This window comes from Lepisma saccharinum, chromosome 2 (genome assembly GCF_977018435.1).
Source record: "Lepisma saccharinum chromosome 2, izLepSacc3.1, whole genome shotgun sequence".
Classification (NCBI taxonomy): Eukaryota; Metazoa; Arthropoda; class Insecta; order Zygentoma; family Lepismatidae; genus Lepisma; species Lepisma saccharinum.
This window is the reverse complement of record NC_139230.1, coordinates 17,621,671-17,884,636: the sequence shown is the minus strand read 5'-3', so window position 1 is coordinate 17,884,636 and position 262,966 is coordinate 17,621,671. Positions and strand designations below refer to the sequence as shown.

The following is a 262,966-nucleotide window of genomic DNA, read 5'->3' as shown; positions in this document are numbered from 1 at the left end:
TAAATGATAACGACTCCTTACCACAAGAATATCATTTTTCTTTACGGATATCCCATATAACGGTTGGGGGTTCGACGTGCTGACCCTACGTCACCCAATTACTGGTTAAAAATCTCCACACCTCTAGGTAGGATTGTGGGAGGGGGACTGGCAGTCGGGAGATAGGCCAAGGCCCTTCCAGGGCTGTCGAACAACAGGTTATTATTCATTTATAGATGCTTAAATATATGTGCAACCACACATGTCTTTCCAGTGACTTATTGCAAGGGTTGGTTATTGTACTTGACTTAATAAAATAAACTTACTGTGCGAGGAAGATTCATACGAACAAAAAATAGTCAAAATAATAATAATAATAATTTATTTGAAAATTACGAAAATGTATTTACTTGTTGAAATTTTCGATTCTTCGAAACGTTTGTTAAGGAGTTGAGTTGGTGTTTGAAGTCCACTTTATGCACAGTAAGGCTAATCAGGACTGGACCTACAGTTTAAAGTAATATCCAGACGACTATGTGCCTCCACCCATGCATCGAACCCAGGACCCCTCGATTACAAAGCAACGACGCCATCGGGGAGGCATCGTTTGTTAAGGAGGATTCTCAAAATCGGTCTTCACGAAATCGAAAAAAATATGCCACTCAAGAAATCGTACAGTTTGTGAAGATAATTACTTTTAACATGTTGCGTGTTTTAGACTGTTTGAATAGTAGAATAGTTATTTGATGCGAATAATACTACTTACCCCGATATATGATAATCTACATAGGCATCCTGCCACCATTATACTTATTTTAGCGTGTATTGCGCTCTGATTCGGGACCACTTGTAACTGTTTGCATATATGTGGTTTACCGCTGCCAAGCGGCCGTTTTTCAATCTGGAACACCCAACGCCCAACCCTGCCTGTTGTTGACCTGCGACTGCGAGGGGTGGAGAGACCGCTCCCTCAAAATTCCGAGAAACATCGAAGTGCTAGGTTTCTACACTGACATCCACTATAGCTAGAACCAGGAAAACGAGAAAGAAATGTATTATTTGGGGTTCGTGCCACTCACATTCGAGAGCAGTGTTTCAAACTGAAAGCAAAATTTACTGAAACACTATTTTGCAATATTTGTCATGAAAGTAAACTTTTCAGCGAGTGTAGAACAGTTTGCCAGGGCCACGTGAATGTTTCGGGGGGCCAGTGCCATCCCCGTGCCCCCCCTAACGACGTCCCTGAACATTTACAAATATTATCTTGAGCAATTAGCATTACAATAGTAAATAGTAAACTACAAAACATCACATACTTTTACATTTTATCATCCAGAACAAATTCCTCGATGGTGAACCCGGAAAAATATTGCAATTATTAAACTCAATAGAACACATCATGCAAAGCTTAAAGACTGGTTTACATTGGTCGAGTGAGCGGGAGAGTTACTGGGACGAGTTACTGGCCTGTCTGCTCACTCGACCCTTCTATGGCGAGTAGTTGTTACACACTTTACTCGATTCCAAAAAAGTGAGATAGTAGCTGCAGCTGTTTGCTGCTCTTTTGACAAGATCGTCCTTGGCGATTTTTTTAAAAAAGTTTTGAAACGGTCTACACACTTTTTTTTCACGAGAAATGAATACAATAATGCACAAGGACATGTCTGGAAATGCAACTAATTTATTTGATTTTTCTAGTTTCGATCATTCTTGGTTGAACGTAAATTCCTTATTTTTAATTGTATTTCTCCTGCGCCAAATTCATCAAGTCTCATCTCTTCAACTTCATACACTCGTAGATTATTTTGTTTGTTCCTATAATCTACACAAATTCAATGGACACTCACAGACACAACACAACACAGACTCTATACTGTCCTCAGAAAGCGTTTACTCGGTCGAGTCGCTGTCCTCCGTGGACAGCCACTCGACTGCCCTGACTACTGGAGCAAGTACTGGCTCCAGTACTCTACCCAGTTGTTTACACGAGGAGAGTAGCTCGCTTTACCCTACTCTCTCCAGCTACTCTCCCGTCTACTCGACCAATGTAAACCAGGCTTAAGATGGCATGAAGAATTTACAGCAATCTTATCCTGCGAACTTACTTCGTGGCATATAAATCTACTATTTTCTCCACAGAATCATCAGTTGGAATCTTAGGTCCCTCAATGCTTATTATCATGCAATGCATGGTAGCATTCTAGTATCATATTCATAGCACTGAAAGACCTTTGTACGCCGGCTGTCGTTACGGGAATGGTTAGAAGGACTTCACAGAGATTTTTCAACTCGCAATATCCCACGTCAGCTTCTAAAATTATCAACAATGGATTGCCAGCTTCTGTATATATTCCATTATCAAGCATCGACTTGACAAAAAATTTGTAGGACTTGAGGTCAGCAAGAAGGTTCTTTAAACTCAACACGTTTCCGATGCGAGGGAAACAACGGCAGCAGAAAAGTTTTATACTTTGGTTTTTTGTACAATTTTGTCCGGGGGCGGTAGATTCCCTCCGGGGGTGCTCCTCACCCCCGGAAAGGTGCCTCAAAGAAACACTGCTGGTAATAGATGAAATTTATGGCGGGCACTTTCAAAGAAATTACCAGCTGGCACTTGAACTCGGTTTCCTTTAATAGTTAAGCCCCTATCACACGAAACTGGATTTCTAGTAGGAATGCCCTAGTTGGCGCTGAACTGACTTTCTATGTAGAAATCATGGCCGCCTGACTGACTGCTTGACTGGTTTTGAGGAATAGGACATGTTCTAATTGCTACTGGCTTTCCTCGACTAGATACTGTGGAACAGCCAATCGGAGCAAAGTTTGAGCATGTGAAGAGAATCTGTGACTTTGCAAAAGGGAGTTTTTTGTCTATGCTTTCCGAGTGTTGGCTGTTATTGGGTGCGTTCCGAAAGTCTTAAGAAACGAACGCATTCAACGAAAATAACTGGGCTCGTGAATCTGGTGAAACCAGTTATTTTACAGACTTATGGAACACTCTAGGCGAAAAGCAGGCGCAGCGTATTGTTTAGAGAAACTCTACTGTGGACACACTTACTAATTTTCATCACATTCTAAGAACGGTTAAAGAATACTTATCTTGTGCATGTTGCTTCATATCGCTATCTGTTAAAATTATAATATATTTTCCGAACTAGTGCACTTTGAATCCATCAGCACGCGCGATGTCTGAAAGCAGCAGACGATTCTCACCGAACAAACCAGCCTCCTGGCCCGTTTGTTTGGTGAATTTCGTTCTTGCACGAAACGCACGGAATGCGACTTTTGGGACAGCATAATGAAACTCACGAAACGCACGGAAGCACTTATGGGACAGCCAGTTACCATAACTCGTTTAACGTGTTAAACTCGTGCGACTTACGGAACGAGCCATTTGTTAGCAACGAGATGATGACGTGCAGTGCATTCGTGTTCAGTTCATTAATATTTAGGTATTTATGCAAAGCGATGAGATGTGTACGTGACAAATAAAATTAGCTGAAAATGAAAATCCTTATTACAAGTGTATGAAATTAATGTGTGATTTTTTTAAAAAAATTCTGAAAGAATTCTGGAATCTCATGTATGAATATTGATATGCTACCCGAGTTTTTTTCGAGCCAATCTCTAGTCCATACTTTTATTTTTTGATTATTGATAAAAGCACAACATTCTTCAAATTGATCGTCCATCTTTAAGCCGTCTTTAGACGAAAGCATTTCCTTTTAACACTTTTGTTAGCATAAATGCTATGAATTACACCATCTATGCTGAATGCACGGTATGTGTTTACAATTGAAACAACTAAAATATTGTTCCATACGTGTACAGTAACCGTTATGAAGTATGTATTTTAGCAGTGCCATTGTTTTATACCTAATAACCTTTTATACGAGACGTTATTTCTCTCGGTTCAATAGTTATCGGGTTTTAAAAATGTGAAGTGATACATTGTTTACATCTAACGCGGCCGCCATTACATTTTCACTCGTCTATCGACAAGTACGTTAACAAGTATCTTGTGAGGCGAAAACTAGGAAATGGGTAGCCAGTCCAGCGCCAACTAGGGCATTCCTACTGGAAATACAGTTCTGTGTGATTCAGGCTTTAGACAGTGAATCGACCACTCAACACGCCCTGTCTCTAAGGAAAATTATCGATATCGATTTACATTACAATAAATAAACAGGAATTTTCGTAAAATTTCTATAGTAAATGGGATTGCAGTCTTAAAATGTTCTTGTATTGTGAAGTTTTTTCAGCTTCACAGGAAGTTAATGGAACAAGTCTTAAACGTAACTATGATTTATTTTTGCAGAGTCCAAGTTCATTGATTCATGTGCAAATTATACCGAAAATAGGAATTAAGCAGACAATGCAAAATAAACGAGGCAGAGAACATGAAATTCCAAAACTTGTAAATTAAAAATGGATCCCTCCTGCCCCGTGAAATTTGTTCGTAAGTTATGGAATATAGATTGCAGCTAGTAAATATATAATGAATCCTGAAGATAGTAAGTTAGCTGCTACATAAACTGTTGCTGTTATTGTTCGATATCCGGTGGAGGCGCATGGTGGTTCGGATCCCAATTTAAACAGTAGGTCCCAGGGACGTCGTTAGGTGGTGGCCAGAGGCACACTGCCCCCCCAGGCCCGTAGCTAGAGGGGGGCAGGGGGGGCAACTGCCCCCCCTGAGAGCATGCTTTGCCCCCCCTGTGAAAAATACAGAACACATTCCTACCTGGAATTCTCACTAATCTTTACAATTATATCCTGTATTACTCTAGCAACACGAAGGTGTGTCGGATTCCGTATAATGTCGTATCAGGATTGGGGGGATTCCCTTCCAGATTCAGATTTCGGAAAATGATTTCGCAATTTTCAGTATCTAGAACAGTTGTGACACTTTGAGTAGTCTTGTATTAAAAGTGTCTAATGTATTTGGATGTTGTTTTTTTTCTCGAATGTGTTGCTATGAAGTTTGAACTGCATAATTTCATAATTTTTTGTTTCCCAAGTATATATTTTTGTTACTTAGCATTGCAAGGGGGCAGGGGCATTGTCGTCCCCCCAATCTTGGAGGGAAGTCCAATCTAGGGGGGCAAACATTGAAGTAAAGAAACATGACTAGCAGAATCTAAGAATAACAGGACAAATGGATACTCAAGATGGAATAAGTTTTCAAGTGTTTCTTGCAATTTTCTTCCAGACGGATAAGGGCACTTACAGGGGGCACAGAGTGGCAATTGCCCCTCCGATTTCAAATTTTATACAAATAAAAGTACATTTCGTAAAATTTTCTTGCCCGCTTCGCTCGCAAGCATAATATCTACTATTCTTATAGTCCGTAGTGCAGAGCCGCAGCTAGGGGTCAGCGGGAGTCAACCCTGGACCAAAACGATCTAAATGAAAAAAAAAATGTTAAAGAGATTCCCATGGCGCCCAGTGAAATTATTTGCGCCCAATTAAATCAATATTGTTTTCAGTTTGCAAATATTTGGATCTAAAGATTTTCCTGCTTGCTTCGATCCCAATATGATTATTTTCTGTAATACATTCTGAATTACCTGAAAGAGAAGTAAGGCCAGATATATAATTCAGATTGTTGTCGCACATTTAAGAGACAATTTGGCGGATGAATTGATCATGTAATGTATTTAAATAATATATATATATATGAATGGCTTATTGCAGAAAGGGACCTGAGTCACTTTTGCACAATTCTGAGAAAAACAAGAAAAATCGTATAATATTGATAGTGTAAGAAAGCTGTTGGCTCAAATATTCAGCATAAAGAAATGTTAATTTTGCAACCCTCAATGCGCCCCCCTGCAGTATGATGCTAGAGACAGTGGAGATGAAAAGGTTGTGACTCCGGTACCTTTCTGCAATAAAAGTGGAAACTTTGAGAAATAAGACGAGAAATATCCTACAAACGCACGTTTGTAGTTGCCACATAAGCTAGGTTAGGTTAGGTTATGTTATATATGCCACAGAAAATTATAGATTCATCAATGAATGACAGTGTACTGCACTATCTGGACTTTATTGTCGGTGTTTGAAGTACAATAATGTACGAGGTCATACATGCATGTGTTACTCTACATCTGAGACTGTTTCATTGCCGTGTGTAGTGGGCCACTGAAGAATATCTTCATAAAATCCTTTGACGTCGTCTGGTACATACGACAAGGCAGTTCGTATGTCTTTTAATTTAGTAAGCTTGATCGGCATACGTGCAACTGGGAACGTACGTGGCGTAGGAATTACAATTCTTGCACCTTTGGACATATAGAACGTGTGAGACGTCAAACCTTTGATGACTTCTGAAACCTTGACAGTTCCCTTATGTTCAACACAGTATTCAAAGTAATGATACTTGGAAATCTGAAAATACTGCCTATTTTTGTAGAAACACATGGTAGTTTTCACAGATGCCACATTTTTTTGTAGACATGAGGCCCCCACGTTGCGAAATCAATAATTTTACTTGTGTCAATAAGTTTGACAGTATTTTTACCACCCGAGCTGCATTACAGATTAGCGTACACAGTTCGTACAACGTATAAATACGGCTTAGTTTATTGCAGAAAAGGACCCGAGTCAGTGACTCAGGTACCTTTCTGCATTAAAGTACACTTTTCACTGTGCATTTTCTTGGCTATAGCCTCGTGCGAATGACGTCGTTTCTGCACTAAAAGATGTGTCTGTAACTAGGAAAATAAAAAATACCATTAACTCCGATACCTCAAAAATGTGACTCAGGTCCCTTTCTGCAATAAGCCATTCATATATATTAAAGAAACTTTGAATACGTACACAATGAAGTGAAATAAATACGATTGAAAATCTCTCAAATTATTTTTCTATTTATTTTATTATATTTATAATATTACATTGTGTCTGTAGCAGACGTTGTCTGTTAAAGTACCTCATGCACAACCTAATTTTTTGACAAATAATTATGTCAACTCTTCTGCTATGGAGTGGATTCTCCTAATTTTGTTCATATATCTTAAGCCATTCTGTGACTGGCAGAAATCAGTATCAGCATAAAAAACCCTGATATTTTGGGTTTGTACGCTTCTGCTCAAAAAGTGGTGGCGATAAGTGGCCCAGAGACCTCGCTTTTTCGGAAATGGGGTAAGGCGAAGGAGGCCCCTTAGATCATTTGGTTTCGTACCATAGTCATTAAGGAAGGTATTTTTTCCTAACGTAAAGAGGATAAAACATTTCCCTCTATAAAACTAGATATGAAATATGAATGATGACACTGTAATCCAAGAAGTCATTGATCAATCAAAGGATTCTTATTTGTTTGTCGGGTGTCAAACACATGTATTTCAATGACACAATATTTTGCAAAATGGTTAACGTAACCAGTAGGCAAACATTGTCTGTAGTGATGCAAGTCTCTCCCCTTTGAAGCAAATAGGAGCCATGTTTTAGCAACATAATGGTGGTGTTGGATTCTCTTTAGATTCCTTTGTGTGTAAAAATATTGCATACTGGAAATTAGAGTACATTATGAAGCACAATTTATAAAGGACTTCCTTAATCAGTTCTGCAGAGAAGCCCAAAGTTACATATTAATCGTCTATTAACATTATTGACATGTAAATATAAAGTAGATAAAATCCCAATTAGCCTATATATGTTAAACTTCATCTTTGTATTCTTTGTTAGTCCGAAAGGTCATTATCGAAATATTGTTATTTGATGTTGCTCGAACTTTTTTGTTCGTTGGATTTTCAAGATATCATCCCTTTCCTGTTACCATAGAATAGTTAGAACCTAACCTAACCTAACCTAACTAGTCTATGCTGTTACTTATCACTTTTGGAGGAGGGGGCAAGCGCCCCTCTGTACCCTGCTATATCTGCCAATGCAACACAATATATTAAAAATTTGCCCCCTCTAGGATTGACTTTGCCCCCCTAGTAAGAAATCCTGGCTACGGGCCTGCCCCCCCCCCCCCCCAAACGTCCACGTGGTCCCTGCCCCGGCACTCTGCTTTGTATTTGCTGGAAATTTTACAAATTGACAAATATTACAAAATAGTTATTCAGTAAATTTTGCTTGTGGTTTGAAACACTGTTCTTGAACTTAATTGGCACGAACCCAAAGCAAGGCATTTCTTTCACAAACAGATGTATTGGCAGGGGGCAGGCACGTATCCAGAGGGGGGCTTAGGGGGCTCGAGCCCCCCCGAAAGTTTTAGGTTTACACTAGATAAAATGAGGTTTTTGGTTTCTTGTGGTGTGAAATATAATAACGTGACAATAATTTAAGGAGAGAAATAATTATCGAGGCAAGACGGAGAATGTTCCGTAACCCTGTTATTGACAATATCACGTATCCAAGATGGGGCACAGGGGGCTCGACCCTTTTCCCAGGAATTTTTTCAGTTTACGTTAGACAAAATTAGGTTTTTGGCTTCTTGAATAATGTGAAAATAATTTAAGGAGAGAAATAATTATCGATGCAAGGCTGAGAATGTTTTATACCCCTGTTATTGTTAATAGCACGTATCCAAGGTGGGGATGAGGTGGCTCGAGCCCCCCCTCAGGAAATTTACACTAGGTAAAATTAGATTTTTGGCGTCTTGAATAATGTGAAGATAATAAATTTATAAATCTGAGAGAAATAATTATCGACACAAGACGGAGAGTGTTCTATAACCCTACTATTGTCAATAGCACGTATCCAAGGTGGGAATCAGGAGGCTCGAGCACACAGGAAATGTTTCTGTTTACACTAGATAAAATTAGGATTTTGGCTTCTTGAATAATGTGATGATAATTTGGGAGAAATAATTATCGAGACAAGACGGAGAATGTTCTATAACCCTGTTATTGTTAATAGCACGTATCCAAGGCTAATCAGGGCTCTACCAACTGAGCCACCTAGCCATCCTTGACTTCAACCGATTTTTCGTTAAAATTTCTACATAGTACATGTCCTGTGTATATCAAATCGTAAGGTGTTGCCTGTATAGTGAACAAGCACAGAAAATATAGGAGAGAGAAGAAAACTGAGGAGCATTCCCACCGGTTGAGGAGAAATATTTTCTTCTGTGTTCAACAAGGGCTACTACTTCGAGGTGACAATGACAGTGGCCTAATAAGGGAGATTTCACACCGTGTCGCCTGAAGATTAGGTTTGTGCGGCCTTTTGTGTCGCTACGGTGTGAAACGTTGCTGTTGATTGGCCCATTCCAATCGACATGTATCGCGTGTCCCTTCGGTCTGAAACCTTCCTAAGTCTTGAAAATCCAAGTCACAAGCATGGAAAATTAGGGCCTTGTTAAGGTTAGGTGTGAAGGCAGGCAGACGACAGCACCCTAAAGGATCATATCCAAACCTTCAGGAAGAACGCATCTTACTTTAATCTCCAATACGGAATGATAAAAACCTCTGGTGAGTTGATTTTAAAAAATGTGTCCGAGATAAATAGTGGCTTGCCCAGGGGATCATTTTTCCAGGGTGTAGTTTTTAAAATTGCTGTAAAATAAATTGAGTGGAAATGTCCAATTTCCTCATAGCGTCCAGCGAAAGGCACGTCCTTCTGGCAGAAATAAACTCTGCTTCGAACACTGTTACTCATTTTAATCACATTGTAATAACAGCTAAGGCACATTCATCTTGTGAATGTTGCTTCATATTGCTCTCTGTTAAAATTATAGTACATTTTCCGAACTAGTGCAGTTTGAAGCCGTCATGCACGCGCGTTGTGTCTGCAAGCAGCAGACGATTCTCACTGAACTAACCAGGTGCGCGGTGCGCGTCAAGTATCTGAGCGCTCAGCGAGCAACGTGATCGCTCAGCTACTTGACGGCCAAATAGACGTTGCTCCGCGAGCGCTGCTCACTTGATCGCTGAACTTGCTTGAACTTGAACCTTGCTCGCCACAGGATTCAGCCTCAAAATATAGCGTTTTTGTGTTTCGATCTCGTGAGGCAAAAGGAAGAAGAGGAAAACTGTATGAGGATAGCGGGGTGGCGAGCCGCGAGTGGCGAGTGGCAACCAATGAGGAAATATTTATGATGAACGGCTTGCGATATAGCGTAATTAGAGAGGAAGTTCAAGTAACAGAAGGTGACGTAATATTCCAGTTTTTGTAATTGTTTAAAAATGAAAGTGTTGTTTATTCCAAAATTAATAAATATTAAATATACACTGTAGTTTTGGAAAGTTGTGCAATAGTGTGAAAATGAAAATTTCAACTATTCTATTTCTATAATTAACAGCTTTTCAAACACCAAAATCATGTCACTCGACGCAGCCACATTGATCACAGATTATTCAAAAGCACTGATATTTTGATCAATGACCAAACCGCGTCAAGTAAATGATCTGTCTGCTCAACGAGCGGCGCTCAGATACTTGACGGGCCCAAGCTTCCTGGCCCGTGCGTTTGGTGAATCTCGTTCTTTCACGAGACGCACGGAATGCGACTTTTGGGACAGCATAATGAACCTCACGAAACGGACGGAAGCACTTATGGGACAGCCAGTTACCATAACTTGTTTAACGAGTTAAACTCGTGCGACTTTCGGAACGCGATGTGCTAACCACTCCGCCACGTGGGCCGGCAGCTACACATTACTTACTTCCCTTGGGAAAAGATTGGATAGTCTACCTCCATGTTAAGACCATGATTTTAATATATTTGATTTTTTTAGCGCAATCATCGGGAAATGGTTGGTTGAACTACAGATTTACGTCCCACGGGAAAAGATTGGATACCTCCATGTTAAAAGCATAATTTTAATATATTTGATTCCAGCTCCGAGATCGGCAAATGGCTGAACTGTAAATTATTTACCTTCTTCTGGGAAAGGATACATACCTCCAAAGGGAGGTACATGATTTGTAGTTCTGCTACTTCTCGATGATGGCGCTGAAATCACATATAATATTAAAATCTCGCATTTAAGATGAAGTTTGCAGTCTTTCTCAATATGTAGTTCAGCCATTTCCCGATGATGGCACTAAAATCAAACATTAAAATCAAGCTTTTAACATAGAGATATCCAATCTTTCCCCCAAAAAGGTAGATAATCTGTAGTCTGCTACTTCCCGATGATGGCGCTGAAATCAAATATATTAAAATCTCGCTTTTAAGATGAAGTATCCAATCTTTTCCCAAGGGAGGTAAATAATCTGTAGTTCAGCCATTTCCCGATAATGGCGCTGACATCAACTATATTAAAAGCACGCTTATAATACTATCCAATCTTCATTTTTCTGCAAAGGTAGGGTGACCAGACACATACATTCAAAAAAGAGGACAGAGCATGGCTAAAAAGGAGGACAAAGCCCAAAAAAAGATGACACTTACCCTTAACCTTAGCTTATCCAAAGGGGGGAGGCTGTCAGGTTACCTTGCTTACAGATGATCTGACTTTCTCCAACAATTTGTTGATATTTGTGAGAAAATTCTCTCAACATTTGTATTAAGTTGTCGCGGCACTTATATTTTGAGTAATTCTGAATGACATTCGGCAGACTAACTTGAATGGAAATATTTAGTCTATTTCTCATTTGCATTTTCTAATTCAGAATTACCACCAACAAACTGCTTTAAGATGCAAAATTAGTAAAAACCTTAATATCATCAATATAAATTCCTTTAATTTAAATCGTAGATATTTCATACATTTTTTAACATCACTGTACTTCCGATTTGTTTTATTACTTCACTTAAAACATTCAAATTCATCAAAACTTTGTATTCAACACAAAACTCACAAGCAAACAAACTTTAACAAATCTATCTTTTTCAGCACTTTCAATAATTTCCTCTTACCTTTAAACACAGAAAGCAATCTTCTAATAAATTCTCTAACATCTAACAATCATAACTAAGAATATCTATAATTTTAAGCACTCAATTTGTTCCTTTTCAAATTCTTGGATTTTGGAATGAAATATCCCCATATGTGAATGCAAATGAAACAAGTAAGTTTCGCTTAACCTATTTCCGAAAAAAACTGAATTAAAATTTTAGGTAGTTTAGGTTTGGACAAGAAACATTTTAATGATGCGAACATTTCTGGCACTCTTTCATCAACAGGGAAATGTGACAGCCACTGACACAGATGGGGAGGGGACTGATGGGGCTGCAGCCCCTCCACAAATATTGAGAAAATCATAGTTTTCTAACGAAAACCGCAATGGACTTGTGAAAAACCAAAGACGTAAATGCAAACATCTTTTAAAATGAGCCCCGATTACAAATTTTCCATTTGCACAACTTTTAAAACGAAAGTTAAAAACTGCAATTATGATACTATATATTTTATACTGTATCCCGTTCCGTCCCACCAGAACGCAATTGCAGCCCCCTCCGAAACAAAATCCTGCGTACGCCTACTTTACACTCTGCCTCATGTTTGATTCTTCCATCCTTAATACGTTAATATTTTCAAGCTTTCATTGTTGAATTTACACTCTCGTAAAAGTAAATATTACTCAATAATCAAAATTCTCAGTATGCATTTCTGTATTGCGTATGTATGACTCGAAACAGAACTGCAGAGACTGTATACGTTCCCGCAGCCAATCTGGGGCTCCCTCAGAAGGAGAAGCAACAAGTTAGAAATATAATACTGATGACACGTTCAGAAAAAGTGATCATGCGCTCCATGTAAAATAGCAAATGATGATCGTTAGCATTGATACATTCCCTGTGCAGCACATTCGCTATAGTCGATGCTGTACTCTTTCCGAAAAAGGGGCCTCTCCGATGAATCAATGGTAGCGTCGTCGCATTGCAATCAAGGGGCCCCGAATTCGATACCTGGTGGAGACGCATAGTGGTTCGGATCCCACTTTAAACTGTAGGTCCAGTCCCAATTAGCCTTAATGTGCATAAGTGGACTTAAAACACCAACTCAATGTATCAATCAATCTTTCCGAAAAAGGAGGACATTTAGCGATTTCTAAAAAATCCGCCCGGACGCGGGACAAACAACTAAAAAGGAGGACATGTCCGGATCCCATCTTGCAATGTAGTAAGCACATTTGGAATTTTGGAGCGACTACTTGAGCACAGTGCAGAGAATTCGCCAAGGATCGCCAAAATCAGACCACGAATACGCATCATCGTCCTTAGGCAATTTGCAACTTGATTGATTTAAAACCCCATTTCTTTTTTCTTTCACCCACACACATAAAAAGAGTGAGGTTCGTGCAAGATTTTGGCTGGAAGAGGAGATGGGCTGTGTTGCGTCTGGTTAGCACTTATGTGAGAGTCAACACCATCTCACATTCCTTGCGATTCTCAAATTCTGTTGATACCAGTTACCAGTTCAGGATTGTGCAATGATGACTGTGCTGGGTTTCTGTAAGTGTGTGAATGCACGGCCGAAATATACAGATTCTCCATGCAACTGACATTACGTCGCTTTTATACCTCTGTTACTGGACGCGTTGCTCGCCACTTTTCAAAATACATAGTGTGCAGGCACGTATCTAGAAATATGTTTCGGGGGAGGGGGAGTCCTAACCAAGTGTCTCAAAATAATAATAATAATAATAATAATGTTTAAACAAAAATTATTATTATATCAAATTAATTAAAATAGTATTAATTAAAATATTCAAATTAATTAATATTATATTTTTATTACATGAATAGGTAAAACCACGGTATAAGAATAGTGATTCTTATATTCACGTATTCATTATCCAATTTACGTGTACTTAATGTCGGCAAAATTTGTACAAAGAAACTGCCCTGGCAAGGAAATTAATGCCAAATAGATAAAGAATTAAATATTTATTAAATATAAGAAAAAGGTTTGGATTTTTAGGTTCTAAAGGTTGTCACGCTCTAGGGGTACTACTTTACATTGATAACAAAACAATTATGATTATTCACATCTTCACGAAGGTAAGTGCCTAGCGGTCAGAGTCGAAGAGATTGATATAGGGTAGACTACTGACTACTGCTGGAAATCACACTAACAACAGGATTAATTAATTTAGTTAATGCTATATAAATGATAGTTAAAGACAAACATTAAATAAGATTGCATCAATTCATTCATTCACACTCTCACTCATGCTTCGGCATTTCAAACATAATAAAAGATACAACTTTGACTTCGTGATTAAAGTAATTAATGCAGTACCGGGTATATTTAATGCATTAGCGTATCTTGCTACATAACTTGTAAGCATGTTGTAGGTTATGCATGGACGGAAACCCTTTAGCTGCATGGTTCCTTTTGTTTTCTTTTCTTTTAGCCTTTTGATATTCAAATAAGAACTGATACAAATTTCCCACATAGTCCACACCTGTTGCGTGTTACAGTTTATTTTCGATTTTTTGCTACACTGTCACAAGGTGGTTCAATTTTCTTCTAATTGTTAAACACTTCAAAGGGGCCCAACACTCAGTAGGAGGTGAGAATCAGGGGAAATTATCCCACTGCCTATAGCCAATACCCCTTCTTCTGTCGTATAGTGTATGAGTTATATGTCAGCATTGTTTTGGAGGATTTTGTGAAATTCAGTTTTCTTCCGTATTGAAAATTTGCCGACATTTTTGTCAAATCAGTTCTTCTTTTCCAGCGTTTTATGATTTTGTGATCTACAGTCCTCAAATTGAAATTCCTGACAGAGAGTTTGCTTTTTCGAGTTTGGGGATGGAAGGGAGGATCCTTGTTGGATCAACATGGAAACAATGCAGATCATTAAGCAAATTATCCTAGCTAGGGGATGGTTTATGAACACTTGAGCACTGATGAGCTATTATTAAACAGGTCTTATTTCTTATTTCATGAAAAGTCTAAGAAGTGTATCTCGACAAGAAATGTCATCGTTAAAATTGGATTCATAATATCGAGGTCCTCTAACACTAAAATTAAACAGCGTGTCGTGTCATTCCGATGGGCCTTTCAGCGAGTGACAAATTTTCAGTGAATAGTGTCCCACCGTCGCTTTATTACCTATTTCTCAAGACTGGGGTCCGCGGCTACACTTCTTAGTAGATTTTTGGATGTGGGACAAACCCCGACAATATAGAGGTTGAGTCCAATACCCAAAAATGAAACTGTAAGTTTGCTTTAATATAATGTGTAGTAATAGTAGACGAATGTGACCGACTTTTCCGTTGAATTTTGGGCTGGTGCAGCCAAGGGGATAACTTTTGGGATTGAAGCCTCAACCACCTCAAAATACAAGAGAGAAGTGTTTGCTATCTAGTGTTGCCCACGAGACGAGACTTTGGCCTGTCTCGTCTCGTGGAAATGCTGTCTCGTCTCGAAAATATTCGTTTGTCTCATGACACATGGTCAATCTCGTCTCGTCTCGAATTTTTAAAAGCCTGTCCCGTCTCGTCCCGTGGGCAACACTATTGCTATCCTTTAAACAATTCCCCAAAAGAGTATTTCTTCCAATATCTGTGCATGTATTACATATGTAACCTATTTTATTATTTTTTTTTAACACTATCAAGCAAGAAATACTAAATATCATGCACCACATATTTGGCTGCATGAAGGAACCCCCCCCCCTCCTCTGAGCAAGAATCCTGACTGCGCCACTGCGTTGAGTAAAATAATTCTAATTTCTTCTTCTTGTTTATCAGATTGAGACCATCCTGATTTAGTTTCCAGAAGCTACTACAAATAGTGTTGCCCACGAGACGAGACTTTGGCCTGTCTCGTCTCGTGGAAATGCTGTGAAATGCTGTGTCGTCTCGAAAATATTCGTTTGTCTCGGGACACATGATCAATCTCGTCTCGTCTCGAATTTTTAAAAGCCTGTCCCGTCTCGTCCCGCGGGCAACACTAACTACAAAATATGGAAAGGTGGGGTAAAGTTCATTTTTGTACAGCTGGGAGTGAAGGGTTTAGCTAACTGTTCTCTGACGTCATCGATGATAAATACATACATATACGTTGTAGTATTTTCGATAATTTGTTACTAAGGGGCCCCAAATATTTTAGTTGCAGGGAGGCAGGGCACTGCCCTACGCCACTGGACACAAGTTAAACGGGAGTGTAGAAATCCCGCTATACAATGAGGAGGAGACGAAATTTTACATGCTCCTCTCCAGTGCAAAGAAATAGGAGAGGAAAGGCAAAAATATATTAGGGAAATAAATGAATCTAAGATCGAGAAGATCACGTGAGGGGGAGAGGCGAAAATAAGGAATCTGGGAACTTTCCTACACTATGTATGGACAAAGAGAGCAAAGAGGCTAAGTCGATAGAGTGAAAGGGGGCTACTAAAAAAATCTAGGACTCACTTAGCTAAGAACTTAGTGAAATAGTGCAAGTCTAGTGAAAGCAAGAGAAATGAAAGACTGTGGTTGTGAACTCTCAGGTGAGTGCGAAGAGGAAGTAGACTGAGAGGAGGAGGAGGTAGGAAAAATGCACTAAAATTATCTTCCTTGTATGGCATGTACAGCTGTAAAGGCTCATATTTGAAAAGAAAATCTCGTTTTTGCCCTTGTAAGGGTCCTTAGTCTTCTCAACGATGACAGACCATGCCTTTTGATCTTGTATCTTCGGTCTCCATCTCCTTACCCCCCCCAAAAGAACTCTCTCTCTCTCTCAGTCTTCAATGTTCTGATGTCTCTCTACATTATCTATCCATCTCGTCCTGTGTGGTTGGCCGGACCCTGCGGTTAGCTCATCGAGCTGCAACGCTAGGGTCCCGGGTTCGAATCCCGCTCGGGCTTGGATGTTTTTGTTCGTCCGAAAAATGAGAAAGTGGAAATTAACATGTATGAAAGTGTACGAAGGTGTGAATGACGGGGGATACTGCCGAATAGGGGTATTCCTTTTTGTAATAAATAAAAAAAGTGGTTAGCACATCGCACTGCGACGCCAAGGGTCCCGGGTTCGAATCCCGCTCGGGCTTGGTTGTTTGTGAATATCTATTCATCAATTTCATCATTTCATCACTCATCCCCATCTTCGCAAATTAGCCACGAGTCACAAAACGCGAAGTAAAATAAACTAAATCAATCAATCAATCAATCGTCCTGTGTGGGCCTCTTATCTGCCTTCATATATTACGGCGAATACATTTTCACTGTTTTTTTGATTTATTGAAGTTCGTTTTACGTTCACTTTATGCACGAAAAGGCTAATTGAGACTGGACCTACTGGACCCTGGATCCCTAGATTGCAAGGCGACGACGATACCACTACGGTATCGGGGAGTTCCCCCCCCCCAGCTCTGTCATCTGACATTCTCATAAGGTGTACTTCGTCCCCTTGCCCTCATTTCTTCTACAGCATCAGGAGATTTATGTACATTTTTAAATTCATGATTATGAAGTATTCCCTAGTCTCAGCATCAAGTTTTCGTCCATATATTCCCGCAGCATTTTCCTCTCCCAGGTCATCAGGATGAAAAATGGTCCAGGTTTGACTTACGTACAGTACCTATGGTCGGTCGAATCATGGTCTTTCACACTGACTGTCAAGGCCGCCCGCAGGACTTTTTTCTCAGGAGATGGAATGTGGGGTGATGCTATCCTCACAGTTGAGAAAATTGTCGTAAAACATCCCCCGCTGGGATAATTTACATTGGCATCCCCCTCCACTCACTGCTTTTTCTCCGTGTTGATCCTTGCAAGCATCCCTCCACCTTTCAAATAAAAGATGATAAAAAAGGCTAAGAATAATAATTAAAATATATAATACAATGTCTTTAGTAAAAAAAAATGTAATTGAAAATTGTTCAACTCTGTTTGAAAAAATAATATCCTTATAAACAATGTATTATACATTATTCTGAGTACGTACAACTTACACAATATTTTAAAAAGCCGACTGATATCAGAAAGAAAATATTTAGAATTTCCGAGTTGAATGGTGACATCTATTTTCACGTAGTAAAACCACCAAATGAAGTATCTAGGGGTCACATCACTTGAAAATGGAAACAAGGGTCGAGTAACATCTTGCGTTTTCCTTCTGTCCTTACCTCTGTCAAGTGTAAATTTCTCCATCGCATATTCTGACTGCATTGTATATATATATATATTTAATTAAAAAAAAAAAAACTTTGATTTTTGTCCCCACCCCACTATGTGCCTTTCATGGTCGAGTCATCCGCGGAGCGGCGGCAAGTGTGTCCGACTGTGGGAGTGCATCTGCCGGCATTGAGATCCACAGCTGTACGCTGACCTTGGCTTTGGACGCGTCAGTGCTTCTGTATGCAGATAGCTGGTGTCACGCTTGCACGTGTTTGTGAACTGTTAAGCTGTTAACAAGTGTTTTGAATTGTTTTGTTTTAGTTTACGTTTTACTGGTTCTTTTCTGCATGCTATACGTACAATTTAAAATAACGATTTTTTTTTGGGCGACTCTCACGTCATTACGATTTCTTGTAGGGAAGTTAGAATACGTTTTGCAGAAGATTTCCCAGATGTTCCTGTTCCACACAGAAACACTGTTCGAAAACTTGTGAACAAATTTAGGGAAACAGGGTGTTCTTGCTAAGAAACGAAGGGTAAAACGGCGTGTGCGTACTGAGGAGAAAATAGACGGCGTTGGAGCACGATTGGATTGGAACATACTCCTCAAAAATCCCTCCGGCGCCTTTCACAAGCAACAGACATTTTCATGACGTCTGCGTGGCGAGCTACCAAGCTTTTAAACCTGAAGAAAAATCGAAGGAAAATTTCAGGAGAGAAATTGAAGGAATTTCAGAAGAGGAACTGATACGGGTGGATGTGTGGATTCAGGACAACATTTCCGTAGCTCTTGTAAGGTACGTGCTTATTGTAATTGTTACTGTCAATGTAATTGCACGAGATTATTTCATTACATAGCTACACCCAGTTGCAAGCTCGCGTTCTAGCTAAGCGGATGGATGTTGCATCCGGTTGGCCGGCAGACGAGCTCTCGCTGCCCGAAGAGCTGGCTGCCGATGCGCGGACGACTCGACCGTGAAAGGCACTGTGTATTGTTAGTATAATGGGCTTGAAAGCTTAAGCCGACTGTGATCTCCATTGACATTTTTTTATAATAAATACATTTTGTGATATAGTAAAATTTCCTTTAAGCCACGGGAAAAAATTGGGACGGGAAAGAGCATGTGGAAGTTTCGGTGGGGCCAGTACCCTCGGCCCCACCTTAATGACGGCCCTGTCCCTACCCCTCACCCTCGGAAGGGTGCTGAGAGGCCGTGCCGGGATTGGCCCCTTGTGAAAATGTTTAGGGGGTGTTAAGAAAATGGGGGTGGGGTCGCGTGTATAAATCTCTCAGTGGGATACCCAGGAATGTTGTTAAAAGAGAACTGACCCCTCCTCTGTATATTGTCCTATATTTTGACTGCCTGCTTGGAGTCCGAGCGTGTTAAGTGGTCCACTTCCGATCTCGCCACCGAGGTTTGGGCCCCTCCTTAGGCACAGGTTGTTCTTTGTGAGTGCCCTCTCTTCAATTTCATTTAATCATCATTCATCCTTGTCGTCGCGATTAGCCAAAAGGGAGAGAAATATGCCTTAATATAACAAAAATAGAAATATAATTTAAGAAAGATATTCGAATGGGAGGTAGATTCCCGCCAATTGTCTCCCTGGATACGCAGCTGTGCACAGCATTTGTCAGCAAAGCGTCAGATTTCCTTGAACTGTGTAAATCGCCGCTCTTTCAAGAGAAATTAGAACAATTCAATAGACCTTGCAATTCTTGAGCGTAGAAAAACATACCGGTGACTCAATTGCTCCATTTGTTGATTCATTTCAAGGACTGAAATTCGAATAAGTTATTTACTTTTCTAATAATACCTGTATAAAGGGGGCACACAGCCCTTCATTACAATGTTTAAATCAATTCTCGTAAAAATGGCTTCAGCCGTTTCCATGGTTACGATCCTGCGATATTCGGAATCCAATTGGCTCTCGACTGTGCAATCGCTGGCGCTAAAACCTGCATTCGTAGCGTGACGTCAGGAAGGGGCGGGAGATAGCTTGACATAAGATGCCTGGGTGTCAACAAAAGTCACTTCAGTCTATCGTACAGTGGCGGGAGAGGGAATTTGATACCATTTGTGCACCGCAATATTATCTCCCACGTGTTATCTCGTCAGTGAAGGGATATTCCTTTTGTCCATGGCGTCTGTTAAGACAAACGATGCGGTCGACGAGAAGGACGAGGAACAATCTCAGGCAACGGAGATGCTTCTGTGAGTAGTTTTTGATTTTTACGTTTAAGCGTTGCGCCTACAATCGTGCAGCGCTCCCACTTGTTGAGCGTGAAACAGGTTGCATGTACATTTTCCTGCAAGAGACTGCATGTGCGACGCGGTCACGTTTGTTTTGTATGAATGGCTATTCAAATGTGTGTGCGAGTACGTCACGTGATTTTGAAAGCACATGTTATAGCAGCACGAAGTTTACAGGCAACTTACGAGTCAATGCGCAATGATTTTTTTTTTGTTTGTTTTCCTAATTATTTATTGTAGTAAGTAATTGTGATTTAAGATGACTTTGTGTTGCATGAATTGTTGGAGTTTTAATTAACATGTGATATTGGTTCATAAATGAGATTGATTTTAGCTTGTCATGTAATTATGAGAGGGGAGGGAGGGGAATGTTTTGGCGCAGCTGTTTCTCATTCGGAATTATACACAGTCGATAGGTCAAGCAAATGAAGAAGAAGAATCATTGAGAAATATTATCCTAACTGGGGGCGTAGGTTTCGGAATAGTGTGCAGTGAATGTAATATATAATATAATCTAATGCGTTTTAGAGTGTATGAAATTTATCACTGTTGTGTGTTAGTGTACAAAAGCTGGTTTTTACGATCCCGTTGAGTGTGTGTCCTGTATTGACAAAGGAGAAACATCCAAGCAAATGGAACATTACGTTATGTTTACTCAGAACCTAGCGAGTTATCAACATTCAAGATAAGCCAAGTGTTAAACACCAGCTAATAAGTAGCTGTAATGAGAATGAATGTACACAACGCTACATTATTGCGAATTCGCTTTTTTTGTTCGTGACAATGAGAGCTATTTTAGTGTATAAGTTTCTGTAGTTTTAATGCTAGGTATCAGTTGAATTTTACAGAAAGAATGGCCCAAATTCAGATTGTTTAATTTGGAACTAATCATGGCATAAACACATTTTTACTCATTCGTGGGGAGCGATGGAGTTTTTACTTTCGTTGTTAGGTTAGGTGGGTCATGTGCAGAGCTCTTAGCATTAACATGATGTTAATACTTTAGATGTCATGGATGTGATTTTACATCCGCTTCGTTGATTCAGAACTAGTTTAAAAATTTGGACGAGTTTACAATACCGGACCACTCTCCAATTGCTATGAAATTTCGCCTACTCACTAATTGAGACCTAATCACGAATCTGCATGTAATAATTGGCGGTCAAGTATGGAAATGTAGAGAAAAACGAAATAAACTATGTTTTTCTAACGTAAGAACAGTACATAATCAAACGAGTCCACATTCCTAAATAATAATTTTTCGTTGTATTTATGCTAATGGAACCTAACCTTGTACGCATTCCTCGAACACAAGGTAGGGAAACTGTTGTGCGTGTCTCCCACCATTCTTCCATGCTGAACACAACACACTGAGAACACAACAGTGTGGCAATGCTGGATACAGCGTAATGAATTGGATCGCACTTATCGCACAACACTTGACCAACCTTGTGTTCTGACGTCAAGGCAGAAAGCTTTTCAGTTTTAGTGTGTGTAGTTCTCTTAGCGTATATAATAATTTTTCATTGTATTTATGCTAATGGAGCCTAACCTAACCTTATAGTCATTCCTCATCTGATGTAGGAGACAAGGTAGGAAAACTGTTGTGCGACAAGAAATGCGAAAGAAACATGGTTGTCAGTTGCTTTGTATGGAGAATCATCGTGGTATTTAACAAGGTTATTCTACAACTTCTACACATTTTTCTCTACATTTCCATGCTTGACCGCCAATTATCAGATGCAGATTCGTGATTAGGATGATATAAACAGTTCACCTAACAGTTCCCACTCCAAGTGCTGATTACTTGAATTTAGTTTTAAACTAAACTCAAGTTCGGAAATTATCAAGTAGCCTGTGCATGGCCTCTTCTTTCGGCTTTTCAGTTTCACAAGCTTGTAAGTCACTACAAATATATATATTTTTTTCCAAACAAGGCATTAGAAATGTTTGGAGTGGCAAAATGAGTAGTTTGGTATCCTAATTCATTGTGCAGAATTGTCGTGATCTATGGGAAGGTCTGTCAAAATTTCATTTTTTTTTACATAAATCAGGAAATAATTTTTTATTTTTATTTTGAGCATTCATGTCTCTTTCCTTAAGTCATTGTCTTATGAACACACAATGTAGGGGAACTGTGTCCACCATAACCTTTACTTAGCTTTAGAGAGATAGCAATGGATAGTAATAAATAGTATTGACAGTATATTATTACAGACTGTAGCTACGGATTGAGCTGAAAGTGTAATTTGCTGCAGAAGTAGTTTTCCATGCTCGTCTGTAAGAATTTTTACTGCCTTGATAATGTGATTATGTCCAAGGGCATACCACCAACAATTATCAACTAATCAGTACTACTTTTTGGCATATTATCAGCCCACAGACTTTTGTTACTTGCTTCATTTTAGTCCAAGATGCAAATACCAAAAGGTCCGAGTTCAAGTCCCGGCCTGGTCATAACAGTAGTGTACTTTCAGCAATTTCATCTAACAGTCATTCATCATCAACAGTATGCTTAGCTGAAATCGAGACTGGACCTACAATTTAAAATGGGGTCCAAACCACTATGTGGCTCCACTGGTCATCAAACCTGGGACCACTTGATTACAAGGCGAGGCCCTCATGCTTCAGAAACAGAATTTGCACATTGAGTACCATCACAACTGGCTTTATGGTCTGTAATATACATGCACATATAATCGGGTGGGGGAAATACATTTTAGTTGCAAAATTTACCAACCTTTCCTATGAGATATTTTGCTCCTGGTTTAGCCTCCCCCTTCCCATCCGCTACTCTACCTCTGGTGCTCATTATGTTCGGTATTGCTAGCTAACTGAAGCCTTGTTTGTTCAATAGGAAGCATTCACAGGGTGAATGATTTGAGGTGATTACTTAGACCAGGGGTGGCATGTTGACACTTAGTAAGTGGCACATGCAGAAGTCACCACATTTATAAATTCCATAATAGATTGAACTGGGGTTCGTTGAGTTGACCACAGATCACCCTGTAACTGGTTGGGTGATCACCCACTTCTGGCGGGAGTGAGGTCTGTAGTTAGGCTCTGGCTCTCACGTGCTGTTACGCCACGGATTAAACATTTGATGGGGTATGTTGATATTAAAATTAGCTTACATGTAAGAAATTTGCTATTCAATTTCCAGGAGGACAGTCACTACATTGCTCCCTTCTGCATGACTTCCCTCCTTCATTTTTTCAGGAAGACTGCTCTCACTGCTGTTCATTTCTGATTGTCCATGAAGTACAGTATTCAAATATGAAAATATTTTTCTCTCCTTCGAAAGTGTTTAAATATGCAAAGTTTTTTTTTTGTGTGTGTGTGTGTGTACTTCTGGTACCTTTCTATTGGTTATTATGATACCACAATGTTTTGAGTAGTTCTTGTGGTGAGCACAAGAACAAACCAACTTGGAGAGTACCAAAACCTTTCTTTCCATAAAGTGGCACATGTGTACCGCAGGTTGGTCCCCCCTGGCTTAGATGACTTACATTGTCACTCACAGATAAAAGAAATGCACAGTGAATGAGGGCATCAACCTACATGTTTTGACATATCAAGCATTTTAGTATTGCAAGAAATATTAATTTTTAGATCTAAACCCACTGAAGGATGATTTTTTTCTCTTCTTGCATTTGCGTAGCTGTGTTCAACAACAATGGTGCTTATGAAATCACATTATTTTTCATCTTTCATTTTGAGCTTGCTACCACATGTTAAAAATTAGTTTTTCAGTTAAACAAACTTTAGCTCTATTTTTGGCTTTGTTTTTCAGAATATTACTTAATTTGAACAACTTTTTCTGCAATGAACCACATCCAATCAGAGTGCAAAAATCTTTTCAGGTGCACCAGTGTTCAGAGTGAAGAGCATGCCATCCACCAAGCTAAGATGATTTGGACAGGCATCCCTCCACGTTCTTCATTTTCACATTATTTACACTTATCATGTTGAACCTTATAAACTGAGTTTTTGTTTTTGTTTTAAGTTCACTTTATGCATAGGTAGACTTACCAGGACTGGACCTACCATTTAAAATTGTATCTCAAGCATTATGGACCTCCACCAAGTATTGCACCTGGGACCCCTTGATTACAAGGTGACGATATTAGTACTACATCATCTAGGAGCCCTTGAACTATACTAGCACTGAGTGGCACACATACTAAATAAACTCGCTCTGATTTTTTTTTAAGTTGGTAAAAGGCTATTAAAAGCAGGCCCCACACAAAGTGAATGCAATTTTCTTTCATGTGTATGTATACAGGGTATTTCAAAATGAATGGTTTAAAAAGAAACCAACCATACCTGTAACTGCTGCAGTAAGTATGATATTCCCACGTTTCAAGACAGTTTTCTGTTTTTTTTTAATGTTTTGTGCTTTCTTGGTCATTCTTATAAGAAGAATATTGAGTCTTAGTAGTACATACTGAAGTACTGAGGCTCAAATTAAAAGTCACGATTGGTTTTTGTGCCGTGACATACTAAGTAACATTTTTTTGTTATTACTTGTTTGCTTCTCAGTTTACTGTAGAAAAACAATAAGCAGGCTACAACATTTTTTCTGAGGGGACCATTTAAAAATATGATCATATCTTCAATGATAATTATGTTTTACTACTACTTTTGTTTACCTTTATCAGTTTCCTAATGTAAGTTACTAGGTTGGCTCAACTGGGCTCTATCAATAAATAAATATATAAATATTTCCAATAACTAAATAAGATGTGAAAGAGTTGACCCTTTGTGCAAACACCCAAGTGTCAACCTCTGTTTCACGTAGTACACCCTGGTTTGCATTTTGCAGACTAACAAAGCCATGGCACCTGGACTCTCAGCCAGTATGATGGGGCTCGTTTTGTGTCATCTATATATGTTTGCAGCACTTGATGTGGAAATTGTTAACTGGGGGATGTTCGCTAGAGCTTTGGGATGATGCTCCTTTGGTTTAACATTGTAACAGTGAGAAGTTGGGAGATGCTTTGTGAAAATTTTGCTAATTGGGGGGATAACACTCCCCTCACTGTATGTTTGTGATTGTCCCTTTATCGCATTCATCTTCCCCATTAGCAAAATATAGCAGAAAAGCAAAGTGAAAAACATCAATCATTCAGTCAAGCATCTGAAAACTGTTTAGAATTATTTGTACAGAAAGTAAGTAAAATCAACCTAGGTTTAATAGGGTGATTTGGATTGTGATTTTTACATCTCTATTCTGAAGACTAGAAAATGTAGTCAGGATAAATTTACCAATGTTACGGAATCATTGAAACACACACTAAATTCTTCTTTCTGGCATAGAACTCAGTAAGAGTAAATATTAAGTGATAATGATTTGATACAGTAATTGCCAGTAAGGGATATAATAGTAGGAATTTCCATGTTTATTTCCATCCATTGTGTGTGTGTGTCCCTTATGGTAAGTTATGTTCCACATGTCCTTCGAATGATAAATGGTGATCACATACTGCAGTAGCCAGTAAACAGCCTACAAGAACAACAGCTATGAACATTAGATGAATATAGCTCATCTATTGTGTATGAAAGTTACTACAGCTACTTACACTTTCGTTGATGCTATGTTGATTACTCACAGGAACAATATATAGAAACATAACAACAATTTGCCATGTACCATTCTCATTATATTACAAAGCTGTGTGAGATATCAGGAGTAGGTTGTAGTTTCATAAACACACATTTTTTACTTTTGTAGTACATTGCTAAGAAAAACACATTATCATTAAAGTGATAATAGGAATCTGTTATTAAAATAACTGTTGAGGTTGAACATACCAGGGGCATAGTTTTTTTTAGTGCCCCGTGGAAATTTGTTATTGGACTGAAATAACAACTTTAATACACTGTGTGTATTGAGGTTGCATTCATAAAACACTGGTCTATCGTAATTGTGTAAGTTTTAGTGCTTCAGACTTCTCTTCTGGTGAGATCTGTGTTCAGCACATTGAGGCACTCTTCATCAAAGATTTAATGGATGAAGCATAGACAGTGGCGTGCCCAAGGGGGGCGGTTGGTGGGGCTTATACCCCCCCCTTTGCCCAGTATTCCTAAAAAAGAGAACGTCAAAGGTAGGAAAATATGGCAAAATGAGGGCTGACTTCCAAGAAAAAGTATACCTATCCCCTCCCTTTCGAAAATCCTGAGCACGCCACTGAGCTGCATAGAGGATACGGTCTCTTGAGTAGTGTAGGTAGAGTTACAGTAGTCCTTAGACATTTTCCCAAATAATGTTAGGTACACTTCTGTTCACAGACAGTGGCACACTCGTTTGAGTTAAAGATCAGCTTCGGAGCTGATCGAGTGTGGCAGTACAGCCGAAGTAAAGGTTCGGGAAAACAGCACTCTGCAGTGTTGCTTACCACTAAAGGTTTTCACCGGATGCAGGCAATTTTCTGACTTGCCGAGTGAAAAGAAACGGTCACAGGAAAGCCTTGCATTTTAATTATTAATGTAATCCAGTGTTCAATTTTACAAGAGAATGGCGGGAAAAAATGTTCGAGGTACTCAGTATCCCATAACTAATCTAAAAAAAAAACCTACCTCAATCCCTTCGTTTGGGGAATAGCTCATATTCATTTGAAAGCAGAGGGGTGGTTGGTGGCTCCATTACTTCTTTTCCTAGCTTAACGTGGTTGTTCTTTGCGAGTTTCCCTTCATCACTTGTCCCATATCATTTATCTTCTTTGTCGCGATTAACTAAAAGTTAACTCAGGTCGAAATTCGAACCCGGGTCCTCTCGGTGAACGTCGACGTTGCTGTTACGTTAAGCTAGGGAAAGAAGTGATGGGGCCACCAACCACCCCTCTGCTTTCAAATGAATATGAGCTATTCCCCAAGCGAAGGGATTGAGGTAGGTTTTTTTTGTAAATTAGTTATGTGATACTGAGTATCTCGAACATTTTTTCCCGCCATTCTCTTGTAAAATTGAACACTGGATTACATTAATAATTAAAATGCAAGGCATTCCTGTGACCGTTTCTTTTCACTCGGCAAGTCAGAAAGTTGCCTGCATCCGGTGAAAACCTTTAGTGGTAAGCAACACTGCAGTGTTGTTTTCCCGAAGCTGATCTTTAACTCAAACGAGTGTGCCACTTTCTGTGAACAGAAGTGTCGACGGGAGTGTAGTACACTATGCTTTTGAGGTGACCCCAGACACAAAAATCCAAAGGATTTAGATCCGGTGACCTTGGAGGGCACGGTACAGGCCCGTCTCGACCTATCCATCTTTGATGATATCTGCGTGTTAGATGTCGTCTCACAGCAGCAGCAAAATGTGCCGGTGCTCCATCAGGGATGTACAATGAACAAGTTCTTCCAACACAATAGTTGGTAGCTTATATTTCTTGTGTTGGTTACCTCCACCTCAAGCGGCAAACATTCATAGTGCCTAGGGGGTGAGTGGTCATCTGGTATTGGACATTTTTGTAAACATAGATGAATGTGAAGAGACACGTAAATTGTTATTCATACTACACGCAGACATATTTGAAGTATGAAGGGGTGGGTGGGTGTTCTGTAGCTTCCACTACCTCTCTTTCGAAAGGTTTGTGCCACAGATTTTTTCATTCATTCTCAGTGCACTGGTCAATATCTAGATAATATGGCAAGCCTGGACTTATTAAGTCCACTCTGGCTACGCCAATGTATGATAAATTGTTACGTGTAGTAAAAAACGTTCTATTCGCTGGTTATAATGCATTCTTTTTATGCAGTTATAATGACTAGGAGTCGTTGATGGGCAATGTTTGGACAGGAAGCAGCAGAAATCGAGCCGTGACAGCGTCAGAATACGGAACTTGTGACTGATGTAACGTCATCATATTGTGAGGCTTCGTTCTCCTTTATAAAAGTCACGTGTCAACGTTTCGACACACTTTTTATGGCTTCCATTCTCTTCAAGTCCGAACAGAGAATGAAATTAGCAACTGCAAAGGATGGAGAAATTCATTGTATGTTTCCCAGGAACAATCAAGGGTACTCCAACGGCGAGAGAATCGGTAGGCGAATTGTCCACCACCATTTTCATTCGGTCTGAATTACACAATGTGATGACAATGAATTGAAATAAAGACGTCAATAGGCAGAGAACAATGCCTGCTTCGAACCAACATAGTTTCATTCCTTAAAACAACACAGGATGTAGAATAAAGAAGTAATGAAAATGGCGGTGGACAATGGCCTACCATTATCTTTGCCCTTGACTGTACAAGTCGACATTGAACCCATTTATGATGGTCTAGTACTTAAGTCTACAGGATTTCGTTTTCGAGAAACATATGTCAGCAGCTTTTGGATTGGTAATTTGTGAAAACTATGGGATACCTTGAAATTTTATCATCGGGTCATACATGTCAGGAAATACTTTGGGATAGATCAGAACAAATTATTTTCTCTTACATGTTCGTACGTGAAAGATGGAACAGCTTTCCATAACACAGAGATATCGTTCTCTTCTCTATTTCGGTTATTTTATGTTCGTTTACTATCGCACGAGTTTATCTTGATGAACTGGATAATGGGACAAACACAGTGCTACATCCGTGTCTTAACCCTTTAGGTTCGAACGTGGGGCCTCTGGTGGAGGTTGTTCAGGGCTCTAGCTATATGATTGCAAGCTAATCTAATCCTACTGTCACCAACATTTTGGGCAATTGTGATATTTTTGGTATACATTTGGCCAAATTATAATATGTCGTGTGTGCATATTTTATTTCGTAACTTCCATACTATAAAAGATAAAGTTGTTCATATAACTTGCACGCTACTGTCATGGAGGTGTCCTTTCTTGTCCATAATATATTTTCTTTTAACAGGCCACATTGTTACATATTTATTTAACCAAATACGTTACAGAAGTTTAAAAAATCTGATTTGCAGGCTAATATTTCTATTTCTATAATAATAATGGTAAAGAAAATATACATTTCTTTGTTATCCTTTTGATTAATTTGCGAACATGGGGATGAGTGATGATTTGATGAAATTGATGGACACTCACAAACACCCATGCCCAGGGAGGGAGCTAACCACTCCGCTACGGGGGCCGGTTTAGGTGTAATGGTAACGAAGTGAAAATTCCTAGTTGGGGGAAGCTTGTATGGTTCAACACGGAGACAATGAAGCAAGTGGGGATGCTTACGCAAATTACCCTAGCCTGGGGGATTCTTTACGCAGATTTTCTTAATTGGGGGTAGAATCCCAACGGCTCGCCCCCCCTCCCCCCCTACGAGCACTGACACAGTAAGATTTCAATTTTGGAAAAGTTTTAGCATATTATTCGGTGGGGTCCAAGGTAACTTTTCGGCCAAGTTTCAGCAATACACTATTTTGTTGCAAGGTTCGGTCTTTCTTTTTTTCTAAAATTACTTGGATTGATTGATTTGTTATATTTTACTTCGCATTTTTGCTACTTTTGGCTAATCGCGAAGACGAGCATGAGCGATGATATGATGATGAAGGGACACTCGCAAAGAATGCCCAGGCCGGGTTCCGAACCCAGGGACACTGGAGTAGTGGCGCTCGGCGCTAACCACTCTGCCGCGAAGATCGGCTCTAAAATTACTTGGCTACATGTAACGATTTGGTCTCGCAAAAACGTCTGTATTGAATACACTGGCTCTTTGCCATAAGGGATCAACCATGCGGCTCTTAAAACGCAGCTTATATTACGCTGAAAAAGCGCCTGGTGTGTCACGCTATAAGATCGTTGACTTGTTGAAATGACGTTAACGCAGCATCAGAATCTCAGCTTTTAAAGCGCTCGTACAGATCAGCCCTGAAACCGTCGCTCATGCTTGCTCTTTTTGTGCCACGTTGGATGAACTTCCCAAGGCCACACTAATATTCAATCACCTTTTCAAAAGTGAACCTGGCATTAGGAGAGCCTTTCAGCAGACGTCGTGAAAGATATGCAGATGAGTTTTCACACATCAAAGAAAAGCTTGGTGCAAGAAGTTCGTTGCTCCTGGCATTGTTCTAGAGGAAAGCAGCAGAAACGTGGTCTTCAGTCTGAGGCGAATGTGGCATTCACTCACACGCGACTACGTGATGAGTCAACAATTTCATAACAGACAAATATTACAGAAGAGGAAACCAAATAATATTTCATTACCGTGTAGGAAATTGCATTGGGCAAGATAGATGTTTGGATCCAGACTCCCGTGGCGCCACTGCCGTACACAGGGTCGGATAATGGGGCTGCAGCTCCCTCCGAAATTGTTGGTAAGATTAACGTTTTCAAATAAAAGCAGTGAAGATCTCGGAAAAAGAACAGCTTATTTTATTATTTCTTAATATACAAAATATCTTATTTCGTATATACGGACACTGCCGGGTTGCAATATTCTAATTGTCTCCCAATGGAATCGTTGCAACCCAGAAATATCCTTGGCTGTACTATCTACGTTTACAATTCGAGCACCCCCGAAAGAAAATTCAATTCTGTGTACGCCAGTCCGTGGCACCCCACATCAAGGTTACACAATTGAGAGGCATATAGAATTTTTCATCTGCTTGATGCATATGTAAGCTGTAACCATATACTTATTATTATTTAATTCTATTTTTCGTATATAAGCGTTAAATTCTCTTTAGATTTTTTAACGATGAAAATCAAGTGGCGTAAGCATATTCTGTTATGCAGAGAACTTCAAAGGCAGTATCGTAGACCTCTTTGCGTGGGTGGTTAGTACAGTATGCTGCGATGCCAATGGTCACGGGTTCGAAACTCTGTCTGGGCATGGGTGTTCTTTATGAGTGTCCTTCATCAATTATCATCATATCGCTCATCTTTGCGATTAGCCAAAGTGTCAGAGAAGCGAAGTTAAATAAACCAATCAATCAAGTTGTTGCGATTCTCCTATCTTATTGTGGTCCCGGGTTCGAATCCCGGTGGGGCTTGGTTGTTTGTGAATGTCCATTCATCAATTTCATCACTCATCCCCATCTTCGCAAATTAGCCAAGAGGCACAAAACGCGAAGTAAAATAAACTAAATCAAATCAAAATCAATCCTCTCTTATTGTAATTAATGAATTTTTGCATCCGAAGATCAAAGCAATTTATGAGCTACAGAAGAATGATTGAGTCATTATTTATCAGTCCAAAACAATCCCACTACGACGCCAGGGGTCCCGGGTTCGAATCCCAGCTGGCATGTGTGGTTTGTCAGTGTCCCTTCATCAATCTCATCATATCATCACTCATCCTCATTTTCGCGATTAGCCAAAAGTGAAATAAACAAAATTCATCAATCAAAAGCAGTCTTTTTCCTTTGCATAAATATAATTGTTCTATTTCTATGAAGGAGAATACATTGTGCTCATTTTAATCACCGAATTCGATTTTTGTTCCCAGTAAGCGCCCTTATTGGCATATTCAAATCATACAAAAGTATTTTGACGCCTGAAAATCGCCATGTTTTCGTTCACCTTGATGCATTGCTTGAATCGGGGCCAAAATTCCCGGTATCGAATGATGGAGTTATCCCACTAACCGTTTAATCTTAGCCAGGAAACGATCCTAATAGTGTGTTCAAGCTTGCAGAAAACAGTCATTGCCGTTTGTCACTTCTTGCTTCCACCACCCACGCTGGCTTTAATTTATTTGTGGATGGCCACGTTAACTGGGTGTTATCTTCGCCGAACCAAGAGCGAACACGTAGTACGCATTTTGATAAACGAAAAATTTGCGTGGATGCATGTGATTTACGGCTATAAACTCCATGTTATTAGTGCGCGGTTGGAAGACTTTCCCCGTAATTCTGTTGTAACATGCGCGTAGCTCCTACCTTCTAGGAAACATTTTCGAAATTGCATATTAACTGCATCTCAGTTTGCTATTGAGTTATTATTTTCTTAATTGCATAAAATGAAACTCAAGACATATAGGTTCATTACGATTTGATTGATTGGTTGAGTTTTTTTTATTATGGGAACATCAGCACATAGGCTATTTTCCCCCGTCAAGCAATCCGGGGGTACGCCCCTTACCTAAAATGGAACTGAGGTCAGGGTTCTAGCAAGAAAAGAAAATATGTCACCTTCCTCATTCAAGTTTTAAAACTAGTACAAATTCCTTAGCAAGATCTAAAACTATATTGTCTCAGCACAAATATGGACAATAGGACCCCATAGAGGATTGATTTGCTGTCCATTGGTGCAGGCTCCAGGGCCTCGTTGGCCTGCAAGACTGCAGTTGTCGGGGTGTAATACGTTTAAGTGAGGTTGACTTTTGGCTGCCTTCTCAGGTCATCTCACGTTATGAGAGGACGCGCCCTCCGTTCTGATTTATTTTCAAAATTCCAGCTATCATGTGCTCCTAACCCGTAACTAGATACTGAAAACTATTCTCAACGAACTAGAAGTGCTTCACACTCACTTTGAATTAACATTACATTTCTTTCCTAGCTTTTCTAGTAGAGAAATTCAACTTGGCGTAGAGATGAATTTTAGCAGATTGGAAATGAGGTTCTTTCGTTTGTACTTGTATTTTTGACATTTTATGACTCTTTTCTGCCACTTTCGACTGCTCTCGGCGATGGGGATGAGTGATGAGATGAAATTGATGAAAGAGCATTTAAAGAAAACCTGTTCCCAAGCCGGGACTCGAACCAGGGACCTTTGATGGCTAGATATAATTTCGACCACTTGAAGCTCTAGGCCACGAGCCTGGCAAACATAAAAGTAAATAGTATAATTCCATAAAGCTTCTTCTTCATCTTCCCTTAAAAATACCTATTGAACCTGATTTGCATATTTCATGTGAGATTGCATTCCAGTCTCGAACCACTAATACAGTAAAACAGTTGGCAAAGCAAATCCGTTTAGTGAGTTTTTATTGTTAATAGATTGGAACTTTCGGACCTTGTATGATAAATTGGGTTTCCTAATGAAAACAACCTCTCAGTGATGTGCTAACGATATCCTGTGAATACTTCTTCCAATCAAGATCATTAAATTGAAATACAATCTGCAAAGCACTTCATTATTTACACGTGATTCAAACAGTTCGAAGCCTTGCACAAATTAATTGAAGTTATTTCAAGACAATGATGCAGCCTGAATGCAAACATACCTTAGTGCTAATGGCATATTGTGTACATTATGTCCCTGCGGATAAAGCTCTCAATAGATACAGCGATGGGCTTGTAGAATACCTGCTGTGCAAGAGGCAGTTCGAGGTCAACGTGTTTCCCCTCGCTGTTATTACGTGTTTTTGCTCCTACTTAATGTATAGTGTAATGGCCTTTCTTTCATTCCTGTTACTCAGCCATGTTGCAATTTCGCCTACGGTGATTTATAATTAAAATAAATGTTTTTTATATATTTTTCATTTGTCCTTGCATCTTGAGCTGTTGTTAGTAGGCTGGAAAGTATTTTTTTATGTATTTTAAAACAATTTCATTGTTGTTGATGAAACCTGTCTCTTCTGCATGGGGTGTGGGGGTTAGTAGCAATACAAATCTTTCATTTCACCTAAAATTGAATACTGTTCTCTGATCTGGTCTATGCCATTCCCCCTCAACCTTAGATACTAAATTCCATTCTTCTTCCTGGCCATTGTTCCATCCACAAAGCGCTTGCAAAAGCTAGGGATGGACGATATCGGAAATTCGATATCGCGATATATCGTCACACACGATACGATATCTTTTCGTATCGTTATATCGGCGATATATCGCCGACACGGTATATATCGTGACGATATATCGTCTAGTTGATATCGCCCAACACTAGCAAAAGCCATCCTCCTGAGAATGTTACATATTCACACGCCTTACGAGAGAGTCAAACTGGAAAACCATATCTAGGGTGTTCGGGAAAAAGCACTTAAATCACAAACTTCGATTTCCTATTGATTTCATCTAAGTCTCACTGAATCAATTAAATAAAATATTATAGAAGTGTAATTTATGTTGGGCATGTGTTGTAAACAGTGATGATCAAACATGTATGTTATGTCTGTAATGTTTGCTATAAAAATAACAAACATAAATAACAGCCTGCTGTAAAATTGCATTTTTTTAACTTCAGTGCTTTTTTCCCGAGCAGCCTAGATATACGTCGCGCATAAAATAGCCAATGGCAACATCAGAAGTGATCGCCTTGTCCAGGAAATTCACTTTCGAATGCCGCCTCGCATAACAAGAAGCACTTAAAAAGCTTGTCACAAGTCAAGATTATTCCTCATCCAGCGTTCCCTGTTCTACAGACTAACTATCCAGTCAATACAAGAATTTAGTAAATCAAATGGACATTTTTGAGAATCAGGCACGTTTTAGAAGGCAGCTATATAAAAATGTGTAAGTCACTATCACATGCACTTTTAGTTTATATTGTTATTTTCTGTTGTTAGTACATTCCAATGTAAAATGTATTTGGAATTCTTTGTTAAGTGAATAAATAGTGTACGTAATACTGATCATCAGAGCGACGATTGGATTAGGATAAATGTACCAGTGAAGACAAAAGACGAATAATGTTAAAGAAGTTGTAGGGAATTGACGAATGCGTCAGTGGCCTTCCAGCACTCGCCTGAACGCCAACTACTGAGGAAAACCCTCGGTGTGATGGCAGGCCGCGGGGTTCAAACCACCAACCTCTCGAATACTTCATCTTGATCATCCACTCAATTCGTTCTATGCGCAGCTGCTAAGATACGTATTAGCTCTTCATGTCATTGATATGGGGCATAGATCTGGGATTTGCATGAATATTTACCTGTTCAGGGCAGGCACGTATTTAGAAATATGTTTCGGCTGAGTCCGAACCAATAATAATTATAATGTTTTAATTCAAATGATTGCATTAAATCAAATTAATATAAATTAATATTGTATTATTATTTTATTACATGAATAGGTAAGGAGACGGTGTAAGAATAAAGATATAACAGCACATATTCATTATGTAGCTTACCTTTAGTTCAGATCGAAATAATTTATATAAAAACAAGTGCCCTGGCAATGAAATTAATGCCAAATACATGAAGAGTTGAATATTTATTGAATAACAAAAAAACAATGTTAGATGCAGTTGGAGAAATGTAAAGTTTCTGATTAATATTTTATGCACATTATTATGAGTAGTAGAGTGTATAAATCTTTGTAATGTCATTCAAAGCTGTATGATCCCAATATAATCCCAATACGTTCAGAGGAAATTAATAACCATCGATTATACAACAAATGCTAAACAAGCATATTTTCATTATTTAATTTTAGTACTAGGTAATCCTTTCGGGGAGAGGGATACGGACCCCCCACCCAGTGGCGTACGCAAGGGGGGGTTACCGGGTTTAACACCCCCCCCTTGAGCTTTTGAAATATTATGGAAAATGCTGTAGAGAAAAATAAAAATGGCTAATTTATCACAGTCAAAGATCTGCGACAGTAATAAAATAATAATAGTAGTAATAATAATAATAATAACAATACTACTAATAATAATTTGAATTATTATTCCCATGCAGCATGGAGAAAAGCACAACATTTCAAACACACGCATCTTTAATAGTGAATGCCTTGAAAATAAACACAAATTCTTGAAAATTAAATATGAGGGCAACTATGATTTAAAACAAAAAAGTTGTTTTGTACATCAGCTGCAACAATGTTCAAAGAACATGCATTTTTTTCTGTGAACAATGAGCTCTAACTATAAATAAAGTTCTTGGTTCGTTGTAAGCTGCTAATGTAGACAAATGCTAGGCCTACAAGAATACACAATCACCAGCCACCTTCCCATTTTTTTGCGCGGTACATTTGAATTTCTGAATTCGAACTACAATAAGCTTAACTATTGTGAAATATTTTGTTGGTAAGAACAACGAGACAACCAGGTGTGAATTATAGTGCCTGTGCATAGTAGATTTTGAGAGCGGTATTGGCGTGTTTCTCATAAATCTTTACAGTGTAGTTTGGGATCCGTCGATATGTCTAAACAATCTAAGCGGTCGCAAAGTTCAATAATGTTGAAGAAGTGCTTTGTAAATCGTCGTTTTCACGTTCAGAAGACACAACGGCGCTTATGGAGAAACCGCACAGTGTTGCCAATACAGTGCTAGCTCATGTCGCCGGGAAATGATGACCTTCCTTCACAATGAAGGTGTTACGTATTTTGTATATATAATGATAATTATATGTAATTATTAATATTAATATTATACTGTGAACGTTACAGTTACCATGTTTACTATGATCCATTGCTATCACTACACGCGCGAGTGTAATTCACGAATATGACACTTCAGAAATCACTTAAAAAAGTAAAAATTACTGAGCGCTCACACAACTGAAAACACTTTTTCGAGAGAGGGAAAAAGTCTAAACAGACCAAAGCAGATCTCTCACTCAAGTAATGGGATCCTGGCACATGGGTTAGATTCAAGTTGCAACCCAAACAAACAAATGAGTTATGGCCCACGTGAACTGATAAAACGTCAATGACCCAAGCAAGGCATGTCATATTTCTATCTTGAAGCCCCATATTTTGTCACGTGTTGGAAAGCCTTTCAAAGGTAAATATGGTGCCTATGAATTTATGTGTACGTTGGAGACTAAAAGGTGATCTTCATTTCAGTAACTCGAAAACTTGGTGGTGATTAGCCGGAATGCTGCGGTGAGTCAGCTCAAGATGGCCAGACAACGTCTCCTTACATGGCGCGCGGTTCGGGTTAAAAAGAAACTCCAAATGCATGGAAGTAATATTTCTGGGAACCTTTGAGTGGTAAAAAAAAAAAAAAAATCATTATTTTCTCCACAACTTTGTCGCTGGAAGTTTTTACTTGGAATTACAGAACAAAAAATGGCCAGCGACGACATTTTCTACTGCACGAATATAAAAAATCTCCACATACTTTATTTGAATATTTTTTAATGCAAATATGCTTTAAAGTATTGACAAATTCTGAGCACCACCATCACCTATGACAATTAAAAAACAGTGTCAATTTTTTAATAATGAATGCTTTAATTTTACGTCATGTTTCAACGTTAGGAATGAAAACAATGTAAAAATTTTGTTTTCACATAAAATTTGCGTTTTTAATTTATCTAAAAATATGTAAGCAAGTTACCAGTTTTTTGTGTTCACCATCGTATTCTCTAAAAAATTTCCTGCAAAACTGCAGGTACCGATTTTACTTAAGCTAAATTTGTAAACCCAGAAATTTCACAACAGCGCGCTCATATTTTCCCATAAGAAAAGCATTGTCCATAAGAGTCCATTGTGTCTTCTGAACGTGAAAACGAATTTAGCAACATGTATTCTCCTGCCTCATCATCATCCTGGGTGAGTTCCCATAGGTAAAGGTAATGTAAATTTCCCCCGTGCATATAGCACCGTGTCATGAAACCACGTGTAGTGGTGTGGTGGGGCCCCACACATTCTCAATATCGGCCATTTTGCGGGTGATGTGATCAGCACCATGTTCCGGCAGCATTTATCCCCCCAGGGTTGCTCTCAGGTACCCATTGATATGATGCTGGTTGAGGGGACAAGGCTGGATAAATTCTAACCAATTCCGGGGATCTCCCGCGAGGTTGTCAGACTAGACTACCGCGGCTCTATGCCGCAGCTCCTTGGATGAGTTTCATATTTTGATTATTTCAATTAATTTAATATATTTGATTGTTTTTATGGATTATCATAAATAAATAACCATTGACTAGACAATTATTTCGTAACAAAGAAACAAAAAAACTCCAAGAATTTGTTAACAATCGAATGACTAGAAAATAATTTTGTCCTATTGCTTTCATAAATATATTTATGCAGATCTCTACTACTTAATAATACTAGTGATATTAGTAGTAACAGCAGCTGCATTAGTAGTAATTAAACTAATTAATTATCAGTATTATTAATTAATTATGCATATTATTAATTAATTATGCATATTATTAATTAATTCAAGGGTCCCGGGTTCGAATCCCGGTCGGGTTTGGTTGTTTGTGAATGTCCATTCATCAATTTCATCATTTCATCACTCATCCCCATCTTCGCAAATTAGCCAAGAGGCACAAAACGCGAAGTAAAATAAACTAAATCAAATCCAAAAATCCAAAATTATTAATTAATTATAGTATAATAAAACAATGGTAATGTGAATTTGGAGAAAGTTTTAGATAAACCCCCCTTGATGAAATCCTGCGTACGCTACTGTCCCCGCCCCTTAAATACGTCCTTGTTTCAGGCATAGTTAGGTTCAAGATCACTTTGATTTACTGGTGGCGTTAGACTGCGTTGCCTCGTGGACCTCACATCACCCAAAAAGTTGATAAAATCATGATGGGCAATTTGAGTACACGTGCCTTTCAATTTGATTTGATTTTTGTTATTTAGCGTCGCTTTGATAAGGATGAGTGATGAAATTAGTGACAGTCACAGAGGATACCCATACCAAGGCTTTGATTCGAACTGGGATCTGGGCGTCGTGGCGCTCTTTGAATTTTACTGCACGGCTCAGTTAGATTTTAAATATAGACAGGGTATCTCCATGCAACCCGACAGACTTTCACAACTCGTAGATATTATCAAGGCGTACTACTTTCCTTGGCAGTGATATATCCACACACCCCTAACACCCCTCAAGTTTCTCAGGACCCCTTAAAATAATTCGCAAAGGCCAAACTCATGGTCATTTTGGCTCTAAATTACCCTTACACCCCCTAAATGCGAACTTTCATCCCCAAGATGGAAAATTATGGATAAGCCCCTGTTCTTTAAGTAACTTTTTGCTCGTTTAAGTTTATGTTGTAGTTTACAATAAAATAATAGCTACTAATTTTCTTCATGTAAAATTAAACCATTTTTGAAGACTTAAGTTTAATTCTTCAGCCTTCGTTATATTTCTATGATTTTTACCTTAGCAACGGGAATTTTTATTGCACAAAAAGCGTGAACAATTCAAGGTGTGTCTCTTTAAGACCTCTTATGTGAAGAAGAACTTGAGGTGCCCCAGATTCAAGAAATAAAAACAAGCAACCGTTGTCATTTCGTCCATCGTTCTTGATATCCAATTACTGAAAAAGAAAACCGGTATAAATTCTCCTTCTGTCCAGTTAGGTTCTATATTCGACTTTGTTTTCCATCCGTTTTTTTTTCCCTCTCTGGTTTTCTTTAGTGAGTTACTCTCGTAATGGCATTTCACGTAATTCCCTTCCGTTTTCCCCACTGACTTTCTAGACTGAGATTTTTCGTGTTGCACTAACAATGCTGTTGCTGCGATGGGCATTGTGATACGGGGGATTATTTCGCATGGAGGATAAAATAATATAAAAAAGGGTCCACCTATAGTGAGAGGAAGCTGCAAGCTATATTTCTCAGGCGTTGAAAGAAGAGGATGAAAATTCTCTTTCTTTTTCTCCTCGCTGGAGGCAATTCGAACTCTGGACGACGGATTAGTGATGCCTGTTGCCAGGGGCAACCGTTCTCCAGTGGTGATGACTTCCAGCTCGTACGAATTTCCCTCTCTCTTTTCCTGAAAGAGGACAAGGTAGATTTTTTAACCCTTACCAGTAGATAATAATCCCTGTTTAATAGTTGGTAAAAAGATGAACTGTCAAGCGGTAAACGGAGAAATTCATTACACTTTTGTGAGAAAAAAAACCCTTTCTTTAATTTTTATTGGATTTTTCTCTGTTTCTGATTTAGAGTGAAATGGTAGCAAAAATTCAAGTTGCTGTCTTTTAATTCACCACAAAGGCTTTGAAAATACAATGGTATCTTTTTAATTCGAATTAATACCTGGTAATTCGAACAGAAGTTTTTTTTCTTTTGAATCTTTAATGATACATGTTTTTGTTAATTTGATTTTTTTCGTGTCCCCTTGCAGTTCGAATTAAAAAATGTCAGTCCACTGTGGTTGAAATTCTTTGATGTGTAGTAATTTAATTTACTCAGGATTCGGCTTTATCTTTTATCTCGTTCGGATTAATAACCAAACATATGTTTATACATCTTTCTTAGTACTTTCTTTTACGCTTGTCAATATTTCGTTCTTTGTGATATGCATCAGAATTTTATTTCCGGATTTGGATTTAGTTGTGATTTCTAGAACCTCGAAATGTATGCGTGCGCGCATGATAGCCCGGTAACAAATATGCAATATTTCAATTGTTAATCATTTTGTGCATCCTACTCAACCAATTATAGTCTGCAATCTTTTTTCCCCTTCTTTTTGTTTTCTGGGAGTGTTCTAGCAGTACAAACAATTGTTTATTTTGCTCAGTATATCGGTGGGAAGAAATCAAAAATTTTGCCCGTTTTTTAGAAATGATATGTTTCTTGTTCTATATTTCGTTATTTGATGTCGTTTTGTGCCTCTAGGTTGATCGTGGCGATGGGGATGAATGGTGATTGTATGACAGAACACAACCAGTGGCAATATCGTGTGTCTAGTGCTCAAGGCGGGGCGAAAGGAATTTTATGAATTCGAAGTGTAAAAGGTAAATATACGAGATTTCATAAAAAGTTCTTTCTTTTGCTGGCTTGTTGCAGGAAATATTCAGTGTGACCATTCCAAGAAACTGAATATTTGCATTGTAAGAAACTACCTGACTCTTTGAGGAGGTCGACTATAAACACGCCAACCAGTTTGTTTTGAGATCAGAGGTGACATTTGCGCCAAAACTATATCAAACATTATTTATGAAAATAGGAGAACATGCAACAAAAGAGAATGACATTAATACAATCAGGATTTATTAAAGACTCTTCTTCACCCTCACATGGCATAATAATCATAACACTTCAAAAGTACACTACACTCTACAACTTGAAAGCACGCGCACACATTCAACAAATGCAGAAAAATCTCTTATCCACGATAACAGCGATTGCCTCATATTCCTACATCAAATATGTCCAACATAATTCATACCGGTTTTTTCTTTCATGTTTACGAGTACCAATATTGAGTACCTTCCCAAAACCAGCAATCCGACATCCAGAGTAGACTTTCGAGCTTGCTAAAACACTAATGGCTGGACGTGAACCATGCCCTCAGAAGTGTGCCCATGAGGGTGGTGGAGGCTTATAAACCCCGTCAGCCAAGGTTTGATTAATCGAATTGGTTTATTTTACCTCGCTTTTGTGCCACTTGTAGCTAATCACGAAGATGAGGACGAGTGGTGGTATTATGATGGTGATGCAGGGACACTCGCAAAGAATGCCCATGAAGGGATTCGAACCGGAACCCCTGGCTCCTTCAGCCCATGTGTTCTAAAAATAAGAGAAAGAAGTTTTGCGAAATTCCTGGGCAGGTCACTGCATACGAACAATACTGGCTTGTCGCCTGTGCATCTGCAAATCCTTCGGTATTTACTGGATCCACGAAATTACCACCTTTATTTGTACTCTAGGGCGTTATCGCTCGGTCACGTAACCGCAAGAGCAGCCTACCATGGAGCGCTTTCAGAAAGAAAATGGTGTACAGTAACTGCATTGACTGTTGATGGCGTGCCGGCAGGGTGGGTGCACTGTACCATGCTGATCAACAAACATGCTAGCTGAAAGAATCAGCTCGTTCGAATTTCCTCCCCTCTTGAAAACAATTGCCTTCCGCTGGAGAAGGAAGCCATTATTTGGTGTTGTTTCCTTCCTTCGTTGCAAGTATATTGTTTCGGAAAGTATTTATATTTGTCATCCAGATATTCAGATATCCGAATTATCTGTTGGTTTCAAGATGGTTACTGGATAATTCAATATCTGTCGTTGTGATTTGTTGGGCGTCCGCACTTCAAGGTTTTCTTTTGTGAAGTCCTTTCGTAAGCTGTAAGTATTCATAAACCATGAGTATTAATGAACTGAATGTGCTGGAATATTAATGCTTAAAGACTAGCTATAAGTTTTTTTATTAAGTCATATGACCAAATAGCGGAAAAAAGACGTAGTATATATATTTTTTGTCATCTATTTGAAAATTGGTGAGGATAAGTATGAGCCCAGAATCGGTGACATCTCTCTTCTGACTTTTCTTAGTTACATTCTGGTTGTTGGAGGCATCGTTTCGTCGCTACAAGCCCTCCAAAATACTACGTTTCATATCTTGCGAGTACCTAACAGATTCACTGTTGCTATTGTGGTAGGGAGAATTCATACCGAAGCGACACGCGACAAGTGTCGCTTGGGGATGAGCCAATCAGCAGCAACCTTTCACACTGTAGCTGCGTGACAGGCCGCACAAGCCTGCGTTCGAGTGGTGAATTCCCCGAAGTCTCGAAGTGAGATCTCACACCGAAGTGACAACTGACACTTCCCCACAGATTGCAATTTTCCTTCCAGGAGCGAAGCCAAAAGAATTATATTCTGTCTGATTTAACCTACCATCCTACCGATCGAGTAAGAAACTCTGTAAGAAAATACGTAACTCACTGCTTTGGACAAGTGGCGTTTCTTGTGTGTGTGTGTGTGGGGGGGGGGGGGGGTGATTAATACACACACACACAAATACCTTACTTTGCAAGATAAAAACAAGACAAAGAAACACCTAACGTTTTCTTAGCCTGAACCTACTGTGTGACTTTAAAACATACTGCATGGTAATAAGAATGTACCACACATACACATGTGTAGACATACATACATACACACACACACTTTGCTACAGTGTTTTTCGCTGTCGTACGACGTTTTGCCACCTTCTTTGTATGTTTTTGTTTGTATTAATGAATCATATACAGATAAATATATACAAACTCAAAATCATGTATTTTTACACCACACTATTTTTCAATAGTTCTAATGATTAACTTTACATCAGTCTTGTTTGTGCAACCATAACACTAACCGAAGAACACCGTAACCTTTGTTTCCGAAAAACAAACAAGAAAAAAACACCGTGTATGTATGCATGTGAGAGTTTTTAGTCTACTTTGTGCACAGATAGGCTAAATCGGGGCTGGACTGACAGTTTAAAGGAAAATCCGAACCACTACATGCCTCCACCGGATGGGTATATATGTGTGTGTGTACAAATATACATAATATGAGCGCGCGTGTGTGAACACAATCGCACATAGACATATACATAGTACTTCGTTCCAACAGCGTGCTCAAAAGGTTGTATTTGAAATACAATGTTCTTAGAGAATCTCTCTCTCTCTCTTTCTAAAAAAACATTGTTATAAGCTTGCGGTGGAAGGATTTCCAGTTGAGTTATTGGCTTTCTCTACTTTGTTTCCTTTCGTCGAACGGCTGTTGGCATCCTGCTGAGAAATGCTACGCGTACCATGAGTACCAGGCTCACTATGTGCTGATCCCGCGTCGATTTTGTCGCTTATGTTAAACGCATTTCCCCACCCCCTGAATTATCGACAACGAGCTCCAAGCACTGACCTCTTTAGAAACGCTGCTCTAGCAACATATTTCCTGTTCGTGTTCATACAATTGATTGATTTGGTTTCATTTTACTTAGCTTTTCTGCCTCTTTTGTCTAATCGAGAAGATGAGGATGAGTGATGATGATGTGATGAAATTGATGAAGGGACACTCACAAAAAACCTTGCCCAGTTCATGATTTGAACCCGGGAATCCTGGCGTTGCAGCGATATGTGCTAACCACTCCGCCACGGTGGTCGGCATGTTCATATAAGATCTGTGCAAGTCAGGAATCCCAGGTAGACAAACAAACGTTTATATTACTGTACTTAAATTTATTTTAGCACACAAAGGGAATGGTGCAAAAACTAAAACAGAAATATTCTAAGTCTTTGCGTTTAATAGACCAAGATTTCATTTTAAGTAAGGCTAAGTTTTGAGATTGCTTCTACGCTTTTCTGCTTATTCCCCTCATATGAATTGCCGGCCCTCGTACCGGAGTGGTTAGCACATCGCTCTACGGCGCCAGGAGTTGGACTCTCCGTATTGTGCTCCTGAATATACAGCATCCATTGAAGACTAACATAAATAGTATTATAAATGTATTTTTGTTATTTAGCGACGCTTCGTTGCCACTTTTGTTTCTCACGACGTTGAGAATGGATGAATGACAGGTTATGCGCTGGTCGTGATTCGAACCCAGAACATTCAGAGATGGGGCCATGAGTTGATCACCAAACACGCTCAGCCACATAGGCGGTAGTATAACGTAAAAAAGAGACACGAAGTGCACAATATTCCAATACTAACACATGAGTTATGAATCCCCCCGAGGCATGGTTGTTTATCTTTCCATCGACTACACCATTCAATAATTCCCTGAGGCGTAAAGTAATCCACTAAACGTAATTGGAGCATTATTTCACGTAATCAGAATCGTCATGGATAGAATATACTAGCTTATTTCCTGTTCTATATTTTAAGAACTGTTCTAATCGGTTACTTTATTTTCCAGTTGACTGGGAACTCCAACGTATCGACCTTGATGAAATGGACTTTTCCTATGTAATCCTTTCCCCCTCATGAAAGAATTTTGCAACCAGTGGAGAGATGAATGGATCCGGAAGGGGATAATCCGCCTGATTCCCTCCTTCAAATACCACACCAGTTTCAATTGTATTATTTTAATGCAATGTGCCGTGTGTAAAACCTGCTATTCGGTACATGGAAGATTAGCAGTCGACAATATCTCGGTATTCGAGTAGTCAATGCAATCCCAATCTCTTTTATAAACGAACACCTGTTCAGTTTTGCATACCACAGCCTGCATACAGTTTCTATAGATATGTTTGAAGCGTGGTAAGGTTTTTGATATGTAAAGCTAAATCGGCGTTTCCCTATGTGTGTAAGTATTTTAATACGTCACTCGTTCGTAAAACTTTAATTGTGTCGAAGTTTGTTTATTTTTATGCACAATCAAGAGGAAAACATGTTACTTCGTAAATGTACCAAATATATAAAACAGAGGAAGTTCGAATCCTGTCATTTCAAGTACCAGTTATCCTTACTTAAAATGGCTACCTTTGAAAGTAGGAACTGGTGTCATGTTTTGGGTACTACCAGAATTTTAAAAAAGAAATAAATGCAAATCAGCAGAAGAATAGCAAAATTGAAACATCTGGAAAAATGTCTATGGAAGCCCACTTTATGCATAGAGGCCGTCTATTGTAGGCCGAGGAGATGACGAAACCTGTCTTTAAGATGGCGGCGAAGTTTCTGTACCCCGAAAGCCTATTGGTTAAGGTTATTGCTCTGTAATCAAGGGTGTCGATTGATTGATTGATTTGTTGTTCTAAGTTCACTTTATGCACAGAAAGGCTAATCGTGACGGACCTACAGTTTAAAGCGGGTTCCGAACCACTGTGTGCCTCCATCGGGCATCGAACCCGAGAGCTTTTGATTACAAGGCAATGACGCAACCACTGCGCCATCGGGGAGTAAACATTGTCTCGATTAGCCTGTGTGAGCTAAACAAGCAATGATGGGGACACAGGGGTCAAATGCCCACTTAAATTTGTCCTCATTTTGACATTTGAGGGGGTTTGCTCCCTAAAACAGTTTCTTAGCCGAAACAAGAAAAAACACGTATTTCTTCCTTTGGATCCCTTTACACACCTGCCAAGTTTCATGCAAATCGGAGGGGGACACTTAGATACCCTCCCTTGTTAGTCTTACACTTTCCAATTATATAACACTGCATACATTATAATGTTTTATTTTAATTTGTAAAACTGTAACTGTAGAACAATTGTATAATTTTTGTATAAACATTTTCATCTTGTTAAATATGTTAAAGGTTTCATCCTGGAATGGAATGTCTTACATTTATGTGTGTTTCCATTTTCAATACATTCGAATGAATACATATTCGTTTCAATGGCATTTACAAAATCACCTCTGACATTTTATGTTAAACAAGTAAGATTATTTTTGTACACGAGTTTGTTAGCCGATGCGTAGCAAAGTATTTTAGGAACAAATCTTGAAGGACTAACTAATGAAAAATTTCTTTGTAATCGAAGATCATAATACCTTTTAAGGTGTGGTAATATTATAATGGGATCGAGATACGAAACTCTCGGATCCAATTTTTTCGGATCCGGTTCCGTTTGGCCATCCCTAATTACTACTCCCCACAAAAAAAGACATTTATAGAATGAAAAATATGGAACTGAAAACTTATAAAAAAAACTTCTCCCTCACAGAAGACTTGGTTATGCTGGGATGGTGAGTTGATGGAGTAGTTAAGAAGATCTCAAATTCAAGCGACTTATTCTTAAAGTCCTCTTTATGCACAGATAGGCTAATCGGAACTGAATATACAGTTTGAATTGGCCCAAACCACTATGTGTCTCCCGGTAATCGAATCCGAGACCCCTTGATTACAATGCGACGACGCTAACGATACACCATCGCGGATGTTCCTCAAATTCAAATGATTTCCTAGGCGTGCAATGATGCAGATGACATACACGTCAACTAGATTTGATGTGAATTTTGGTTTATTGATTGATTTGGCTTATTTTATTTTGCTTTTCTGCCACTTTTGGCCATCGCGAAGATGGAGATAAATGATAATATGATGAAATTGATGAAGACACACTCACAAAGCACACCCATTCCTAGGCCGGGACTCGAACCCGGCGTCGTAGCGCGCTATGCTAACAACTCCGTCACGAAAATTGGTGATATGAATTTTGGGACAAGTTATAAGTAGAACGTTTCCCCATCACCACAGCAGTATCACTGTAACACAAACTACCAAAGGTTCTTTTTTCAAATAATGTCAATCAGCTTTAACAAGCTGCAGCGTTCCTTTGTTTCCTTTTATAAAAAAAAAACAAAAAAAAACGCATTGGTACACTGGTGACAGAAAAAAGGGAGCTCCGTTAACTAGTTCTTAGAACCTTTACCTCGTTGCGCAAAAAAAAGAAGATAATGAGAAAGCTGCCGCCATTGTTTGCAGCCGATACATCAATGGATTCGTTCCTGTTGAGAGGAGGTTTTCCCTGGAACAAAAATTTTCATTTCCCGTTGTAGTTGTTATTTACCGATTCTAGCAAGCCAAGTTCAAAAGGAGCTCTTCTGCGCAGAATGGAACTTTGCCGACTTGCGAAGTCCTAGCAAGCTTATTAAAGCTTGTTGCCAAGCAACGCTGAGACAGAGCAACGGGAATGATAGTCAGGGTGTCAAATTAGCGATGTAGGTAGCTGCGAGGAGAAAACCAATGTTTACCCTTCAATTTTCTCGCAACGCAAGACGAGCTGTATCTGATATCGATTTATGGACGCATTTTCTGCGCCCAGGTAGGAAATTTCGGTGAAATATTGGCCTGAGCAGCTTTAGAACATTTAATCCCATCTATCTACGTGGGGCTCAACAAAATGTGTTTCTGATTAATCTTGCTGATTGGTGAATATTATTAGGCATGCGCGTTTCAGGGTTCGAAGCTTATCTTGACAATTAAGTGCCTAAAGTATTCAAAATTACTCAACGATAGAAAGGGAAATGTCCAAAACATTGCATGCAAGAAATATACAGATCATTTTCTAAATGAAAAAGTTAAATATCATGTAAAACAATATTAACACTAACAATCTTCTGAAGGACCATATCATAGTTACGATTTTTTTTGTCTTGTCTTGCATATATGGGGTCCCAGGTTTGAATCCAGGCCTGGGCGGAGTGTTCTTTGTGAGTGTCCTTTCATCGTATCATTGCTCCTACTAATCTTCGCGATTAATCAAATGTGGAAGAAACGTGAAGTAAAATAAAAGCTATCACTCAAAAAGAATAGTGAACATAAAGTTTCAATATCCATTAATTATCTTAATTATTCCATTAATGCTCCTTCCATATCACTTGTTTAGTATACATTACTTTTTCAAAGTAAAGAAAGAATGAATTAATTCAACTTTACAAAATTTCCTACTATTCATTACAGCTTCAATGTAATACTTTATTCTATAAGCTATAAAACACATACTAATATAAATTAATAACAACATTACTATTAAAAATGAAAATAGAAAGTACATATTCAAATAATTAGAATGAGCTATGTAGTTGTATTAGTGCATCGTATCTCAACTTTTGACATTTCCATACGAATCTTTCCCGGGTGATTGATTATTAGTTTCTTGCTTCTTATTAGCAAAGAAATACTTAAGTCATTTTATCATTTGGAACTCATTTTGCAAGAACCAAAGCCTGAACTCATCATATCTGGAGAATCAAAACGGGAAACCATGAGGCATCGGCTTCGGGAAGGAGGTCGAACCGGTGCGTCAACCTTTCTCCTGGAAATTGCCATTGTTCATTTCAACTTCAAGAAAGCTTGTTTTTTATTGTTAATAAGTGAAATAAGTTTCAGTTTGAACAGAATCACCGAGGTGAAAATTTTGTTATATCAAAAAAAATCAGAGTAAAGTGCAGGAACAATGTTGTATTTCCTTATTCTACCATTTCATTCAAGGAGTAAATAGTTTCATAATCTTCAAAATTCCGGAAATTAGAGTTTTTTTATGAGAGGTCTTGCAACAAACTTTATGACTACAATTTTTCCCTAACTTTTGTGTGGAAATGTTAGTAACAAAATAGAATAGCTATGCATTTCAGTGCTATGACTATGATTTTTTAAAAAAAATATGAAAAGCCGTTGCGCTAGATATTCACTCATCTGGCAGATCGAGTAACCTTTCCAGGAATATAAGAAGAAGATGAAGAAATTTGGAATAAAATGGGTTTATTTCTATTAGTTTGTAATATTTATTATTTGTATACTAACAATAACAATGATAATGATAATTATTTTGATTATTGTGTCTGCTATTCAACTTTTATCAATGGCCTGCCCCCTACAATAAATTCTGGCGACACCCATGCAATAAGGCTAAACTGCCCGTTGCAGAAGAAAACTTCATCTTGCTTCCGAGGAAACTTGCCTTGCTCTTTAAAAGAAGAAGCGCATCTGCTGATTGTGTACCTAAGGTTCATCAGTTGTTCTACCTGCAGGATGTGTTTCATTGTTCCATCGAAAGTTGAGCATGCACGTCGTAACTTCTTTTTCTCTTGCCGAAGAGAAGTGTTCCCTTGCAGTTTCTGAACGAACTTCAAAGCTGTGCTCCTATTAAGAAGATTACAACTTATGGTGCGAAGGCATGATGCTTGTTCATCCCATCTTGCAAGCATTTCGAGGTCACGCCTCTGGTCTTCGAACGGGTGGAGCAGTCGCCACTTCTACCTCCTTCTTTTTTACATTCTTAAAGCGAAAAGAATGCTAATGAGTGAGAACTTCCAGCATCTCATTACAGGTTACTTTAAAAACAGCTTCCACGTTTCCCATTATGCGATTAGTTAGTGCGTATATTGCAGAGCCTAGTCATTTATGCATGCAGTAATAAATTGCTCCTTCGCCAGTTAACTGATCAATGGGAAAAACCAGAAGGTCTCGGATCTTGAAAGGGCCTACGGGGGGAAGTTCCAGTTAGATAGCTCGTAAATTCTTATAGATCGATTCAAAACTTATTCTGAACCAAAATTGATCACCTTTTTTTTCTAATTTCCCTTGATTTGTTAAAATAATAATTCTATTTACTCGATTTGATCCAGTTTTTTAGAGTTCAGGGTGAAAATACTTTCAACTTGTCCAAGGATCTTGATACTCGGACAATTTTGGTCGACAACGTTTTTCAACCAGATCTTGACCTCAAGAGAATCCATCATTAGAGCAAAGGAATAATTGAACGATGCCATCACTTATGATATGCAGGGATTTGTCAAGCCTTACTAGGTATCTCATTTGCTTGAGAAAATCCTTTTTCTTACAGGTTGCCGATTGCTTTATATTTTGTTGCCTCCAGAGAAACTAAGGAAACAGTACTGATTAGGATTGCCATACGTGTGACGTATGAGGTTGCTTTCCTAGTGTATTTACTATCATATTTTGCAACAAAACTTTGCTTTTGTGCATTTGTCTTATTTGTTAATATTCTGAGTGAACAAGAGTTATTTCTTATTTTTTCACTCATATTTTGCCAACGATGGGAATCGAGCCTCCATTTGAGGCAGTGTGCTATACACTACTCACTCCCCCCATCCCGCTCTTTCCCTGAATTCTATGCTATTTTTTGGCTCTATTGAAGTTAGTAATGTTTTATGAAAAGAGTTAGCCATATTTGCTTGACTTATATTGCCACACTTTCTGGAATTCATTCCATGCATATTCTACCTTTCTGTTTCTCATGCTTGTATGTGCTTCTTGTGTTCGTCTATTTTCTTTTCCAGAGAGCGTCCGGATTCACATACTGCATATGCATATCATGTCATGTACGTACATGGATATTATTCTTAACCTAGGTTTGTGTAACGGTTTGCGATTCCTTTCTTGTAATTTTCTATGACTTTTGTACTTAATAATTGGGTAGTATCTTTTGTGTGATCTATTTCTTTTACATTAAAGATACTATCTCACACTTTCTGCCTTCTAAATAGGCTTCCCATTAATCAGGAGTATTTCTCCTGTAATTCTTGACAAGAACCTACTAAGCGGAAACGTAGCTGCTTACAATTGTCACAGTGAAGGGTGGTATGTTTGTGTGTAATCTCAAAATACCATTTCGTTAATAGGGGAATAAGTTATGCTCATATTTATCCATTTAGATGGTTTGGTTTGGTATCATTTTATTGTTATTTCCCATATTTATCGAACATCCTGCTGTCAGTTCAGGAATCTGAGTTGAAAAATAGATGTATAAACTTTGTAGTCATAGAATTCGACTAATTATTTCATTTGTCTCATTTTAGCCAACGGCCTGCATCAGAATCGGAAGGAAAAGAACCGAAGATTGCTATGCCCAGTGGGGAGTCGGTGGAGCTTGGTTACAGGTATGTACATACATTGTTGCAATTTCACTATTCAATTTTTTAGTCTTCTGTGAAGAGTTACATTGCCAAACGCCTTCCTTTTCTGTTGAAGAAAATTGAGTCAATCTAGCCCGGATGGCGACCTTCCTGGAACACATTCCCTTTTGGGCTGAATTATTTTTTGATGTAATGTCCTCATGCAATTTTTGATGAAATATACAGATTGTAATGTGTTAATTCTTACGGTCGTCCAAAAGAATCCTGCGTGTGGTAGTGATATAAATCGTTCGTATGAGTAAATGAGCGGAAAATATTGTATATACAGAGAGTATATACAAGGGATGGCATTGACTGAGGGAAAGATCAATGTGAGCACGATCGGAGAACAACTGTACAAAGGAAGTCATAAGAGAAGCTGTTGATGAAAAATTTCTTGAAGAACACTGGGTCACCGCAAAACCACACGTATTTTAAGGATTCACTTTCTGTAGACGACTCTCCTCTTCAGTGGTACTTGGAAATTTCTTCTGTGGTTACTAGTTGTCAGTTGTTGATATGTTTCACATTTCACCGCCTTCCAGTTCTCATGGTTTCATTCTTGCCGACATAAATTAATGATGATTGAGTAGATTTCCGATCATTTATGTTTAGGAACTTGTCGTCGTCATTGACTATGACTTATAATACAAGTGAATTGCTTTACTAGACAAGTATTCTTTAAGTCTTTCATTGTGAGATACCAGAATCTATTTCATCTTAATGCCGCAGCTCTTCATCGTTATACTCTGACAAGCATGATTAGTTTAAGTCCCATATGACAAGTACAACAAAGATGTATGCGTTTGGTCTCGTCTTGTCCGGATTGACTTCTCGCAAATGTTTCTTGGCCAGGTCAAATACAACGAGGCGCATCTGCTCACCTTCTATGATGATAGATTGAAACTGCAGTCTAAAGATATCAAGCTAGTATTTTTCTTTCATAGATATCAGGACATGATTTTATTATTTTTTGTTTGTTAGAAAAATCACATAAAGATAGCTCGATGGCGCAGTGTTTTTTTCTCATATGCGGTAATTCGGCCGTAAAAGATCTGAGTAAAATATCGACAGGTACGCATGTAAAGCTATATTCGGGGAATGGTTGCATGTAATAATAATAATAAGATCATAAAGTTTATGTTTTTTGACCTCTCACATGAAACTCATTTTGGGAATCTTGAATCCTGCTCGACCACTTATCCTTTGAATTAAAGTGTAGAATATATATAAAAAAATAACCCGATGCCTGTATTTTACACTCAGTGTTTTCGATCTAACGCTGTTGTTACTTTGGTTAGTCTGTTAGAATATTAATTAACTGGACATACGTTTTGTTGTTCATAATAGAAATAAGTTCTCTGCTTTTCTGTAACTGGAAATAAACTATGCCAATTTCCATGGGCGTCTTCCCGACGCAGGATTTTTAGGCAAATCCGAAAATGTTGGGGAAAAAAATGATCCGAAATACTGTTGGAGTGTTAGTATTGCTTTTATTGTTTACATTCAATTCTCAGAAGTATTCGAACAGTACTGTATTCCTGCAAATGAACAATGTTTTCCAATGTCTTTTAATTTTATTATACCAGCACCATTGATATGCCATCATAATTATAGGTTTAGAAAATAACATTTATAAATGAAATGGTTTGGTATCATGGTTCTTATAATGAAGAACATGTCTGAATGTGGGTTAACAAAAAAACAATAGGACATTTTCGAATCACGAAAGAGTCGGGACAGGGATTTAAGGATTTAAAAGAATGGACTGTCCAGACTAAACCAGAACGTCTAGAAGTCTTGCATCAATGATTATGAAGTTAAAATTACCAAATATTTGAGGATGCAGACTTCAGAAGCCTGTACTTCTCTCTCTCTCTCTCCATAAACAACCTATTTATTTATGCACGGACAAAATGGAAATTCTTGCAAAATCTAAAGAAATCGTCAATGTTATTTTCGTAGGTCCACGTTAAATATTTCATAGTTCAAGGGGGCGGGGGGCATGGCCCCCTTGGGTACGGGCCTGCTCACGTATGTAATATACATCCTGATGTCGAGAAACCTTCTCCCACGGCCGTGCTTGCTTTGACTGAATATTGCGCCACTTGACCTAACTTCAAAGCCGGTGCACAATGGCTGTCACTTGTCATGCGTTAACTTTAACAGCCGCCGAGTGCAACAATGAGAGGCGAAACGAAATCTCGAGTAGACAAGAAGCGAAAGCGGCCCTTGGGAATCGCGTCTCAAAATCCTCCCCGTCAGCCAATGAACCGAATGTTGCTTCTGACGTCATGCAATGAAGCGAGAGGTAAAATTCAGTTCTTGTTGTCAAGCATGAGTCTCCGATTTCTGCATGAATACTTCTTAGTCCTAGTACTTCCATGGTACTCTGCAGCGAACCGAAATCCGAGGAAATGAGTCAACTATGGAGGCTCTCTGGGAGTGTCAGATTACATGGAGCATGGAAACGAAGACAGTAATACACCAACGTTATTTTCACGTGGACAATTTTGCTTTGATTGATTGATTGATTGACTTCTTTTATTTTACTTTTCTGGTACTTTTGACTATTCACGAAGATGAGGATGGGTGGTGATAAGATGAAATGGATAATGGGACAAACGCATACACATATGGATGACACAATACCGTTTCTACAGTGGATTGTCCTGACTTCAGGTCCAGGCGCTCTGCAAAACGCAGTTCAGGGTGTACTACGTAAAAGAGGGGTTGACATTTGGGTGCCTTCAGAAAAGGACACCGCGGATAGTTTAATTGTGAATGTGTCCTATGCGATTCTGCTAATAAAGTGAAATGTACCTACTATTTTTAATTAATGGTACACTTAAAGTAATGGCCGAATTTGCAAAGCGTATTCTATTGGGAGAAACTGGGTTTATAGAGAGAGAGAGAGAAAGAGAGAGGACTGTAAATATATGTATCCAGGGCTACGATTGGCCAGGAAAAGTCAAAGATATCAACCTTTAGAAAAGTTCAGGAATATTTAAAATATACCCAAGAGATTAGAAAATATCAAGTGCTTTTTTGTACTTTCTAGGATTTTGCAAATCAAAACAAATTCCACTTTTTTCTTGGACCAGCTTTTTTGTTTATTTATTTGTAAAAATGTTGAGTAAACTTCAGCCTTATGACAATTTGCTTAACTGGGTGGATGGCATTCTCCACGTTCCCCTACTTCGATCATTGTTTGCATCTGTTCATATGAAATTCAACGATTTAGCCAGACTGACTGATTTAAAATTAAAGAAAGCCCAGATACTATCCCATGCCAGGATAAATTTCTGTGCTCGTAAGTATTGCCCATATGGAGTTTGAACAAAATATTTAAATGAATATTTTGTTAATATGTGTCTTCTCTGTAATAATGTAGCGTCGTCGTCTTGTAATCAAGGGTTCGATACCCGGTGGAGTTATATAGTGGTTCGGATCCCACTTTAAACTGTAGGTCCAGTCCGATTAGCGTTTCTGTGCACAAAGTGGACTTAAAAACCTCAAAAACCTCTGTAATAATGGATTTTCTCCATATTTACGCACTATATTCATGTATTTGGTTTAGCAGCATGAATGGGTTGAATAATACAATGGATGGCCTTATCCAGAACCTCTGGTTTCGCACCATACTACGTGAACTATTGAATCAGGACAACTGGCTTTGCAGTTTTCACCAACAACCACAATTCGCCAGATACACTCATTTCTGAGGTGAACAACCATACCGTTACGGAGCCTGGTTTAATGTGAGCTTCAAAGCGTGAACCATCAATCTCGTGTACCGCTGAGTTTGCTTGTTCGTTCGCTAGTTGGTCGAGATCCAAGAACATAATAATTGGTCATTCATCTGCCTTTGGCTGCGAGTTGAATAGCACCTTTAATGAATCGTGGAAGATCTCCAGACTGTTTTGTCCTGTATGAGCGCAGAGACATTAGCATTGTACAGACTTGTGAATGAAAGGAATGAGTATCACGCCATGTTGTGACGTATGCATGTGAAGAGCCTTTGAGGGAGTACTGTCAAGTCGCGAAAATTTTTGAGGAAGTTTTGAATAACAAAGAGACAAATTAAGTCTTAAGTTCCTGGATTTCATTTCTTATTAAGGCCCTACCCTGCGTATGGGTGTTATTTGTGAGTGTCTCTTCCTTAGTTTCGTCATCACTCATCTTCATCTTCGCAATTAGCTAAGAGTGGAAGAAAAGCGAGGTAAAATGAACCAAACCAGTCAATCTTATTAAGGCATTTGTGTTTATTTTCTTGTCTATTTCACCAGTTCATCATTAATTTTCAACGTCGCGATTGATCTGAAGATGTAGAACGACTGAAATACAATACAGAATATATACATTTATTGAATTAAATCTATTAATCACCTCATCTTAATTATCTGTCGTAGTGATTTCCATACTTTTATTACAAAAAATCTTATTAGTTGGTTTATTAGCTTCTAGAGAAAGTTTAAATAAAAATAAAGAATAATCCTATGGAGTGAAACGGTTGTACCCAAGAACAATACAGGAGTTTGATTTGATTCGATTTGATTTTTTTTTCAAAATTTGGACACATCAGCGCACAGGCTACTTTTGCCCGTCACGCAATACAGAACAAGCCCCTTAACGAAAGAAAAAAACAAACAAATTAGGAGCAGCGCGAAAATAAGACGTGTCTGTTAAAAACTTCCTAACTCAATTATTAAAACTATTACATTCACATTATCTCCGAGGATAAAATCTCAATACCCTAGTTAAAAGCTGAGGCTGTAAACGGGCACTCAGCACATACGAGGCCAAACACAGGACAACACGACCCTACAGAATATTTTCCTTGCCATGGGCCCAGGCGCCGGATCCTCGTTGGCCATAACATTACAGTTACCGAGGTTAACTACGGAGAAATGAGGTTTACTTTTGGCTTATCCTTATGGTACGTAGGGTGATCAAAGTGAAACTGAAAACCACGAAGGGCCTTTCCGATGGCGTAGTGTTAACGCCGTCGCCTTGTAATCAAGGTGTTCCGTGTTCGATACCCGGTGGAGGCACATAGTGATTTGGATCCCACCTTAAACTGTAGGTCCAGTCCCGGTTAGCTTTTCTTACTTATGTGTTTTTAATCTTTTCACACTCAATAAAATGTGCTTTGAATTTAATTTAGAGCACCTTAATATGCTTATTGTTCAATTTACGCCGATTTCCCGCCTCTCCAGGCTAACCGTCACAAAGCCAATGGAGGGTGTCAGCATCAACAATCATCAAGAGTACGCAAGAACAAACACAGAGTAACGTTCATACCTTACTCGAGATTCGAACCCAAAGCCCTTGGTTCCTCAGCATATTACGCTAAACACTTAGATACCAGGTGGAGGCACATAGTGGTTCGGATCCGACTTTAAACTGTAGGTCCAATCCCAATTAATCTTACTGTGCGTGAAGTAGACTTAAAACACCGAATCAATCAATGAATTGTAAGCAAGCTGATTTTTCCCTCTGATGACCATAAAAAAATAACATTAATCTTCATTGAGTTATGAAACTAATTAACTTCATTTGTTTTTAAATACAAAAATATAGAAATAATAAAATTCATAGTAAATCCCTATATTTCAAAATGGATATTAATATTTTTTTGGCAAACTATAATGTTGTTAATTATTGTTGAACCAAGAAGTTGTGGCATGCCAGGATAATTCTCGAAGATCATATACTCATATATCCTACTTGTTCTAAAATAAATACGCTTGGGACACACGGGTGCCATTTTGATGATATAACTACGTTTTCCTCCAAATTTTAATTTTAATCACCAACTCGCTTATTTTTGCAGACGAACATTCAAGATATTGAAAAAATATGGCTCCATAAATTTCCATCCATACAAAAACGCACAGAAAATAACCGTTAATTCCTTTACTATTTACTTGAAAAGTAACTTAATTAATTATATAAACTCGTTACTTGGAAAAGAATCTGTTACTTGTAACTGTTACTTTTACAGAAATTGTGACTCCATTTGTTTGGACCGTCTGCCTTGTTGTTGTTAGTAATAATAATAACAACCCGTGGCTCTACAGCCCGTAAGAGCCTTGGCCCATCTCCCGACTGCCAGTCTCCGTCCCACAATCCTACCTAGAGGTGTGGAGATCTTCAACCGGTAATGGAGTGACGTGGGGTCAGCACGTCGAACCCCCAGCCGTTATAGGAGATATCCGTGACCGGGTTACGCTACTCACTCGTGGCTCCCCAATTTCCTCACGATGGTGGGTTGCCACCGGTCCTTTGCACAGGCCTAGAACCCAGAGACTGAATCCAGGTGGAGTCGCACCCATGCCGTCTCCCAGTCGGAACCCAAAGCACAGCGCCTTTATAGTAAGGTGTTGAGTAATTCTGCTTGGAGTTTTATAAATCGACTTTGTGGACAGGTTATTTTTGCTCCCATCTGAAATTCGAACCGAAGGACGTGTGGTTAGGAGGCTAACCGTAATAGCCACTACTCTATCGTTACGCTGTTGCACGCAACTGTGTGCTGCTTTTCAAGGTCAGTGGGTACGAAACGCTTACACCAGAAAGTTCATGGCTTCATAGCCAGAAGTAAATGGCAGCGTGTTGGTATGTTATACATGGCGGAGCGTTCGGAAAGGAAACGGAAACTGACAAGATGAAAAGAAGAAGAGCGACAGTATCAACTCTCTGTGGCAATTCAGTGTAGCCATCTGTAGATTAGGGACATTAATATTTTGCCAGCATAAGAACAGATTTTTACCGTAGATCCCAAACTGCTAGATCGTTTTTGTTATAATTTTGCCACCCAAAATCCCTTTCTCCACTGTATTCTACAGTATTGAACAGTTAAAATGGAAGTTTGACTGTTCATTGACGAGACGCAGCCGTTTTTTTTCGCGAGCGCATGCGCATTCATGTTTGCATTTGTCAGTGCTATGGTGTAGCATGTAGCTGAAATGAGAAGTAAACATGGCATCAGTAACTTGATTGATTTCTTATGTTTCGCTTTGCTTTTCTGACAATTTTGGCTAATCCAGAATGAAAAGGGATAAGATGTAATTGATGATAGGACAATCACATGGACAGGACACAGCACAAGCCCCACAGAGGATTATACTGGCTGTGAGTCCAGACGCCATAGCCTCGTTAGTCTACAAGAATGCTGTCCAGAATGTACTACGAGGATAAGTTGGGTGCTTACGGGTTAGCATTGATTGAGTTGGTGTTTTAAGTCCACTTTATGCACAGTAAAGCTAATCGGGACTGGACCTACAATTTAAAGTGAGATCCGAATCACTATGTGCCTCCACCGGGTATCGAACCCGGGACCCCTTGATTACAAAGCGACGACACTACCACTTCGCCATCGGGGAGGCTCACAGGTTAGCATTAATACACTGCAAATGTATTATTTGTGCTAAGAGAACTAAACCTAACAACGAAGGCATTTAGCGTAACAATGAAACATAAGAATTTAGCGTAACATTCCGCGCTGACGTCAGAAGGCGAGTTTGCTAGAGGCTTGTGCGATAAGTGAGACCCAGTGGACCTAAAGCAATCTTTCTATACTTCTTGATTGCAATATGACGAAAATGAACTCTCATTGTTGTATATACAGAGCGAATTTGGGTAATTTATTAGGTCAAATTGACGTTGATATGGAAAAGATTATGATTGTATGAAACGGCTAGTTTCTGAATAGGAACTTCCGTAGCTCGAAAGGGATGGAGAATTAAAGGAAGCTTCTGTGATCTTCTGTGTGGCAACAGGGGGTTAGTGATAACAGTTCTGCTAGAATCACATTTATATTCTATGAAGCCCATTTGCCAGAGGAGCGTGAAGCGAAGGAACTCCTCCATTGACTCTGTTCCTCCTTGGCTGCGAGGTCGGCCACAGCTCTCGATAATGCTCCGAACACGCGAAACGCCTGGAATTGAAGATCTCTCCTGAAAAGCTCTTATGCAGTCGAGTATTAGGAGCGATTACAATACGCTAAGGCGGCCTTTGTCTGAGGTAACTGAGAAAATTCATGGATCATAAAGGCCGTAATCCATCAAAGTGCATTATGAAGCCGGATAGCAACTCTGGCGTGGCTTTGCGTACTTTGAATTTCCACGCAGGCCGGTGTCGTGTCGCCATTTATTGCCTTTCGAACGTCGTGAAACGGCAATTGTTATCAGCTTTCCGTGTTCTCTCTTTTCCCGTCTGAGGACAATATACTTTCCTTCACTTTTCTAATATTGGCATAAAGTTATTACTGTGGTTAACTTGAGAAAGTTTGTTTTCGACTCCATGGTATGCGCAGAGGCTCACCGGCAGTGGATATGCATGTTTACATGGCACCCGAACTATAGATAGTTTTGTTTGCCTCACTTGACCCTCTCTGGAATATGTAAAACTTGCTTATTTCATCATCTTACATGATGCAAATGTACAGGGTGTCCCAAAATGATCGGGCACATTTCATTTTAAATTTACAACACCTTAAACTCTCACCCATCTTTAAAATGTATTTTATTGTCTGACTTTGGGAGTTAATGTTGGTCTCCTTTTCAAGTCATTGATCTTTCATGATGTCGCCGTGGAAACCAACAGATATTCTATACATTGTGGGAGTATTCTTCATTCCATCGTCACAGCACAAATGCAATTCGGACGGCATTTCCAGGATAGTACGTCAGCGGAAATGTTCGGAAACCCCACAGAGCTCTGGAACTCGAAGAGAGCATTTGGGAGGAGATAGAAATTATTTTAGCTGATGTGCTACTCCACGCCATAGTAAGGATGACACAGAGTCCGACAATGTTCTCCCCGAGATGGGGACAATCTAAGGGATGTGATATTCAAAATTAGAGCAGGGATAATAACTCCTGTACCTTTGTTGTTTATTACACATAATCCTTAATGAATGTGCTGCTTGCGATCCTACGAAATTGTGATTAAAATGTGTCCCACCATTATGGGACACCCTGTATATACAAGGTGGCCATAATTAAAGTTCTCCTACTCAGAGCCGCCTGAAGCCCGTTATAAACATCGGATTACAATGAAACTTGGTATAGAGGCTATGGAAACCATGGAGAAGCGAATGCTGATGAAGAAAGTGGTTCAAATTTTAACCATCAGGTGAAAATGTGGCGCTGGTATAACAACAACCAGAAATCGGGCATGCAAAATGTTTTAGTATGTCAGTACAAAAGTGTTCAATATGCGCGCTGTCAACGTGAATGGCCCTTTCGAAGCACAAGACAGCTTGATCAATGATTCAAGTGCAGGATGTTGTTCACTGTGCACCAGATTTCAGCGCCATGTTTCAACCTGGTGGTGAAATTTTGAACCATGTTTTTTCATCAGCATTCGTTTCCCCATGGTCTCCATAGCCTCTATATCAAGTTTCACCGCAATCTGATGCTTTGAACGGCCTCCAGAGAGCTCCGAGTATTAATTATGGCAACCTGGCATGTTAGTTGACCTGGGTTCTTTTCAAGTGCACTCAAGTATTAACTGTTCCTACTTTTATTGTTTCCTGTATTCAATGCAGGCCAATGAAGCGAAGGTATCCAGAGACAGGTTTTTCATCTGCAATATATAATTTAGAAAGTTAATCGCACAATACGTTCCATTCTTCTTTCTTTTGTTCCTCTATGCATTATTTTTGTGCTCGGTTCTAATTAAAGTTTCGTGAATTTAAAATTAAACGCTTGGGGGTCTCCCCGATGGCGCAGTTGTAGCGTCGTCGCCATGTAAGCAAGGGGTCTCGGGTTCGATACCCGATGGAGGCACATAGTGGTTCGGATCCCACTTTAAACTGTAGGTCCAGTCCCGATTAGCCTTTCTGTGCAGAAAGTGGACTTTAAACACCAACTCAATCAATCAAAATTAAACACTATTCTCTAGGCACTTCTGGGAAACTACACAGAGAGGAAAAACAGAAGTTAATCTGCAATAACCAAAAATAGTTTTTCATAATCAAATATTTCTTTAATAGGCGACAAACAAATGGTTGTCTTACCAGAACGAAATTATTTTTGCAATCATGGACATTTGCAGACCTCCGTGGCAGAGTGGTTGGCACAGCGCGCTACAACGCCAGGACTCCCGGGTTCGAATTCCGGCCTGGGTATGAGTGTTCTTCGTGAGTGTCCCTTCATCATATCGTCACTCATCCTCAGCTTTGCAATTAGCCAAAAGTGGCATAAAAGCGAAGTGATTGGTTGATTGTTTAATATAGTTTATTTTACTTCGCTTTTGTGCCACTTTTAGCTAATTTGCGAAGATGGGGATGAGTGATGATATGATGAAATTAATGAAAGGACACTCACAAAAACCCTTGCCCAGGCCGGGATTCGAACCCGGGACCCCTGAAAAGCGAAGTGAAATAAACCAAATTAATAGGGTATATTTAGTTAGTTGCCAAAATATTTAGTCAAATTTATTAAAGGCTGCCTTTTTGTGGTTACCAAAAAGCTCAACCAAACGTGTTTCGTTAATTTGAACAAATCCGTTTGTTTTTCTGTATAACATGGACCACTTTGATACTTGTCCATCTATTCGTATATGAAATCATGGATTCGTGCTTCAGATGTGACCCTGATCATTCATAATCGACATCTCGTACCTGCTCTCAACCCGCAACTTTCCGAACTCGAGTCCATCGCTCGAAGTATTCACATCAGTGTGAGATTTTGAAGCTTCACGAAGAGAAAAATCTTTCGATATAAGCCAACTGAAAATTCGTGACTTGTTTTTCGTAAGATGTGCTACGAGATGCAACAGCCCAGGAACGATTTCGCAACCAATCCTTCTCCCGCACGCACTGTATATGGTAGAGTCCAGTCCTACGACCGGATGAGGCAGACCGTAGGACGCCCAAGTGGGAAAGTGCCCTTGATGGAGGGATCTTGGAACGTCAAAGAAATCTTAACCTCAGCCTTCAACAGAGCAGATTACATAACCACAATTTTGCGTCCAGTTGTAATCCGCCAAGCGCAAGAAGTTCCTCAGGCACTGGAAGGCGTGTTCCTACGCTTAGGCTGCCACCTGCGTTTTGAAACATTGCCATGCTGAGTAAGGATGGGCGCAAAGGAGAACTAGCTCAAGGTTGATGAGAAAATTCACGTAGAGAAGCGAATGTGTAGTAACGCAATTGCCTCGAGATGTGCCGCATGAAAAAAATAAAATAAAACAACCTAACACTGTTGAAGTGTTGCAAATGCATACTGGTATAACAACTATCGCTCGCGTGGAGTTCGACATGAAATCAATAATTCATGTGAGGAAAAATGAAATGTAATGATTCATGATTCCGAAAGTGACAATGAAACCAATTACAATATTTATTTTTAAATAAAGAAACTTGATTCCCTGCATGAAAAAGTGTTTGAATTCAGTTTACTGTACTACTGTTTTTGTTTTTTTAAATTTTAGATATCCACACATATTACGCAGGGTGCAAAATAGCCACAAGTGCTTCCGCATCCATGAATTCTCATTAATTCGTTCATGTACTATCAGGTGGAACTATTCAACAATATCAAAATGAAAATGTTAAGAAAATATTTACTAATGCTATAAAAATAATATTTATTTAAAACCAAGACTGGAGTTCAGAGGCGAAAGTTCTTACACAGCCTTTACATACATTTGCTTTCATTAAGTTGGTGATATCAACCATCACCACTTTATACCTCATTGAGCTTTATAATATGAATGCATGTATTTACCATTTTCTGCTTCTATTTTTTGAGAAAATAAGTTAATACAAAAACACATGAAATGCTACACACGTAGTAAAGAGAGTCACGACAAAGCATCAAAAATAGGCTACATTATTTGTAATTTAAATTTACGTCGCTCTTCTGCTTATTTAGACTAATCGCGAAGATAAATCTGCATAATGATTACATGCAATGGATGAAGGGACACTCAAAAAGGAACATTCATGCCCTATCCGCGACTCGAACCTGGGACCGTCAGTGGCGAGATCGTAGGTGATCGGCTAGTTATAACTTCTTTTTACTGACCACATTTTGAAAATGGTGATATTAGAAGTGTAAATCATTGTGTGGATGCATAGATACCTTTGTGAATGCCTTATTTACCCACAGTCTGTCCAAAAGCTGCACTGTGAGGAAACATTTTTGGCAGAATATTACCCCCTAAATATTTTAAGTTTTAGTAGTGTTTAACGCTGTCAACTTGCAGTCACGAGATCCTGGAGGGGTTACAGAGCATGGTTCGAACCCCTTTCCAAACTGTAGTCCTGGTGCTGATTAACCTATCTGAGCATAAAATGGACTTACAATCTTATTTTACTAACCTAGCTGGGTTTTATTTAACCTGATTGTATAATTCCACAACTAAAACGTGTTCTGTGTTTATGTGTCTTAAGATATAAATAAATTTTCTTTGGTGTACCTGTCATTGTGATCCGTACAGTCACTGACACTTCTGCGTAGACTCCCAATGGAATCGCTATAACCCAGTTGTGTTCGTGACTGTACAACTACGCTTACAAATAAAATAGATCTTTACGAACCGATTTTTTTTTTCCTGTTCCGGCTTCTACTTCCGATTTCTTATTTCGGCCGGTATTCGTATAGGTATTCGTATATCGTTTGCGTCACCGGTAACTGTTGTATTTCAGGAACGCTGTAACCATTATCGGGCAACTCAAAATAACGTCGTACTCTCGTCACAAGAACGGTCATAAACAAGTCTTGACGTCTTAAAGGCTGTAAATGTAAGGAAAGCGACCTTCAATAACACATGAAGAATCGCAGATAAAATGATTATGGCGTGTTTCCGTCAGGTTGAATACGAGACAAATTTCCAGTGCAGAAATGACAGCGATTGCGGAGTAATTTTAGCATTGTTAACGCAGTTCCGTAAATAAAGGAGTGCACATGTGCGGTAGAGTTTTCACCACGATGCCACTTTTCATACGCAGGTTTAATGTCGGAGCATTTCCTGCTCAAGCGACCGAAAATACCTGCAGAACGCAGACATGTTCGAACTTGCCCAGCGATGAAATCGGCGAGATGGATTGATTGGTTTAGTTTATTTTACTTCGCTTTTCTGCCCATTTTGGCCAATCGCGAAGGTGAAAATGAATGGTGGTAAGATAAAAGAGATGAAGGGGCAGTCACAAACACATATGGACAACACACAACAAAGTCCCATGGAGGATTATACTGGCCATGGGTCCAGACGCCAGACCCTCGTTAGTCTGCAATAAGCAGTCCAGGGTGGACTAAGTGGAAGTGAGGTTGACATTTACACCCCTCGGCGAGATGGAACATGAACGTACAAAGAGGTGGAAAGTCTCGCCTGCTGAAGCAAATGGAAAGACCGTCGTCGCCTTGTAATAAAGGCGTCCCGGGTTAGATACCCGGTGGAGGTGGTTCGGATCCCGTTTTAAACAGTAGGACAGTACATAAAACTCAAACAAACGAGCAAATGGGAAGTTCGCAGTGATATCTGCTACCAAAACAATCGATCGTGAGAGCCCATGTTAATTTCGATGATTGTCAAACAATGTAATATTGCAGTGAACATTTCTAGTATTTTATGATAGTTCAATTGGATTAGAAATGTTATAGTGACTTATGTACGTCAATTTCAAACATTCGCTAGTATAGATAGGGGACGATTAGAAACCAATATATTAACAAGTATCATAGCGAAACAAATATTTCATACCCCCTTCTCCCACTCATAAAATGAAGTTTCTACCAGCTTGGTGTCGAGCGCATTAAGTTAGCAACTTTCGATCTCGCCACCGAAGTTAGAGTTCGAGTTCCGGTCTATAGGCATGGGTATCGTGAGTGTTCTCTTCAACAAATTAATCAAATCATCACTCATCCTCATCGTTGCAATTAGCCAAAAGTGTCAGAAAAGCAACGCTAAATAACAAAAATCAAATCATAATCAAGAAAATCAAATGAAAGCATCAAGTCAACGAATAAGTTGAAAATTATAGTAACGTATTTCACTGCATAATCGTAGCAAATTTTATGTTTTTTTTTTTTTTTTTTTAAAAAAAAGTGGGGTGCGCCCATTATGTGAAGCTTATTTAAAAGAAGAAATGTGCCGGCATTACCGGGACTTAAACATCATTTATTGCTAAGTACACTGTCTTCGGTGCAAGATTAGGATGCGCGGAATACTCGTGAATACACGTTAAAATTGAATAGTCCAAGTCGATCACATAATTTGTTCGTGAGAGTTTAGTGAACATTTTTCCGGTGTGAAAGAAAAGTTAGGACATTATTCGTTATTGATTTGGGCATTATGGTCGAAATTTTACACCTGAGAAAATTTACTACAGTGTTACGATTCTGCGCCGCTATCACTAATTTCGTTATTTGATGCGACGATTACACGATGAAAGGTTAAAAAAAACATATTTTGGACTGAAAAAACAGGGTGCGACGATTATGGGTTGAAATACAAATTCTCAAATCTGTATCATTCCATGCATGCATCTTCTGTATGCTTTGACCCTTTCTCACATTGTCAATTGTTAATTTGAGAGAACAAGTTCAATGATTACAAAAAAATCTTTCCATCCGATCGTATCCAAAGAAACTTATATTCCAGTACCCGGTATTTTTCTGCAAAAGAATTTAAATAACACGTGCTTTCATTTCATTTCTTCATTTTCAACCAAACTGCACCAGATTTTTACAATTAGAAGTATATCAGTGATCCACCAGCACGTAAAGGTGTGAATGGCAATTTGCAGTCTGGTTGTTATGTAACATATATTACGTGGTAATACAGACGGGGAGCGTCATTGCGTTCTTTCCTGTCATCATTCTCTCATCTGTTTTCATTACGCTCGGTCATGTAGGAGTGCCTGCCTTTGAAGCATACCTTGAAAAATTTGCCGCTCTCTCTCAGTAAACATGACAAGTATTTTTTTTTACTTTTTCATCCGTGGAGCCAGAACGTTGTCACTCAGCGAGCGTTTTATTTGCTTACAAGTACCAGAATTTGCAAGTGGATGGATTCCCCCCCCCCTTTCGAAATTGTCTCCCCCTCCCACTACCTCTTTTGTCTTCTAGTTGTTGACTGTCATGTGAATTATTCATAACAGCCGCCATTGACGTGTTTCCACCTTCGCACTGTTTCTGCGAAGGAAAACAACAGGATATTGTTTGGAAACGATTTTTTTCGTGAAATAATATTCGTTGTTAAGTAACGCAGATGAAAAAAGAATAGCGCCTGAAAAAGGATTGTGCTCTATTTTCAATTTGGAACGAGAATTGCAGCAAAATCATACTTGACTGTGACTATCGACTCACCACAACCCATGGAAATCAAGCATTTTCTCAGTGACATTTAGTGCGACCAGAACGGAAATCTAATAAAGTCAAGGAATATGACGCAAAATCAGGAGAAAAGCCATGTGCATGTGAAGGTTGAATGTTGAAGTGTCTAGTATCAACTGTAGTACGAAAAAAAAAAGTTTCGAAACTTAGAACGGTGTTTTAATTGTGAATTCGTTGACTTGTATTCGGAAGATGGAAGAACATTATCATCATTACCAATTTTCCTGGTTGTCATCTTCACTGCAATTAGTAATACTTGATCGTATCCGAACTTTTCCTCCCATTTCCTTGTCCTTCATTTTATCCCTCTGTCTCGTTATGAAATAACATGCAAACTCATTTACATAAAATGAGCTAGTAAACCGAATAGTTTTTAATCCGAAGCATAGATACAAGTGTAAACTATCACCTACTTCAAGTGATACTTTTACATTTCACTTTTCCAACGCTGTTCCATTGTTTTTGACTGATTGATTTGGTTTATTTTACTTAGCTTTTCTGCCACTTTTGGCTAATCGCGAAAATGATGATAAGTATTGATATGATGGAATTGATGAAAGGACACTCACAAAGAACACCCATGCCAAGGCCGGAGTTCGAACCCGGGACCGCTGGCGTCGTAGCGCGCTGTGCTAACCACTCTCTGTCCCATTGTAATCAAGAGGTCCAGATTTTGGAGGAACATTACACAGTGATTCGAATTTCACACACTACTGTAGTTCCATTTCCGATTAGTCTATCTGAGGATGGAGTGAACTTTACAACAAACTTTGATCAGCTTTCAGTCAGTCCTGAGATGTTGCCGTCACCAAGTTACCATTCGAAGTTGTAGCCTTCCGCGGTCTGTACGTTTGGAATCCGCTGTCCGTCTAGCCGTCTAGTTAACCCATCTTTTAATAACAATTGGATTATGTCATCGGAAATCAGAGATCATTTTGTAAACCATCTTTGAAGTATTTTTCTTAAACATACACCGTCCATTCGAAAACACCCGCAAAATAATCTGGAAGTAATGATCATGATGACATATTAAACACACGACTATTTAAGAGTTCGCGAAAAAAAATCAAACAAAAATCTGGGTTAACGACATGTTCCCAAGAATGGTGAGAATAGGGTACGCGTTTCTTAGTTCCAATAAGAGTATTGAATTGTGTATTTTAGATACACTTTCTTTTCAACCAGTACGCAAGCAGTCTTCAAATAATGTTTGTTGTTTTGGTTAGCCCTATAGTACATTCTCCTAATTTTGTTGTTTTGAAACAAGTCATCCTTCACGAGTTATTGCGAGGCTTACTCTTTACCAGGAAATATTGTTTGCCATTTGATGCATGTAGTTTGTAAACAAAATTACTCTCTGCTTCAGATCGGTACACAATAATAGGCTTTTGTTCTAAATGAAACTCAGAACACTTGCTTCCAGGAGACTGTATTTTAACCACGGAATTTGTTTCTGGAATTTTACGTGCAAACATGTGTGACCGTACAATAATTTCGCAGATCTTCTTGTGTCTCGTATACAAATCCTATGTTTGCGAACAAAAATTCTGGCACAAAATGTTTCAGGATTTACGTGAGTTGAAAGATCTGCTGCCAGAAACTCGCCAAATAATGATTTTTTCTTATAACAAGGCTTTTTTCGAGGGGAGTGTAAAAAGAGAGGAAGATCCTAAAAGTGATTTATGGATGTCTAAAAACTTGGTGAAAGTCCATTTAACGTGACAGCAATTTTAATGCTCTGCCTGATCCACAGTTCACATAATGTGATGGCCGTCGACATCGCGAGTTAAATAAAGGTTAACAACAGAAGCACTCAGACTTCAGAAATGGTAGTAATTGTGGTAAAAAGCTTCTTACGCAATCGCTAATGTACAAAGTAAACACAAAATGAAAGGAAATAACGGCTGTGTCGTAAGATGCGGTCTTTATTGATGTCCCAAGAAGGATGAGGATTCCGGAAAGAGTTAAAGAGAAACTTTCCGAACGAAACATTCTTGGTTTGCACAGGCTGCTTTATAAAGTAAAATATATATGTAAAGCAAAAATATTGTTTAAAATTTAATACATACGCCTCAACTACACTTGTGTACCTGTTTGCTGTACCTACCATTCCTCTGTGTGTAAATGTATAAATCTATAATACATATTTTTATTATTTAACGTCACATTTCCACCTGTTTAGGATATTCGCATCGATGAAGATGGATGATGATAAGGTGGAACGTGGGGAAGATCAAACACAAGCGCCGAAACCTTAGCCGAGATTCGAACCCTGAATCTTTGAAGGCGAGGGAGTGGTAGAGACGCTGACACGTTTCTGAAGCCCTGTAAAATATAGTATTGATGTCTTCTACTGGGTACAACTAGAACTTTAAAGAATACAATACATACCTTACTATCTGTTACAGCTGCATATAAGACATTTTCACATGAAAGTACTTTAGTATATTTTTAAATTTAAAAGAGAAAAACAGTTGTTCTGATTTTCATAGTTTCTTTGCACTTCAAATGTTAATATGCTGTGTTGCAAGCCTCTTCATGTAAACCAGTGCCAAATGTAAATACGAATTGTGCAGTTTTGATGAACAGTTTATATATATATTTTATTAATCAATTATTATGATTAATAATAATGAGCAATAAATTATTGCAAGAAATTGTGTGGTTTTTGTAACCGTACCTCACGCAGAAAGCCTCCTAGAGTAGTGCATAAGAGTGGTTAAATGCCATGTTTCTTAAAGTTATAAGTAAAAGACTGAAGTATGATGCAAGAATGAATGACTACAAAGAAATTAAGCATCTTCACAGAATATTTTTTTAATTAGCCAAACTCGTTCGGATAAGGTTTTTGGTAACCGGAAACTAGAATGCATTATAGCGTTTACTGAATTCGGTAATTTTGACTAAATCATTTGGAAATTCTAAACAAATGGACACAATTACCTTAAAACCGGTTCTGGTGAACTGTGATTTGCTTGTGGCGTATTCAAACAAAAGTTTGGTCCCTAGCATTTATTTCGAAAAGTGTAACTCAAGAGGTAGAAAAGAAACATACATTGTAAGCATAGATAAATTGCTATACTACAGAGCATTCCCCGACATTCGCTACGAGACTCGGCGGAAAGCGGCAAGGCGTCAGAGCTTGTCTTTCCCGGTGAACGGAGTCCGCGACAGTCGTACGCTACAGTCTGTTTTTTTCGCTGTCCCTGCCTTCGCTCTCTTTCCCTTTCTGTTGACGTTGCAGACTGACGCCAGTATAATCCTCCCTCGGAAGTTGTGTTGTGTCGTGTCCGTGTGTTGAAGATTGTGGCTTAATATGGCACCACAAAAGTTTACATTACAACAAAGGATTTATCTTGTCGAGTGTTACTTCGGAAAGAGGAATTGTGGAGAAGTGCGACGACGTTTTGCAACGAAATTTCCTGGTGTTCCCGTTCCACATAGGACCACTATATTAAACCTCGTAAAAAAGTTTAGAGTAACAGGGTCAGTTCTGAATATACAAAGTATACAAAGACAATCCGCACACCATCCGTGAGTTAAAAGAGAGTATTGTACGAGAAATCGGTAGAATTACAGTAGACGAACTTGCACGTGTAAATGCCAATTTCCTTCGGAGATGCCAGGAATGTGTTGCAGCAGAGGGACATCATTTTCAACACCTTCTGTAGTAAAGGTTAGTACACAATATGAAAACTGTAATTTTAATAGCCTACTCTACCGACTGTCGCAGACCCGTTCACTGGGAAAGACAAGCGCTGATGCCGGGCCTCTTGCCGCTGAGTCTCGTAGCGAATGTCAGGGAATGCTCTGTAGAATCTATTTTTGAGTTATTAAAGAAAAACCCTTCTTTGTGTTTCTTGTAAGGTAGGTGAGTCAACGGTGGCCATAGTTCCCAAGGTGGCCCACTTCACGAAAATCATATTAATATTTAACAAAGTTAACAAATGGATCTATATCAATGTACCCAGTCTCCCTCTGGTGCACTATGCAGAAAACGAAGTCTCTCGGGTTGCCAGCAGCCATTTTATGTAAGTTATTATGTCAGAGATCCAGCAGATTAGTCGTCCTTGTTATTTTAAGGTAAGTAAGAAAAGTGTGTGTGTGTAAGTCCTCGAAATTAACGAATGTTAATATTTTATACATATTTTGAAAGCTCGTTTAATTATCTTTTTGATCACGTAGTTACATTGTAAAAATGTTTTTGTGTCAAAAGAACGATACCTAGTTTTGTTAAAAAAAAAAAAAAAAGTAGTTCGGAGGCGAGTTTCTAAGGTTGCCCATGGCGGGCCACCTTGGGAACAGGTTACATTCGCCTCTGGAATTTACACTTTTTTCACATTAAAATACGTTTTATTGTTAAAGATAACCTAATAATATTAAATTTGCACAGACTTTCATGAATCACTAAATGTTATTAATATGTTGGGTTTATATGTTAAATACTTCAGTAATACATTTTTTTGGCGGAAGTGTTTCTTCTATTTATTTCGAAGACAATTAGTAGGATGGAATTAGCTAAAATTTTGATCCAACCCGGAATTAAATACTACAGAAAATATTTTTCCAGGAATGTTCCCCAATGTTAGGACAACTCAAATCCAAAATGCCAAGAGATGGAAGCTTGGGGAAATCATTCTACATACGAGGGTCGGTCAATACGTAACCACTCCGCCACGAAGGTCGGTTATTCGTCGTTACTGTACATAATGCATGTCACCAATCAAAGGTTTTAGACTAACAATGTCTCTAATAAATTATAAAAAAATGAATAAACGTGAATAAATATGTTTTCTTGAGCACAAGCAACATTTTCTACGAAACTATAAGCTGGGCCACTTGGAAACACATGTAACGGTTTTGTAATTCTTTTTTTAAAAAAAAGTTACAAGCAATTTTACAAAATATTTATATGGTACATGTTGTTAATTAGTTATGAGTTATTTCTTAAAATTTCATAAATTTATCTCTCATTGGAGATTTGTAAATTGCCCTAGAAACTTAACTATGGCCACCTTTGGCTCAGCTACTTTATGGAATTTCTTAGCACGATATTGTCATAGACATTAACAAAACTGCTTCTTTTCAAATTATCTGCACCAGATGGAACTCCTTTCCTTCTCTATTTGTTTACATTTTGTTACTTGTGACGATGATTTGATTTGATTTTTATTTAGCGCCGCTTTTCTTCTATTTTTGGATAATCTTGATGATGAGGATGAGTGATGATATTATGAAATTGATGAAGGGATACTCACAATGAACACCCATGCCCAGGCCGAGATTCAAACTCGGGACACGTGGCGTCGTAGTGCTCTGTGCTAACCAGTCCGCCACGGAGGTGGATGGCGAATTTTTATGAGATCAAGTAGACGATAGAATTAAAACAATGATCACCCATGATTAAACCTTGATTCGAACCCGGGAACGCTCAACGTGCATTGCCACCGAGGTGACTTGTTTCTGGTCAATGGATCTCCAAGATTGGGATGCCAGAATTGGCATGTGATTGACAATATTTGATATTCGTTTGCGTTGCTTTTACGATGTACAGTAACCGGCAATAAAAGTGGGACACCTAGATCCTGAAATAATCGCTTCCCTACAAGGCGTTATGTGTGTTGCCTACGTCTACGGCGGTGGTAGAAGTTGCCATTGAAAATTTCTTAAAATCCACTTATCGCCGTAAATTTAGGCAACACACATAACGTCTTTCAAGGAAGCGAGTCTAGGTTTCCCATTTTTATTGCCGGCGACTGTACGTTGTGGAAAGGTTCTTCCCGGTGTAGTTCTTCAGTTTTACCGCCAGATGCGCTGATGCGGCGTGGCTTCCAGTATTGGAATGGCCTGCTGTGTGGTGAAGGCAATGACAGCCTCTTGGTTTCAACCACGCACGTTTCCGAGGGAAGTGCGTGCGAACAATAAGCAAGGTGATCGATATCGCAGCAGATGCTCCAGAGTTGAGAGGGATGCTTAATAAACTTCCCCTCCACTCCCTCTCCTATATTTTCAAGGGACCTGACTTTTTTGTGTGTGGGAGCGAAATTCCGAGCTGGGAAAGGAAATGAAAGCATCTCTCCTGTGTTTAATCGTTGGTTATGAACAATACGGTTTCTGATTAGGACACTCTATGTTTTGTTTTCCTCTTTTGGACTCTTAACGAAAGTGAGTATTAATTTTGTGGCTCACTTGGAAACCGTTTCACTGGATATTTTCATATGAAAGATATCAAGACTTCTCACTTGCCTGCATGAAGTAGTTTTATGGCTACTCATGTTGAGTTTGATTTTTTAAAATGAAAAGTGATGATATCGTTATATATACGAACAAATAACAGTTCGACCAAGTAAAATAGAATCCTTCAGTATTATACTTTTCGAGACTGCCAAAGAAACAAAGAGAGAAACATTTAGTACAGATAGGCTAATTGGCATGGGTATCCTTAACGAGGCGACATATGTCCCTAATAATCTGGAATTGTTTTTTTATTATTATTATTATTTTACGTCATTTGTCTGCTGCTGCAGTGCACTGTTGGCGAATCGCGATCATGAGGATGAATAATGGTTAGATGAAATTGATGAGGGGACACTCACAAATAACATCCATAACCAGGCGGGATTCGAACCCTGGAGGTTCGGTGGCAATAATTTTTAAAAATGTAATATGTACAACATGCCTCCTGCCCCCAGTAACTCAAAGGTAGCTACGCCATCTGGGAGGACCAAAAGTGATGTACGAAAAGTAAGAAAAACGCAAATACGAAAAATTATACTTAGGTAATTAGAAAAATAAACACGAAGAGAAATGCATGAGACAAGATTGGGTGGAGTCAAATAAGAGAAATGCTTGTAGGTGAACCAGGCCAATATGAACATACCTTGTATACGATCAAACTTCAAGTGAAAAAGGGTGTAAACGAAAAACAAAATCTTGAAAGTAAGGATGCAGTATATCGTTTGCTTACTAACGTTTAAAGAGAAAGAATACAAAAGATTGATCATTTTGTGTCCATAATCACCAACAGACACCACTTGATGACCTTCAACGCGTAATTTCTTTTGCAGCTCTCCTTGAGAACTTATCTGTTTGGGAAGAATGTTATTAGTGCAAATAGCTATTGCTGGTGCGAATGGTATCATGATTCATCTTCCAACGCCTGACTGCTTCCAAATGTAATAAAAGAACCGGAAGTGTGATTTGAAAGCAACGCTTTGATCACGTCGATATGGGCACCAACATCCATTTGGGGCTCTCGATATTTTCCAGAACATCCCTGGAATTGGTTTGGAACTCCTAACTTAAATTCTTCGCGCTCTTTGGCCTTTTCCTAACGATTTCCCGCCCATCCTTGTTTTCTTCATGCAGGAAAAAGGCAAGCCTGCACGACCCTTTCATCTTCATTGCTTATCCGATGCCATTGAAAATTACCAGAAGAGACTGGTGGACTCTCGGCTCAACGATCGGCGTTGGAACTCGGACTTTCTTCACGCGTGTAATACTTCTTAGATGCTTTTATGGGAGGTAGAGCCTCTTATCTACTTTACATCACCCAATCCCAACGGTAATACCACCTTAAGTTGCACCTTTTCTGTGTCCCACCATCGTTGACGTTTCTCTATTGCCTTGTAATCAAAGATTCTGGGGATGGTCCTCTGTGAGGACACCCAAATGTCAACTTCTCTTCCACGTAGTAAACCCTGAACTGAGTCTTGCAGACTAACGAGGCTTTGGCGTCTGGACTCACAGCCAGTGGCGTAGCAACATATCGCGAGGCCCTGGGCGAGATTAGAATGCGAGGTCCCCATCCTTTCTTTACACTTGAAATCTCAATGTGAATCGATACAAAATTTTCAGAGTTACGTCAGCAATTTATCAATTGTTTACAGCAATTAATACTCCAACAGCATTTTGCGGATTACCGTAACAAAGTGGTTCGCAGAGCTCGCCGGGTTGCGGGTTCGAATCCCGGGCTGGGCATTGTGAGTGTAACTTTATCAATTTCATCATATCATCAGTCATCCTCATCGCCGCGATTAGCCAAACGTGTAAGAAAATCGACGTAAAATAACCTATATCCACCAATTTAACCGCATTTCGAATCTTCTTTGTATCTCTTTTTCGGATCCGCCCGCTCAAAGTGGCATTTGGATGTGCTTTATTGTTAACTTATTAAAATTGGGAGTGCAGGGTCAACAGAAAGAATAAAATTCAAGACAAAGTGCTTTTTTTTCAATAAAAGGACAAATGGTGAAAAATGTCCAAGCCAGTAACGTGAATTTTTACGAAAATGAGAAATACGACGATAATTTGTAATTTTTCGGGCCCCCTTAGTCGTATATCTATATGTGACGCCCCGTGATTTGACGTAGTCATTCAAATTACAACCTCATGGGACATGAGGCCCCTTTAGGCGCGAGGCCCAAGGCGGTCGCCCACTTTGCCCACCCCTGCTACGCCACTGCTCACAGCCAATATAATAGTCTCTGTTTGTGTCGTCCATATACGTTTGTGATTGTGACATATGATCGGGTAGAGGATCCATTGAAGATGATATTTGAGCTAGAAAGAGTCGAAACTTCCATTTGTTTAGCCGTAACTTGAATTTGAAGTTGTCTCTCCATAAGGAATACATGGAATTCTGTAAATACTTATTCATCATATTTTTCAAACCTGGTATCTAGCTTAATAATCAACTTTAAAAACAGCTTCCACTTGCAACATGGGGAGAAATTCATTCTCTCAAATTATGCATGGATTTTCTTTAGTAGCAGTGCCCATTCCGACGATAATTAAAAAAATGCATGACTGGTGCAAAATTGTCACACCTCACCTTAAATCCTTTATTTCATTTAGAAGCTAGTAACCAACTGTGCGTGATGCTGATCACGTCATCCCAATTATGGCCGAGATCAAGAATGTGTGGAGCTCTACCTCCAAATCACCACACATGGCATGTCTGCACATACACAGGGTGCCTTGACTTTACCTTACACAAGTATTAATTAATTATTTAATTTTGGACTTGAGAAGGCTTTCGGGGGTGACCCATCTTTTAAATACGTCCTTGACGGCATACTAGAATAGGAAGGAGAAAATTGAGCCAGGAAGTTACTTTTTGTTGATGGCTCGGATCACTTGACACAATCAGAAGAGCCAGTCCCACTGTCTTTTGTGTAGAGTTCGGGCATTAGGAGGGATAATTCCCCTACGAATACTGAAAGGGCGAATTGAAGCTTCGCATCAACGCTTTTCCTCGTCGATCGATGAGCTTGGTTCAAGAAAGGAAGCCTTTTGATCGCGCTTCGGCCATTATCAGGGATATCGCCCCCCAGCGCAATATGTAAAGGGGGTATTACACGCAACGACATCCTCGTGTGCTTCTGTACGTCGATTTCCCCGTGGGGAAACACCGTGTGTCATAAGGGTACCATGCCAACTTGCAGACAGATATTCATAATTTTGAGTGACTCTGTCATTTTGCTTGGGTACGAATGCGCAAACTGGGTACCGATACGTATAGAGCCAAGAATTCACCTTTTTATTATATCCCAAGTGCTTTTCGGTACAACTAAATATGGTGGAGAACTTCACAGTTCATGATGATCAAGGGAGACTAATAACGATGCCAACTGAGAATTGTGCAACTTTATTTAGTGAAAAAAAAAACACGCATATTTTGATAAAAAATATGTTTTTGTGAGATCTTGGAAAGCCTTATGGATCGCATTGAGTTCTCATGCATACTCATCTTCCTAATTAGATTGTTTCTGATTTGTGGTGGTGACATTTTTGTTTCCTGTCAGAAGGTTTAGAAATTGTCCATGGAGAAGTGGAAGGGGCATGAATTTAAGAGAAGAGGGGCACATGGAGTATTCTGGAAACGGAATTTAACTCCAATAGGTATTTTATTTGACCCCCACAATAATTCGTGTAGTGTTGTTTAATCAGGCTAGCTGTGTGCATGTGTGTTGCTCACTCGTTTCAACTTCCTCGAAATGGCGTCTTTAACAGGGCTCGACAATGCCAAACGACACTTCTTTCCACATTTTAATAATATTCTATTTCCTATGACTTATTTAAATTGTTCGTGAAGAATGATTTGCTATTGCAAAATCGGTTACATCGAACGGATCAATGAATATTGTAAAAAGAAATCGTTGCCTTTTGGAGACAATATTTTATATTTTACATAACTTTTCTACCTCTAATATAACCAATCTCTGCGTTGAGGATGAATGATGAAATGTTTGAAAGTACAAACATATTGAAACGTCAATCACGTATCCAAGATTCGAACCTACAACTCCTGACTTCGTATTGCGCTACACTAACCACGCAGTCACGTATAATTTCCCTAATTTACCACAGAATGTTAGTAGAATGCCCTTCAGGTAGTGAGAAAAAGTAATACGAAATGTTGTGTACGAAAATCCGTAACACTAAATATCTCAGTTTCTTAAATGTTTTATTCAAATTTTTGCTTCCCTTCTCACATCTTTAAATGATGATGTTATATTTGTCCCAGTCTTCCTCTTGTCGTTTCCCAGACTTTAAGTACCATTCTGTAACGTCCTTAAATATTGTCCCATTGATTCCAAAAGAGGGTACTTGGATTCTTTGTGTGTGTGTGTGTGTGTGTGGGTGTGTGTGTGTGTGTGTGTGTGTGTTCTCTGCTGACGTTTCAGTTTGGTTGATGGTCATTTGAGTCTTGTTCAGTAACGCAGGAACAAAGGAAAGGAGTGCCTAAAGACTGCCTTAAAGGGGCTGTCTGAAATATCCTCAGCAGGAAAGGGATGTCGCTAGGCTAATGTGTTTAGGGGGTCAAATTGAAAAATATATATGTATGTATATATCTTAATATGGCTTATATATTAATAATATTCGACATAACATATTAATCACGCACATACAATACTGTCCCATTCCCAAGCGTTTATTAATATAGGCCTACAGGGTGGAGAAAAAGTAGGTTGACGGTTTTCTTTTGTATTTCTTTTGAATTCTTTGTATTTTACATTGAGTGGTAGCATTAAGTGGCCCCCACGATCCCCAGACATTACGCGCATCCGTCACTGCTGTAATAAATGGCAACGCAAAACCTACTTGGCACATGTCAACTGTGAACTGCCTACTTTTGCACCACCCTAATAATAGTTTTTTAAAACGTTTATATTACACTTATATTTAATTTAGTCTATGTCCCTACAAATACAATAACTGAAAAGATGAAAATAATTGTGTTTTACATGCACAGTATCCTAAATTAATAATTTGGAGTTTTTTTTAAAGATGTTAAAGTAAAATTTCCTCTAAACCACGGAAAACTGCACCCCCGTATGCCCCGTCATGTTGCCGTCTTACTATCTCTTGTGTTCAGACTGAATTGCTAATATAGTTACTAATACTAACAGATGTAGTTTTCGAAGTCAAACAAGATGGAATTTCCGCCTCCGCCGACCTCCCTGGCGGAGTGGTTAGCATGCACGCTACGACGCTAGGGGCCCCGAATTCGAATCTTGGTGTTCATTGTGAGTGTCATTTCATCATATCATCTCTCATCCTCGCCGTCGCAATTGCGATACAACATGAACTCTTGGTAATGTGAATGTGAAGTTCGCTGCTTAGACTAGTCTGATTTTTCACATTATATCATAATTGCATTGATGTGCTTTGTTCTTTATTGCTTGTTTATTTAACAAGTGTTTTTTCGTGTGTGTCCGCCGGGGCGGAAAGGTGAGGGTGCTATAGCTGACCTATGAAGTAGACTTCCCCACACAGATAGTCACAGACGAGACACACAGGGAGTCGGAGATGGAAGAAAGGAGAGGAAGCTGGAACAAGAGAAACATAAGGAGAGAAAGAGAAGAGAGATTGATGGATTGGTTGATTTGTTTTATTTCACGTCGCTTTCTGCCGCTTTTGACTAATTGCAGAGATGGGGATGAAAAGTGATAAGATGAAATCGATGTGGCAGGACACAACACGAGACGCCAGAGCTTCGATAGCCTGCAAGAATGCAGTCCTGGGTGTACCGTTGGAAAGGAGGTTGACATGTGGGTGCTTGCAGGGAAGTCACCCCTTACACCTCGAAATGAGAGAGGTAGAGATAGAATCTTAGAAGGCATGCATCCAAAGCAGGGTTGGTGAAGGTAAAACTCGAGATGCTGCTGGTTCAGTAGTCGAGTTGCTCGCTATAGACAAGGTCTAAGTGCTTTGCATCATTCTCGCAGAAATACCTATTACCCAGAATTAAGAATTTGATTGCGAGTGTTTGACATATTTCGGTTACCTCACTGCTGTTGTAACGTTGGACGTGTCTGATCATGCATTAAACCAGATTTCTCATCGTTAGCTGCGTGTTGAAATTCTTCTTTCTATCTCTGCATTCTCTCTTTCATCGCTTCGGTCAAAGCTTTGGAATAAGCGTCTGCATTCTTCTTGGCCATTTTTCAGAATTGACTTGACCTTTTTTGCCAGAAAGAAACAGTTGCAATTTACCTGCACCTAGTTGCTGACGAAATCAGAGAACTCGACTCGAGAATGGGGTGTAAGAGGTGGTGTCGTCCCAATTGCGAACAATGCCTAAATCGTCCTAATTGCGAACACGTGAAAGTGAGAAACAATTCCATGTCCTATTTGCGAACACATTTTTCTTCCTTGTAACTACAACTTCTAGAACTTCCTGTGTCTTTTGAACGAATGTTTTAAATGGACTCAGTCCCACACTTGAGACTGGTCAATGCCTTGTGAGTCACAGTTGGAACATGCATTATTAAAGTACGGTATATATAATTTAATAATAAAAGTGTGGCCTATTTTTATACGACTAGATACTGCACAATTCTTAACTGAAAAGATTTATTTCAATCAATAATACAATTATCCCTGAAGGGGACGTACACTGTCTCTCTGCGTCACTACCCGCATCTGTCTTTGAAAAGAGGTTTTTACAGTTTCATGTGTTGGTAGGCGATTTAGGCATTGTTCGCAAATAGGACTCGACCTAAGGGGTGACCTTCCCTGAAGACACCCAAAAATCAACCTCACTTCACAGCCAGTATAATATTTTGTGTCGTCCATACATGTTTGTGATTGTCCCTTCATCCATTTTATCTTATCACTATTCATCCCTCATCGTCGCGATTAGCCAAAAGTGGAGAACAAGTGACGTAAAATAAACTAAATCAATCTACTCGAGTCTTATGTCTTTGTTGCGAAACCAACCCGGCTTTGTTCAGCGTACTTTCGACTGTTAGTGGTCATCAAAATTTCTTTAGCTCACGGCACCGTATACCAGGATTTATTTACGTATCTTGTCGTCCAAAGTCAGGAAATACGAAACGATTTCTTCTATTTGAAAAATATAATGAAACATGTGATTTTTTTAAAGTCCACCTTACGCTTATATAGGTTAATCTGGATTGGACCTACAGTCTAAAGTGGGATCCGAACCAGTATGTAATGTGCCTACACCGGGAAACGAACCCGGGACGCCTTGATTACAAGACGGCAGCGTTAGCAGTATACTCTTTTCAATATTTGTATTTTTGTATTTATTTGCATTTTTCTTGTGCGAGTCGTAGGCTGTACGCACTACATAAATTTTATGTTTACACACTATATCTTTCTCTTCCCTTCAAGACACGTATAATATTGCACCCTCTTTACGTTTATATACATATAAATCTTAGTAGTTGTTCAGATACAAGACAAGAGAAAATGAGAAATAATAAGCATAATTTAAAAATACAAGTATTGCACATGCAGATACATTTTTGCTGTTACGTTTCCGGCTCATTTGTCTTACAGTATTTTTCTTTGTAGCTGCTCTTTAATGCAATCTCTTCCCACACAAACCTCCACACTTGTTGCTCTGTTTCACTTTTGATCCTTAAACTGTCTACCATACTTCCATTTTTGCCTCTGTACTGTTCTAAGGGTTATATGATCCGTACTGAATACGCTTATTAATAAAGTATATATTTCGTGTACACTGTTACATCATGCGTAATCGCTTGTGTACGGTATTAAATAATGACTACAGTAGAGCGTCGATTATCCGAAGTAATTGGGGGACATGGGTGTTCGGAAAACTGGTTTGTTCGGATAATCGAACTGTACATGTTTATTTGCCAAAAAGAAGTACTGTACAGTAAATTTATTCATAAAAACAGGCATCTCTTTAAGTATTACAAAGTAACGTACAAAGGCAACTTTAGTAGGAATATATAGTATGTGGTACAGTTCACTTCTTCACGCAGCAGCACACAAGTGGTCGTAACAGAGAACAGAAGGTTACTGTTTGCACCGTGAGAAGCTCTTCTTGGGGGCGCGCAATCCTTCAAACTGCGCGGAGCGGCACGCCTCAACTCTAAGCTGGCGCAGCTGTTGCTGTGAACAGCTTTGATACTGCCGGTACTTCTACAGCCAGTGCCAAACCGACAGAAGTGTGCTGATTGTTGAAACACAGCGACTGGCGGCTTGGTCGGTCAGCAGCGCCTTATGAAGGCCCCATTAGAAGCAATGTTCCGCCAGCGGTGGCTCAGTGCGGCGACTACTGTGGGAAACTTGGTTTGGGAGTGAGGGGGATGATGGACGGTAGGGTGGGAGAGTAACAGGTGCGAGCGAGTACACAGTTCGGTTAAGCGGTCGTTCGGTTGACCGACGTTCGGATAATCGACGCTCTACTGTATATGTTAATGACGGTAAAATGTTTTGTGGATTTTTAAAATTTACTAAAAGGCCTCCCGGAAACAGGGGCGGCTCAAGTTAAAATTTTCTTCCGGGCGAGGTGGATTTTTGCGCCCCCCAACCCACATTTCCCACCCTGACATCCATAACTTTCCACCCTGGTCCACCTACTCTCCACCATCAATAAAATCATTGACCATGTTATATATTTAAATAAGAAAAACAATAGTCTTATTTTTTAAATACGTTATATGTTACTGTTAAATAATACGTTTATTGTAGGTATGCATTTATTTAATACCTACATAATGATATAGCTAAAGATGCCAGTAATCTCTTAGCTTAAATTGCTATATGATTTTGCAATATTTATGTCATGTAGCAGTAACTTCAATTAATTCTTGTATACACAAACCCAACTCTTTTTAAAAACAAATAGCCACGCTTACATAAAGAAAAATAAGGTTTAGCGCTACTCAAGGAGGACACGCCGGGTTGCCGACCCTGCCCCCCCCCACCTGCCTGGAAAATTGAGTTTTTTGTACCGCAGTACTTCTGATGTCATGGACTAAAACTGCTGTCCTTTCCTTCAAGGAAAAGTTCTCATTATGTTGCAACGTTTTGCAATGATCGAACAAAGAAGCTGCGTGTGTTTACCTTGCACAGAGAAATTCCTTATCAGAGATTTTACTGTGTTTTGGATGCGCAATTGTAACGGCAGGACCTTGCAATTTTATCCTGGCAGAACCACTGTATATTATCTCTGATGTCATAAATAATACATCATAATTTGTAGGAAAGTTAGCTGGAAGGAAATTATCCTCAAGGTCACATGTTTTGTCTCCACGTCTTTTTGTAGTGCCTGCATTCTGTTCTTCTTCAGTAGAAACCCACTTTCGTGTACTGTTGAGGAACTTCGAGAACTTTGTAACTTGGATTTTTCTTCTAAGAAAGATCAAGTCCGATGATGAAATAAGAAAATGAAGTTTACATATTTTTTTTCTGAAAAATACGTCTTTTTCTATCACTTATCACTAATCCTTACTGCATATTTAATTTGATTTATTTTACTTCGCTTTTCTGCCACTTTTGGCTAATCGCGAAGATGGGGATGAGTGATATGATGAAATTGATGAAGGGACACTCGCAAAGAACACCCTTGCCCAGGCCGGGATTCGAACCCAGAACCCTGTCGTCGTAGCGCGATGTGCTAATTCGTTTTTTGATTTTGGTTATTCTGCTAGAATGCTAATTCACTGAACTCGATTGCTGTTATTGACTCTGAACATAATACGTTTATTCCCTTTTTTTGTAATTTAAAAGTAATAATACTATTTTTCATGGGGGGCATCCACCGGTTCGACCCCCACCCCTACTACCGTGGATCTGAAATATGGATTTCATAATAGTAATTTTATAAGAAGTTTATTATAAAAAAATCGTCATTTTTAATAAAAACGACAGTTTTTTTTACCTTCGGAAAACCATGGTTAAGTTTAGTTTTAACTTGATTTATTTAATGATTAGAGGTTTATTTTTCTCGAACCAGTGTTGCCACATGCAGGAAAATTTGGTGACAAATATCAAAATTTAATGGAAATTTCAAGAGGTCATGATGAAATTATGGACATCTGCCCGGTAGCGATGAGGCAGGCTGTAAGCATATATGCGACTTTATTTTTCACACATACGAGCTTAGGTAACGAAACACTGCTACTATTTATGTTATGTTATCTTATGACTTCTTTAGATGAAAAGAAACATGACCGAAAAGGGGTAATTTTACTCACTGCAAAGGGAAATTCTGTCCGTAGATTGTGGCAACACTGACAATATGTTGAGATTTCTTCCGACCTTTGAGGACCCCTGGGAGAACATGGCGTCCCTTTCGAGGATCGTGGTTAATAGATAAAAAAAAAAATGATACCCATTTCAATAGATTATATTAGCTACATGAATATCCGATAGAGGAACAAAGAATTTTTACTTAAGATCAGCCTTAATGTAATTGAAAGCGGATTGTGTGTTCTCAGTGTAAACAAAGGAAACATGGTTGGATCTAAGAGCTTGGGCTGAAATGTAATACTACAATTTCGGATTTATAAGGTTAATTCCTTTGCTCAAACTGCCACATCGTTGCGTTTGGAAATTTAAAACTAACTACTGTTTGACAGAATTTGGAAGTGGGTTAAATATCCGCTCTGAAGTGCTCTGGTGGCAAATATCATAAGCAACTGTTCCCTTCAAGTATCTAGGCTGCACGCGCCGTAAATGTGCTACCATCTAGTGGCAGTTGATTGTACTTCTTGCTCGTTTGCTAACGAACTGTTGAAGTATTTTTTGAGGCACTTCCGCTTATTAAGTTTCTTTGTAAACAGTGGCAGAGCGTTGTTTGGTGGTCGATTATGCACAAGCAGGTTTCTTGTGGGGGGAGGGGGGTTGACAATCCTCCTCCATTGGCTCAGATTTTCAGAAAAGGAAAATGAGATGTTCCCACACGAAATCGCCCACCCCCTGGTCTCCCGCGTGCCAGTTAGGCCTCATACCGACTGCACCACTGCAGCTCGTAAAAGATGGAAAATTTGCACTGACAACTGAAATAAAAGCCGCCATATTCTTTACGTCACTGTACAGAAGGCTTATATATAGGTATATTAATTGTAATCACAGTTTAAAACACACAACTGCATTTCAATAAGAAATCTATCATTTCTCACAAATTTAACATCTTAAGGTCCCGGGTTCGAATCCCGGCCAGGGCATGGGTGTTCTTTGTGTGTGCCTTCATCAATATCATCATATCATTACTCATCCTCATCTTCGGGATTAGCAAAAAGTGGCAGAAATGCAAAGTAAAATAAATCAAATCAACATTTTAAGGTAATATGTGATTAAGCACATTATGAAGTAAAGTATAACTTCATTAAGCGTTTGTTCATTTATCACAATATGGATTTTAAAAAAGCGCAGAGCAATGTTAACCAACATTAAAAGGCACTTCAAGAAATTGTATGCAGCTTTTCCATATGAGCCCTCCCCTCCATAGCCCACGGAATGGTTATGACAGCCCACTAAGACGCCAGGGATCACGAGCTCGAATCCCAGCCTGGGCATGACTGTTCTATATGAGTGGCATTTCATCAGTTTCATCATATCACCACTCATCCTCATCGTCGCCAAACGTTGCGGAAAAGCGACGTAACATAACCCAATTCAACTAACCCATCGCTCCTTTAAAAAGAAAAACAAAATGAAGTGGAAAAGGCAAGTGGGAAATGCATTAGCGAATTAAGCGAGGTAGATAAGATGGATTATAGCTGATGATAACTATAATTCCAATTCAGTGCTAAGTACTTAGGATGCAGTTTTGGGCTAGTATTGAAAACAACAACCAAATTTATTGGAACGACCCTGTATTGTACTGAGAAATTACTAGCCATGAAATCTGTTGTTGACGCATTTGTCCATTTTATGTTTTGTGTGTGTATTAAATTACAAATATTACCTATTCGAATGTAATAAGTAATGAAATCAGCAAATCCAGAATATTTACTGTTTTTTTAAAAAAAAAATTAAGGAATGCGGTTACGCTAGAGTGTCTCATAATCAATGTACAATTTTGACAGAAAACTCGAACACCCGTATCAGAACAAGTTAAAAAAAAGAATCAAACTACAAGCGGTTATGTTCTATTATCTGAAACCACCTGAAAGCTAAATTGTGGATTTCCCTTGCGATTGGACATCGAGGTGACCTCCGGACTCATGCGGTGCCTCGACATATTAAAAGTTCTCGAGCTCCTTCCAAGGGAGATATCTGCCTTTGACCGGATAATTGGTAATCTAAGAGTGCAAGGTCTGGAAAGTATACTGGATGGAGGAACAGGTTGCTTCTCTTCAGCTCCTAGCATTTGACTTGGTTTGAACGAGCTGTGTGAAGATGAGTCGTCATGCTGCATCAGAACTCGCTCTGCTGACCAACGGCGGGTGCTTTTGGGACAAAGTTTGAGACAACAGCTGTTGTGATACCCACCCATCTGCATCTAACACAAACTGCACCGGACCCTCATAGTTCCAGAGGAACTCTCATTTTTCCGTCTCTAAAACGGTTCAAACCTTTGTGCTGTCCTTTCGTTGGCCGCTATCAACACAACTGTCATCTGCAGTTGCACGTGCAAAAGTAATTTTATCCAATAATGAAGTGGCAAAACCCGTATTGCAAAATTTCCATCCGTTTCTATTTGTCTGTATCCAATCTCCGTGGCGGAGTGGTTAGCACACCGCTCTACGAAACCGTTTTTAAATCCCGACCTGGGAATAGGCGTTCTTTATGAGTGTCCCTTCATTAATTTCATTATTTCATAACTCATCCTTATCTTCGCGATTTGCCAAAATTCTCAGAAAAGCAAAGTAAAATCAATAAATAAATAAATCAATAAATCAATAAATCAATCAAACCTATTTACCTGTAAAATTTACAAAATTGACAGATAAAGGTTCTATGCTGCTATATGAAATGGTAGAGTACGTATGTGCTATACAACGATACCAAATTTATAAGTGCGACTTGTGTGAGCAAAAATAAGTAATATGACAGAAGACTTACCAAATAAGACATTAGTTAAGGGACACTCTAATATCTATCAGTATCCACTCTAGGTAATTTTCAATATAATATTAGCAAGAAAGAAATTTCCAGATAAATGTTTGTCGAAAATTGTTGACCAATAACTACAGCAGCTTCAACATGTTTTTTTTTAAAATTATAGTACCCACAGTCGAATATATATATATATATATATATATACACACACACACACACACACACACTCACGAACAACCTATTGTCTAAACATTCCAGCACGGCTTTACGTTTCAAAGGTTAGTGCTGACTAATTTTCTCGGCATTGACAAAGGAAGCAGGTTGACGCAATAGATACCGACTTTGGTGAAGTATTTCATATTGTTAGCTATGACGTAGTGTTAAGTAAATAATAGTACCACAATATGACTATACGTCAGTTGTTTATTTCCTATTTGCAGAACCGCACACGATGCGAATCGTGTCAGGTGTACAGTAGGGGCCTAATCTCAGGCTACGTCCGCACCTTTCTCTCTAATTCCTGATGATTTCCCTTTTAAAAATTTTAGCACGTATTCAGGTCTAAAATTTTACAGAGAAATAATTACTCCAGTAGAAGGAGTGCACAAACGATATTAAATATATAAATTAGATATCACTAAATATCAATGAATGTCACAACGAATAATACATTGATATATCAATAAATATAATATAACTTGCTTTTAATTAATACATAGAGCATATAAACAGGCGATTCATTAAAGATGATAGAGCTTAGTTAGAAAATTATATATTTCCAAAATATTCGAATGTAAGAACACTGTTTGTTATATGGAATGCCGATATATCAAAGTATTGTGATCGGAAAAGTTCAGTTGCTGGCTTGGTGGTCGAAGTTTTGTGTTCAAATCCCAATGTGGGCATTGTTGTCCTTTGCGAGTGTCCCTTCATTATTTCATCCTCATCGTTGTCATAGTAAAAACTGGATGAAAAGCAAAAATACAAATGTTGACTTAACTATTGTTAAATAAATACACATAAAATTCAGAGATGTTACAACTCCATGAGCATCCTGTGTACAGTTTTCAGCACATATTACATTAAGCTTTATTTTGCGATGTTTCTTATTAGAAGCTTGTGTTTATGCAACTAGGTCGTCCAAGACAGAGTAGGATGGGAATGATAGAAAACGCTCATAACAATAGTTGAAAGCACCATGTGGACTTTCACCAGATATCTTACGAAAATTAATATTCTTTTGAAACTATTTAGTGTGTATTATGTTTGTCCATGGCAATGATCAATTTCAATTAATTGCTTTGGCATTCTAGTCACGTTCACATTGAAATGGACCATTCTGCAATGAAAAAATAATAATAGCAATCCAATGTTAGTGTTGAATTACATGGCATCAAAGTATCTCGCTACCCATTCACATAGGAAGTAGCAGTAGAGGTAAGTGGTGGTATCAAACCCTATAATTCCGCAGTTCAAGCAAGAAATGTGAGTTGAACATAATTCTCTAGCATTAAATATTTTCCACGAATGGCTGTAGAAGATAGAGTGGAAAGAATATGACATCAAAACATTCACAATTTGTTACGATCAAGTGATCACCAAAATTATTTCTTGAATCAACTGCAACTTTCTCATGTTGAAGGTTTCTAGTGTACCAAGATGGTTAGCGACAGTCTCACTAGTTGCATTTAGTTTGAGTACTTTCATAAGAAGTAGTTCAAGCCTCGAGACAGGGTTCTTGGAAGGAATGCTGTATGAGAATTAGGGGGAAAAGTATGAATACTAGCAGTACCGGACAATATCAGTACAAGGAAAGTCGTAAACATGAAGTTTTGCGGGTCCCGATAATAGTCAAGCTTCCTTCCTTAACGATTTATTTTGTTGCTGTCCAACTCTGGCTGACACTCCTTTACCACACTTGCCCACTTTCACGGCTGTGACTCAGTAACGATTAATTTCGGGCTTCATATGTAGGAATTTTTCAATGCCGTCTGTTCCATTTTCCATTCGTTTTCCATGATCTAGCGTATCGCACTACGAGAGTAGATTCACTGATTAAAAATCATTACTCGTGATCATCCAACCATCGTCGCACCTTACCTAGAAGAAGAAATAAGTGACGCAACAAACAGCAAAATTATCATAATGTATGGAATATTGGCGGTATATATACAGAAACAATGGATGTGCTTCAACGTATAGCATCCCAAGGAAGGCACAAACTTCATGGTTCAATTTAATTGTTATTTATGTTATATATGTTATTAGTATTTATGTATTATGAATAATAACTTACAAATTATGACCAGTAAGATTTTCTATACACAATTTTGATGCAAATGTCGGATTGATGTAGGCTACATTAATATTATCTATACATTTAAGCTTATTAGAATTGGGCTTTTATTTTTAAAACATTTACTTTGTGTGCGATATTAATAAATTTTAAAACCTTTTCAACCATGTATGACCAATTTTGGGATTTCTTTATTTGATTATACAGTTAGTGCAAAATGTTTATTACACCAATTGAAGGGTTTGGGCGTGTTTAACCCTCCTCTTACAGACAACTATGTATGAAATTACCCTCAGAACGTATGATGGTATAGTACACTACAAACGACGGTCCTGCACTTCATTTGTTTATTTTTCGATATGGGGCATTCCATTGTCACGGGTAGGACACACAGACTACATTTTTGGCATTAAAGTAACTATCATACTGATAGTTAAGCAACATTTTTCTTAGTTTCTGTGCAATGAATTACGAAACTAAACACTGTCGATTAAGCATCAATACCCTTAGAATACTGTTCCAGATTTATAGCTACAAGTGAACAATTTTGTGTCACGGCTGGGACAGATAAAACACTGCCTCTTTACTTAATAACAAATATATTTTAGTTTCTGTGAATTTTCAAATGATGAATAATAAATTACTTCAGATGAAGAGAGAAGATAATTGACCTTTGAATATTCTAGTGGAGTTGAAGGAGAAATGTAACAGTTCTTAACAGAAATTATTTGTTGTTTTTTTATTATTTTTTTTCTGTCACGGGTGGGAAACAGTGTAAAACAAAAGTAAATCGAAAAGTTAAAATAAACGAACAATATGTAATATACCTTCTACCTTCTAACTTAAGTATGTATAATACTTCAAAGGACAATTTTGGATTGTTGACTCCCAAGAATGAATAGTTACAGCATTGCATTTAATTTTAAAAACTGAGATTCAGCGGTCACTTTGACATGGAATGCCCCAGATATATATATATATATATAAAAAATGTATACAAGCCTAGTGCACCATATTGGGCTATTCTAACCCTCCCTGGGACAATTCGTGAATCTGCAAGTAATGACATCATCCAACAGCGCATCGCTACTCTGTTGATTGTCGTATCCTGTACCGTTGCCATTTTTCTCGTGAGAAATGCCTAACCTTGTTGGTCGCTTTCGGTTTGGGTGGCAGAAATGTTGTTTTGTTTTAACAAAAATGGAGGTCAATTTACCATCGGACCATCTACAAAGCAGCAGCCCCGTTTCGTGTACGCTCCCTATGAACTTTAATGGAAATTGAGGCTCTTTAATTGGAGTGAATTGGAGTTCCAGAGAGATGAGAAGAGGGGGACACAGGAGGAGACGGGGGAACTAGGACTATTCGTGGTTGTGGGCGGGGAGGTTGGGAGGTAGATGGAATAAACAGGGCAGCCGCATTCTCCCCCCACCCCCTTCTTCTTTTGGGCTCCTAAATCGGAATTGGACAGGACGAAGTAGGCTTGCGTCAACTTCCCGAGCTCTTTATAAACCCCGAAGCACTTCCTGTGGGCATGGGCCAGGAATGTATTTTTTTTATTACATAATTTCATATTATGCTTGAAGACACTTTTACAGAAAATTATTAATAATCAGTAAAGCAACCTCAAAGCACAATATTATTAATAATACAATAATGAGCAGACCTCCGTGGGTGAGTGGTTAACACACGCCAGGGGTCCCGGGTTCGAATTCCGGCCTGAGCATGAGTGTTCTTTGTGAGTGCCCCTTCATCAATTTCATCATGTCAAAACTCATCCTCATCGTCGCGATTTCGGAAGAAAATCGACGCTAAATAAAAAAAATCAAGTCAAAGCAAATGTTCGTGGCTTTCCTTCATGCGCTGACCACACTTCACAGCAATATATCTAACCAACGTTTTGACATTCCTAAACCCGAAGGTTTACCTTTTTCACTCTGTTTCGTTTATTTTACGTCGATTTTCTACCACTTGGGTTAATCGCGACGATGATGATGAATGAGGTGATGGAGTTTTAAGCTTGAAGTTTGTTTTTTGAGTCCACTTTTTGCACAGATAGGCTAATAGGGACTGGACTAAGTTTAATGGGTTAGCCGAGTCACTGTTTACCTTCATCGGTTGTTGAACCCGGGACAGTTTTCTTACAAGGCGACTGCGGCACAACTAGGTCATCGGAGAGACTCGAATTGGTGTTGGGACAAAGACAATGATTCATCCATGCCTTAACCATGGTTCGAACATGGGACCTTTGATATCGTAATGCATTACGCTCACCACTCTCTCCCTAAGTTCTTCTATTCAAGTTTCCTAAAATGTCCAACTAGCCTAGAACAGTAAGTATCGGTCTTGTCTCGATTATCCTAACGTCTAGCTCTCTATCGTTCTCGATTCAACAAGCCCAGTTCGAATTGAAGGGGGACACGGCAAGGCGTTCTTCATCTGGATTTTCCCCCTAACATCTACATTTCTAAGTTTGTTTCTAACTAGAGAAAGAAAATATTATTTTTGTTTGGAATTAGTTCCCTTCCTTAGAGTTAATCTTTATTATCAATCAATAATATGCTGTATTTAATACTTAACTTTAAAGTTGGGAAGTGATATTTGTTCCATTAACTTGTCAAATCTTTGTGAAAAGAACGGAAATCCTGAAATTGTAATTTATACCTATAAGCAATTGTAGTTGTAAAAACTGAGATAGTCAACAGCTTTTATTAAATGGACCCTTTCGAACCAAGGTAGTGCCTCCCCGATGGCCAAGTGGGAGTCCATACTCGGTGCAGGCACGTGATGGTTCGAATCTCACTTTAAACTGTAGGTCCAGTCCCGATTTGTCTATTTGTGCATCACTTGGACTTAAAAAACGAACAGAACAACAATCCCAGGTAGTCATTTTTGTGGCTTATTTCTCATCTATTTAACCAAGTGTCCAGGGCTCGAACCCCAGCCTGGTGTTCTTTGTGAGTGTCCCTTCATCAATTTCATCATATCATCTCTCATCCTCATCTTCGCGAGTAACCAAAAGTGGCAGACATGCGAATTAAAATAAACCAAATCATTCATTTCACAGACGTAGACTAATACGTAAATCAAAACTACAATGAGAGTCAGAGTAGGCATTGATTTATATGCAATGTGGATGCCTGAGGCTATTAACATTGTGAGCACCCCTACATACAATTACAGTTATAACTTTTAGGCTAAGTTATATCAGATGGTTAGTATATTTTTTTTAATTTTTACCGTATTTCACATTTGTATTTTCTTATTTTATGGCTTCTACCTAAAAAGCAATTTTCCCCAGTGGGGGCCCATTTGCAAATGGAGGTCTGGGGGCTGTATCCCCCAATCCCCCCTAAATCCGGACCTGGTTCAGAGTCCCGCAGATGTGAGCACGAGTGTTCCTTAACGAGTGCCCTGTAATCAATTTCAGGCGATCATCATTCATTCTCATAGTCGCAGCTATCCAAAAGTGGCAGAAAAGCTGCTAAATAATATGAATATGATAAAATCTTAGTTCGGTGATGACTAATATTTATCATAGAATGCAAAGAAGATTCAGTGTATTCTCCAAAATTTTGCGAAGTCCTTTGGTACCACGTGCTGGCGCAGGGTGAAGCTTGCGAGAAGAGCGAGAGAGACAGACTCTCGTTATCCTGAATGTTGCTCAGAAATTTTTAGTCGTCGATGAGGGCTTCAGTCCTAAAAGTTGGCATTTCTTGCCAGTGTTCTCCATTAATATTTTGCCGCCGAAACTTCTGGCCGAAATTCCCAGCCGAGGCGTATCATCCAATAATTATTATTGGTTGGGGGGAGGGGATTTTAGCTTAAAATAATATAACATTCAACTTGTACGTAATTTTCGAGAATTACGTCAAAAAGTTTACACCTTGGCACCATGCTGCAATATATGGGATGAGGGAGGGGGCGGCGAGGGGGAGAATCAGAATGTATGTTCTTCACGAGTCTGATAGTAAAAATAAACAGGCGATTCTGATCTTTATTGACGTTATGGATTTCAATGATAAACATCCTTTCGTCAACATTACAACTCACTACAGCTGTGAGCTTACAAATAGCAGTTACATGCAATTTAATTCCGCCTACACTATTTTTGCTTATGCGAGATCGTTTAAGTTAGCTGAAAAGCCAAATATTCCCCGATCTGATACGTGATATCTCTTCAAGAACGAAAGATGTTTGCCCTTGCACTTCTGCAAGGGGTGCACTGAGCAACCAATCAGAATCCTTGTTATGCGTAGTTGCTGCTAGGATCTTGTCTTGTTACGTGTTTGATACAATATAGTGACATTTTCCTCTTTTGTCTAGTGTTAAGTGAATGCAGAAGTGGTGTTATGTATTGGAAGTGTAGTGTTTGGATTGTTAGTGAATATCTCATATAATTTGACTGACAGCGTATTAATACATAATAATGGCCGTAATTTTCATGATTAAGTCGTGCTGCAAAGTGAATCAACGAGGACAGTTTTGACAAGATAAGAGCTACTTCGTCTTTCTTCTTTTCATTGTCAATTGGAGGGAAATGAGGTTTGGACTGAAGGTAGGAAGAAAAACATTCATATCACTATACAGTTTGAATTTCTTATGACTGTACTTTTGGCATCTCATAAGGACAGGCTTTATAGTTCTTACGTTGTGTTCATTTTACGCGGTGTTTTATATTATCAAAATGGCGGAATCCTGCATTACGTCATTTGCCAAAACGGATCGTGACCCAGTTATTGACGATTCACTTTTATTGTGTTCCGTATCATGGTAGCTAAATATTATATTTAGAAGATTATTTTTGTCCACTTTCCAAAACTTTCCATGTACTTTTTGTTCGTTTCTAAACCTGTGGACGAACCGTAATCATAGTTTCTGATTTCTTGTCGCCAACATGCCTGCCTGTTCGGTACCCGGTGGAAGCACACAGTGGTTCGAATCCCACTTTAAACTGTAGGCCCAGTCCCGATTAGCCTTCCTGTGTATAAAGTGAACTTAAAAACTATTCGCAGAACCTTTAATTCAGCACGGCCTGCCCGACCCTGTGGCCGAGTGGTTAGCACATCGCGCTGCGACGCCAAGGGTCCCGGGTTCGAATCCCGGTCGGGCTTGGTTGTTTGCGAATGTCCATTCATCAATTTCATCATTTCATCACTCATCCCCATCTTCGCAAATTAGCCAAGAGGCTCAAAACGCGAAGTAAAATAAACTAAATCAAATCAAATAAAAAAATCAAAGCACGGCGCTTGTAGTTTTCAGGGCAAGATGGGATTTTATCCATAAAATATGTGTAAAATGTTTATACCTTGGCTTCATGATGCAATGTGTGTGTGTGTGTGTGAGGTGGAATCAGAATGAAGTAATTAATTTACTTGAGCTGGTTTCAAGTCACTTTTGCTACTAGCTGCATCATATTTAATCCGTTAGATGAAGAAAAGGAATGGTTTAGGGATGCAGATCAAGTAAAATGATCAGTAAAAATTAGGAAAGAGTTACTTTCAGCAATAGAATAGTGGTAGGCATACTGTCGTAATTAAATACTTTATGGGAACATGATCTGAGGGGGTCGCTCAGACCCAGATCTGGACGGAATGCCCAGACCGGAATTCGAATTCGTGACCCCTGTCGGAAAAATGCATTTATATATGTGGAGGTTGCAGTCATAGCCCACAATTCAAAAACATTCCTGCACCACTGCAAGAAGCCAAGTGTAAATAGCGTACGGCTCCACACTTTTGGCGAATTCGTCTGAGGGAAAAAAATGGTTCGAATTGGTGGTCAGTAAAACATAGCCGTGCACGCCACAGTAGCTCAGTTCCAATGTGACCATCCACACATAATTACATTGTGTTGTTGTTTTCTACCGTTTTCGGCTGTTGTAAAAGTTCGGACCAAACTGGGTCCAATGTAACCATACCCTTAAATGGTCGTCTTTCGATCTCGCCACCGAAGTTTACAGGTTTAAGTCCTGGCTTCGACATGGATGTTCTTTGCGAATGTCCCTTCATCAATTTAATCGTATCAGCACTCATCTTCATCGTCGCAATTAGCCAAATGTGGCAGAAAAGGGACTTTCTGAGTGTGAGTCTACTTTATGCACAGTTTAACTGGCACTGGACCTACTGTTTCAAGTAGGATCCGAAGCACAATGTCTGGACTACATAACAACGAGAGGCTTTCACCCATCTTATTACCACTCATCCTCGCAATTAACCAAAAGTGATCGAAAATCGAAGGAAAATTAATGAAATGAAAAACGAAGCACTGTGTGCCTCCAGCCGACCTCCGCGGTGGAGTGGTTAGCACGGCACTCTACGACGCCAGGCGTCCCGGGTTCGAATCCCGGCCTGGACATGGATGCTCTTTGAGTTTTTGTTTTAAGTCCACTTTATGCACAGAAAGGCTAATCGGGACTGAGACCTACAGTTTGGGTTCGGAACCACTATATGCCTCTATCGGGTATCGAACCAGAGACTCCTTGATTTGAAGGCGACGACGTCATCGCTACGCAATCGGGGAGGCCTATGGGTGTTCTTTGTAGGGACACTCACGAAAAATACCCGTGCCCAGACTGGGATTCGAACCCGAGGCCCCTGGCGTCGTAGCACGCTACGCCACTGAGGTCGGCGTGATGCAAAGAATTCAACTCTCAAGACATGGGATCAAATAATTTTCTATCTGGGGCTGTAAGTGCAAATGTAGATCCAAAATGGCCACAAATTGTGCCTTTGTAAAATAATTAGGGGGTGTTGTAGAAGTTTGTGGGAGGGGGGTTGGAAGTATGTGGAACAAAACCTGCAAGAGTGGTAGTAGAGCATGGATGTGGTAGACTCGAAGGCTACCAAGCATCGCGTCATGTGGTGTGATGACCCCAGAATAATGAGGCTTGTTGGCGAACGAAAGCCGCGCCAAAGGGAAATTTACGCGTTGTTGTTTTGTTTCTTCGTAGTCGGCAGAGCTGTGTTGCGAAGTAATGCCAGTTGGGCTAATTCTTGAGCGGGATCTTCCCCACACTCTCCCCCTTGCACAAAAAAATATAATTCCGTGCGATTGTCTGAATGCCCTTCTGTGGCATGTACTGTGACGTAGTTCAGGCGGGAAGCCAACATCGAGCAACCTAGTTCTCCATGCAACACACGAGCAGTCGGTGTTGATAGTTGTTGGGGAAAAGTCGACGGGAGCCAGTGTTGGGTGTTGGCAGATAGAACCTTAAAACAGCATTCGAGGGCAGGTTGGTGGTTACATTTCTTGTGCTTGTGATAACAAACTGTACATGTGTTGGTCGTGCGTTGCAACATACCTGCATAGATTGTTATTTGATCTGTAAGCCTGTCATGTGATTCGACTTAGGAGGCGCGTGTCTTTGATGTACAGGTTGTTTGTGCTGTAAACGAAAACGTGAGCGTTTCCCTTTTATTTTCAGTGGTCTTTATGTGCATAAGTGTGCGGTCTAGTGGGAGAAGTGGTTGTTCTATTCGATTTCCTTACCCGAAAGCAACTGCGCACAATGACGGGGGGTTCATCCGAAGAATGTTGCTTAATCATAATTGCTTTCTTAAAGATTGTTCACCCAGCTTCTTTCGCACAACACACTGGTTTTAGACATTGTAGTTAGGTTCGCATCGTTTACTGAAATTGATTTATGAAGTCCACCCCCTGTGTATTGAAACCTTTGTTTTATTTCTATATAATTGAGACTGTTGTTTGTTCTGATAGTTTGTATTTTATTAACAAAAAGATATGACACTTCCTAATTCACTCTTTTATTAGTCGTTACCGTGTAACGAGGAAAAATAAAATAGCGTGGACGGGAGTGCAATTGAAAAACGTAACTTTCAGTACTAAAGCAACATGCTTTCCACAGTGTTTCAAAATTGTTAGGCAACTATATTATTCCAAAGCCTCATAAATTTAACTGTGTACTATGTATATGCGTGGTGAATGTAGACAAATAGATTCGAGAATACAACTGCTCCATTAAACAGAAACCAGCTTTGAACCAAACCGCTTCAAAAACTTCGTCACTGCAATTCACACTTTTAGCAGAGAACCATATCTACGTTTTATAATTTTCTGAGAAGCATCACTGCCCGGATATTACGAGGGAATCTTCTCTTTGTCGTTCATTGCGCGACAAGTTTAACCTTGTCAAGAGAGAGTCATGGTGAACGGGCAAACACAACAAATGCGCAAAGTAATGTCCCGTCCCATAACTTCCTGTAGAAAGTTTGTATTAGAGGACGTCACTAATGAACACGTTCCTGCTGTTCACAAGACTATGTGTTTCCGACTTAATTCACATCTATCCATTTTCCTGTGGTCTAGCACTAGAAAACCAGTGCACTAGCTTAGCTGAATCTTGCATTCTGAAAAAAATGCTTTTTGAAATGTGTGGGCTATGGCTTCAGCAGTATAACAAATGGAAATGGCACCGGATAAATAACAATATATGATTGGAATATGTGGGAGGGGAGAGAGATGACTAGCTTTTCCAAATTAACTGTAACAGTATTTCAGCTTTGCAATTTTTCTTTGCTATGCAGTTCACCTCTTATTTTTTTTCGTGCCCATGTATGTTCGGAAGTTCATTTTACTAAAGTATCAAAGAAGTAAGTATATTAAAAATTATTAATTTTTATATTAGTACCGTAATAATTTATGAAAATAATTTGGGCACGTCCTCCACATATCTCTTCACTATTAGTTGGTCTACTTCAATTCTCGGGTTCTAAACATAGTTTAATTTCACACGAAACTAGACATCAGTTCTCTAGTTCATGCTTGTAAATTCGTGTTGTTGCATCCTTGATTATCACAAATATTGAAGGAGGCACATATCAAGGTCAATGCGATGTATTTTTCTTCTCCGAATGTATAATGCAGACGTAACATTTAATGGAAACCTATAATTTAAGCAAGAAAGTAATTACATGGCCATTGTGAATATTCATGCTAGAATCTTATTTGCCCGGGGACTTGTTTAATTTTTTGCTTCGCAGAACAATGTAAGGTTTTCGTTTGGTTAGTTTGTCCATATCTTTAAACTTGGTTTTATGAGGTTAGGAAGAGTTCTACAAAAAAATATACGTACGTGATGGAGAAAGCAATCAACTCATTTGAGCGCATGCTTTTGAATGAGGAAGCCGATAAGAAGCAAACTGGTGCGTGCATCTCGTGTGTTAAGTCGTGTCATAAGTAAACTACTTTTTAAAATCTTCCCTTTGGATCGTGTGAAACAGGCCACGCATGTTTCAGATAGAGTAGAGTGGGAAGTGAATTTGGAAAGAATTATTTTAACCATTCCTTATTTATTGACGTTTCCTGAAAATAAATTTTGCTCAAATGAATTGAATGAGGACTACACTTGGAAGAACTCTCGTAGTTATACTTTTATTAGTATTGTAGTTTTTTTCCTACCGGAACTACTGGATATACTGAAATGAATGCTTTATAAGACGTTGAAGCAAAAACTTCCACAGAAAAATTAATTGAAATAACCGAAATGATCGTGTTTGATCATAGATTATGACGTAGTGAAATTTCATTTTCGAAATTAGAAGTCATATGGCAGTTTTTCATTCAAATCGGTAATATTTTTTCGTCATTTCAACCTAATGATACGTGCATATGCAGTAGCATAAAATGGTACGAATGCAAGATGCAGTGCTGGGGTTTGAGAATGTGCAACTTCCCTTTGCGTGTTCAAAAGTTACTTTTATTGAACTAAGAAGGTGCTGAGAATCCTGTCTAGTGGCCAGTGCTTTCTTTGACTTTGAAAATTGCTCGCATAGATTCTTGCAGGAAATTCAGGAGAAACTTTTTTTCTAGCTATAGTTGCCATGTCTCAAATAATTTATTGACTAGGTAGTCATCTTTGGAGTTTTAATGTTACAAATCCTTATGATGTAAAGGTGACAACCAATCCCTTTGTCTTTCAAACAAATGCACTTCTAGTGCGGGAAAATCCAGCAACTACTTTCGAGGCAAAGGCATATTTACCCCAGGGGGTAAAGAAAATTGCGACCAGAGGCGTAATCCCATTCAAACTCCCTTACAAATACCAACCTTCTTATATACAAAGATTAAAATGTCCACGTAGTTGGATCTTGACTCAACTTTAGTGCTTTTGCACTTTTTTGTGTGCGTCTTTGTATGCATTATCGGCGTTTTTTACGTCCCCATGGTAGCTTGGTTCTACCAGCATTGTTCCGAGTGAAATTACTAAATATAACAAACCAAATTCATTTGAGGTTGTCTTCTTTCTTGGCTCATAAGACATTAATTTAATTAGTATATTCGTAATCGTAGGTATATGTGAGATTTTTAATTTTTCTTTAGTTTAATAATTCTTTCTATCCGTATTCATGTCTCGTATACTTATATTTTCTTGTATAGCTCATGACAAGGGTTAGGTGGTAGAGCAGCCTACGGCTGAATCTCGCCCGCTAAATAAAGGAATTATTATTATTACATTAGCTAATACCTAAGTACAGGTACTGTGTAATGCATATTCACAATGAATCAGTAAGCTTAATTCACAAATTCTCTAGTGACCCAACTTCTAAGTTTTCTAATCCGATCCTTTTACATTATTTTCGGATCCTAGCATTAACACTACTTCTTTAGCATCGTCGCTTCCTTGGGTCATTTTCACATCATGTATTTATATTATTTAGAGAAGAACGTGAAACTTACGACTGTATATGTCCCGCAACTTTAATGCACAGGTTGCATTTTGGTACGAACTATCGGTATAATAATATACTTATAGGAGCTTACAAACTAAACCGTGTTTATAGTATTTTTTTATTGTGGGATGCGATCTTTGATACCCTTACAGGGTCATGGAAATAATCAGTGAGGCCACAGTGAAGGCTCACGTCACCGATAAATGTGTCATAATTCTGTCACAACTAATTCTTGCAAACATCTTCAGTAAAAATAACAAAAGTAATAATGATGATGACCGCACAGTGTGTTTGGAGTGAAAGATTATTCAGAGGCGTTTGGAGTTGAATAAGTTGCAGCTTACCTGATGTGAATTTGCCTAAACAGTGAATAGTTTAGATTGTCCCATGTGCGACTAGGACTTCTTAATAATGCTTCAACAATCAACTTATCCCATTCGAAAAATAAATAGTGTGCTTTATACTTAGCATACAAAGCAAGGCACTGATATTTCTCTAGGCACTTGTCTCTACTCTTATCAATGCTACATCTTGTTTCAATGCTTCATATTTAAAATTAACGTATTGAGAAAGAGAACCAACAAAAATACATGTATATGACCATTTTGTTAGTTTCTTCTCTCTTTGGAATCTGTTTTTATTCGAATTGGTATTTGCAATGTTGGCAAAATAAGTTCCTAAAAGAATTCTCCCTCAAGGAGCTCATAAAAACTGTAGGGCGTGTAAGGGGTGACCTAAGAAGGCACAAAAAAATCAGTATTTCTTCCACGTGTACGTACACCCCGGTAACTGCAGTCTTCCTGACGCCTGAACCCACGGTCAGTATGTGGGGTCGCGTTGTCCTGGGTTTGGCCTTATTTGTGCTGAATGCCTCAGTACAGCCTCAGTTTTTAACCAAGGTATGGAGATTTTACAGTATAGTTTTAGTGGTTGCTAAGAAACCTATCTGTTCTAGATTTTAAAAATCAAGCGAGGAAGTTTTTAACACACATTTTCCTATCTTGTTAGGACCCTATTCTCAGTTTGTTTTTAGTTAAGGGACTTATCCCCGTAATGTGTGACAGGCAAAAATAGTCCGTGCTCAGAATCTAAAAATCAATAAATCAAAAACTAAAATTTACATATTATTTTCACATTGTATATTCTGATCCATCGGGATAATTTTCAATACATTGTCCTGCCGATCTGAGACATACTGGAACGCCAAGATTAAAGTATAGTTTTTCCCAAGTAGTCAAAAGTAGGGAAATGAGGATATAATTGGCATAATTCTGATTTTTTTTACTCCTTACATGTAAAAATGTTGTGTCATTAAGGGTATTAGTGTATGAAGGACTTCTAAACTACGATAATGTCAACACTGAATATAAGCTAACTTCTTTAAAAGATTTCGCCTTTTTAAGGATTGCCTAAAGACTTGCGAGTACTCATATTGGTACATTCACAGACACTTCTGGGTTGTAATGATACCATTGAAAGTCAGTGGGGTTGTTACATTCCATACAAACGTGATGTTTTTTTTTTACAAATAAATGAAAGAATACACATAGACCCATGTCTTACAGTGCATCTGAATTGTGAACCATGGCTTCACAACGCCATAACTTTAACCACTGGATATGGGCATACAGCACACATTCATGGAACTAAATATGACCCTATATTTTTCATTGCCAGGGTGTAAGGGTTGACTTTCATAAGGCACCAAAATGCCTGTCTTTCCCGGATTGCATTTGTAGACTAGCAAGGGTCTGGCGTCTGGTTCTCGGCCATTATAACTCACTATGAGATTTGTGTTGTCTGCTGTTCATGTATGTTGGATTGTCCTTTCATCCATTTCACCTTATGGGGTGTAAGGGGCACCCAACTATCCACGTACTACACTCTGTACTGCAATTTGCAGACTAGCGAGGCTCTGGTGTCTGGACTCAAAGCCAGTATAATCAATCCTCTGTGGGACTGTGCTGGGGGTGTCCCTCCTATATCTTTGTGATTGTCCCTTCATCCATCTCATCTTATCATTCCTCATCTTCGCGATTAGCCAAAAGTTGCAGAAAAGCGAAGTAAAATAAATCGACAAGATCAACCAAATATCCATTACCAAGCTTGCCTTTGTAAAATTTTTGTTAAAATTGAAATTCTAATTTTCCCACATTTTGCTCCAGAGTAAAGATGAAACTGTTTTCTAGTGAGAAAGAATTAAATTTGCGGTCTTGACCCTTTCTCGTTTCACTCTCAAATTATTCCAATTCATGTGAAGTGCTAAGGAAAGGGGGAGTACATAACGTGCGTAAATAATGTGGGAATATTAGTGTAAGTAAACCATAGTTTCCCGATGGCATGGAAGCAACTGCTATCTTCTGCGTGACATGAATGTGTGATCTCTGAAAGCACATGTTTCTTGTGGGAAAATGTGTTAAGTGGAAATGTGGACAAGATGTTTTTGGGCTCCAAGTCTACCGTACAAGTGCCCATACAAGTGATTAATGTATTAATACTAAAATCGCCTGTACAGTTGCAAGCAAGGAAGAAGCTTGAGTTTATTATTTAGAGATATTTCAGTGTTGTCATGAAGTTGGTTGGATTAGTTTCTTAGTTTGATATGATGTACAGTGGGATCCACTAGTATTGCTCGACAAATTGTCCATGACTATTTTCATTAACTTTTCTCTTGCATCCTATGTGTTTTTAAGCGATGGATTTTTATGTATGCTGGTGCAGAAGTTGTCAACAGCTTATTTTGAGTTTTTTTATTGTTGAAGCTCTTATTGGGTCAAATAAAGTGCACGAACATGGTGATGTAGAATTTGCACGGTAATACTCCTGGATCCCACTGTACAGGTGGAAGTGAAATTTCTCAGTAAATGTTCATGCATGTTTTAAACAGGGCATACTATTTGTTTGCATGATTATTTTTATCTAGAGGATTCAAGGCAGAGGTCTATAGACAAAAGAAGAAAGACCATAATGTTTCTAAACCACCATTTGCTAAGTAGTTGCTTGCTTTCCCGAAAGAAGCGGGGAACTTTGTTCACTCATGTCTTCATTAAAATGTGAAGTAACAACAGTGTACTAAAGACCATAACGCAATGAGGTGTTACGGAACATCCACACCCCAGAAATCAATCGTATTTGAATCCCAAGTCTTGAAATATGTAAAACTGACTTTTATAAATCAATCACAAGAAGTCAGATATTGCAAAGTAATCAGTTTACTTGAATTCACAGATTGTTAGAATCGATGACGTTTGTTGTGAAAATTTTGAACACTGTTCAATAATTTACTGTTTGTTGACGTGAAGATACATAGCGGTTCTGATCACACATTAAACTGTAGGTCCAGTTCCGATTAGGCTATCTTTGCTTTCATTAAATGTTTCTTCTGCTTCAATATATTTTAGTGGTTTTGAACCTTCCATCACCAGTAGGCCCACTTAAAAATGATCATATCAATTAGTAAAGTGGACTTAATAAAGTATGCCAATGGCTAACCAGTCTAATTAGAACCCGTTAATGCGAATTGAATTCTGAATAAGTAATGGATGCCCCTCCCCCCAACCCTCTGTTTCATGAGAAAATAACTCATTAATGGCTTGCTTTATAATGGATTCGAAAACTGGACCTCAGGTTTCACTAACCATCTTCCTAACATTTTTGCTGTGTCTGCACAGTATATGATATATGATGTGTGTATGTTTGTGTGGGTGCTTTAAAAATATGTTTTGCAGCAGTTGCATGTTGGTAATACTGCCAGCTATTACTCCTGCCCCCGCATAAAATCAAATCCATCATTTCAACACGTCCACGTCTCTGCAGCAATTTGGCAGTGCATTATACAACCGTTATTTTTTGTGAATTGAATAACCGGAAATGTCAAAGCTCACGGGAAGAGCTTGCCGTCATGTGAATTATTCTTATGTCCTTCCTTCCCCTTTGTTTGCTCATGACATCTGCTATGAACGTCAGCGAGAACATCTAGAACCAACTCATTATTCAGAGAATACTCTACTCAACGTCGTGGGAGTTAATGGCAACGAAATTATAAACGGCCGATATATAGAATTTGAAGTCACAAATAGTTGCGTGACGTTGAATCTAGTAAATCATTCATGTACTGTTCGATGAGGTTGCTAGGGTAAGTTCTAGTTGAGGTTGCTAAGTTAGATGTCATTTTAATCACAAATATGCTCTCAAACTATTGGAACTACCAGCAGCAGTAAAATGTATATTACCTATATTTATTATTATAAAAAAACGTATACTTAAATTGACTGAAATCACGTGAGTATTGGAGATAACACATTTATTTGTTTTGATATCAGCCTGACATTAAGATGGAAAATTATAGAAAAATAAAACCAAATAATTTTAGAATCTCATGCATTCTTAGGAGATTACACACACACACACACATACATACATACACACAATCATCAATCATTAGCTTCAAATATCCGTTTTGGGTTGCCTCAATAACATAGTGAAAACGCTGTTCCTCAGCTCGTTAGTATAATTCGTAGCCAGAACTTAAATCATACCATTTCATCCGTAATATTATTCGCAATTTTCCCAATTTCATAAATGTTATTTTCAATTAATTACACACTGCCAAAAGGGGCAGGGGATTGTGCCCATCGTCTCTAATTTTGTGTATTTTTATCACAAGTTTGTATGTTATTGTGAAGTGTCCATGTTAACTGCATTGTATTGGATATATTTTTTTTGTGATTAAATTTTAACACGCGAATTCCTTATATAGTTTTTGGCTAGCATAAATTAATGCGATGTACGGATGATTTGCAGAATGCTGTATTTCTTGCTAGGTCTGGGCGGACATACGAGAGAGAGTCAAATGAAAACCTTAAATCTCCGACAAAAATTACAGGACAGACTGTAAACAGCTCAAATTTACATGAGGTTATTGTTATTTACTGTTGTTTACAAAACGACCTCAAGGCTGCAACACTGATCAATGAGCTTCACAACACAATTTTCATTAATTTAAAATTGGCTCTTCCTGCATACACATGCACCAGCGAAGAACAATGGTTTCTTGCCCTCTGAAAGCCTAAAACTTAGACATTCTATAGCAAATGGAAATTCAATGTGTATGCATGCTTACCACGCCAGCAAGTTTACAAATAGAGGAGGAAGTTTTGACAATGGCCTCAGTCGGCACGCAGAGGGGTGGAAAGACCTTCGTAGTGGCTCATGAGTGGTGGCTCATGAGTGATTGCACATAGATTTCAAATATTCTTCTTGAGTTATACAGGTACTAACGCAGACTTAAAAACGTATGTGGGCAGCAATGGGTCAGAAAACTTGTGCAACTTTACATGGAGAAATCTACTGGATAAAATACAAACGCAAAATACATGTGCGAATGGCTCTAAACTGAACATTCAGTGCATAATATTATGTGGGAGCCTGAGAGCATTTACATTAAATGTGAAGTAAATGTAAATTCCAAGGAGAGTAGTGTGCAATATTAGAGACAAAAGAGTGAACAGCGGTTACTCAGTTCATGCCTACCGTGGTACTATATTATGAATTTATTTCGAAAGATTTTTTCCTTCAATTTCCTGAATTCATTCTTTTTTTAGGTGTTCATAAAATGTCCCTCTCTCTCTCTCCGCGACAGTTCAAGTCGCAAAAAGTACCTTGCTAGATTAGGCTTTTCTCGGATTTGTTTTAATATGCTAGCTAGTCTGTTATTTGGATAGATATTTCGAAGCCGCAAACTAATGTTTTCTAAATTCTAAAAAAGTCATGTTTAGAATTCCTTCTGGACCATTAAAGATAAATTTCGTGTGGTTTGGTTTCGCAGTTTAGATAATTGTAATAGTTTTGTGACACCACAAGCCAATTTTGTTTTCAATATTTAAACCACAGCTGAGGTATTCCACAAATTTATTATAAATATTTAGTTTTGTTAATTTACTTTGCTTTTGTTTCACAGTTGGCTAATCGCGACGATAAGGATGAATGTGAGCAGATTAAATTGATGAAGGGACATTCGCAAAGAAAACTCATGCCCAGGCCGTGATTCGAATCCAAGACCTTCGATGGCGCGATCGAAAGTCCACCACCTAACGCGCTACGGAGGTGGCTACACAATGTTTTAGGCGGTATTCTGAATTCTCTAATTTTTCATAATGTAAACTATCTGCGTGATTTATCGAAATGAGAAATATTTTCTTAAAATACATCACTGAGACTAGTGGAACCTTAAGAGAGTTTGCCCAAGCTGCTGCTAAAACTTATGCAATATAGATTGTGGTCCCCTTTCTACTTCTTAAACTATCGTTTAATACATCTGCACACTAAGACAAATAATTCTACTAATGTGTTATCTCGTTACAAAGATCATTTTACCGTGAACAATACCGAATGGAATGTCTGTACACAATGGAATTTCTGTGTCTTTCCTCGTATTTTGCAACTTTCACTCTGCGAGTGGCAATCTTCAGCAAACGTGTTACTATTATGAAGTGAGTAGTTTACAAAATGAAGAGCAACCTCTGTGAAGAATAGAAGCCCGGACAAGTTGTCTGGAATTTGAACCTTCGTTCCTGCGTTGTTTTCTGATATGGGCAACCTTGAATTTTTTGCGCAATGTATGACATTTTGGAAGCTGGAAGAGAATATAGTTGTGGCAGTGATCAATGATCATCTTTTCTCAAGTGTCTTATCAATTGGGTATACTTGACCACTCACGGACGTTTCTGGCTTGTAACCAACCCCATTGACTTTCAGTTGAATTATTACAACCCAGAAGTGTCCGTGACTACTAGGCGGCCACGAGAAAAATCCAAGCACACTTCTGGGTCGAAATCTGGTTGCTTGAGTAGTAATCACGAGTCATGTCTCTGCCTGGACACTGTCTCTCCAGACACACTTCGGGTATCGGTCTGAAAAGTTAATAGGAAAAGTATTTATCCAAAGTAAACTAAAACTAAACCTACAGCGCTACAGCCCTTTGAAGGGCCTTGGCTTACCTACCGACTGCTGGTCTCCCTCCCACACTGTTCCTCCGTCACCTGTTATAGCGTGGAGGTCTTATACCAGTATTGGGGTGACGGGTGATCAGCCCGACGAACCCCCAGCCGTTGATCCAAAGTAAACTGTGAAGGATATAATTTTGCTGGATCTATTTTAAACTGTTATATGGGCAAACGACTTTAATGTCAATATCAACACACTACGCACATAGTATTGCCATTTTCACCACGGTCACTATATGTGCAGTGGGCTATCAACATGCAGTGTACACGTGCACTTGACAAGGGGAGATGATCCTGAAGCTCCGCACTTAGTCATGTAATAACTGTGTACATTTCCCGCCAGGCGCTTCAGATAATCTGCGGGTGCGTGAACCAATTATTCCCCTGCATGAGCTGGCAAGCAGCCATTTGATTGGTCCCCACAACCAGGCTCCCAGTTCTGATTCAAGCCAGAGCGGGAAAAGTGCACACTTGCAGATTGTAGTAGGCTGTTATGTACGGTTTTCTTCGTTCTATCAGAAAGATGTTCATCTTAAAGCACACACTTGAGATTTATGGATATCTACTTCAAACATTTCCATGTTTTCTGTTTCACTATTCTATGTTCTTACATTCCAATCAAGGGTCTGTTCATCAGAAAACAGAGAGGACTCTGCGATGCAAGCTGGTCCCTATGAATACTTTTACTACAACTGGTCTAAATATCTGTTTAATAGCATTTTTTTTTAAAAATGACCATATTTGATGGCCCATTTTTGTCAAAAGAGGTAAATATACTTTGAGGGGAATGGAGCAAAGGGCATGAACATTGTTACTTAGTAAAAGTTCAGTCAATTTCCTGAAATAAACAGTTCTTTAATTTTGTACCATCCGATCCAGTTGTCATCAGGTTGTTAGTAGGACTTCTATTATGCTGCTCATACTACATTAATAACATAATGCTGTTTTAATGTAAGTACTTTTGCTATCCTCAAAGGATTTCCTTTTCTTCAAATAAAGTTTCGTGTGTATGAATACAAGTGTCTGCCAATCATGCATGTTTTCTGCCCATAGCTGGGCTTCGTAAAGAATTGTGATGGCAACCGGAAGGATTGGCACACTTAAGCTAAAGCTTGTAATTTCCTTCTGTTGCCAGCTTTCGTTGTTGTTGCAGTTTTACGGCATTTTATCTCTAGTGTGAAACCTTCATGACCTTGGCACAGTGAGACAAGGTGTGCTATAAAACTGTCATGTGACATAGTTTTTAATTTTCTGTGCTTGGTCTTATTTGAAATGTGCATTTTACTTGCACTCTAGTGTTGAATTGTTAGTAACAATTCAACATTAGTGAGAAGAATACACCCACATCAGAATAACAATATACATGTTAATTACCACTGACTATAACCTTCATGAAGTGAACGTGACTTCCGTAATTTCCTCTTTAGATCGTTCAAATAAAGTCTCAATCATTCCTTTAAACATACAATTCTACACTGTCAATGTTACCAATTAAGATGGAGCTGTTAATGATTTAAGATTACACTGATCATATACCTACTATCAAGAACCATTCAGAAATTACAGATGTTAGTAAGTAATCCTTGTATGATAATTTGTCCAAGTTACTTTATATCCTTACCAGGCTTCAGATATTAACTAAGGATACTACTGTTTAGAATATTTTAGTATGATGGTTTCCCAATTTTTAAAATTTCTTGGTAGTCTTATTTTAATGTATAATAAAATTCAATAAGCATGTAGGTCATTACGTGTCAAATTAATGGGAAAATAAGAAAATTTGCCGCCAGCCCCTCCCATTTTGACCAAATCTGTAGCATTTATTCCATCGGGTCCCCTGAGCACACGTGTAATATTTTTCCATAAAAAACTCGCCCGCTTTCGAGTTAATGGCATTTTGAAAATTCAGGTTTTCTAAAACTTAGTTACATGTGTTCATTGAGTATTTCTGCAGTTACAAGATCTCGGAGAGCACTCATTCTCTAGCTATTGAACCAACCCATATTACGTCAGTGTCCTAATATAAAATTCACAAGTTTGAGTATCAATATTTTGAACATTTTTTTTTAAAGTTCTCAGTCATCGATTTTGGTCACTATTTTATATGTCGTAGACAGGTATCTTCTAAATACATTCGAATAGTTTGGTGAATGTAATTTTCCTGTGAAGGGAAGTAATAATTCTAGAATATACTCCTGCATAAACCGCGACTCTACCGTTGCCCACCGTGCGTTAGGGTGTTTTTTTTTCCGAATTGTAGATACTCACAGGACGAGAAATTTGAATTATGTAATAATACTTCAGCGTATAAAATCGGGCGCTCTAAAGTTTTTACTAGCAAAGAATTTTGGATGATCGGTTTTTATTTTGTCAACTTTGAAGTCCGAATTTAAAAACCGAACTAATTTAACTCCCTCGCCCGTCCAAGAAAAGTTACTTTGAAAACCTTTTAACAATGCGAGAATAGATTTTTGCGATTGTTAAAAGTATACTTCGCCTAGTTTCAAAACTTTTGAAGGACGGGAGGGTTAAGACATTGTCTTTGCACCAGCCACCGCCATCCCTAAAAGAATGCATATACGTAAGGATATACTGATATCCTTGAAACGTTAAGACCGCTTTGTAAGTGAAGAGAACATCGAAGTTGATGCATGTGTGTTCTTCGTTCCTTTTTCGTATTGTTGAAAGACTCTTCCTGACTGGTAAAGCTTCTAAAGCTGGTGGAGTTCTTAGAAACTAAAGTGTTGCTTTCGTAATAGCAAAGTAATGGGTACTTTTTACATCAGTCACGGTCACGCAAAAGGAAAACACGTTCTCGTTGCAATGATGATAACGGAAAAACTGTAGGTAGTTAACAATTCTTATTTCTGTTCTGAAATACGTACTATTGCTATTTGTACTTAACCTATACTGGACGATCGAGTTTTTAGCTATTTCCCCCGCTAGTTCAAGAAGTACTTAATTCTTCCAATGTAACACATTTCTTTGTCCATACATCTTGCATATTTAGTGCATCTTTAATATGCGTTTAATAACCAAATGCATGTAATATTTGCCAGAAAACAGATAAATATAATGTAAATTAAATGTAAGAGCTAATGAATTGGGCACTTACGTACTTTCAAGTAACTTTGTAGGTGCGCTAGCACTGATTGGTGGGCATTATTTCCACAACAACTAACACAAGGTTGATATTCTACAAGAAATATCAGAAGATAAGGCTGTATTTAACAGAATCGGAATCCAAAATGTTAAGAGTGCACTACATTCTGTTTTCTTGCTGGTCTCAAAGGCTGAGGGGCCAGCATAGCAAAGGTTCCAGGTCCGAAACCTTGGTCAGGATGTTTATTGTTTGTCCCATCATCTATTCCTTCAGTTCGTCATTCCTCATCGTCGCTATTTACCCAAGAGGTAGAAAATGAGGTAAAATAACCAAAATAAAATTTTCGGAATTGTAATTTTTAATCGGCGCAAACAAGGGTTGTTGTAAGGCCACTTTACGCTCATACAGGGTAATCGGGACCGGACCTACAGTTTAAAATTGGATCCGAACCATTGTCTCCACAGAGAATCGAACCCGGAACCATTTGCCTGAAAAGAAATAGCAGAAGGTAAATGATGCTCTATATTTTATACTTTCTGTATGTAACCAAATGCACAAAGATTGCATGGATGGCTTGCACAAACTAGATTATATTGAATGAAAGCATGAAATGAAGCACAGTGTAACTTTCTTTGTATACGTTTTTGTCGTCCTATTACTCGCTTGCTTGCGTGTGAACATGATGTAACTTCTTGGCAGAAAATAGCTGCTTGGTACTGTAGAAGTTGTAGGGAATTTTCCCATGAATAAGTGAAGGCGCTTTGTTGGCGGGGACAACTTGGTGTTGAGATGGCCTGTGATTCCACCGGACATTAGTTGTAGATGTCGTCGTAGAAACTCATAGCGCAAATCTTTGCTTCCTTCAAACTCCCTACTGGGAGTTCAAATTAGTGTCATTTTCATCTGAGTGCTGAACACAAGGTAAGACTGATATGCAACTTTATTTCTCTTGCATATTCATGCATGTTTAATCTTCAGTAGCAAGGAACCAACATAGCAAATCCGAATGCTAAGTCTGCTTGTTTAGCTGCTCTTTCGTCATCTTTTGGTTTCATTTCATACCGGAAAAGCTTTGTAATAAGAATCCGGCAAGGTGCTGACTTTCCCTGGCTTTCAAATCATAGATTGGTCAGTGTAACACGCTACGAAGCCAGTGGTCACAGGTTCGACCCATCGCTATCCTTACAGTCACGATTAACCAGAGAAGTAGAAAAGCGGCATTGCTAAACAGTCGATTCACTGTCATCTATTGAACAAGATGGGTGGTACTTCATTCATTTAGAATGTTTTCATTTGTTCATCCCTTCAAAATGTCTATTCAAATTTATAATGTGCTTTTGAAAGAAAATGAAGACTATATTTAACTTGAATTTTGGTGAGAGTACAAACGCTTGGCCTTATCCACTCTGTAAGTTATGGCATTACGAAACATTGTTTACATAAAATTAAACCAAAACATAGGACTTGTTATCGGAACCAAAGTTCAGAAGCTCATAAACACGGACAAGGACATTGCCGCTGCCTTCCAATCAAAATCAAGTTGCGTTTCGGGTCACTTTCGTGGAATTAGATTTTTTTTATCGATTACTAGTGCCTGTTTACAAATGTTGTAAGGGATAAACATGATTACAATTAAAAAAGATATTCATTATCGCAAACTGGCCAGCTATGCCGGCGAGAAGCTGCTTTTATTCAGGAAGTTGATATAATTATTTTCTTGAGCTGTAAGGGCGTAAACTTTTCAGAAGCGGCTCAAATGTCAACCTCTCTTCCACTTAGCACATACTGGAAATTGCATTCTTGCAAACTAACGAAGGTCTGACACCTGAACACACAGCCAGTAAATCCTCTGCAAGATCAGTAAGTGAGCTTGCATTTTGGAAACTTAAAATTTAGGTCCACCGTATTGTTGTTGTATTTATATTTTTAGGTTAATCATGAATGCACAATTCGATTTGAAGTAGAATGACACTGTACACTTGTGAAGTGATTTAACGAATTCACCCTCTAACTTGGATTCGCAATGTCGTCTTTTGTGAGAGATTTTTCAATTAGGTGTAACGAGGCTCTGGCGTCTGGACTCGCAGCCAGTACAATTCTCTGTGGGACTTGTGTTGTCCTGTCCATGTGTGTTTGTGATTGTCCATTCAACTTTTTTTGATCTTATGGCCTCCCCGATCGCTTAGTGATAATGTCGCCTTGCAATCAAGGTGTCCCGGACTCCATATTTGGTGGAGACATATAGTGGTTCGGATCCTACTTTATACTGTAGGTCTCTTCCCAATTAGGATTTTTGTGCATAAAGTGGAACTTAAAAACAAACTCAAAAATTTTATCTCACCTTTCATTCTTATCTTCGTGATTTACCAAACATGGTAGAAAAAACTAAATAAAATAAAACAAATCAATCAGTGTAAATTATGCCGTAATTTTATGCATCATTCGTCCTTGAACATATTTCAAACTGGTGCAGTACCCAGAATTCGGGAAATGTGAGACATATTTGTCATTTCCTTGTACGCTGTCATATTTCCTTGGCCAAAGTTCTTCAGAATGTGAAACATTTCCCTATTTTATCCAATATAAGCTACATTTTTGGATATTTAATTATTCATGCAATTAATTTTAAAAATGCCTATCCGAAAACGCGGAAGATTGCTGCTACAACACAGTTTGTGTCTGGACAAAATTTATTCTTGTTCATCTTGTTTTGTATTACTCCGTCCTAAAGGAAATACGAATTAGCGGGCCTCACCGTCTGTGATGACAACACGCTTCGGTCCCATATATTTTTGGTGCACCTCAGGCACATGTGATTTAAACTTGCAACTTCCGTATTTTGTTATTTCATATTGAAACAAGTTCAGACAACTGTATCTAGGGTGTTCGGGAAAATACCAATCATAAGTCACAAACTACTATTGTATGTTGCTTTCATTTACGTCCCACTGAATCAATTAATGAAAATATTATTAGTATAATTTTATATTGGGCATGTCTAGTGGTAATAGTTGAATTAATTGAAGGGCTCGGGATGTAAAACATGGTAAGTAATATTTTGGCCATTTCAAAGTTTATTAAGAAGAAAGGTTATTAGAAGCTATACTGTATATAAATTGTTTTCGTTTTTGGTTTACAAATTTCGGAAGGCTTCACTGACTCCAATGCAAATTGTATGGCATGGAAATTTCACTGGAAAATTGAATGATGGCACATTTTACTTTGTAACTAAAAAATTACCAACATGTCACTTACCATGTTTTACACCCGAGCCCTTCAATTAATATTATCGTTGATGATGCGGGTCCCAGAATTTCGTCTACGTTCTTAGATAGCCCTGGATAAGAATTGTTTCACAAAGACTGTTCTGGTAACACTGCAGGCACAAGATCTGGCGGCTGGAACCAACATGAAATGGTGTTCCCATTTCTATTTGCATTTTTTTCATATTGTGCGTAATTTTTCGTACATTTATCTAATCGCTATGATGAGGCTGAATGGACAATTACAAAGAACGCCTATCCCTGGTAGCGAGATTGATAGATCAAACAAATGACTAAAGTTTTATTGATTTACTTACGTTGCAATCTCTCTGACCAGAATACGAAATAGATTTGCGGTGCCATCTTTATACCGGGTGTTTCATAAATAATTGAGATATTGAACTTACATTAATGAAACCAGTCCAGAACGATGTAGGAACGCAAACAGTTTGTGCGTGTGTGTTTTTTTTAAGCTGAGAGTTCATATCCCTGCTGCAAGGCGACACTCAAATCACCCACATTTTTGTGGGGTTTCATCAAAGACTGTATTAGTCTCACCGATGCAACGTGGTATCGCGTATCATCGCAGCGATAGACACTATCGACAGGCCCATGTTTTTTTTAAGCTGAGAGTTCATATCCCTGCTGCAAGGCGACACTCAAATCACCCACATTTTTGTGGGGTTTCATCAAAGACTGTATTAGTCTCACCGATGCAACGTGGTATCGCGTATCATCGCAGCGATAGACACTATCGACAGGCCCATGTTGATGCGAGTGTGGCAAGAAGTAGGCTATAGTGTCGATGTGTGCCGTGTCACCCGTGGTGCACACATTGAGCATTTGTATGTGTACAATTGATTGATTGCTTTGCTTTATCTTACTTATTTTTTTGTGCCACTTTTGGCTAATTTGCGAAGTTGGGAATGAGTGATGACATGATGAAATCGATGAATTGGCACTCACCAACATGCATGCCCAGGCCGGGATTCGAACCCGGGACCCCTGGCGTTGTATCACGATATGCTAACCACTCCGCCACGGGGAGCGGCGTGTATGTGTACAAAATAAACTTAGTTCCTGGTTCGTTCTGGACTGGTTTCATTAACGTAAGTTCAATATTTTACTTGCAATATTTTTTTTGTAACCCTCAATTATTTATGAAACACCCGGTATTTTACCCAGTAAAGAAAGTATTTACTGCATCGGAACGCGCGTTATATTTTTTCTGCTCTTGGTTGCCGCAAATAGCAAAGTGCAAAACCAGAGTGTGTGGTTTAATTATCTTTTATTGCTAAATGCATAAGTAGTTAATGTTAACATAAATTATGTCTGACGTTAACGCACAATTGGGTCGTCCCAATGGCGTGGTAGCTACAGTTGTCGCCTTATAACGAAGGGGTCTCGGGCTCAATTCTAGGCTAGGACACATTGTACGGTGGTACGGTTTCCATTTTAAGCTGTAGACCCGGTTGACTTAAACTTTTCCAGATTTTGTGGACACGCGCGTTAGGGTGTTTAAACTACGAATTTCCTTTGTTCGATTAAATTTTACTGCACTCTGACTAGAAAAGTGACAGAAAAATTGTTAACTTTTCTTTCTGCCATTGAATTTAAACTTCTGTTATACTTCTTGTGCATTCTGAGAAAATTGTTGTTCGTCTTTTGACTTGACTTATATGGAGTCAAATGTTTCTGATCTGATGTGGAAAATATTATAAAAATTTGGAGGAGGTCCGGGTGTGTGTGGATAAACCACTGTACAGAGAGATATCCTTAGAGACTGTAAGAAATTGTTGGAGATGTTCCTACTCATTTTGGCATAGGTGTTCAAATCATGTCAACGAACATTTTTAGCCATTCCTGTTTAGTCTTATTAACATTAGTTGATAAATTAACATATCTATTAACCTCTCAAACATTTATTCAACACTGGTCAATTAAATGAACTATGCAAACATTTTTATACGGATTTTCTTCCATCAAAAAACTGGTTCAGGAAAATGGTAGAACTTTTTATTCCAAAATCCTGACAAGTTTAGACATACTAGATTTTCCTGGACTTCTAAATGAATACAAAGTCAGTATAGGACCCTTGTAGAAATATACAGGGTGGCTCTAAAATAATGCACTTTAATTATTAAAATTTCTATAACTATTAATATATATACTGCAACATTTCAAACACTCATTAAATGAGATAAACTCGTTAATGTTTTTTTTTGGGGGGGGGGAGGACGGGGCATGCTAATTCTGTGCGACATCTAGGGTTTTTCTTTAGATATCTAAACAGTATTCAATTCCATACTTCCTAACGGTACTCTGATGTTTATACACTTAAGGATGTACAGTCACGGACACTTCTGGGTTGTAATAATCCCATTGATTTTCAATGTAATCATTGCAACCCAGAAGTGTCCGTGTCTGTACGACCTTAAAGCTGTCATTAACCGATAGACCGCACTACTCGAATGCTATCACGAGCAAAAATTGCTTAAGGGATTTGATTTCTCCGATTTGGTATTTGTCTGAAAAAAAATATTGGCAAGCTCTGATATTCTAACAGGTTCTTTGTCAGCAGCTCAAAAATACTATCTCGGCAAGTTATGCTTTCAATTTACTTGTTAGTCAACATTCATGTGCCTGCGATCGTTAAATATACAGAATGGTTAAGCGATTATGCACGATCAAAAGATAAATATCACCATGACGTGTCCCCAGTTCATTGTATCAAACCGCAAGTAATTAGTCATGTTACGTATTTTCTGTTGAAACGTATTTCATGAAGAATTTCCTTATTCTTTACTGCTTACTCATTCTTAGGTTTTTGTGCTCACTTCGTGGAGGATATTTTAGCTTAACGCATTGCAAGGCCAGTAGTTTCGAATCCCGGTTAAATGGATGGGTGTTTCTGTTTCACCCTTCATGCTCATTGTTACGATTGCTTGAGGTAAAGAAGGCGACGTTAAATAATCAATATGAAGTCAAATAATAGCACCTAACTTCATGGTCTTATTGGTGATGCAAGGAGCTAATGGGGTGACAGCAACTAGCAACGATTTGATTGAATGCCTTTGATTGATTGATTGATTGATTTAATTGCTTTATTTTACTTCAAATTGCCACTTCTGGCTAATTTGCGAAGACTGGGATGAGTGATGATATGATGAAATTGATGAATGGACACTCACAAACATCCATGCTCAGACCGGGATTGGAACCCTGGACCCCTGGCGTCGTAGCTAACCACTCCACCACGGGGACCGGCGAATGATGTTTTTGACATTGATAAACTGAGAACAAGAAGTATCCACTACGACACGGAATCTATTATCACGTTCATTGCACAAGTCTTGATGTCACACTCAAGAATACAAGCAATATAGGTTTGTTGTTAAGCTAAAATGAATGATTTGCCGACCTCCGTGGCGGAATGGTTAGCACAGCGCGCTACTAAGCCAGGGGTCTCGGGTTCGAATCCCGGCCAGGACATGAATGTGTGTGTTTGTCTGTAATGAGAAAAAAAACGAGAATATAGTAACAATTGATATGAGTGAAAGTTGAGAAAACATGTGAATGATTTCCTTTATAAAAATGTGGTTATCACGGTGTGCTACGGCGTAAAGGGTATCGGGTTCGAATCCCGCCTGGACATGGATGTTCTTTGTGGGTGTCCGTTCATCAATTTCATCATCATCCATCTTCATCGTCGCAATTAGCCAAAAGCGATAGAAAAGAGACGCTAAATAACAAACATTATATTTTAATGTTTATACACTACATGGTTTCTCCAACTTTAAACTGTAGGTTCACGCCAGATTAGCTTATCTGAACATAAAGTCGACTTGAAAAAGAAGTTTGACGTGATATTGTGTATTAGTGTAGCAGATGGCAGATGTATCTTGTTTTTCAGTACTTTAGCCTTTTAATTATCTTAAATAAGAGTTAATTAAAGATGTCTTTCGTACATAGAACAGACCCTCGATAGCAATAATCCCAATTAAGAAATAAGGTCAAAATGTATTTACTTCGTTACTAAGATGACTTACATGTGTTTCCCTCCTCGAATGTTGATAACACGCGATATGTGCGTAGTTGTGGTTATGGGATTTTTTAAATGGATAACTCGTAGTTCTCTTTCGCTTAATGGTAGAAAATTGGTCTTTAATTTTAAGTTTGGTGTTGGATGTTCACATAAATAACTGTCCCAAATGTCATTATTTGTGAACATTAATATGACTACTCAGCGACGAAGCAATGCCACTATGGGATACGAGCAAATGCTATTACACAACTTTTCTATGTAGAGCTAAGTAATCTGGAAATATGTTGACAGCCTGCCAGGATTTGGAAAATAACAACTATACTGGAGGTTCTTTACTTTTCAGTCGTGTAATATTACTTTATATACACAGGATGCTTGTTTACTAGCAGCACACAATGGTACACCGTACCGGCACCTCTTTTTCTAGATTAAAATAGAAACTATATTCTTGGCACTACGGCGATGAAGAAAGCAAATATAAATATATACTAAGAATCATGTATATATGAATTATATATATATATATATATATTATATGTATGTATATTATATGTATGTATATATATATATATTATATGTATATTATATGTATGTATATATATATATAATGTATATTATATGTATGTGTATATATATATATATATATATATATATATATTATATGTATATATGAATCATGAATATATATAGAAATGCAGGACCAATGATGATCGCACAGCTTTTCATTATAAACTTGTGGTCGATCTTAGCTATTTCGACTCTCGATGTCGCCGCCAAAGTTTACGGGTTCAAATCCCTGTATGAGCATGGATGTTATTTGTGAGCGTCCATCACTTTATCACATCACTCGTCCCCATCGTCAAGATTAGCCAAAGGTGACAGAAAATAACAAAAATACATTCAACGTTGTTTTGTCTTGTTTTCTAATTGTCTCTCCACCCTCTTTTCTTAGTTTTTTCTTCCCTACAGTTCTCCTTACGACGGTCAACCCCGGATATTGAATATTCATTATGTAGTCATTCGGTCTTGAAGAATGGAGTAAATAAAAGGCAATTGCTGTATACATGCAATCCAAGTGGTAAATTTCCATTCCATTTCTTTCTCTTGTAGGAAGTGAACCATGTGATTAGTTACTATTACTCTTGATCATGGATTGGTGTATAATACTTCAGTAGCACCTCCCTAAATGCACATTTCAAATGAACGTAAAAAATATATGTTTAACAAGTTTACCAATGATTTTTTTTGTTTGTTCATCTTGTCCAACTTTTTCTTTCTTAACGAGTCTTTAATCGCAGCAGGCTCGTGTAAATTCCTCTTGCAGACGGAAAGTCGGCTGTTCCTAAAGATTTGCACTATACTTTGCACATATTACTCACTTTTTGTACAAACACTTAACATTATGACTGAAGATCACAACTGATGTGTATGTAGAGGAGTGTGAGCGAGCGATAAGGAATGTTGATCTTAATTGTCTACAAAGTAAATATCATGAATACGTGGTATAAAGGTGGTGAGAAATGTAAGGGAAATTCCAAGTGCGAAATTCTGTTACATAACTGAAAGAATCATTTAACTCTGGGTACGAGGAAAAGTACGATTCTTAATGTTAACACCCCGGGCAAAGAATGCAGGTGTATACCTGAACAAAGAACAGAACACTAACAAAGGTAATTTATTTTTTGTTAACTCATATTTCGGTTATCCTACGTCAATTTTATCTTGTTTAATGAGCGACATCGAGAAATGAATGACAATGTCCTCAATGATGCAGGATACCTACAATTCGAATCTGGGACCTGTAGCCTTGTAGTGCGTTACATTGACCCCTCCGCCTCGGATACCGGTTAATTCATGTTAAATTTATAAGGAAATGTAAGAAATCGTCTGTATCCTTCATTGTAGGTGCCTTTCAGCAATGATCCAGTTGTAGTTGTGGCATATCAGTTGAGAGAATTAAATTGATCGTCGTTTGATTTTTTTTTTAAAAAAATAGTTTCTCTCCGTTTTAAAATGGCTTATTCTGTAGTGGAAATTTCAATAAATAGATTGGGTGACACGTGGGTTAATTTTCCCACTTTTGCTTTGGAGATGAAGATAATTGTCGAAAATCTAGGTTCCTGTGTTTAATAAAATTACGCGAGAAGTTACTAAATAATAATAATAAAGGGGGACAATTTTTTTAACGTTAGTCTCTTATATTAGGAAGAGAGTACTTTGGGATATGGGTGTACCATTTTATGCCGGTGACTGTACATCTCTGATCCTTCCTTGAGTTCCTGCCTAGTACAGAAAGTGTGATGGTTGTCATCCAGCCAGAGGCTCATCTGTCGCAACCCACTGCAACTTCACAAAATAGCCCGTCTTGATACTATGCAATGGTTGTGAATTTTAAAAGGAAAATGCGAGAGGGTGCAATAAAAATCTCTGGTGGGGCTCCTGAGACACTTCCGGCAATGTCTAATAGGAGTCCGTACTGTAAAAAGAGCGGTTTATCCAAAGAAAGGGAGAAGGGTATATGTTCGTATTTAAGGGCGTGTTAAAGGTAAATTTAGATAAAAAAAATATATCATAAATTAGGACATTGTGAAAAATTTAGGGGGTATTAGGGGTGGGTCGAAAAATTACTACCTGGAGTTCAGACGTTTCCAGCGTGCAAATAGGCCGTGGAGTTGTCTCTCCTAAGATCATACGAAGTCTCACTATCTCTCTCTATTCTTCGCGCGCTCTCTTTCTCTGTGGATTAGTGTAGGATCGAAAATTTTGCCAAGTAGTGCACAAGACGTGTAAGATCGTTTTCAGGATTTTCAATACAATATTTTCAGCGCACGCTATGACGCCAGAGGTCCCGTTGTTCTTCGTAAGTGTCCCTTCATCACTTTCATCATATCTTCATCATCGCGATTAGCCAATGTTGGCAGAAAAGCTACACTAAATATCAAAAGTCAAATATTTTTATCACAAAATGTTTTGGGGTGACAGTGTCGCTGTCCCGGCCATCTCTGGAGCAAGTCCGCGCATAGCGGCAGAGAAGGGGAGGAATCGAGTGGGCAGAGCGAAGCAGTACACGATGCTGGGAAGGCTGGTAACTGCAGTCGCTTTCCTCCTTCCACGTAATCCCATCCCCTCTCACGCGTTCATTGGTGGAGCCGTCTCCCGTTACTACTTACGCAGAGGCAGCCGGGACAGAGTATATACCCTGTGTCTATTGACGGTTCGCCATTGGACATTTATATTCCCCTTAAAGCAAGAAAAATTGCCAAAATAAAATTATAATACTGCAAGGCGTATGTGTCGTTTGTTTGACGTTCTTGAGTAACATTGAATGTGTAATTGAAAATAAAAGACTACTCCCGTGCAGCAGATTTAAGCATGTAGCACTCTGAAACCAGTTTGGGCTTTTAAGTCAGGCGTCCGTATGGTAGTGCTTTTCCATATTTCTTAACCTCGGCTCAAGCTGAAGAAATAAACAAATAGCAAATCACTTGTAAACAAACTCTTTTGGAAAAATTTGAATAATTTTTTTTTTTTTTAATGTTAACAAGGACGTTGGCTTTACTCGTAATAGTATACAGGTAGTTTATCTAGTACTCCAATATCCAGTACTTAAGATAAAATGTAGCGCTACTTAACACTTTCATTGTTTGCTACTTTATTTTAAACATGAGTGTGCGTATCAAACAACAGTATTTTTAAGTTAAGAGGATAGAATGGCATAATTTTCATCTATCGTAGTGTACCTCACATTCATGAGCTACCCTGAGTCATTCATTTAAGACCTGTATAGAACAACATTTATCTAGGTACTTCTCCAGATGAAGCTTAAGCCCAAGCGAGTAGCGATGAGCTAGCTAACGCCACCCAGGTACGATCCCAGTACCGCTGAGGTGGTGCTATACGCTATGCACAAACTTGCGTGCAACTTAGAGATAGTTGTGATTTAGAGACAAGACTGCTATTTCTCGTTTGTTAGAACCTGTCCCGTTTCCCGCGCTAGCGATGGCTCGACACTTTTGGTGCCAATGAGAAGGTAGGAAAATGTCGTCTGCTGGGCAGCGAGGAGCGAATGGGAGCCAGAAATGAGGCTTACGTAGACGCTGTTGCCACGTCGCGGTCTAACTCACGTGTTTTGGTTGTCTTGTTGAAGCTTGTTTTGTAAGCGTGGTGCTGATTAGTGTGAGTTTTAAAGTATCCAGGATGGATTTTATTCTGCTGATATTTGTTTGTGTCCTTTTTGTGTTTAGTGTCATCTTAGCTGGAACATTTAGGAAAGGAATTGTGTATTTGTGCACTTCCGCGTATTTTATTCACAGCCTGGCTTCGGCTTCCCCAGCACGGAGTTCACGCGGTAGGCAGTAGCAACGCCGCATGGTTTCTGCTAGATAAGCCAGCGATCAGCAAGCGCGGGAAGCGGGACAGGTTGTAACAAACGCGGTTTATATGGAGGTCTGGCTCGGTCTCGAACAGGGTTGTGTAATTACGTGTAAAAAAAAGATTTTCTACACGACACGTAAATTACGCATAAAATACGTAAAAAAACTAGAATAAAACATTAAAATTAAAAGAAAACATTTTTTTCAATGATTATTATTGTTATGTATGGGAGTTTTCAGTGGCAGAAAACTAAAAAAGTATTTAAAAAACTTTCCTTCCGAATTTTTATGTGCTCTTGTATTGGAATTTTACTAACTACCATATTCACATTCACATCACATAATTAGCCTATGTAAGTGTACAATACGCATGGAAAATGAATTTGAAGCTGTTACTAAAACCTTGAAATCCAATCCCAATAAATGGTCGGTAATCGTTGTTATGTTATAAGTAGTATACAAGTACTAGTTCAAGACGTATACTGCAACAGGTTTCTCAATTTTAAAAAAAGATGTAAAAGACAGTTCTATTCTTAAAAACTTGTTAGTGAGTGGCTGTACAAACGATCTTCAGAGAATAATGATTTTGTGCTGAAATATGTAAGAAAATTAAAGTTTAAACTGTACCATAATTAAAATAGTTCGTATATTACTAATTTATAAAAGAGATTTAGTTTTTTACATGTGCGTAAAAAAACTGGTTTTGTACGCGAAGTAAATTACGCGTAATTTGGTCTCGACTTACTGTATGCAGCGTGCCACCGCATATAGGTGGAGGACATGAAGGCAAACAACTATTGTTAATCATATTTCTCTTTTTGACGTCTCGGCGAAACTACAGCCAATCGAAAACTGCAGTTTTATCCTGAATGTATGGAACTACGATTGTGTGTTCAGTTAATGATAAAGTTATAAGACACCTCACTGATAGGCTTCCAAGGGTCATATTAATAAAATTAAGCACTACCTCATTTTTCGGTTCTTTTTGGATAACTTGCACCCATAAAACGCTGAGAACCTGTCCGCAGAAAGAGCACGTATTCCCATAGTGAGTACCTGCTCCAGTGGTGAGGATGTGCTCACATTTTAATATACACCTTCTCAGAAATTGAGCAGGTGCTTAAATATACACACACAAGTGCGCTCAAGTGTACGCGTTGGCATTCATGTAGTCAAGTAATAAAATTGTTGATATATCAGCGAGAATTCACTAGGTTGGAAATTATGCGAGGAAAGACTTAATTCGTACGACATGGTTAAGTGGTAGGGAAGGCCCCACAGCCTTAACTCATGAAAAATAAGGCGACATAAATAAATAAATAAATAAAATAGAGCACTACTCCCCGACGTGCTCATGTGCACAGACCGACTCTTATTAATGCAACCCTTTTGTTTATTATTATGCCACATTGCAAAACAATTTAGTTTTACATGAAATTTTGAAAATGTTGCGAACGTGACAAGAGTCTCGGACAGCGTCTTGTTTCGATTTATCATCGGGCTATCCCGTTGTTGGTCTCGTCCCAAGTGGAAAAAATATATTAATGAGCTTTACTTGAGTATTAAAAAATAATAAAACCCTGTACGCAGAGAACTATATTCTCAGTGATGGGGGTAGTGTTTCTTCGGTTTGTTTGAAACCACATTCCTCCACAAGCTTTCTGAAATGATTAAAATAAATCCTCGTTCTTGTAGTCACGGACACTGCTGGATTGTAACAATCCATTTGCTTTGAATGAGAGGAGATTATTACAACCCAGAAGTGTCAGACTGTGCATTGGAACATGTACCTTTATATTTTTTAAGTTCACATTCTGCAAAGAAAACTAATTGGGATTAGGCATACAGTTCTAAGTACACAACTCTAATTTAAAACAAAACAAAATAAAATGGTAATTGAACGCCCTATCAAAATATTCACCACAAACCACGGTGCCTCCACCGGGTATGAAAATGTGTATCCGATGTTCGGTTGTCGAACTGATCGCTCGACCAAAACAGAATGTCATTCTAACTCCTGATTATGAAATAAAGGAAGCTTTTAAAGTATATTTTTTTAGTTGTCCTAGTAAATACGAGAGTCTATCAATAAACTTGTTGATTCCCACATAGGGGTATTTTTACAGTATCTTGAAGTATATATCACATACATACGTGTAACGAGTCGATGTTTGGACGACAGAAGTTGGTCAACGTAACTAAATCTTTGTCGACCTCCGTGGCGGAGTGGTTATCACAGCGCGCTATGACGTCAGGGGTCCCGAGTTCGAATCCCGGCATGCGTGTTCTTTGTGAGTGTCCCTTCATCAATTTTATCTCATCCTCATCGTCGCGATTAGCCAAAAGTGGCTGAAAAGCGACGCTAAATAACAAGAAGATCAATTCGAAACTAAATCTTTAATATAAGACCTAATCTCACCGGAAGTTTGTCAAGGTAAGGAGCTCCAAAATAGTCTTGCACTTTTCTTCCAATAGTATTCCGTGTTACCCTTATGGAAGTCATTGATCTCTTTGAATGTTCCTACCATGCCAGTATAAACTTCACGAGCTTTTGAAGAAAACACAGGTTGCTTTGGCCACGATCATTCTCCACGTCTCTTTATTTTTCACGCATGACCATACAAGTTGTTCTGTATGGCGTTCACTGTCCTCAGTCTCTGTGAAATCAATGGAGAAAGGAACTTAATGGGCAAAGGAACGTACAGTTCTCCCGTCCTCTTTCTTTAAGCAAATGAAGATTTCTGGCGATTATCCAAAAACAGACTATTCGGTTATCTTAGTGGACAGTGAAATTATATTTTCTTTGACAGGTTCCTTCGACATGGACCGTCGTCGCCTTGCCATAAAGCATTCTATGCATATCAAGATTACTAAGAGGATTCTAACTTTAGATTGTAATTTTGTGTGTGGATATATATAGTCATGAATGCCAATGTCCTTTCTTATTTCGTTCGATACCCGGTGGAGGCACATAGTGGTTCGGATCCCATTTTAAACTGTAGGTCCAGTCCCGATTAACCTTACTATGCATAAAGTGGACTTAAAACCCCAAATCAATCAATCAATCAAATCAATCCTCTCTTGTTTCAAGACTAGGCTTTCAAGTGCAGAACCTTCTAGAATTTATAAAGAAATGCCCGTTATTTAGAAACTTAAGTGTTTCTTTTATCATTGAGCATTAATTTGTATAGTCCAGAAACTTATTCTGGAGGATTCATCGTTGTTCATTGTCACATTCATGCATTTTATTTTGTGGAATGTGATATATAAGCATAAAAAGGTAATAAGCTGTAAATATAGTTATTTCACCATTGTGCTACCAGTGCTCTATAATTATTCATATTGTGGCTTTGATTTTTTTTAAAAAAAAGTCAAGAAAACAGACTCCATGTATATTTGAACTTCATTGAACGAATGCATGGTAGTTTTCCTGGTTTGAAGTAATATGATGCAAGTAAGACGAAAGTAAGAAGTGGAAGGAGTCAGAGTTGTCTAGTATTAATACTTTTCCTTTGTTGTGCTTTTATCTTGCTCTATCTGTTGTCATGTTCCTTTTCCCAATTCTTTCAAAGCTTTGCTTCAGACTCGTACATGCTAGCGCTTTTTTCACCTACGTCATGATCAGTACATGCCCTTAATTTCGTAAGAGGGACGATACGAATCCTTATCACGTGTCATATTTTTTCGAAAAGCTGGGCTACTCAGCAGCTACTTAGTCTGCCACTTTCTTTGTATCTAAAAACACTAAAATCAATTTTTGAAAAAAGAGTAGATATACATATGTGAATCCATTCTACTGTGCATTTTTCCATTGTTCTGAAATAATTTTACCTTCTATGCTATTTTTTTATTATTATTATTATTATTTCCGTTCAATACTATGTAAAGGCTATGTTCTGAAGAATGAATATTTATGTATATGATTGGATGTATATATGTTTATTTCTTGTAGTACTTCACTTATTATCTTGTGTGTATAAATGCGCGTGTGTGTGTGTGTGTGTTTATATGTAATCTACACTCTTATATGTTTATTATTTGAATTATGTAAGCTTTCCTGTAATTGGAGATTCTCTCTGTAGGAAGCAAACTAATAATTAAATAAATAAATAAATATAATAGTTCACGGTCTAAACCCCACGTAGAGCATTAATTTATACAACACATTGGGTATTATTAGGAAACTCTTCACGTTTGTTACGGTCTTCTTTATCTAGACTATTTTAAGTACGTTGCAAAATGCAACCAAACCTAACTCGAATTATCTGTCTTAGTATTGCATTGTGAGATGCATCGTCTTCAGTGTGGTATAATTTTTCCAGGAAGAGTGAAAGAACTTCAGAATCTTTCTGATCTGATTTTGTACTTTGTTTGTAGTGTTTTTTTCTGTCTTTGGGTTAATCACGACGATGATGATGATGAATGATAGATGAAGTAGATGAGGGAACACCCCTGCCTTGGCCGGAACTGTAGAGAGCATGAATCTAGCATAGGTGCACTTGTACATAAGAAATTGGTTTTTACTATATCATTTTCTGGCATGTCACTGGTAAATTATATTTAAATTAACTTCGTGTCCAACGGTTTGTGTGGTTCGTATCATATTCTTTATTTCGGTAAAACAATTGCCGTATCTCTTACTTTCACATTATTGTGCGTGCTACCGGAACACACCTACAAATACCTTTCTGGATGCCTCGCATTCAAAATGAGAAGTTATTTCCTTGCTAGACTGTTTATTCATGAATTAGTGTTTATTCATGAATTATCACGTTTTGGGTGGCTTAAGTGCATCGTACCCTACACAATTCCATTCATTTCTAGAGTCACGTTCGTCCTCGCAAGTTATTTACAAGGAAAAGTAGGCAATACGATTAATTTGCCCTTACGAGATGCAAGTATTGCATTGCTAGTAGAAACGCAGACCTGACAGAAGATAAATGAACACTGACAGATAGGAAAATCAACTTCTTGTTTTAAATGTTTCAGTGTAAGAAAGGTTAGTTGGCAATTTTATTCTGCGAGCCTCATTTGGAATTTTATCTCCTTGATGGTCCTTGGGACGGTTACAATTTAGGTTATGACGACATATATATATAATATACCATTGGAGCATTCAATTGTCACGGGTGGGACGCACAGGCTACGTTTTTTTATATTAAAGTAACTATTCTACTGATAGTTAAGCAACATTTTTCTTACAGCTTCGGTGCAATGAATTACGAAACTAAACACTGTCGATTAAGCATAAATATCCTTAGAATACTTTCCCAGATTTATAGCTACAAGTGAACAATTAATTTTGTCACGGGTGGAACAGACAAAACACTGCCTCTTTACTTAATAATAAATTTATTTTAATTTCTTTAAATTGTCAAATGATGAAAAGTAAATTATTTGTGACAAAGAGAGAAGGTAAATTGACCTTTGAATATTCTAGTGGAGTTGAAAGAGAGATTGTTTTTTTGGTGTCATGGGTGGGACAAAATGCAAAAATAAATAAAGTTAAACGAACAATATGCAACATACCTTCAAATTCTAACTTAATTATGTATAATACTTGAATTTTTATCGAAATGACAATTTTAGATTGTTCACTCACAAGATAGAATAAAGTTACAGCATTGCATTTAATTTGAAAAATTGAGGTTCAGGTTCACTTTTACATTAAATTCTCCTCTCTCTCTCTCTCTCTCTCTCTCTCTCTCTCTCTCTCTCTATATATATATATATATATATATATATATATATATATATATATAATAAACAAACCCAGTTGAGGCCAAGCTTGTCAATAGGATTTTCGTTGCGTCATGCGTGGTCAACGCAAGGTGTCCCATCCCCGATCTTTTCTAGCTTTCGAGACCAGGGTCCGCTTCTATTGCTCCCCAATTGCCCCACGACGCTGGGTCAACAGCGAAATTTTGGAGCTCCCAACGAGAATCGAACTCTGAACTTCTCGCATCAAATGAGAGAACGTTAACCATTTCGCTAGGCTACGCGTGTGCTGTCGATATATTTGGTCTAAAAGGACCAATGTCACATTCTGACGAAAGCGAGGCAGTGAACTCTCATGGCCATTTTTTTGTGCAGAAAAGAACCATTTTGGGCAATAGTAGATGATGGAAACTTTTACCCAATCAATTCGGTTTTTATATTAACGAGGATACTATCGCCCATGGAAGGTGAAATGCACACACTTTTCAACAAAATGTGATATTGGCTCTTTTAGATCCAAGCCACAGATATATGCAAGGTGTAGACGTACAATACCTACATACGTACTTTCATAGCGCTTGGAGAGCATTAAGATGAACAGCTTTTCTTGATGATCTTTAGCTTTGTGTGGTCTTGTTTCGGCGTTACGAGCCCTTGACAACTGCAATAGTTATCCTGTATGTATGCAGCTGCGTGCTACATTCACGGTGTTGCTACACAATATTACTTCCTGACGGAAAACGAAAATCTAAGTTCACTGCAGACGCACCGTGTAACCAATCAATACAAGAACCACGGTCTCAACAAAATTAAGAAAGCCCTTTAATGCAACACATGCGTGGATCATACAAGAGGGCACTGCCTTGTTACTTCTTCCTGCTGGCATCTCTATTTTAGTAGCATGATAATTCCCATAGCCAGTAGCGTGCCCAGGATTTTCGAAAGGGGGCGGGTTACGCATACTTTTTTTTAGTAGTTTTCATCTTTCCCTACCTTCGATGTTCTTTTTTACATGAATATTGGGCCAAAGGGTTCGATGAATGGCCCCCACCAACCCTCCCTTGGGCACGGTACTCTCCATAGCATACTATCGCTTCAGGTATGTTTTCGAACAGCAAAAAAATGCAAATTTTTGAGAACTCTTGTCGAAGAGAGGCCTCAACAAGCAAAACGTTACTAGAAAAATTGTTCATTTTGATGTCCTTTACTCGCTGTGTTGGTGTTGTGGGACTGAACCCTCTATTTATTGACTTCCTCTAATAGCATTACGTCAGCATCCATGCAGAATTGTAAGCAAATGCTCAAAAGAAGTTCACAACACTTGGTAAGCATGCGGAGTGAGGAATCAACCTCTCCATACTTGATTTGAAGTAAAGACAATAGGGTGGACTGGAACTTAATCAACCCGTCCCTGTTCTCAATGGAGAACTCTTTATTTCTCTACCTCTGTGCACGTGTGTTGTTAGTTTTAATGCGCTCTTTTGGGCTATGAATAAAGACAATGCTTAGAGTGTGCATGCCACGAACTTTGTATCTGAAGGAATCGTGCATGATGCAGAATAACCTCAGATCGTAGTACTGTTGCCAGATTTGTGCATGGCGATCGCTTGTAGCTTGTGGATGCTGCTGGGGCGATAGAATGATGAATGCTTGTGATTACGTAAGGTGGGAACAATGACTCTTCATAACAGGACATGGAAGAGTCCTTCAGAAATCAGTGTGTGATATCAGCATATGTATTCTGACCTGTAGTTAGAATTTTTGATAAGTAACCCAGAGTGCATGTAAGTATTCGCAAATCTTAATGATAGACATTTTTAGAATTTGCGTTTATTTATTATAAAGATAGTATAAGTTAAGTTTCCTCGTAAGTATATGGCTAGCGCTGTTAGCGGTTCCGAGTTCGATACCCTTAAGAGCTCCCAAATCCCGGTGAAGACAATTGTGAGGCTACTTGGAAAGAAGCCACACGACAGCGGCGATGGGGCTCGATGCGCAGACCTCGCGCCATTCAATGAAAAGCCGCTTGGTAGGCATCGGCCCTCAAAGATCAAGTCACGCAATAGTGGATTAGTATTCTCGGTTACGATAATATTCCAGCTGTAATGCTATGACACTACCTCACCAACAAATTTTAGTTTTAGCAGTAGTTTGTTATTCCAAATCTGTTAATCACAAGGACGAACGATGGAATTATTGTAACAAGCTCAGGTGAGGATTTTCATATGGAGGCCTTAGGCTAACAGCCCTCTTATATAATTTCGGTTATAGCTTTTAGGCCAAGTTATGTCAGATGACAAGTTATATATTCCCACAATTTCAAACATCCCATTTCGTTCAATTACCTCTTCACAGCAATTGCGAACCATTGGCAGAAGGGGATTCGAACCACAGGTCTGTAGATTTTCTCCAATCTAGGATGACCATATTATCTTCACGTATTTCCATCTTCACGATCGAAACTTTGGAAAGTACTCTGTACTTTCATTGCCTATCTTTGCCCTTTCAAGTTTGTTATTCACGTTTGAATCGTGGAGTTGGTTGTTTGCTTGTGCGATGTACGATATTTGGCAACGCTGAACTTCCATCGCGACCCATGAACAGGAAAACCTTCATCTCGCCTGCCGCTGTGCGCATGCGCAACTTTCGCTTTCGCAGAACCACAGAAAGGATTGCGCCCATGAAGTAATGAATGGTGTTTTTCTACGCACGAACGGATCGACAGCGGGGAAGTTTTGATTCCCGGAAAAAATCAGGTATCTAATGCACATGCTGCAACCAGGTGTTGGAATGACATTTGCACTTGAAATTGGTGGTTGGTAAATAAGATAGTATTGCGATCTGCTGTAACTGTACCTACTGACAACGCTGCTCTTGTCTTCCTTATTTTTCCTTCTTCCTTTGTTTCTGCCTTTTTAAGCACATGTACGTTGCGATAAATGGAGACGGAAAAAACGACAACGAGACTGGTGATCGAGACGAGACCTTATATGCTTCCTTATTCACGACACGAGACTGTTCCAGGTTACTATTATACACAGCGCGCTACGACGTCAGAGGTTCCGAATTCGAATCCCGGCATGGCTGTTCTTTGGGAGTGTCCCTTCATGAATTTCATCATATCATCACTCAACCTCATCGTCGCGATTACCCAATAACGGAAGAAAAGCGACGCTCAATAACAATTTAATTCGAACCAGATCAATCAATATTATTAAATGAAAATGTTTCTCGCAGAACGTGATAAATAGCTAGAACTAGAAATTTCCCAGACTGCGTGTCGTGTACAAAGAAAGACACAAGAAAAAGCACGATGACTATAAACGTTACATCTATCCTATTAGTAATATTAGGTGAACTATAGTTCATATGTGTTTCGATTACGATTTTGGCGATACTTATGTATGTATGTATGTATGTGTGTCTGTGTATACCAACTGCATTGCCTTTATTTAATTTTTTTTTCACTTTACATTATTAAAAAGAAGTAACGAAAGATTGTAATTAATGGTTAAGCGGAAGAGATGACATTACAGCTTTAACCGTCGTGATAAAAAAAAATAGCAGTTTACTGGTTGATTTAAGGAAGCATTGTAAATTAAATTAATTTAGCCATTAATGAAATATTACAAACTTATAAATATGTAATGTTTGTCCAGGGCTAGGACAAGTGGAACGATTTGCGAAGATATTTTCCTAGACTGTTTCCCATAGAGTAGGAACTATCATTTCTAAACCAATACATCTGGCTTAGGTAAATATATTGAAACTTGTCCGAATTTGAGGTTATTATTTTTTTTTCTTTTTTAGTTTTGCGCATTAAATTTCTATCTAAATTAATTGCATTATTGGCGAGCAATATCTTCCAGAGCGTAAGACATTTGCGGAGGTAGGGAATGGGTACAATACTGGTTAAGATTTTTAAGTGATTTTTGAAGGTGCTTATTTATTGTTCCCAGTACCAATGAAAGGCTCAAATGACATTAACAGCAGCAATGTAATTCCGTATTTGTCCGACATTAACAGCAGCATTGTAATTCGGTATTTGTCTCACAAAATATTCATCTATGTTTGATTTCCGTAGTCATGATATCGAAACAACAAAAGGGAAACCCATGAGTTTGTCTTCTATTTTGGTCATTTTACGTCACTTTGCTGAACTGAAGAATTGGATAAGGGACAAGCATGGCGATATTGTTCATGTCTACACGGGGTTCGAACCTGGGATATCCGGCTCCGTAGCATGTTACACTCCTCCACTGTTGTCGACTTCAGGTCATATTGGTTTCGTGTTGATTTCATATATTTTTTAGGGATCAGTCTTGATTGCATATTCCAAGTTCTAATCCGATGATCAGCTCCCTGCACAGAGATCCTTTTGTGGTTTGATGGGATGGTACCTACGGTCGCATGATTCTGGCTTTTTACAGGATTTCCACGTGAATTAAAAATGCATTTCCCTGAGTTTTACAGAATCTTCCATTTTTTTAAGAATACTCAATACACAGTGCAATAATATTTTTAATTTATTTTAAATACACTAAATTTCCTCCCGTAGCCATACCACCCTCACCTTTTTTCAATTATTATTATTAGATTTGATTTGTTATTTAGCATCGCTTTTCTGCCACTTTTGGTTAATCACGACAATGAGGACGAGTGATGACATGACAAAATTGACGAAGAGATATTCACAAAGAACACCCATTTTAGTAATACCAAATTCAAAATTCAGAAGTGCAGAATAACAAAAATTCAAGTAAAATATATTCAATAAGACAATACCTGTTGAAAGTATACGATGTGCACGTGTACACTTATGCAAGCCCAGTGTGCTGTGTCATTGAGAGGTTATATAGGGAGAGATAGATACTTGAAGTCAGTTCTCTCATGGACAACCTTGCAATCTACGTGATGTGGGCGAGCAAGGGAGTGTTGACTTGAATTGCAATTATCTCTCTCCTTTAATGCTTTCATGGTTAAACTGACAAACATCCAAAGCTGTAATCATATGGATGTATCCTAGATCCGTAGTTATTATCCTTGTTACGCGGCCATGAAAAATAAAAACAATGTTCACTCACGGACACTTCTCGGTTGTAATGCTCTAATTGAAATTCAGTGGGGTTGTTACAACCAGGAATGTCCGTGACTGTACCTGTGGTGTCCTTTTTTATGTTAATATTCCTGCACTTCCAACGTGTGCCTTCTGCAGGTCTTCGCGGTGCTCCTCCCCCCCCCCTCTTTCACACACGCGCGCAGGGCGTGTCAATAATGAATGAAGTTTTAGTATACGCGCACACCATGCAGTTTTAACAATTGGTTTGGTTCATTTTACTTTGATTTTCTGCCACTTTTGGGTAATAACGTGGGTGATATGATGAAATTGATGAAATGAAGGGACACTCACAAAGAATGCCCAGACCAGGATTCGAACCTGGGGCCCCTGCCTTCGTAGCGCGTTGTGCTAACCATTCCGTCATAGAGGTCGGCATCTGAAGGAGGGCACTTGCTGAAGTGCAAAAACTTCAACATAAAAAGGGACACTGCTGTAAGTTGTGACTAAAGTACACCGGGTTCATATTTGTATCAAATGCATGTATTTTGGTCTGTTACTTCCATGTTACCACTTTTACACAAAGTTTTGCACTACAGTCTCACAATTATCATAAATTATACCTCTCTAATCTCCATATATATTTTCACTTTCCCCCACAAGAGTATTCAGTATGTCATCACCCTTTCTAGCAGTCATTCGCACCTAACCTCCATCTTAATACATACTGGAACTGGACAAATTACTTTTAACTCAGGACCTGAGAACTTGCAACTGACCCTTGAGGCGTCCTCCTTGACATTGGGATTGTGGGAAGTAGATTTCTGCTTAGAGCCTGGGGAAAAGCGTGCATCTGCTTTGATGCTTAATGAGTACGGAAAACAGACACGCACTGGCCTCTGTAACTTGAGAGGTTTCAGAAAGAAAAAAAGGCATTCACTCTACTCTTGCCAACTACTTTTTGCCTAGATGTATGCGATCGTGAAGATACTGTTACCATTAGCATAACGTAATCATGGGGAAGTCGTCGGGAAGGAACACAGCTTTAAGAAGTTATGATCTGTCGTTTTGTATACTGTAAAATGAAGTGCTACGGCATATAATATGTACACGCAATATGGGGGAAAATATTGCAGTATTTTGGTAGCTTTATTAACGGACGTACAATCTTAAGCAAGATTTGTTAAGACACGTTCAAATTGTTGCCGAACTTCAACCTTGTGCCTCGTCCCTACCAAAGTGAACTTCATGAAAAAGTCGAACAAAGTTTGTTTTGATCACATACAAACAAAACCTTTAGGTTAAATTACAAGGTAGTTTCATTGGTTCCCTTTACACCAGAACAGTAGCGTACTTTACGCAAGCGTTTCTTTACTAATTATTCAAAAGTACCTGCAATGCAGGAAGAATTAGATCAATGTTGATACGAAAGTGACATCTATAGAGTTTTTTGCTTACTAATCGCTATGCCTTTTGCCCGTGTTCACTTGGTGTTCGCTACAAGATACTTTCTCGACTTGGCTCACGTGACGTGTTGTGATAGCTCTTCAACTGTTACGGTACTTTCCAGTTCGACTGTATTGCTGAATACTCCAGCACCTTGTCTTAACCTCTTCAGACCCAGTAGTAGAAAAATTGAGTTTTCTTCTGTATTTTGAACATTATTGGGTTAATATTCATTAGTTAATTGACAAAATAAAAAAAATAAAAAATTTGTTTCAAATAGTTTTTGGAAAATGAGTGTGTCATATACGACACACCGGGTTTTAAGGGTTGCGATATTCTAAAGTGAAGAATTCAAAGAACTAAGTATTTTCATGATTTATTTGTACTCAATAATACAAAATAAATTGCAAATAAACTTACAAGGAATTTACAAAAGCATAATTGCATATTATAGGTTGCAAATAAAGTTACAGAACATAATTACATATTATAACTTGCAACTAAACTGACAAAAAGCTTCATTACATGATTTAATTTGTAAATAATCTGACAAAAACATCATTTCATGTTATGGTATGCTTTGAAACAATTTCTGTTTGCCACTAAACAGAGATGTATTTTGCATGCTGTGCAAAACACCCTTGCTCTCACACTTTTGGAGCCTGGGAACCTGCAACGGTGGGTTTTTCCATCCACTATATCAGGCATATGTCTGGCCTCATGCTTCCTTTTTGCCTGGCTAGGAAGGGGTGTGATGCTTTGTCTTCTTTTATTAGTTATTCCTCTTCTTCTTTTTGTTCCTTCTCTTCTTTTTCTTCCTCTTCCTCTTCCTCTTCCTGAAGGTTTGAACCATCTGAGTGCAGAAGCCACTCTGAGATCTCAAGTTTAAACTGAAGATAGTCAAAAATTTCTTTTCGTTTTTTCTTCAATGCCCCACAATCTCTTCTGTACTCAATCCATGCAGCAGCACAGACAAAATCAAGAAAGTGAAGTATTAACCTCACTGTCCACTTTTTGGTCTTTGCACTCTGCCTATATGCTGCAATGATATACGTAGCATCTTCATCATCGCTTGACAGCCCTTCAAACTCGGATATATCTCCATTAAAATTGGCCTCCAAAGCTAACAAAATCTGAACTTTTAACACTGCAACAAATTTAAACAACTATTTGTTAATTGCTTAGGGCATAAGAGCATTAAAAATATTAAACAAACTATTTCTGTAGCAATATTTATCGAAGAAACAGAATTAATTCAAATTTAGAACAACAAACTCGGATATATCTCCATCAAAATCGGCCAAAAAAGGTTCCAAAACTGAACTTTCAACACTGTAACAAATTTTAAAAAACTATATATTAATTGTTTAGGACATAAGAGCATTAAAAATATCAAACAAACTGTTTCTGTAGCAATATTTATCGAAGAAACAGAATTCATTCAAATTTAGAACTAAAGCAACATAGAGAACCACAGTGTCGTTTACGACACCTGTGAAAAGAATACAGCAAAACGTGGACTAATATTACCAATAATTTACCAGTAAAGCATTCAGACCATCAGTCACACATTCAAATTTCCACACCAACAGTACAAAGTTCGCACAAGGTGTAATAATGAAGAAAAACTATTACTTACATGATCCCGCCATAACTACGTCTTTGTCTGAGTGCAGCTGCTGATAATCCAAGTCACCGCTCATCAACAACGACAACTGGCGCGCTGGAATAAATTTTATTAGACACCTATGACATCTAGCGGCCACCAGACGCACTAATAAGAAAAGTATCGCCAATGGCACATCTCGTTCGAAGCAGTCAACCAACGTTAAATTTGTGTGTCGTTTACGACACCCAGGGTCCGAAGAGGTTAAAGGTGTGTGTTAAGAAACTCCTGTTCTTGACAGCACCACCAGTGTTGTGAGTAGTCTCCCGTGTTTTTTTTTATATATATCCATTGTACTTGCCTGCTTTAAATGTTAGTGTGATTGTGTCATTGGACTAGTGTATTTTCATGGAAGTTAACTTGATACAATTTGTCCTCGAATCATTACCGTGATCTAAGCTAAGGGACTGTTATGTAGTTACACACCAGTTTTCACACCTTCAATTCGATATTCTGGAATGTCATGAGGAAATAAGGAGGTATTGAGGTTGTTTTGACGTTATGTGGTGGAAATTTTCGTGCCTTCGAATTTCGAAAAGGAGAAAATATTACTCCTTTTATTTTATTCAACTTCTCCATTGCGGAAGTTTTTTTTTCCTACCTGGGATAATTAGGGCATAACACCACTATTGTAGATATAAAATGTTACTCCTGATCTGTCAGTCCTCAGAATGAAAATTGGTATGCATGTTTGTTTGCTCGAACTTTGCGTATGAATAACTAGTTGAGAAGCGTGAACAAGTAAATAGGTAGTAGTGTTCTCTGAAGTGGTCACGACCCCCAACTGCATTTTCTTCTATCCAAGCAGAAGGTAGATTTCTATTTAAGCGTGTAGAAATATGTTGCATTTTGTATTTTCATTCAATTTCGCGATATTAATTGTATTAAGTTACTAAAAACGTGAACACAGTGCCTTTTTAATTTTTCAAGATGTTTAAATGAAAAAATCGTAATATACATCATTGGATGCCCCAAAATTTTCTTTAATAATTAGATTTAAAAAAAAATATAATGTAAGTATTTTGCCGGGGAACAGTTTGTAAACAGTTTTACGAAGATGTATATTTATCACGTATTTATAAATAGTTATGGTCAAGGGACAAAGCTAGTTAATTAATTCGAATAATTTTTCCCTTCCTAACATCAGATAAAACAATTTTAGATCTTTTCATTATTTTGACCAACGCATGACGTTCAGTTGACTTTTCATCTGTTTCTGTGTAGCTCCTTTTCTATGAATTCATATCTTCGGAAATACATTTTTTGTCTTGAAATGTAATTTTGTAGCTAACAAATTTGCGAAAATTTAACACGACTATCATATTTAACTAATGCATTCTTATGCTGGGAGCGAAAGCGCGCATAAAGGGCGAGAAGCGACGGAGGCGTCATTGAAAAATAAATACGTGTAATCAAGTGGAAGACAGCCCACTGAGGTGGAAGCTCAGCGAAGGGAAGGAAGTGCCACTTTGTCTTATCGCGTCTGCCACTTCGTTTCCTTCCGAACTACTCGCTTGTACGTGGTCAGTCAAGTTGCAGGGGGTGCGGAGTCTAATGGTACACCTGTTATCACCTTGGTTGCATTAGTGTTAGAGTAATTCTTTCGAGTTATACGAGCCAAACTTTCGGTTACCCTTGTGTTGAGAACGTGCTAAAGTTAAGAACTAGACAAACTCACAAAGTCTGTCTTATTTAAATAGTTTTTAGCGAAATAAAATATGATATATATTTTTAACTATTTATCTAGAGAAATTCTAACGTTTCCGATAATTCCCTAGGCGCCAAGAGATGGCAGTACGATCTCTTATCAGTACTTTGTTTTCAAATTCACTTTATGCACCGGACCTACAGTTTAAAGTAGGATCCGAACCACTATATACCCCCACTGGGCACTGTATCAATACTATCTTCCCTGTAACAGTAGTGTAGATTATTTTTTACGGATATTTCTTGCAATTTTTATATTGAAACGTAAGTGAACTACCGAAAACAATTACTTTGAGTGTACTCGCGAAATGACACCAAATTGAAAATCGAAATAGTTATAAATAGCCTGTGCACACACATGCAAAAATACTCCAGAATGCGATTGATGTTGGGTGTTACAAAATGTTACTTTTTCTATGTAAATAAAACTACAGTATGATCACAAAAGTTGGACGCGAAGGAAAGTTTGTCCTCTCAATAGTTTGGAAAATATATTGTATGCCTAATCTCGTCTTCATAGTGCATTATGTTCCGCAATAATTAAAAGATCTTGAAATAGGAATTAACTTCAGTTTTGTGCAGTATATTAGGATAAGGCTTCATCGATACAGTGGTGGCTAACGATATCGAATTGTAATCAAGAGATTCCCGTGTTTGATTCCCAGTAAACTGTGTATCCAGTTTCCGTTAACCTATCATAAGTGTACTTGAAACAAATTTAATTTCTATAGAAATTGAATTTCGTGAACACAGGTTATTTGAAGGAAATTAACTATGAATTGCAAATGGGTCAAATAGTGGACAATGTGGATTGGAATTTTAGGATTATCATCATTACTGGTCTTCCTTAGTACTTTTTAAAATCTTAATTCGTTGCCAAGTGGTCTCATATTAGTCAGTAGAAAATGTAGCTAGTAAACAATGTAGTTTTACTTCGTACTAGGCTATTTTATTTGTAGGAACAGGAAATATATTTTGTGTTGATATTTAGCGCCGCCTTTCTTCAGATCTTTGCTAATCGCGACGATGAAAACGATTAAATTGATTACGGAACGCTCACAACCACCAGGCCAAAACTAGTACGGAATTTTCTGTGACGAGATCTTCTGTATCACCCAACGAGCTCTGCTATCGAGGTTGCTCGAATGTATTATACCTAGTAGGGGTGTGCGGGACGGAATTTGTTTGCTCAGATCAAAGGGAAGGAGGTGAATCCCTACTTACGGGCGGGGAAACGTTCAGGCTTTCTCGATATTGCAAATCTCTAATTTCTATCATGATTTATTTTTATTTGTTTTTATTTTGATTTAGTTTATTTTACTTCGCGTTTTGTGCCTCTTGGCTAATTTGCGAAGATGGGAATGAGTGATGAAATGATGAAATTAATTTCTATCATGAAAATGAAATTTCCGACACTCTCAGTACGGAAACCTTCCAAGAACTAAACACGGTGACTACTCACCGCGAATTCCGGGAATTATTGGTTCCGGGAATTGTGCGTGATTTCTACGTGAATTTTTCTCCGTAGACGTGAAAAAAAAATGCAACTTTTATTAATCCAAATCCCATGGAATTTATACATATTTATTATTACCCTGAGGCAATTTTTTCGCAGTTTAGATTTTATTTTCATCGAGGAGGGAAAATAAAAGAAAGCTGCGTGGAAAAAAAAACAGAATTTCTTCAATCAGTTTTCTTTGTTAGTGTTCTTTGCAGAACAATCTATCTGACAAGACAGAAGATTATTGCAAGATATCTTGAAGTTTATTAGGTAAATCTGAATTTGAAATTCGTATACGATTAACAATTTTTCGTAGATTAATATATTCCGGAACATTTGAGACTTGTTTGTAGATGTATTTCGAGTCTTGAGTATGTGAAATGGCAAATGTACATATACTCCGCAATTTAAATTAAACATTATGTACACACATCGTTTAATTGAATTATATATTTTTTTGTGATAACTTGGAATCGCACAGACCCTTTATGTTGTTAACACATTTGCATGTGTGTGTGTGGGGGGGGGGGGGAAGACAGTAATACGTAAGGTTGAAAACATCGGCTTGTACCCTTGAATTTTTGGAAAGTTCTCCTTGAAAACTGGGCATTATACTTGAATTTTATCAAGGTCCACCCTGTACTAAGGCAAAACACTTTTATAACGCACAACTATCCGAAATTCCTCAACTGTTCGGGATCCAGAAAATCGGTTAATTAAGTTAGGAACAGGACGGGAAATTGTTTTCCCAATCCGGGAATGGACATTTCGTGATCCCTCCGCTGTAGCTGTGTACAGAAAACGTGGCCGTTTACCCACTGTACCCCCCTCGAGAATACGTCGAATTTTCTTTTAATCGACAGATTTCAATGTTTTACGTTATGTAAAAGTGGTTCCAACTTTAGGAGAGTACAAATAACAGATATATTTGATGTTTAAGAATGGCCCACGCAAGTTAAAACTTGCAATTTCAGAGTATTTTCACCGCTTTTTGTTAGTAAAAACTGTTTGTATGCACACTAAAATAGCGAAAGAACACGTCGAAAATAACTATCAGTACCAATCCTTACCTAACTACGTAAAATTATAGCTGCTGTTGCGCAAAGCCTTCGGGCTGTTCTGCTACACGGTAAAGTAACATGCTAAAATAACAGACATACTTTACTTCACAAGAACACATTTCCGATAGCTAAAATCAACTGAAAACATTCATGAACAAAAAGATCTTCATAAACCATGCAAGATATTTCACATTCTCCAGGGGGTACAGAGGGTCAAGGGTACCCCGAAAACCAGGTACAAAACATTGCGTCGAGACAGGCTTTAAAAGCCTTTACTCGACAGAAGGGTTGTTTGGGTTTTCTCTGAAACTGGAAGTGGCAATGTTGTATTTCTAGTCTTCATGTTTACAAGTCATACGTTAGATAGCATAGGAATTACACAAATCTGCAAGAAACAAACAAACAATGGTCGGTGTGTATTTCTTTAAAATTCGATGTTCACAACAAGAATAATATTTGTAAAATGCATAAGCGATTTTTAATTCTTTGCCTTTCTCGTGTATTACTCAGTCCAGCCACCATATTAGGAAATTGCCTGTTCAATATGTCCTGTATTATTTTGCCGGCCGTTATACCAAATATCACTAAGTTTTCGCACTCATAGCAATTTGACAAGGAAGGGAAGTGGGACGTTGGAGAGAGAACTGTTTATTCCCAGCGCCTCTAGCAGATTTAATCTCCAAGCGAAACAGCGGCCGTGCCGAGTGCCACACTAACTTCCAGGCGCTGTAGTATTGGCGCATAAAATGCAAGTGACTGTGCTTTTGCCGGTGTTAGATTTATTTTATTAGCGAACCAGAGCCAATTACCAATCACCGTTGTTCTGTTTATAAACACAGTATATTGAGTAAGTTAGCTAAAGTATAGTCATTTGAAACCTAAGCGCAAAACTGTCATGGTTTAAAATTAGACCAACCAGTCTATTTTACCTGCAGTTCTATTATGGAAGTACATTGACCTCAAAATACACCTCTTTACGTGCTTCTTAATTTTGAAATTAAGTTTCTTTAATATTAAATTTTAAACTTATGGTTACTGAAATTAACTCTTATTAATAGGAAGCTGGACGTGTGAATTTTCTCTGAACTGATATGGATGCTTGGTGGAGTATCCTTTAAAGCATAGAATATGGAATTCAGTAATAGTAATTGCAGATATAGAATAGTTCTAATAGTTTCCCGAGCAGGAATAAACATTCTCAATGTCAGGTAAGATCAGACTTTTGGGGCAATTATGTCAAGACTATGTTGTAAGGTTTGCAAGAAGATTAACATCAAGTATTGCATGAAGATTAAGAACTGTTTGTTAAGGATAGTGTAATCCCTATGTCCTGTTTTGAGCAGTACATGTTGAATCAATATGCTTATTGAATTCCTTCTCTAATGAAAATCTTCTCGTATGTAACTGAATTGGTTCACTTTAAGGGGAAGCAAATCATATTGAAGACTTGCATCATCTTTAAGATCAAAGAGCAAGCCACTGCGAAGGTAACGTCACCACCCTTCGTGAATAGCATTTGCAAATTAGAGAAATTTGCTGCAAGTACACTTCATAATGGTAGTACTATTAGACAATGGAAACTGTAGTCGGTTGCCCATATACATCAGGCGGAAATATCCATTTCCGTTGTATAACGTTGAAGAAAATGTTCCGTTGCTGTTGTCAATTCGTGTAATTTCCTAGAAAGTGATCGTTGACACACATCGCTTCCAGTCTAACCAAATAGCGATTCCAAGCCGTCCTTCTGGTCGGGGCAAGACAATCTCCTCAGATCGGAGAGTTCTTAGGCAGGTGAATGGTGACTTGTATCGGTACCCAACTGGATTGGTCTCCTGTCCCGCCCTTTATGCAGGCGTCCCCCACGCCGAACCGGGAAGCTGTAATAGCCGGCCTATCACGGATACTGGTGCTCATCCTCTCTCCCAGGCGAGCATATCCCGGAACTAGGGGAGCTATATCAGCACACACATACGCCAGGGGCCCGAGGAGCGGTCTCGCTTCTTTCTCCAGCCTAAAAAGCATATGTATATTCCAATCAGGAATATTGTCTTCCGTCCATTCTGTGCATGCCAAGTGGCAAGGTTACGTCACATCGCACATGGCATTTTGTTGTAAAGTCCATGTTCAAAGTGTTGCCGGTGGTATTTTCGATTACTGATTGCCTTGCAACCGTATACACTTGTCTTCAAATTAACACTCTCACGTGCACAGAGAAAAGTGTTTTCTTGGAATGTGTGTGTATATATATATATATGTATATATATATATATATATATATATATATATATATAATGTGTGTGTAAGTTTTCGGCAACCAAACATTTGTTTAAATGAGCGACAAACAAATTATTGTTTAGCAGTACCCACTTGTTTAGTTACCAAAAAATTTGGTTATCCTTACCAAATTTAGTAAAGAATACCTAAATTTTTGTGCAGTTACCGAAAAGTTTAACAAAACGTGTTTTGTGAATTCAAACAAATCAGTTTTTCTGTGTACAGTAGCGTGCTCAAGGAGGGGATTGGTGAGGGTCATACCCTCCTCTCTTTGCCCAGTATTCCTAAAAAATGATAATAAATTATAGATGTACTTACATGATAGCGAAAGGTCAATGCACGCACTGTACTGTTATTTCGCTCGTTGATGGCGACGCGGTTTTCTCGCGAGCCAGAGAAACTGTCAAGTTTCAAATTTCAGTCATTGCACATCCAGTCTTCATGAATTACTTCGCAGAAAAGTGTTTTCATTCTCTAAGAATCGGAGGGCAAATTCGAGCTTCTATTTGGACACTGACCCAGCCACAGTTTACCACCGAGAACGAAAATTCAAATCTCCCCGCATTTCTTGTGGGCCATCTGCGTTTTTTAATATTAATCTGGTCCACAATGCAACGGGTCGTGGCGCAGGTGAAACCCATCCAAACACCATCCACTTTTATCATCTTCTTACTGTCGCCTCGGGTGGTCGAGCATATTAAATTTTCGACTCACGATATTGCTAGAAGGTTATATGCAATTCGCTGATCAGATGTGGCCATTGCTATTTCTAAAACTTGTCCCCGTATTGAACGAAGGGTGCTAGGATGGTCATTTTCTACTTCTGCAATTTGCCGCGTGCCATATTTCATTTTACCTGCACAAAAGATAATACCTCGAAGTAAAATATGCTTTGTAAGCACTGAGAAGGGCCACACAAATTTTGACGGGCCAGATGTGGTTCACGGGCCGTAGTTTGGACGTGACTGCTCTAAGTAGATCATCTCTGGTGGGAAATTTCTGACAGTGTCCCTGCATAAAGGGGCTCCGAAGTTCGCCCCGCTCCATGGGAAGCTGCGAAGGGGAGGAGGGGGACAAAACTGGGGAGTAAATGCGGCCGGTACGTGGTGCTTCATCACTTCTAATACAGCAGAGATCGAGAATGTGTTCCAAAACTCTTAACCCGCGATCGGTCGTGCTCACTAGAGTCCCGCCATCGGGCGCGGGTTAGCGCGGCGCTCACCCTTGCTTTTCAGGCATATTTAACCGTATTTTATATTTTTTAAATTTATTATTTGTACTTTTAATGATCTGTTTATTATAATCCTTCTTATTCATTACATTTTTGTTTCAAAATGTTTTATTTGTTTACATCGTTAAAGCCAACAAGTCTCACCGTTAACAAAAAGCGCATGTTCCTCTGAGGTAGTTCCATCTGATCTCCATATCTCTGATATGATATAAAATCACTGCCACACTTTTCGAATTTTCTATTCACGACAAGAACATGTAGGTACGAAAACTCGCTAGAAACAGCAAACCTATTGACTAAATAATGCACAAATGTAAATGAAAAAAATATATAACGTAATTGGTTGCGTTAGAGATCTGCGCTCACTCTGACAACACTATTTCCACACAATGGTCTCTCTAATAATGCCGTTTACGTCATCTCATAAAAATGTGATCAGTTCGCTCGTGAAACTCTAAAAGTCGGCTAGAGAGCACCACAGGCCAATATTTTAAATACTGTTAAAATGGCACTTCATTAAAATTGAAAGTGAGCGCGGCGCTCACCCGCGACCGATCGCGGGTTTTAATGGCATGGTGCAATGCACAGGGACTAACATTTTTATACACGAATTATATTTCCTCTAATGTTCTATTTTCAGTAGTCTCACTGTGTAATTAAACGCATTCGACTAAGTGAAAATTTCAGTTTTCATTGGATAGCCATTTCATAGTGCGAAATCAAGTATGTATAAATTTCAGACTATAATTTGATTTTTCACTTCCACGGTTTTTTAAAAAGTAGTGATAGGCTGTAGAAATACGCCCAAATAATCTTATCGAATGGTAATAGTGAGCACGACGGTGCATTCTTACGGAAAAGGTAATATTTGCGTAATAATGTAATATATATATATATATATATATATATATATATATATATATATATATCATTGATGTCCTATGCAAAGGACTAGGGTCTAGAATATTGCATAGCAGTGTTCAGAAATGTAAGTGGTTAATAGTGCTACGAAATGTAGATTACGAATTGCAAAAAAATGTTTTCATGACTGCCGCGATTTCACAAAAATCTCGAATTGGATCAACGTTTTAAATATTTCTGCGAAGACATAAAGCGGAGAACTCTGTCTAGGTTATGTCAATAGCAATGAGTTAACTCCTATACATAGGGAGGCAAGTAGTCGAAAATAGTAGGGAAGTAGGCATAAAAAATGCGCGAAGCGATAGAAACAACATAATACATAGTAGGGCAGATAGTGCAATTATGGGGGGAAATGCGGTGAAGTTTTGCGTTATACTTGGGAAAGTTGCTTTCCACGTTGAATATCTCATGTGAGAATAAGGATAACAATGAACCTAAGGGAAAGGGTCGTGTTCTTACAAAATAGGCACGCCAGCACACACGCTCTCACTCACTCTCGAAGCAGCCTTTATTAGTCGGAATAACCCAAAGCTGTTCTACATAATTTTCCCTAAGAGTTAAAGATTTGGCAAATTGGCAAGAATGCGACATTTAATAATTAACGTTCAATGATTGCGTGAATGCACGGCTATGATGTTCAATTTTGAAGTAATGGAATTTTTAACATAATAAGCCTTTTAATCAAGGGTACCTGGGTTCGATACCCGGTTGAGGCACATTTCACAGTAGTTCAGATTCCATTATAAACCGTGGGTCCAGTCCCGATTAGCCTATCTGAGCATAAAGTGAACTAATGCAAAAGTTTTTCAAACTTTTGTCAAACATGTTAAAATATACCTTGCACATTTATTGTCAGTATCTCTAAGAAATACTATACTCATGCGAGGAATATGTTTATTTTTTACTCGCGTAAAGGGGTATATCTTAAGTATTAAGCTTTTCTTCACAGCCCCCTTTGGTCCCATGTACACCAACATATGTCATTATCATCGTTTAGTCAGTTACATTGAAATATTGTTTGTTCTAGTTCATGTACCTGACTACAAGTTACATCTAGTGAACGAGAAATTGTTTAATTGAGATTCTCATTTTAGATACCCAAAACGGAAACCCTGTTAATTTTATATTTTTTGTGAAGACAAAGATATCGGGACCGAACTGGTTAGAATCCTGGCTCGATCTGTCTTCTACGAAGAGCTGGAAAAAAATCACAATCCCACATGTTATTGCTTATCCTCTGCATGGCATTGTTCAACAGTTTTCTTGCATATGACAATTTCCAAGAAGTTCTGCGCCGTCAGGGATGTTAATGTACCGGTATCACGTGACAAGTATGAGAATTATTCTAACGAATTTCTGCCATTCCCTCAAGCTGCTTTCATTAATATATCCTCGTTGAATGACTATGCCATCTGATAACTACATACATACTTGGGTATTATTGGATTGGATTTTAAAAATAAATCTTGGATTGATTGTTTCTTTTTTACCCCACTTTTTGCACATGTAGGCTAATCCGGACTGGGCCTAAAGTTTAAAATGGGATCCGAACCACTATGTGCCTCCACCGGGTGAAATAAATCTTGAAAGCAGGCAAAAGTCTCCAGTTCAGAATGGCATATGCCATCATTAGTCCCTTAACCCCACTTACACAATCACTTTGCCGAATAATGGTGATCTACAGTAAGATAGACGCCAGTGTGTGAATAAAAAAAAATACCTTTCGAAGTTCTCGTATCAAGTATGTCAATTGATTTGAAGAATTGTGTTGTATTCGAAAATTTAGTGAACTTTTCTTTTGAAAGTAGTACATTATATAATACTTTTAGATCCTAGTGACAACTAAAATCACAGTTTGAGGCAAGAGAAGAGTTCTAATTTGTTGTATAGTTTGAGCTTCATGTGTGTGTGTTAACTATACAGAACAACAAGATGTAATGCAGCAGTCTTAACAGAACAAATGTTCCATTCACAAAAAAAATATCAACGGAAGCGCTTTCGATGTGCTAGGGTTGGCCTTGGTTCTAGGATAGTTTCGTTAAGTATTTTTCTGAAATAGCTTAATAGAGAATTATTAGACCTCAGATGCTTGCCTGAGGGTAATGGGGACAAATATTAACGTTGTCGTAAATCACTGTTAAAGGCCCCCCTTCCAGACCTAAATTTGGTTAAAGAAGATATAAATTACTGTTGTGAGAATCATGTAATCTAGAACCATTTCATCGTTGAGCTTTTGAGTTTCCACTGTTAACGAGCGTTCTATTAGGTTGTGCATGTGTGTGTGTGTGATGTATGTTCTTGTCTGCCCCATCCACTTTCTGAGCCCGTCCCCAAATTCAGCCCTGAATCCCGACATCACACAGGACATAAGGTATATTCGTGATGATTCAATTTAGGGTCGAGTATGAACAGAAGAGCCGCCGACTTCAGAGAGACTCGCACTGAAACTTCGTGCCTTTTTCACGCTGCCGAAATGTCTGTACTCTCGGTACACTCTGTGACAATATTTTGATGCACATTGGTGGAGAATAGAGGAAGATCTACACGTTGAATTACACAATTGTGTAATAGTTGATATTTATTTTTATTTCTGAACAAATGTAATTAGTTTCAAGATTATAGTGTGTTTCATCACAGATTTGACATAGCAGTAGAAATCTCCTTCCTTTGTCTTAATTTTTAATTCCCATTCTTGATGAATATGAAAAAAAGTGATATAAACATATCTCAGATTTAAAGAGAGGGGGGATAAACTTCGGTTGGGTGTGGGATAAGATTCCACTGGTTCGATTCGAATACTTCTAAAGCCTTTCTTCTTAATATAAGGGATAGTCTGTTCACTCAACGTAAATTGTATGTATGCCACAGCCTTTTTATCCTGAAGTTTTATCTCTAGCAATTCCATTAACATATTGTTTTATTAATATTTTTGATCGGTCAATCAACATTTTAGATAGATTTTATCACAAAATAAGGTTACATTTTAAATTTTTGATTGGAATGTTGTCTGTCGCATTGGCCGTAGATGCTTTGAAGTTCCAATTTACATATTTATATCTTCTGCAAAGCACTTTCGCCTTTATCTAATCAAATTATTTTTGTTGTAGTTGCATCATTGCAGTCAATTTCGCCGTAAACAACGAACAATTGAATTAAGAACTTAACTTTCTTTTAAGTGGAATTTGCAACTTTTCGTTTTTGTAGCGTGTTTGCAGATCTATTTTACATTCACTGGTTGTGCGTGCCTGAAAGCGAATTTTAAACTAAAGGCTTCACTTACATCACATTTCATGCACAAATCTTTATTCTATTCACCATAATTTCTTCCCCTCCAATGAGATTGGTTTTCCTTTCCTACACATCAACGTAAATCCGTTACATTAAACCTTCTCCAAGGTTGAAACAATAGAATATCACACCTCAATGTGGAAAGTAATTTCTAGAAGAAAAGGAAGAGACATAAAATGCACAAATGAGCGTCTTTTTGTCGACGTTCACGGAATGCATAATGTAAGTAAAAGAAGACATTTAATTAAAATTTCTGTTATCTGACTTTTCAAACTTTTTTCTTGCTTCCTTTAATGACTCGTGGTTTCTTCGCGTTGTGTGAAATGCAATAGAAAATCTTCAACTATCTCGTCTACCTTCATTCAAATTTTAAAACATTGACATTCTGGCATTCATCTGAGTGCTGCTTCAGAAGTTGGAAGCCACAGAAAAAGTGCACTGAATGGATAAGTTGCTTCCGTTGTAGCCAATCGGGGATATTTCCTTTGGTCCCTGTGATGGCGAACAGATAATTTTTCGCTAAGAATATAAATTTGCCATCGAATATACTTTTGAGGCTCGATGGCGCTTTGGAAGTTCATTCTTAACCCATTCTTTTACTTTTTTACACCACATTATACAATATCCGCATAACAAGAACTTTAATTCTATTCCACCTACTTTTCAAAATCAACTAACAGTTTCTCTTGTTTTTTTTATTAAGAGAATTATCTAAATGGAAACTGTCTTAGTTTTATTACGCCTCTACACCAGAAATAAATATCCTTTTTAAAAATAAAATCTCTTGCTTTTCCATTGATTTCTATTATTTCAAAAATGGACTCTTTTGAGTGTTTTTAAAAATGTACGTATTGCTGAGATGTTATATTCTTGACCCGTTTGAACAGTGGTAATTCACAAACTGAATTTCTTTTATTCCCATTAAATTTGCATGTGTATTGTGTCGTTTCCTGCCGGTTCAGTGAACGTGTTCTGTACTGAATAACATCATCCCTACATTGAACTGCCTAAACCAATGAAAGATAAGTACGGTTCGTTCATCAACAATAGATTTCCACAAGGGATCTCATGCATTGCAGCATTCGTTTTATGTAAATTTGTTGAAAGTTCCTTTTGATCAAACTGCGTAATCGGAGGTAAAGCATTTTCATTCTGTATTTTGTCCCCCACTTCTTTGCAAACTTTTCACCATCCATTTGAAATTAACAGCATAAAATGTTATATTTGAGTGTTGGTAATAAAGGTGGAAAATTAATGTTTTAAACGAAATTTGATTTTTTTTTCCAACTTTTGTCCCACAAGGCGACCATGATCGTGGCCTGTGTCATCGAACAGCACATTATACTGTGATAAAAGATATGGGGGTTGCTTTCTGTTCACCCACTTTTCAATCTATGTAAAATATGGAATGTATTTATGACTATCGCTATTTGAGTAACTGAATAGTTGAAATATGGAATAAGCTTCTAAACATAAAACATTCTTTTTGTGCAAAGTGTAGATGTAATTTGAATGCTTTAAATTGATCAGATAGGTAAAATTGAAATGGTACGTAATTTTCAATTATTAGTAAGTGTTATTTTTGCATTGATATTTCATTATTGTAATTTACAATTTTTGTGAGAAAGCACACAAGTATCGTGCGCGCACGCACACACACATTACACGCACGCACACACATTTTATTTGTTCTCTTTATGTTCAGATAGGCTAATTGGAACTGGACCTACAGTTTAAAGAGAGATCCAAACTACTGTGCAATGTGCAGATGTGAGAAAGCAGACCCAGGACACTTGGCTGTCCAGCGCATTATCATCTGTTAAAGTTCAAAAACTATGATGCAAGATTTCAAATTTAACAATGAATTTGCCTTTAATCAATACTTACATAACTTATATTTCCAAAGAGATAACCTGCCTCTCATTTACACTTTTGCTTTCAGTGCCAATTTTAACATGATACAAACTTCTCAAGGTATAGGCTGTTCTGGAAAAGGCACTTTTAATAAAAAAAATCAATTTTACAGCAGGCAGTTATTTATGTTTATTCTTTTAATAGCAAACATTACAGACATAATATAAATGTTGGATCATCACTGTTTAGAATCTTCACACATGCCCAATATAAAATTATAATACTTTCTTTGATTCATTGCGACTTAAATGAAAGAAACAGAAATTTGCAGTATCTGACTTTTGTGCCTTTTCCCGAACATCTTAGAATTGATATATCTTTTCCCTCTCCCGTCATAGCTTTTATTCTATAAGAATCACTGGCCAATCTTTGCAGCTTCAACATAAAATTAAAAATATTTTGACTTGTTTGCGGAGCTCGAATTACGAGAAACGTGTTCCCGAGAAATGACCTCGACGTAATAAAACCTATTTTATCGCAGGATAAGTTCTTGGAAAGTCGGCATGGTGATATAGATACGGCACTTACGTCAGACCCTGAACGGGTATTATTCATAGCTGTTCAAGCTTGTACCAAGCGTTCACCCATTCTTCACATGCAATTAAATCCAGTTGCGCATTAGGAGAACAAATATGTAAAATGTTAACTTTTTTTGGTCTATAATCATGTAGTAACCATAAACATAGGGAGCAATGTACAGTAAGAAGAAAATTGTCGGTGTTGGCACTTCTTGAAAAAACAGGATGAAATTCCTATTGAGAAATTTAAACCTTACATCGTGTATTGCATCTCGAGTTTTACCAAAAATTGTATATTTTGGAGTATGTTTTAATGATTCCGTAATCAACGGCAATTTTTCGAAGGTACAGAATATCGTGACTAAATGGGAAACATGTTAATGGGCGAAAAAAATTTTAATGAACAATTCGGAAGTGGTTATGAAATTGTTTACTGGAGTTGCTTTTTCGAAACTTTCTTCCGATTTTTTTTGCAGGTAGTTGAAACCATGCGTGAATTATGGCGGGAGGATGGTAGTGACCACACCTCCCTGGTACTTCTAATACAATTAGTAAAGGTAAGATTAAATGGAAGTTCCCTTGCTTGAAGTCTTAAACTAAGCGATCGTCACCTTCAGTGAAATGTAGCGACTGACAACTAAGGGAGAAAACTGAAAAATCCATGGGGAAAAATATATCAATTTGCACCGAACCATTTTTGCTCACTTTAATGCCGGCACTCTTTGAAAGTGAGCAATTAAAAACAGTCTGAATTCTACAAAGCCGGCGCCAATTCTAAACGTTTATCAAGTTGTGAATTGCGTTGACTCTTGCATTTTAATTGAGTAATTTCCAAGCCAACTTGGGATCAAATGAGGACATCCTACGGGGTGAAGAATAGAAGCTTGCTTTTCATTCTGTGACACCGTGAGAATCTTAATCAACTTCCTCCGGCGAGATAGCGCTGGTGTTGGTCCTTTGATACATTTTTGTGGACAGATAATTGTATAAGTCTGGCTTCATTAAAACTACCAATCTTAAGATGTTCTTTATCTTTATCTTCAAAATCAGTACTGCATTCAAGAGGAACAGGAAGATTTTTTGAAATAATGCTTTTCAACAATCCAGATGATTTAGTTTTATGTAAAGAAAGTGTGTTTAAAATTCAGGAGTATTACTACATACCAACCCTCTTCAACCAAACCGTTTCTCAGGAAGCTGCTCACGCACCAGGGTAGCGTCGGCATTCCTGTACGATGCATGGTTTTCATTTTTAAAACACTCTGAAACAAATCAAAGCATTCACACTGAAATGACGTGGAACTAAAGACCTCGAAGTACTTAGTAAACGGTAGATCAACAGAAAGTTGATGGTCCTTATTCCATTACATACTGAGGGAACGAACAGTGAACATCTGAGAGGAAAACTCTGACTATAACAACTTGGAGGGCAGTTATAATCTGTGAACTTGCAGGAACGACACTAACCTGCGGCCTCCCCTATGACGCTGTCTCCTTGTAATCAAGGAGTCCTTGTTCTATCCCCGGTGGAGGCACAGTGGTTCGATTCCCACGTTAAACTGTAGATCTGATGTCCGGTGCTTATCTAGGCATAAAGTGGGCTTAATACTATGATCGTAATATGTTTGAACAGAGTATAGTTTGGTTTTTGTGTTTTTACAAAGCTGAGAATACATTACAACATGTAGCATAAGTAAGATATATACGCGTATATAGCATTTTTGTTACGATTTGTAAAGTTTGTCTTCTGGCTAAAGCCATTTATGGCAGAGTTATCGGTGACACTGTAAGATAAACTGAGAACTTGCTGCAAACAACCATGTTTGTTGCAGTCCTTCGTGATATAGTTTCCAGAGATGTGCTACATATGAACGTGGCAAGGTCTTGCCTCTGTGTGAGTGCTTTGTTTCTGCGCGTCTAAAAATTAATGTCGGCCCCGTGGCGGAGTGGTTAGCACATCATGCTAGGTTCGAATCTCGGCCTGGGCGTGGATGTTTGTGAGTGTCAATTTATCAATTTCATCATGTCATCACTCATCTCCATCTTCTAAAATTAGCCAAAGGTGGCACAAAAAGCAAACTAAAATAAAGCAAAGCAAAAAAATTAAACGAATGCCATGCACCGTGCTTCCAGGAATCATGTACGAGTAGTTTAATACGAAGGTAGTGAATAGTTCGGGTTTATTTTTCATTGGTTCCAGCACCATTTGTCACAATAGGGTCAAATGCTTGTTTTTTTTTATTGCTATATAAGATTAATATTCATTGCGCCCTTATATATAAACCATTTATGGCAAATGTAATTCTTCGTAATTTCTGTTTGACAAGTGAAATTGTTCCATGAACGCTGTAGGCCATTGTGCTACTGATAAACCTGTATCTTTATTTCGTAAATTCCTATATGTGCTTTTATTTTTATTTTGCATAACTTTTCTGCTACTTTTGGCTAATTGCACAATCAAGATTAGTGTTGCCTACGGGACGAGACGGGACAGGCTTTTAAAAATTCGAGACGAGACGACATTGATCATGTGTCCCGAGACAAACGAATATTTTCGAGACGAGACAGCATTTCACAGCATTTCCACGAGAAGAGACAGGCCAAAGTCTCGTCTCGTGGGCAACACTAATCAGGATGAATGGTGAACTGTTAAATAAAATTGACGATAAAAGAACACCCATGCACGGGACCAGGACTCGAACCATGTAATCTTCGGTAGCAAGATAGCGAGTCTACCATTTGAACCACTCTGCCACTGAATCGGTTGCTTTCTTGAAATAAGCAATAAAAGGAATATAGCATAGATTTCTTTGTTAAATATTAGAGTAGTCTTTTGTACTAAATATAACTTGCGGACTAGAAGGGGGGAAAACTCTGCTTACACGTGCCTGTCAGCTATTTTCAGCCTCTTATATCTCACTGTGCTTTAGTTCCAGGTAAGTGGAAGAAACTGATCGAGAAAATTTCCCACGAGAAATCCCAACCTCCATCAAAGTCCGTCTGTGTGTGATTATTCACCTAGGAACATTCAACGAAGGGAATGGATGAACTAGGTTATTGCTTGAGTTTGAGTCAGGATCAATTTGATCCGTACAAGCAGTTCGTTTCTTCGGTTACCCAAGCAATTCCAGGTTCTTGATGTAGTTTGTTGGTTGGATGCTTCCTTCACATGATTTTGGAAAACGCTAATATGTTTAAAGACATCTTAAAAACTCCTCCGCAATTTTGGAACGTGGATGTTATTTTGGCACGTCATTCGAAGAAAGTCAAATTTTCAATTGTCTGTATACCTTAATATTATGTAACTTGAGTGCCTATATAATGTCAATATACATATATTTTTTTAATATCTAGAAGTTGGCATTGCTCGTAACCTAATTCCAGATATTTCGTATTTGTAATCTGGTCCTCTTCGAGACTTTGCGTGATTCTTATCTAACCTAATAACTCTTCATGGAATTACTGTTTATATTGTTTCTCGATTATTTCTCCAACTTAATGGAAACTAATACAATCAAGATGCGAGTTGGAGAGAGATTAAAATATGCTCATATAATTATAAGATACAATGTGCGAGAGAATTTTTTTAATATATATATATATATATATATATATATATATATATATATATATATATATATATATATATATGTAGGTAGAGAATATCTTAGCAAATTTAACGCTTACAGTAATCGAGCGTTACTAATTGCTAGACTTGAAAATATCAAGAATGATGCAGCAACTGTTAATGTAGCATGGTGAGCTTAAATAACATTAGTGCAGTTATTACAAAAATAAAATTCTAAATAATTCCCATGGTATCGTAAACTGTTATAACGACGGGAAAAGGTTAACAAGACTATGGATATCGACTATAAACGCCTTGGAGTACATTGGAACAACGAGGATAAATCGTGGTAGTCTGAGTAAACTGACAATTGAGGCCTATAGCAGCATGAATATCTAGTAGTTAGCATGTCTGCACAAATCAATGTACTTTTCATTCACAATTTTTAAGCTTCTATTTTAAGAAGTAAAGCTGAGTGCTATCCTGTAAATTCCGCTTTCTTAGCCTCGAAACTCTTAATAGTAATTTCGTCAGCGATACAGAAAGACATACATTTCACTCATCCCGTTGTAGTGTTCACGTACAGTCATGAGAATATTACCGTTTGTGTGGAATCATTTAGGAAACTCAAATTTAATTTAATTTATGTTCCTTTTGATCAGACGAGCCAGGTAATGAGGTGATCATCAAATGACCGTGCACGATGGAAGATTGCCTGTCAGGATATGGTGCAAATTGTAAGAATTTTAGCGTGTTTTCAAGAAGTTCCTACGTTTGTTATAACAACGGCAATTTAATCTTGGCGTGCATGTGTGCTATAGTGGTAGCTGTTACTTGTAGCGTTGACCTGCTTTTGTCCCATCACTATTACTTGGACGGTTGTTCTGATAATGCCAAACGCTTACTAGCCCATCTTATTTTGCTGCTAATATCTGCACCATTGATTTATTAAAAAAATCATCGCATGGAGTGTTGACCTGAAATTGTTTTAAGTATGTTCATAAACGACTAGAAATGGGGCAGAGATGGAATTATCATATTGATCTTTGAAGATTTCAAGAAAACAGTCTTGGTTTTTTCCGGAATTAAGATTAACTTCTATGGCAGGTTATCTAGGTTGCAGCCGTCCATATTTCAAACTTGCATATCTTCAACGTGTGCGAGTGCATTCTGCAAACAATGCGTTGATTGTAACTGCAGATGGTTAAGCATCTCAAGAGTGCATTTTGATGTAACCAAACACAACTTTGCACTATTTTGAAGATTGAAACTTCATGTGCAGCGTGCTTTCTTTCGGAATCGCCAGACTCGTCATACTTGACTCGGCAACAGTCTTGTGTGTGTGCAGTTATCATCCATTTAACACTCTTCAAGTGAAGAAGCTGCCAACGACCGAGAAACTGTGGTTGACCTATTGCTCAAGCCAGAATAAAATGGATGTAATTATAAAATAATGGGGTCGGAACTTCATCTGTGCTTTATGGGATAGCATCAGGCCAAAGACCCAAATTCTCAACTTGTTGCAACTGTCATCAGAACCAATGTTGCGGGGAAATGTTACGCAATCAAGTAGCAAGTTTTAGTGTAATGTGACTTTGATTGGACCAGTTGCTAACAGTAAACGTCGAGTTTTCCCCTCCTGTATAATTGAATTTTAGAAAAACTATACTGGGCGCAAGAAAATAAGTTTTCATCTTTCTTTCGTTTGGTATGTATTCCAATGGGTTAGATTTAAGACATTTCTTGAAATTATAGTGTAACTTGATATAATTAAATTCCCTGCTCTAAGTGGAAGGAAAACCTCCCTCTTTACTCCTTTCTTCCAAATATCTCTTAGAATCATGAGTAATTTTGAGTGATTTGAAATAAACCCTATGTCTGAAAGAAATCTGACTTCGAAATGTAAGATCCAACGGCAGTTACGCAAAGTTATCAGTACTCGCGAACCACTTAGCTTTCGTGATTGAAGGAAGGAAACACTTGACTAATATGTAACTCATTGCATGTGTTTCGTGGCACCATGCTGCACGTTTTACGTCCCTTGTTCAGTTTGATTACCCCGAATAATTAATCTCTGTGCAGTGTCACTGATAGTTAAAACACACATGCATATTTTTGTCAGAGTGTACGATATGATCCATACACTCTTGTCTTGCTTAGGTTTTACAACTGGACGAAAATAGATAAATTTAGGTTTCCTATATAGTATCTACAGTGCTCGGAGTGAGTGGGGATAGTATTCCCCCAGGTAGCATTTTTTTTTCTCAAAGCATACCACCAAGCTGTCTCGGTGTCACTATGTTAAACCACAGGAACATCTCCCTAGTTAGGACCAAGGCTCGACCAAGCACCCCCCAAGCTAGCAGTTTCCACTGAAGAACTGAATACCTGTGCCTGAAACCACGCTTGTTGATGGTATCCTGTAGTGTGGTATGCATAAATATTGCCAGGCAAATTTTCATTGCCGTGCTCAATCATCTTTGGGTAGCGTCGTCGCCTTGTAATCAAGGGGTCCCGGGTTCAATACCCGGTGGAGGTACATAGTGGTTCGGATTCTACTTTAAACTGTAGGTCCAGTCCCGATTAGCCTTACTGTGCATAAAGTGGACTTAAAACACTAAATCAACCAAAATCAATCATCTTTGTTCTACTCAATGCTAGGTTTAAGAATTGAAACAAAATTACCAGTAGAACAGTTTATAAGCTCCGCAGCATCAATAAGATTCCATTCATAGAAATACACGTAGAATGTAACTTTTTTTTTTTGCCCCGCAATATTTCATATGTATTCCACAGTGCTTGCTAACATGCCGTTATGCAGGTGCTCAAAATCATAGAGATAGGTTCTCGTCCAAGTGCGCAGTTCATTGAATGTTGGATGGATTTCAGAACAGTTTGGTTAAGGTTACCGCAGAAAAATACCGTGCTGAGTGAATCCTCTCGTCTCCTATTCTCTGTCAACAAGAGTGCTTTTCATTCCACCACGTCTCAACCACCGCTTCCAAGAATGGGTTGAGTGGGAGTAGTTTTTATGGGAGATCGTAAGAAACCAACTCAGTGCTTCCATATTTATCTTGCGTCCTTCTGTTGTCACTGGATTTAACGGGGCTACAGCATATCCAGCAACCCATCTGATCGTCATGTGGTTATGACGTGTCCTAATTTAGTATTTAGTTTACACGTTGACTTCTTTACCCCTCGGATAGTATAGTGGCACAGTCTTATCAGCGCTCTGGGCTTGATACCCGGCGGGAGCACACTGCACAGTGACTGAGATCCCACTTTAAACTGCAGGTTTAACGTGGTACGCCACTCTGAGCATAAGTGGAAATACAAGAAACTTTTGACCTAATTTCTGCAAGTCAAGCTGGGGTTAAATGATGCCTAGTCAGTCATTGTAGTGATATTCTCTTGGTCAGGACAGGTTTTTTTGCTTCCTGTATCTATGAACAGTCGTCTTAATATACGTTCTTATACAATTATGAATCTTAAATGTCACTGCTAGTTTTATACAGCACTGGCGCAGCTTGTGGAGGTTTTCTGAGCAGTATATGTAATTTATCACTTCAAATTTAAGGTACCTGAACCCAATATGGCCTATAGAGCGACCACAAGGAAGAAACCTTGTCAGCTTTCCCTTCTTCAGTTTCGCTCTGGCCATAAGGAAGCATGGTCTACTCTCCCTCTCGCCTCCTCGCGGGAGTACGGTGCACAGGAGTCGCGGGTCTGCGCAGGTTTATTTGCTTGTGATTCCACTATAGTACCCAATATGGCCTATTTGCTGTTTCTAAGTAGTTATGTGGTCATTTCAACAGATGACGTTAGTATGTAATTTGGATTGTCCGAATTACGTGATTGCACCTGTTGGCTGTACCTATACTACAGTAACTTGAAGACAAAGAAGCGAAATAGCTGGACCTCGTGATTGTGATCTAATATTGCATATGGAAGTTATTAATTACGACATCTTCCAAGTGATAGGTGTTTAGTCCATATTATGATAGCTCATAATTTGTACTTTACAACAACGTACCTAGTTTAGACTTCAATCTAAATTCCTGTTTATAGTGAAGGAAAAAAGAGCACTATGTGAGGTAAACTCAATATGGCCTACATAGGAATATATGGTGAAGTGCATGTGCAAATGTGACATTTGTTACTTAAGTTCACGTAGAGTGTATGAAAGTCAGTAAGGATTATGAAGGACCTTTTATTTGCTCAGACTGGGATGTGTAATCCATGATCTTCTGGTAACAAATTGTGACATGTCACGCCCTTGCTTATTGGTTTGTAAACAATGTTATTTCTTTGTGCAAATCTTGTCATTTTGTAAATAAAATTTAAGTGTATCAATATACTTATATACCTATAGAAACAACATTGTGGCACTTTCTTTACAATTTATATTGCATATTTTGAAGTGAAAGAACAAAATTAAAGACTAGGCCACATTGGGTACATATGTACCTTATATGGCCTAAACGAAACGTTTTAATAAAATCTTCCCTGCACCCATGTTAATATTTGGAATTGGCTCCAATTTTCAGAAATGTTCCCTTTTTTTAATCTTGCGATTAGTTTTACCTTCCTGATTTTGTTGAGTTGGTGTTTTAAGCCCACTTTATGCACAGTAAGGCTAATCGGGACTGGACCTACAGTTTAAAGTGGGATCCGAAACACTATGAGCCTCCACCGGGTATCGAACCCGGGACCCCTTGATAAGGCGACGGTGATACCTCTGCGCCATCGGGGAACCCCACCTTTCTGATTTTGTACACCATGAGTAGACTATATTGGTACCTTATGATGTTTTCATTGAGATTTGAGAGAGCTACCAACTTAAAATGAACAGAGTTGACATCAAACTGAATGAACAAAGTAATTCTTCAAATGTTCTGTTTTATTGACCCTTTTTCACTCGAACGAATTCTGGTGCTTAGAACTAGACCTCGGATTAGGTCCTAAAAAGTGTGCTTTTTGGTTCCTAAAATAGGTTTTGAAAAATCCCAAAATATAGGTTTTTGAAAAATCCCAAAATATAGGTTTTTGAAAAATCCCAAAATATAGGTGTTTGAAAAATCCCAAAATATAGGTTCTGAAAATATTAAATTAGGCTCCATAAATCCTGAAGTAGCTTCCAAAACTTAAATGGTACAAAATTCCTGATAAGTACTGATTAGATACAATCGTTAAAAAAATCACAATAACGGTAAGAAATTTTAGTACGTATATGTAACAATCAAATATTAATATTCTAACCACATTTTAATTTGTATGCATCATTTTCAAAATTATCCACAAATTATTGCGATACTATACTTGTTCTATTAGCAAATGTTACTTGTTGACATGAACAATGAATTAGTATGTAAAATTTGTTGCACAATATCAGGGTGGCTACTCACTTACATTTTGAATTCTTTGAATTCTGGGAATTATGCGAGAATTACTGGCTCTGGAAATCATCCGTGAATTTTGGTAAAACATGAATGAAAAAAAGGTACAAGCAGATGTTTCATTTTCTTTTAATTATCTTTCAACGAAAACGTAGTCAGTGGTGCAAATTTTAATGCTGGGGCGTTACTTGCAAGGCGTGAATGCCACAAAAGGACTGAACTGGCGCGAAAGTGAGCAAGACCACGTAGATCAGAAGTTCGCACTTTGGACTATGCAGGCAGTAGAGGCGATTGGCTGCCAAAGCTGGGAAGGGGAGGGGATGGGGGCGCATGGAAAGTTTATTTTCTCTTAGCATTAAGAGTGCATGGTGCGGGGGCAAAAAGTAGGAGGCAACTGCCCCCTGTAATCGCAGCCACTGTGTGCAGGTAAACTTCGGAAAACTTCATAGACTTGGAGGGGGGGGAGGGAAATAGACAGAAAACTTGTTTCAAACACGCCAGTCATTGAATTGTTTCTTCACCAAACCGAGTAAATATATCTGCGAGATATAAAAATTCTGTAAAACCAAAAAAATATATATAAAAACCTAAAAAAAGGTTTAATTTAGGCACATAAACCTAAAATGGGTTCTAACAAGCAAAATAGGTTATTTTAGGCTCTATAAAACTTCCATCAGTTGTTGCGTTTTTTATTGAAACTCCGACATAATTTATTTCTTATTTACCTGCAATGGAAAAAATAGGTTAAAAACCTAAAACCCGAGGTCCACTTATAACAGACACGAGTAAGAGTTTGGTATATTGGAGAAGCTCTGATGAATCCAGTAATACACGTGCAATCATCGTGCACTTTTGAAAACTTCACTGTCATCTGGAGTCTACGAGCTTGCAGGAAGTTGTTGTTTTTTTTAGTCTAATATATATGAAAGAACAGAGAAACCGCTGTAATTGAGTACCGATTAATAAAGTTCAATTTAATGTTATAGGTTCTGCAAAAATGTGTTTTTATGCCCCATGAGGAAAGTGTGGGAATCACCAATGTCGTCAACTTAATTTAATCACGAGAGTTCTGAAAACTGACATATCGATGGCACGTGGGAAACTGATCGTAATATACTCAAACTTGAATTAGCAGCTTTCTGTACCTCACAATAAGCTATCTCTATTCTTCAGGAATCTTAGAATTCTGCATGGGATCCAGTTAGGTTATTTGATGTGAAACATACTTGCGGCCTCTATATAAAGTTGATTTCATGATTGGAACTATGAACTTATTTTGATCAAGATTCAAGCAATAGAACTGTGAATTTCGCCATTGAATAATTAGTAAATTATGATTGACTTGCCCATTTAACAAGATTGCGTCACACCAGTGCATTGTGGTTCTAAGTCATTTTAAAATTTGACTTATTTGTTTTTCCTTCTTGATCAAAGGAGAGGGGTTAAGTGCGACATTGTATCCTCGAGTATCCCTCTAAGTCAACAAACGCTGTGACATTTCTTCCATATGTTTCAGCACGTGCACTTGTGTCAACAGTGCTAGAAGTTTCTTTTCCTTTTCAACGTTGGAATAGCTCGTGTGAAAAGTACACATGTATGCCGCTGCAGATAATTGAAGGAATTGGATCATGTAAACGAACAGTTTGATACTCGCATTCTACATGGGATAAGCGTGCGTGGACACTTTGTCTGAATTAGGGTCGCGGAATTATGATGCTTTCGTGTGGTAAAGTAATTGCAAAACCATATCGTGCGTGTAATTACCAAAATTACATGTGTAACGAAAGCATCACTTGCTACGCTCATCGCCAGTAGAGAGAGGGTGACGACATTAATTTCTTAGGAGCCATAATTAGTTTTGATGTAAAAGTTGCGTAAATGCCACTGTTATCTTTCGTCCCAAATAAAGAGTACAGGGTCTTGATTAGCGAACATCATATGACGTTAAGAAATGGGAGTTAGTCATTGTAGAAAGAATGATAACCTAATAAGCTCAGAATGCACAGGCTATTTTTATATATTTAATGTAATGTAATTTTACATTATAGTATTTAATGTTCTGCGGATTCTTTTCAATATTTTGCAGAAATTTGATGTAGTGTGAAATATCATTGTTTATGTACTAAAATTTCCAATCACATAAATTCCTAGAGATATATCACGTTTCTGCAATGGGGAATAAAAATATACATATATGATCTTAATATTTTCGTGGCACACACTTTCACGAAACTATGCAGTGTTAATTTTAAAACTCACATTTTTTAAGTGGTGTTTCTACTTTTTAAGTACATTCTTTCATATTGTCCCGAAAACAGTGTGTGTGTAAACAAAATGCTTCATCATCAATTTCATCTGCATTCTTTAAATTCTACTTTTACAATTCACTTGAGAAATTAACATTAATTGTAAATAATGCTTTTCAGACCGATGTGATGTTTACATTATTTTCGAAATAATGCTTTTCAGACCGATGTGATGTTTACATTATTTTCGAATGCTCATAAGTGTCACTAACTATTCGAACAATATACCTATCTATTTAGTGTTAAGGATTCCGGACCTCCCCTATAGCATTGTGGTAACGCTGTCACCTTGTACACAAATAGTGGTTCGGATCCCACTTTAAACTGTAGGTTCAGTCCCGATTAGCCTTCTTGTGCATAGACTGGACTTAAAACTCTTAACTCTTAAACGATTCCCGAGGTACCTGCGATGCAAGTGGTCCCGAGATTGATTTAACATGGGCGCCCCAAAATTTTGGCGTGACCTAGTATCGCGAAGACAATATGTGAGCTTATTGAAAGCCAGAAAACCGCGGCCATGACACTCGATGCACTAACTATAGACCACAGAAAGCTACTTGGCAGGCTTGGCCCTCATACGGCTTTCGGGCTACGAGCTAAGTTTTAGTAGTTTTAACTGAGTAACTCATATTATAATTCTTCAGAACATACGCTATGTAGTTTCTTTGAATTAGGCATTCTTACTTCATAAGAATTTCATTTGCATACGAGGCCACGTCAGGTATATCTTTTCATTGGTAGATTGACAGATGATATGAATTTACTTGTTACTTAGAGGGTTCAAAGCCTACAGATCAGGTGATAAGGTCCAAAGCAACTTCAGATCAAGTGAGCAACGCCCACTAGCTGTTGTTTTTTTCCATTCGAGTTCCAATAAATTGTCTTTTAATGATTTTCATAATCTAAGACTATAGACGTTAAGTTTCTTATTTGAAAACCTTGCTTCTTTAATGGGAACCGCAGTGGCCTAGTCCGTACGGCGTCTTACTGCCACGCGGAAGACTGGTTGGATTCCTGGAGTGGGTGATCTAAGGTGGGGGATTTTTCCTTCCTTGTTCCTACATAAAGATGCTCTGGGGTTCACTTAGCCACTAATAAATGGATACCTGTAGGCAACTTGAGCTGTTAAATCCGGCCGGAGCGTGGTGTGGATCACATCACATCACCACAGTGGCCAAGATCGTGAATGTGTGTGACACCCTACCTCCACATCCCCATGTTTCTTCATGCTACGGTGCAATGAGCACGGTTTAACGTTACCATTACCTTTTTACTTTAAAAATGGTAATATAATAGTATATTGGACATTTAGGAAGAATGTAAATTGCGATGTAAATTAATTAAATTTGTTCAGGGTTCTTGTTCTTCTTGTATCTGTCATAGTCGAGAGAAACTTATCGTTGACATGAAAGTGTAGATACAGCCACTTAAATTCATATAATTTATAGCCTTTAAAGGAAGGAAGCCGTGCATGTTAAAATAACCCTTTTTTATTGCCATTATTTGGATTGTCTGCCAGAATGGAGTATATATGATAGGAATTTGTGTGTGTGTGTGTGTGTGAGAATGACCTAAATTTCTCCAGACCATGCACTGGAAATGCCATCAAGCATTCTTGACAGTATTGTATTATTGATCATGGAATTTTGAAAGTGTGGATATCTTTTTCGTAATTTCTTTCTGGTTTGTTATGTCGTGGCTTCTCTGCAAAACTTGCATAGAAAAGGAATCTTATAATTTTACGTGTGTAATATGCTTTGAGGAAGTTTAATTTTTGTTAAAAAAAATCTCTAAATTTAGCGAGAAATGCCATGTTTCCACTCTTTACTTTGAAATAACGAATACCGCAAACCATTCAAAATGTTGATTAAAGGTAAAATATCGAGGATAGACATTTATAATAAACATACATGCTAAAAATTGTTTCTGTATCGTCGTTTTATCTCCGAATGTCACCCACGAGGAGAAATAAAACTTGTCAATTTCGCAGATACAATGACAATGTGTGGGTTCCTCCCAAGCTATGACTCGTCTTTAACAAATCGATAGTTACTTTCATCCTTCATCGTGATTCAATGTTAACGTATGGGTGTAATTAAAATTTACCTTTTTATGAATTTATCGGCCCTAGAAAGCAAGTTTCAGATTAAAGGTGAAGGCACAATGCAAAGGAACTGGTAGAAGATTGATTCCACGTATATCCGACGATTAGCTTATCAGTTACGAGAGAGAAGTTTGTGTTCCTAGTCTTCATTCAACGAACATTTGTATTGTAGGATAATTTCTTCTTGCGAAAATTTAAAATTTGATCTAGGGAATGTATGAGAGTCTCTGCGAAACCCTAAAGAACTTTCTGTTAAACATTATAAAAGATTTTGTAACGAATCTTAGTTTCTTGAAGCACCTTTGAAATAGTTTTAGAAATTTCAGCTTAGGTATATATGGCATCAAATTAAGTTAAGGGAAATCCGCTGTAGATGTTAAATTATACCTAGAAACTTCAAATTTTGTTACTTGTGACTTGGCGATACGAGTAAGATTGCGATGAGACCACATAGAGGTTAAAGCTATCGGTGTTGGTAGTGTGAGAACAGATTAGATGGGTGAACACGGTCTGAACATTCACGGTCTCATGTTTTGTAAGATCAAATCGAAAGGAACTTTTACGGCATGCGTTAACCTTAAGCCTCTAAAATTTTCAAATTCAAGATTTTTCGTATAAGATTATAACTATAATTTCTTTCTACTTTTTCAGGCAAACGAGGAGGGACAGCCGTTTCGCAGCTATGGCGAAGTCGTTCAAGAACTGTCTGATTCAGTTCATACGATCGAATCTCCTGACATTGCTGACAGTATTAGGTGTACTCGGTGGCGTAGCACTTGGAATTATACTCCGCGCTGTGGGACATGGAGCGTGGCCACCGCGAGAGATTATGTACGTCCAGTTCGTTGGAGAAATCTTCCTTCGGATCCTCAAATCTCTCATTCTGCCACTGATTGTCAGCTCTTTGATATCTGCCATCGGCTCCCTCGACTTGGGCATGTCAGGGAAGATAGGAGGGCGTGCTGTTGTGTACTATCTGCTGACCACTGTGTGTGCGGTTGTTTTGGGCATCATCCTCGTAACAAGCATCCATCCCGGAACACCAAACCAAGAAAGTGTAACCAAGGGAAGTGCTCCAAGGAACGTAATGACAGAGGATACGTTAATGGATTTGCTGAGGTAAGTTTCATAGAATTACTGCTTTCTGAGCTCCCTGTAATATATCGGAATTATCAGGTTCTGAAGATTATAATTTCCTCATTCACAATTGTGAATAGTAACTACAGTGTGCGTTTGGCCTATATTTGCAGTTAAATTTTGAGTCTTTAGTCTCCCAGTGCGCTTAAGTTTTTTAAAATATGTAGCATTTTCTCTCTTGCTAAGTTGGAAAGAGCTAACAAAATCAAATTCCTACAACTGAGTGAACTCAATCTGCTTTTGATTACATTGAACAATACCGTAGTAATTTCAATCATAATTTTTTAACTTAGATTTTATTTGCTTTATTTTACCTATCTTTCTGTGCCTCTTTTGGCTAATTTGCGAAGATGGGAATGAATGATGATATGATGAAATTTATGAATGGACACTCGCAAACATCCATGCCCAGGCCGGGATTCGAACCCGGAACCCCTGGCGTCGAAGCGCGATGTGCTAACCACTCCGCCAAGGGGACCGGCTTAAGTTTGACTTGTCTGTGCATATACAAACAAGTATAAGCGAAATACTGTCCGAGCTTTCTTCTTTCATGACCTACCCACACACTGTCTACTGACCAGGAAGTCTCGAATTTCATCAATTATGCACTATTAGTATCGGGAATCGGACATAGATTTTTCGAGAATTTTGCTCACTAGCGTGAAAATGTTAGTTGTACCGAGACTTATTTCGAAACAATAGGAACGAAACTCTCATAATGTAAGTTGTTTCAAGTTTTCCTAATCTGAATTGTGCCAAGATTCAACACTTTGCCGTTGCTAATGCAGATGGTCACTTTATACCTTTCAATGGATATGCCTTCGTATCTCGAGATATTTCCCAAATAGCGTAGTTGCTATAGTTATCGCCTTGTAAACAAGGTTCTCGGGTTTGATTTTCAAAGTTTTCTGCTTTTCTTTTGGCCCCATGCAAAACATTAGCTTTGCCATCGATGGTGGTAGCATCACTTTGCTGAACGCACAATAACTGCACAAGATAGATGACTTAAACTGTGACCCTTGTTAAGCATACCGGCTGAAGACCAGGACCATGTGTGTAGATAATGTGCTTTTTGTTTTCCGGTTTCTAAATGCAGATGTCAAATTGTCCTCACGCTCAGAATTCAGGTAGAAGCATCAGTCCATTGGTTCAAGAATAACTTCGTCTAAAACGTGCAAGGCTTGATGTGAAGAAACAGGTGTCTGGTCGGTTATCAGCAGGTCTCTTGGTAATGACCGTAAAACTTCCTGCTTCTGTGTGTCTGGCCAGATCTTTTGAAGTTTCCATCACTGACAACGTGTCCTATATATTTACCCCGCTGGTGCGCGCGAAGGGAGTTTATTATTGGAACTGTGTAGTAACATTGCATAGACCGGAACACTTAGTTACGGAAAGAGACCTCAAAATCTCAATGTGCTATTTCTGTTCCTTGTTCAAGCTGATTTCGCAAAATTACATAGCCCCCATTGTGTTTTCTTTATATCCATATCAGAGTAACTCTGGACACAGTTCAAAGTAATGTGAGGCTAATTTCACAGATTCGTGATAATTTCTGTTGAATTCAGTTTGAAGCGTGCCAGCATACCTCACTATCTTCAGTAGCGTACAGAAAAGTTTAAACTAGAACTGGAGTTGATTGATTGATTGATTGATTTGTTGTTTTAAGTCCACTTTATGCACAGTAAGGCTAATCGGGACTGGACCTACAGTTTAAAGTGGGATCCGAACCACTTGTGCCTCCACCGGGTATCGAACCCGGGACTCCTTGATTACAAGGCAACAACGCTACCACTGCGCCATCGGGGAGGCCTAGAACTGGAGTGAAAGCCGTAGTGCACTCCAATGCGTTGACACTGCAGAGACTGTAAAGGATGGCGGAATTCTTGAACAGAGGAGTCGAACCTCAACTATTCCAGACATACATATTTGTATGGTCAAGTGACCTAACTACCACCAAAATATTTCGTTTTCTTCATTCAGTTTTCCTATTATTTTATAGTGGCGTCGTCATTGGTCAGAAAATAATGTTAGATTTGATGATAAGTTCTTTGATAGGAAGAACAGTTAATATTTAGATTTTAAATTAATAAAGAACACAATTGGGAATATTGGGGAGATAGATGTAGTGGATTGCTCAGATTGAAAGTTGTGTGCATTCTCTTTACTGAACTGAAAGTAAAGTCAGAGAGACTCGTAAACTGTAATGTTTTTTTCTTTTTAATTTTGTAATAATGCATGCTGTTAAAAAAATCACTAGACTTGAGCGAAGTTGTTTTAAATCCGCCATTGAATACAAGGTGAAATGTGTGTCGAAATATGCAGTCTTCTGCTTTGCATAACCGATTGTATTAAACTTAAACATGTTTTGGGATGGGCAAAATAAGCTTCTCCTTGAATGCTACAAATGTGACTTTTTCTATGCCGCAAGGTATCTTTCAAAAAACTTTTTAACAAGACAAACTCGCAGGATCTTGGCGAACTTTGTGTTGGCTTCCGAATAGACGAGAAATCGCTTACAACCACCGGATCATCACTCTGAAAAAGTAGATTTGATACGACAAATGAGAACTACTTTTTCAATCCTTGGCAGTATTTTTTAAATATTTAAAGCATCTGCCAATAATGACAGCGTAGAATGTTCTTTTTCGCTTTGTGATTTTGCTGCAGTATTCATTCCAAAAGTAATTTTGTGAATATATTATTGTGAAAGAACATAAAATCCCTCCTCCTTGTCATATTACAGTAAAATTATTTCTGTGTGCACACTTTCTGCCGTTGAGGGCTCAATTTTTACCGTTAACTCTAATTGTTACTTTGCATTTAGTGAATCCTTACATAATCTAATAGTTACTCTTTATGGTGCACTGTTGGATTATTGGTGGAGGTTCAAGTATGTGGTTCCGATGATATTTCCTTTTTCGACTTTGATGAAATGTTAATTCCGATTAGCCACGAGGCAGCATCGTTACCAAATCGAATTATGTAAGTAAATGCAGAATAACCGACAAAAGACATAATCCTCTCTTTCCATACCCTTGCAGCAACCACTAAAATTCTTCGTCACAGACTCCTGGAATTGTCCAGATACAATTTTTTTGGGGAGTCATAGGGATTTTGTGAATACGCAATGTAAAGCCTATCAAAATGCAGTGGACTCCTTTTAATTGGAACTCCAAGAGGACACTAAAAAATTCGAATTATCCAAAATTAGAATTCACAAAAACATCACATCATTAAAGATGGTTTCAAGGAGAATAAACTTCTATTCGAATTACCTAGTAATTCGAATTATCAAGTTCGAATTAAAGAGAATCCACTTTATTTCCTTTTCTTCATTCGGTCATCCCTCTTATTTTATATTGGCGTCGTCATTGGTCAGAAAGCAATGTTAATTTGATAAGAAGTGCTTTGATCGTAACATTTAATATTTCGAATGTAACAATTTTAAATGAATAAAACCAAATTGGGAATATTGGGGATACAGATTTTACACTCAAATCAGTTTCTATCCACCAAGCTGCAGATATCGGTTGCGACCCCCTGGTTGGAAAACAATGGAATATCGGAGGGAGTAAGACATGCGTCTTAGAAGAAAGCAAAAGTGGCATGCAACAAGTGTTTCCTTCATGAGACCAAAATAAACTTGAAGTGAAGCTCCTCTGCTCGACTAATGTAGCAGAAATTCTTGGTCACCTTCCAAGCAAACCCCAGCTTCTTACCGTACAGAATTTCACATTCGGGAGCCACCGGGCACGAGGTCCCAGAGTGCTTTGCCCTCATTGCCGCCAAAATTAAGTCATTGCAGTGTGTGTGAATTTGACAACAAAGTCTATTGGACGGTCTCAAAGTGCTGCGTTCTTGAATGTTCTCGCCACGTGTGTGATGGACGTCAGACGAATCAATCACCATTGGATTCATTGGCGTAACTGCTTAGCTATATTGAGGATGACTTACTCCGGACATTCTTGCGGTGTCATTTCATGCCAATATGATTGCTATGGCGAGCTCGTGGGGACATTTTTGAAACCATAGTTTAGAAGGTTTCCTAATTGCGAAAGTGTCATATTGCATATTTGACTTCTTCAGGCACCTCAGCCTCATTTAGCAATGAAAAATAAATACTCTGTCGTAATGGGGGGGGGGGGAGGGGGATACAATACATCGAATCTGCAAAGGATACTAAAAATACCGAACCGAAATGTCAACCATACAAAACAAGGGTGAGCCGCTACCCACCTCAACACATTCAAGAAAGAATCATTTACACTTTAAGAAAAATCTTTAATAAATAGTTTGATTTATGTACTGTCACCGGCAATAAAAATGGGACGACACGATCCTGAAATACTCGCTTCCCTGCAAGGCATTGTGTGTGTTGCTTAACTCTATGGCGTTGGTAGAATTTGCTATTGAAAATTTGCTATTAAAATTCACTTATCGCCTAGAGTTAGGCAACACACACAAAGCCTTTCAGGGAAGCAAGTATTTCAAGATCTAGGTGTCCAATTTTCATTGCTGGTGATTGTACACTTAATGCAAGATTACCCTGTGAATATCCTTTTTCATAAGATACGTTCGTAAAATCTACTCAATAAATTTACTTTCCTTGTTTGTGTTCATGAACGTGCAGAGGGGACGGCAAAGGACCGTAGCCCACTGGAAATTGAATGACCGCTTCAGATTATTTATTTTATACACATAATTGCATTCATTACAACAATGTGCGTTATGAGAAAGGACATGTAAGACTGGTAAAAGTCGTTGCAGGAGCATAACTTCAAATTGGATCAGTTTTTTTTTTTTTGGCGAGGAATATACACCCCCACTGGAAAAATCCGGCGGATGCCCGTATACCGCATTTCGAAGAACTCTGTACTAGTCATTTTCCCAGCAGTCTGTTGAAACCCATATATTCTCAGATAACCGAAAAGCTACAGACATTTTTGATTTGATGTCAAAAGTGAAATGGATTCATCACTTAGGCTATAAGCGCCTGACACAATAACTTTCTGCAACAAGAATTATAAAAAATAAATAACTCTTCCTGAGCTCCAACTGAATACATCAGTCATTCACTAAGTAGTACTATTTTATGCGATTAAGAATGAAGTTCTACTAGTGCTGGCATATATGTTGCTACGGGGGTTGTAGGCACGGATGGGCACTAATCCAGTATGAAATATTGCCAAATATTGCCTTTTGCCAAAATATACAGCTTACATAATGCATATTTAGATAAGTTTTAAAACCACTAAAGTGTTCATAGTAAAATTATATATGTGCAGCGTAAATTAGTCCACTTGATATTTCATCTGGTGTTATCCGAAACAAAATTATCTTGGCGATGCTGCTACTTGAATTCAGCCTGCGTGGCGGAGTGGTTAGCACTGTGACGTCAGGGGTCTTAGGCTCCAATTTCCAATCTTGGGTAGGACGTGGACATTTCATATTGTTCGTTACGTAACCAATTTCATCAATTCATCATTCTTCCTCAATGTCGTGATTAACCTGTAGGAAAGTAAAGTAAAATAATGAAAATGTGTAACTCTTTTCACTGCTTTGTAGAGTCAACTCTAGATTCTGTGACCTTTCACGGTTCCCAGGAAAGGTTCGTTACTTCGAAGGGGGTCTTGTCGGAATGTGGACAGGTTTGGAAACATCGGCAACCATCGTACGCAGAAATTGCGTTAAAATTGTAGTTAGGCAGCCTTTAAACGGCTCTTGTGGCAAAATTATACGCTATATTTATTAAAATAAATTGTTTGATTGGTAGATCTCTTGCGCTTCAAAGGATGCCCCACAGTGTCAAGATAATGCAAAGATGTTCCCGAAACTGGAGCCCATTGATCGGCATAATATAACAGCTTCTCCGCTGGAATACGTTCTTCGTAAACAAAATTTCATTATTTTAACAGTGGGCATGCTTCCGATTACAATGATCTTACAGTTGCAGTTACGACCATCGATTACCGTCAACACATTGCACCGCAGCAAGTAACACGTGGCCAGTAATTTGCCCAGGCCCCCCTCAGAGTTTGCACGGCGACCAAAGCCTCCCTGTCTCAGATATCGGCCTTGTAAATGTCGTACCACCGACGACTCGTAGCACTTGCTCGCGAAGAAGATCGTAACAACCAAGATGTATTTTTCGGTTGATTTCCTTCAAATTTTCGATCTACCTTTTCCAAAATGTTCCCGGTTCCAGTGAAGAGTCGTTGCTTAGGGAGGGATGCTGTTCCCGGGGTGGTCGTAGAGCGCATTGAGAGGTCGACTCACTATCCCGCTACTAAAAATTCCGCGTTCGAGTCTTTGCATAGACATTATTCTGTGTGTCCATTAATTTCGTTTACTCAGTCTCGATTCACCTACTTGGTAAGAGAAGCGACGTAAAAAAAAATTAAAAACTTCAAATTGCAAAAATTAACTTTATTTAGGTTGACCTTGAAAGGTTTTCAAGACATGCTAAGTTGGCGAACATTGGCTTTTATAAGCAAGCATTGTCCGCTTAAATATGACTTGTGGACTTCCCCGATGGCGTAGTGGTAACGTTGTCGCCTTGTAATCAAGGGGTTCCAGATTCGATACCGGTGAAAGTACATTGCACAGTGGTTTGGATCCCACTTTACTCTGTAGGCCCAGTCCCAATTAGCCTGTCTGTGTATAAACTGGACATACTCAACGCATGCAAACAGACAATGTGATTTCTAGTCTGATCTATTTTAGTGAAACTGTTAGGTTTCGTTTGTGTAACGTTGATAAACAGGTGCACGCTGTGTACTTAAAACTGCAGTTCATTGACACACGAAGGCGGAAATAGTTATCGATGACATTCCCGCGTGTGGATAGTACGAAAATATAATTACCTAATCTAATTCTTTCATTCACTTGTGATGCCGCCAGCGGAAATAGTAACCTCCCAATATCTTTACGTGTTTCCGTGCCCATTTCATTTGAACATTTATTTTTCATCATTGTAAATGTAAATGTTAGTTGTTTTATAAATTAAGAAGATATTAAAATGTCACAGTCGATTACAATATTTTATCAACAAACGCAATCAAGGTATCAACCTCGCCACCAAGTAAAAATTGTAAGGTGTAAGGGACGCAATATGACTTTTTTCTAAGTCCTTTTTCCCCTTATTTTATCATGTTTTTTGTACCCGGCAGTTCTTTTCTAACTAAAATCTCACCAGACATCCTGGATAGTGCCACTATGGCCACATCCTCAAAATCGGGATTGTTTCCTTGCAACAATTCTCAAACCACCAGTGGGCTTACTGAAATGCCTACTTCGGGTGACAAATCTTGAAAATATAATAATTTTAAAAAAACTCTCCTCGACGATCGGTAACTTGACACACATGACAAGTATGTTTTGTATGTTTCTAATAGAACATTAGTTTTATATTAACAAACACTGGTAGTCGTGGAATGACTATTACGACCAGGCACGTATCCAGGATTTCCTTTCGGGGGGGGCTCAACACAATTTTTTTAAGGGATGTAAGAACCTCACAATTGTATGTTCAAGACCAGTGATGACAATTGGGTTCCAAAACGGGGGGGGGGGGGGTGCGGAGGGCGTTGCAAGCAAAGTTTACTTTCTCTTGGTAGACAAGGCTTAACATTAAGAGGCCATAATGTTGAGACAAGAAAATAAAAAATGGGGAGCAACTATCCCCTAAATCGTCGCTAATGTAAGGCTGTCATTTTAATCAGAACGTGAAATCGGAACATTTTTTACCACTCGACTCCTCTGTTTCCATGCATTAACATTGTGTGCCGGAACCATCTCAATATGTGTGTTTGTCCATTTCTTCTCATCAGGCATAAGAACGTCTATGGTGTCTTTGAGTGTTTTTACGAAGCTGTTACACATGCACGGGATGGACAATCCACTCGACAACGCGAGATTCAAATTGTGGGCTGCGAACTGGACGCAGACAGCTCTCGAATATTTCTCTCTGATTCGAGCCTGAACACCACTAACGTGTCTTGTCCTCCCATGTTTGCAGCTCTTATAAAAGCAGAAACACACCAAATTGTTCAGATTCAGGCCTTAGCACTCACAAGTGTTCAAAAATGCCTGTCACAGCTTTCGCTGTCTTGTCATACATCGGCACGAAACAAAGGAAGTCTTCTCGAATACAGGTGGATCACAGTGAAAACCCTTCCGTTCCTAACACATCTAATGTTTCGTCTCCCAGTATGATCAAATGCTTACCCAAGGGAGGGTTGGTGAGGTCATAACCCCATTTGACCCAGTATTCCTTTTTTTTAAAAAAAAAAAAGAAAGAGGAATGTCAAAGACAGGAGAAAATTGGTAAAATCAGGACTAACCACCAAAAATAGTATGCGTAACCCCTCTCCCTTCCGAAAATTCTGGGCACGCCTCTCTTTATCTCGGACACATTTTTTAAAAATCAACTCACCAGAAGTTTTTATCATTCCGTATTGGAGATTGAAGTAACATGTGTTCTTCCTGCAGGTTTGGATATGATCCTTTAGGGTGCTGTCTGCCTGCCTTCACACCTAACCTTAACAAGGTCCTAATTTTCCATCCTTGTGACTTGGATTTTCAAGACTTGGGAAGGTTTCAGACCAAAGGGACACGCGATACATGTCGATTGGAATGGGCCAATCAACAGCAACGTTTCACACCGTAGCGACACAAATGGCCGCACAAACCTAATCTTCAGGCAACACGGTGTGAAATCTCCCTTATTAGGCCACTTTCATTGTCACCTCGAAGTAGTAGCTCTTGTTGACCACAGAAAAAAATTATTCTCAACCGGTGGGAATGCTCCTCAGTTTTCTTCTCTCTCCTATATTTTCTGTGCTTGTTCACTATACAGGCAACACCTTACGATTTGTTATATACAGGACATGTACTATGTAGACATTTTAACGAAAAATCGGTTGAAGTCAAGGATGGCTAGGTGGCTCAGTTGGTAGAGCCCTGATTTGGGTCCTGGTAGAGCCTGTAATTTCCACCTAAAATGTCTGCATATGCAACATCTTGCTTTCTCTTCTCGACATTCATAAAATTTTCGGATGTCTCTTTATGGTAGTTAAGTGTTTGAATGTGTTTCGAACCCAGTAGGCTTAAACAAAAGTATTTTTTTATACCATGAAATTCTCGGACTGCATATACGAAATTTAGTTCTGGATAAACTAAATAATCACTCAAAACTTTGATTTTCAGTTGATCTATGCAGCTTATTTCTGTTTTAATAAACCATTCCAATATCCGGTACTGCTGAAATATTCACTTGAGAGAGAGAGGGGGGAGAGAGAGAGAGAGGGGGGGGGGAGGGGGGAAGGTCCTTGATCTCTTCGGCCCTCGACCCGAACTAGCACTACACTGAGGCCTCGGAAGTTCTGCTGTCGTCAATGTCTTCATTTTCGAATCACTATATCTTATAAAGCAACCAGAGAACGCTGACTGATCACTAATCGACTGTATGAATTGTCACACTTACCTCTGAAATCTCATTAACCAATTCTTTGTACAGATCAACAGAAAAATTGAATCCGCGTATTTATATCCTCATTATATTCTAGAACGTTCCGCAGATAAAACGATTCGTTAATATTGCCAGTAGTTGACTCATTCTCTCATTCAAGAAAGTACCCTCTCCCGCCTTTCAGAGATTAGAAAGTACAACGAATCTCCCTACGTGTGACGCTACCTTTGTTGTGCAACTTCCAAATGCTGACAAGTTTCTACATAGTGCTCAAGTGCACTGCGACAACACCGAAAGTGCAAGAAAAGTTTACGTGCAATATTATCAACAACAGGGTTATAGAACATTCTCCGTCTTGCCTCGATAATTGCCTATATCTCCTTAAATCATCGTCACAAAAAGCCAAAAACCTAATTTTATCTAGTGTAAAATAAAAAATTTCCGTGGGGGGGGGGGGGGGGGGCTCGAGCAACCTCAACCTCACCTTGGATACGTGCTATTAACAATAACAGGGTTATAGACCATTCTCCGTCTTGTCTCGATAATTATTTCTCCCAAATTATCATCACATTATTCAAGAAGCCAAAATCCTAGTTTTATCTAGTGTAAACAGAAAAAAATCCTGAAGGGGGGCTCGAGCCTCCTGATTCCCACCTTGGATGCGTGCTATTGACAATAATAAGGTTATAGAACACTCTCCGTCTTGTTTCGATAATTATTTCTCTCAGATTTATAAATTTATTATCTTCATATTATTCAAGACGCCAAAATCGAATTTTATCTAGTGTAAATTAAAAATTTCCTGAGGGGGGGGGGGCTCGAGTCACCTCATCCCCACCTTGGATACGTGCTATTAACAATAACAGGGGTATAAAACATGCTTCATCTTGCCTCGATAATTATTTCTCTCCTTACATTATTATCACATTATTCAAGAAGCCAAAAAACTAATTTTATCTAACGTAAACTGAAAAATTTTCTGGGGAGAGGGTCGAGCCCCCTGTGTCCCATCTTGGATACGTGCTATTATCAATAACAGGGTTACGGAACATTCTCCGTGCCTCGATAATTATTTCTCTCCTTAAATTATTGTCACATTATTTTATTTCACATCACAAGAAACCAAAAACCTCATTTTATCTAGTGTAAACCTAAAACTTTCGGGGGGGCTCGAGCCCCCTAAGCCCCCCCTCTGGATACGTGCCTGATTACGACAATTTTCGACTGCTCACATTTGACGTTGACTTATTAATAAAACCATATTCTGGTGATCTGAAGCTCTCGCACCAACTGATGAAACTTGGGAGGGGGTAGGCACTGTGCCAATTCGGCTTCAGTCCTTAAGGAGCTTTCAGACCGAAACGACAAGCTGCACGTTGCCACTTGGAAGCCAACCTTTAGAAATAAATGCAACCTTTTGTACCGAAGCGATACCTTCACTTGGACAGTTTTTCATCATGTCGGCTCGGTCTGTTGGACGCGCGTGCGTAGCGAATTTTTTCTTGTAGACTTGAGATAGGCTTGTCACTTCGGTTTGAAAGCTGATTTAGACTCCTCCCATCTCCCAGTCGTGTGGGTTGTTTACTTACAGATATTTGCGACATTCATACCACACTGTTTTTGATTGACTAACAAATTTAACTTTACGTAGCGTCTAGGTAGTAAGAGATCTTTGGGACAGAGTCCAAATGTACTCTGGCGCGAAACCTCTGCCCTGGTTGCAATTGAACTGAGCCAACTAACGAACTCCGAAATAAACAGCATGGGGGTGTTTGGGTATCCTGTCTGGCACATGTACACCACAAGTGTCTGGAGTGCCAAATGACGTTTTCAAGACGTTGATTCACGATAAACAATGGAATTCTCTGATTTTGAAATGTACAAAGCATCGTAAAGATTCAGTACACAAATATTTTGGCATTGAGAAACACATTTTTTGAAATGATATATAGCTTCCGCCTTCAACATAGGGAAACTACCAACGTAATTTGGCTCATTTTCTGAGAATGTTGCTCTGGATTAACCCGACGTAGCTATTTTAACGGTGAAGATTCGTTCCGGCTTCCAGATACATGATGTTCTCTGCGTCTTGCTTGAATCCTGGTAGAGATGTGGATATTTTGTCTTCCTTAACCTTTCTTGTTGCCTCGATTAATTTGAAAGTAAAATTGAAAGGGTATCCTACTCAGGACACAACAGAAAAATGAAGATGATTACTTAAATGTCGTGGCTACATCGTAAACCATGAGATTGTCATCCTATGTTCACAATCATTCTCAGGTCTACGAAATAGTGTTAACAGTTAATTAAAATGTTTAAATTCCTACAGTTTAATTGAACATTGCCAGTAATCGTTGGTCCTGGCTTTTTAAAGCATATCGTGTAACTTTATGAATCGTAGAATTTTCTTACACCAAGTATGTATTTTGTATGAGAGTCTGTGTACACTCAAAAATTGATAGGTAAAGGTAAAGTTCCACGGGCATATAGCACCGTGCCATGAAGGTACATTTAGGCAATGTAGGGGTAGGACCCAACATATTCTCGATCTCGGCAGACTTTACCCCCCCACCCCCCAGGGTTGCCCACAGGTACCCATTGATTTGAGGCTGGGCGAGCCCCAGAGTTGCTTTATGCGAGAACAAAGCCTGGGAAAATTCCGACTTTAGATCACCCACCCCGGGAATCTAACCCGGGTCTCCCGCGTGGCAGTCAGACGCCCTACCGCTTAGATATTGGGTTAAATGTATAAACACCACTACTGTCATCACAGTTACGGACTACAACTACTTGGATACTATGTGACCAAATGTTGCAAATTGATCGATAGGTCTTTGGAAGCTAATCCAAAATACCAATCCTACATTTTACTACTATGCTGATGACCTTGATTTTCTCCCTTGCGAAATCTGCAAACACACAGCTGTCATTTGTGTGTGTGGAATAGTAATAGCTCGGAAGGTGAATATTCCTGAAACTGAAGATTGTTATTTTTTTTACATACCATAACGTAACAATAGCTCAAGATATGATTTTCCCCCTACAAAGACAATCTTCTAATGACTAGCCTTCACACGAGGTCACTGAGCATCGGCGGAGCCACCATCCCATACCGTTAATGGAATGAATATAGCGCATGCGCATGAAACAAGTCCCAAACTGTTCACTTAGGTGGAGCCACTGTGTAGACCCGTGTGAACGGGACTTAAGGTATCGGAACCTCATTGAAGTAAAATCACTGTACTTGCCAGTTGGTAGGCAAATTCAGTACGGAGTTCACTTAACGTTTTGAACATTTTTTTTTCCCGCAACTTATTTAGACAGTAATGAATTATAAGGTTCACTGTAATTCACTCTGTAGTTTCAGTTTTAATGTAGTTTATTCATTTACTTGAAAAATCCTGAATACAGAAAAATCAATTTTACATCAGGATATAAACAGGAACAGATTAGTTTATAAAATATTTTCATTGTATGGGATACTTTGATGGAAAAGCGAGTTCCACAACTTTTGTTGAGTAATTTTAGGAGTCTAAACACTGCTACTGTGTGGTAAATAAAAGTTTTTTTTTTTTTTAAGGAAATTTATTTATCTTCTCAGGAATAATGAACCTAACAACTTTTACAGTTAAGATTTCCCCAACTTCTTTGTACTTGTATTAAGTTAGAATTAGTATCGGTTGTTTATTCGCTTCCCTTAAGAACATAATTTTTTGAGTTTTCACTTATGTGATGTGCAAAATGTTCTTTTCTCAATCATATTTAACAATATGCATTGCCTCGTATTCGAACCCACAGCCTGTTTATTACCTGTTATCGTGTTGGGCGCCAATGCTCGTACGTACTGTAAACTTCCCCAAGCAGCTCATAGGTTCACTTAGCCTCCTATCGAGCCAATAAGCCCTCTGCTCTTGGCGAGGTACAGGACTTCATTTCCCGCGAAGAGAAGATAACTTATGTAATGGCAATTTGAATGAATGAGGAAACAAGTGCAAATCTTAAAATCGGACACACAGTATGTTAATCTCAAAATTTGTCCATGCGATCATAGGGCATTCCCTTCTTTTGAATCTTTCGTTTTTCCTTATACCGTTTATTTTGCAATTTTCTAAGCCTGCTGAATGAGTGGCTTCCCTTTTTACTCCATTTTTCCCCCATGAAATGAATCATTTCATTTTGTTGATAGCGTTACCAAAATAATAATGGGTTGTAAGGGGTGACTCTTTTGGAAGGCATACAAATGTCAGCCTCTCTTCCACATGGTACACCTTGGACTGCATTTTGCTGAATAAAGAGGCTCTGGCGTCTGAATCCACAGTATAATTCTTTGTAGCGCTTGTGGTGTGCCCTGTCCATGTTTGTTTATGGTTGTCCATTCATCACCATCCAATCTCATCTTTGCAATTAGCCAAAAGCTGCAGAAAAGCGATGTAAATCAAATAAATGTCAATCAAAAAAATGGTATCATGACAACACTGCTCAGTATTATCCGCCTTGAAGCTTTTCTGGAGAAATGTGATGGATATTCTCTCGATTTATGGACCAGATGAGAGTGAATGAAAAATCACATTTTCAACAACTAATGACATTAATTTATTTAAACGAGAATTCAAACTCGCAAGATGGATGGTTAACTCTAGAAAGCTTGGAAACCTTTCCTCAACTCACTTGGTCGATTACCTAATCCAATAATGTTTGGAATCTTCATTAGATGTTGCTTGAAATGTAGTCACCGGCAATAAAAATGGGATACCTAGATCCTGAAATACTCTCACCTGCAAGGCGTTATGTGTGTTGCCTAACTCTACGGATGTGGTAGAAGTTGCCATTGAAAATTTGCTATTAAAATCCACTTATCACCGTAGTTAGGCAATACACACAACTCATTGCTGGGAAGCGAGCATTTCAGGATCTAGGTGTACCATTTGTATTGCCGGGGGATGTACAGCTTGTGGTGTTTATGCTCGGTCCAGGCCAGGAACTGAACAAGGGGTCACAAGACAGTTTTTCATTGTGTGGTGCGAGCGTCAGTTCCTATCGCGGCTTGTAATGTAATGCGACAACTGAAACTTATTCAAGTAACTTCCAGTTTGTCATGATTTGTAAACACTAGAAATTAGTTTGGAGGGTTTTCTAGATTTCTTTTAACGTAATTTTATTTATAAAAAAACAACTTGCTACATTAGAACACTCTTTAATTGCTAAAATATTGTAACACTTCTGATTTTACCTACATGTTCAGTGTGTTTTAAGTACAATGCATATCAAATAAAGTAAAGCCAAAATTCATGTGAAACACATTTTTGATTCACAGGAAAATACTCTTGTCCTTGTTTACTTCAAGCTGTAACATTAGTTGAAGAAACATTTTCCTTAAAAAATTAATAGAAACCAAAGGTCTAGCCACAGTGCAAATTGGGGAAAAAATTCTCTTGGTTTGAACTTCGCCTTAGATACATGATAATTTATACTGTAACACTTTTGCCTATAATTAAGAGCAGAAATATTTAGCTTCATAGTATATTTCATTTTTTTCTTTTGCAGGAATATGTTCCCTCCAAACTTAGCTCAGGCCTGCATGTTTCAGGTAAGTTTTATGTATGTATTAAATATATACTTAGAGCAAATGTATCTGTTTCTAATATTTGTACAAATTTACAAACTGCATGGAACTGCTGCAGCTACCAGTATATACTCAAATAGTTTTTTTTAAAAAAAAAGAAATTGGAGAGTCCTGAATTTTTTCTTGTAAAATCAACGTTACAAATGTCACTTCTGTCTTTTTGCTTGAGTTTCTATTTTGTCACACTTTTAATTAGGTCGTGTTAATTAGGCTGAAACCAGATAGTGACTATGGGGGGCTAATTGAAGCAATGGTAGGGTACTCTTATTATTATCCCGGCTAACTATATTTATAGCTGGGGTTGGTGCTAATTTTGAATATGATTTGAGGAAAATTATTGCTTTATCTACATTAAGACAGCTTGGATTAATAATGTTAACATTATCAAGTCATTTAGTTTTTACCCTTATGCACCTTTTTCCGATGAATACAACGCAGCCCTTATCAATGCGACAAGCGATGCTGATTTACGTAAGAAGACCCAAGAGATTTTAGAGGAATCTTTTAGAGATTTAGAAAGGGACTTTGATATTACATGCCTTTTTGCTAAACTTGAGTCGCCAAACTATACCTAAATTAAGAGATAAATGCTAATATATGAAAGACTTAAACCTTATTTTCACTTCGGTATTGTTTTAAAATTATATTTAAAGAATGAATAGCATTTTCGGTTCAATACAAAACCCCTAGCAATTAGTCAATAGCTTTGTCACAAAAGGTGTCTCAAATTCATCTCCTTTGCTGATTACTGATTTGGTTATTTTAAGTCGCTTTTCTTCCACTTTAGCTAATCGCGACGGCTCCCATTTTTTTAAGGTCATAAAAATGAGCATGGGTTACAATGATATGTCATTCTCAAATTTGTGAATAATTGTTAAATATAAAATATTTTATGCGCCACTTAATCGTATTCACTCAGTGTTTGGCAAATGCAATTTGTCGTATAAAAATAAATAGAACGTGTTCGAATTTGCAAAGATATACACTCCTCACAAAAAGTTTGGAATAGTGTTATATTAGGAAGAACAAGTTTGGAATATTATTATGTTAGGCAATAATGATATGCACGGTGGCATATGTCGGCGAAAGGTCGAGAACGTCCACCAGACAGATACCATGTGTTGTTGCATTTCAAGGCTGTGTCTTATCACCTATTGTCTAATATAACAATATTCCAAACTTTTTGTGAGGAGTGTATTTGGAAGTTGCATACTTGCGCCATTTTACAGTACTTTGATAATTAAAAATCCTGTAAATATTTCGAAAGTTATTTAAAAAAGTTAGCTATGACTGTGGGTAAAACAACCAACTCGTCAAGTTAGAAATTAGTGAGCCGCTTTGGTTACTCTGTGTCTCAAACGCAGCCGCTGTCTACTTGCCAAAAGTGGCGACTTAAAAAAAAAATATTAATAGACTCAAACTTGGGACGTTCAATTTCCAACACAGAAATGAAATACTCATATTCATGATGTATGAGGCATCCTTTGGTGAAATTAAACGTAAACAGAAAAATCGAAAGCGACATTTAATTTTTCATATTAAAAAAATGTACAAAATTGATGATATTTTGGTTCTTTAAACAGAAAGTAATCAATGAGCGATTGCATGCAACATAAAATGGGATGTGTGTTACATACATCAGAATACCATTGAATTATGTATTTGAATTCATCAAAATGTTGCCTTTCCAATGGCTCAGTGGTAGCGTCGTCGCCTTGTAATCAAGGGGTCCCGGGTTCGATACCCGTTGTAGGCACATAGTGGTTCGGATCACAGTTTAAACTGTAGGTCCAGTCCTAATTAGCCTTACTGTGCACAGAGTGGACTTAAAACACCAACTCAATCAATCAATCATTAAGATGTTTTTTGAGCATATCTTTTTAAATTAAATTAAGTAATTTTTACGCAGACGTAAAAAACTGATTTCTTCGTAAACTAGTAAATTAACGCGTAAAATACGTATCCAGTTAATTGACTGTCCAGCCCTGGCAGTAACTGAAATACGACGGTTGCTGGAAAAGTTTCTGCAGACTACCACCAACAGTGGCTCTAGTGTTCCGCTATGATAAAAATCTGAAGAATAGACCTTTTTTATGTTTAAATTATCTTTGTTTGTTTAAGCCTATTCGTTTATTTTTCACAGTAGTTTGAAGAAATAGTTTCTTGTGAGAAATGGAAATTTCTCGAACACTTTCGGCCAATGATTTTTTATGATGTCAAATGTAGGTTAACACCAAAACAATGGATCGAGCGACTTCATTTGGCTTTTGGGGATGAAGTACCATCCAATAGGACTGTGGTCGCACATTTCTCAGTGATGAATTTCGTGAAGGGCGTCCATCCACGTCTGTTGTTGCCAGTAATGTTGATGCTGTGCGTGAAATGATTGAGAGAGCTCGGCATGTGTCATACAGTGGGATTCAGGCATCCTTGAACATTGAGATAAAAGCAATACATACGATTTTGCATGGCCATCTGAAAGTACGGAAACTTTCAAGCCGTTGGATCCCTCACAACTTGACCGAAGCTCAAAAACAGGCTCATGTAAATTGGTGTAAAGATATGCTCAAAAAATTAAACAGAGGCAAGGCAAATTTGGTGTACTACATCGTTACAGGGATCTATTCATACGAACCCGAAACTAAACAGCAATCCAATGTTTGGGTGTTTCAAAGTGAGCCGAAACCAACAAAAGTTGTTCGTTCGAGGAGTGCTGCCAAGCAAATGATTGCTTGTTTATTCGGTTATACCGGACATGTGGCAACGAAAGCTTTAGAAGGTCGAAGGACTGTAAATGCTAAGTGGTATACAACAATTTGTTTGCCAGAGGTCATCAATGAATTGCGTAAAGCAAACCCAAATCGTCGCATTATTCTTCACCACGACAACGCCAGTTCCCACTCAGCACACCAAACTGTTGATTTTTTGTCCAGTAGAAATGTCAAATTTATGACTCATTATCCGTACTCACCTGATTTATCACCTAATGACTTTTGTTCCCACACATGAAAAATAAGGTGCATGATGAGCGATTTGTGTCGCCTGAAGCATCTGTTGACGCATTCCGAACAGCTGTTTCTGAGGTATCATCTTCAGAGTGGGAAAAAATGCTTTCAAAATTGGTTTGAGCGTATGCAAAAGTGTATCGATCATAAGGGTGAATACTTTGAAAAATAATAAAGCCATTCCCAGAATTTCACATGTCTTTTTTCATATTGATTGCAGAAACTTTTCCAGGAGCCCTCGTAACTTTTGGTTGCACCACCATTGACTAATTTTTATCTGCCACCAGACCTAGAAGTTCAATTTTTTTTCAAACTTGGCATTACTTTATTTGCACGTTAAAGACTTCGTTCAGTTAATGAAGCTGCAAGCTCTTGCAAGATTTTGTAACTATGTAAAATTGTATTTTTAGCTTTAGTTTAAGTTGCGTATAATTTACACATGACAAACGTATAACATTTCAAACACTGTAATGAATTGATTTATTTTACTTCGCGTTTCTGCCACTTTTGGCTAATTGCGTAGATGAATGATAATACGATGAAATAAATGAAGGAACAAACGCAAACACATATTGACAGCACACAACACAAGTCCCATACTGGCCTTGGATCCAGACGTCAAAGCCTCTTTAGTCTGCAAAATGCAGTCCAGGGTGTACTACGTGGAAGTGAGGTTGACATTTGGGTGTCTTGAGAAAGCGTCACCCCTTACACCCCTTTCAAGCACTGTAAAACTACATTACGCTACTTAACAAAGCAATAAACAATAACTGACCGTGACACACACAACGCACAAGTGAAGCAGATTGGTCTCGGGTTCGATAACCGGTGGAGGCACAGTGATTTGGATACCACTTTAAACTGTAGGTCCAGTCCTGATTAGCCAACTGTGCATAAAATGGCCTTAAAACATTTCAAACTGAGCCGATTTCATGATAGTCCTCGTACTTTAAAAATCTCATTGTAATTTCCTCAGGTCAGAAACCAGGCCCGCTGCTTGATTATCTGGCAGAATAATTTTAATAAGGTTTCCATGACTGGAACTCGTAGAATTGAAATTCTGCTTGTGCTGCTTGTGTGAAGACCACCCAGAAGCTCTATCTGGGTGATTCCTTAAGTCTCCAATCTCTCAGTAAGCCATGCAAGCTTACTCCAGACCAGCGTGCCGTTACACGAGTGGTTCGACCTTCTGCAGTGTAGAAGTGTCTCAAGTGAGCTTGTGGATGGTCGCGGGATGATCAAGTGGTTGTTATAGCCACTGACCTTCCCCACCCTGGCTTTCTCAAACTCATGCCAGTCGATAGTTGTTAAGCTGCTTCATAACGTGCATTGGTATAATATTCTTTGCTTCATGGGAGTACTAAAATATTCATTTTCCACACGCTGAACCCAGAATGTGTCATTGAATGTTGATTCCAGTAACATGTTAAACTTCATAAACTGCTAAGGATGCATTTTTGGTACATCAAAATATGTACAGAAATACATCAAAGACATGGGCATCGCCAGAATTTATTGTAGGGGGATCGGACCATTGATAGTTGATATGAATAGTAGAATTAATAACAATAAAAATAATTATTGTCGGGATCATGAAGATTATTATTATAAAATAAGTATTATGAACTAAAAAATAAACCAATTTTATTCCACTAATTATATTCTTGAGGATATACCCTTAGGTGGGAGAACAGCCACAGGCTGAACCTCGCCCTACAATAAAGAAAATTTTAATTTTAATTTACTCGATCCGCCAGAAAGTGAACATCCAGCATAGGCTTGCTTACCTGTTGTTTTTTTATTTAATGTAAATTTCATGCAATTAGTGTACTAAAATGCATAATTATCCTATTTTGTTAACTTTTTCGCATCTTTTTTTGGAATAATATTTTGATTACGAGTTAATTTTAGTCTATCTTTTTGATGTGTAACCTCTTGCATAAAACTAATTTTTGAAATTTTGAAAAATTATGAAACCAGAGGTGCAACAACCTTGATTTTGATGCACTTCGAGTTCGGTGTGCAGCAGCAGTGGTCCAATGGGTATGGTGACTTGACTGCTACGCATGACCCGGGTTCGATTCTAGGAATAGGTTATCTCTGATGGGAGTTTGCCCGTTATTTTGTCTGCATGAGTAAAGTAGGACGAAAGTGTTCCTTCTTCTCACAGCTTCTAATATAATTTATTTTTGCTTCTAATGAAACCTATCTATGAATCAAATTCTTCTCAGGCTTTGCTATAGAGTCGGTCGGATTGTGAAGGAGTGTAATTCTCAGAATACGCGGCGCTTCCCATTATGGAAGTGGTGTAGGGGATAGCCCATTCGGAGGGCACCCAAATGACAACCTCTCTTTCACCTAGTACACCTTGGACTGCTTTTTGCAGACTAACGAGAGACTGGCAACCCTTCCCAGATGACCTATGGCAAACTGGGCAGAACTTGGTAGAGCATGTTGTCCATGTGTGTGATTGTACCTTCATCCGTCTCATCATTCATCTCCATCGTCGCGACTAACCAAAAGTGACAAAAGCGATGTAAAATAACTCAATTGTATCCATCAACCCCATTATAGAATTAAATGTTTACACCACTCTTTGGTGTCACCGTAGTTTGACTACATAAAGAGCATTCCAGACACAAGAAACATTGTTGTATCCTATTTTATGCACCAGATGGAATTTCCTTGTCCGCGAACGTTTCTAGCATTCAGGATAGCACATGACAAAAGAAGAGAAATTTTGATTTGAGTTATTTACAAATCCGTCAATCTTGTTGACGTCTATAGCACAGTTAGTTTTCTTTGATTTGTAGGAAATAAATATAGCAGCAAAATCTTTGTCTAACCCTGCTGGGTTCTGGTTCATTGCCAATGCGACTTGAAAGTCGAAAGCATATAAATTATAATTTGCAAGAAAGTAGCTAAAAATAGTATTTTTGAAAGCGTGCCAATATTTTTCTTTACGAACTTTTTACGTCAGGAAGTAGTATTGTATTCAAGATGAGTTGATCTCATTTTTATTTAGCATTGCTTTTCTCCACTTTTGGCTAATGGCTACGATGAGGATGAACGATATGATGAAATTGATGAAGAGACACAAATAATGCCCATGCCAGGATTCGAATAAGGATGGACGATATCGGAAATTTTATATCGCGATATATCGTCAAGAAAATATAGTCTCAGACGATACGATATTTTTTCCGTGTCGTGCTATCGGCGATATATATCGCCAAAATATCGTGACGATATCTCCGACCTGATATATATATCGTCAAAAGATCGTGACTATATATCGTGTAGTTGATATCGCCTGGACGATATTTTTCAATATTGCGATATATCGTCTGGACGATATATCGCCCAACACTAGATTCGAACCTGGTATCCTTAGCGTCGTAGCGCGCTGTGCTAACCACTCCAGGAAGGTCAGCAATTGAAAGGTGAGATTTTGTATAATATGATATAATGAAGTGCTCAAAAGTTTAAACAAAAAATAAGTTATGTCCTATGTGTGGGAGTGCCGTGTTTTTGTAACTCAAAAGTTCAATTCTAAGAGAACTTGAATTGTTGTGCTTGTAAAATATTTCTTATGATACTGCATCCCCGTAACCTTGTTGCCTCCACTTGTTCCGTGGAACATGCTGAAGTCTGAACATGAAGTGCAACGTGTTTTAGCGCAAATCGAGTGTTGAGAAGAAATTGATTATTTTTATTCGCTAAATGTTGATAGGAAACGAACGCAGTTATTTATGTTGGTCAATTTCATATGTTGGCATTGTTATTCAAAAGCAATATCCGTTGAAGATTGGATGCATTCTGTGTATTGCTAAGCATTTATATTGTTTGTTTATTTCTGTATTACCATTACTTTATGTAGGGCCTCCCCGATGGAGCAGTGGTAGCGTCGTCGCCTTGTAATCAAGGGGTCCCGGCTTCGATACCCGGTGGAGGCACATAGTGGTTCGGATCCCACTTTAAACTGTAGGTCCAATTCCGATTAGCCTTACTGTGCATAAACTGGACTTAAACACCAAATCAATCAAACCATTACTTTATGTCGAATTTCTGCCTCTTTACGCTAATCGCGAAGGTGAGGTTGAATGGTGATTTAAATTAGATTCGTGGAAGAACACGCACGAATACGTACAAATGCTGCGACTCGAACGCGGAACCTTCGATGGCTAAATCGAGAGTCGACCACCCAACGCACTCGCCACCAAGAGCTCAGGGTAATTATTGCAGTATTGCTCGATGAAACCACATGGGAGAACTCAAAAAGGAAACATTGTAGCAGTTTATGGCTGAAATTTTTTAGCCATGTGAATAAAAATATAGGATACCTACCTACACAAACCAAAGTATCTATTTGCAGTGCTCTTAACGCTAGAACCGGTGCGCAAACCTCAAAATAAGCGTGCGACTAAGATATGAGTGCAGGGTGCTGGAAATCCCAGCTTTTCTACGCAGATTTTTTTCTCCTGGATGCGCTCCCATTTTCTTTCATCAGCGCACATCCTCATCCACTTGGACTTCTCGCTTTCCACTTGGATGTGGCAGGTTGCTGTTTTCTTTTGAGCTAGTTATCAGTTATTTCGTTGGATTCTACCCAAATGCCCACCTGAGCAACAAAAACGGCAGTTGGAATGAAACCAAGTCTGTAAAAAGATCGAAAGTTGAAATGGTCTAGGATTTCCTGTCTGTAGCACTCACGGTCTAGAAAATTTGCCGACCAGTGAGTAGAAACTTAATATGAAGGATAGATTCAATTGGGGAGCTTCACATTGTATGTGTGTGTGTGTGTGTGTAATTATATAATATGGAAGAGTGAAGGAAGTTTACAAGGCTGCAACTATAATAATCAAAGTACGCGCATTACTAACTTCTGTGCGAAACCTGAGTTACACGGTGTGTAAAATTGTTGATAAAAATATTTATACAACTACGACGCAGAAAATTATTTCCAATTCCCCTTCGTTATCATGAAATGTCTAGTCCATATATATAACATATTAGTATTAGCGTTGGACAACAAAAATCAGAAGTATAGGAAACTTTCTTGTAGGCCTCGTGTCTTCCTCGATTCATAGTGATTTAGCAGACTGTCATGTAATTATTTGTGACTTACCCAGGAAAATAATTTTTCCGCATTGTAATCAAAGGGTCCCAGTTCGGGGAGAGTGTAGTATTTCTAACCTGCCTAAGTAGAGAACAAACATGTTCCAAACTTTTCGCTTTGAGATGCAGGAAATCGAATCAGGTTGCCAACCAAGGCCAGCACGTACTAAATCAAGTACCATTAGTTTGTCTTTTCACGAGTAAGCAATGTATAATAGTCCATGATAATCCTGCTGTTTCACAATGTTATCTTTTGATAATTCGACTTTGGCGTTCTTTACTGGAAAAAAGTATAATATTCGGTTCAAACATATTCTAGGCGATGTACAGTCACTGGCAATAAAAACGGGACACCCAGATTGAAATACTGGCTTCCATGCAATGCGTTATGTACGTTGCGTATATCTACGGCGATGAGCTAACTCAATAGGAAGTTCTGCTATCGCCATAGAGTTGGGCAACACACACAACACATTGCTGGGATCTGGGTGTTCAATTTTTATTGCCGTTGGCTGTACAGTCACGGACGCTTATGGATTCTATCGACCCCAATGAGTTTCAGTGGTGATGTTACCACCCAGAATTGACAATGATTGTACATCATTATTAGTAGTTATTTGGTTGATGTAACTTGAACTCAAGATTGGTCACTATTTCTTGTCCTCACGTATCGCCTGGATTCCGAAATAGTAAGCATCGTCGTTACTTGCAACTTTTAAAGTACTGTTTGTTCGTGGTGAAAATTCTTGGAATTCGTAATTTTAAAGTAAGGCTTTCACTCGAAAACCCCACTTGAGCGGAAGAAGCCTGCAAGTCTTCAAAACGCTGTCGGTTGAGGAACACTGTCTTCCTTCATGGAGAGATTTCTCTCCACACGTCAACTCCACTCGAACTGAGAAAATTTATGTAACAAGAATCTTGCGGAATCGACGGCTGCTGGTAAAACATCTTGCCAGTTGGAGCAACGCCGTATCATCTTCCACTGCATGCATTTTTTTAAAAAGTGAATCTGTTTAATCACATCTCGGAAATCACAGGAATTGTCCAGTATAACAATAATAATAATAAATAACCTTGCAGTGGTTTTGCAAAGTGGCTTCTGTTGGTCTGGTGCAATACTGACAGCGCTGAAGCGTGATAGTTTGTTTTTGTACAAACTTGCATAAAGCAGATACAAGTCAATTTTTGCGGAGATCCCTCACGATGGAATCTTCGTACGTGACCATGTGATGAGCACCGATCATCTATATATGTGAACACCGCTCGAAATGTTCTCAGTACCGATATATATCCCCCACCCATTTTGACATTTTCAAAACAATTGAGTACATTTTTTAAGCGTAGAGTGCTCCTATAGAAGTTTTATGTATGAGGCGGAGGCCCCAATGTGGCAAACTTCCAATGTTGTGAAGACTAGAACCGCTGCAAATTTAGAGGCTTTTAAACAGAATATTTTTAGCGCTTAGACACACTGGAGGACTTGTTTGGTATTGGATTTCAGCTAAATCTATCCATTCTTTCTAATTTCCACTGTGTTGAGTGCGCAAGTAGATAGTAAGCTAGGACTTTTCTGTCTTCCATCTTCAAAAGCGATTTCTAATCCTACCCGACCTTATGGGATAAAATCTACATGCATGTATGTGATAAATTTAAGGAAAGTAAAATTGTGATAACGAGGCATTCCTGGTGGTGTAATCAAACTTTGGAAAATAAATTTATCCAAGTTGATGGCGTGGATTGAAGTTTCTATTGGTTACTGGTTAGCGTGATTTGCTGTGAAATCAATTTTTGTAATTTTGAATCCCGATAAAAGCATAATCAATTTCAATCATCTTTCATTCTCATCGTGCCATATCATAGGACCAATATTTGTGTGTTCTTTCATCAATTTAATTTTAATCATCATTCAACCTCGTAGTGGCGATTAGCCTAAAGAGACAGAAAAGCTACATAAAACAAGGAAAAAACAGAACTACTAAAGAATGGAATGCATTTCCTGCTAACATTGCATGCATAAATAACCGTAGACGTTTCAGAATTGAAGTACAAGGTATGGAATGAAATAATGGGATAGTAACACTACATACTGAAGGGATCAACACACCCTTATGTGAAATTTTATTAGTATTACTATATGTTGTATTTGTATTAAAGCAGTCTGTGCGTTCATTTAGTTTTGTATTTCCAGGTATATGTATTATTTTTTATGTAGCTTTCTGCTCTATGTGCAGCTTATATAGGTAATAATACCTTGACAAGGGTTAGGTGGCAGAATAGCCCCAGGCTGAAGCTCGCACCCGTAATGATGCAATTTATTATTATTATAAATCTGTTCTCATTGTCACGATTAGCATATAGATAAGTAAGCGAGCATAAAGAAATGAAACAAAATTTAATTTCGTAACAATTAATATTCCTTTTAGTCACATCGAGTACTATTCGCGGAAATGGGCCAATTGTAGGGAACATTTAATTTGTGCATTGTCATCTATGGTCTGTTCTGACACTTGAGTAGGCGTCACTTAACAAGACGGTGAGATGTCTTATTCTGTGTATTGGCCTTAATCGTTTATCGCATTGTCCATGTCATGAAGGAAATCAAGACGTGTGCTGCCAAATAAAAAGCACAGACCGGACGTGGGCTCTTGCAACCAAGGACGATCTTCATAGCTGAAGAATGTGTGTCCTGGGATTTGCAAGGGCAGCGAGCATACTTGACATACTCTTCTGAATGTAGGATCTCGTAGAAACACTGTACTTCTCACATATCTAGACATTGCCGTAACCTGTCTCAATGTATTCCAGAAACAGACCTCCGTGGCGGAGTGGTTAGCACAGCGCGCTACGACGCCAGGAGTCCCGCGTTTCAATCCCGGTCTGGGCATGGGTGTTTTTTGTGAATGTCCCTTCATCAATTGCATCATATCATTACTCATCTTCATCTTCGCTATTAGGCAAAAGTGGTAGAGAAGCGAAGTAAAATAAACCAAATTAGTCAATATATTCCAGAATTTGCATGGTCCACATGATCTAAGTACTTATAAGAAGACCCTGAAAGGTCTAGCTTTCCACATGGACAAGTATAGGGTGTTTTTTTAGAGTGATAGAACTTTGAATTGAAATAAAACACACAAAAAAATAAGTTTGAAGCCAATTGTGTTTTCATTTTAAAGATAATTTTCTGCCATTTTACTTTTTGAAAATAATTTCCGGCATATGTCCACCACGACTAGCTGTGATGAACCGGATTCGATCAGTCCAATTTTGAACCACCTTTTCAAGTAATTGGGGACGCATGTCGTTAATAACACGAGTTATGTTGGCTTCCAAAGCGCCAATTGTTGCTGGTTTATCAGCATAAACCAGAGACTTTAGATATCCCAAAGAAAATAATCCAGTGGCGTTAGGTCCCATGATCTTGGGAGGCCAATTCACTGACAGCACCGATATTTCCGAAGTGCTCTATACGTTTGGCGAACAGAACATTGATTTTGGAAATCTATTTCCACAATTTGTAAACGTTGTTGCTGCGTCAGTCTTTCCATGATCATTTGCCAATGCTCACTGATATGAAATGACAAAACAACATGTCATCAAAACAAAACAAATGACAGCTATCCCTATCGAAAGTTCTATCACTCTTAAAAAACACCCTTTAGAAACGTTGCTCGTTATAGCAACGTAAATAGCTAGATTTTTCCAAACCGGCGAGCAAAGGAAAATTTAATGGGTGTGAAAGCAAATTTGTTCAAAATTCCCCCATATTGACTCATTTTGTAGAACTTTAGAAAGGGTTTATAGAGCACATTTGGAGTGTTATAAGCAAATAACTGCAAGCATGTGCTACATAACATTCTGGTCGTCGTTGCCTTGTAATCAAAGGGTCCCAGTTTGGATACTCTGTGGAGGCACATAGTGGTTCGGATCCCACTTTAAACTGTAGGTCCAGTCCCGATTAGCCTTATTGTGCATAAAGTTGACTTAAAACACCAACTCAATCAATAATTTTCTTGTGCCCGAAACTCTTCACAGTAATTGCAACTGTTGTCGGTTCCGAAGGTTCAGTTTGAATCCCGGTCAGAGCATGGGCTTTGAGATTGTTTTCAATCTTATCATATTCATCTCCTTCACGGTAAGCCTAGAGGTAAAAAATGACACAAAATAACTAAAAATACCAATTCTTTCGTCATTCAACCATACTTGCAATCAACGGATATTAGTTTAAATTGTAGCAGTACTGAATGGAATTTTGATTCACATGTAAGTTTTTCTGAATTATAATTTTTCTCCAGGATTCCATCATTGTTAGCTATTTAAAATTATATGAAAACTGCATGATAAGGCAAATGTTTACGGTTTACTGGAGAGAAGAATTTGGCACCTTTCTCACAAATAAACTGCACAACAACGGAGTTGATATGTGACAAAGGAAAACTGAAACTGTAGGAAAATAGTAGAAAATATAGGAAATGCCGTCTCAAAAGTCCATTGGATTGGTCGAAGATCGCATGATCGGCCACCTGTGCTTATGCCAATCTCGAGCATTATTTTTAGACAATATTTCACAGTAGCCTAGCAAGACTTGCTCGATTTTTCGAATTTCAAGTTGCGAAGATGAAAAGCGAAGGATGGAAACAAGTGCACGTCATATCATGGAAGAATTAGCATAATGTAACATGGCAAAGTTTTTCCTTCTTCGAAATTAATTTTGAAGTAAATTTAGCGAGGGAAGATGTTGTTCATATCTCTGTGTAAAAGTTTCAGAACTTTAAAAATTAGCTTTATTGACAGTCAAGCTTTCATAATTTTCATAACTTTGAAATTCGTCGCAGACTATATTGCACAGATTGATATATGAAAAGAAAGGTTCGTTCATTCTTATGTTACAAGGTAAGGGTCAGGTTTCTCTATTATTAAATAAAAAAAAGATGCGAGAATGTACATCATGTATATAATTCAGACTGATAACGGGAATAAAATACTGTCAACACTTCTTACGCACATGGGGTGTAAGGCGTGACCCTTTCTGAAGGCACCTGTAGTACACCCTAGGCTGCAATTTGCAGACTAGCGAGGCGCTGGCGTCTGGACTCACGACCAGTATAATCCTCCGTGGGGCTCGTGTTGTGTAGTCCATATATGCTTGCGATTGTCCTTTCATCCATCTCATCTTTACTACCATTAATTTTCATCTTCGCGATTAGCCAAAAGTGACAGAAAGCAACGTAAAATAAAACAATCAATCAATCAATCAACTTCTTACGTACATAAGTCAAATATAACCAAGAAAGGACTTATAGCTCAAAAAGTTTATAATGATAATATAGCAGAAGAATTGTAATGTGAAATCAGTAGGGCAGGTCCCTTACAACCTTATTCTTTTAACCTTTCTCAAGGAGCTTTTTACATTCCTTATTTAACTTTCAGGTAGGGATTTTGGATAATGGAGTTTTCCCGCGTATACTGTGAAGGGTGCAAAATGGCCACATGTGCCGAAACCCATCAAATTTTAACTCCTTCATTCGTTTATTTGCAAAGGTTTACATGTCGGGGTTAACTCGTGCATCCATTTTACTTGGGATGACATTTCCATCCACGAAAGACTAATAGAATCCGGTCCCCATGCCGATGTAATGCCGATAAATACTAAGTTAGAAGACTTGAATAGAGATAGATGTCACTTCTCTTCTGTACAGCATTAGACATTATTTCTGTTAAGATTGCCACAATGGAGAGCAGTAGGGCTCTTTATAGTGGAGCGGTTCGGATTGCACTTTGTTGATTGAATCAGGTTACTTTACGTCGCTTTTTTCCACTTTTGGCTCATCTCGACGATGGGAATGAATGGTGATATGAGAATGAGATGGATGACAGGACAGAACAAAGGTCCCACACAGGATATACTGGCTCAGAGCCTTATTATTTTGAAAAATGCAGTCCAAGGTGTGCCACTTGGAAGAGAGGTTACATATTGGTTGATACCTTCCGAAAGGGTCACCCCTTACAACCCATGCAGGTTCAGACTTTCAGACGCCAGAGCCTCGCTAGTCTGCAAAATGCAGTCCAGGGTGGGATGACATTTGGATGTCTTTAAATAGGATCGCCCCTTATACCCCGGATCGAACTTTAATCCCGATTATCCTATCTGACCATAAATTGGACTTAAAACCAAAATTGGCAAACTTTTAGCGTTTATTTTGATCATAACTTTACAACTCTTGTCAAGTTCTTTCTTCGTGTGTTTAACTTTCCTCTGTACATGCATTCAAGAACCCTAAACATTTTTTTTAATATGGCCGTCATGTATAACAGGCTGTCGGCAAGGCGGACCGCTGTCATTTATTATTGCCGCCATCTGCAGAAACGCACATGGACCATGGAGCGACAAAAAAAAAAAAAAAAAAAAAACCTACCATCTTACTCAACAGCATCTTTTTTATCATTCCCTTCTGAAACCACATATGGTCGCTTTTTCTATTGCTCGTTGACCAACATCCGGATGTGCTTAAGAACCACCCGTGTTATGCGAATATAAGTGGTTAAGGAAGTCATGTGGTTCTATTCACAACATAAAATGTTAGTCTTCGGTTAGTTTTATTTGTAACTGTTTCCCCCTTCCCCGAATAGGTTTATTACATGAGCAAGCGCAGATTAAATTTTGCATGTATAGACATATAAAAATATTGCCTAGAGATGTAAGCGTAAAGTGTAGGCTCCACCAGGACTCGGGTTTGACATACCGTGCCATTGCTCTATACATGTATGGAGCGGTTTGTCTGTTATACTGCAACGGATCAGTTGCCTTTGAAACATGAATGCCGTCGAAGTTGCCTGATAGCTCCCAGCATGGAGTTGATATTACCTTGGGTTTTGGCACACACAGGAGATGGATTTTTTAAATTATATTCATACGTACTGCAGCTCTTGTGGTTTCAAATCCGAATGAAAGACTATTTTTTGGAGTGAATGTATGCACATTTAGGTTGAAATAAGTTTTGAGGTCTGCCTGGTGACAAGTGTTGAAGGAATTTCTCAGGATATCGGCCAGGTGAGTTCTGGATAGGTTTCCGAGCTATCGAAAGCTAGAGGCGAGTTTGATATCTGTCGAAAGTTTTTAAAGCTTTCGAGAACTCACCTGGTCGATATCCCGAGAATTTTCTACAAACAGATTTAATTTTGTTTGCTATATTTGCAGTCAAAAATATCTAACTTGCTACTTTATAGTTTTGATTGCAACATGTTGACAATTGATTGTTCAGAACTTTGATTTTGTATCAGTGTACAATTTTTTTTTTCAAAGATTACCATGTTACTTCGGATTGCATTCATTACCTTCAGATTACTTTAATCACGAGTAATATCTCTACACCCCTCTTCAAACTACTCGATAGTGTTAATGAACACATTAAGTCTAAGGATATGTACTAAAGAACAAAGGCCTTAAGTAATAAAAATATAAATATTTCCTCCTGAAATATACAGAATAAGAGAGAGAGCAGGAATACAAACATTATGTACAAATAAAAATTGTAATGTAGAAATTTACCAGTAGTATCACCAATAGGCTGGACGAGAGACTCGTGGATTGATTGCACAGTGTAGTGTCACAGAAACAGATGAGCGTATTGGTTACAGTAGAGCAGCCGATTGGGTGTTCATGTTCATCGAACGATGTCATTTTGGGTGCACATCCTCTCACCGTAACTACACGAAATGAAAGAGAATGGTTAGTAAACTTTATATAACAAGCATGTACAGTCACCGGCAATAAAAATGGGACAAAGATCCTGAAATGCTCACTTCCCTGCAAAGCGTTGTGTGTTGCCTAACTCTACGGCGGTGGTAGAAGTTGCCATTGAAAATTTGCTATTAAAATCCACTTATCGCCGTAGAGCTAGGCAACACACACAACGCCTTGCAGGGAAGTGATTATTTCAGCATCTAGGTATCCCATTTTTATTGACGGTGACTGTACAATGAATATGTTTGTAAGTATACAGCACTTGTATGTGCATGGACTCGAAGCTGACACCAAGGTTACTCATGGTTTTCTCTAGAAGGAAGGAGTAGATCTTTGAGAACATGTATTATGGATTTAATCAAAATGATTCAAACTAACGAACAAAATTGTGATCAGTGAATGGTGGTTTCTCTCCTCTCCTCTCCGAATTGCATCATGCCATAAACAAGGCTTGTTGTATAAATAAATAAAACTAGTATACCTACGTAGCAGAATTGTGTAGGTTTTAAGAAAGTTCAATTAATGTAAGTCCTACTGATAATGGATGTTTTGCCAGTCATTATTAAGGGTATAAAAGTATAAAAATAAAGTAAAATGCTCCCCTGTGCTTTGCACCACGCCATGAAGGCGTATAGGGGGTGTGGAGGTAGGCTCCACACTTTCTTTAACACGGCCGAAGGTGGGGGTGATATGATCAGTACCACGTCCCTGGCCGCCTTTACCCCCCCCCCCTTTCCAGGGTTTCCTCCAGGTACCCACTTTATACGACGCTGGGTGGGTGCCGTAGCAGCTTGAACAGGTGGGAAAAATTGGCTTCTCCCCAGCCGGGATCGAACCCAGGTCTCTCGCATGGTAGTCAGACGCATTATTAAGGGTATTGTTAATGTAATCGATGTAGTCTGTATTTTTATATCAAGATATAGTTTAAATACAATGTTAATTTTGGGAATTAGAGATGATGTAAATATATCTCGGTTGAAGTTTTTTTAGAACTTAGGTTCATTAGTGCTTTGCAATACTCACTCACTCACTCACTCACTCACTCACTCACTCACTCACTCACTCACTCACTCACTCACTCACTCACTCACTCACTCACTCACTCACTCACTCACTCACTCACACACTCTCTCTCTCTCTCTCTCTCTCTCTCTCTCTCTCTCTCTCTCTCTCTCTCTCTCTCTCTCTCTCTCTCTCTCTCTCTCTCTCTCACACGATTTTTCAGTTAATATGCTCCTATTCTATTTTTATTTATCTTAAATAGTCTCGTGTCCTTGCTTCTCATAACTTTCCCTCATGAATTCTAAAACTCTTTCCTTCAAAAAATTCATTAATTCATTCTATCTGAGCATAAAATGAACTTAGACAAACAAAGCCAGGGTCAATTCCCGCAGTGAATTATTTTAGGTGAGAATTTGTCCATTAAAGTTCCTCCGTAAGAGGCTCTGGGTATTGCCCACCCTCTTGTCGAACCCTGGGAGTAAAGGCGGCCATGGCAAAGATCAAGAATATGTGGCACCTTACCTCCATGCGCCTTATAACATGGTACAGGGAGAGCTTGTGTCTATATTGACGCGTTGAAATGTGCATGGCAAGAGCTTGCTGTTATCTTAAATACTATATCCATTAGTAATCTAGCAGAGTGGTTAGCATAGCTCTCTACGACGCCAGAGGTCCCGGGTACGAATCCCGGATTGGGCATGGGTGCTTTTCGTGAGTGTCCATCAATTTCATCATATCGCTCATCCTTATCATCGCGATTAACCAAAAGTGGAAGAAATGTGACACTAAACGATATATATTCAATGATTCTTAGTTTCAAGCCTTGACCTTCAGTAGGTAACCCCTGCTTACGTCCGTATTTTATATAATGAACGTCGATTGCTCTTTCCGAGTTGCTACTCACTGGAAATTCTGCGTGAATTATTGACTCCGGGAATTTTGCGCGAGTTCTGCGTGAATTTTTCTCCGCAGACGTGAAAAATTTCAATTATTATTAATCCAATTTGTGTTTTTCACAGTTTAGTTTTCATTTTTATCGAGGAAGGAAAAGAAAGCTGCGTGGAAAATAAAATATATCTCAGTCCATTTACTTTGTTAGTGTCCTTTACAGAACAATCTATCTGACAGACGGAAGATTATTGCAAGATAAGATATCTCGAAGTTGATTAAGTAAATTCGAGTGTGAAATTCTTATATACAATTAACCATTTTTCGCAGATTAGTAACATTTGTGACTTGTGTTTGTAGATATATTTAGAATCTGAGTATGTGAAATGGCAAATGTAAACTCCGTACCTTAAATTAAATATTTTACATATATACTCTATTTAATTTAATTGAATTAGAATTTTTGGATTCATTGGAATCACAAAGATTCTTTAAATTGTGAGTGGTGAGAGGCGGTAATACGGAAAGTTGAAATAGAGAGAACATTTGCTTATGTATTTCAATATTTGGAAAATTTGCCTTGAAAACCGGGAATTATACTTGAATGTTTATCATGGCCACCCTGTGTTTTCTCTAAACTTTGAGATATATATATATTCGAACCAATGACTCCTGGATAAATTTTATGGTGCCTTCCCTGATCGACTGACTTTCTGACTAATTTAGATAGTCACTCCTTGCGAATGCCAAGGTGTTGTTTTTAATGAAGGCAACTGACACTTCTATTTCTACTTCCATCATATGCCATAAGAAGAATTAACGAATTTACTCCAGACAGTTGTGTAACAACTTATAATGTGATAAATGGCTATTGTGCATACCCTATAATGGGCAGATGAGTGCGTTGTATTACATGTAGATTAATATAAAATGACACTTTACCGTTTTGGCCCACTGTTTTCACACAATAGTGTTCCACGTCGCAGTCTACTTCGAACAGCCCCCATCGAGGTGCGCAATCGAACTCCTCGCAAGACTCCACCACGTCTGCGCCTGTTCCGCATTGGTAACAGCGAATCGTTAAGCCTAGAGAATTGAGAGAAAAAGGAATGGTTAATGTATTGTTTCCAAATTAAATAAGCAAATACAGTGTGGTCCACAAGTATGGGAAATCAATTTAAAACAAATGAGAGAGGATATTTGACAAAGATGGCGGTCATCTTGAAGTCTGTCATTTTGGATTCAACTTACTTTTTTGTTGTTGGAATGTGAACGGGCATGTGGCATATGGTTAGAATTTAAAGAGAAATGCATTGGTATGTTTGCCCGATGTTTGAGCAAACTAGTGTTAATTTTATGAATGTGCCCAAATATCATAGGACCCTTTTGGTTCGAGCAATCCTGTGTTCGATTGTCTGTGTGAAACTTTATTTTTGGTGTTGGACCAACTTGATATCTACTTGGATTATGAAGCGGTGGATGATCTAGAAAGACTGGAAAATGGCAATTAAAGGTACTTGGCAGGATTGTATTTCATTAAGAACATCAATGTATGGTATTTCAATTAATACGACAGAATTTTATGCAAGTTTATAAAATTCTAATTCTCTAATGGTTAACCCTTGCAGCGTCGGGGTCAACTTTATAAAATTGTTAGTTTCGTAAACCCCTCTCCTTGTAATCACGGGGGTCCTTGTTTCGATTCTCGGTGGGGTCACATCTAATCTTAAACTACGAATTGAGCTTACTTTTAGTAAGGACTTCTACTGAAAGCACCTCCCCGACAGCCCAATGGTTGAGAGAATTAGGATCCTATTGGATCCTAACTTAATTTTACTGATAGTTGTGTGCATGATGTAATGTTAACACGTTCATGTTATTTAAAATTGTATTATGCAAGTGTTACACTTGTCTTTCATTCAAATATCGATTATCCTTATTTCGAGCACAACTTATTAGCTATATATTGTTGACGATATGCGTGGTATGGTAAGAAGTTAAGCATGCTCCTCCTCCCACTGATAGGAAGAGGCTGTGTTGCGGGTTATTCTTGGCACCGATACTACTTTCTACTGAGGAGGAACTTAGCAGACATAAACAAGGAAGGAATCGATCCGAGGGTCAAACGGGCTGGAAATTGGCATAGTTAATTTCAAGTTACAAAGCAGCAGAAGAGCTTGTTATTTTTAATTAATATTCAGTTAATATTCGAACGGAATAACCAAAAATAAAAACTGCATTAGCTCGATAAAATTGAGTGTTAAAATACAGGAACCAAGTTATATTTTCATACTCTACCATTTAATCCAAAGAATAAATGGTTCCACAGTTTTCAAAATTCCAAAAATTGTAGGTTTATGTGAGGGGTCACAACATAAACATTATAACGAAAATTCCCCCCTAACTCTTAGAGCCTACTCTTGAATGAGGTGTGTTCAAAGTTAGTAAGAAAATATGAATTTCAGTGCACCAACTGTACGAAAAGTTAGGAAATAATGAAAAACAGTTATGCTCGATATTCATTCATTTGGTGGATCAAGTAGAGAAGTCTCTTCATTTATGTAGTAATATATTTAGAATAAAATTTATTTATTTTATACAAGTGACTATTGTATAATAATTATAATCATGGCAATAATTATTTATGCTAATAAAGTTTTATCATTGTCTTGACCCTCCCACAAATTTTTTTGGCGACGCCTACGATCACTACTCGTTTTTTAAATTCGACAAAGGTGTTTTGTTCGCTGTACCCTAATGTACACATTACTGCTGCCCTACTCACCTGCTGGCAAAGCAGCTGACAGAAGAAGTAGGTAGATAATCATGGCACTCGCAACCAGCGACGCAGCGAGTGGTTGGAATCCTTCCTACAAATTGCCTCTCTAGGAATAAGCAGCTCTGCATGCTATCACACAGGAAGACAAAACTCAACTTCCTTCCTTCCTGTCCGGACGCATCAAACTTCTCGCGCCGTGAACGCCCAAGGCTTCTGCCCACGTGCTTTCATTGTGAAGGTGGGGCCAGAGTATATTCTTCGCCCAGAGGTGAACTCTCGAGAATTCACTTTTAAAAAATCCCGAGGCGTGGGTGTTCCGTTTTTAGACGCTCGAGTGGTTCACGTTACCCGCGTCCTTCACATGTGGAGATCTGACCTTACGTCTTGCTTCTATCCCTTTAAAAATACGAACTAAAGAAGTTCTCCAAATGGACATCCGAGATGACTTCTCCCCAATCTTAACACCTGTTGCAAATGATTCGTTTCGGTGGCAAGTTTCCATTTGTAAATATGGTGCTGGGAATGTTTTCGCAAGTGAAGTATGCAGGTTTATCTTCTCCAAAAAATTCTGTGTATCTTATCAAATGGTAAGGCAGGCACAGATGTTTCCTTGCTCTTTACCATTCGTTTCATTCTTGAGCATCGCCAGAAATTTTTGACGGGGGGGGGGGGGTCAGGCCGTGACAAAACTTGAATAGCAGAAATAATAATCATGGTTATGATTATTATACAACGATTATTATAAAATAATAAATAGGGCTCAGAAGTTGACCTGTAAAATCTCAAAAATAGACCTGTAGAATGACCTTCAAATTTTCACTTTTTTCTGTTACAGAAAGGAAAGTAGCTGTTTGTTACTGAAATTGACCTCCTGAACACGAACATGCACTTCATTTTCTAAGATTTGCTCTTAATTTGAAGTTACGGCATAATTCATGTTACCCATAAGCAGTGCATTGGCGCTTATTTTCAATATGAGCATAATTCACGTTACATAACAATTTGGCAATGTGGACATTTCTTGATAAATATATTAAGAGCGCTCGCAAAAGGAGGCCCGGGGGCACTTGCCTCCCCTCCCCCGCCGATATCTGGGTAATACAATTCAAATTTTGAAATTATGGCGTGAAAACAAGATGAGAGATGCCGTGAAAGACAGATTAAGCGTCTATGTAAATTAAGTTAGTGCTGGTGATGCTTTATGATAATTCTCTTAACTGGGGGAAAGCATAACTCTGTTTCCTCCACTTTAAACACCGCGGGCGGGCTTGAAAAATAAATAATGTTTTTCTGTTGTGTAGGAGAAAGTACCCTTTCTTTACTGAAATAGATCCTTGAACAGTAAAAAACACTAACAGCATAGCACTAAGAAAACAAAAGTAATTAAGTAATACTATGAATGTTGAATTCCCACCCAGTCTTCTCGTAAGACGTCAAAAGATTCTCCACGAGTTGTTCATAGTTTTTTGCTCTCTTGTTCCCCAGAAAACTGACACACTTGTCGAAATGCATTCCATTCAGTTCACCCACCATTACCGAAGAATTTCTTTCGTATTTTCATAAGATTCCTTAATGTCAACTACGTGTACAACAGGAATTGAAGGTAGAACATTACCGTTGCGCATCAAAACTGCTTTAAGAGAGAACTTGGAGGAATCAATAAAAAGTCTCCATTCCTCGGTTTTATGTGATATATGTTTCGATGCAAAGCAGGTTTTGTCATGGCACACAGTCAGGTCCCCTTTGGTTTCGAAAATGGAAGAAATGCTTTGTTTGTAGCGAGTAGTACCTTCACATCATTAGCCAGGCGATTCCATTGATGCAACCGTGGCTTTATTTTTGGGAAGTTCTAAGTCCCTGATTAGGTAATTTAATTCGCCCTGTGTTATCTTGTGGTTTACTTGATTCTTGGTAAAACCTGATGGTAAGAGACCTGTAGGAAGGCCAAGACCAAGATGGAGAGATAAGGTTGAGATAGACCTAAAGGAAATCTGTAAGGATGGAAAAGATTGGATTGATTTTGCTAAGGATAGGGACAGTTGGAAGGAAGGCTTGTGTTGCTGTAGCCATAAACCTTCGGGTTTAAGAAGGCTAGAGAGTTAGTTAGATATCTTGTGGGGTTCGCTAGCAGCGAAAGGTAGTGAAATACTTCCCTGAATACATGACATGTCGGAATGGAGTGCTGTTGTTGGGATACTACGTTGCCAAACAACCACCAGTGTTGCCACGTCACTGTATATGAAATCTAACAATACTCTGGAAACACTTAACAACTGAATGCAAACTGGCCAATCTTGAGGGGATCTGAAACAGCAAAGGAATGAGTGATATACTGGAATGCGACGTGCCAGACCGTCAGCAGTGTTGCCATATATACTAGAGTTAAGCTGGCTCCCTTGAATGTGCCCCCTCTCCCTCACCCTCTTCTGTTACGCCAACACGAGAGCCAATCGAACTTTTTTAAATGTATTTTCAGTGTTCAGCGTCCTCAGATTAGTAAAGATTGGGTACTTTCATTTCTGTAACAAAATGTGTGTAGAACAGTGTTTTTAAAAAACGACCAAGAAATAAATTTTGCTCTTGAAATGAAAGCTTCATTTTTCATAAATTACAAGAGTAGTTGAATAATTCGATAAAATCCATTGTTTGGTGGTTTAAACTACTGAAGCAAAGGGAAACTGCAATTAGGTGCTAATGTAGTTTTCTTTATTACTTTAAGGCTACATGAAACACACAATTTTTTTTTTTCTGTATATCATTCGCCTCCTTTCGGAGTGGGCCTTGTACGATACAGTAGTCTGAAAATACAGCGCGTGCTTCAGATTATAATTTTTTTTAAATATTGCGACTAATTTTACTTTAAAGCAACAGATTAAAGCGATAATAGTGGCCATCAAGGGAACCTCAAAGTACACTTCACACAAAGTATTTCAGGTTTACTGGAAGAAAAATAAATTTAACACAATTAAATATATAATACATTGCCAAACATTCCAGTTAAAAATAATATTGTGCTTTTGCAGTGACCTTATTTTCGATTAATGGCAAACTTGTTAAAAATACAATGCCAGAAAATTTAAATATGTGTAATGGATTTAAAGTTCATGAAACAACAGGGTAGGAGAAAAAGAAATCTCAAAAATGGAGAAAAATGCAGCAAAAACTGCAAAAATTACTGAAAAGTGACCTAAAAGCCAAAAATGGCCGAAAAAATTCTAAATAAGCACAACGTTTTCTGGTTCTAACTAAATGGAAACTGACTATCAGATTTAGCATTGTTTTCAAGGCTCAGAAAAAAGGATAATTTTTCATCGACTTTCTAGCCTTACTAATGAAAAGCAGACCAATTTTATGCCAAATTTATTATTATATCCTTGAAGATACTTCTACTGTATCCACCAGATGTGTGAATATCTAGCACAAGTGTTTTTCATTATTTTTTACAATTCGTACATGCACTGAAATGCTTAGTTACTGTATTTTGTTATTAACTTTAACACGCCTCATTCAAGAAAAATCCTTGTTTCTGGGACGGAGGGTTGTGAAACAGACTGGTCGACTGATGGTGGGGGTCATCTGCCACCTTCCCCTCCTCTGGCATGGTTACTGTATTAGCCCATTTGCAACTTAGACTTCCCTGATGGTACAGTGGTAAAGTATGTAAGGAATATGTGGTTAGATCCCGGCATGGACACATTTCTTTGACTCTCTTCTCTCTTTCGCTCTCCTGTCTTCTCTCTTTCGCTCTCCTGTCTTCTCTCTTTCGCTCTCCTGTCTTCTCTCTTTCGCTCTCCTGTCTTCTCTCTTTCGCTCTCCTGTCTTCTCTCTCTCGTGTATGTTAAGCAGGGATGTTAAACGTCCTCCACTTTAAGCTGTAGGTCCAGTCCCGATTAGCCTTACTGTGCATAAAGTGGACTTAAAACACCAAATCAATCAATCAATCAATTAAACGTCCAGGAACCCATAAATTCCAATGGGTTCTATTGGGTTCCACAACATGGCCAGAACCAATTTACCCTTGCTGATTTTTCTCTCCTGGACTGGAATTAAATTTATTTAAAATTGCTGGACCTTTAACAACCCTGGTGTTATGTGTACATACAGAAAATATCAAGTATCCTATACATCTGTCAGTATGTCACATATCGATATTGTTCAATTTGGAAGTGATTATTTTTTTTAAAAAAAAATACTAAATTGAAAAGAAAAAAATCGTTGGGAGTTTGTGCCAACCAAGCTGACTAATGTTATGTTTTTGTATCTTTTCATAGTATCGTACAGTATTGAAAGCTCCAGCAAACCTTTCGGATAATGCAACATCTGTGTCGGGTGAGTTATTTATTATATCAGATAATCATATGATTACATAAGTAGAAACTCTTTTTGATGTAGCATTATCAATATTAGTCTCAATCAGGCCCGAGGGGGTTTCATCCCGGATCAGCACCTGCCATCTAAAGGCAGAAAAGTGAGTGTAGAAGCCCTGAAGATGAATTTCTCAGTATATTACAACTTATTATGCAAAATGTATAATCCGGCTAAGGAAGTAAAATTAATTATCACTATACACTATTTAAATTAGATGTGTGTAAGAATTCGGGTGCTTAAACCCCACAAGCCCTTCCCCTGGCTATGTGACTGGTCTCAATAATGAGATGATTTATTCAGTTGTTGATACATTCTTGAAAGAATATAATATTTCTTTGAAATATAAGAAAGTTAATTTTTCAATATTCATTAAAAGTTAAATTATGATTAATCCTTGGTAATGTGAAACCTAACTTAAAATTTGTATGGAACAGTATTCATGGTAAAATTTTTGCTGTTAACAGAATTTACTTAAAGGGAGCAACTTCCATTTGTTTGTGGAAGATTGTCTGTTTGATTCCTATCGTAGGTTGAGAATCAATTGTTTTAAGTATTTTTTTTTTTAAAAGTTTCTTTACCGGCACTTCTGGTTAATCTCAACAATGAGAAAACTAGAGAGACTTGCAAGGAAACTCCCAGCCCCCAAATCAACTTACAATCTTCACTGGCAAGATCATAAGTTGACCACCTAATGTGTTCTGTTACCAAAGTGGCTAGGATGTTTCTCTTCTGATTGAGTAGTTGTGTTTTCATCGACGTCTGACAATCTGGAGCAATTTCAGTTAGTATCTGGTCAAATGTTCTCACAGATTATAAATTGTTATTTTTAGAAAGCATAGTTTGCTTGTTTTTTCTCACAATCCTTGGCATATATCATTATTAAACATTAATATCAGCTGAAAGTGAAATCCAGTATTACAATTTGTTAAAAAGGCCTTCTACAAAAGGAAAACTATCAACAGCTCAGTATCTAAAACAATAAGGTAACCAAGAAAGTTCTGTCGGATTTTCACCCGACACTTCCAAAAGCCAAAAAGGGACATGTAATGGACCTACCTGGTCAAACATAGTCATCAGCATCAGTGACCTGTCTCCAACGTTCTGGAAGACTATGGAACCCACAGTGGCAGAACTCTGCAGAATGTGAACCAAAGAAGTCATTAAGTGTGGTGTACTCTTAGACTCTGTTTTGGTGCCATTGTCTTCTAAGGTGGTTGTCCATGGAATGGAACGGATGGTAATTGGATGGGTCAATGTCTGGGAATAAGGTGAGTGCATCAGTGTTCCCCAACCAAGGCAGAGAATGGTGTCACGGGTGACCTCGCAGCCAAGGCATACAGGACCCATCGACCCACCTTATTCAGTTTTCCAAGTTAATGGAGGTGCTGTCGAACGGTTTCTGCACTAAAATGGAATTCTTCTCACAAGTCGCCACACGTTACACCTTTATTTACCCCAGTAACCATCTGCAGAGTGCCGTCGTCTATGGCTGTTGGTCTTCCAACATGTGGTGCATCTTCCAGGGATTCATCGTCGTACTTGAATTTTTGAAACCACCGTTGCACTGTCCGCTCATTCACTACATCATTTCCGAAAGCCTGACACATTTTCTTCCCTCCTGCTGTCGCGTTTGTTCCAAGTTTAAATTCATGCAGCATACAGGCTCTCATCACACTGGAGTAACCATGCTTCACCTGTCCTCACTGGTGTTCACGTTGACTGACATAACGTGCTGGTAGAACATGCATATGCCCACAAACAACTATAATCTTGTCAGTCTTGCCTTGGAACTTGCAGCAGGCAGAGTGTGTGAAGTTAAACCTCATCAGAAACACAGAACTTTTTTTGGTTATCTAATACAAACAAGATGTTCCTCTTCTTATCAAGTTCATCTACAGCTTCTACAAATATAAGTTTTGATATCATCTTTTACTATGACTTGGGTATTCAAATAGTTTGAATAATTTAGTTCTGCAGATGAAATTTCTTAATTCTGGATTTCAACTTGACATTTGATGCAAGAGTACAGTGGATTTATAATGAAAAGCATGTGCAGTGTAATACGTATAATACTAGCCTATATTGATTTATATAAATTGTGTAACCCATACTCAACATTACTTACCTTGCTTTTTCCTTTTTCCTAGTGAAAGATGAATTGCACTCTTGGGAAATCACACATGAATATGCGCAAGGGACAAATATTCTCGGTCTTGTGGTCTTCTCTGTTGTCCTTGGTGTCACTCTAGGAAAAATGGGTCCACGAGGGCAAGCTCTTCTCAGCTTCTTTACCTGCTTAAGTGAAGCAATGATGATAATCACCAACTGGGTAGTGTGGTAAGTAATGCTACTAGTCTCATTATACGACCAAGGGAAATAACTTCTTCCACTACGTTGCAGTAAGATAATACATAATCAATACACTGCAGCGTGGAAATGTTAACTTGTGTGTAATAATGCAAAACATTGTTTCATGTCCCCAATTTGGTTCACATTTTGAACATATATTATTTTTCTGTTACTTCAGTTGTTTGAATTCCAGAGAGCTCCTATGTTTTTCTTTTCCTCTTGAATCTTTACATTATTGATAGTCCTATTCTCATTCTTCATCTTAAGAAGATTAATAAGATCTTCCATCCAACTCTCTCTTCATTTCTTGTATTCCTCCTCTTTTTTCATGCACACATTTGCTACCTTCTTGTAATATTTATGCTTATTATTTTTACTTCGTGTTTTGTTGTGTAGTGTCATGAAACAAGCAGGTGAAAAATGATCAAATTATTATTTTTTGAAAAAATTCATACCATTCAATTCGGTTACAAACTATAGATTCCACTAGTGAATTATATTGTTGTACGAGGGCTATTTTTTTCAACCTCCGATGGCGCTGCCAGGTGGCCCATGAAGCGCTAGGAAGCGGGGCGTCACGCGGAGTGATTGGTGTCTCCCCTGCCTCTACCACCACCACTGGCAAGGACAACTCTTCAGTTGAAGCTGAACGACAGGCACGTAGCGATGTCTGCTACATTCGAGTCTCCCGCCAAGTGCGAGGTGTGTTATTGGTTGACTTTATGGAGCCGGCGACCACAATCAATGCTGCTGTATACTGTGAGACATTGTGCAGACTACACAGAGCCATCCAGAACAAACTGAGAGGCATGTTGTCTTCAGGCATTGCCTCACTTCATGACAATGCCCGACAACATGTTGCTACATCAACCAAAAGACCTTCTTCAACGATTCCCCTTGGGAAGTGTTTGTTCACCCTTCCTACATCCCAGACCTGGTGCTGAGTGACTTCCACCTTTTCCCGGCATTGAAGAAGTGGTTGGGAGGACTGAGCTTCCACACCAATGAGAAGCTTTGGGACACCGTTCAGACCTGGCTTAACAGACAGGCGGCACTTTTTTTTTTGCAGAGGGTATTGGAAAGCTGGTGCATCGGTACGATAAATGTCTGAATCATCTTGGTGATTACTTGAAAAGTAGATGATATGTGTACGTAACTTTTGTCAATAAACCCATTTTGCTATTCATGGGTACATATCCCTACATTGTCCCGCAACATGGCCGTACAGTCTAAGGCATCAGTCTTTGGCTGCTGGACACATGCTGGTTCGAGTCTCCTGGGGGAATTGTAACAACTTTTCTAATGAGATTTCTGCCAGTGTATGGGACCAGCGGCCACCACCATCATGAGGAAATTGGCAAGCTATGAATGAGTAGCGTAACCTGGTCATGGAAACCTTACAACTGAGGGTTCGTCGTGCTGACCACACATCACACCATAACTGGTTCGATGATGGCCCACCTCTGCTGAATCATATGGGAGTGAGGCCGGCAGTCTGTAGGTAGGCCCTGGCTCTCAAGGGCTGTTGCACCATGGGTTGTTATATCCCTATATTTATAAGAATGCAAAATTATAATTATATTATTCTGATGTTATCATTTATTTTTACCAGGTTGTCACCAATTGGTGTGCTTTTCCTAATTTCTGGTAAGCTACTAGAAATGGAAGACTTTGGTATCATGGTTGGCCTGTTAGGAAGTTACTTTGGTACTGTTCTGGCTGGACTCTTTATACATGGTTTTGTGGTGCTTCCAATTATTTATGGAATATTCACTCGTTCATTACCCTTTACTTTCATTGGAAACATGGCACAGGCATTGGCAACTGCATTTGGTACAGCTTCAAGGTAAGTGTAGTTAACTGAAATTTGTATTTAAATGGACACTATTAGGTCTACTTGATATTTTTTTAATGCATGTTTTGTTTTGTTTCATTGTTTCTTTTTGAATTGGTTACTTTTTCCACATCTATTAAAATTTTCTTTCCGAATTCTCAATTTTGCGACTTTGTATTAAACTTTCACAAAAGTTAGATAAATGCAGTTAAATGTACGTAAATTGTGTGAAGAAATTTTGCTGTGTTTTGAAAGAATCTCCTTTGGACTAATGCAATATTACTGTATCATTATATAATGTATTTATTAATTATTAAGTTTTTAATTTACAGCTCTGCTACACTTCCAATCACCATTGCTTGCCTTGAGGACAAGAATGGCGTTGATCCAAGAGTTGCTCGTTTTGTTCTGCCCATTGGAGCAACAATTAACATGGATGGTACAGCTTTGTATGAAGCAGTAGCTGCTATCTTTATTTCACAAGTTCGCAAAATCCCATTGTCTTATGGAAGTATTATTGCTGTCAGGTAAGATAGAAAATTTCATTACTAAGACTTGTAACTGCTAATTTAATTAGGTGTAATATTTTTGAAAACTTAAAAAAACCCTCCCAAACATTTTGAGCACAGTTAACATCAAAATCCCCTCCCTAAAACATATAGCTATTATTGATAATTTTTCTAACTTTCAGAAATTAAGAATGAATGAACAGATACCCCTTCCCATCAGGTTTTTGTGTAAATTAACTAGTAGAATCCTAGGTAGTGATTTGAAATCAGTGTAAATAATTCAGTTGTGAAGAAAATTGGGGTAATTGAATTCGAGGGGGTGAGTGTGGGAGCTGGATAAATTACTAATGGGGTAGTAAGTACTACATTTGGAGGATATGTTAAATCACTAATGAATATATATTTTTTTTCATTTATACAGATAAGACTTGCTAATAAATTGACTAAGGAGTTAAATAAGTAAAGGAGTGTTGTATTCACTGGAAGGTTATTTGTAAATTGTTATCGAAGAAACCACTGTATTTCGGAATAAATGGTAACATGTAGCATGGGGCACAGTCCAGGTGTACTCAAAACTGCAAATCATTGGGAGCACTACATGATAGGCTTACCATATTTTTTTTGGGTCCAACCCAGGACATATTCGCGATCAACTTGTTACTGCTGAATTTCAGGTTTTTTTTTACAAAAATAAATTGAAATTACTTGAAAGCCTTAACATTTTATTGGAACATTAGACTATAAATTGTACAAGAAAAATATATTAGCATTATTTTCTAAAATCAATCAATTAATTTTCAAATGTTTAATTGAATAATAATACATTTTCTGATGCTTAGGAAACCTCTGTTCTAGGTAGCATCAGCGGCGGCTCTAAGGGGAGAGCCGCCGTGCCATGGCTCTACCCTCAGAAAAAGAAATAGCACTTGCTTTGCCAAAATATAGTTAAATTAATACATTTACGAATGAGAAGATTCGAATCTTGTAAACGTTCCAGCTTACGGCCGCCTCAATTCCTTCGCTGCATCCCCAGCTGTTCTCTCACTTGCTCTGGGCCAGCATATTCTGGCCTTCATGGAGAGGCATGCGAGGAGGCATGAAGAAGTCTCCGCAGTTAACGAGCGAGGAGGTGGGGTTGTATGTAGCCCAGTGGCAGCCATAAGACAATCAACCGTGCCAGGTCGCGTGGCACAACGTGAGAGCTTTCGCATTGTGTTGACATAGTTGCAAACTTCACAGAGAAGTGACTAATCCTGACCGATTTGTAATACTCGTTGGAGAAGTAATTCGCGAGAAAGATACTTTCCTGCATACTTGGCAAGAACGAACGTAATATCTTCTCCAAATTTATATAACCATTTAGATAGATGCGTCTAAAGAGCCATCCAGACTTTTTTTGTTATAGATTTCTTCCTTAAGAAAAGATATATCCCTTGCTCTCACGCACACAGACACTCATTTGTTGCAACTGATGTTGACAACATTGAAGACATTTACTGTAAGTACAAAAGAATTGCCTAAAGGGAATTCGCATCACCAGGGGATTTTTTACTTTAATATTTGTAAAAGATCACATGGAAAATCTATCAGTATAAGAATTTCACTTGGAGATATAATTCAATTTCTTGCATTGAATTCTAAAAATTGTAGATCTAGAGTTCCTTTAGCAGATAATCATATTTCAGTTGTTAGTAACACCGATCGTTGATGTACCGTCTGCCGTGCTGGGGTTGCAAATTATAAACAAAGCAAGGAGAGAATACCGATCGATTCGGTGTGTCTAATTGTCCAGTGTTTCTCTTTTTAGTGAAGTGAAAGTGTCCGATGGTGTGTGAAAGGAAGGGTAGTTAGTAAAGATGAGTCAGATTAGAGCTCTATTACATACACCATTTTCCAAGGTACTATACAATATTAAATTAAAAGTTAAACAACTTGGCTGTCCCACACCAGATTTAAACATCAATTCTATTTAAAAATATCAAAAAAATGGTAAAGGTGACAGGCGTCGAAATTTTAATAGTCACATTTATTGCTTAGAAACTCTGGCCGACCTCCGCACAGCATTCTTCGACGCCAGGGATTGCGGGTTGAATCTCGGCCTGGGCATCGGTGTTCTTTGCGAGTGTTCACTCATCCTTATCTTCGCGATTAGCCAAAAGTAGTACAAATGCGAAGTAAAATAAACCAATCTTAGGAAGTCTGAATTTTTGTCTGCAATTTTAGTAAACAAAGTTCCATTAAAATTACCTCTTTCATTAGATTTCTATGACATATGCTAGCGAAAATTTTTCGATTTCTTGATCACGTTGTCACTACCCATCATACTAGCTGCCAGCCGCCACTGGGTAGCATTATGTATTAGTTGACTGAGTTGTACTTTTCACTAGACATGACTTTTTTCAGAAATGGCGTGTTTATTTTAATAACATCATAAAATTCACAAGATGAAAGTTCTGAATGAATTTTAACATTCAGCAGATGTTAACGGTGATTACTATAAGTCTACCTTTTTCTGCAGACCAAATATTCCCCATAATTGAAAATACTCTCTCAGCTGGACCAGATGTTCCAGGCAAAGACATAGCAAACTCAACCATTTTAGAAATGTTGGTACATGAAATATCAGTCTTTTGAAGCACCTTAAAAATTGTTTGCCACTTTGCTTCAATAGTATCTGGTACTTTATCAGAACTTCAACCACAACCTACCTTTTGGTTTTGAATTACCTTGTTCAACAATGTACGTTCATCAAATAGGTCATCAATATTTATTGCATCTTTTACAATTGCATTAATAAGTTGTGCACTCTCTTGTAACCCTACGTTTACCACCATATTTTTGAAATGTGGTTTGCCACTTGGGGTCTGTCACGGACACCACCAATTTAATTTATTTTTTTTTAGTCCTTTTTTGTTTTTACTTGCCATTTTTTTGTCTAATATGATTTCTAGACATTAATGAAACACTCACAACTGTTTTCAGATGTGAATTTTATTAAAATTATTACAAAAAACAAAAAATTGTATACATGTAAGTATCAATACATATACTATTTGAGCCAAACTACATAAAGTATGTTCCAGATATTGTGTCGATTGAAAAATATAGGAATCAAGATGTTACATTCCAAACATTAAATTTAACAATTGGGACATTTAAATTGTCGTGATTCTTGGCGGTGTTCTTTGCAGACCCAACGAAAACAAGTGTTACACTGAATGTCTGTTTCCTTGTCTCCTTTTCTTGTCTGGACACAGAACTGGCATCTTCCCCTCTTCCTACCCGTAGCTGTGGATGTTTCTTAAATTGCTGGAACAGTTGCTTCTATTCCAATGCATTAAGCAGCCAGAAAACATGCTTTTTGCGGCGTGGAGTATTTTGAAGCCAAGCTTTGACCCATGGAGTAACAAGTTGCTTTGCAAGAGCAAGAATTAATTTTTTTCTCAAATTATGTACCTTCTTATTCTGCAGCTGGTTATGGCACCAAATTACAAACACGTTTAGAGCTGCTATATCAAGATCAGTGGCGGTCGCTCCATGGAACAGAGGGAACAGGCTGTTCCCTCCTACTTATCGCCCATTGAAGCTATTTTAATTATCTATATTAACATAATAAGAACACTTCTTTCTCCTGAAATCAACACGCCGAAGAAAACTTTCACCGTGACTGGACATTTGTTTACTTCACCTACCCTCGTAGTTCTACCCTCTAGTGCCTGCCAGTATTTCCGACCACGCGCAAAGGTAAACGATCCTCATGGTCTCACCTCCCCCACCACGGAAGCTGAACTCTATAGCTGTTCCATACGAGAGACAGCGAATTCGTTTTCCTTAGGGTTCCCTTCAAATAATATAAAATTCAACATTTATATCTTTTTCCAAAATATATGTAAACATTTTACACCTTAAATGCACCAAATTTAATCCATTAGATGAAGAAAATAAAGTGTTTAAGGGTATTATCGAAAAGGGGGGGGGGTGAGAAATATCCAACTCTTACATATTAGGCCTTAATTGACACGGGGGTTCTGGGGGGATTGTGAATTAAACTTTGGGGGGAACAGTATCCAACCCAACTCTAGGTCTTAGATTATTGCGGGTATTTTAGTTAGAGGGGATTGAGCCTCAAATTGAGGGCAATTATACAATTATTGTGTATTACTCTTGTCTTAGACAGACTATTGCGGAAATTCTGGTGTGGATACTGAGAATTAATTTTTTGGAGGAGGCATAATCCACTCTTCAATATCAACAGTAAGTCTAAAATTGGCATGGAAACTTTGGTGAAATATCAGATTGTCAAGAGATTTCTGTAGTGGAGAGAGAGTTTGAAAATTCAATTTTGGGGATTGCATTTAGCGATATGATATCCACACGTTTTCGTCCATGAACATGCCAAAGGGGAAGCTGGAAAAGACTAAATATCTCGGGATCATAAGAAAGTATTGACATCCCATTAAATTAAAATTAATATTCTTGAAAGCCTGCAAAGAAATGGATTTAAAGATTTTCTTGCTCGCTTCGATCGCAATTATATGTTACTAGGATGCGTGTTTGGTGCTTGAATGAGGTGAATGTGAAGTTTATATACTATAGCTGCATTACAAGACAAGATATATTCTCGATTATGATTACATTTCTTATTTTTTTCGGGATGTATGATACCATCGTCATCTTATCGCTGAACAAAAATAAAGAGGATTGTTCATTCTGTCCATGATTTTCTAACAACAATTGTGGGATATAGAGCTTCTGCTTCCTCATTGTTCCATCGAGCGTAATTTTCTTTTCTAGGAGAAATAACACAAGCTCACAATCAGTAAAAAGTTGTCAACAGTTAGTCCTTGACCAGTTCCATACAAAGGTGACATGAGATCTTTCACCACTCTTTGACCCTTTTCAGGAGCATTACCGTCCTTTCCAGTGTACACTTGTAAATTATAAGTATAAAACACTTTTTCATCTGCAAACATCCATACTTTGATACCATATTTTGCAGGCTTCGATTTCATATAAACTCTAAATGGACAATTGCTCCTGAACCCTACCAGCTGCTCGTCTATTGTTACGTACTCATGTGGGGAGAAAGCTTCTCTACAATGGAGGGAAAATCTGTTGGTTAAATCTCTAATTGCTGCCAGTTTATCAGTCTCCTTTCTGTGAGCCCTGGTTGTTTTGTCATCAAAACTACACAATATGAGAAACTCTGTAAATCGGCTTCGGGATAAGGTGGCTACATACAAAGGGTAGGGAAATGCCTGATCTCTTCATATTTCTGAAAGCCTGATTTTATTGAGGTGAAGAGCACCCATAGCAAGCAACAATCCAACACAAGCCCTTATTTCATCATTCTCGAAAGGTTTGAATTCTTTTCGTTTCAAAGGATTTTGATCATTCCACTGCTGAATTTCCAATTGTCCAGCTTAGTTTGTGTATTTCACTACAATATCAAAAATGTTACTCATAAACAACTCAAAACAGTCTCGTTCACAAGAAACCATAGCACTATAATTTGAGAGACCTGGTTTTGCTGTCACTATGATAGATGCAAGATGCCAGGTAGGTACTGGTTCTTTTGCAGTCCACTCACGGTTAATTTTTGATAAAAAAAAAAAAAAAAAACATCTATAATTTCGTCAAGTCTGAGCATCAGATAAATCTGTTGTATCTGAACAGTCACTATCTTCCCCAACATAGTCCGAATCCCACACTGAGTAATCACTAGAGATGTCAGCAATTTCTGCATCGCTTTCTTGTCCATCTGCTGGTATTTAAACTTTGCTTCCTATAGGAATTTAATCACTTTCAAGCAATTCTTCAATTTTCTTGTCAGTAAGATGCCTTTCCATTCTGAAAATAGAAAATAATATGTATGCATATTCAGTTTTATATGAACTGTCGTATCCCAGTGCATAGTCTGCAACCAGTGCATAGTCTGCAACCAGAACGAACAACCAAATACTACTGCTTGTATTGCTCTGATCAGAAATGGAGCAGCATCAATTAAATGCATAGCCGAAAGTGTTACATGGTTTACAACGTGGGGTCCATTGCGGACCCCAGCAATTTAATTTTAAAAATCTGAGCGACCAATTCTTTTTTTTTTTCAATTAGTGTTTGCAATTGCGTATTGAACATGTATTTGTAGAGGCATACACAGGATACCAAATTTCTAGGCCCAACACAAAAGCAATAATAACTGGAAAAACTGCACTGGACCCCACGTGATAAGCGTAGGGGAAATCAGACCAGACAATTTCAGTCTGTAAATTTATCCACTGAAACTTACTAACTTTATCAAAACTGTTTCTCCACAACTATAAGTATTAGATACTAGAATTATGAAAATTGTTGACGCTTGAGAAGAATGTTGTTCCTGAACATCATTATTTTCTTTTAGAGTGCATAACAATTCTTTGGCAGAAGATTGTATAAATTTGTTTTTTTCTTTCCTGAAGTTGACAAATTAATTGAGAATGTCTGAAATGCTTCTGTTGCTGTGATAGAATTAGCTTCCAATTTCAAAACTACATTATTAAATAACTGTAGAGAACCATACAAAAATTTAAAATACAATTCACTTTCTGGATTTTCAAAAAAATCATATAATAATTTTGGGAATTTGTCACAAGACAGGAAGTATGATTTTAGCCCATCAAAAATGGCAAGAATTCTTTCTATTGCAGGCAACAAACTAAGGAAACTTGTGCTGCTATGGGATAATACTTTTTTGTAATCTGTTTCCACAAATTCACAGAACTGTTTAAGTTTTGTTCTTCTTACTCTATATATATGTGAAAATATTTTTAAAAAATTTATAATAATTACTTCTATGTCAAGGGGCAGAGAATCACATGCTGCTTATACTGAATTATGTACAATATGGGCTGAACAACCAATTCCTAATATAGGCCTATCTAAATCACTTTGAACTTTTCTAAACACATCCCCCCTCCCTTTCTCTTCACACCACCATAACAAACAAACTTTTCTTCAAGTTTGTATTTTTTCACACTGCAAAAGATAGTTAAAATTTGAGCACTTGACACTTCATCGAAATTTAAAAGTTTAACTTGAACTCCCTCCTGTATGCTGAAATATCTCACAACAATTGGAACGAATTTTACTTCACTTCTGTTTGAACTATCCATCGATACTGTAACACATTATCAAAAATAAATGGCAAAATAACATTAACAATTATTGCCTCGGTTTTGGTTCTAGCAGATGAAAATTTTGGGTCATATAACTTTTTAACCAGTTTTGAAGTGCAGTCTGATGTGTTGAAACTGAGTTCGTGTCTAGCAGTGTGGTATGACATTGTAGCTTCTTTAGCAGCACACTCCAGATATTCCCATCTTTGGCTTTAAAAAACTCTCTTATGTTTGCTGAAGCAGTATAATTAATAGCACTCCTGTTTTTAACTGTTTTCATGTGGTCTTCAATATCACCTCTTCCTTTATGTGCAAGAGAAAATACTCCATTACAGAGTGTACATTGCACACATTCACTGTCACAGTCATTACACAGTTACAAGAATTTGTATTGCTGCTGCAGGTTAACGTTAAATACACACTTTCTTTTGCCCATTGCCAAATAGTTATAATTATCAAAAAGGTGTAGACGAGTTACTTGAGATGTTTGCAAGACCACCAAGATGCTCACAGAAGTACGGAAACGGAACCGCTTGGAAGTTGATATCTCGAAGAAATAAAAGGTATCTGTCCTTATAATCGATCAATCTTTGCCGGTCATAAATTCTGGTCGTGAATATTAAATACCGGTAGCTATTTTCATGTTCAGATTCTCAAAACCCTGGACATTTTGCAGTCCCAGACTGTCCGGGCTAATCCCGGACGTATAGTAAGCCTACTACAGGAACACTTCAAAATACATTTTATCCCATAAATGGGGGTGGGGAATCACATGTAGAAGACACATAAGTAAAGAGAAAGTAAAGTTCCCCGTGCCTATTGCACTGTGCCCTAAGTCACATTTAGGGCATTTGGGACCTCTCATTTTCTTCGATCTCTGCCATTTTGGACATGTGAGCAGCACCATGCTCCGTATGCCTTTACCCCCCCCCCGAGTTTTCCCCAGGTACCCATTTATTTGAGGCTGGGTGAACCCCAGAGTCACTTTATGCAGGGATAGGGCTGGAAAAATTCCAACCTTAGTTCACCCACCCTGGAAATTGAACCCAGGTCTCCCACATGGCAGTGCTCTTCGAAGCTCATGATCATGAATCATTCCTGCTGGCTGTTTCCTCTGGGCTCAATATCTCCTCAAAATATTCCAAACATTCTCTATAAAGTTGAGATCAGGGGAGTATGCTACATTTTTCTGCAAGGCCATAATGCCGGTATCACTGCTGCAGACAATGACTCTCCCCCATACATAATTGCTATCCTTTTCCAGCTTGTTTTATTGAAGGTACAGGATACCAGGTTCCTGCCGTACTAATGCCCAAAATCTGGTGCTAAACTGATTCTGCTTTTATTTGTGAATAAAACATTGCCACATCCCCCCATTCGTCCACACACTTTTCTTGACACCATGTCATAACTCTTAATATTAAAAACTCAATATGCTGACCAAGGCAGAATTTATTTTATTTTAAAACATGACATTTAGTTTGTTTTAAAATAAAATAAATTCTGCCTTGGTCAGTATATTGAGTTTTTGGTTATCATGGAAACAAGGCTTAATGGTGTTAACTCTTAATATTAGCATATTTGTGTCTGTTATACAACTGCACATGCAACAGGTTATGGACCGTAGTGCGCGCGGAGCCGTCATTTTGTTATTTCTGTTTCATTTGTGCCAGATTGACGGAATCATTGTTAATTTTGCCACCAGAGGTCAATAGAATCGGTTACGCAATGACGTAATAAGGAAGCCTCGGTGCGACCTCGCAGCCCTTCAGGCAGCGCATTTTGGATTCTGACGCAGAGAGAGAGAGAGGAAGTTGTTTTCTTCAAGGTAGACACTTTGTAAAGGTGTCCGAGGTACCACTATATGGAGGAGAAGGATAAGTACTTTCCGTAATGTTTTAAGTTCCGAACTTGCACTCACTCACTCACTCAATTATATTTTGTTCACAATCTTTCTCTTTTATACTACGTGAAGAAGTGACTTGACAGTCAATAGACAGATTTAGTTCATTGTTATTAATTAGTTAAACGAATATCCATCAAACTGGCCTAAGTGAGAAGACATGTTTTTCTTTCAGTGATCATCGAACAAACTTTATTTATTTGTGTAGTCTAATTGTGCTTGCACATTATGTAAATAAACTCGCATAATCTGGAACAGTGTTATATCTGTACATTCGAATAGCATAGCTGCCCCATAGCAAATAAGTAGACCTTTAAGGCGGAAATCTTCCACTGTGCATTTACTTCAAGGTTCGTATGCATTAAACAAGCCAGTTTAACGTGCACACAGAGTACAGAGATATAACTTAATCACATGCCATGGTTTGGTGTAACATATGTATGTCCCACCAGTACTGTCAAATGGTTGATTACTCAAATGTACGGGGTTACTCCATAGTTCCAGATAGCCTGAGGTTCATGATGGATGACCTCCTCCAGCAATCTAAATGCACGGCCAAGAGATTATGCAGGTGGCAGAAGTTCGCAATGTTGCCAAATTGGAGCACAACCCCATGTGTTCGGAGGTTTAAGAGAATGAAATATCTCGTTGTAGAGTTTGTCTTTGTAATCCATGTGATACAAACTTACAGTATTTGCTCACAAGGTCAGGGATAACACAAAAGTGCCCCAGAGAGAAGTTCCGACACTTGAACTCTGCCCAGCTGCCTATTTTCTTGCATTTAGACAGGTTTCCAGTTGTTCTGCACCTTGACCACAGCCTTGACGCAATGCTGCAGTGAATTCTCACTTCATTTGCAGTACTTCCTACAGTACACCCTTGATACAGTGTTCCAATATGCTGACCACATTTAAACTTGCTCAGATGATGTCGTTGTGTCTACCATTCCTGTAAAGTTCCCACTACACCTCAACACATCAAGGATATCAAGCACTGCAATAGGACTCCCAATGCCAGACAAGTGTTCAAACTGATTCCTGCACCACCTATATTGGTATGCAGTGATCATGGATCCATGGGGAGAGTGATATGGGCGATTGGCCGTCCCAATTGCCACATTTTTTGATATTATTATGCCTAATAGTTTTGAAGAATTAATGTTCTGCCTTTCATCACAAGTTTAACAGGCTCGAATATTTTCTAAAGCTTGACTAAATCTGCTTTGTGCTCATGATAGGCTGATCAGATTGGACCTACAGTTTAAATTTGAATCTGAACCACTGTGCAATATGCCTCAAAAGAGGAATTGAACTGCACACACATTGAGAGAATAGGTTTTTGCTTCTTTGGTGATTCACTTTACTACTCATCTTATAGTTCAGTTTACCATAGTAACTGGATGAATTATGATAATTTCATACAATACAGTGCATCTATTCCAGCCTTGGACCTCTAGTTTTGTGAAAGAATACTCTAATCTCCAGAACATGAAAGTCAGCTTGGTTCCTGTTTACAGCACTACATATTGTTTACATAAAACACAGCAAGTGTAGATTAGAATTGATTCTCTGCCACTTTTGGCTAATTGTGAAGATGAGAATAAGTGATGATATGATGAAATTGATGAAGGGACCTCAAAAAGAACATCCATGCCCAGACTGGGACACCTGGCATCATAGTATGCTGGGATCCACCATTGGTGTGCAGAAAGTTGGTATGGACACTAATGACAGGGTGGCGACAGACCTGGAAAACTGGGAGTATTTAGGGAATTCGAGATGTCAAAAAAAGTCTGGGAAATGTCAGGGAATTTTGTCTTGATTGGCTTTTTTTTTTATATGTCTTTATGGGACTCTGCATGGGAACAGGAAATCTTGTTGCTAAGTTTCGGCCTCAACTTTAGGCCCCTTTAATGCACAACACAACCACGGCACCAGAAACCAGTGATGGCAGGGGAGGAGGGAGGGAGAGAGAGAGAGAGAGAGAGAGAGAGAGAAAATTAGAATTTCGGGTACAGAAAAATGTGTTAAGCCTCTAAATATTCCGTGGAAAATGCATTGAATTATAATTTTTTCTTGTCCGTATGGGAGTAGTAAGGGGACAACTGTCAACAGATGGAGGGGATGGGAGCAGGTGGCGCTGTCTGATAGTTCTTGGATGTCGTAGTAAGGCATTTTGTTGGACAAACTGAAGGAACATTGAAACAAATAGGCTCCATTGATACATACGATTTTTGTCGAATATCGCCACCGGACAAAGTATCTCACTACACATGATTGATTGATTGATTTAGTTTATTTTACTTCGCGTTTTGTGCCTCTTGGCTAATTTTCGAAGATGGGGATGAGTGATGAAATGATGAAATTGATGAATGGACGTTCACAAACAAACAACCAAGCCCGAGCGGGATTCAAACCCCGGACCCTTGGAATCGCAGCGCGATGTGTTAACCACTCGCCCACAGGGTCCGGCTCACTACAACATGTGACAGAAATTGTATGCATGGAACTCTTATGGAATTTATTTTTGTTGGATGTCTACAGACTGGAACATTCAACAAAAATCGCATGCATAAAGAAGAGCTTTAGGCTGCAAATATGCTGCTGGAACTTTATTACTCTTTTGGCTCCCTTCACCTTATTTAATGTAGCAGTGCTTATGAAGGTTTTCTTCCATCATCCTGATGTATTACTGGTTTCGTGCAAGTTTACAATGACATTGCACTATTCTTAGATGTCAAGAAGAATCCAACAAAACGGGATATATATTAAATATCACGATAAAGTGAAACACAAATATGCATTGGTGAACGTTGTAAAAATTAGCAAGTGCATGCTCCCAACCTGAAATTTACTGCAACAATAACAGTATTGCAATGAAATTAACGCCACCCTCTGTCCTGTCTGTTTAAACTTGAGAGAGATAGTCAATCTCTCACTGAGTGAAGTTAATGTCCAATATTATGAAATATAATACTAATAATAAATACGTAAATATTTTAATATCTATTTGCTTGAATCATTCAATCATAAAAGCATATCACTTTCTTCAAGAATTGACTTTTCTCTGCCAGCCCTGCTAAATTTTCACTTTTCATGTACTGATTTACACGAGGGGTGCCCAGAATGTAAGTTCCAATTAGTAGGGACCTTGATTTTTCGCAAACGTGAAAACCATGAAATAAGTTAATTGCTGCGAAGTTGTGTTTGTGAATGTGCAGTGATGTCTGGACACATTTTTCGTCCATTCGAAATATCGAAATGACTCAAATTTGGCATACAATGCGAATTGTGCGAGTTTTTAAAGATATTTTTTTTTAAAAAAATGTCAACACTGTTAAGCCTCGTTTCCATGTTAATAAAACATTAAAATGCTGACAAAGGCAAAATTTATAAAATATATACACTAAAAATGTAACATTTCCACTCTAACAGACCCTGTTAAGACGGTGGAAACGTTGATTTATATTTTTATACTATAAATTTCTTTTTAGCATTTTAATTTTTTTTATTTTAAAAAATGTTCTAAAACAACGAAAAAGTCCGTGAAATCCAACATTCTTGTCTTTTCTAGGCTTAAAGAAACAAAATGTGCCATATTTGTGTACATAGAGCGTGCAAGTTTTCCAACATTTTATTCAAGAGTAAACTATAATGCTTGTTATATATGGAATAATTCAGACATACACTTTAAATTATGTATTTCCCACGATTTTTTCAACTTCTATCAAAACAATTTGTATCACAGAGCAAAGTGGCAGGGTTCTAACAGGAGATCTAGTGTGTATCTACCGTCACAAGGGAGCCGTATCTTCAGTATTTGTAGCGCGAGATCTGTTTTGAATTACCAAGCTAAGTGCACACCATCGGCATTTGTCTAGCGAGAAATAATGGAGCTCAGTCGTTAGGGTGTCTGACTACCTGCTAGAGGCCAGGGGCTGATCCCCAGAGGGGGACAACCGGGATCTTTTCCACCTGTTCAAACTGCTCCGGCGCCCACCCAGCGTCATATCAAGTGGGTACCTGGAGGAAACTTGGGGGGGGGGGGGGGGTAAAGGTAGCCAGGAGAATGGTGCTGATCATATCACCCCCATCTTCAACCATGATCAAGAAAGTATGGGGCCCTAACTGCACACCCCCTAGATGTCTTCATAGCTTGGTGCAAAGCATAGGGGAGCATTTTACTTTTACTTTCTCAAAAATCTGTTCCAACATATCAAACTGTCATGAAAATGCATAAGACCATGTGACCTACAATTTAAGATAATAGTTAAAAAGCACAATGAAAGTATAAGATTTGGTATATTTGGCAGAAAAATGTTCTAAAACAGAAACACGAATTTTGGGAAACATTACAACAACAAGTCAAAAAAAGATAATGCCATAATATATTGGTATCTGTCACGTAAAAATTAATTGATTTAAAATTTTTGGGTGTGTCACCACTTATGGTCATTATGCACCCTTCAGTATATATGGGGAAAATTCCATTATCTATAACCCTTACCTTAAAATTAAAAAGGGGTTATGGAAAATAACTTTTCCAAAAAAAAACTTCCAAGCTATCAAACTCTCACAAACAGGCATAGGCCATGTGACTTACAATTTGAAACAGTAGTTTTAAAACAACATGAAGGTATAATTTCAGGTATTTGCCAGAAAATGCGCTAAAATGATAATGTGAATTTTGGTAAAATAACACCGAATAGTAAAAATTACACCAATTTGAAAAAAATATATAACAAGAAATCAAGGTCCCTACCGATTAGTCATAAATAAAACAAGAATATCAGTAGTGTTTTATTGCATTAGTAACAGTGTGTCCTAACCTAATTTTCGGCATAATCACCACGGTTGTTCTGGCATTTGTCGTAGCATGGCACTAAATTTTGTATGCCCATGGCATATGTGTCTAACAGCAAAGACTGGAACTATCTCTACCGCACTGTAGCTGTCAAATCCTTGTCCTGCCAGAAACCTTTACAGTTAAACAAAGAGAGGAGTCTGTACATACAAGGTCAGGGCTGTACAGGGAGTGGTCCAAGATCTCTCACCTGAAGTTATGCAAAGGGCCCATGTGTACTCAGCTGTATGGGGTTGTGCACATTCAATTGGCCTTCCGTGAATTGTCTGCACCATCGTCTTACCATACTATCACTCACGACATCTGGTCTGCACACCTCACACGATTGCTGGTGGCTCTGTGCCAAATTTTGAGCATGCAAACATATGATTACTACACATATGCTACATCAGTCAGTGGGAGACTGTATGAGAGCTACAATCTTTAACCTCCCAGTCAACAAGGTAATGTTAAAACAATGTTGTGGCAACGTTAGCCCCTAACATACCTAACATTGTTACAACGTTGAATGTATGTTGATACAACGTTGCGAAAACGTTGTGTCAACATTCAAGGGTCATTTATTTCAACGTTGCTGCAATGTTGGTTGACAACGTTGTCGCAACATATACTGAACATTATGTAGCAACATTGCCACAACTTTTTTGCAACATTACCTTGCTGCCTGTGTAATTTACGAATATAACAATGCACATTTAAAATATGGTTATTTCACATGGTAAGCTATTAGCAATCTTGCACATTTTTATATATACTACATATGTTTGCAACGTCACAGTTTCTCTTTACATATTATAGAAACTTTTCCTGCTCCACCAAAATAGACAATTGTTAGTCTGGAGATTTTCATGAATTAACAAATCTCTAACTACACCTGGTAATAGGTTTCTTTTTGCAGCACTTAGCTCCTGATTATATAGTCTGGGATAAAAATATTTATCATGGGAGTTTCACTTGTATTAAACATATTTCATTTTCTGATCTTCCTTACAACTTCAATATTCACACATCTTTCGAAGGATAATAAAACACATTTTTTCACTAATTACAATTGAAGTTTTTGTGTTACTAAAAGTTATGTTTGTTTTGAATTTGAGTTGCACTGCCATCTAGTGTATGCTGTAGGAAATATAAGGTTTGGTGGTCAGTGCACATACAAATTCAGATTAAACAAAACACTCCGATCTGACGCCTGTGGTGCTCATGGTGGTGACCAACCAAACTAAAGCGTATTCAGTGGAATGTTTTTTTTGTAACGTTGATGCAACGTTATCACAACGTTGTTCCCCTACATACAACATTCATCATAAATACAACATACATACAACGTTGTGGCAACATTAGTGTGTTGACTTTGCTAGAACTGACCTAAAATGGCTGCATTGCGACTGTACCAAATTACAGCTACATGCCACTTCTTGCTGCCCGCATGTGTGTTGCTCTCCGACCACTAGTGCTGCGTACAGGCAACATTGGAGCTTTTTTCAGGACGCCCCTCGTATATGAACTTTCAGAAGCTGTTATTAACAGAGTGTTCCTGTTTTAATCTTTCATTAGCTAAATCAGGTACCTATACAGTGCAAATCTATAAATTGATTGTGTTAAATTTCTAATACCTACATACTCTTTTCGTCGGCAATAATGGTATAACTGCTTGTTGTCAGTTTCACAGTACTTCACTTGGATATACTGTACTGAAGCAGAAATCCCATTGATAATGGAAGGAAATATGACACTTTCTTTTGTACATTCAGTTGTTTCACTTATATGCAAGAGTTAGTTGTTTCTCTTTACAGAGAAGAGAGAAGTAGCTTTATGCATCAAAAAATGAGTCCACACTTGAGCAGAGGGTTCCAAACCTCAGTGGAAATACCAACATATAATACCTACCGAGAATGGCTAAGGAGATTGATAAATTACGAAATGTATTTCTTAATCAATCACTCTTTACTCTAATCTCATTTGGTCGTAACTTTAAAAATAAACAAGTATTTTATTTTAAACTTACTGCATATGATAAAATTCAGTAATCCTTCCCTAGCTTGTGAATTGTAATAATTTTCCAAATTCACTATTTTGCAGTTTGAATTCAAATCCTAGAGAATAGAGAAATGAAGTCAATTTCATAGAAGATAATATTGGTACTTAACAAATCCATACCTGGATCTGTAAGAGTTTATTATTTCCATTTGCAAAAACATCAATTTAGTTTAGTTTGTAATTGTCAGGGGAAAATGTAAATTTTGTCCAGGAAAACCTGGAAAAGTCGGGGAATTTTATTTCTGCTTGTTTGTAGCCACCCTGTAATGATCAACTGGCTGCATATTTTGCAGAGTACAGTCAAATTTCCCATTTTATAGGGGGAAGAAACTATCCCATACTTTAGTTTTGGAGATATGTGTACACTATTGGTAATTTATTAAAATTTCTTAACTTATTGATGTTTTTTAGGGTAAAACAAAATTTGTTTCTTTTGTAGTATCACAGCCACAGCTGCCAGTATTGGAGCTGCAGGTATACCTCAAGCTGGACTTGTAACTATGGTAATGGTACTGGATACTGTTGGACTTCCTGCAGAAGATGTGACACTCATTATCGCTGTGGATTGGCTGCTGTAAGTTCAAGTTAAACATATTTGTAAAGTTTATTATTTGTAAGAACTTTCTCCACCCCCTCGTCCATTCATGTTATATTTTAAATCCTTATACTTCCTAGCAAGGGGTCCTGGTACTTGCCACAAGGATCTGAACAAGAGTATTTATTATTATTATTAGGGATCATAATGAACATTGGCAAAATGTTGTTAAATGTTATAGGAGGGAATTTTAATTACAAAACACAAAGGCATTTGCAAGAAAATTGGCCAATATCACGAGGAGGTCCTGATTTTTATGCAAGAGGTATTGTTGCCATATTTACAAAATTAGTTATTCTTTTAGTTTACTCATGGCTCTCCAATAAAAATATTATTAACCTTGCAAAGGACATGTTTCCTAAAGGTATTGAGTGGAATTGAAGAAATTTGTTCTGACAGGACTTGTGCAGCCATCAGACTTTAGTTGGAACCAGCCCCAGGTGGGTGTGGGGCCTGGGGCAAATAAATTTAACAAGTCCGTAAAAATGGAGATATTTGTTTTGTGTAATTATAGTTTCTTTCAATTTCAGTTGTTTGGTATTTGTGATTAATTATAAATATAAAACTTTATTATTTACATATCAATTTGTCCATTTTTAATTATTTTGTCACTAATTCTATCATAATTCCCTTGTGTTGATGTGCCACTCTTTTTTTATATAACATGGCACACCTAATTAACAATTTATTATTATTATTACTTTTTGCATAATTACATTTAACATCATGGCTTCATTTTTATAAATCAATAGCTTATATGAACTACTGTTCATTGTTGATTTGATTAGAATGTATTTCTAATATAGTACTTGCGTACAGTAAGATTTCTGTTATCTCCAATAGATTTTAAGTGCATAAAAATAATTTGTATTCCTGGATTTTCGCATAACTTTCCTCCCAAGACTAAATACTATAATTCACTCTATATTTTTTTCCAGTCTTGAAGTAAAAAATGTTAGCTGGTGGGGAGGGGATGTGTTTGGCCTAGCCTTGAAATTAGATTGGGGGTGACAATGAGACAACTGGGGGGATGCTTTGTGAAAATTTTTCTAACTAGGGAGTCTTCGAGCATTGATTTTCTTCCAAATTCTTCCACAATTCCTGTTAATTTAAAAATTGTCTGATACTAAGATACTACATGTATAGTCTTCCAAAGTTAATGTATTAACTCTTCAAACAATAATGTATGGAAATTCAATCTTTTGCAAGTTTTCCATTTTTGGCTGCCAGATTCACAGATTTGGTATCACATTCTTCAAATGTGACCCTTCCAGGGATCATCTAACTTCATGGAAATCTGGAAGAGGGAAGGGAAGGGGCCCCTGCCCCTGGAAAATGAATGTCAACCTAAAATTGCATATTTCACACATATAATTCAGTGGTGTATTCTGAACATTTGATCTGGTTTATCTCAACAATTCTTATTTATTGTATATATTTATTATATATTAATTAGATACTGGGTGTTTCATAAATAATTGAAGGGTTACAATAATTTATTGCAAGTAAACTATTGAACTTACGTTAATGAAACCAGTCCAGGACAATCAAGGAATGCAGTTTTTTTTGACACCTACAAATGTTCAATGTGTGCACCATGGGTGACACTGTACACATAGACACAATAGCCTAGTTCTTGCCACACTTGCATCAAAATGGGCCTCTCGATAGTATATATCTCTGCAATGATACGATCGATCCTTTAGGGCTGTGATATCACTTGGCATTGGTGAGATGAATACCCTGTCTTTGATGAAACCCCACAAAAATAAGTCATACGGTGTAAGGTCCAGCGATCTTGGGGACCAAAACATTGCACAGAACACTGTGAGTAATGTGGGTGATTTGAGTGTTGCCTAACAGCAATGATATGAACTCTCAGCTTAACAAAACACACACACAAACTGTTTGTGTTCCTCGATCGTTCTGCACTGGTTTCATTAACGTAAGTTCAATAGTTTACTTGCAATAAACTTTTGTAACCCTTCCAATTATTTATGAATAAATAATAGAAATAAAACACCAGTGCAAACATGCACAGTAAAACAAAAACAGAAGTCTGACAACTTCAAATTTTCTGGCAATTTTTATGTACCTAGGTATTTGCCAGTAAAACAAGTAAAATGGGGGAATACACCACTGATAATTCACAGTAATATTGTTAAATATTAGAAAAGAGTTCCAGGAACATCATTTCAAAACTGAAGTGTTTGGGAGGGGAGTACACTATTTTGGGGGAAAATGTGCATAGTTTGCTCACCTTGGAAAAATTACCTTGCTAGTCTCCCTGTGAGACAGGTTGACCCATCATAGCAGGTAAAGACTTTTCTTTAAATTCTTAAACATTTTTGTCCAATAAGCAGCAAATTGATTTATGTCATCCTTGTCCATCTTCCCTAGTGGTCAGTTGACATGCGAACAGTGTTAATCTCTGGCACTATTCAAAACTTAAAATCCATTTTGTGTCCATAAACCTTCAACCAGAGAATTAAAAATTCTCTTCCTCTTTCTTTGCAGTGACCGGTTCCGAACTACCATCAATGTTTTGGGAGACTCGCTTGGAGCAGGTTTGGTCCATCACCTCAGCAAGAAAGAGTTGGAAAAGAGCCACGATGAGTCAGAAAAACCAGACTCCTTAAATGGAAAACTTAACTCAGAACGACCAGTTCCAGTAGAAGAAATAGGTTGGCAAACAACATCAATGTGATCTGACCCGGGGCAAGTGAATAATGAATCTCGGGAAATTGTTCTCTTTTGTCCAGTGAAAGGTAAAGTTGCTAGTTATGTTTGATCAGCCCTATGAAATGTCAGACCAACATATGTACTTAGTTTGGGTTCATTGTTGTAGACCTTTTAAAAACAGTCATAACAAGTCTTCACTGAAGGGGTGTCAGAAGGAAGATTGTTAACAGCAGGTGAAGAGACTGATCTCTTCAAACACAGTAACTTGAAACTGGAACTCCGTGGATACTCTCTGTGAAAGACAAACGTACCCATGTTCATGGATTACATCGATACAGTGTGTCGTTTTTAAAACAAAAAGTTTTACTAAGTTCTTTGTAATGGATTCTGGTACTGGGAATTAAATGAATAATTAATATTTTTCTTCTTCCCAGTAACTGTTTGTCCATTATTTTTTATTTTTTCTTCATCTTGTAAAAGCTAGTTATTTTTATTAGAAACACATGGAAAAATATGTGTGGCACAACTCTCGACAATAATTTGAATAATCACACATTAAAAGTGGTGACAATACATAACAAACATGGACTGTGTTAACATGTAATTTTTGTATGTATATGTATACATATGTGTGTGTGTGTGTGTGTATGTGTGCGTGTGTTTGAGACAGAGAGAATGAGTGAATATGTGCTAGTGTTTTAAAATCGTGCCAGTACAATAACGTAGAACATTTGTTCCATTCTCTTAAATTAACATTAAAAATTATTATTCTGTGTAATGAAATTGCATACTAACAATGAATAAAGTATATATAATATTGTTGCATGCGTTTCATGTATGAATTTTTATTATTACTTTAAAAGCATTTCTGCTTCCTAATTTAACAAGAATTTTGCTCGACAATGTTGCACAAACATTGAATATTCTGTTGAGGTAAATAAAATGAGCATTGTGTTGACAATTGTTCTGCTTAAATGTTTATTTTGATGTTCAAATTTAATTTTTAAATGTTTTTACAAACTACTATGGAACAACAGTAAGTGGTGTAACCACTGATTCTCAGAATATGTGTCAACTATTGTCTAAGCTGTGGTTAATGTGGCTTTTGCATGTTGTGCCCATGGAGCTACATGTAAAATAATGTACTGTACCAAACAAATAGCTAATGTTCAATAATCATAGAAAGTAGTAAGCTCAGTCTGTGTGATAATTTCACTGTGGCTGTTAATGCCTTAGAGGATAGGCATGGGTAAAATGTAACATATTATATATGGGAATTGAAACTGTGAATTCAATGTGACTTTCTTTATGTATTGTAAAGAAATATTCATTAGGAAACAATGTAAGTATGAATAATTGACCTAAAAGGATAGTCAGATTAACTGAGGTACCTCAGTAAAACCAATGTTCAAAAGATGATGCCAATTTTAGCATTATATTGTAAATTATCGTACAGATTATTGCTATAGTGTTTATAATAAAACAAATGTAACCTTTAACTGCATTAAAATATGATTGAGGTCTTTAAATGTGTAGCCTTTCTATAGACACACAGCAAATTTAAAGTTCAATCTTATTTTCTCTCCTCCTTTGTAATAAAAAATAGAATGTTGGGGTTCGATTAAAAAGTAAGGCTGATAATTGTAATTGGAACTCGGTTTTCTTTTCACAAGTTACATGAAAGGCTCAGATTTGTTGATAGCTTGGATTGATAAGAGAGGATAATATAATCCTACTTAATACACCAAATAATGTCTTCTTTTTTTTCTTCTTTTTTTAGTATTTAGCTCCTCCAACATAAACTTGCATCCAGTACTGACGGTTGAAATAAAGATATTGGATTAAAATGTTAAATTTTGCATGGAAAAACTATATCGTTTGCTAAGGGTAACTGGTTGGTTTATCAAAATTTTGTTGTAGTTGTGTTGATATGTTTTGATGTCATCTACTTGAACTCTTCGGTGGTGGTTGGAACTTTTGTCTGTCATAAATATATAAAATTGAGATGAAGATGTATAATATATTTTCAGCATTATTCTCTTTACTAGAAGTGAAAAATGAAAGAACCACAGTATTTTCCCCATTAATTTCAAAGAAGAAAAGGTGACAATGAAAGTGAACTGATATGATTTATTGTTACAATGGTAGTACACTTCCACATATATGCCATTATTTGGCTACAGCAATCTAAGTGGTATATTATTCCTTGCGATGCTTTGTCCATCTCAATTTATCCTTTTCAGTGTCAAGACAAGTCGGTGACACCTGTTGATAGGCTCTGAGAAAAGTAGAAGTAAAGTTAACTCTTTTTCTTAAATGTGTACTAGTTTGAAGAGATTGCTAGAATTAAATATAGCTTCAGAATAAAGAAAAAGTCCATGTTAAAAATAAATTATTTCTGTTCAGCATAGTTTTATGAGTGACAGATAAGGGTGTGCAGGATCCCGAAAAGTCAGGGGAAAAAAATTTCCCGGGCCGATCCAGACTTCGGGAAATGACTTCCCGACTTTTCGGGATCCTGAGTAGCAGGGAAATACCGAATGGTCATTTTAAAAAGTTGTTAATTCTAGAAGTTTTCTGCATTGCAAGTGTCTTATAACTTATCGAAAATTGTTTGTCTTTATTCCAGAAATGCAAAAACAATCATTTAAGTTGAAAATGACTTTTAGAATTTGAGATTTTCAGAGCTTTGGCCCGAAAAGTTTGACTTTGTTGGGAAATGGTGAATTTTTCCCATCCCGACCAAAAAATTCTGTCCCGCACACCCCTAGTTTCAGGCAAGCATCACACGACCATTAAGGTATCAAGGTAGATGTAATGTTTCAGGAGAGTGTGTGATTGTGCATTGTGCCTTCCAATGTTAGTTTCATTTGATGTTGACTTTACACAAATGAATCTAGTGTTTTTGTTGTTGGATTGATTGAATTTTTATTTTAGGTCCACTTATGCACAGATAGGTTAATCAGGACTGGACCTACTATTTAAAGTGGGATCCAAACCACTGTGCAGTGTGCCTCCACTGGGTATCTGCCCTTGACTACAAGGCGATGACTGCTTTTGGTTGTATAGGACAGTGTATTCAACATATGTACCTGATGTTTTGACTTAAAAAAAGAAAGGAGACTCTTGCAATGTTTTTCCCAGCACTTGTTTGTTTAATATCACTTAGATATGTTCTGGAATTGTTCTACTATTGTAACACAAGTGCAAGTTTTTCTACATTCTGTCACAGTTTGTGCAGTGAATGTATATTTTTTTTTCTATTAATTAATTTTAGTTTAAACAAGAAAGGAAAAATGTATAAAAATTATCATAGGGTTGTCAGAATTCTCATTTAACAGTATTAATTGCCAATGGGAATCAGCATATTTTGTCAAGAGCTAGCAATATGTGATCACAGAGGACACTTTGGATCTTTGTTAAAGGCTGGCATGTGGAATATGGTGTCAGGATTCTTGGACTTATTGTTCCTGGTTTGAATCCTGACATAGACATGGCAGGCGTGGATCCACAGGGTGGGTGATTATGGAAATTGCCCCTCCCAACTGCCAGGTTTTCGGATATACTGAATGTCCCAGTTAAAAGTAGCCTAGCTCAAAGATATTTGTCTAGGAGGCAAATGACTGCTATTTACCTAAATTTCTGACATTCCAAATTCTTCTCACACTTTCATATCTCTATTTCATTTAAATTTCTTTACAAGAGATTAAAATACATCTCTTGTCAATTACCAGGCATCGCTAAATGTTACTTTAGTAGTCGAAGTTTTTTTAATTATTGTGCATTGTTGGGGAGGAAATGGTGGCCAACATTAAGTGGATAATCACCAAGGATTTGATTGCACTGAATAGCCTAAAATTGGATCTTGAATTAAAAACATACGCCTTGCCATCTGTGATATTGGAGTGCCAGAATTGCATAAGGTGCAGCAGAACATGTTGAGGCACCCAGATGTCTATTGATTCTGCAGGCCATCATGTTCAGAATCTTCTGTAATCTGCAAGTACACACACTTCATTTCTTTTCATGATCCTTGACATGTAACTGTTGACCAGAGCCAGGCTACTTTTAACTGGGGCACCCTTTATTTTTATGCCTATCTTTTTGAAGACTAAACTATTTGTATTTCATCACATGGTAACACGCTCGAGAATACTAAAACTAAACAGTGGCACAACAGCTCTTGGGAGTCTTTGCCTGCCAAGCTGCTTTTCATTGGGTAACACATGGGCAGTGCATAGTCCTATCATTCCTGATTTCTGGCTTTTGAAACTGGTAAGAAGAATGGCAATATAAAATAAGAAAAGCATGCACAGATTTATGATAGGAACTACATGGAACATTGATGTATTACGCTAGGAAGATGCATTATTTTCAGTGGGTAATCTAGTATTCTAAATATAAATGAAATGTACGAAATGTAGTCTCTCATCTTAAATGGAAACTGAGAGTACTAATGTTCCAATCCCCATCCCATGGACCAGATAGACTAATATCCAAATGTTGAAAATGTATCAAGTAATCTTTTGCAAGATCTTATGCAGCTTCCAGATCAAAGTGGGGTACAATGTAGGGATTTCACATCAGTTACAAGTAAAGACAAACTGCATACATATTTCCCTCCAGTCTCTTAAAACACACACGTGCTCATCTGGAAGAATTCATTTTGCTGAGGAGAGGAAGGCAACTATGTTCAAGGTCAAATTTAAAAAGTTGGAAAAATTTGCTAGTTTCCCAATTTGTGACCAACTGACCTAATTGCTGGCATTTTGGCCGCAATGACTGTCAAATGAACTTAGTCGTTGGGTGTGACGTTAAATTAGTTCATTGTGGCATCTGTCTTTTCTACTTTAGTGGCACATCAAACAGGATGGAATGTTCGAAGTAAACCGCCATAATGGAAAATTTATTTCTCCTTTTCAAGAGTAATGTCTTTGTTGGGATGTCTTTCAATCGGCAAAGAGTGACCAGCCATGTTGGAAAATGAATTTGTCCACATGGGAAGAACAAAACACCTAATGCTGTCTGGCAAACAGAAGGGATACATACATAACTACATTTAAAAAAAATGTCTGCTCACTCAAGAATATTGTAATCCAGTTGTATTAGTTTACTCTGCAGACAAAAGATGGCAGTTTTATTCATAATCATCCTTTGCAATTTCCTGCCTCTGGCAGGGTTGGCATAGAAGTCAAGCCTCTCAATTTTTTCCTGGTCTTCCACCACTCCTCTCTTTCCACGGTGTTCCAATCTTGTCCTCTTCTCCTAACACACTCCTCTATCTGCTCTTTCCACTGACATCTTGGTTTCCCCCTTGCCCTTATTCCCACTCCTTGTGCATTGTAAGCTCTTACTGGTAGTCTTCCTGCATCCATCTTATCTGTGGCTGATCTGTCCTGTCCTGAAGCTTCACCACACCCACTGTTTGTCGATCTCCTCATTCCTTAGTCTATCCCTTCTAGTCTTCCCCAATATACTCCTTAAGAATTATATCTCCACTGCCTGCATCTTTCTTTTCTCTCTCTCTGTTATTGTCAAAGTCTCTGCTCCATACGTAATTATTGGCACATAGCATGTGTTATATATTACCTTCTTACATTTCATAGGTACATCCCTGTTCCATATTAATCTTCAAACGCTTTGATATAGTTTTATTCAAGTTATTAAACATTTGGTTGTACTAAAACTGGATTAGTTTCATGGTAACAGTAAAAGTCTCAAGAAATATTTCCCCATGGATATTGTTCCTGTATCAATTAGTCATTGATAATCATTAAAAAAATAACACTAGGATTTTAATTTCAACGTGGTGAAGAACTTTGAAGTTTGCTTGAGAATTTCCACGTGCGCTTATTTTTTCAGGACACAAATATCCAAAAGATTTGTTTTTACATACTTCTGAAGATTCTATCTGCAGCATATTTTAACAACTTATTTTCCAGTGACTCCTCACCAGTAAAATTTTTAACAAAATTTTACTTCATTAATTATTAACAGCACATTTTTTAGAAATGTATACTTTTACACAAATGCATCAGTTATGGAAATGGCTGGGACATTATTTCCATGCTCTAAAGTAAGAAAAACTGGAATATATTTAGATTTTTTAAAATTATTCTTGAAGTTCTCTGTACTTTTCCCTTTATATTCATGAAGATACATTGGGGTGAAAATATTTTTACACATCGAAGGTGAGGAAGCTCAGATTTTTAGAAAGTAGTATAAGTTTGCAGAGAAGCATCCGAAACCATAATGCTAGTATACTAGGGAATTTTAAATATGTAACCAGTAAAATAGAACTGTGACTGTGTGTGCTGCAAATCAACATAAAGTAGGACTGAACAAATAATTATGGTAGCTGTTATTTAGGTACTTCAGTGGCATATTCTCCAATGTTATCTGGTTTACCACCAGTAAACTACTTTATAGAAATTAGCGGAAAATTTAAAGCTGTCAGACTTCGGTTTTTGTTTTACTTGCATGCCTACATTTGTGTTTTGTTTCTATTATATCTAATTAATATATAATAAATATATACAAGAAATAAGAATTGTTACTGTGAACCAGGCCAAATTTTCAGAATATGCCACCTAGGTGCTTGCACATTACAGTAACCTGACATTGTCGTTAATAGTTAAATACTGTCTATTCATAAAATAAGCAGAGTAAAATACATTAACTTGGCACTGTTATGGAATAAATTTGACATTATATTTACATATGAGTATTGCTGGTACTGATATTTGTTGAGCATTAACAAAGGAGAATAATAACACCATTAAGCCTTGTTTCCATGATTATGAAAAACTAAATATGCTGACCAAGGTAGTAATTTATTTTATTAAAAACATAAACTAAAACGTAACGTTTCAACCTTCTAGCAAGGTCTTCATCAGACTCTGTATCAAGTACAAAAGTAACAAGATACACAAAAAGGGCTTTATATATACACAAACATTACTCCCTCCAGACTATTAGAAAGTTGTTAGGAAGAGGAAGGGATTATCTACGAAGTCAAATGTAAAGAATGTCAGAGTGTGTACATAGGAGAAACGAAAAAAAGGCTGGAAGACAGGTCGAAACAACATAGGGATGATGTACGACTTAAGAGAGAGAGAAATGCAATATTTAAACACACGAGAGAAACAGGACATGACATAGAGTGGGATGAGGCTAAGCAGATAGGAAGGGAGAAGAGAATGCTAGTGAGAAAATGGAAGGAAGCCAAGGAAATAAAGAAAGGTGAAGAAGACAATGAACTGGAATGGGGGACTGAAGTTAAACAAAGAATGGAAGAAGGTGTTAGAAAGAGTGGAAAGGACAAGAGAGAAAGAGGAGAGGAGAAGGGAGAAAAAAGAAGGAAAAAAGAGCGTGAGATATTCTATATGAATATCTCTTCACATTCCATATGAAAGTAATTATGTTTAGCCTTTTAGGTGAAAGTACAGTTGGAAAGTGAAAGCCACCTGCTAGAAAGTTCCTAACAACTTTCTAATAGTCTGGAGGGAGTAATGTTTGTGTATATATAAAGCCCTTTTTGTGTATCTTGTTACTTTTGTACTTGATACAGAGTCTGATGAAGACCTTGCTAGAAGGTTGAAACGTTACGTTTTAGTTTGTTTTTAATAAAATAAATTACTACCTTGGTCAGCATATTTAGTTTTTCATAAAAGGAGAATAATTATTACAACAAAAGTTTGTTGTGATAAGGAATTTTTCTGGTCTTAACTTACCTCCTCTTCATCAAATTACTGTTTTTATCTGATTTCTTGTGCATTTTCTCACTTCTCAGAAACTAGCAATGACACCTCTAGAAAATGTCAATGTAATAGCTACTGTTAAACACTAAATTGAGATGTCAAAGGAATAAACTCGAACTAAAAATAATGACAATACATTTGAAAATCTTTATTCATCTGGACACACAGTACAAAATATACACAACACAAAACTTTTATATCTTTAAGGTACAACATGCCAATATGACCTGGCAACAGTATGGTTCCTTCAAATTTTCACTTCCAGTTTATTAAAGATGGCCAACCCTCAAGGAATAGATGTCCTCACATTCTGTTATCAAGCCCAGGGGGTCACACAAAAATGAGACACTGAAGTGACAAAGACTATCCACAATTAAAATTCCTTAATATTGTGATGATAGCAACATACAAATGAGGTGTTGCAAACTGAACCTGCTACCTTGATCGACGTACATTTGTGCAATTCACCCAATAATTATGCCTAAGTTCTTGGGGAGAGTTATGAATTGATTGGGGGGTTTAAGTATCTGTGTTATGAACTAGACAAATAAAGGCAAAGAAAACGAAGAGTAAGAGAACAGGAGTTTGACAGTCGTGTAGAATTTGTTGGAAAATTGGACATGAAAATCAATACATTTGAAGTAATAGTTGACAAACTAGTTGGAAATTCAGCATCGGAAACCTTTTGGGTGAATGTTCTCTTGTTAAATCTAAATGTATTGTTATATCGAATGTCACCAGAACACAAAACAAACGATAGTCTAAGAGGCCCAAATTTTATAACTGCCTCCCCTTGCCTTCAGTTCCTCATTAAAATAAGTATATGAAACATTAGAAACTCATATTGCTTAACTAGAAGTATGTTTTTAACAAATTACCAAATGCAACATAATTTTGCATGATTGTAGCATTATAATGGTACATTTTATAACTTTTCTGTTCGCTTTGGTTTATTGTGGGGGATGCTGAAGATGAATTTGCATAAAATTAATATTTTCTTCTGTGCTTGATGGAAAGGCGATATCCAATAAGTCCTAGTAACAGGGTGTGTACCAGTCAAGAAATGAACAAGTAGGTCAAGAAGTTAATAAAGAGTCAAGAAATTATACTTGTGGTCAAGAATTTGATTGATTCATGATTTAGTTTATTTTACTTCTCTCTCCTGTCCCTTTTGGCAAATTACAAAGATGAGGATGAATGGTGGTAAGATGGGTGACAGAACAATCTCAAATTTATAGGGACGAAAACACTGGCCCCTACATAAGATTTTACTGGCTGAGAGTCAAGATGCCAGAGCCTCGCTAGTCTGTCAAATGCAGTTCAGGATGCATTAATAGATAAAGCAAGTCTAATTGTCTGATTAAATACATCTTCAGTTTTGATCTTAACTGGCCTTTGGTAGGGGCTTTTAATTAAATAAATATTTATTTTCTTAATTGCTAATTTCCAGTTTTGAGTTGGAATAAATGAAGAAAACTAAAACAGGTCTAGAAAAGATCATGCAAACATTGTGAATTCTAGATTTCTTATTTTGGTAGTCACCCTGAGTAAGAAACCATCCATAGAAATTGGTTTGATTGATTTTACTTCGCTTCTTGTGCAACTTTTTTTACGATTTACAAGTGTAAATATCTCCTTCAGTGAATAACCTTTATTATTGTCAATAGTCTATTTTACTTTCTTGTTTTATGTCACTCGTTTGTGCTGGGTTGCAAATAGTTATGAGTGAGTATGTGCAATAATTTGATCATTAATGGTTTCTTACATAACTAAAATAATATACAGTCAACTTGCTTCAAATTAGTACATGAACATCAGATCTTGAAGCAACGCCCATACCAATTTAAAACTTAAAAAAAAAAATCAAAAAAAAAAATCAAATAAAAAAAGCAACTGATCTACCAAGCTTCATGTTGAAAAGAGCTTTGGAAGTGCTATTTACATAGAATGAAGCTACCTCAATGAATACCAGTTACAAAGCTGTCTCTACATGAAGCTTCCTAGCTCAGTTGGTATCTCTCATATATGCGAGTTCAAATCAACTCCAGGAAACTTGGATTTTTTTTATGTTACATATGTGAATGTTTGGTATAAATACAACTTCCGAAAAAGATTGAGTGGGCATCGCTGGTGCCTCAGGCAGAGTGGCGAGAACCGCGATACAAGGAAGTTGTGCGAATGATCGCTCGTACAACTCCCTACCATGCATATGCATAGCCAGTGCTTTACGTAAGTGTCTTGTGGAAGTTTAATACATAGAAGTCAAATGGCGATTAAAAGGGTCAATACACTGAAAATAAATTTCAGCAACATCAGAGACAAACCCACGTTGATGGGATTGCACCAATGAATAAACTACACATTGAAACTAACACTGGACCAGGTCGTGAGTATTGAGTTAGATCACTTTAGAAAATGTTTGTATCTGAAGCTAGTTTCGAAGCTTCTGTCTGAATGGTTGTTGAACCAATCGAATGGATATTATGTGTATAATGATTTGGAAGTTGACCACGAAGTCTTGATGACATGGGCGGACAGTGCAACAGTAATAGTTCGACTTCATGTGATCCCAAGTGAATGAGACGATGACCCGATATGAGTAGTTTTGAGCCAATATGGAACCATACATATATTGGTAGATGAGAGTTATAATGAAGATCACATATGTCCAGTACGCACGGGCAGAAAAATTGTAAAGATGACATGACATTGACCCGTTCAATACCTTCTTAGATGTCTATAAGTGGAGGGAGGTATTGGGGTCACACATAATGTTCAAGCTAAGACGTGTTTGGCATGCGATTCCCAGGAACACTTCTTCAATCAATGCCCCAACCGACAGTGATCATCAGCAAGAGTGGGTGACAATTCATATGCAGGGAAAGTCCGACCCATCCCATATAACCTGAACAGCTCAGAAGAAGTGATAACCAGTGAACCGACAATACTCCCAGGTGTAACGACCAAGCAACAAAACAAACCAATTGCATGTGTTTGTGATGAGACAATACAGGGTGTTCCACAAATGATGAAAGTACTAACGAATTTATGGAGAGCCCAGTGTCCACCAAAGACGATGACACCAGCTTACCGATAACCAACACTACTAAGCAAATAGAACCAAGGGAAACACTTGAGAATTCACCGACAACAGATGAAGGTTCATTGCAGATGACTACCAGGGACCAGTCTCCAGCACTTTCATCTGTGCAGGATGCATCATCACCCCCCAGTGGTGAGGCAGAGACGGAGGATGAATCGTCGTATCGAATCGGTCTATGGCCCTCCGGCGAAGAAATCAAGTGAACAACGTTCCTCTTTGCAAGTGAGGTTTAACCTGTCCCATAGTGTACCCAACAATCCGGAAACACCCCTTGCTCTTGATGACAAAAATGTGAAGATTGGCTCTACAGAAATTCTGTAAGTACTTTTGTTATACAACATTTGACATAAAAGAGGTATTAGTAATTAGATGTGTTCATGTTCCCTTCTCTCCTTGTTTACGGGTTGAGTTAAGAGTTATATTTAACAGAAATGATAGTAGCGAGTATCTTTTGATGTGTATTTCTATTAATTGTCACTAATAATAATAATAACCTAGATTTGAATAATAAAAGATATGGCGCAAGATACAGTATATCATTTAGAAACAGTTAGTATAAATAAATTTACCTCAACAGTCAAAAATAAGGCTTTCAAAGATTACTTAAAAAACTTATGATTTGGACATAGTATGTATACAGGAAAATCGGCATAGAAAACTTTGAGGTAGGAATAAACTATGTAGTTTATAATTATAAAAGTAACCCTCAATTCACAGATACAGCGTTACTTGTTAAGAGAACTATCCCTGTCTCAAAGGTATTATACCACCCATCAGGGAGAATTACATGTGTGTTTGTGGGATCGGTGCAAGCCCGTAGCTAGAACTGACCTCCAGGGGAGCTCACAGGTTATCAGGGGGGGCTTTGTGAACCAAGTCCATTTTTCAAAAGTTTAATAGTATTAAATGAAGGTAAATTGAGGACTAAAAGTGGTAAACGTTGTATGCCAAAAGCGAAAGTATTGGGAAATCGCATCGTTCCGCACATCAGCCAGTAAGAACGTTCACACTAGTGACCTCTCTACACGCCCTTTGAACTACTTAGAGGACTACCAGCCACTTTTTACGTTTACCACATTATAAGGCATGGCACATTTCACAGTTTAACGTGGAAAACGGTGTTCAAATTCTTGTGGCACTTACAGCTTTTACCAATTTTAGTCTTCAATTATGAGTGTCGGAGGTCATTAAGTTAAATTAAAATTTTGAAATATACAAATACTACAGTTTTTTCTACATCATCTAAAACATCTCTTGAAGTGATACCATCCATACGATTTTTGATGGTACAGATATTTACATCATACATGTTAAAATGAACAGTCACGGACACTCCTGGGTTGTAATGACCTAATTTACTTTCAATGGAATCGCTACAACGCAGAAGTGTCGGAGACTGTACAATATTAACTTCAATCATAGTGCCTACCGTACATTCCACCCCCGGCCAAAGCAATAAAACTTGGGATCTGATGACATTTGACGTAGATGTGGAAGGAATGTGAATGGACGTTAAAGTCGGAGATTTTTGTCAAACGAGAGGCTGCGACAGGGGTAGGGAAGGTACAGATAAAGAAGGCTCCCTATGAAAGAACTTTCTAAAGTCTAGAGAATCTTCTAAACACTTGCCGCTGCTTAGACTTCTGCTCATAAACAAGATGAACGAACGAAGTTGTGAACAAATTAATATATTCTGTCTACATTTTCACACTTCACCTCAAATTAGAATACAGAATAGTAGTAGGTGAAACCGGCGACTCTAGACCGGTGTTTTGACCTACTTTCTCACCTTAATGGATTTCTCTCGTAAGGCATGAGCAGTGTTGCCAACTCCTCACTCGAAAAATCACCAAGGTTTTTGTTTTTGGGTATAACCTAACCTACAATGAGAGAAAAAATGGATAGGAAAAAGCTCTGGCATCAGTTTTTAAGCTATTTTTTATGCCAATCTCGTTTTTTGACCTACATTTGAAATGAGTTACCTATAAGGCTACCCCCCTTTTACTGTAAGGCCCCCCCCCCTCTCAGTGTAATCTACTACGACCTGCTAATAGGCTTCTGCTCTCAGCGTAATCCGTTTTACGGGGTAAACTAACCTACAATGAGAGAAAATTAGACAGAAGAAAAGCTCTGGCATCAGTTTTTAAGCTATTTTTTTACCTTCTACAAATCTTACTCTTATGCTACCTCGCCTTTTGACCTTTATTTGAAATGACTTACCTATAAGGCTGTCTCTTCTTACTGTAAGGCCCCCCTCAGTGTAATCTACTACAACCTGCTAATAGGCTTTTGCTCTCGGCGTAATCTGTTTTACGGGCTAAACTAACCTACAATAAAAGAAAATTAGGCAGAAGAAAAGCTCTGGCATCATTTTTTAAGCTATTTTTTTATCTTCTGTAAATTTTGCTAACATCGTTCTTTGACCCACATTTGAAATGACTTACGACATTTTCCTATAAGGCTGTCTTCTTTTACTGTAAGGTCCCTCAGTGTAATCTACCACGACCTTGCACTCTCAGCGTAATCTGCCACAATGTTTTGTTATTAAAACTCTCAGGTGTGATTTTCTACGATATGTGTGTGTGTGTGATAATCAAAATTTTATTTTTTTGTTAAGGAAATCCCTGGCCCCCAAAAAAAGAAAATATCCCGCCAGGGGTGCGTGGTGCCCAACACAGTTCTAATGGCCACGGCTAACAAAGCCATGCCTCTGTAGAGTTTCATGGGTTCTTTTTTTTTAAACCCCCCATGACTCCCTACAGAGGACCTCCGTGTGTAATGTGTGTGTTTTATGATTGAAGAGAAGAAAAAATTTTGGTTAAGAATGGAATGTATAAGAACTAAAAAAGTTTCCGTAGGGGGTGCAGCATCTGAAAGAAATAAAAAAATATCCTCAAATAGTGTACATAATATGATAGAAAAATATAAAAAAAAGTGAATGCAAAAATTAGTGTGAATGATTGTTTTTTTTAAAAAAATAATAGAAAAATATAAAAAAAATGTGTGAATGCAAAAATAAGTCTGAATAATTGTTTTTTTTTAAAATAAAAAAAAAAAGTGGTGCAAGAAATAATACGCACTTTTTTGATGCGGAAGTCTAATGGTGCGAGCAGATTTCTTCCTCGTCATGGCATCCCCATTCTCGGGTGTGGATGTTGCAGTCCAGTAGCCTCAATTTGGTGTCGTGGGGATCAAGCGCCACTTTGTTGATTGCGGATGTACGCAACTGGTCGATGGTGCTCGTGATCCGATGTTCGGTCATGCGTTTGATTTTTTTGTCGAACAAGCACGACTTGTAATCTTCTACGTTTAGTTTGTTTGTGCTCGAACGCCCCACCCCCTTTGCCTTCTTTATTTCGGTCTCATCCTGAATTTTGATGGCATACATTTTCGCTCGAAGACCAGCAAACTCTGTGATGATGCGGCCGTTGACTTCATCCTTCATCTTCCCGATCGTCATTTTCTGGTTGTCGTCGAAGAGAGGGTGATCTTTCGGATAATTAGAGAAGTCGAAATGCTGGCTCATGTTTTTCAGATCTTCGTATAGATCATCGGTGTGGATGTTGTACACGAAACTGTCCGTGTCGGTGTACACCACCTCGATCGCCTCTCCATAGCGTGGTTTCATGATGTCGTAGTGAAACTTGTACATGGCCAGCTTCGACAACTCGAGGATCGCGACTCCCACGGCGATTGGTTTGTCGAATGTTATGTGGCGGAGAGCACGTTCGATCAATACCAACGTGTCGCTCAGTATCGTGAAGTTCTTGTACGTGGGCTGAGCGACGAGCTTGTTTATTTTCTTCGGGTCGGAGACCAAGTTGATATTTCTTCTTTTCCTGGCATCTTCCATGCTCTTGCCGTAGATGCTGTTGTTCATCAATTTGTATAGGTCTTTGTCTGCGGAAGAAGAAGCTGATGCTCGACGTTGAGTGTTGCCGTCGATATAGGGTGCTAGCCACCTGGTCTGTCTAAACTTCAATCCCGAGTGCACGCGCTTCAAAACCAATCCATGCCGGAGGTAGAATTGTAGGAGACGATAATGCACCACGTAATTCTTTTTGCTCTTGAAGGTGAGCATCAGCTTCTTCTCCGGACCCGATTCCATCACAGGTGCCATCGCAAATCCATGGTGTTTTCGATGAAGCGATGCAGGATATTCCAAATCTACTTTCAGGAAACATCCATTTTCATGATCTTCGCTCCATTCCAAACAATCTTGAAGTTCCTGCTCGCTCATCCATTCGTATTCTCCGATGGGCAGAGGCTCGGACATGGCATAACCATACAGGTTGTTCATGTCCCAGTATGCCAAGAAGTTTGTCGGTTTTTTTGCATCGAAATCGGCGACATATGGATTGTTGGCCTTGACGTATCGAAGGGGACACTGGACGATTCCACCACGTTTTGCCTCTTCGACAAACAAAAGTTGATTGACGTCCTTGATGAGTTCTATCTCCACCTTCGTGGATTTTAACATCGCCTGCCAAGAATAACCCGGTGTGGTGTAGCTGAAAGCGGGGTCCAAACCATATGCTGCCATTCCTCTCGAGCGATGGAGATGAAAACGGTCGCTCAATAGCGTGACATCCAGTTTCAGATACAGATCGTGATAGTCGCCCATGGTTTGACAAGAGAATGTAGACCACACGAGCTGAGCATGATGGTAGTCCTCTTCGGTGCAACGGGTGTCGCTAAGGCGACTGTAGAATGCTTCTCTCGGTGGTAACGCTGTTTCTGAGAATTTGGAAGCATCCGTCATGTATTCGTATGGGTAAACACCCTTGCGTCTCAACAGTGCTAAATGTTGGTCGCCGAAACATTTCCTGGTGGCGACCAAATCATCGTCGGTGAGTTGAGACGCGAGTGTCGCCAAACTCGAAGACAGAAAGTTGTAGGAGTCCAAGAAGCGAATTTCTACGTGATTGCCATTTCCAACGTCCACCATTTTGCTGAATGAAATGAATTTCTCGTTGGTGCGAGCTATGACGCTAATGGGTTGAGCGTCGCATCCCATCTCCTTTATGAAGATTTTGGCGTCGTAGCCTTCCAAATTGTGAATGAATACGGGAATAAAATTTGGTTTTTTGATTTGAAGATTGCAGTTGTTACACACGGGGGCCACATATTTTCCCGTGTGATGATTGTGGTGGCGAACTTTGACATTTTCGAGGGTGAAGTTACTTTCGCACACACCACACTGAGAGGCAAGGTCGTATGCTTCCTTCTCTTCCTGGGTAAGAGGCTCCATTGGTTTGTCTTCTCTTAGTAGAGGAGCGAATTGTATGGCCATCTGTTTCAAGGTTTGAACGAATTTTTGTGGAGCATCATTGCCGCGATGTAAAATAACATCGTCTGTGTTGTTGACCATCAATCCAAAAGCGCAGGCTTTGTGATGTAGAATTTCGGTAGTGCTCGATACGCTGGGATTCGGTTCGCATGTGGCGAGTGGAAGTTGGAAACTTTCAAAGTCGGCGCATATCACCACGGGATGCCAGAGTAATGCCTTGTAGTTGGAAAATGTCATGTCTCGAGAAGGCATTTTGATAGCCGCGGCCGGATGTTTACTACACATTTCATGATGATCTCGGAGTTCTTCATCAGCCTTCTTTTTTCCTTGACCGTAGAATATACTCAGGCATCTGTCGCATACTCGAATTTTATGTTGATGTGTGGTAATTTGACTTCTTATTAATTTTGGAAGATTCTGAATTAGACAGTAATGATAATTATCGTCATCTTCGATCAGGAGTAATCTGATGACGCGATTACTTTTAATGTTGCTATGTCTGAGAACGTAGATGGCGTTGTTTTTGTCTAATCCGAATATGTGTACTGCTATACTTTCGTTTTTATCTGACTTGTACTGTGCCTCAAATTTACTAATGTCTCGTAGATTTACAGGGTAATTAATGCCAGCCATAGGTTTTTCAAATTCTGAGAGATATTCTGGCTTGTTGTAGTGGTATAAACGATGTTTGTTATTATTGACTGGGTGATGATCGGCAATGATGCACCACAAAAAGCATCTGTTATCCTCATTTTGTATGTTGATGATGGCTTTCTTAGCGGCTATTTCCCGAGGCAAATCGATGTAGCTGGATGCTCCCATCGGGTTGTATCGTGCCACCTTCAAAGTTAAATTGTGAGGCGAACCGCAAAGTGTCCAACCCGATCCACGTTGTTCGAAAGTCTCGTGCTTGTTCAACAAAGCGTCAAACATCTGGTTGCAAATGGCATCCACCTCATCGACGTCGGCGGCGTGGAGGCTTTTTACACCAGTGTAATGATGGAAAGTTTCTCGCTCTTTTTTCATGTTTTCGTAAATGACGGAAACGATGAGGTGGATTTTCAACGAGCATTGCAACAAAGCTTCGGTGATAGACGAAATTAACTTGCTTTTGACCGAGCGAAAAAAGTTGTTTAGATCAGTTGTTTCTTCAGATTGGAAAGTCTCCTCGGTTAAAATATTTCGAATATTTTCGCCGGCACTCTTCTGCTTTTTTCGTGGCGCTTGATCGTCAACATCGAGCTCTCTCTTACTTGATCCTTCGCCATGCACATTCTTCCGATGTCTACTCAAGTAAGAGATGGATATATATTTCCCACAGTCGTCACATGCACGTTTCGCTTCCTTCTTCTCCATTCTTTTGCTAAGAAAAAAAGATGAAGTTACTAAATTGCACTTATTTTTTTTGTGGTGTTATTTATATTAGACCCCGAAACCATAAATAATCTACCATAGATGAAAGTTACTATTTGTGGTGTTATTTATATTAGACCCCCGAGCATAAATAATCTACCATGGATGAAGTTACTATTTGTGGTGTTATTTATATTAGACCCCAAAACCATAAATGATCTACCATAGATGAAGTTACTAAAAATTGCACATTTTTTTTGTGGTGTTATTTATATTACATACGACCTCAATTTTTTTTTAAATAACCAACATGAATCTTTTTGGTTTCCGAAAGCAAACAATGGAGACTGTACACCGCACGACGACAGATCATGAATTTCTACCTTCCGCGTTAACTAAACTCAACGGTCTGTTGATCATTCACCTCAACAGCATTTGGACGAAATTGGATGACGATGTGGGCAAGATGTTTTATGTTTTTAATAACAATTTACATTTCTACGAAATTCCGATCGACGGGAAACTTCGGATCACCCTGAATCCGGAGAACGTAGGCGAAATCAAAATATCTAGCGGCAAGAACATTTTTCGAATCAAGCACGACAAGATGCTTTCTAACATTACGTACGATGTGTCTGCCGGAGATTACCTCTACGTGGAACTCCTCGGAGACTACGACAAACTCATTCCTCTTTTTGTAGAATTACGAATCGTCTATCCTATTATAAATAACCGTTAACCAAAAATGCCTAACGACATTTTCGGCAACACCAAGCGTGTAGACCATGCAGAAGAGATTCTCATGTTGGACATTCGAGTTAAGAAGTTGAGGACTGATTTGATTGCTTTGCAGGAGACCTTAAACAAAAGTTTAGAGTCGGAAATCGCTACGCTCCAAACGCAATGTCTCGACCCCATTCTGAAAATCGATTCCGAACTGAAAACGCTGATAAAAAATTATGTCGACGTACCTTCTTACGACAACGTTCAAAATATACAGTTGAGCGTGGATTCGCTTCAAAATGATTTGGCCAAATTACAGCAATTTCAATCGAAAAATGAAGATTTGGAAAAATTGAAACTCGAAATCGAAGAACGAACTTCCGCAATAGAAAAGAATTTCTCCGAACTTCAAACCGTGGTGAACGATATAGACGCAGAACGCTTGCATGTCGTCGTTTCCAAATTACAAGAAGAATTCACCAGCACGTTGGAAGAAATTAAATCCAAGTTGCAGACTTTGGAAGATACAATGGCGAACCTACCATCGTCGGACGAACTGCAGGTCATCGGTAAAAGCGTCGCGAACATAAAAATTCAATTGGAGGCCTATCAAGATTTCGAACACATTCAAACCACCATCGCTACGCTTCAGGCGTCCTTGGAATTGATCAACGAAGAAATTAAAAATATTCACGCTGAAGCGAGAGCATTGACGAGCATTCAAGACACGTTGAGCACGGTTCAGCAGAAGATCGAATATTTAGAAAATTTGAACGTCGAAACGAATCTCGCTCATTTTCATCACGTACTCGACAACATACAGGGTGACTTGGAATCGTTACGGACGAGCGTGCCTTCGAGCGAAGATTTGGAAAAATTGAAAACGGCTGTGACGGCACTATCCGAATCGAGCGACATCAAAAGTTCGTTGAGCGATCTCGAGAGTAAAGTGGCCAATCTCCCCACCTCCAAAGAATTGCACGCTTTGAAAAGAAACATATCACGTATGCTGAAACGATTGGAAACGGAAACGGCGAACGTGGAACAGATTCGAGACGAAATTAGTTCGCTGGTGTCGACGCTGCCCACTTCGCAGAGCGTCGCCGACCTTCACACGCAGTTTACAGAGATGCGAAGCATCGTGAACGATCTTACCGAGAAGAGCTCGAAATTGAATCAAGTCGAGAACCTTCAGAACATCGTCGTCAACATCAGAGATCAAGTTGGAGTGCTGGAATCCACGCAGGAATCGACGCTGGCTTCTTTCGGTGCCAAGTTGCAAGAACTCAACGAAAACTACAAGCAGTTAAACGTGGAAGTGAAAATCAAACCGTCGTTTTCTGCCGTAACGGATACCATAGTCGAGCATTTGCTGCCCATCGAAAATAAACTCGGACAAGTTCACAGTAATCTGCTCGGCGTCGACACTAAATTCGCTAAACTGCATTCTCTGCAAGCCATCGAAATCAACAGCGTACCCAATCAACAGAGAATCTCCACGTTCGTCGAAGGTAACAAACTGTACATGTTGCATCCTTATCATCCGTACTACAAGTTTCTCCTCGATGGCACGATTCAGATAAACGAATTTTCGTACTGGTCTCACGGCAGAAAAGCTAGCGTTCCCACCATGACCTTGATATCGAATCGTGGTGTCCAGAAAGCAGGAAACATTCCTCTGGCACGTTGGAACGAAACGCGCAACATATATGAAATACACGAAGACGAAGATCTCACCGTTTTCGACGTGAGTGCCGGCGATAAGCTGATCATTCAAAACACGAGCGAAGTGCCACCCTCTTTGAATCCCATCACGCTTGTGCTCCTCTTGAAACGTAATCTCTAAAAAAAATGTCTAGGCAAGCCATCGTCGAAGAATTGCATAAACCTGCACGCCGCAACTACGAACGTTTGGCTGTGGTAACCAAGGGCATCGACGACCTCTGGCAAAGCGACCTCGTGGAGATGAGTAGCGGCAATTTGAAAAACGTGCATAAATTGAACAAGGGCAACAAGTACCTTCTCACCGTCATAGACACGTTTTCGAAATTCGCATGGGCTCTACCTTTGAAGGCGAAAACGGGGTCGTGCGTCACGGAAGCATTCAAATTAATTTTTCGCGAAAGCGGCGGCAGACGACCTCGGTTTCTGCAAACGGACAACGGTAAAGAATTTTACAACGCCGTATTCCAAAAGTTTATTCAAAAACACAAGATTCGACATTATTCGACTTTCAGTCACATCAAAGCCAGCATCGTGGAAAGATTCAATCGAACCTTGAAAACACACATGTGGAAACGATTCACGCTTCGGGGAAATTACAAATGGGTCGACATCCTGCCGGAACTCGTCGACACCTATAATGATACAGTACACAGAACGATAGGCATGAAGCCAGTTGACGTTACCAAGTCTGACGAGCAGCGTTTAATTTCTACAGTTTACTGTCCAAAATACACACCCACGACAAAAAAAGCTAAATACAAAATTGGAGACCGGGTGAGGATCAGCAAATTCAAACGCACCTTCGAGAAGGGATTCACAAAGAATTGGAGCACGGAACTCTTTACGGTGGTTCGAGTTATACCTGGAAACCGACACACGTATATAATAAAAGATAGTAGCGGCGAGATTTTGAAAGGAAGATTTTACGAAGAGGAACTCTCTAAAACAAAACACCCCGACACGTACCTCATCGAGAAAGTATTGCGTAGGAAAGGTGACAAACTGTTTGTCAAATGGCTGGGACTTCCGGAAAAAAGTTGGATCGACGCGGACGAAGTGATCTTGTGAGTACGTGGAACGTGGTGAAGCGTCTACCGGATCCGGAAAGTCAAACGAGAAAAAAAAAGAACGGCAAGTTGCTTCCCAACAGCATCCGCTGTCGGATCGCAGGTCCTTCGGGGTGTGGGAAAACAACACTGCTCGTGGACAATTTTCTCCTCGCACCTAATTGGTTAGATTGGAAGAACAGGCACCTGTACGTGTTCTCGAAAAGTTTGGAGCAATCCAAATACCAGCAACTGATGAAACTGTACGATGGTCTGGACATTGCAACGTTCGCCTCGGAAATAAAACCACTCGACGATTGTCGTGAAAATTCAGTCGTTGTGTTCGACGACGCCATCCTGGAAAATCAAAATGAAATTCGCAATTTTTTCACGCAAGGTCGTCACAAAGGAATGGATTGTTTTTACCTAGCTCAAACGTTTTCCAAAATTCCAAAACAGTTAGTGCGCGACAACGCTAATTTCATATGTTTGTTTCGCCAAGATCACACCAACCTCAAGCATGCGTACGATGACTACGTAGGCGGAGACATGAACTACAATCAATTTTCGGAAGGCTGCTCTACTTGCTGGAACGGTGACAATTTCGGATTCGCTACGATCGACATGACGAGGAAACCCAACGACGGAAAATACAGAAACAAAATCAACGACTTTCTAAACGTTGCAACGTTGTGAGAAACGACGTATATAAATAACGTCATGACGAAACGGAAAATCGAAGACGAAAATCTCAAGCTTCGCGATTACCTCGCGAAACGCTTCAAAGGTTGGAAATCCGAGAATCGCGGATTCTACGAAGAGAAGAAACGTCAGGATCAACCTGTGATCGATGCCATCAGCAGTCTAGGTAAAGAAATTAAAAGTGTCACGGAACAAAATAAAAATTTGATTAATGAACTCGTACCGCTCGCAGCTAAAAGTTACGCCGTACCCACGCCCATTTCGAGCATTCCTTCGACGCCGTTCGAACTGAAGGATGCACCGGCACGACGTCGAGCTATTGGTAGCACGTCTTCGGATAAAATCGAGTTGGGACCTTTGGCACGAGACTACCTGAGCACGGGGAAATTCGACAAGGATGAAGTGTTCGGATTGTATCCCAGCATGGAAACCAGCGAAGGCGGCGGTGTGGTGTGGAAGATTGGGAAATCGAAGGTGACCTTCGAAGGCAACGACATTAAAGTCAATTTAGGCGACAAGGATAGTTGGAACAGGTATCCGGGTACGGTGGGACTGTGGGAACTTGTTGCCAAAAAGCAGCCGAAAGATTACACCGACGAAGATTACCAAAGTTACAAGGAAATTCTGATCATGACGGATGCCTTGTACCAGAACAACGACGCCTCGCAGAATAGGGTGAAATCGAGCAGCGGCGAGAAGTACAGGAATCTCATCAAACCAATTTGGAACCAGGTCAAAACAGGCAGCGGCGTCAAACGCTACAACACGCTACCCAAAGAATTCGTTTGGGTGGACGACGTTAGGAAACTCGTGGACCGATTGTTGGTGATAGCCGGCGAGGAGAATGCAGGCAACCGTAATTTCTACGAGAAGGTTGGCATCGTGGACATGATCAGCACGAAACTTTCCAACTTCATCGTGAACGACGACAAGGGCATAGGTTACCTGATCAAAATCATCAACACGCTGCCTCCGAAATTCTGGAACGTGGCCGAAGGAAAGGGACTCGTGAACGACATCATCAACAAGTTACCTTTCGAGATGCATCTACCTGGCTACCAGTACTGCGGACCGGGTACCAAACTCGAGAAAAGATTGGAGAGAGGAGACAAGGGTGTGAATCTGTTGGACGCCGCATGCAAAGATCACGACATCGCCTACAACACCACGCAGACGGATCTGGACGCACGTCACGAAGCAGACAGAAAGTTAGAGCACGCAGCTTTCGAAAGATTCGTGAGCAGAGACGCATCGTTGGGTGAACGGGTCGCCGCACTGGGTACCACCATCGCCATGAACACGAAACAAAAATTGGGGTGGGGTATATAAATAACATACAGTAAAAAATAAACATGGCTTGCATAACTGATTTGCCGCACGAACTACTATCTAAAATATTCAAAAAAGTAGTTAACGGAGATGTTAATAAGCTTGTGATCATAGCTAAAACGACGCCGGCATTTCACATGGGATGCGAAATAGTTCTCAAGGACCATCTTCGGGAGATCAGCGGCCTGAGGTGCGGTGATCTCGACACTCTTCTGTCGGCCGCGGGGGAGAAATTGAACGAGAGGTTGGATGAACTGCACGAGGCGAGGCAGGGAAGAAGACGGTATACTGATGATTGGCGTAAGTCCAAACAGGAAACTGAAGAAATCATCACGCAAATCATCGCGTTCTCCGAAGCACGAACTTTCTTCCTCTGTTAAAAAAATCTTCGATACAAATCGTGAAAAAAATATATATAAATAACACGCATCGTGAAAAAAATAATCTTCGGTATAAATAACACACATCGTGAAAAAAAAAAATTAAATTTCTCTAACGCACACACTGAAAATTTCTCTTCTTCGATATGACAACTGAAAAAATAAGTGACCTCCAAGCATTAAAACAAATGCTAAATTTGTCATTCGAGTATGTAAAAATTCGGGAATTGGAAGTCGACAAATCTTACACGATAACTTCCGGTTCAATTGTTTCTACCCAGTATGGTCCCAAGGTACGCCTGTTGCTCAACGCACAATACAGTCTATTTTTACCAGATCGATACGCTAACATGTTATCGGACGAGAAGCTATCTATTTTAATCGAGAACAAAACTCGAATCGTGTACAAGGGGACAAAGGAACTTTTTGGCAAGAAAACGAAGCACGTAATAGAATTTGTGTAGCGACTGCGGGGCCGTGAAAAAAAAATCTCAGAATATTTATATATAAATAACATACCGTAAAAAAACTACACAAGAAAAAAATATCAGAATATATATATAAATAACATACCGTGAAAATAACACATAGAGCATCAACATGAAGCCCAAGGGTGTCGTGTACCAGATACCATACTCCAATCTGAAAAATCTAGGTGCTCTCGATGGGTTACTCACCAAGAAACAACGTGAGAAGAAACGTTCTTGCTTGTCGAAAGGACACGGAATGAAATTACTTCTCAGCACACCTCAATTGAGACGCTTGCAGCGTTCGCGAAAACAGCAAAAGGTCGGAGGTTTCATATTCAGCATCCCGGCCATCCTGGCAGCATTGGGGGCCGTTGGAAGTTTGGCCGGTGGAAGTGCCGCCATCGCGAAAACCGTCATCGACTCGAAGAAGAACAAGGCCGAGTTGGAAGAACAGAAACGTCACAACCTGGCAATGGAGAAGAAAAAGGGGAAGGGCGTGATGAGAAAGTTTAAAAAAAAGAAACAGAAGCACTCACCAACCGAGATATTGAATCTCTGATCGAACCGTTACGAATCAAACACTTCAGAGGAGTTTTCATGTCCGACTCGTTACCTTCAAGCGTTAAAAAAAGAGAATGCGGAGTAGTCAACTTGGACGGTCAAGAAAATCCAGGCACGCATTGAATATGTTACCACAAAAATGATGATAAAGCATTCGTTTTCGATTCTTTCGGAGGTGTTCCACCTACAAATTTAATTTATTATCTGAAAACGAACAAAACCTCTATATACTACAACGACGAACGCATTCAAAATTTCGGAGACGTGAACTGCGGTCATCTCTGCCTCTCCGTGCTCGCGTTTCTCTCTAAAATAAATAACCCTACGATCGAGGATTTCCAGAAAGCACTGTGGAACCTGAAACAACATCACTAAGATGGGGGTGTTCCATCTCACGAGCGAATCTTCAATCTTGAAACTCACGCTGCACGACGACATCGTCTATCCTAAATCCGTGGCTCTGCGTGCATTCTACAGCATGTACCTCATACCTAACGTCACGCAGCACAACAACAAAATTAGCGTCGGAAGCGAACACATCGTCGTCACGCCAGGCCAATACAATCTTTCCACTTTGCAAGCTCAATTACCCAAAGGCACATACTTTTCTCAAAATTCGGTCACGCACAGAGTGGAAATCCTATCCGCGACGGAGACCGTGGACCTGGGCACCATGGGAGAACTTTTAGGTTTCGAGAACAACCACCCAAAACTCGAAGCTGGCATCAAGCACGTAGCAACCAACATTCCTAAATTCTTGGCCATAGAGACTCTGAACGTACACTGCAACGTGGCGGAAGGTATGATCACGAAATCCTCGGACGGATTATTAGGAAGTCACAAGCAGACGGGAATCATAGCCACTTTCAAACCAAGTTCCGAGTTCATGGAACCGATCATCTACACGCCCTCTTCGCCGATCTATTTTCCAGTATGTCGCAACCGCATAGACGACATAGAGTTGGTGGTGACGAACGAGAAAGGAGACGTGGTGGATTTCGCAGGTGCCACTACGACGGCCATCGTGGAGATCAACGTATAATAAATAACCATACATGTAAAATGGAGCAAATCGAAAGTTACGAATTGCAATCTTTCCCTCCCAACCGTCGCACGTTCGCCAATCTGAACGAGGCGAACAGGGAGATCGAATACGACGTGGACGTAGGCGATGGGTTCGTTCATCCTCACAGAGCGGACCTCTACCTTCAATTCGACGTGGTGAAGAAAGAAAATGGAGACGCGTTTCCTGCAGCAGCAAACTTGATACTCGTGGACAACTTCGTGCCTCACCTGTTCTCGCAGGTGGAGGTGAGGAAACACAACACCGTCATCGACAGAGTAGATTATCCAGGCATCACGTCGACGGCAGTGGGAACATTGAAATTATCCAAAACGGACGCAGCGTACTACCAGGCCGGGGGATTCGAAGCCGGGACCAAAATATCGACGAAAAGTCACACGGTGCTCTTTCCCATGCGTCTGCTGCCTGGTTTCTTCTCGGACTACAAGGAGATCATGTGGAAGGGAGGACTGAGGATCACGTTTCGAAGAGCGGCCAACGACAACGACGCACTGATGCGATACGCTACTTTGGGTCCGGACGGCACCACGCCGATAGCCAACACTTTACCCGAAGCAGCGAAATGCGTCATCCAGAGCATGGAATTGAGAATGCCGGTGGTGGAATACGAAACAAATTACGCCCTCAAGTACAAAGCGGAGATCTTGAAAAGTCCGCAGGTGCCGATTCACTTTCACGGTTACCAGTGCATACAGAAGATGGCGGCGGGAAGTCACATGGAATTCGACGTGACGACGCAGTTCAACAACATACAGTTCGACATGCCAGATTTCGTCGTGGTGCTCTTTCAGACCGGGCGCGATAACAATCAGGAAAAAGATTCCAGCAAATTCGACGACTGCAAGATCAAGAACATTTATCTCAAGAATGGACGCAACGAAGTGTTCCCGCGCGAGAATTACAACCTGGACGTAACCAAAAATGATTACCTCAAACTTTACGAAGCTTACACGGCTTACAAACGCGTGACCGAGGGAAGCGTGGACATGTACTACACCCCCAGCGAGTTCAAAGCACGGAGACCCATGACCGTCATCAACACATCTAAGAGAAAGAAGGTCGTGGTCAACGATCGAACCAACATCAAGGTCGTCTGCGAGTTCCACGATGCCTTGCCCGAGGATACCCTATGCAGTGTTATCCTGATTGCAGAGAAGTCCTTCGCCTACGACGTGAAGAACGAGAGGGTCACAGAGCAGTTTTAAAAAATATCGCCAACAAGCAAGAATCGCTTTTCTACATTCCCAATTACATAATTTTTTAATCTAAAAACACATCCAAAGCACTCCAATAGGATGCAGAGTGTTTTTTAGGATCAAATCGAATTTCTTAAACAAATTGAGGGGGGGGGGGCTTGCTTGTAGTTGAGTAGTTATCATCAAAACCTATCCAACAAAACCACAATCATCATCCTAGCTCAATTAGGAGCCGAGAAAATCAATATCTTAGAAAACGTCTTAAGATAATTGTCTTAAGAAAATTTTCTTGACAGACCGGAAGTAACATCTTGACAGACCGGAAGTCGACTTTCTTAAAGATTAAGATATTTGTCTTAAGACGTTTTCCAAGACGTTGATTTTCTCGGCTCCTATGGGGCCTAGAACCATGTAACTTTGATCTATGTATATACCAGTACTTGCCCAACCCTGTGGCCGAGTGGTTAGCACATCGCGCTGCGATGCCAAGAGTCCCGGGTTCGAATCCCGGTCGAGCATGGTTGTTTGTGAATATCTATTCATCCATTTCATCACTCATCCCCAATCTTCGCAAATTAGCCAAAAAGTACAAAAACAGGAAGTAAAATAAACTAAATCAATAAATCAATTAATATACCAGTACTTTTCCTACATGTTCACTCACCTTACAACCCACCCCGATCAAAAAATAAAATTTACCCTCTGCGCGCATGCGCACATGTATACATTTAAATATAAGCTCGATATTGAAACAAAATATTATTCCTGCAATTATTTGCAATCTTGGCCAGAAAAAGAGGAGGAGAAAAATAATATTTTGGACTGTAGGTCTAGGTCACCCCCGAACCGGACAACATTTGAGTTGGTATTTTTTTTTTTAAGTCCACTTTATGTGCAATAAAGCTAATCGGGACTAGACCTACAGAGTTTTAAAGTGTTATCCGAACCACTTGTACCTCCAGCGAGTATCGAAGCCTTGAATACAAACCTACCTACCACTGCGCCATGGAGGAGGCCCCAGACAACATATTTGCACTACAACAAGCAAAAAATAAATTCATATCTGTGCATATGGGAAGTCCAATACATAGTTGGTAATATGTGATGTGATCAGCACCAAACATTTAATTTTTATGTATGTCCGTGTTTGCCCGACCCTGTGGCCGATTGGTTAGCACATCGCACTGCGACGCCAAGAGCCCCGGGGTTCAAATCCCGGTCAGACTTGGTTGTTTGTGAATGTCTATTCATTCATTTCATCACTCATCCCCAATCTTCGCAAATTAGCCAAAAGGTACAAAACGCGAAGTAAAATAAACTAAATCAATGAATCAATCATTAAGTTCCGTGTGTTGCAATCATGAAATTAAATTTTAATTAACTTTTTTCCTATCCATCTCTCTCTCAAATCTATATAGTCTGTTTATATTTGGCATGTCGGCCATTTTGTTTACGTGGTAAAAAAAATCTCAAGCCACTTTTTTGCGAATGCTCGTTCTGTAGCCATAAGTATAATTGGATATAGTTGACAGATTTTATTTAATTTGAGGTTTAATATCAATAAGCGTGCATAAAAACTAAATATTTTAAATAAAATAAGATTCGAATAACTATGCACTTTCACTAGACTTTGCGATGGCGCAGCGGTAGCGTCGTTGCCTTGTAATCAAGGCTTCGATACCCACACAAGTAGTTCTTGAAACTGTAGGTCCACCCCCGATTCGTCTTACTGTGCATAAAAATAAACTTAAAACATCAAATCAATCACTACTTCCACTAGCCTCTGCGATGGCGCAGCGATAACGTTGTTGTCTTGTAATCAAGAGTTCGATACCCCGGTGGAGGTACAAGTGGTTCTTGAAACTGTAGGTCCAGTCTCGATTAGTCTTACTGTATATAAAGTGTACTTAAAACATAAAATCAATCAGTACTTCCACTAGATATCAAAAACACGCAACTCTCCTCTATTTTTTTTTCTTGCTTTCCTCTAACAATTTAACACATTTATTTTTTTTTAAATATGCCCCCTTTCCCCCCCCCACATATTTCCTACCTACCAACAACAGCACACGGAACAAAAAAACATATTCCAGCTACCAAGATGCATGCTTCAAATATATAAAAGCAGAGAGAGACGTGAAACACCTTCTATATTCTCTTTCTTTTTTGCATGTTTTGTGAGTATATTTTCTTCCACAATACATAAGAGCTATTTGGTTTTCAAGAAGTTATACATTCCTTCCACAATCTCTTATATCTGTTTAGGCTAGTTTCAAAAATCAACTCACAAAAACAAAATTATACTTATAAATCAAAGCCATCTCATGCAAGCTAAGAAACAAAGTTACTTACTTTTGGAAAATACTGCAGAAATGCTCTTCACTATCGTTCAAAATAAAAACAGAACTTTCTACACCAGTGCTTTAAGTTTTATACGGTTTTCTAATAAGGTCAAAAGTGAAATATTAGCCAACGCAACGTGGACCAATAGAAATCGGAGACAATGCGTTCTAGAAGATTCTTCCCCCACATTTCAGCCACATCATTTTGAATAATGCATCGCATTGTATCACTGGTATCTATGCTGCTAACTGACGTCACTATATATACTTCCGTCATCCCAAGGCCTACGCATTGTTGAATTTTGTGTTGTTGCGTCAATGTTGATAGCACGCGAAATCCCCCCTTTCGCATTACAGGTATTTCAATGTAATGCGAAAGCTTTAGAATTTCATTAGAGATAAGAGAACTTGCATCACTGGTATCTATGCTGCTAACTGACGTCACTATATATACTTCCGTCATCCCAAGATCTACGTATTGTTGAATTTGCGTTATTGCGTCAATGTTGATAGCACGGGGAAATTCCTTTCGCATTACAGATATTTCAATGTAATAAAAAGCTTTAGAATTTCATTAGAGATAAGAGGGCGGTATTTCGAAACCAACACAATGTAATTTCCCGTTCATTCTCGTAACCTACTCCATATTCGAGTGAACATATTTTTGTTTAATATCGTAAGTCATTTCAAATAAAAATCAAAAAGCGAGGTAGCATAAGAGCAAAATTTGCACAAGGTAAAAAAATAGCTTAAAAAACTGATGCCAGAGCTTTTCTTCTGCCTAATTTTCTTTTATTGTAGGTTAGTTTATCCCGTAAAACAGATTACGCCGAGAGCAAAAGCCTATTAGCAGGTTGTAGTAGATTACACTGAGGGGGAGCTTACAGTAAGAGAAAAGCAGCCTTATAGGTAAGTCATTTCAAATAAAAATCAAAAAGCGAGGTAGCATAAGAGCAAGATTTGTAGAAGGTAAAAAAAAATAGCTTAAAAACTAATGCCAGAGCTTTTCTTCTGTCTAATTTTCTCTCATTGTAGGTTGGTTTAGTGCATAAAACAAATTACGCTGAGAGCAAAAACCTATTAGCAGGTCGTAGTAGATTACGCTGAGAGGGGGGGGGGCTTACAGTAAAAAAAAAAGCAGCCTTATAGGTAAGTCATTTCAAATATAGGTCAAAAAACAAGTTTAGCATAAAAAATAGCTTAAAAACTGATGCCAGAGCTTTTTCCTATCCATTTTTTCTCTCATTGTAGGTTAGGTTATACCCAAAAACAAAAACCTTGGTGATTTTTCGAGTGAGGAGTTGGCAACACTGCTCATGCCTTACGAGAGAAATCCATTAAGGTGAGAAAGTAGGTCAAAACACCGGTCTAGAGTCGCCGGTTTCACCTACTAATAGTTTTACCTAGGGTGGGCTGGCGACCCTGTCAGGGGGGGTTGAGCCTCCCTGGCCCCTGCCTGGATCGGTGTGTAATGCGTATGCACCCTCTAGTACTGCAGCAAGGAAGGAGCGCGCAGAATTTTTAATACCTTTTTAAGCGAAAGCATTAGGGAGAAATCGTCAACACTTGATCTGTGCCGGTGACTTTCATTGTACCTTGCGAAAAAAAGATGAAAACCCTGGATTTAATCCCTGCTAAAGTTTGCAAGCTCTAGTGAATGGGTTTAAGTTAAGTGATGTATGGGGAAAAAATAGGGTTACCACACATCCGTTTTTTTCCGGACATGTCCTACATTTCCAACATGTCTCCATGTTGTAATCTTTCGAAAGAACAGAACAGAAAATCTGCTATTCCTTCTGCCCTGCACTTGGTCCCAACATATTAACATGGGGATAGCGATCGGTGTCTAGGCATGAAGAACAATAGCATGTTAGCACACAATGTAATACTGCACATGCACGATGCAATCTATGTAAACAACATGGTGACGAGCCTGGGCTTCACAAGTTCTGTAGAAGCGAAATCAAATTATCCTATGCTTCAGTTCATGGAGATTTAGGAACATCTTTCGTTGAATACCAAACAATATACGAAATATTCTCGTGACTGAGGGACGTGTGCTCTGTCTATTTAACATTTTTCTAGAACAAAATGGCACGAGTTCAGAGAGAAAGTGGTTGTTAATAAACCAATACAAGAATTATTGCAGCGATTACCATTGAAGTGTTCTTCCATGTAGACTAAATGAAGCCGTCGAACTCTATTATTGCTACATGTTGACTAATATTTTCCTCACAGAATAACAAAAAGCAACTTCAAAGTAAAAGGCAGCGTATCGCAGTGGTTAGGGCAAATGCTCACGTGCTCCATATTCCAGATGTTCAAGGATCGAATCCACCAAGCAGCAAGAAACGTTTTCAGTAACCTGTCATCGTCCTCGAGATTCGACTGCTTCAATCATCAGACAACTGCGATCGTCAACTCCCGGAGAAGCCCGTGTAAAACAAAAATAAAGAAACATGTACGGCTACAATCTAGAAGTTGGAAAAAAATTATTGCGGTCGCGACGGGGATCGATCTTTGGACCTCTCGAACATGGAGCAACCACTGCACCACCATGTCTATTTTTTCGCTTCCAACCGTCAGCATGTAAACGAAAATAAAATAATTCCATCACGCCCTTGCAAATTTCTTCCACTCCCTACTGGGATCGATCCTTCGACTTCTGGAATACTGACCACCTGCGCTAACCACCGCGCCACTTACATGAGATCTGTCATCCACGGAATGTTGACCTTCACAACAGTCTGGAAAGCAGGGTTGGCAAAATTTGTTTTTTTAAAAAAAGAACAAAATAAACTGTTTTTTTGTTTGTTTTAAACACAGTTTTAAACATGAGTTAAAAAAACATGTTTTAAACAAAAGAAAGTCAACCTTTTCCCAGTAAATTATAGTTAAAGTCGTTAAAGAAAAGATACTCATTGTTATGAGTACAGTGGCGGCAAGGACAGTTTATTTCCCTTTGGAGGTTTACCATACTGCAGGGTAGGGGTATGCGGGACAGAATTTTTTGGGTCGGGACGGGAAATTCTTTAAATCCCGACATTCAGGACGGGGAAAATTCTCGATTTCACGACAAAGTCGGAAATTTTAACAATACTCATAATTACATACTTAGTATACCTATAGTAATAAGTCATGTGTTTTGCTGTCTCTGGTCATAGCTCCCCCCCCCCCAAAGTTGATGGTCTAGCACATTCCAAATGTGTATTTAAAGTTAAGTATATGTGGCACAATTCAGAGTAAACTTTACAAGAGAAGAAAATAATACATTAGATCCTCTTAAGCAAAATTATTTGGGGGCTCTGGCCCCACATGGTTAACATTGGGGGGGCTCGAGCCCCCCCAAGCCCCATGGAGTCGGCGCCTATGTGCGTAACCCATCTCCCTTCCAAAAATCCTGGGCACGCCACTCTTTATCTCGGATACATTTTTTTAAAATCAACTCACCAGAAGTTTTAATCATTTCGTATTGGAGACTTGAGTCAGATGCGTTCTTCCTGCAGGTTTGGATATTATCCATTAGGGTATTGTCGCCTGCCTTCGCACCTAACCTTACGAAAGCTCTAATTTTCCATCCTTGTGACTTGGATCTTCAAGACTTACGAAGGTTTCAGACCGAAGGGACACGCGATACATGTCGTTTGAAATGAGCTAATCAACGGCAACGTTTCACACCATAGCGACACAAAAGGCCGCACAAACCTACGTTCGACTTGTGAAATCCTCAGCGACACGGTGTGAAATCTTCCTTAGTAGGCCACTGTCATCGTCATTTCGAAGCGGCAGGTCGTGTCGACTACAGAAGTAAAATGTCTTCTCTGGTGGGAATGCCCCTCAGTTTTCGTCTCTCTCCTTTATTTTCTGTGCTTGTTCATTATACAGGCAACATCTTACGATTTGACATACATAGGACATGTACTATGTATAAATTTTAGCAAAAAATCAGTCGAAGTGAGGGGTGGCTCAGTTGGTAGAGCAATGGCACGGTATGCCAGCCAGAGCCCAGATTCGGGTCCTGGTAAAGCCTGCAATTTCCGCTAAAATATCTACATATGCAACATCTTCTTGCTTTCTATTCTCGACATTCATAAAATTTTCAGCTGTCGCTTTATGGTAGTTAAGTATTCGAATGTGCGTTGAATTCAGTAGGCTTAAACAAAAGTATTTTTTATGCCATGAAATTCTCAGACCGCATGCATGAAATTTGGTCAGGGCACAACTAAATCATCACTCAAAACTTTGATTTTCAGTTGATCTGTGCAACTTATTTCTCTTCTAATAAATCGCTCCAATACCCGGTACTGCGGAAATACTCATTTTAGAGAGAGAGAGAGACATTCAATCTCTTCGGCCCTCGACCCAAACTAGCACTACACTGAGGCTTCGGAAGTTCCGCTGTCGTCAATGTCTTCATCCTTGGACCCGACCTGGACATATAGTAATAGACTTCGTTACTTTATGATATTTATTCCTTTTCATTTCTGAATCACTAGATCTTATAAAGCTACCAATTGGCACTGACTGATCACTAACCGACAGTACAAACTGTCACACTTACCCCTAGTCTCAATAACAGATTCTTTGTACAGATCAAGCAGGAAATTGAATCCGCGTATTTATATCCTCATTATATTCAAGAACATTTCGCAGATAAAACGATTCGTAAATATTGCCAGTAGTTCGACTCCTTCTCTTATTCAAGAACGTTCCCTCACGCGCTATCCAGAAATTAAACATTACAAGGAATCGTCCTACTAGAGCTGCCTTTGTTGTGCAGCTTCCAAATGCTGAGAAGTCTTTACGTAGTGCTCAAGTTCGCTGCTACAACACCGAAAGCGCAAGAAAAGTTTTCGTGCAATATTATCAACAACAGGCTTATAGAACATTCTCCGTCTTGCCTTGATAATTATTTCTCTCCTTAAATTATCGTCACATTATTCAAGAAGCTAAAAAAACTAATTATATCTACTGTTAAGTGAAAAATTTCGTGGGGGGGGGGGGGCCTCGAGGCCCTGATCCCCACCTTGGATACGTGCCTGTGTGGCACCCCTTAATTTTCTTCCGCGTCCCTTTTTAAAAATCTATTTTCAATCGAAAACACTATAAACTCATGCAGTGTCATCTTACGTTATGATTTATTATAACCATGTTCAGTGGCGTGCAGTGACGTGCGGTGACGTCGACACTTGGGGTAGCAGTCAGTGGCGTGCTCAAGGGGGGGGGTTGGTGTGGGTCACAACCTTCCTCCCTTTAGGGCCAGTATTCCTACAAAAAAGAAGAATGTCAATAACAGGAAAAGATTGCAAAATTATGAATGAGTACTAGAAAAAAGTACACATAACCCCACCCACATTCGAAAATAAAAAAAACTATTTGATTTGACTCTAAGCCAGAGATCCTGGGTTCGAATCTTGGATTGGCCATTTGTGTTCTTTGTGTATGTCCCTTCATCAATTTTGTCGTACCAAAGGTGGCGGAAAAGCGAAGTAAAATGAACCAAATCGAGCAATCAATCAATGATTTGATTTCATTTTTGTTACTTAGCGTCGCTTTTTTGTCACATTTGGTTAATTGCAAAGACGATACGATGAAATTGATGAAGGGACGAGCACAGGGAACGCCCATGCCCGGGTCGGGGTTCGAACCCGGAACTCCTGGTGTCGTAGCGCGCCGTGATAACCACTCCCCCACGCTTGGTTGATTTGGTGACAGGTAACAAAACACAACACACTTTTTTGTAGTTTCTTCAATGATATTCATTTGACTTTTTGAGTTCTGAGATACATTTTTCATTCCAAATTATTTCATTATTCACTGCAACACATAGGACAAGAATGCGCACTCATCACGGGTTCGAATCCTGGCCTGGATTGTTCATATGAGGTCCCTTCACCAATTTCATCATATCATCACTCAATCCTCATTTTCGCGATAACCAAATGTGGCAGAAAAGCGAAGTAAAATAAACCAAAACAACAACAATATGAACACCCGTTCTCTTGCCCAAATAAATACATCCGTATTTATGACTGTTAGAGACCAAGAGTAGTATATTTAAATAAAACACTACTAAAACGAGAGTCAGAGAGAGCCTGGGCACATATTTGTAATTTAATCATTATATATTCCATATTTGAAAAAGAAAAAAAGAAAGAAAGCATAACATTATTGTCTGCACATAACACGTTCCCATACATACATACACACAAATTGTACAACGTGTAAAAGGTTGTGTAAATACAGAGAACATAAGTACTGCAGAAAATTTTACCCTGTGTTCTTTAGAGGATTTACAAAAAAAATATGAGAAACCAATCCCCTATCTGCCCTATAGGAGATAGACTGGGGGACCTGAAAGCCTGGGCTTTCAACCATTGCAGCGGGGAGCGAGGGGACAAGGGAGGTAGAGAGAAATCTTCCTTTTCCTTGGGCCGGCCGTTTCTACCTGAAAACTGGTCTGGCGCAAGAAGAGCGAGCTAGGGTATCCAGCCAGCTTTGCCCGCGGAGAACACCGATGGACGAGAAGCGCGTGGAAAAGAAAGTGTTGCGTATGAGCTGTGGTGGCTTTAACAAGACAATAAATATTGTGATTTGAATATAATTCGAGATGTGAGATTGATTGATCTATCTCTGCTAGACTAGCTACTCCTCAGTGCACGTCACTGGGCGTGTCCAAGAGGGGGTTGGTGAAGGGTCATCACCCTCTCCCTCTTTGACCAAGTATTCCTAAAAAAAAACGTCAAAGGCAGA

At 38.5% G+C, this 262,966-nt stretch overlaps 2 protein-coding genes across 6 annotated transcripts; one reads left to right on the top strand and one right to left on the bottom strand.

The window, feature by feature from the left end:
- The first annotated feature begins 19,956 nt into the window (after positions 1-19,956).
- On the top strand, positions 19,957-229,172 carry LOC145983936 (excitatory amino acid transporter 3-like). 5 transcript variants are annotated; one of them, XM_083117107.1, is made up of 10 exons: positions 19,957-20,138; positions 50,902-50,982; positions 162,742-163,209; positions 178,241-178,283; positions 203,124-203,181; positions 205,368-205,557; positions 207,182-207,415; positions 207,736-207,930; positions 224,312-224,446; positions 226,985-229,172. In XM_083117107.1, the coding sequence occupies exons 1-10, from the start codon at positions 20,065-20,067 to the stop codon at positions 227,172-227,174; spliced, it is 1,668 nt and encodes a 555-aa protein (XP_082973233.1). In that variant the 5' UTR covers positions 19,957-20,064; the 3' UTR covers positions 227,175-229,172. The 5 variants fall into 5 exon arrangements, with proteins under 5 accessions (XP_082973233.1, XP_082973234.1, XP_082973236.1 ...); XM_083117108.1 differs by lacking the exons at positions 19,957-20,138; positions 50,902-50,982 and adding an exon at positions 94,983-95,170; XM_083117110.1 differs by lacking the exons at positions 19,957-20,138; positions 50,902-50,982 and adding an exon at positions 95,220-95,337.
- Positions 193,918-199,001, bottom strand: LOC145983937 (uncharacterized). Its single transcript, XM_083117112.1, has 3 exons — positions 198,859-199,001; positions 197,016-197,159; positions 193,918-194,146 (listed from the first exon to the last, which is right to left on the bottom strand). The coding sequence occupies exons 1-3, from the start codon at positions 198,978-198,980 to the stop codon at positions 194,104-194,106; spliced, it is 309 nt and encodes a 102-aa protein (XP_082973238.1). The 5' UTR covers positions 198,981-199,001; the 3' UTR covers positions 193,918-194,103.
- Positions 229,173-262,966: the final 33,794 nt, after the last annotated feature.

Coding starts and splice junctions, on each gene's coding strand:
- LOC145983936 (XM_083117107.1), top strand. CDS start 20,065: ATGGCGTCTGTTAAGACAAACGATGCGGTCGACGAGAAGGACGAGGAA. Junction 163,210..178,240: donor ACGTTAATGGATTTGCTGAG/GTAAGTTTCATA, acceptor TTTCTTTTGCAG/GAATATGTTCCCTCCAAACT. Junction 203,182..205,367: donor TAATGCAACATCTGTGTCGG/GTGAGTTATTTA, acceptor CCTTTTTCCTAG/TGAAAGATGAATTGCACTCT.
- LOC145983937 (XM_083117112.1), bottom strand. CDS start 198,980: ATGCAGAGCTGCTTATTCCTAGAGAGGCAATTTGTAGGAAGGATTCCA. Junction 197,160..198,858: donor GTCAGCTGCTTTGCCAGCAG/GTGAGTAGGGCA, acceptor TCAATTCTCTAG/GCTTAACGATTCGCTGTTAC. Junction 194,147..197,015: donor GAAAACAGTGGGCCAAAACG/GTAAAGTGTCAT, acceptor CATTTCGTGTAG/TTACGGTGAGAGGATGTGCA.